At 41.0% G+C, this 285,608-nt stretch overlaps 2 protein-coding genes across 7 annotated transcripts in view; one reads left to right on the forward strand and one right to left on the reverse strand.

Moving 5' to 3' along the window:
• Positions 1-71,961, forward strand: part of LOC126236933 (rho guanine nucleotide exchange factor 11-like) — a 550,831-nt gene extending 478,870 nt beyond the window's left edge. For 4 of the 6 annotated variants that reach the window (XM_049946613.1, XM_049946614.1, XM_049946618.1 and 1 more), the window contains exons 12-19: positions 34,450-34,578; positions 38,913-39,112; positions 41,284-41,466; positions 50,531-50,704; positions 51,002-51,147; positions 51,534-51,738; positions 58,087-58,184; positions 68,823-71,961. In XM_049946613.1, coding sequence (XP_049802570.1) covers positions 34,450-34,578; positions 38,913-39,112; positions 41,284-41,466; positions 50,531-50,704; positions 51,002-51,147; positions 51,534-51,738; positions 58,087-58,184; positions 68,823-68,948 — 1,261 coding nt within the window. In that variant the 3' untranslated portion in view covers positions 68,949-71,961. The remainder of the gene's footprint in view (positions 1-34,449; positions 34,579-38,912; positions 39,113-41,283; positions 41,467-50,530; positions 50,705-51,001; positions 51,148-51,533; positions 51,739-58,086; positions 58,185-68,822) is intronic. The other 2 variants (XM_049946616.1, XM_049946615.1) reach the window with 2 other exon arrangements.
• Positions 71,962-75,998: 4,037 nt separating this feature from the next.
• On the reverse strand, positions 75,999-224,207 carry LOC126235290 (RIB43A-like with coiled-coils protein 2). The gene is made up of 7 exons (XM_049944016.1): positions 224,097-224,207; positions 215,733-215,873; positions 157,231-157,391; positions 147,594-147,834; positions 128,088-128,315; positions 76,402-76,508; positions 75,999-76,140 (listed from the first exon to the last, which is right to left on the reverse strand). Exons 1-7 carry the CDS (start codon positions 224,205-224,207, stop codon positions 75,999-76,001), a joined length of 1,131 nt encoding a protein of 376 aa, XP_049799973.1.
• Positions 224,208-285,608: the final 61,401 nt, after the last annotated feature.

Genomic DNA, 285,608 nt, shown 5'->3' on the forward strand with positions numbered 1-285,608 from the left:
TCTCTAGCGTTCTGGGACTAGTTAACGGCAGAAGTTCATAGGCGAAATTGAAGAACGAGGGCACAAAGATGATGCAACCAGTGCCCAAAGACACTATCCGCGTTAAGTTGAAGTGCAGGGTCACCCAGCTCATGTTCGAACTGTAATAGGATTGCACCTACACATATCGTAGGTACTGTTTGGTCTGTGTTTACGATCTTCTTCGTCCAGTAAAAGTGACGCTTTGGTCTTCAGTCGTCTCAGTTTTAATAAGATGATAAACAGGAAATACTTTTATAATCCCTCGGGTGATAAAAAAGTAACAGATTTCAGTTGTTAGAAATTATAAAAGATAAATACAATGCGCATGTCGGGGGGGAGAGGAAGGTCCAAAGTTTTGACACATCTGTCCTGCTGTTCGTTTGTAGCAACATGATGACTACACCACAAGGGAGATCATTTTGTGTGTTGGAATTTGTGCGAACTGCGATAGGAATGTCATACCTGGACATGCTGCACAACTAGTTATTACCTCAACTTCAAGAACATTCCAGTGATTTCATTTTTATACATGTCGGCGCCCCGCCTCACTTTCATCTTGAGGTGCGGCGTTATCTTCAAGAAATGAGATACCAAATTGTTGCTGTCGATTCAATGAACAGGGACCTGTTGATTCGTGTGTGGAATGAAATGGACTACCGTTTCGATTTTTCTCGAACAACGCTTGAAGCTCATGTTGGGTGTATTGTATAGTGTCTGTGCGAACATATTAAAACTCCGAACCTTCCTCTATCCACACATGTCCTGTGTGTTTCTGTCTTTCATAGTTCGTAATAAACAGTTGAAATCTTTCTTTTCGAATCATCCTGTTTTGGTTTCCGTGTAAAGCCAAGCGACAACTCATCCAGAATAACCTCAGTCAACTAAATACAATTAATTCGTAACGAGCGATAGGAACAGGACGCGACTGTAATCGGTGAGTAAAGTCAGTCGGGTTGTGTGTATGGTGCACACCAAACTGGTCGGTCGGTTCGTGTGTAGGACTCAGTAGACAGGTATTAAGTGGATATTACTGGTACAGACACAAAAGATGAGAGGGTGTCTTTACAAAGAAAAGTATTGCATGTTTATTAAGGTTTCAGCAGTATAAAAATGTAATACATCCCGTCGTAAACACACTTTCATAATTATTTATCCCTTGCGTATCTGTATCAGTAGTATTTGTGTAGATGATGCGTCATTTTGTCTGTGTTTGCGACATTCTTCATCTTAAAATAACATAAGAAGCAGAAAATGGGTTCATTATACCAAAAATAAACTTTTGAAATATATCGGGACAGTACTTCATTATAATAGTGTCATGCACCGGCAGAACATTCTATTAACATCACCAAAAATATTGTCGGTACTTGAAAGGTAGAATTAAAAAAGTGGCACATCTTTATTTTCTGAAACCTGACTCTTTTAACAGTTACCTTACCAGTTTTTGTGTAATATAGTAAGTTGCTTTGAAACAAAGAAACATCACATAAAGTAACTACCGTAAAACTGGCATACTCGTGCAAATTTCGGTGACATGTGATGAGCATGGTGGCCTTCTAAACATAACTCCTTCCAGAAATATTGGTATGTGGTCAGGGCATTAAAGCAACGAAAGAAATCGGAGCAAGGATTTGGGTGATGCATTGGACGTAGAAACTGTGAGAAGTTGCAACTGCTTTCTTCGTGAAACGCTGCCGTATTTCAGTAACGCTTGGTGTTCCGGCAAGAGTATTCGACGGAGCAGAAACCGGTCGGCCATCACGGGATGGAATTCTGCCTCTCGGCATCGGAGTTGGGTCGGTAGTGGCAGGTTAAAAGCGTGCGCTGTTGGGAGTCTCTAATATCGGGCGTTCGCACTTAAGGCGAGACGCCGCGCGACATCAGGGCCGGCTGCTCGGAGCGCTGCGCCGCTCCTGCTACGGTCCCTGGCTGCTGCCCGTCAACTCCTCTCAGCTGGTGACGGTTATCGCTGTGTACGCTGCGTTGGCGTGCCTTCCACTTGCACGCATTTGGCGTAATTTCCTGGGTGGCTGCCGTATTTCCGCTCTGGCTGGGTATACCAGTTCAGCGGTGCCCGCGCGCCGCTTCCCGTTCGGTACACACAATTCTCTTCGCGCACAAAGTTTACGTAGTCGATTACGTGAGTTACAAACGGCGCCGTGAAACTACATACGGCACAATAAATGAAATCTCCGTGATGAAAATAATAGAATTGTTACTTTCAAAAATAGTTCGTTCCTATATCCTAATTACCTACGGCTGTACTCGTTTTGCCTTCACAGTACACGGATTTCTGCCCCTAACTGAAAGACATGGCTGCAAGTAACACCAAATGTAAGAATGCCGCTACGGTCGCAAGTTCGCATCCTGCCTCGGGCATGGATGTGTGTGATGTCCTTAGGTTAGTTAGGTTTAAGTAGTTCTAAGTTCTAGGGGACTCATGACCACAGATGTTAAGTCCCATAGTGCTCAGAGCCATTTGAACCATTTTGTAAGAATGCCTTCCCCATCCGTCTTGCGAATGATTTGCTACGGACCGCGACGACTTCCTTTCTTGCGCAAACCTCATTCTCAATGCCACCTATGCCCAACGTCCCCAGACGTTTGGTAGATACATCATTTAGGCTGTCTTCCCTCTAGTAACAAGGGAGGCATTCCCTAATATCGTCACGCGTGTCCTACCATCCATCTTATTCATTCTACTAGTCATTGCTTCCCACATTATCTTTTGCTCGCAGATTCTGCGGCGAATTACTTACCTCGCCAGTCTACTTGACTTTAGCTTCTTTCTGCAGTCTGAAACACGCAGCCTCAAACTTTTCCGATTTTCCCAAAGTGATCCACTTCCGCACAATACTGTACTTCAGATGCACATTATCAGAAATTTCTCCCTTTCATTAGGGCCCATGTTTGTTATTAGTAAATTTCTTTTAGCGAAAAGTGCCCACTTACCGTGTGATAAGTCTGCTTCTCGTCCTCGCTTGGTCTGTCACGCGTAATTTAGCTTTCAAGGTAGAATGTTTCGTTCACTTCGTCCACTACAGTATTACGTACCCCAGTGACTCGCCACCAATTTTAGTGCAAAAAATATTTCAATTAATTGGGATTAAATTACACTGGAGTTACCGTTACATTGTGCAGTGTAACACGCTTGACGCCGTAATCATACCGCAGTCGATGATTTTTCATTGTGGTCGGATCCACAGTTGCCTTGAATTGCTAAAGATTCCATGCCACCCTTAATTGTTAAATTTGGTTTATTTACACACTGTTACACAATTTCGATCTTGTGGCATACAAAACACAGCAGACAGTATTTTTAATTACATAATGTTGATGGCGGAATAGCCAACGCGTGCTTGTTCAAAATTGCGCGAGGGGGAAATACAGTGAATTTAAGCCGTTGAGAGCGGCAGCGCGTCATTTAGAAAATACCGTAGTCGGATTCAGTCCGTCTGTAGTGGTTCTAAGCTGCGGATTAACACTCCTGCCATTCGTGATAATCTCTCTCTTCCACCTCATGCCACCCCCACCCCCCCAACCCTCCCCCGCCCTCCCCGCGGTTGTTTCCAGATTTACGTGAGATTCACATCTAACAAAGTTTCAGCGTGAGTTTTTAGCTGGCATTCGTGCAGCTGAGCTTTTAAGTAAGGTACATTTATTCCTAGGTCTTAACTATTTCACCTCAATTTTTACTGTATAGTGACAGCGTCGTAGAGAGACCTCCTCGGCATGTATGAAGCACTTAAATACGGCGTTATCTGATGTTCCTTCAGGACATCATCATTTACAGCCCGTTTTCAGCGTTTTCTCTGGTATGCATAAATAAGAGCCATGACCAGAAAGTCAGTGGTTACAAACACACTGTTCTCTACCATAATAGCAAAAAACTGCAGAAGTAATACATCGTGTATGAGATGCACTTTTTTCGATTGTGTATGATTTAGTTAGTAAAACAACCAGTCTTCAGAAAGCAACCTTATGCAGAGAATAGTTCTCGCTTTCATTAATGTTCCAATTTCGCGAACTGATGCAGTGAAAGAACACGAGAAAGTGTAGGTTATCGCGGGAATAACGTGTTAGTAGAGGGTAGAAAGAAGAAATTTTTGTAGTTGTAGCTTAAGGGGATACGGAATCGGATTTTGGGTTAAAAAATCGAATTTTTTTTATTGGCGTATTATATTCTGCCATGTTTCCTCTTTAAAATGACGTATCATACATAGCTCTACTACAATTATAACTATTTTATTTTTATATATTTGTGAGATCGGGTATTGCGCTTTAGTTATACACGTCTCTCGTGGCTGACCATGAACTTTTTGGCAGTACCTTTAAAGTGACATGAATTCAAATATCCCGGTTTCCAGCGACTATTTATACACTAGTTGCCCGAAAATGTTTCTCTCTGGTTTCCTCAAGTTACTCTTTGACTTTGTGGCGGGACTGTTTTGTAAACAGTGTGATATAAGAAAGTAGTTGTTGTTGAGTTATTTCGTATTTAGTGCTTCATTTTTCGCAGTGAAAATGCCTAGAGCTAAAGCAAAAGTATTTAAAAAGCGTGTGAACTGGCAAAAGAAAAGAAATAATGATTCATTAGCAAAGCAAAGCAGTTCATCATCATCACTGTTGGAAAATGTGAATCCACTTATTACTGATTTGCCGAACGAACTTACACCAAATGAAAACAGTGCTTCTCATAAAAAACTAAGAGATTTGGAAGAGAAATATAATTTACTTGATAGAGGGAATGAAGTTTTTGAACTCATTGATACGAATATATTGTGTGAAGCTCTTGAAAACAGTTTGTGCTGCAAAAAATGTCATGGAAACGTTTCTCTGAAAGTAGAATCCCATGTTGGCCTGGCTGCCCAGTTTAATTTAATATGCAGTGTTTGTAAATACAGCTGTAAGTTTCCAAGTTCGGTTTCAGTAACTGTAAATAATGGATACAAGAAAACTGAACTTTATAGTGTAAATATTAGGTTAGTTTATGGATTGCGAGCAATTGGTAAGGGCAAAGCAGCTGGTGATATGCTATGTGGTGTTCTAAATCTTCCAAGTGCACCTTCAAAGTTTGAAGCTTACAATTATGTACTAGGATCTGCAGTTGAAGATGTAGCACAGAAGTCAATGCAGGTTGCTGTGGAAGAAGCAGTGGAAGAAAATGACGGCAGTCGTGACCTCACAGTGGCGTTTGATGGCACGTGGCAGAAAAGGGGCCACACCTCCAACAATGGTGTTGTAACAGCAACTAGTGTTGATACTGGCAAGGTTATTGATGTTGCAATAATGTCTAAATACTGTAGGTGCACAGGCAGGCTGAAAAATGAACACAGTGATGACTGTATTGCTAATTATTATGGTAGTAGTGGTGGCATGGAGGTTGCTGGGGTGAAGAAAATTTTTCATCGCTCTTCACAGTGGTATAATGTTCGCTATGTCAAATATCTGGGAGATGGTGACTCTAAAGCATTCAAAGAAGTTTTGGAAAGCAAACCATATGGGAACAGTGTAAATATAAGCAAACTTGAATGTATAGGACATGTGCAGAAGAGAATGGGTGCCAGGCTGAGAAGGTTAAAATCAGTTATGAAAGGGAAAAAACTAGATGATGGGAAAACCTTGGATGGCAGAGGAAGATTGACTGATTCCATAATAGACCACATTCAGAACTGCTATGGCCTTGCAATCAGGCAAAATACAGGCAATCTTGAAGAAATGAGGAGAGCTATATGGGCTTTATATTTCCACACCGCATCCACGGATGAGCATCCACAACATGGTTTGTGCCCCAAAGGTGAAAACAGCTGGTGTAAATACAATAGGGGACTAACAACAGGAGAGAAATACATTCACCACCACAGTCTACCATCAGCCATCATGGCAGAAATAAAGCCCATTTTCAGAGATCTGGCTGACAGAAGTCTTCTGATGAAATGTCTTCACGGAAAAACGCAGAACCCCAACGAGTGCTTGAATAGTGTGATATGGCATCGTCTCCCAAAAACAGTGTTTGTCGGAATTAATACACTACATTTTGGTGTGTATGATGCTGTGGCAACCTTCAATCTTGGAAATATAACTAAATGCCAGGTCCTTCAAAAGTTGGGTATGTGTGTTGGTTCCCGTACGGTACGTGCTATGTTCTTTTTAGATCAGCACAGACTAAGGCATGCTGATAATATAATCAAGACATTAGTGAAAAAAGCAAGACAGGTGCAGAGGGGTGCCAAAAGAAGACTTGAAGATGATTATGAAGACTGTGAAGGGGGTATTAGCTACGGATCAGGAATGTTTTAATCTTCTTTCTCCGTTTCCCGTAAGTTTACTTTTTACTTCATCTAGGAACATTATCTCAGGTACTGGTCAACCTAGAAGTCTGAAATTTTTATGACGTAGTGACATAGGTCCCTATTACATACTGAAACAACGATTTTTTAATTACTTGATTTACAAAAGACTTAGGGGTGATAGTCTAGTAAAAAGCGATGGAAAAAATTTACTTAAAAATAAATGTACAATATCTCTGTAAGAAAATACTTTGACAATAAACTGTTGTTTCAGTATTGTTGTAACATATGAATGCACATACAGTAAAATTTTTACCTCTCTGTCTCCAGTAGTTTGTGAGAAAATGTTCCCTATAGTAGGCATATATTAACATTGCGGGGATAGGTGATTCCGTATCCCCTTAAAGATACCTGAATTAGCTCTTAAGTTTCCCCCCTTCAAAGTCTTCCTTCCAGTAACCTAATTTGATGCTGTTACCTTTTGTCGATATCTAGCTGGCAGCCACAACGGAGTAGTTTCTGAAATTGCAGATTATCGGGTATTTATTGCAAATTGGGAATCGGTCACGTGATTTGATCGTGGTAGATTGTGCCCGCCAGTTGTTAGTTACGGCTGGCCGCCGCTTGGGGGCAGTAGTGGGCAGTGGACGGTCCACCGCGCTCTGACGTTCAGTTCGTGAATTAGTTGCTGCTTGCGTCGCATTTGCGTAATGGCGGGTGTGACTTTACAAAAGCGAATGAATACTTACTTATTTGCCCAATGAATAGTGTCATTCAGCTCTTTCATAAACATGCGAAAATCAGCGGTGCAAAGAAATGTTCGACCTCATGCAAATACATGTAAACGCGGAGAAGATGGTGCTGTAACTAATAACATGAGTGGCATGCAGAATGAGTACAAACTTCACAAAATTTGTGTCTAGATTTACTCGCCGTTGCACACGTGTCTGGTATGACTTCGAACGTTACTCTACTAAATCAGGTTGTTACTCAGTTTTGAAGACATCTCCGAAATCGAAAATAATCAGTATTGCGTTTCGACTTACTCGTTCGTTCCTTTTGTTTTTGAAGGCGAGGGCGAGAGAAATAACGGGTTAGTTCTTCTAATGCATATGTTGATGCTTTTTTATTTCTCCGTAAAAATATGTAGTCGGCATGTATGGCGTTTTTAGGACAGCTATCTCCAAAATTTTACGTTCCTAACATGCAAAATTGGTTTTAGTCTATTAATGTGAACTATATCCCTAGTGATGCGAATGTTCAGACGTCAGTCTTTCCATAGACTCTTTGTCTAACTGTTCCCGTCACTTTTTCACTGTCGTAGTCACCTTCAGCCTTTCCCGGAGCTTCAGAAAACCGCTGTCTTTTTGTACACTGGCCGGCAATGCACTGTTATTGCTAGACACATTCGCCAACAACTAAAAGCATTCCTTGCACATTTTTAAAACGTTGTTCGGAATTCTAGATTAATGCGCTGCTCTCCATTAACGTTAACACAGGTTTCAACTTGACAACACTCATTATCTTTATCGAAAGTGCTTAAGAATAAATTAAACTGACTAGAACCCTAATCCAAGGAAGCCACGATATACACTATGCAGCATCAATTTCAGCTATATTGTAGTACCGAACTCCAGTTCCTCAAGTCTGAATACCAAGGAGGTGTGGTCTCAATACCAAGACGGTGTGAAAGGTGTAAACGTTTCTTCCTCTTCAGCCAAATCTTTAGTGGTGTGTGTGTGTGTGTGTGTGTGTGTGTGTGTGTGTGTGTGTGTGTGTGTCAATGAAAAGTGGTTTTCGTGTATGAAATGCAACCGCTAATGTACGGAAAAGCAAATAACTATAAATCAGCGGCATTAGCAGTTAACATCCCTATTAGGAGTACCTGAAGAAGACTACTAGCCCTGTTAACGAAACTGTCCACGAAATGTAATTACCACATGCTCTCTAAGACCAAGAACATAGCAATCAATTATGCTGAAAAAACTTCAGAAACCACACTTAGGTTGCTGTCTACTGTTACAGATGTCCTCAAGGCCTGTGACAAGAACAGCTGATTAGCATCTGTCCTGCAAAAACATCCTGCCTTTAGACACAATTTAAACTCGTGATATATTCTCCCCATCGACGAGAATAGCATTTTCATGTAGTTTCGCCGTAGGTTGTTATTTCGTGACCATATTTGTCGGGTAGGATGCTGTTTTAGAGAAGTTCTATCGTTGGCACCATTTTCTTTTGTGTGATGAGAAGGAATCTTCCGTTTTGAGGACGCCGTACAAGCGGAACACACAATGTATATTTCGAGACTGAACTGCGCCGTATTCTGAATTATAACTTTAGCTCTGACGAAGTAGATTAACTCTTAATGTAAACATCACTTTCCGTATTCTTTACTTGTAGTAATCAAAACCCGAATATATTGTTATAGAAAAAAATTACTGATAAATTGTACTATTTGCTTTTTGCAGTCGCCATTTTCCTGGAAAAAAACAAACATAATCTGGTAACGCCGTTTTAAAGGAAAACGAAATATTTCATTCTAATAGGGGAGAAAGATGTAGATAGATACGTTAAGATAGGTATGTAAATAAAGATTATGGAAACTAGGCGAATTTCTAATGCCAGTACGCGAAGTGGACTCCAGTAGTTCACTAACTCTGAGATCAGTAAAGAAATAGCACAAAGTATTGGTACCTGCTACATTAGACAACTGTCCTGGTCCTGAAAGCCAGCAATTCGAGCTGGTCGATCTCCAACGAGACTTGAAGTTGCTTGACCGCTTCTCAACACACTCGTTACCCTAACACTCGCCTGCGCGCCTTATTAGCGAATACAGTAAATATTTGCCGTTGGCATGCTGCCCGCACAGTAACATTAGTGTATTCAAATGCTGCCACTGAGCTGCCGCCGGGCGTGGTCATTCAGGTAAGTTTTCTGCTCTGGAGAACAGGCACGCTGCGGCCGTGGGAAATTTTTCCACATGCAAATATACAACATTTTATTACAAAAAATATTTCAGAATGGTTTTTTTACGGAAAAGTATAAACTAAAATTTCATTCCACGCGTCACACGTCTACTATCTTGACATTCGTCCACAGCGTCTTCGTAGGGGTTGCGTACCCACAATCACTTCAGTCGGTAAACCTCTCTGTAGTACGTAGTCGTTCGGTATAATGCAATAGACGGTATTCGGCCATCTGAGATACTCTTAAGTTTCTTCCCAAGTATAAAATGTCTGAATATTTGACACGTAAACTTTGTCATCTGGAAAGGGCACGTAGTCGTGTCTCTCACATACAATACTGTTCTGCAGCAGGTTAAACATCCGGTTTGTGTCGGTAAAAGTCGTTAGCGGCGGGACTCTCATTGTTCCTCCACTGCAGGTAATCTTCCGCTAACTTTAGTTAATATACGCTTCCGTGCATATATATATTGCCCCACTCTTCAGTTCATGGGCTCCCGTTAATTTTTTTCAAACGCAAGGTCTGGTTGTCCACTGGACTACGAATGGTTGAGCACCCTGAGTTTCACTGTGAATATCTTATAAGCACTTGCCGCAGTAATTCATTACTTACAGGCTCCCCTTTGTGGTGCTCACTGCGTTATACAGAGAACGTCGCCGATTGCTGAGACAGTGCGAGGATAGCGGTCCAAATCACTGCCCAACCGTCTAGATTTAATTTTCCAGTTTTCTCCCTACATCGCGTGTGGCAAATACCGAGATTATTTCTTTGAAGGAGGAGGGCCGATTTCATTTCCGTTTCGTGCGAACGTCCAAGAGCAACTCGGATGCACAATTTTCCATAGTTTCCTCGCTCCCGCTACGTGATTCAGGTGCCCACCCGCGACTTCTCCTTCACAGAAAATGGAGTCTAGGGCTTAAAGTTAAAAGATTTGTTAAATTTTCTCTCGATCCGTGACTTCGGCACTTAACCCCTCGCTGTAAAACGTCTGTCTAAAATATCAAGTGGCGCCGCAGTTCGTAGTAGACGTTACCCTTGGAGTAGTTCCTAACTGGCTAACCATCATTTTACAGGTCGGAGGAAGCAAAGGAACACGATTTGGAATAGGTTGATGCTTAATAAGCTTCGTGTTGCAAAAACCAAAATTTTGTCTCAGGACAGCTTATTTTTGAATTAGTAAACGATAGAAAACAGTTTCCATGAGGGGCGCCATCAGATTTTGAACGTGCGGTGGGTTAATCAGGCGAGATGTGAGCTCACGTTATGATGTGAATAAATACTGGGAGGGTGGCAGGGTGCTTGACTTGACTATCGGCATATGTTGTTAGACAACTTTTCAGTAGGGCTGTGATATTTATAAAAACATCGGGAATCCGATATATCGATATTTAAAAAAGTCATAATTAGCATTCAACTTACCGCAGAAAAGTGTCGCTATATAGACGGAAGAAATATCGAAGTACCTGCCTATAAAAATATCGGCTGCACATTGTAAATGCACTGCTGGTTTTAGAGATGTTTTTGTAAGTATTGATTTATTATTAGATATTATGTACATCAACCAGCTAGCAGTTTGCCTATCCCTCTTAAAACAAGATTTGAAAGGAAAAAAAAATGCACGTTCACGCTTGGCGATAACCAATTTGCTGACAATGGTAATTGCATGTAAGTGGTAAAATAAAGGTGTCCGATGGGTCCGTTATTCGGTTTCGTCATACATCGGATTTGTCGGGAACTCTTCATGTCGACATCCTGGTGTTTTTTTTTTTTTCCTTCCCTCCGTAAACGCCCGCCAACTAACAGCTGTAATCCCAAATTTTCGGGGTGAAGCTAAACGTTCCAGTTTTTATTGGTAGTACCGAGGGCTGATTATGGCTGATTACGTCAGTATTTCCTCTCACACGTCTCCGCCCACTACACAGACCAATCTTGTCATTGAGATTTTCGTCCATCGTTTTTACAACTGTTTTTGAAGTATGCCGGTGCTTCACACGGTCAAAGAGAGAGATTGAACACGACGAAAGCTCAAAGTGTTAAGACTCGTTCACACAATGAAAATTGTCATATTCTACTACAATTTCAAGAGAACATTTTCAAATATTTACGGAAAAATGCAAAAAAAAGTATAATAATATCAGCACTTGATTCTACCTTTTCAATATAGATATATCGCTGAGAATATATCGATAAGTATCGTTATTTTTTGGAAAATTTCGATATCGGTATTTTATCGAAAGCCCTGCTGTGGAGGGTACGCTGTTGATATTGTTGCACGTAAGTTCACCTTGTCGGAAAATGGTCACTACTAGCGTTTACGTAGACTGGTACGCCAAAACGTTATGACCACCTGCTTAATATCGCGTTGGTCCACCTGTGGAATGCAATACAAGAGCGATACCCCGCGTGGTATGGATTCCACAATTCCTTGTAACGATTCCAGAAGTATGTGGCATCAGACGTTTACGCACAGGCCGTATAATTCCCGTAAATACAGGGCCGATGGTTTATGGGCGCGGAAATGGTGCCCGATACAGACCCAGATGTTTCATCGGCTTCAGATCGGACGAATTTGATGGGAAAGACATCAGCGTGAGTTCACTGTCATGCTCCCCAAACCATTGCAGCCCGATTCTGGCATTGCGAAAAGGACAATTATACTGATGAAAGATGCTATCGCTATCGGGGAAATCAAGCATGAAGAGAGATTAATGTTCCAAACAGATGTCCAAATAGTACACAACTTGTGCCCTCGATTATCACCATATGTTCAATTGAAGCAAAGGTAAACGTCAGTATTGGGATAAAGGCGGTTCTGGGACACTTCCTATATCAAAAGTTGCTCATATTGGCTAGGGAGAGCGGTGGGGTGTTTTCTCACAAGCACGGATTGTCGGCAGGGGTCACAAAGGAATTAGCACAACAGTAGGTTAAGGTATTATGTCTTCAATTTAATTAATCAGAATATCAGTTTGCTATCAGAAGTGTCCCAGAACCAGCTTTATCCCAGTACTAACGTCCACCATGATGTGGGCTGCGTCCTTGGCAAGCAGCACACTTAGAGCAGCTGGTGTGGATGACAGCGTACCCGGACACAACCATCGACCTGATGTAACAAGATAGCTCATTCATCGGACCATAGGACACATTTCCATTGATCCACGGTCGTGTGCCATTGAACTCGCGCCCACTGCAGTTGTAATTGGCGAAGTCGTTGGGTTAAGATACGAATAAGTTGGGGTCCTCTTCTGCCGAGCCCCATGTTTGACTGTGTTCTGCTAAACGGCGTATAATTCTTACTGCCTTGTAGGAATTACTGTCGGGGCGGGGTAAGAACCACCTCACTCTCATCGAGGGTGAATTGATATATGAGAATAGAGAGGGGGGGGGTCGAGGAGAGGCTGAGATGATGAATAGCGAGAGGGTTGGAGGGGGGGGAGGAGAAGATGCGTGCAGTATATGTGACATGCGCATAAGCGGACGAAGCCGCGGGAAAGGGCCAGTATTTAAATATAACAAATAGTGTTCTAGAATGAGCCGCTTATCAAACATTTCCGGGAAATCGAGGTTCAAAGTGTAAAATACCACAGGCGAACTCCAATCGCGGAGTATGGGCATTAGCGCAACCAGCAGAGGGGGCAGAGTGGAATTGTGACCGTAATGCATTAATCAGATTTGTTCCTAACCGCCCACCAAACATGGATATCGCTGCAACGGATCGTGTTTCTTCTTCTTTGTCAAATGTGGTGGTTATTATTATTATTATTATTATTATTATTATTATTATTATTTTCTTTTAACGGATCCGTTTCCAGTACCTTCATCGGCAATTAAAGAATCATAATAGTGTTGAGTGTTTGATAGAAGATAACAAGAAAACTGACGAGACTGGAAATCAGTACGGGCAGACTTCTAGTGTGTCGTCTTAAGGATTGTTTCAAAGCCGCTCTCGACGGCTGGCATTGTTGCATGATATTTAGCAGACTCGTGAAACTCAACCTCGATTTCTCGGAACCGCATGAGATGAGATGCGCGTCGTACGAAAGCAGCATTCGTTACATTTAAATATGTGCTACAATCGTCCGTAAGATGATTAAAATCGGCTACGTGCTGTTTTTGTAGGCTCCTTCTGTGATATGAAAGCAGCACGTGCTTCTAAAATTGTGGATTCTATCGGTATGCACGGAATGCGCCGGTAGATATTTACCGCTGACTGTAGTTCAGAGCGCCGTTTGTTAAGAAGTGTACAGTTCGACATGAGAGTTGCAGTTTGTTACAGGAGAACTTTTGTTTTCTATGTTTGAAGCAACGACACTAGGTGTCCACTACTTGCTTCATAGCGGCTGTAGGCGGAACCGTTGACAGTGATTGCATCTTGATACGGCTAGACTTCTCTCTCTCTCTCTCTCTCTCTCTCTCTCTCTCGCGGCCAGCACGTGGCGCCGCGCTGCGCCGCGTGTATTTCGGGCATCCTCTGCCGCCGCTGCGCGCCACACTTGTTTACACGCGCGCCCAGAGTCCGGCCCTTGTCGCGCCAGCGCCTACTGCCCCGCGGTTTCTGGCTGCACCGTTTCCAAAACATCTCGCTCAAGCACGGTTAACTTCAATTACCGCACAGTTCTACACACTCGGTACATCTTTAGTTTCACTGAGAAAGGCACCTGTTACCTCCACACCTGTCACCTGTTCATGATCGTCTTTCAGCAGGGGCCCGTCTGAAGCGCACACAGCCAACGTAGCTTACAACATTGTCTTAAAGAACTGTATTGTTCCTGTTGTGTGCATGTGTGTATTCATTACTATCGAGCTACATCTCTCTTACGAAGTACTAGCTCAATACTATCCGTCTCGCTTTCTCGCTTGTTCTTTGATATGGAGAATTACGTGCATTGAATTTGATGTTTTGCTTTCTGGTGCAGAGCTGAATAAGTTTTGTAGCTTTCAAACACGTGAACACGATACTGAGTATTGTCCGTGCGAGAAACAAGATTCTTCGAAATTCACTCTGAAACGTGTGGGTGACCTTGTACGTTATTGATAAACACGCTGCACGCTAATCTTACTAAAAGTTGGAGACTTACAAAGCTAACCGGCATGTTAGTTGAAATGCGTGAAATTCGTGATATGAATACTTTATTGCCTTTTTTTTCTGCAGCTAGTATGTCCGCTTCTATGATGTTATCGGAGACTTTACGGCACCATCAGAGTCACTTCCAGCTCGTCTTGCTACAGAGACGGCTACTCCGATTATTGCGACCACCTGCTAATACTCAGTCGACGGTGCTTTCTGAAACGTCGCCTTGGCCTCCAGGTCAGGCCGTCCTCGTAATTCACATTTTCGTCGAACCACTTGAGGTAGTGCTAGGGTTTGAGATGGCTGCTTCTTGCGACTGCCATCTCTGCTTAGACAACCCACTTTGCGGCCACCTTGCTCTAGCTTGCTTTTTACACTTACTCAACACTTATTCAACACTAATTGTCCTGAGAGATAAAGCAACAATTGGTAGTTACGCTATATCTGCAGTCACTGTAGCACATGTCTTTTACAAGACGATATCTGCCTTCACACCATGCGATAGTCGGGTTTGGCGATCTAGTGCCGAAGCGTGTGTAAATCGAACCCTAGCCGGACCACGGAATTTCCAATCCGCTTTTAACCCAGTTTACACCTCAAAAAGTGTGAACATTAGCCAGGAAAGACACGTGGACACGTGGTTCGGATTCCTTTTTAAACTGCATGTTCGCTTTGCACGGAAGTGGTAGGTCACGGACACTTAAGCCTCCAAAATCATTCGCTTCCAACTGAGATTTCGACCAGGTCGTTGAGCCACATGGGGATACTATATTATTATTATTATACATCATGCGATCGTCTTCAGACCGTTAGTAGAAATAAAATGATCCATTATAGTTGAAGATTAACCCTCAACGATCACACGCTATCGTATTCAAACTGTAATGAATTACGTAGTGAAGACTGAAGATCCGAATACAGTAGTAAAGACTGAAACTGGACATCTTGCAAATAACACGTTCAGTAAATTGTGACGGATTTTACACTTCCACTTCATGCTGGTGGTAATAAACTTCTCGGTAGGTATAATCTTTTTCCTACAACATACGTTTGTGATTAAACTCTCACCACCATTTATTCTCCTGGTTTCCTCTTCGTTTATTATATATATATCTCCGTTCCATTGCCCATTGTTCGCTCAACACTGCCCCTTCTCAGGGGACGCCCATATCGTACAACTAATACAAAAGCATCTTCAGTAATTCTTGTTCTCTTTCTCGAATTTGACTATTGTAAAAGTCGGCTCAAGTCTCATTTAACAACGCTTACTCCATTACAGTATAAGATCACTCGGAAACGTTGTTGGTGGTACCTCCACGTGGCAATTACCCTAGCCTACAATTCTCGTGTGGAGGTGTTGCGACCAAAAATGTTTGGATTGTGTAGCGGTGTAGAAAATTGCAGAAACGAGTTACGTACATATCTGAACAATTTATTTTATTAACTTCGCGGTGTTAGCCTGTAGCAGATCTACAGTCCAGCAGTGTTAAGACAGCGTGCGTTTTCCTCCTGCTAAATTTAGTCGTGTTTGACAAAACGTACAGGAACTCTCGCGTAACGCAAATTCGCGTCTTCGACTTCAAACCAAAGGCTGGACGAAAATAATCTCCTCCTACAGTGAGATTTCAACGCTGGAACCACTTAGAATGCAGATGCAGTTACAAAGCAGCCGTCGGCGTACATGTTCGGTGCATGTAAGTACATTGCTGTCGTATTCACCTGTGTATTTTGCGTAAGTCATTGTACATTCTGTTTACTAGACTCGACTATAAAGACGTCACGTGGTGTACTTCTTGAGCAAAACTGTGACTGAAAGTTTATTCTGGAAACTGTGTTGCACCAGGAAAAAATTACCCATGCGCTGATACTCCTACAAAATACATTGTGGTCGAACATTGTAAATAGCTTTGTAATAGGATGAACATTGGTGTGCTAGTTAAATGATCGCACCTAACAGAATGAGAGAAATGCACTTACATAAAATTCTACTGAATGTCTGTCGCACATTCTCCAAACCATGGCCAAGGTCCCGAAATTCAAATGTCTAGAACAGCCGCATTTCAAGCACGATGCGTCTTCCTTACTAGGTGTCTTCCCTTCTTATACATGTTGCTGCGGTCTTTGTCTTGTTTGTTCACGCAGTATACAGACTTGTTTGTCAGTCTGTTCGACTCTAGTTCGCAGCCACCGGGAGGGGGAGAACTCTTGAGGCCTGTGTGAATTTTTCATGCAGCAGCGACGGTCTCCCAGAGGGATACTCCTCCTCCTTCAGACTGTGGAAATATTTACAAACTCCGAGCTGCAGTGGTCCTTGTGTGTGTGTGTGTGTGTGTGTGTGTGTGTGTGTGTGTGTAAGGGGGCTTCTCTGTACGTGGGCGTTTCCAATTTGTATCATGTCGTTGGTCTTTGGTAGATAACATCATCTTCGCCAGGAAAACTTCGCTAAATAAGTTACTCAGTTGGTCCAAACTCCAGATGATATGAAGACTCTCCGATCATAGCAGCTCATATATTAACTTTGCGAGCGATTTTAGTTAAAAGTAAAAAGTGCACAATCGGGAAGAGATTGTGTTCTGCTGTGAGCATTTCAGTAGCGTGATCGGTACGCAGTCGTGGTAATACACGCAAAGAAAGAGACATTTTCAATGGGGCATGCATATAAATCGTACTGATACGTTACGCCTGTACTAGCTAGAGGCCTCATAAACTTCAAATTCTTAATGATTCTTGGATTAGCGCACCTTCTTTCGGATCAGCAGCCTTCTTTAATATTGTAAATATGAACTAATTCAGAATTTGCATTCAGTGCACCGAGAGTGACTGATTAAAGCTGTATTGGTAAAATACTGGGTTGGTGTACCAGAATGCAGCTGCGCCTCTTAAGACTATTCACTGATCCTTAGAATAGCTGTAAAATCCTCCAGGATATTGATATCGACGAGGATGTAGATGATCAAAATGTCGTACTTTATAGTACTATAAAGCGTACAGATATCCCGACAGAAAACAAAGATCTGTGATACGGAAGCAAAACTTGACTTAAAACGTTTCGTTCTCTACGGATTTATGTGAGCAGTACCCAGTGTAAAGATACATGTCTAATTAGCTGGGCTCGATGCTGATACAGCAAGAAACTCGGTGCAATATTATGTTCCATAAATGTTTGATGGGATTCATGTCGGGCGATCCAGGTGGTCAAATCCTTCGCTCTAATTGTCTAGAATGCTCTTCAGACCAGTCGCGGACAATCATGGCCCGATGACTTAGCGCATTGCCATCCATAAAAATTCCATCGTTGTTTGGGAGCATGAAAACCATGAATGGCTGTAAATGGTCTCCAAGTAGCCGAACATTACCATTTCCAGTCAATGATCGGTTCACATTTCCAGTCAATGATCGGTTCAGTTGAACCAGAGGACACAGTTCATTCCACGTAAACACAGCCCACACCATCATGGACCCATTACCAGCTTGAACAGTGCGTTATTGACAGTATGGGTACATGGCATCGTGGGGTCTACAGCTTACTCGAAACCGACCAACAGCACTTCCAACTGAAATAAGGACTCATCCGACCAGGCCACTGTTTTCCAGTCCAACCGTTATGGTCAGGAGCCTAGGAGGGGCGCTGCAGGCGATGTCGTGCTGTCAGCAAAGGTATTCGCGTCGGTCGTTTGCCGCCATAGTCCATTAACGCCAAATTTCACCGCTCTGTCGTAACAGATAGGGTCATCGTACGTTCCACATTGATTTCTGCGGTTACTTCACGGAGTGTTGCATACCTGTTAGCACGGACAACACTGCGAAAACGCCGCTGCTTTCAAGTCGTTAAGTGTAGGCCGTCGCCCATTACGTTGTCTGTGATGATGACAGGGAACACCTGAAATCTGGTATTCTCGGTACACTCTTGACACGTGGATCTCGGAATATTGAATTCCCCAACGATTTACGAAACGGAATGTCCCCTGTGTCGTAACTGCAACTGCCATTGCACGTTGAAAGCCTGTTAATTCTCGTTGTGCAGCCGTAATCACGTCAGATACCTTTTCACATGAATCACATGAGTGCAAATGGTAGCTCTGCCAGTGCACTGCCCTTTCATGCATTGTGTACGCTATACTGCCGCCTTCTGTAAACGTGCATATCGCTATTCCATGACTTGTCACCTTAGTGTAGATTACTTTATCTCGATCATAACACGTCGCGGACATAAAGTAAGGGTAACTTTGACTGGAAAATCCTTAGGATCAAAGATTCAAAGATGGTAGACGAGCCTAAAATGAATAATAAGTGATACATAAATTACGGACTGACATGAATGTTTGGAAATTTTGTTCACATGGTCAACTTAAGTCTGCTTATAATAGCTGTTAACAGTGACGACCGCCAGCTTTAATGTGTGCATTGAAAGATGTTTCGTAGGTGCAACTGCACTCTGTATTATAAATCTCAATGTTAGCACGCTCTATTCATTATAGGCATACATCTGTTGATCTACCAATACTCCCCAATTATTAGTCTCAAAGCAGTATTCTACGAAGTTTGCATTTTTCGAACTAGTTCATGAATATTTTGTCACGATACGACATCTCAGATTCTTCTGTGCGAATAATTCTATGTCGACTACGTTGGTACCCCTCTATGTGACTCGATGTACAAAAGTTTCTCGTTACGAAACAAGCAGTTTGGTGACACGTACCACAAACGCGTTGTTCATAGAGGGCGGTTGTTCAGTGCCCGCCTAGTCAGCATATTTAGATTTTTTCACTGTTCATCTAAATCCTTTGAAATGGAACGGCTAATTTGTTCCTGCAACCCAAGCTTGTGCTAAGTCTATAATGAAATCATTGATGGAGAGTTAAACTCTTAATATTCGTTCCTTTTCGAGAGTTATAAATAGTTCTCATCGAGTCTCTCAATTTGGCTCCGCTACTCTTTTTATGTATTATGTTTCCAGGGAACTATTTTTGTCATTGTTTCGATAAACGACATATTAAGTTCAGAGTATTGTGGAAGGCATACAGTCTTTTGTTTTTACAGAAATACATTTCGAGAGATTTTCCAGGAAACGAATGAAACTTCGTTCGGCGGCACGCGCTAGTGGAATACTGATGTACGAACTGTAAGAAGACTGGCAGCTCTCCAGTTGTACTAATGTGTTTGTACCATCTTGATTTACTCGAATCTAATATAAGCAGTTTTAATGTTTCCATCCTCCAGTGAGCATCCGTTATACAACGCTTCACTTCAGCTTCCCTTTAAAGCAGAAGCAATATGGTTTCGAAAAACTATTCCAAAAAATCCACTTAATAGGTTTCACTGTATCACATTTGCGACAACTCTCTCTTTCCTTAGATGGAGTTAGTAACGCTTCCCCGTTTTTGCGAGTATTACGGGAGCGTCGAGTAATGTCGTAGACGGAGCAGCAGTGGAACTGGACCACGAGTGAATGAAGAAATGTATACATGGCACTTGACTCCACCTTCGCTTTGTAGAATTGTTAAAGTAGCACACTCTTCTTAAGGGGAGAAACAGCAACCACTACAGTGACAGGCCCGTCGTGTAGAGAGAGACTTAGTGGTGGTGGTGGTGGTGGTGGTGGTGGTGGTGGTGGTGGTGGTAAGCGTTGAGGAGCAGCTTAGCTCATTTCTACTTGGTCGGGGAATACAGTTTACTTCGCAGGTTCGCAGAAGACTTAATCTAACCAATGTAAGATTTAGCAGAGGGAGTTGGTTCACAATTGCTATTCATTAACCGCAATATCTACGCTCATAAGCGCTCTAGTGAATGAATTTATGACTACAGGGAATGGGCAGCGAGGTTTCGCGAAATGAATACTACATATCATATGTTGGAAGGATGTCCCGGGAAAGCTAATTGCAATCTCGTACAGGCTAACAAGGGCCGTTCCAGATTTCCGCCCAAATCTTCCTCTGCAGTGTGATCGACAGCAAATAGAGCCAATGAACGTCGTTTCCTCACGGGCTTCAAGCCACATATTTATGGCAGTCAGGAGTAAATACATCGCCTATTAACTCTTTCATTTAAATGAACGAATGTATGTTATTTAGTCGCTGTACTTGCAGGGCGCGTCTGATTCCACAACTTTTAAAGTGGCGTACACCGATCAGCCAGAACATTACGACCACCTACCGAATGGCCGGTATTTCCATCTTTGCCACGGATAACAATGGCTGCACGTCTCGTGGTACGGAAGCAATGATGTCGCTAGGAGGAGTTGACACCACATCTGCACAGGCTCGCACGCACGCACTCTCACGCATGTCACCTAATTGCCGTAAATTCCGGGAGGGGGCCGATGAGCTCTGACGCGACGTTGAATAACATCCCAGACGTGTTCGATCGGGTTCAGATATGGCGAGTTGAGGGGCCAAGCAGGTCAATTGAAACTCGCCACTGTGTTCCTCAAATCACTCAATCACACTCCTGGCCTTTCGGCATGGCGCATTATCATGTTGAAAAGTACCATTTACTTCGGAGAACATAGTCGTCATGAAGGGGTGTACGTGGCCTGCAACCAGTGTATGATACTCTTTGGCCGATGTCCACGTGAATGTTCCCCAGAACATAATGGACCCGCCGCCAGCTTGTCTCCATCCCGCAGCACAAGTGTCAAGGAGCTGTTCTCGTGGAAGACGACGGATTGTTGACCTCCCATTGGCATGATGAAGGTATCGGGATTCATCAGACCATGCAACGATCTGCCACGGCGCCAACGTCCAGTGCTGATGGTCACGTGCCCATTTCAGTCTTAGTTGCTCGTGTCCTGGTGTTAACATTCGAACATGAACGGGTCGTCGGCTGCGGAGGCCCATCATTAGTAGTGTCCGGTGCGCTGTGTGTTAAGACACGCTTGAACTCTGCCCAGCATTAAAGTCTGATGTTAGTTCCGCCACACTTCGCCGTCTGCCTTGCTTTACCAGTCTGCCCAGCCTACGACGTCCAACATGTGTAATAGTATAATAAGACTGCCCCACCCAACGGCGTTTGGACATGGTTTCACCTTAGTTTCGCCACTTGTTGAAGACACCACAGCACCTCTCGAACACTCTAAAAGTCGTGGACAGTTTCCGAAATGCTCGTGTCGAGTCTCCATGTAATCACAATCTGTCCTGGGTCAAACTCAGATCGCGCGCTTCCCCATTCTACACACGGAAAGCATGCATATTGATACTACATACACAGTGCGTGTGTCTGACTAGCAGTCATTTCTCGCCAGTTGACGCTGTTGTCGCCTGGACGGGTTTATATCGATAATAGGTCGGAGGTCATAATATTCTGGCTGCTCAGTGTAATTTTCGGACTCTGTTGTGTGCTAAATGTCTCGGAATAGACTCCACCTTGCTTTTGTAACCCTCCTGACATAATTTTTTCGCTAAATAGGATCACATTCCTAGAATGTATGTAACTTCGACATTCTTGTATTAATTCCCAGAAGGGGCTACTTTAGCGCGGCGGTCCTTGCAATTGTGGTTACAATAACATCAAATACAGATGCGCAGGAGAGAGCGTCCGGTTGTGTCCAGCAGGCTCTCTCTCTCTCTCTCTCTCTCTCTCTCTCTCTCTCTCTCTCTCTCTCTCTCTCTCTCTCTCTCTCAGCTCCCATTGAAGAGCGCCGGCTGACGTCTGTCTCTAATCTTGGCGCGCCGTGGCGCTCCTCTATTTTGGAGGCGTCGCGCGCCACACCTACACTACAGCTGCTACCTGTACGCCGCCGCCAGTTGCATAGCAAACCACGGCACTTCTCCGTGAGACCTGCTCTTAATGTTTTTGCCACACGTCATTCCAATCTCAGGCGCTAGTTTCGCGGGGGGCGGGGAGGGGGACGCGCTCGGACTTCGAATAGTACTACTTCTGTCCTAAGGATGAACTTCCCTCAATAGAAATCAGCCAGTGATTGCCGCAACATGTCCTACACGAAGCATTAAACGTTAAAAACTCGCAGACGTAAACACGTGCCCACTCAGTTTCAGCTGGTATTCGGTTAAACGACAGTGTCTCCCTCCTAGCAGCCAGCCGTATATTTCGACATACTTCGGATTCGGAAACTATATTCAACGGGGAATGTATCCTAAAAAGTTAACGTTAAGGATGCAGCAAACGAAGTGCGTTGTTTAATTCCACAGCTGACGGGGAGGAACATTAGTGTCCTTGGCTTTCAAGGAATTTCACGGGAAAGATGTGAACTAGGTCTTAGGAGAATCAGAAGACTGTAGCTTGCTATAACGACTGACAGCTCTCCCAAACATATTACACAAAAAAAAACGAACTGCAGACCTAACCAGTGTGGCAGCATCGTCGTGTTTATGTCCGAGAAACAAGAAGGGAGGGGTACTGGGGAGCACACTCCTGTGGTCTTGCAAGAGTAGCTCAGTAAGAAAACACTGAGCGACTCTTTAATGTGACCGTACACCTTGCACACTATCAATGCGACAGTATTTATTTACACTGTAGTAATCTCTCTGGCCGAAAAAGTGAAGCACCTAAAACGGGAGGACGGGAGGAGACGACGCTTCACGGACTCGGAGGGTATGTGATAAAACTTCAGTGGTTATACGATCGAGTCAAATTTACAAAGTACTCGGCAGCATGAGCGCACTTATGAGTGTGAAGTTGCACCCTCTCTGGCCAGGATGCATCTGCTGATTAGGTGGTAAGTGTGTCATAAGGCCGTTACATCCTGTTCTGAGCAAATTGATCATTAACTGTTGTAACTGGTCCTTCATATGTTCTGGGACAGATTTGACGTATAATTGGTTGCACACATGTTCTATCGGGCTCAGATACGAAGATCTTGCTGGCTACTGGAGTACCTCAGCATGACATAGCCGGTTTGTAGACATTCGTGCCTTGCGTGGGCAAGCATTGTCCTGCTGAAACAAGGCGCCACGATACTGGAGTATCAGGGGCAACAGGACGGCGCAGGATGTCAGCAACGTACTGTTACGGCGTCGGTTCCCTGAATCGCCATCAGCCGTGACCTGAAGCCATACCCGTAGGCTCCCCACACTGTGACGCAACGATGAACATCGCTGTGCCTCTCCAAAATGTGGTGAAAATGAGATCTCTCCACATGTTGCCGCCACACTCGTAGACTATCGCCACCCTTAGTAGTGCAGAACCGAGATTCATAGCTTAACACAGTGCGACGCCTTTCATCAGCAGTCCAGGCTTCCTCGTCAGGGCACTACTCCGAACGCAGACGTTTCTGTTGTGCTACCGGTGGCATCACCAATGATGCGTGACGATAAAGTAAGTTGCATGGAGTCTAAGACTTCTCTCGGATGATAGGTGTTTCACAGTTTAGTGAAAGCCTTTTCTGAAATTATTTACCACGTATGACGACTCGTTTCTTCGTGCTTCTTTGAAAGCAAATACAATAGACTGGTTTAAGAACTTCGTTAGTCGTGAAGTCGAGTTCAGTGTGACGAATGCTGCCAGGTTTTCGGAAACTTGGCATTTATGCGTAATATTTATAATTTTTCGTATACTGCTGCCTAATAATTCTTTTATCCATATCACCAATGATATGTTTGTGTGTGCTCTCTACTTCTTCCGTGTAAATACTTGAATCGCAACTCTTGTTCCGCTTCGTGACCCTCCTGCCGTAACTTGCATATGATCGATTTACTCAACTTCAACATTGTTCATGCACATTCTGCCACTTTTTCCGTCACTTTTGTTACGTCTTTCTCTTCGTCATCGTCATTAAATTTAATGACGTAAACAGCAAGCCTTTGTGGCTGGCTGCGGAGGCATTTTCCGAAGTCACTTTCCGCTCCTGCGCTGCGAGATAGCGACACGTACTACGCGGATATAACTAGTTACTTGACTTAAGTTTTTTCGCGCTGCGCTCGAGTGCACTATGCGCTTTGTACGTAGAAGCAAGATAACTTTGATATTAAAGCAACGGCATGAAGAATCGGTATGCGCTTCTGGTCGCTGACACATACGTGTAGTGAAACATCACAAAAGCACACAGATTACGTATGACACGGTCTTTTATGGGGAAAGAATGTGCAAACCACTTTGCAGGGGAAGAACTGCGACGAAGGAAAGATCCTACAGGACCCATTACATACATTCTTGATTACTGTTGCGCTGTTTAGGTTGCAACCGAGTAGACCAGATAGCTGATCTTCGGCAAAATCAAATACACAGTGTGTGTGTGTGTGTGTGTGTGTGTGTGTGTGTGTGTGTGTGTGTGTGTGTGTGTGTGTTAGAGAGAGAGAGAGAGAGAGAGAGAGAGAGAGAGAGAGAGAGAGAGGTGTGTGGATCGTGCAGTAATGTTAATGACCTTTGACAGGAGCACGTGGGGGAGCCTTCCGGCAAGAGAGAAGCTGCCAGCAGAATACCTTGCGTTAGTGCTAGTTACAGTCTGAAACAGTTATTAAGAAAAAGGTAGGGACGTTAGGCTGTTACTGTATACATAGTCATTTGTCACGGTTCTCCTGTGGTATAGCATTTTTGTGGGATATAACTCATAGCTATATTGTTCTGTATCCGTTCTACATCTACGAACTTGTGTTCGCTGTATAACGTGTTAAGGACAAACTACCTGCTTCATTTGCACTGTCACATCAAGTAAAATGAAAAAAAAGTAGAAAGTCAGTCTAAACTTAACAGCATTGGAAAAGAGACAAAAATATTAATATAATTATTTGAGAACTTTGCCTTGATAAATCTTATTACCATCTGCCTTCAAAGGTGTAAGTCTTTGTGCCCAAAGCTATTTGCGGACTTCCCACAATATATGGAGGTTAAGCAATCAGCTGAAATGCAGTTTTCCTCCCAACCAAAAAGACCGTCTGAGAAACAACAAAGACCGTAGAGGTCAGTTAAGAAGCAGCCGTTTGGCACGAAATATTCGTGGCGATTACCACAAGCTGAAAGGACATTGCCTTTAGGCCTAACTATGGAAAACCCGCATGATGTAAGAATTATTCTATGTAGTGAAATGAAATGGTTGCGATAGTACTGGGCCGCAGAGTTTTGGCCCCAGTTAATGAGGACTTTCTAAACAACAACAACAACAAAAGTTAGATTCCGCACTAAAGAGAAGTTAACCGAGCATTTTGGCACGTCTGGTCTCTAGAAACACAGAAGTCACGTGGCTATTGAAGCTGCGGCTGCGCCAGGAAGAGCATCCGGCCACCCTTTACCTCCAAGATTGCCAAATCCATGCGGACTTCAATGCGAGGCGGTTTTAATACTTCACACAAAGTGTGTGTCGAAATCTGGCAGAAGATCCAGAGATATTCTGGTCATACGTAAAGTACACCAGCGGAAAAACAAAATAAATACCTTCACTGCGCAGTAACAATGGTGATGTTACTGATGAAAGTGCCTTAAAAACAGAGCTACTAAGTATGGTTTTCCGAAATTACTTCACCCAAGAAAACTAAGTAAATATTCCAGAATTCGAACCAAGAGCAACTGCCATCATGAGTAAATTAGAAGTATACATCCTCGATGTAGGAAAGCAGTTTGTCATGTAATAAAGGCAAGGCCTTGTGTTCTGATTGTATACCAGTCAGGTTCCTCGCAGAGTACGCAGATACAGAAAGTTGCTCCATATTTAGCAGTCGAATACAACCGACCTCTCGTTTAAAGATCCGTACCTGAAGACTGGAAAATTGCACAAGTCACATGAATAAGCAAAAAACGGAATAGGAATAATCAGCAAAATTGCAGACTGGTATTGCTAACATCGAATTGCGGTAGGATTTTTGAACATATACTGCGTTCGAACATTGAGTTATCTCGAAAGAAACGATGTATTGACAAACAGTCAACGCGGATTCAGAAAATACCGTTCTTGCGAGCCACAACTAGGTCTTTATTCTCACGGAGTAATGAGTGAGTGCTATTGACAGGTGACGTCAAATTGCTCCAGTATTTTCAGATTTCCCGAAGGTTTTTCACACCATATCTGACAAGCGACTTCTAATCAAATTACGTGCATATGGACTATCGTCCCAGTTGTGCGACTGGATTCGTGATTTCCTGTCAGAAACCTAACATCTCGTAACTGACGGAAAGTCATCGAGTAAAACTAGTAGTAATTCGCGTTCCGCAAAGAAGTATTATAGGTCCTCTGCTGTTTCTGATCTACGTAGCGGATTTACGAGACAATTTGAGTAGCACCCTTGCATTGTTCGCAGATGACAAGTCTTACAAAGCCAGCGAATGATCAAAACTGCAAAACAGTTGACATAACTGTATGGTGTAAAAAAAAATGGCAACGACTCTCCATAGTAAAAAGTGATTCCATCCGCGTGAGTGCTAGAAAGGAAGTGCTAAATTTCGATTAGACGATATCACACAAATCTAAAGGCAGTAAATTCAACTAGATTCTTCCGGATCACAGTTACGAATAATTTAAATTGGAACGACCGCATAGATTACGATGTGGATAAAGCAAACCAAGGACTGCGATTTATTGGCAGAACATTCAGAAAATGCAACAGGTTTGCCAAAGAGACTGCCTACACCACGCTTGTACGTCCTCTTCTGGAATATTGCCGTGCATTGTGGGATCGCATCAGACAGTATCGACGGAGGACATCGAAAAAGTTAAGTCAGCTCGTTTTGTACTGTGGCGAAACAGGGGAGGCAGTGCCACGTATGTGATACGTGAATTTGTGCGGCAGTCATTAAAACAAAGGCTTTTTTCGTTGCGGTAAGATCTTCTCATGAAATTTCAATCACAATTTTTCTCCATAAAGTGTGAAAATATTTTGTTGGCACCGTCTACATCGGGAGGAATGATCACAATAGTAAAATAAATCAGAGCTCGCACGAAAAGATTTAAGTTTTTGTTTTTTCCCACGCGCTGTTCGAGAGAGAGAGTGGAAAGATAGAGGAAACAGCTTGAAGATGATTCCACGAACCCTTGCCGGGCACTTCATTGTGTATTGCAGAGTAATCATGTAAATGTAGACGGTACGGGATACGACTAATAAAAAGATGGCGACCTAAAATCAACATTAGGATAGGCCAATGGGAGACTTAAATTTGTTCAAAGGCTGCTGGGAGCTGCGCTTCTAGGATTGTTAACAAATCTGGATAGCCCATACATTGTTCAAGAAATTCATAGGGAATGCAAATGAGAGTCCTTGGAAGAAAGACGAGGTGGTTCTCGCGAAACCCTGTTGGATAAATTTAGAGAACCTGTATTCGAAGAAGACTGTCCTAGCATTATGCCGCGATCTACGTGTAACTCTCGTAGGGATGACGAGAGACGTAGATCCGCAAAGTGTGAGCATAAATGTCAATGATATTGTGCTGTAGTTATAAAAATTGCTGCCGGAAGCCGGGCGGACCTGGAGTGGGTATCTCTGTGGCGTGTAACTGATGCACAAAGGAGATTTGCTGGCAGACAGGAAGTGCAGTAAATTAGCTTGCAGGCTTGTGGTCTCTGAGCTTTACTATTTGGTGATAGATTGCGGCCGTTCTTGGCGGGCCACGCCAAATAAACGTCCCTCACTTGCCGCTCCGGTAAACCGGCGCCGGCTAAAATCGGCCCAGAGTGCGCGGGCTCCCGCTGCCGCTGGTATGTGTAGTTCTGTGCCAAGGAGCTCGGACGCGCCGCTGTCTGCCGCCTGAGCACGGAGCACGGGAATGTAACCTCGCGCCAGTCGTCACCGTGTCGCCGTGTTACCGTTGTCTTAGGCGTAGATTATAGTTCGGTTTTAAACATTACTAGTAACTCCGACGTAGGAGAAATCGTGAGAAAATACTGCTGAATCAGCTAAGTAAACAATTCGTTGCACTCGTTGTTGTCAGTGTGTTTACCGTTTACAAATAAAAAGGGGTTTACGACATATATAATTCCCACGAGTTGGGCTAAAGGTCAACCTGCTCCAGAATCTGGATTCTCTTTGTTCTCTTGTAATGCACAGACCATTGGGCTTCTGTAATGTCTTCTGCTAACAAATTTTCCTCTTTCTCTAGTTGCTTAATTTACTGAATTAATCTACTTTGTTGCACGAATGCTTGCCTTAGTTCTGTAGTGGAAAGGGAATAAATGACAATGTGTGAACGGGTGCCCAACGCATTAAGAACTCTTTCTGAAGGGTAACAATCTGATGGACGAACAGTCGTAATCTCTTATCTTTGGAGTGCCGTCTCTAAGTACAGTGAAATAATAGAACACAAAAAAGAAAGTTCGAGACACACGGAAGATGTCGTTGTTACTTTGCCATTCATATAGTGGAAATAACCTACTGGAAAGAGTCCTGTTTAAAGGACAGACAGAAGACGAGCCCGGGCCTTAGAAATGGTATTAAAAAAATCTGTATTTTGCTTATGTTGTTGTATCACATCAGAAATTTTTTGAAGAATCTTGTAAAAGTCGAAAAAGTGAATTTTATCCTTCGTCATATTCACTCTAATTTCTCTTCTTGATTGCAGACATTGATGATTTGTCGTCTTCTCAACAATTTGTCTCTGTGTACTTCTTCTAAGTTTCAGATTAAAAGCTTTCCATTTGGTGACTGATCAGTCCAGAGCTTTCCTTAATTCAGCTAAGAGTATCTGGTAAGCCTACAACAGTTATACATATTCATCACTAGGATTAAACTCTCCTTTCAGCGCGAACAGTAAGTTGCCCTAGAATGTTTTTTGACTTATTTATCGGCCGTGATAAAATAGAAGTCCAGCTTAGGGCTCCTGCCGCCGTACTGATTCCAAGGGGTCCAATGAGTAGTTAACCATTAGCGACGAAATTCACACATATTCTCAAACAAAGGCAGTCTGATGCCAGCGGAATTATGAGGTCGCTCTCGTTTCGTATATTTGTTGGTTGCGAGTCTGTGTCACTTTCCAGTTTATTGCCCTTCGAATTTATGTCTGATCTTTGTAATATTGTTACTCTTTGCACTCCTTAATCGCATAATTTTAAGAAAATCAGTAAATATAAGTATTTTCCCCATATATAGTCTGATAGTTTATAAATATTTACACTTGAGTTGTAACACACACTCCTCAAGCAACTTTTGGTTCGTTTAGTGTAGGCATTTACACAGATACATACGAGTTTATGGACAAACGTTGTATCTGTAAAATCGAAAATCATTAATTTTGACTGTCTCCGCATTTCCCGACGTCACGGGTACCGCGTATGAGCCGAACTGCACTCTAGCCTTCCTTACTAAAATTATATCAAAATGGTTACGATGAGTTTTAGTTCTATTGAAATGTGTAATTAGTTTGCATGTCGAAAGTCATAAGTGAGCACAACTTTCAAAGAAATTGTAGAAGCAGTCTATGGGGTGATGACAGCTACAATTGTAATAGCACGGTATCATAGCAGACAGCATCGAGATGTGATAGTAGACTGATTTTTTTTGAACATTTAATACATTGATGTGAACGAATCTCCAAGGGGCAAGTCAGGGAGAATTACAAGGCGGTATTGAGAGCAGTAACACTACTCCATGTAAATCGGTGCAGCCATAAGCGTATCAAAAGTGAGGAAAAGGGATTGAGTTCGCATTGTGCAAGTTAACTGTCACATCTATTGATTATTGATTGAAAGCAAAAGCGGGAAAGAAATTGTAAGCGATGGTTGATCCATTTTAAAAAATGATTTCAACCAATCAGCAGATGGAAGAGAGTTGCCCTTACTGGATAAAAACTGAACCTGACTTCCTTTGTCTTAAACACTGGCAGCGTTTGCTGAAATGCCAAATGATAGTTCTCATTGTTTACCGTACGGGAAAACGACGAAAGTTTTATGAAAACTGCACGCGGAGAGGGCAGTATTTCGAAAGTAAACACCTTTCATGACAGTGAGAATAGTGCAAAAAGTGCGTAATCCACGGAAAAATAAATAATTTGGAGAAAGAATTACTCAAACTTCCACTTACTTCCGCCTGTTCCCGAGTTGGAAGAAATTGCGGACTGGAGGTGAATGTTGACTGCCGTGAAGATTTTATGGTAACCACTGATGTTTCGCAGGTCTTTCAAAATCCCACTTAGTCAGTAGAATGTTAAGGGTCTATAGGTGACACGTTTCTTGTAGTGGCCATTTTCGCAGCAGCTGTATATAAACTGCAGTTGTTTCAAATAAAATGCCTTTTTTGCATGCTGCACATCGAAATTTTTATTTATGCACCCAGACGCGTTTCGCTTTTTTACAAGGCATCTTCAGTGGGTGTCCGGAAATATTGCATGATTTGTCCATTTTTACACATAGGTTATGGTTTACATCTAGGTTATAGATTTAAAATTAGTTCTTTAACGCTTGTTATGAAATAGAAGTTACCTGTAAGTACCTTTCCATTTCATAAAAAGACGTTAGGGAACTGAAGATGCCTTGTAATAAAGCGGAAGCGCGTCTGGGTGCATAAAAAATAAAAATTATTTCGATGTGGAGCATGCAAAAAGGCATATTCTTTGAAACAACTGCAATTTCTATAGACGAATATAGGCTAAACCTGTGGTGCAGACCCTGCCAGGCAATATTTTGTGAAAACCTTGCAGCAAAAGTTGCATTTTAGAGCGGTTATCGAATTAAGAGCCTATAACAAATCATTTAAGGTTTGTTTTTTAATCCTAAGAAATTTTACTATAGAGTTAATGATTCAATGAACTGACGAGATTTAAAAACAAGAATGAACTTTGACACTTTAGTATTTAAATTCCTCTTTCCTTACGCGATTGTTAGTTGGTATTTTATGGCTGTCCAAAGCTACAAGTTATACGGAAACACAAGTGTCTTACTACAGTACTAGTTATAGCTAGAACTTTACATTGTCAATCGGCAAGAATGACAGGGATATTGTGCTATGATGCCTCGTACAGCCATGAAATGTATGATACAGTGCTGGAAGTTTTTTGGAATTGTTTCGAATTAGTGGTAGTGTAATTAGTACGACCAATAAATATACTTTTGTATTAAAAAAAACCGCATTTGACTTCTGGATTTCCAGCTAAAACGCTAGCAGTGGCCACGAGATCTTCCTGTTAAGCTGTCAGACTGTGTATCTTGGGACGTCTTAGACATTTACCACCGTGAAGAACTTGGGTAACCGTGACCGGTTTGGACGAAAAGTGGTATGGAGGAAGCTTGTCTTCGGCAAAGTGGAACTCACTTCAGGCTGTCTAAATTGACTCAATCAGTATTTTAAAGATGGTAGCGGTTTTGCCAGCCGAAGTGCCACATGTTTGACCGGATGCTGTTGGGAATTTTAAAGCGTGATTGGAGGGGAGATTGCCGACTTAATTCACAACTGTCCACTGAAACAGCCGCGGGAGGCCACAAATACGCCTACGTCCTGTGCGATTACAGGAGGGTCCACAGCGCAATAGTTTGTTTTCGTGGTTCGGTCGCCTAGGCTGCAGCCTAGATACCTGCGTGTAAAGGCTGAGTGTAAGCCACTCCCCTGGAAACGTAGGACAGAAGTGGACGGGTCTAAAACGAAGGCAGACAACGGAAAAAAAATGAGTTCTAAAGTAAAAAGTCTTTGAGTGTCCTGCTGAGAGCTTGGTCCTCGTTGCAGCCACCAGCTGAGCGGTGTCCCGCGTGTTTGCTGAAAGTTCCCCACCCTCAACCTGTTACACTCCCCCTCCCCACCCCTCCTCCCTCCCGGAGCCCCCTGGCCGCCTGAATGGGCGGCTGCTGGCTGGGCAGAGCGCCGCGGCGCGCCGTTATAAATACAGCGGCCGCCGACATGGCCACGCCGACGCCGACGTCGCCCATCAAGAGCGTCTTCACCGGCGTCCAGTCGCAGGCCTCCAGGTAACACCGTCCACTGGCTGTGACTTGACGCGTGAGTTCCTAGGGTCGGCTCTGTTACACAAAGTAATTCAGTGACAGCAACTCCAGAATAGTGACAATGTGTAATTTTTTTTTTCTCTCCATATTTCCTTCTCGCGTTTAATGACGCCTAGTCATTTGACAGTTGAACTTGTAGTCCGTTTCGTCAGACCCGGAATTATACCCGACCAAAAGGGATCAGATGTCTTAACTGTTTGTGGTACAATACGAAGTTTTTTTTAATACCAACAAATATACTGCGGCAATTTCCTCTCTTTGCTTCACTAGGTATCAATCTTCAGTAGTTCCAGATGAGAATGCAGTGTACTCCACATGCCTCAAAAACTTGCCCCTCTGCCCCAAACTCTAATATTACTTCTGCCCACTCCAAATGGAGGGTATTTCAGCAGCTTCCAATCAGCTAGTTGCTTTGTTCTTTCTGATCATAGTGTGATGTAAAAATTTTATATTTGAATGGAATGCCTGTTTCTATTTATTAAAAGAACCGAGAGATTGACCACTGACTGTACTGACAATGGAATGCATTGATATGTGTGTGATACTGCTGTTCTGTTTTTTTTTTTTTTTTTTTTAAATAAACTGCCCAAACCGTAAATATAATGTCAATTATAGGCAGTCGGGAGCATCCGGTAGCTCACGCAGTGCCTGTGTTGGGGGGTGCGTCATGGTACACGTGCATCGTAATGTTCGGAGAGCTCTGTTCTGTCTTTCGTCAAACCCCCTCTGTGCCTTGTGTATGCACTTCCCACTTGCACCAGCACCCACCAATAAACATTTCTACACAAGTGAGAAAACCATAATTCTTTTACCCACAGAGTTTCCAGATATTTTCACGTGTATTTAATTACAAACTTCTGAATTATGCAGGAAAAATAATGAGTCTTCAGCCACATACTCACTGCCTGTTCTGTTTTATGCAGTGATGCGTGGCCAGTTCAAGGCCCAAGTTACACGAGCCACTATTTAGAGCACCAGAGATATCACAACTGTAAAATTTCTGTATAAGACATGAGTTATTAGCAAAAACCGACAAGTGAAATTGTAAGAGTGATGAGAGAGGAGGAAGGGTACCAAGTAAGTGGTCTATGTGATAAAATGTTCTCGAACCTAACCTGACAATATGCTGTATGGAAACTTTAATACAGCTTCCACAGTTATCTCACCTTGAGAAAACTGAATAACTGCACCTCCATAAATTTTCTCTCTTCCACTGGGAAATTGGGTAAATTAATCTACACTTTACATGGGTCTGACCTCATCCTTGGTATATGATAGGAACACACACCAAACCCCCGTCCAGCCACCCAAATGTGTGTGTACATTGTACCACTTTCTCTGTTCTAAAGATAGAAGGTGTAGGTTATATGACATTTCTTTTTACTTTGCTTGTGTTACCTTGTTATAGCTATGCAGGGTTCATTATTTTATTTTGGTACTCTCTTCTGCAGTGATAGCCATGTGGCTACTGGTTAATAGTGGGTTCAGCACACAAAAACAGTTTCTAGTGTCGGCCAGTTGCAATTGCTCAATGTCTCTCTCGTTGGAGACTCTTTTTATTTAAAATAAAATCTTTGGAAATGAGTCAGCAGCTATTGGTTGCTTGTGTTTATGCCCAGACATTAGACGTATGACAAATGAAACGACGAGATATGCTTAGTTGTAGGTAACGCAAACAGGTGTCTTCTCGCCAGTTGGATGCAAAAGATACTATAACGTATACTGGAATATAGTTAATGGAGGAGGCACCTACAACTGGATTGCCAGTGAGGGTAGAAGTGTGTACATATGAAACAGGTTAATGCAAATAACAGCATTTTATATTGTAGGGGAAAGTAACAGAAATGTTGTAAAATGTTAAGTGTGAACTTATGAAGGAATATACTTACTGCCACAAAAAAATTATGTATCAAATTTTAAAACTTAGCTCTTAAGAATAAATGTCCCTCACGAGCAGATGTTTTTTGTCTTCTTGGGTGAAGGTTGCCAAGAGGAGGAAAAACCTAATTAGAAAATTATATATGTAAAAATGAAAATTACTATTCTCACCATTGTTAAAGTCCAGATATGAAAAATTTTCCAAATGGAGACACATTGGTTTACATAACTTCTGTCAACAGGTGTAAATGCAACTGAAAACTGCTCGTAGGTTCTAATTTGTGAAGCATTTACTTACACGTGTTACATTAAGCCTTGATTCATATACATCATATATAAGTTGTAGTTATGGCCTAACCAATGTTACAAAAGGCAAGTCTGTATTGTTGTTGTTCAATGAAAATTTTGTTTTGTTGCTGCAGGTGGTTCAGACACATATCTGAGGCAGCGGAGGCGTATAAGACGAGGGATGGCAAGGGGCGCCGACCCGAGCCACCACCAGCTGCTTCCAGTGGGCCACCTGATGCAGAAGGTGCTGATGCAACCAAAGAGTAAGTGTGAATATCCCAGATGTCTCCAAAGCAGTATTGTTGAAATACCTATGCTTCCTTGGTGTGTTGTTTTGCCAGGAATCTTAACCAATCTTGTAAAGATACATTTACTATTAATTTTTATAACTGACAAGCATAGGTGGTTTCACCTTATTGGATGATTTCCAAAAGAGCAGTTGTGACTAAATTCAGATTATGACTGTGTGTAAAAACAGAAGAGACAGAACACATTCAGTACTGAAGAATAGTTACAGTAATTAAGACAAAAAGAAATATATGTGAAGATACCACCATGTTATGTAGATGCGTTAAATACCAGTATTTTAGCTGATGACAGCATGGACAATTGTAAGTAAACATATCTCTAACTTGAAGCCATTTTTAATTGGTGTCTTGGACTTGAAATACATTTTGAAAATGTTTCAGAGCACACCAGTGACCTTTCATAGCTAGATAAGTACTAAAAGAACTTTATGTAATTGTAATGTCACTGCCAATATTTTGTTGCTGAAAAGATACCAGGTGGTCATCGTGGAGTATACTGGTAACCTGATGCATATATGACGTGGTATTTGACATTGTTTTGGTTGTCTTCTGTCTGAAGACTGCTTACATGCAGCTCACCATGCTTGTAAATCCTATGGAATCTCTGCATAGCTACCACAGCCTACATTGATTTGAGTCTGTGTGGTATATTGTCTCCTCATACAATTTTTACCCTTTACACTTCTTCCATTGCCAAACTGACTATTCCTTAGTGTCTCACGTTCTGTCCTGTTAGCTTGTCCCTTCTTCAAGACAAGTTCAGTATCCCCTCATAAACTGTTTTAATTTTAAACTTTCCTCTATAGCACCACATTTAAAAAGCTTCTAATCCCTTCTTGTATGATTCGCTTATCATATACGTTTTGCTTCCATAAAAGGCTACACTCGAGGCAAATATCTTCAGAAATGAGTTCCTAAAACTTAAGTTCATGTTTGAAGTGACCAAATTTCTTTTTCCCAGCAATGTGCTTCTTGCCATTAGCTAGTTAACGTTTTATATCCTCTCCATTTAAACCACCATCAGTAATATTGGTGCTCAAATGGCAAAACACATATGCTATTACCAAATTTAATTCAGCTGTTTTACTTTTGTTCATTTGCATCTTAAAACTCCTTTCAAAGACACTACCCATGCCACTCAACTGCTCTTCAAAGTCCTCGTGTCTCACAGAATGACACTGTCCCTCAACAAACATAAGTTTTTATTTCTTCTCCATAAATGTAAGTTCACTTTTGAAATTTTGTCTTTGGTCTCCTTTACTGTTTGTTCAATGTACGGGTTGAATGAATAATACTGAGAGAAGATTGGATACAAACTTGTCTCCTTGTCTCTCAAATTCTCAACTACTGCTTCCTTTTCATGTCCTTTGACTCCCATAATAGCAGTCTGGTGTCTCTAGAAGTTGTAGCTCACGTTTGAAGAGAAATTGTGTAATGTTAGTGTTATATTTAGATAGTGTTGTAGCACATTAGCACATGATAACTAGCTGCCACTGACAGAAGTTACTTTAAGAATTGCTCCATACGTTTGTGGCTTGAAAGACGCCTCTTCACAGAGCAAGCCCTGCACTTCTTCAGATCCAGAGAACTCATGATTGACAAAATAACTTTCAGAGGACGAAAATTCGTGCTAGACTAGGACTGAAATAGGGAAACACTGCTTACCCCAAGAAATCACTTCACATGTCTGTCATCTGACTGTGACTTGAGCCCAAACTCACTCCGATTGTCACTGATATTTCCTCTAGTAACTTAAGAGAGCTTGCCAGTGTAGTTTTTGAAAGTAATTGTAAGAAAAATCAGTCCGAGTTCTAGCTGGGCCTGGAGGCATGCTCGCATAGTTTAATGATTAATGCAACTGCTCTTGATTAGCAAAAAAATACAGGTTACTGCTAGTCATACAGAAACTTGTATTTGACACAACATTACTATCTTAATTTTCTCTCTATTGTATCAGTTTTTTTTCCATTTCATGAATTTAAGGGGTGCTTGGAATGTCGTATCCCGCAGTGTTAAATTTCGTGACTTGGCTTTCCTGTATTCCAGGAACAACTGTAGGTGTTGATATGAAACTTCCACAGACTATCAACTGATCAAAAACCAATACACCACCTTTGCCCTTCTGGACCTGATTCATGGTGCAATTACCACAATGCCCAGTGCTCAAACAGTTTATACAGCCATAAACATTCCATCCCAGCAGCAGTTGGCTGTACTGCCTGCTTTACTTTCAACAAATCCTCAGTATTATTTCTAAAGTGCATCCCATGACACTGCTGTAGTTCATGAATCATTCTGTCTGTCAGCCTGCCTCTTATGGATGTACAATCAGAAAGTTTCTTGTCTCTCAAACTTTGTTTAAACTTCCTCAACCTGCTGCCCATCCTCTTCTGGACATGATTAACCGCGCGACTGCTACGGTCGCAGGTTCGAATCCTGCCTTGGGCATGGATGTGTGTGATGTCCTTAGGTTGGTTAGGTTTAAGTAGTTCTAAGTTCTAGGGGACTAATGACCTCAGCAGTTGAGTCCCATAGTGCTCAGAGTCATTTGAACCATTTTTTCTTCTGGACATGACCAACACATTCCAGTTTTGTGATAATCTTCTCACCATAAGCCTGAGCGGCTACTACTCTGTTATATACTTTTGAGTCTCCATGTAAGAACTTGGTGTAACTCACTCCCCTTTCGTTCACAGGTAGACTAAAAGTTTCAATAGCTGCAGAGGCCTCCATACCACCAGTTGTTCCTTCATAATTTCTGTCGCAGATATGCCCTTCTTCAGTCCCTGATTTACACTTAAAACAATGTTTGGTTAAAAATCTGGAAATCTATTACCTTTCCAGTATCCACATTGGTCACTGTAGCAACAGAATTCGTAGAACTGTAGCCGCACTTCTGCCAAGTGCCATCAAAAGCTACTGGTATAGCAGTTGTACCATCATTTATTTCAATAGCTCCATTTTCAGCACACTTCATTGGCTCACATGCAACAGATTCCACAGCAGCTCCAATAAATCCTGCATGGTTGTCAATTTTACAAGGTGGGTGTGGCATACTCATCACGGCATACATTGTTTGTGCTGCAGTGTGTCCTTTGCCAATAGCTCTCCATCCATAAAACCACTTTACATTTGCTTCAAAATAATTATCTTTACATTTATCAGAATTCTACAATGAATGATTATATTTACAACTGACGCAATTAATGATAAGTTTCTTGGCTAATCCATTTGATATCTCACTGTCTTCATGTAAACTAACTGGCCCTCCACATATTTTACAACACACACACACATTCATCTAACACCCTTGTTAGGATGTGTAAACCTATCAGAATATAACCTAACTTACCATTTACATCAATTTTGTTTTGAGAAAACTCTGTATTACAACATTTTCTTGTAATCTTCAAAGCACTAATGAGTGTTTCTCTAGATACTGAAGAGATTGCCTGTATTTCATTGTCTGTAACTTCACACGCCACATGTTGAACACAATGTTTCCATTTATTCGAAAATATATTACCATGAAACCCATGTTTCTTAAAAATAATTGGTTTCACATCATACTTATTTTTTGAGAGATTTACCAATCTGTTAGTCACTTTTCCTCGGAAAAACATTTGCACTTAGACATACAATGCATGTTTATACTATGAAACAATATGATACTGTTTTTGACTGTGCTACCAATACAAACATGTAATTTAACCTTTATAACACAGCAATCCACAGTCTTCTATTTAAAAGTTACCGATTTTATTAGATCTTGAAGTAATGCATGTAAAAATTTTAAATTTTCAACTGGTGTAGATTATATTTTAAAAAATAAAATAAAATACTTCCCATGTGAGTTTATAAGTGATATGATCATTTTATTTGGAAAATTGCAAATTTCAAAATTAGGTAAAAATCCGAAAAACTGAAAAAATTCTTTTCTGTTATGGAACTTCCCGTAAAGTATTTGCATATGTAAATGGCCTGGCTTATTCTGCATTGTGCTTACTGCAAACGCCGTGCGGATTATCACTGTTTCCTCTCAATGTCATACACGCAGCATAAGTAGTTAACGAAGCTCTACATGTTAACAGAAACAATTTGTGCTAGGAAATTGGCCTTGCCTTTGATCCAGGCTATTGAGTTCCTAAAATCCATCAGAAGCAGCATCTTTGCTTGACCTGAGAGTAGTTCATTTTAATGTTCATTGAAAGCAGATCACAGAACTTCTACATAAATGGTACATATGGTGCAAATGTTTCATTACAAACCTCTGTACTGCACTGTTACAGAAATGATGAAAGCTTGTCAGATAGTACTAAAGATGCAGAAGCTGTTGGTCAGTCAGCAACTGCAGCCACTTCCACTAGTGAATCGGAAGGTGCCACAGCAGCGGCTCCAACCCAGCAGCCTGCTGGTGCACAAGCTGCGTCACCTTCTGCATCGCCCGGTGCAGAACTGGACCCACAAGCTGCCCTCTCCAGGAAGATGGGTATGTATGCACTTCAGCTACATAAATATGGCTAATTCACTTAAGGAGACTCTGGTTTGAGCGAAGCCTGTAGAGATGGTTGCTAACATCTTGTATTTATTGTGTACGAAATATTAATTACAGAAAACTGCAGAATGTGATTGTGTTACTTTGAGTGGGATGGAAAAAGAAGACTTCAGAGTATTTTGTTTACTGCCAGATGACAAAGTTCTAAATGTCTCTTTTTAGCTGACACTTTTACTTTGAATAATCTTTAAAGCTGTTGCATTCACTCTTTTGGCACACTTTGTATACAAATAATAATAATTCCAGAAGGTAACAGCCATTAGCTGATAATTATTTTCTGTAACCATTTCAGTGTACAGTGTCCATTTATTGGCAAAAAATGTGAAAGTAGAGCAAGCCATACACCAGAGGCCTTTGCAAGACATGGCATAATACCATTGCTGTTGCAGTAAAAGCTTTTTTTTTCCAATTAAACCTTAATATTGTGTATATGATGCACCTATGTAACATATTGGCCTCTCTTTCACTGTATATTTGTGTGCTTCATTAATACAGTATAATACCACTAACACATTTTTAACGTACAACATATGAAAACATACTGATTCAGTAATGTTTTATGCTTATGAAAGTCAGACTTTTATTTAATTGTTCACTGGTTTTTGCAACTTAGTTTTTGTGTCATAGTCCTGGACATCACTTCAACATAATGTTTCAGCAAAATATTCTTATTCGACGATCACCTTTGCAGGCATGTCTTAGTTGTATACTGGCATGCAATTTCTTAAAGTCCCCTAGAGTTTCCTAGCTAAAGAATTCGGTTGGAATTCAATTCAAGCTGTGCTTGCTGTTAATCTAAGTGGCCTTTGTAACCCAGTCTACGGGAATGGTAGGATGATTCCTTTAAGCAGGCTGCATGAAGTAGTTGGAAGGCATCCCACCCAAAATTAAAACTGTTTTGCATCTGACAACATGGCTGAGAAAGGTCACACATTTACAATAATAAGAAAGTTCTTAATGAGAATTGCTGTATTAACATTGTTTTAAATGTTATTCTTTCTTAAATCAAAATGCCACACACAGTCTGGCGTGCAGTTATATTGCCGATAGCTTGTTACCAGTTCCTGTTGCAAGTGCTTTGTTCCTGAAAATTTCATTTTTATTATTTGTATCGTGCTGTTTTCATTTATACATCTGTTGAGAGCAGCTTTGGTATTACCTAGAGCTTATCGATAGGACCTGCACTGTGCTCCAAAGTAAACTTTTTGCAGTTTATGTTCTGATTGTCTTCCATTTTGTAGTGTCAGAAAAGACAACTTCCTTCTACAAACTGGTAATTGCTGGTTAGCTACTGCCATTTGAATGGTTTAAGGTACTTTATTTGTGAATAAAAATAATTGCACTCTCTCTCACGCTGAACGATTCGCAGTTCTTCAGAAGTCGCGCAATTTTTATGTCTCTACATAAACATTTGTTTCAGATTTTGTGCTCTAGAGCTATGGTTATATTTTCATTTCTTTCCTTGGGGCTCACTGCAAGTTGGCTTTTGTTGGTTTAAATGTGCTTTTAACTCTGCTACTAGTTACATTTATTTGTAGTGCTATCCTTATTTCTTCTGCATCTGCGATTTTTCTGATATTGAGTTTCTCATCAGCTGCCAACTGACAGGGTCCTCTCCTTTCCCGTTGACAGTTAAATTAATTGATTCTTTTAAATCATTTCAAGGATCAAAATGCAGTTTTTGTTATTTGTGGGTATTTAAACATGGTTCCTTGTCACTTGCTCCTTGTCCTTCAGCTTTTGTCTTTGTAAACTATTTACTGTCTCATCTGTTATGACATGGGATTTCCATACATCTGCATACTGAGACATGTTCTGTTATTCTTCTCCTGTTAATGCTTGAAAATGTTTGTGTAATGCTTATGTATTAGGATTATTTTAGTAACTGACAAATGATTAACAAAACAAGCATTAAGAAAGAATACTTTTTAAAAGATGAAAGGAAAGAGCTGTAACTCGATTAGGACTGAAAGAAGTGGGAGAATTTGTATCCACTCTCTGGCCATATAATATTTTGGGAAGAAAGATTGCTGCCATGTATGTGTGAGTGTTTTGTCTCTGTGTCGTGCCTTGTCTTTGCATATACGGTATTGGTGGGTGTGCAGGCGAGCGTGGGCCCTCCCCGACTCCAGGTCCGGCCCCTACCATGTCTCCATCACCTGGAGCCATGCGTCGGCGGCATGAACCGGTACGTCTGACAACAGAGGAGAGCCCACTGGTGCAGCCATGTGAGGTCATCGTCTCTCACCGACCAGTCTTAACAGCTGAACCTGTCATCATGCCCATAGGTACATTGTGTTTCCTTTGTTCGTGGACTGTTGTGTTGGCTTCGTTTTGTTGCTGCATCTTTGTGGTGTTGTAATAAGTTGGCAGAGATAGTGTGTGTCTGTCTTCATTCTGTCTTTGAGTCTCGTGCATTTTTCATCTCATTAAGCAGGTAATATTTAATCACTACTTGTGCTTTGTATAAACTTTTTGGGCTTAACTTTTAATGTTTTTTGTGTGGAATGTCTAGAGATCATGGACGACTTGACATGGAATTATGCATGTCATCACAATTAACTTGTATGGTGCTGATACATTAGTTGAGAAGAGGTTCTTGTTTTAATTGCTTCTGTACTAAAAATACTTAGTAGCATAAAAAATGTAAAATGTAAGGAACAACTTCTTTAACTGAAGATTATTAGGGTAATCTTTAATTTCTCAATTTGACTCTTGAGTGTTTATATTGTATGTTGAGAAGAATGAAATAGGTTCAGTTTTGTGAAGATTTAGCATGTGTGTGGTGCCTGTTAGATTTTGAGATGCTCTGATCAATCATGACATGCTCAACGACAGCCCACCAAATTCAGATGCTGCTTTTCCTGCAATCTATGGTTGTAGTCCATGTAATTCATCAAGAGATAATTACTGATATCGTGAACAAACATAAATTCTAATCACCATCCTTCAATAAATTAGAAAAAGTGATGGAAACCTTACGGAAGTAAAAGGATTATTAAGGGATTACAAAGAAAGTGAGGCATAAAAAATTGGCCATAGTTTGGAAATGGATTTCTAATACACCTCAAAAATGCTTGATTTAATTATAGAGTTAAAATCTCAGTTTAGTTTTTGGAAACAGCTAAAAGTTGTACCTGTGGCTGTTTTCAAAAACCTAGTTTTAACAGTCACTTTTGTTATAATCTCAACTTCCCAAACTTGCAAATAAGACTCATCGAATCGAGGGACAGACAAGAAACATACACAGTTTGGCATCTCTTGCATCAAACCTTAAATATTCTCTCTCCGCCAAACATTAAAATTATCCTCAGTGACTTCAGTGCACAACTGAGACAAGAAAGATGGTACGGAGGTTTTATTGGAAGGTGGAAAACTCTCAGGGCTACAGAAATAAGATTTAATCACTACTGTGTAAAGATCAAAATAAAATAAATGCTTTCGGTAAACTTCAAAATAAAAACATTAGAATTTTCACACACCAAATTAATAAAAAAATATATTATACTAGAGGAAATGAGGGGAAGAGCCTGTCAACATCAAATTGCTACAAGGATTGACAATCAAATGAAAACTGATAGTAGAAGAATTAGCACCAATAAATTCGAGGAGAGAATGTGAAAGGTAGGATGAGGCAAACAAATAGCAGTAGAAAGTACACCGAGCATGCGTGAACTGTCAAGCCCAAAAGTAAGAAGAATCAAGTTTAGAACTATTAAAACAAGAGAAGTCCACTCACAGACAAAACATAAACATATTAAAAACACCCACATGAAAGAAGAAAATTGTGGTGAGGAGGAATCTGTCCTTCTCATAACATTGTCATTATTCTATCCTGTATTTTACATTGTTTGAACTAACTTTAACCGACACAGATTCCAAGGTATAGTTTGCGGAATAAATTTCAAAAGCTTTCAAATTGAAAATTAGTCTCTGCTTTGGAGATGAATTATTCCCACTGCTTTTCTGTGTAGCCCTCAAGGACATCATAAAGATTTAGCAAGAAGAAAACCCACCTAAAATAAAATTGGAGCAAAACCCTCAATAAGTACAAACTGCCTGGGGTTTGCACATGATTTACCTCTTTTAGCTCTTGCTGTATTAGTTCATGTTCACATCATCAGTTACCAAAAAATTGCCTATAAAAAATAGGATTAAAAGTATCCTTTGAGAAAACAGGTCATGCCCATGAAAGGTCCATGAAAGGTCTGTGAATAAGTCCAGTCTTTATTAATAATAAAAAACTTTACACAGTGCTACAGTTTAAATACTTCCAAGAAACTGTCAGTTGTAATGTTGGTGAGGAAGAAACACGGATGAATAGAACCAACAAAATGAAAGAGATTCCATTTCTAACTTGGTCAGCATATAATACAAAATACTTGTTGATAGATACTAAGATCCAACACTATAAAATCGAAACTCTGCCAGAAACCACTTATGCTTGTGAAACTCTATTATAAATTGAATATTAAAGAAGAACTGATCAGCTCCTCGAAACTGAAAGGAAAAACCATCAAAACTTCCATAAATACAAGACAAGACATCGAAGGAATCTACAGAATCCTCCAAATGGTTCTCGTTAATCACTAGCACAATGAGGACAACAATCTTTTCTTTCACATCTTGTGACTACAAGAACACTGGACTTTACAATTTGTGACGAGAATTCTTTGAAAGAAGACAGGAGGGCAGTGGATCAGAGGAATTCAGCAAGGACTTAAAGCAATTGGTTGCCAAATATTAGGTGCAGAGAACAAAGATAAAATTGATACGCCTCGTAAGAACCTCAAAATTTCAGCAGAAATGATACTTCGAAGTGCTATAGACATTACAGATCAATTGAGAAAATGACAATTGGAAAGAATGAAATGATACTGGGCGAATGAAAAGAACCACACACTACAACTTTCAGAGAAAAATAGAACATGTAATGACTCGGGTGGTCCATTGTGGCAAATAAAGTTCAGCTTAGCTGCTGCAGTATCCTTAAATTTCCTTTCCCCAGAACTCGCTGTATTAGAAAATGTCTATCTTGTATACTTATTAATTCAGGCAGACAGATTAGAAAATTTTAAAAGGGAAATTGATATATTTAAGTTAGATATAGTAGGAATTGGTGAAGTTCGGTGGCAGGAGGAACAAGACTTCTGGTCAGGTGAATACAGGGTTATAAATACAAAATCAAATAGGGGTAATGCAGGAGTAGGTTTAATAATGAATAAAAAAAATAGGAATGCAATTAAGCTACTATGAACAGCATAATGAAGGCATTATTGTAACCAAGGGAGACATGAAGCCCACGCCTACCATAGTAGTAAAAGTATATATGCCAACTAGCTCCACAGATGAAGAAATTGAAGAAATGTATGATGAGATAAAAGAAATTATTCATATAGTTAATGGAGACGAAAATTTAATAGCCATGGGGGACTGGACTTTGATAGTAGGAAAAGGAAGAGAAGGAAAAGTAGTAGGTGAATATGGCCTTGGGGGTAAGAAATGTGAGGAAGCAGCCTGGTAGAAATTTGCACAGCTAACACTTGGTTCAAGAATCATTAAAGAAGGTTGTATACATGGAAGAAGCCTGTAGACACTGGAAGGTTTCAGATAGATTATATAATGGTAAGACAGAGATTTAGGAACCAGGTTTTAAATTGTGAGATATTTCCGGAGGCAGATATGGATTCTGACCACAATCTATTGGTTATGAACTGTAGATTAAAACTGAAGAAACTGCAAAAAGGCAGGAATTTAAGGAGATGAGGACCAGGATAAACTGGAAGAACCAGGCACTGTAGAGAGCTTCAGAGAGAGCATTATGGAATGATTGACAAGAACGGGGGGGGAAAGAAATACAGTAGAAGAAGAATGGTTAGCTTCGAGAGATGAAATAGTGAAGGCAGCAGAGGATCAAGTAGGCAAAAAGACGAGGGCTAGGAAAAATCCTTGGGTAACAGTAGAGATATTGAATTTAATTGATGAAAGGAGAAAATATAAAACTGCAGTAAATGAAGCAGGCAAAAAGGAATACAAACGTCTCAAAAATGAGATCGACAGGAAGTGCAAAATGGCTAATCAAGGGTGACTAGAAGATAAATGTAAGGATGTAGAGGCATATATCACTATAGGTGCGAGGTAGATACTGCCTACAGGTAAATTAAATAGACCTTTGGAGAAAAGGGAACCATGTGTATGAATATCAGGAGCTCAGATGGAAAACCAGTCCTAAGCAAAGAAGGGAAAGGAGAAAGTTGGAAGGAGTATATGGAGGGTCTATATAAGGGCAATGTACTTGAGGGAAGAGCACGTAGATGAAGATTAAATTGGAGATATTATACTGCATGAAGAATTTGACAGACCACTGAAAGACTTAAGTCAAAAAAGGCCCCGGGAGTAGACAACATTAGAACTGCTAATAGTCTTGGGAAAGCCAGCTATGACAAAACTACCATCCGGCAAGCAAGATATATAAGACAGGCGAAACATCTTCAGACTTCAAGAGGAATAAAGTAATTCCAAAGAAAGCAGTTGGTGACAGGTGTGAAAATTAATGAACTATCAGTTTAATATTCGTAAGTCACAGTTGCAAAATACTGACAAACATTCCTTACAGATGAATGATAAAACTGGTTAAAGCCGACCTTGGGGAAGATCAGTTGGAACACACTAGGCAATGCTGACTGATCCTATGACTTCCATTAGAAGATAGGTGTTAACGAGTCAGGATTGGCGAGAAAGTGAAAGCAGTAGGCACCCACTGAGGTGAAAGAGTTGTTCATTTTTATAAGAGCATTGTTGTTTGATGTAGTAAAGAAAGGCAGGCCTAGAGAGGCTGCCGAAACTGAATGGGCTGCCACCCAAGAGGGCAGGAGAGGGGAACGTCTGGTCGGGTTGGAAGCTGCCAGCAGAAGAGAGCGGACGGCATGTCCGCTCTAGACGGCTGGCAGTTCCACCCCCACATGACCACCTCCAACCCTCCCAATTGGTCGGTCAAATAGTAGACGCGCAGTTCGGTAGCATTACCTCATCAGCAACACGTGAGCTCAGTTGCTGATGGTTCAACACGTGAGTTTCAAAGTGGTTCTGTGCGGTTTTGCAGCATGACTAATCTGCTGCAACTAGCCGCCAGACAGAAGGCACTGACGGACATAAAGTGAAAAACAAAAATCAAATTTTATATTATTAAATCCATTCAGTATCGGCCCCCACTGTACATAGGTTAAGGAAAGCAAACCTATGTTTCTAGTATTTATAGACTTACAGAAAGCTTTTGACAATGTTGAATGGAATACTCTTTCAAATTCTGAAGGTGGCAGGGGTAAAATACAGAGAGTGAAAGTCTATTTACAACTTGTGCAGTAACCATATGGCTGCTATAAGAGTCGAGGGGTATGAAAATGAAGCAGTGGTTGAGAAGGGAGTGAGACAGGGTTCTAACATATCTCCGATGTTATTCAGTCTGTATATTAAGCTAGCAGTAAAGGAAACAAAAGAAAAATTGGGATTAGGTATTAAAATGCATGGAGAAGAAATAAAAATTGTGAGGTTTGCCGACGACATTGTTATTCTGTCAGAGATAGCAAAAGGTCCTGGAAGAGCAGTTGAAATGAATGTACAGTGTCTTGTTAAGAGGATTACAAGATGAACATAAACAAAAGCAAAATGAGGATAATGGAATGTAGTTGAATTAAGTCGGTAGATGTTGAGGGTATTAGATTAGGAAATGAGACATTTCAGTAGATGATTTTTGCTATTTGGTGAGCAAAGTAACTGATGATGGTCGAAGTAGAGGGGATATAAAATGTAGACTGGCAATGGCAAGGAAAGCGTTTCTGAAGAAGAGAAATTTGTTAACATCGAGTATAGATTTAAGTGTCAGGAAGTCATTTCTGAAAGTATTTATATGCAGTGCCATGCATGGAAGTGAAACACGGACGATAACTAGTTTAGACAGAAGAGAATAGAAGCTTTCGAAATGTGGTGCTACAGAGGAAAGCTGAAGATTAGATGGGTAGATTGCATAACTAATGACAAGGTACTGAATAGGATTGGAGAGAAGAGGAATTTGTGGCAAAACCTAACTAAAAGGTAGGACACGTACTGAGGCATCAAGGGATCACCAGTTTAGTATTGGAGGGAAGTGTGGAGGGTAAAAAATCATAGAGGGAGACCGAGAGATGAATACACTAAGTAGATTCAGAAGGGTGTAGGTTGCAGTAGTTATTCAGAGATGAAGAGATGTGCAGAGGATAGAGTAGCATGGAGTGCTGCATCAAACCAGTCTCTGGACTGGAGACGACGATGATGACGACGACAACAACAACAACATGATGTAAACAAGTACTGTGTGTGCCAAACTCTGATCCAATGTAACAGATGGCCTAATGGCTTTAAACCAGATCAGGTTAAATAAATAATAAATAAACAAAAGTTGCTGAGTCACAGATAGGCACAACAGAAAGACTGTCACAATACAAGCTTTCATCCATGAAAGGCCTTTGTCGAACACACACACACACACACACACACACACACACACACACACACACACACACACACACACACACACACACAGCCTCTAGCAGCTGAAGCCACACTGTGAGCAACAGGAGCAGTCAAACAGGTGTGTGTGTGTGTGTGTGTGTGTGTGTGTGTGTGTGTGTGTTCTTTTCAACAAAGGCCTTTGATGGCCGAAAGCTTATACTGTGACAGTCTTCTTGTGCTTATCTGTGACAGTATCTCTGCTATATGGTGAGTAACAACTTTGCTTTTCATAATATTGTTACATTCCAGCCTGGATTTTCCATTGTTTGATAAACAAATAAAATACTGATAGTTGAAATGAGCAGCGTTCATGAAAGTAACGGGACCCAAAAAGAATAGTCCAAAATAATAAAAGTTCAAGGCACCTACAGAACAGTGCCAGAAATGAATGGTGCAAAAAGTTAGGAAGATTGCTAACAGATGCCATATTAAAAAAAAAGCAGCAGCAGTTTTTCTTCTGTTACTCCAAAGGTCAATGTCTGCCGTCTTTTCAAATGGAGGGATAAGAGCAAAAAACAGCATATCTTTCTAGTGTTAAACACAGTTATGGCATGTGAGTTCGAAAAGGGCAGCAGAATAGTCAGTTTCTGGAAAGAGGTTTGTCCCGTTGTGTTACTTCAGCTTAAATAGGACATGCCCCTAAGACAGTGGTGCGTGTGTGAAAGAAATTATTCAAAGAGAGTGTGCACTGGTAAACACAGCATTGACTCGATTTTGAGTACATGAAACAAAAGTGAAACTCTTCAGACTGCAATGTAGGTCATAAAGTTAGTTCTTTTTGTACCTTTCCCACTATAATAGCTACTTATGTGCTAGAAACGTGTGACCTGTGTGTAGTAATACAGTGTGTGGTGGTTTGGAGCACCACTGGAATCAACATTCAATCTTGGATCCAAAATATTCTGAAAAATGAATGCAAATACTACTACCCAAAGGAAGTTTGAGCAACATGAATTGCACCATTCCTCCCCAAAGCAATTAGGCATATCAAGTTTTATGTGGACTATGGATCATACGAATAAAACAAGAATGTTCTGTGGAGATGATTCTCAAAGCAAAAGAACCTTCTCCAAGAAAGTTCTGTTTTCTGTATAAAAAATTCTAAGTATATTCTCTGATGGAGTTCTTTCTCACTATGTCCCCTCCTTCTTGAGAAGGTCCTCGATGTATGCCATCTGCTACATCCTGCACAGAAAATACATGTATTCTTAAATTTCATTAAACTTATGGAAACAGCAAATTGTTCAATGTAAAGCCATGCAACTGGCATCAACACTTTTTGGAAGAGTTGGCTAAATTTTTGTTACGGTTGTATGTGGAGCAACAAATTAGTAAGATGATTAAAGACAGTTTACGAAAATATATTATCTGCTGATACTGATTTTTTAAATGCTTTTATTGAAGTTTAGATGAATACGTTGTGAGACTAAAATTCTTAAGATACATCACTTTTTGATCTACTTCAAAGTAGAACTCTCCCAGAATTCTATCATGTATCAAGTACTTAAGTGGTCACATGTGCAGTTTTTTTTAGAAGTAACAGGTCACTAGGTTTGAAATAAATTGTCACTAGTTTTTCTGATCCAACTACTTACTTCTGACGTAACAAAATATGAGAGTTCTGCTTTGAGGAAACATGGTCAAAAACATCTGAAAAGTCAGTGACATAGTTATCTGGTGTATACGTAAGTCTTCTCTTGAACCAGACTGAAAACTAGGTCTGCTAAATAGCACAAAAATGTTATCATTTTCACTTCATTTGAAAGGTCGCCACTTCTTGTTTCCTGATTTTCGGGAAGGAGGTTCACCAGCCAAATAATGTTCCTTATTGTTACAAGAGTATAAATATCTACAGTTGCTCTCTTCAGTATTTGTTTGGGCTGTGTATCTCGTTCTGCCTTCCAAGCAATGTAAATTCTGCTGTTTTTACTGAAAAACCTTTATCAAACGTAAGCCCAACATAACTTACTCAGCTTTTATTACGCTACAGACTTGTTTCAAAAAGCTGATAGTGTTCTCTGCTTCTGAGGAACTTCTGTAGTTTTTTTCATACAAAATCTGAGGATATTATTTACATTGAGCAACTTTCCCCCTCATTTACTACAGCTGAGAATATTCCCACATGAGGTAGATTCTCAGACTTAGTGTATTCATGTAAACCTGTCAGTGTTCTCCAAAATTCTGAGAATGAGTTAACTATTTTGTTCATATGATCTAATGTCACACCACAGGGGGAAATAATGCAAAAGCCTTTGTTGAAAACTGCCAGGAATTATTGCTTCCTTCACTTATGTGTTTCCCATATTGTGTGTGTGTGCAATTTTGCATGTTGAGATTTAATCATCGAATTCTGTTGATGTTCTGTAAACTTTCATTGGAACTCTGTAGTGGGTGATTTTCCACAGAGGTATATAGATCGTTTTCAATTCTGTGGACTTCCAATATGGATAGGCTCTGATTGCTGCAGTTAGACCTAGTGTCATACACACTTACCAGAATGATAGAATATTAGATCTTGTACAGTACTGTAATCTTCTTAATTCGTATTTTGGGTTTTGACACGTATCTAGTATGAAGCATAAATTTTCCTCATATTTACCGGTGGTGGTGGTGGTGGTGGTGGTGGTGGTGGTGGACGAGAAATAGAACAGGAATTTTTCCAGGGACTTGATGTGCTTTGACTTTGTTTGATAAGTTAGATTTTCAAAAATACATGACATAACCTCTAATTAAAACTGAAGTTCAAGCAAATATTTAGTTTAAGGTATTTTATTAGGTCATCAGTGCTTTCGTTACTATTTACAGAGAAGCTACGCCGGAAGGATGAAGAAATCAGATTAGCACTAGATGAGAAACGGCATTTGGTAGCTGACATTCTCAATATTCCAAAAGAGGAGTTTGACCACATAGCTGAAATGGCTGCAGAACCTGCTGCTCACAAAGAGGGTGCTGAACTAGCACTCGCTGCCATAGCTCAAGGTTTGTCTTGTGTGCTCCATGTAAATTTCTTTAGTTAATGGCCAAATTTTTTTTCTAAAGAGTTCTGCCAACTTATTGTATTGAAGTTTTTGCTTTGTGACATATGTGGAACTTTATCATTTCACTGTGTGTGTGTGTGTGTGTGTGTGTGTGTGTGTGTGTGTCAATTTTAAGAACTAGGCATTATTTTCCACACCAAAATTTTCAGTGTTAAATGTCGGTTAATAAGAGAAGAAATCTTTGATAGTACTTCTGAATTTACACGGAATAATCTAAAGTAACAATTTGTTATTCCAGTAAATCAGCTGACAACAGCACTTAATGAAGCATTGCGAGTAACAGAGGATGAAGTTGTGCGTCGGAGTGGCCGCATTCCCACAATTGCTGCACACAGTGTCCAGGGGCCCGCCACTTCCCTCAGCTCTCTACTTACGCAGATACTTGTTAGTATTAAGCATATCTTAATTGTCTTGCATTTATATGTATATTATCAGTAATATCTCTGTGTGATCCACGAGTAAGGTTCTACAGAGTGTGCACCAGTTTTTAAAAGTTTGTATTATACAAGCAACTTGGTTATTGCGAACGCAATTTTATGATAGATGTTTTAACGTGATTTTAAAAAAAAGTAACGTGTTTCTTCATGGCACCTGTGGAAGGGCCAGTGTGGTATTATACTACTACTACTACTACTACTACTACTACTATTCCAAGTGTCATATTTCATGTAATACCTGTATCTAACATACACAATTCCATTGTTCAAAGTAGTTGATTAAATTTCATATCCAAATCACAAGTAATAAGCGTTCTTTTTCCATCATTTCAGAAATTGGTGAAGGAGCAGGAAGAGGAGAAAGAGAGATTGAGGAGGGAACTACAGAGGTTACGAGAACAAGTGCACGTTATGCACGAAGCTCGACGACGTAAACACAACCACCCAAATGGATCGAACAATCCTGGCAACATTTTGGTACCATTATCACAGCCTGAGAGCTGTGTAACAGTTAGCAGTCACAGCGAGGATGATACTGGTGCGTATATGCGTGAATCACCAATTGAGGTTGCTTTGGGTGACCAGAAGTAGATACCCATTGCCTTTTGCATTGCATGTAGTAAACATTACAGTGTGTGACTTTGTTGAGCTCAGGGAAGCAAAAGAAACAAGCATGTGCATGTATGGGTGTGTCTACATTTTATACTGTAAGCAGAACATAAACTGTTAAAGACTCGTTTAGTCTGCCACAGAGTATGGACAAAGGTACTGATACCTGTATAGCAAACTGCATGAGATAAGGTGAGATGCTCTTTGTTTAAGGTTTATTATGCAGAGTATGAAGTTGTGGTTTATATTATTACACAGGAAGATTACTCATGGCTTTGGTCAGAAAATATTATGGTAAGTGTACAGACAGCTTTCTGATAGTTTGAAATCTCACTTTATTGCACAACATTGTTAAATTTGTGCTAGACTTCATTCTCCAGTTTCAAATGTGCTAATGTACTAAATATATGAAATTGAGGTGCACCACCCTACAATTAAAATTCAAATCATAATTTCAGCTGTTAGGCAGAAGCATAAAGGGCAATTGTTCCATGGAACATAAGCATGGGCATTTTAAAAAGGATATGAAGGGATACAGTGGTGCTGAAAGTCGAATATTATTACTAATAGGGGTGTTTCACAGACAATATCGTGGACTTCTAATTGTTAAGGAAGTTTTATATTTACCTTATTGTCTTGTCAGATGGAGGACCATCTGCTGCTTCAGAGAGATTGATTGATCCCTTAAGACAGAATATTTTGTTGCTTCAGAGATTACATTTCCTGATCATTCTCCTTTTCAATCAAATCAAAGGTGAGATAGCCAAAAGCCAAGTCATAAACATCATAGTGTCTACATTCTTTTTTCCACAATTAACGGGATCACATTAACATTTCATGTCCTTAGTGTTGATACAGTGAGGGAAATCTGCATGATAGGTTCACCGTGCATCCAGTGCATTTCATAGGCTGGAGTCTGTTTAGTTCACAAGCTATGAAATTGGGCTCAATCAAATTCCTTTAGCCTGTTGATTGTTCATGTTTAGATATAATCATTTATTTTGTTAGTAAATAGTTACAAAAGTAGGGATGAGCTAAATTAAGTAAAGTTTATTTGGTTTTTGCACATTTCCTAGTGCAGACTAAAAAATTGTATCACTAATCTTGTAGGGTAGTCATACATTTCCAAACCATTTTATTCACTATAGGTTGGCACAGAATACTTCATATACGCAAACGTGATCAGATCTTTTGAACAGAAGTTCTAAAATCACAATGTCTGTAACGGTTAAATCATAAACTTTCTAAATTGCAACTTTAGTTATATTTAATATGTTACAGTCCTCTTAGATCATGTATGAGTATGTATCAAAATACTTTAGAGCTGATGTCAGTCCTACTGCAGTCTTGATTCCTTCACATTGCAGCCATTGTTCATGGGGGTTTCAGTTAACCTGCTGAAAACTTGATTTTGCTAGTGCTCAAAACACTGGTGATAACTTAAATTTCTTCCCCACATATGGAATGCTGTGACTGTACACATCATTTTGTAGACATTCCCTTTCCCTTAATTATGAATTTGACATAAATTCTTCCATGTAGTTCAAAATCATAATTTTAATTATGATTAAGTGGATTTGGCATATTAACTTCTATTATCAAAATATTTTGAACAATACATACAACTACAAAACATAATTCTACACACACAATTTTTTTATACAATATGGTTACAAGTTTCTTCTTAAAAATTTGACAAATGTTCCTTCTGGTTTGTTCAGTTTTTCACTTAAAACGGTGGTATTGGGTATGTTCATTTAAATTTCAGCTGCCCAATTCTGAAGTATTGTGCTCTTTTTATAGCAATTAAGTTCTATGTTTATGTGAAAATTTCACTGCTTCTGTGAATGTTTATTTCCTTGCTGTGACTACTGCCAAACTGTAGCTCATATTGAGAATGACTAAGAATTTCTTGCAGTAGACAGAATCTTCATTTTTGCAGTTTGATAACTACAACCACTTCTTGAACAACAAACATAATTATATTTCTGTTCATTCTTCTCAATGGAGTGCCTCTCCATAAAATATTATCTGAAGCAACTGAATTGGAAACATAATTTCAAATGTTTGGCAGTTAATGCTAAAAATGTAAATGCCTAATATTGTGTAAGCATGTCATTTAATTCCTTAAGTCTACCAGGTGTAAAAGTATGAAGCCGAAATTTGGTTGCAATAATTACACATCTGTTGTTCAAAAACGATAAACAATATTTTATTCAAAATACTCTCCATTGCTATTTACACATTCTCCCACCTCTCAGGCGGGCTATGAATGACATGCCCCAAAAAAAATTCTTCTTTTCAAGGGAACCAGTCAGTGAGCCATTTTCATACGAATTGAAGCGTTGTTCAGTGAGAACATGTCCCAGTGCAAATAGATGATAATCAGATGGAGCCAAGCTGGAGAATAAGCTGTGCGCCCTAGTATTTCCCAACTGAATGCCTTGATCATTTTCCTTAACCGTTCTACTGTGTGTGATGGGGCATTATCATGGAGCAATATGATTTTTGTGTTGCCTTTTTCCATATTCCAGTCGTTTTTCATGTATCGTTCAATTTAAATCCATCATTTGCTGTTGGTAGTGATCAGTATTAATGGTTTCACCAGGTTTTAGCAGCTCATGATAGGTGACACCCTTCTGATACCCCCAAACACAGAGCATTGTCCGCTTCCCAAAGCGATTTGATCTTGCAATGGATGTTGATGGTTTGCTTGGATGCACCCATGATTTACGACGCTTAGGATTCTCAAAATATATCCATTTTTCATCACCTGTCACTATTTGATGGAGAAACGACTTTCTGTTGCATCTGGCAAGCAGCATTTCACAAGTGGTCTTTCAATTTGCTAGCTGTCTCTTATTCAGTTCATGTGGAATCCATCTTCCCACTTTCTGCACTTTTCCCATAGCTTTAAACCAAAGAGAAATGGCTTTCTGCATCACATTAAAGTGCTTTGTGAGTTCCTGTTAAGCTTAGTATCACCTTCATCAAATCAGGAGTGCAATTCATTGTTTTCGAACTTATTTGGTGGTTTCCTGCACTCGTTTTCTCATATCAAAATTATCACTTTGGAATTTTTTGAACCACTTGAAACACTGTTTTCCCAAGAGCATGTTCGCCAAAAGCTTTGACAAGTGTTCGATACGATTCTGCAGCAGTTTCCTTCAAATGGTAACAGAAAATCAATGCTGTCCGAAAATCGTAGTTTGTAGGCACAAAACTCAACTTGTTTACAGGCTTGAAACAGATACTGATGTATGGAACTTGGGTGACTGTGTGTTGACTTCCATTAGACATTTAGGAAGCAGTCGGTGCTGCAGACGTGGTCTCATGGGCCCTATGCTGACAGCTAGCACCATCTATAGGGAAATTCCGGTTTCATACTGCTACGCCTGAAACATCTGGAAAGCATTAACTGATCCACAGTTTTGGTGTACATTTAGTAGCTTTGTCATTGTCGTTAACCTTCTTCTTCTTCTTCTTCTTCTTCTTCTTCCCAGATATTAGACCTCTTGACTTAGTTCGCTCAGAAAATTAGTTTTTGCTTACAAAAAGACTTTGAAAAGACTTATCAATCATTTGTTATGATTGGGTGAAGGAGGTTATCGTGACATGGCATAACTGTTAACTTACTTTCCAGTGTTTCAAATGGAATACTTCAAATAATTATAACTAAATTTGTTCTCCGGTAGATTCGGTACATAGGCCCCAATTTACCTGTTTCAGAAATATAAGGTGTGATCAAAAAGTTACCATTAACAAAAACTTTGTCCCATTCAAAGTTATAGCATTCAGATATAAAATACTTGTGCCAGTTCTTGCTCCAATCTTGGAAGCAGTTCTGGTACTCACTTTTTGTTAAGTTGTTCAGCTCCTTCAGCAGTTCTGTTTTTATCTCATCAGTGGTGAAAAATGATGTCTTTCCACGATTCTGATCAGCCTTGGGAAGAGAAAGAAGTTGCTGGGGGCCATGTCTGGCGAATATGGTGGCTAAGGCTACATAATGGTTTTATTTTTTTCCAAAAAATCATGAACAAGCATTGAGATTTGAGTGGGAGCATTATCGTGATGATATTTCCACAAGTGGTTTTGCTGCAGTTCTTGTCGTTTCTTCAGATTGCTTCACACACATGGTGCATAACTTCCAGGAAGTTGTCCTTGTTGACCATAGGAACATTAGGCAGCAACTCATGACGAACTATGCCTGTAATGGAAGAAATCGGTGAGAAGAACCTTCACATGTGATCGAAGTCAGAGGTTTTGTTTCGTTGTGGCTCTTCATTGGGACGGTTTGGCCTTGGGTTCGACGTCATACCTGTATACCCATTTTTCAACACTTGTCACAACTTTCTTTAGAATCTCTGGATTGGTTTTGACTTAATTCAGGAATGCCTAAGCAATGTTTGTGATGTTGCTTTGGGTCAAAATTCAACACTCTTGAAAGAAACTTTGCTGACCCATGTTTCATGCCCAAAAAACCGAAAAAATTGCTGGCTGTGAGCCAAAGGCTATGCCGTCATCGTCAGCACACTCTCTGATGACCTGGCAATTTTTCAGAACCATTTTCTTTGCTTCCTCCACATAATGCTGTGGAAGGGCATCAAGGGCAACCATCGTCATCAACATATTTTCAGCTCTCTTTGAAACATTCGTACCACTCGTAAACATTCCTTATAGGTATTTGCCAAAAGCCACAGTCAACATTTCGAATGCAGTGCTGCACTTTATTCCATTTTTCAAGCAAAATTTAATGTAGATTTTTTGATGTCTTTCTCGAAAGTAAGAATTTGCCGAGCACTCAAAAACATTTATAACCTTTCCAGCTGTCAAGAACAAAACTAAATATTCAGAACATCTTAAAATGGAAACCTACATCAGGAACGTGTATGCCAACAAGGTGACAAAAATTTTTGAAAATTGAATGTATAAATCTCGCAAAATTTTGATCTCACCTTGTATATAAATTTATATTTAATCATACTGTATAAATGTCTGTCATTATTACATTTTGTGTCGTGCCCACGGCCCAAGCAACACATTTTTACACACACCTGTGCACTGAACAATTCAACCATTTACTTCCATGCAAAAGAAAGGAGACCTGGTTGGTTGATTTGGTAAATTTCAGAAATTGTTGACATCGCCTGTCACCAGGGTTTCAGAGTGCCTGCCACTCCATAACATTGACTGACCTTCAGTCGAAGGTCCTTGACATTCTGCACACACTTTGTATTTGTATTTCTTTTCTTTCTCTTTCTCTTTCCCTTTCCTTCTTTCTCACTTCTGCCCCCCCCTTTTTTTTTCTTGTGCTTTTTACCTTGCCCCCTCCTTCCCCTTCTCTCCCCTCACTACTCTTTCTACCTTTTCCTCATTCTTTCATTCCTACACCTTTACCTTCCATCCCCTTTTTTCCTATGATTTATCTTTTTCTCCCATCCCCTCCCTAATTTCTTTCATAGTTCACTCAATTTCCCTTCCCATTGTTTTTGTGTTAGCCTATGGTCCCTTATTTTCTTCATTTCCATCCGGCTGTTTCTTTCTGTCTTTTCTTCAGACAGATTACCATTCTTTCACACTATAAAAAATGTCATTTTAAAACTGGCTTCATCACATGTGATTCTCCACTGAATAATGTAATACTTGCTGACAGTGCTGTTGGATGGTGTACTGGTCACTGTATAATTGTTATGGTCTCTTGTATTTGTGCGGATTTCCAGACAATGGTTCTTATCATCAGTTTAGTATTGTGTTTCCCACCTATGACTGTTCTCTGTAGCATTTTTAACTGCCTTACATTTTTAGGTAGTGATTTTTATGAGGAGTTAATAGCAAAGTTGTATTGTGAATGGGCTCTACTAACGTTTAAAGCAATCTAAACCAGTATAACAGTCACTAAGATTAGGGTGTCATATTAGCTAGAAGTAATGAAATACTGCTAAATTCTGTAGCCACAACTTCATCAGTTTCTTTTAATATTCACATTATTTCTATGTGCAACTTCAAATTTTAATAATATTGCTATTCATAATGTATTACCTGTCTTTGTGTTTCAGTATTTACCAAATCTACTGTACACAGCACTTTTTTCTTTATAACAGAAGTTGCTTTTTTTTTTTTGCGTATCCTGTTGTATACATTTTTTTATGTTGATGCATTTTTCGCTTACAGTAGAAACTCCAGTTTTCATTGTATTTAATCACAGTTTTATTTACTTGCAAACACTCACATCTGCTTTTTTTATAATGTAGTGTACAGTAGAAAGTTTTATTGACAGGTTGTCAAAGATTGGATATCAAAGATGAATGTGATGGAGAACCAAGAACAACTTCAATTGAGCCGATTGATGACCCAGCAAGTGATTTAAGTTCTGAGGTAATACTGTCTGTGTTTTAGTAAAATCTCTCTCTCTCTCTCTCTCTCTCTCTCTCTCTCTCTCTCTCTCTCCTCTCTCTCTGCATGGGCGCATGAACATCCTTTGTAGTTCTGACATTGTTTGCAAATTAAGTATGTAGTAAAGAGAGAGTGTGCTCACTGATTGTAGTGCTGGATCACTTTAATGAGCTCCACAAAACATTCTGTTTCTTGATGTAATCTACATGAATATATTTATGAATGGTGTCAGTACCCATCTTTAAATAAGTGCTGGTAGTTCTGTCCCTAATTTTAGTCTGATTGTAGGAGACTCATTTGTATTCCACTGTAACAGGTAAAAACTAAAAGAAACTTGTGACATATGCCATTTGAGTGGAAACAGATGATCATGAAACTGTGCCTCTTGCAAGGAGAAGACCCCAGAAGTGGGATTGACTTTCTGATACTGTCTATACAGTGACATAGGTTAAGGTCCCAGGTATTGACTTTGCAGTCATTGATCCTGGTGGGCCCTCATTTGCAAGGGGGGGAGTTGGTGGAGGACAAACTTAAGAATATTATGTAGTGCTCTATGGTTAAAAAAAAAAGGAATAAGTACAGATTTGTAGTGTAGTGTAATGGTTAAGATGAGATCCTCAGATGCAACAGGTTTTTGGTTTGAATCGTGCCAGGTGATCTGAAATTTCATTATTTTTAAATATTAGTCAAATGAGTTTGATCTTTATTTTTATTCACTTAAGTTGTTTAAATCTGTGGTTTTTTTTTTTCTTCTTTCTCATGTCATTTTAATCGCCATATAAACTTTTTGAATTACTCTCATTTTTTCTTTCATTCTTTTTCTTCGTGGAATCTTCTTGCAGGTGACTTTAAAATTATTGTTATTTGTGTCATGATATTTAGACATTTTAAAATGCTGATCTATTGTTTAAGAGTACAGGGTACTTACAAATGGTGGAAAAATCAAAATGTTTTTCATGACTTCATTAAATTCTCTTGTCTTCCTTGATTACATTGATATATACATTATAGGGTTTCAAATGAAAAAGACCTATATATACAAAATTTTGAAGATAGTTACTCATGTATGCTGTCGCCCCCCCTCCCGCCTTATTTCTGTTACAGTGATTATTCACATGATACATTATCTATGTTGGTAACAGTGCAGGTTTCTAGTGCCTGTAAAAGATTCTTTGCTAGTATTCACTTTCGTTTCACTGAAGCAGTTTGTTCTCGTGTTACTGAATGCTTGTTATATATGGAAGTACATATCCTTTAGTGTGCAATAAATACGAACTATGCGACGCATCAAATTCAAGGAAAGGAAATTCCGTGATAACCAATTTACGAACGAAGCAACCCATAGTATTGAAAGTAACCTATGTATCAGTCCTTCAGGGAAGAAACTCCCACATGGTGTCCCTCCTGGTGATTCAAATTTTTATGTTGACAACGACGTGTTTGTAGTGTATTTGTTGTTGTTGATGTGGGCATATTATCTTCTTTGATAAAGAAAGTGGGGAAATGTAAACATTGTGATGGTGTAGGCTGTCTGGAAATAACTGAGCAACAAAGTAGCAGGACGGGTTTAGCATCAAAATTAGTTGTTTTGTGTCGATCCTGCAATAAATCTACCTGAAAAATGACTTCAAACATTGTGCATAATTCATATGATGTGAATTTGAAGCTAGTGTATGCAGTGTGTGCAATAGTAAAAGGAAAAAAAAGGCTGCTCAAAGGTTTTGTGGTTTGATGGATCCTCCTCCTCCTCCTCCTCCTCCTCCTCCTCCCAGTAGGTTCAGCAAGTACATAACAATACTTCTAGGTGCCTTGACAGTTATGTCTAAAGCATGTACGAAACGTGCAGTAGAAGAAAATGTAAATATTAGTGGAACTAGGGACATTGCTGTTGCACTTGATGGGACATAGCAATGTCGAGGACATCGTTCCTTGACTGGTGTTGTAAGTGCTACTTCTCTGGAAAAAGGAAAAGTAGTTGATGTTGAGTGCTTATCTAAGTACTGCCACACCTGTGATGGTAACAATGAAAGACATATTGAACATCAGTGTTTTAAGAATTATGATGGTTACAGTGGAGCTATGGAGTATGATGGAGCTCTGAAAATATTTCAGAGGTCGGTGCCCATTCTTAAAGTTAGATATACGAAGTACCTAGGCAATGGGGACTCCAAAGCTTTCAATAAAATTAATGAGTTTACTGTTTATGTTGATACCTTGGTAACAAAAGTGGAGTGTTGTGGACTTGCGCAAAAGAGGGTGAGTGCTAGATTGAGGAAGCTACGAAGAGAAATGAAAGTAAAGTTGCTATCTGAGGGAAAATTTCTGTCTGGCCGAGGCAGATTGACAGATGCTGAAATAGACCTTCTTCAGAGTTATTATGGACTGGCCATTAGATGAACTGCACCTCTGAATGATGTTAAAGCAATGAGAAAAGCTGTATGTGCCATCTACTTTCGTAAGTTGTCCACAGATGACCACCCTGTTCATGGACTTTGCCCTAAAGGAGCAGATTCTTGGTGTGGTTACCAAAAAGCAAAAGAAAGTGGTCAAATACACCATCATAAGCATTCTCTTCCTGAGCCTGTTACAAATGAAATAAAACCAATTTTTAGAGACCTGAGTGACCCTGTTTTGCTTAGTAAATGTCTTCATGGGTACACTCAGAATACAAATGAAAGTTTCAACCATTGCATATGGGAAAGATTACCCAAGAATGTTTTTGTAGGACTAAATGCATTAAAAGTTGGTGTACTAGATGCAGTGATATGTTTCAATGATGGAGTGATAGGAAGGTTAAGTCCTAAGAAATTTAGGCATAAAATGGGGCTCTAATATGGAAGATCAATTACTGACCTGTGACAGACAACGGGTGCATGAAGCTGAAAGATTCACTCTTAAAGTTACCAAAGAAGCAAGAAGTGCTAAAAGGAATGCCAAGAGAAAGCTTGACAATGAAGAAATGCTGCAGGATGAAGAATATGGTTCAGGAATGCTCTGAGGCACAGATTAATCAGACTCATATCTTCATTCAAAATTTCCCGAAGTTTATGAAGCATTGCTCTAATTTTTTTCTATAACTTGCAATAGTCTATTTGTATGTAGTAGATTTAAGCTTTATTGCAGAATTAACTAAATTACAGAAAAATAACATTTTTACTAGGAAAAATTATAAAAATTAAAATGTTAGATGGGATATTTTTTTATCCTTGTAATATACATAATAGGTGCAATTAAAAAGGTCTAGTACCTCAGCCATTGTGTCACGAACATCTGATAAAAATTTGGTCTCCTTCAAATGTATAACGTTGGATTAAATGGTACCCCAATATGAGGAAGCATTTTGGAAAAAGAATTGCATCAATTTCTTCGTAATTTTTTAATAACCCTATGCAGATTCATAAATATTAAAAATACTTCTGATTTGTTCAGAAAGTGTGCTGCATTACCTGCTATCAACAAAAAACCTGTAAGAGGTATACATTACAAACAGTGCCTGAAAGAAATTGGTTTTGATTTTTACATAATATTGAGCCATAAAAGTACCCTGCATTCTTAAAAATGACAGATGAAATCATCTGTTTACATTGACTGTGCTGTAGTGTGATTTGATTACAAGATGTACATTTTTTTGGATAGTAATCATCATACAAAAGTTTAAAACATGAATTCTTATTGTACTGTAGACAAAACAACTCAGATGAAGAAAATGAAAGAAGGGGTTAAAAGTAAAATTGAATTCAGGCAAAATGTGGAATAGCAGCTATGAATGCAACAACATGGGCAAAAACAGTGGATGACAAAACAGATTAAATACAAAGTTAATACATAAAAATAATTACAATCACATGAACAAAGATTCTGGGTTGAAAAGACTGATGGAAGAAACAAAAAAGAGTAATTCAAAAACTAAAATCAAATAATGCATACTCCATGTTGGAATATCAACTGTGTAAGGAAAAGATAGGTTGCTACTCACCGTAAAGACTAGACGTTGAGTTGCAGTCAAGCAAAATAAAAAACTTACACATCGCTTTTACCCAAAGCCTTCTTCAGTAAAGGAAAACACGCAAGCAACCTCCTTACACACACACACACACACACACACACACACACACACACACACTCTCTCTCTCTCTCTCTCTCTCTCTCTCTCTCTCTCTCTCTCCCTCATGCATGCATGAGCACCATCTACAGCAGCTTGGATCAAACTGCAGCTGTCACATAGCATGGAAGCAGCAATCTTCAGGCAGCAGGGAAGTGACAGGATAGCAGGATATGGTGGTGGGGGGGGGGGAGGGAGGGGGGGTGCTGGAGAGAGAAGAGTGCTATCTGGCAGAGCTTTCAGGGACTAGACTGCAAACAGGTGTAGCATTGAGAGGATGTGGAGCAGGGACGTGGATGGCGGGGAGGGGGGGGGGGTGCAAGGATAGTAGTAGGGAAGGGGAAACATGAGTGGGTGTGTTGGCAGAGGGTGGAAAATAAGAATAGGAAGGAGTTGAGAGGATAGAGAAGGTGGAAACTGGTGGGTGGAGGATGTGGAGACAGTAGGTTACCATAGGTTGAGGCCAGAATAATTTTAGGAGCAGAGAATGTGTTATAAGGATAATTCCCATCCATGCAGTTCAGAACAGCTAGTAGTAGAGGGGAGGATCCAGATGTTTTGGGTAGTGAAGCAGCCATTGAAATCAACCATGTTATGGTCAGCTTCATGTTGTGCCATAGAGTCGTTTACTTTACTGTTGGCCACAGTTTGGCATTGGCCATTCATCCTGGTGGACAGCTAGTTGGTGGACAGCTAGTTGATGGTCACACCAATAAAAAAAACTATGCAGTGATTGCAGCAGAGCTGGTGCTTTCACAGGTGGCCTGCCATCCAATGGGGTTGGATAAGCCTGTGACAGGATTGTGGATTGGGAAGTGCTGGGTGGATGGATGGGGCAGGTCTTGCACCTGGATCTTCCACAGGGATATTTTTCCTGAGGAAAGGGTTTGGGTTTGGGTTTGGGATTAGGGATAGCTAAGGGGTCGACTAGCATGTCGTGAAAGTTAGGTGGATGACAGAAAACCACTTTCAGAGGGGTGGGGAGGATCTTGCATAGGATGTCTGTCATTCCAGGGTACGATGGTAGGCAATCAAAGTCCTGATAAAGGGTGTGGTTCAGTTGTTTTGGTCCTGGGTGGTACTAGGTGATGAAGGGTGCATTTCTTCGTAGCTGGTTCTTGGGGGTGGTGCGAGGATTGGGGATGCATCAGGAAATGACACAGGAGGTCCGTTAGCGGACTATGCCTAGAGGATAATGGCCATCTATAATGGCCTTGGTGAGACCCTCAGCATACTGGACAAGGGAGTTCTCGTCACAGCAGATGAGCTGCCCTGAGTGGCCAAGCTGTATGGGAGGGATTTTTTGGTGTGGAAAGGATGATGGTGTTCAAAATGCTAGTACTTTCGGTGGTTGGTGGGTTTAATGTGGATAGAGGTGTGAATGGAGCCATTACGGAGGTGGGTGGTCAGCACTCAGGAAGTTGGCATGCTGGGTTGAGGAGGATCAGGTGAAACAGATGGGAGAGAATTTGTTGAGGTTGTGAAGAAATAAGAAATATGAGGGTAAGGTGTCTTCGCCCTGAGTCCAGATCATGAAGATATCATCAGTGAACCTGAAAAACAGACTAGGGGTTTGACATTTTTGGAGGCTAGGAAGGTCTCCTCTTGATGGCCCATAAAAAGGTTGGAATAGGAGGTTGCTATGAGGGGTGACCATGGCTGTGCCATGGATTTGTATACCTCCTCTTCAAAGTAGAAGTAGTTGTGAGTGAGGATAAAGGTAGTAAGGTGTGTGAGGAATCGGGTAGTGGGTTTCAGGTGTGAAGGTGTTTGGAAAGGTAGTGTTCAGTAGCAGCAAGACCATGGTCATGAAGGGTGTTGGTGTTTACTGAAATGGTGTCAACAGTGATGTGTAGAGATCCATAAGCTAAAGGTGCGTGATGGTGGAAAGTCCTTGTGGAATGTGGTTAGTATCTTTGATGGGGAAGGCTAGATTATGGGCATTTAGTCAGAGGTGTTGGTTTCTGAGGGCCAAAATTCTTTTGGTGGGGACCAATAGCCAGCTACAATTGGGGTATCAAAGATTGTTGAGTTTATGGATTTTGGGGAGCTTGTAGGAGGAGGGTGTGAAAGGTGAGGAGGAAGTGGATTCACGGAAGAGGTTGTGGGAAGGGCCTAAGGCGTCAAGCAGGGATTGGAGGTTATGTTGGACATCTGAGATGGATCACTCTGACAGTGTTTATAGGTTTAGGAATCGGATAATTGACAGAGGCCTTCTGCCATGAGCTCTGCTACAATCATTGCACAGCAATTCATATTTGTGTGCTGACCAGCCATTTGTCCACTAGGATGAACATCTATTGCCAAGCTGTGGCCAAGAGCATAGTAGACCACCACCTAGCACAATATGCAGCTGAACGTCACATGCTTAATTTTAATGACTCCTTCACTACCCGAGCAAACTGGATCCTCTCCTCCATCACCAGCTATTCTAAATTGCACAGATATGAGTCACCCTTAAAACACATTCTCTGCTCTGGAAATTATCCCAGCCTTGACCTATGATAACTTACTGTCCCCACACCTTCAATCCAACCGTTTTCACCTGCTCCGCACTCTCACCTCCTCTCCATTCTTGTCTCCACCCTATTTGTGTGGTGCCTTCTGCCAACATGCCTGCCTGTCTTCCCCCTTCCTTGTTCCTCTCGTTTTTCACTGCCCCCTCCCCCCCTTTGTCCCCCTTGTCCTCCTCCCTCTCTACCTCCCTGTCCCACAACCTCCTAACGCTGCACCTGTTGACAGTCTAGTGCCTGCATGCTCCACCAGACAACCAGACAACTCGCCTCTCGCACCCTACCCATACCCTGCTATTCTCTCCCTTTCCCTGCCACCTCCAGATTCCTCATGACTATGGCATTCTGGTCCAAGCTACTGGATATGGCAATCTTGTGCGTGTGTGTGTGTGTGTGTGTGTGTGTGTGTGTGTGTGTGCGCGCATTTAAACCAACTAACTGAATAAAAATAAAGACCAAAGCTATTTCAATAAATATTTAAAAATAAAGTAGTTCGGAGTACCTTATAAGATTCAAACTTGCAACCTTTCACATGTGAGCATTGTATCTAAACTATCATGCTATACAACCAGTCAGTATTACATTACTCTCTTAAAGCTGTACAGCATCATGCAAAATTCGGAAATTTTTTCCCTGCGATTATTTGCCCAAACAAAAGCCCACCAATGTGAATGATTGTGTGGTGTTACATCTGAGACCTTAACCTACAACCCCGTATAAATGGTTTCAAAGAAGTAATCCCATCACTGGGTACCTCTCCTTGTTACTTTTAAATTTAATGCAATTAGTTCCTTGCAGTGGTTTGAATGTTACTGTAATACTGAAATGCATTGTTAAAGGCATGTTTAAAATACTGTTCTTTCAGTTTATCAAACTTTAATATATCCCTTAAACTGACATCAATTATTTTGCTCTTTCCTATTAAATAAATTTGGAAAAAATGCTGCTTACACCTTCAGTATGGATTATCAGTTGAAGTGGCACAGTGGTTAACAGTCTGAATTCTAATTTTGAATGGTTGGGGTTAAAATTCCCATCTGCCCGTCCAAATTTAGATTTCCACAGTTTTCCTAATTCAGTTAAGGCAAATGCCAAGACAGTTCATTTGAAAAGGACAGATGACTTACTATTCTCAATCATTTCCCAATTATAGCATGTCCTCAGACTCTTATGATAAATACCAAGCATAGTGGTGCAGTGGTTAGCTCACTGGACTCACATTCAGGAGGACAATGGCTCATATCCTTATCAAACAATCCAGATTAAGGTTTTCTGAGAGTCCCCTAAATCACTTCAGGTTAATGCAGGAATGGTTCCTTTGATAGGGCATGGCCGATTTCTTTCCCCACACTTACAAAATCAATGTGAGCTTGTGCTCTATCTCTAATGACCTCATTGTTGACAGGACATAAAACCCAAATCTTCGTTCCTTCTAATGATGGAACATCCTTCCTGTTTCACTGTGTGCTCTACAATCATCTAGCACAACCATTGATTATCATCTTGTGTGCTGTGGAATCATGTTAATCATAAGAAACAACTGCCAGGCTTTCAATATGAAAACAAGGTATAATCATCTGAACAATGTGTTTAATACCTTGATTCGATCAAACTTATTTGTCTACTGTAACTAAAACAAACTGAACTAGTTGTTCATCTGTCAGTAGGCTTTATGTGATAATCTTTATTGTTGTTGCCGTTCTTAGTGTTGATATCAATAAAAGTTTCAAATTAGTAAAACCATTCTAAATGGTACTAGTTATTGCTGTTAAGTACCATCAATCTGATATGACTTCAAAACATATCATAAATTACCTAGTTCAATCCCTAAACATTTTCATTTTTTCTCTCTTTTTGGTATACATCAGTAATATTTGGGCAAGGTATGTTAAAGACAATTGAGTAAGCAGTCAAAGATAAAAACATTGTTACTTTGGTGATACGTAAAGATTAATTACAATGTGTGTGTCACAGCTCAGCACTCGGAGTTTGAAAGAAACTGAGGTCCTCCCCTCCACCTTGATCACACACAATACACCATCCACAGCAGTACGTTCCATACAGCATATGTATTGTGGCAAGAACACTCCATACTGATAGTCATGAGTTTTAATCCTCAACCATATTTAATATGCACTGTAAGGATACTTTACTTAATCAGATTCTCATTTTTCTTTGGCACACATTCAATAAATCTGTCACAACGTTGTCAGTCGTATCACTATGTAATAGTTCAGAAAGCTTTTCAAGAGCGAAAATAATCAGAGAGTAAAAAACTATTCGCAAAATTACCATGTCCTTTTATGCACTGATATTGGTTTTGAAACTCGGGTTAATATTATATGTACTATCACATTGCCAATGTCTCGGAACATTTGAAAAGAATCTCTCTTGTAAGGTGTCACCATTTCTTGCATACAGTCTTTTTCCTCTGGAGCTGCTTAAATTGCAGATGGTAATTTCCTGTTGCAGCATTCTATGTATATTTTGATCATTTGTCTTTTCCTTTTTTAACTATGGTGAGATTCTGTAATTTTTTTATTATAATGAAATATGGTAATACCAGTTTTTGTCAGACAGTACTAGCAACAAATCTTTTAGTGTTGCTGCAGTTGTGGAGTTCACTCAGTTTGAATTACCCGACACTTCAATTTCTTTCTGGTTATTTCTACTCTTCACTGTTATATAGACTGTGTGATGAGAATTTTTTAATGACCAAGCTATTTACTGTACCTACATCAGAAGGTTTACGGCTTCTCATTAGAAAGTGATTCACACTGTTCGTACATACACAAAAGTAAGCAGGTGAACATGAAGTGTCAAAAGTAAATGGAAAAGAAGGTTGTGCAACTTGTTTCAGAGGCTTCTTGTTATTTTAAGTATGTGAAGAAAATTCTCCAAAGTCATAACAATAAAATTTACCTGTTGGGAATATGGCAGAGGTCCACCTTAAGGGATTTGTCTCACAACACTACTAGTTCATTAATGTAGCATTTTATTTGATGTGAAGAAGACAGTACTTTACTTCCATTTAAACAGGAGCAGTCAGCTAGAGGTACATCTTTATGGACATACACTGGCAAACAAAGCAGATGTCAGCTTGTAAATTGATTTTTTGAAACATAATAGTTTACTTCTGCAATGCCAACTTTATCTTCACATAAATTGGTTTAGTTGTCGTAGATCTTCTGTAGTAAAGATTAAAACAAATTTCATAATTTGTTGATAATGTCATAAAATAGCAACTACAAACAAGAGCCGGCAAGTCACATTACATGCTCAAGTTAACATACAATACAGTCTGTAAATTTTATGCTCCAGTACTTCATCAGTTCCAAATCAATATGACTTTGTGTCCAGTAACTTCCAGCCTCAGTGGTGAGTGCAGTAGCAATGAAGTCACCATTGTTCTATACAATTTTTCGCTTAGTTGTGTCAAATTAGTGATAAAACAGGTCCTACACTATCACACGTGCTACCTGGAATGACATCTTGCGAATGAATGATTACTGCTGCTATTGAGGAAAGATAAACGCTATGTAGAAAGCACCAAGTGTAGTTGTAAGAGGATATGTTGCATGGTGGAAGTTGGGCTCCCAAGGGGTCTTCACACTACCCAGAGAAAGCTTTTTCTGCTAACTGCACCTCTTTCCCTCTCTATTATTGCTGCCCCCTCCCCCCTCTCCCTTCCCATCCCCGTCCCAAAGAGGCTACTTCAGGCTGCACATTTCAACACTACAAATGTGCTTCATTTCCAGTGAGTTTTGGACAGTCCTGCAGGATATCTTGTGATAATTGAATGAAATTGGACAAATCATATTTTCATTCAGTACATTGTAAGTACTCTCTGAAAAGATTTTGTTTATGTTCTGGATGTTTGTAAATATAAAATCTGTAAAGATAGAAAATTCTTGTCTTTTTCATTGTTCATGCTTCGCTGCTGCTTATCATAGTGTAAACATATTTTTGGTTGCCCTTATAGATAGTGATTATTTTATTTTTCAGGTGTTTGTTGACGCACTATCTGGAGAGGCAGAGAGCCAACTAGAAGCAGAGGCTGTTGTGGAGACAACAGCGGAGGCCACTGCTCTGGAACTAGAGCCCTATGTGGAACGCCCTCCTGTGATATGAAGCGGATTGATTGTCGTGTGTGTGGCAAATCTGGGAGTATGTGCTTCCCTAGGCACTTGCATTTGCAGTGATACTGGATAAATGTACAACTACTCGTGGACATTGTCTGCAAGGGTTATAAAATGACACGTGCTGATATTAAAACAGAGCTTAAAATATTTTAATGTAAGTTGAACATGTTTTGTTCTGTTACCACTGTGAGCTTGTTAAGTTTCTATGCTGTAAGTGACAGAATTACACTGGTTCATAATATAACAGCACAGTTATTATACTATGGTAGAGTTATAATTTTGTAAAGCAGAGAAACTGAAAAAGATTTCTGTGCATTCACGCAGACTGTAGCATGTCATTATTGTCCACTACCTCAGAGATATAAGCTGTTTATGCAGCATACAGATTTCACTTTAGGTGTGGAATCCAGAACTTTCGTTAATGTAATTTCTTCTCTGCTCGCAGCCAGACAAGACTGCTGTTATTTTCTGGGACAGTCTTATTCTTACAATGTCTACATCGTTTCATAACATGGAAGATGCAAATTATGAAATGTGTTGATTCAAGATAATGTGTGAAACACTGTCAATGACAGGGGTTTAAGGAGTAGGGTAGTGAGAACCCAGATGTATTTTTATTCATGTTTGTGATAAAGTTCTATCTGTAACTTCCACTGTGATTGCTGCACACTGAAAAAGAGGAGAGAAATCCGAAATCACATACTAAAAACAAAAAGTGTTAAAGTTTCCTGCAGTGGAAGTCTAAACTGTAGACTAAGGGAGAACAGACAGTATGCCTGACACTATATTCGGCCTAGTAGAATTGTGATGGTTAGTTGGTACAAGAAATTTGTGGAATATACAGTATATTTGTATGTGTTGAATTTGTTCAATACTGTCAACTCCATTGTGAATATTTTACCTACTTTCAGCTTCCCATTCCAAAAACTAAATGGGCATGTAATTTATTATTGTATTATATATGAAAGTGATAAGCATATAATTTAAGATGTTAAACATTTGGTTATTTATATGAAAATATTAGCTATTTTTAGTTTATGGGAATTATTTGTCCTTAAGAGTGAAATGCTGTACAGTATTCTGGTGCAATAGAATCTTTGTCATTAAAACAAAAGTGTAGTCAATCAAAATGAATTTCTCCTGTTTCACATAAACAATTTTTGTTCGTTGCTACTCTGTAAAACATGAAAAATTTCTACTTACTGTGGCCTATGCCTTGCTTTAATTTCATATTATATTGCAACATTTACAAAACAGCTGGAAGTATCCCACAAAGCTCCATTGTTAAATTTACAATAATGTTGAGTGAGCCATGTAGAACATAACCACTAAAATTTTTCATTGTTGGAAAATTGCTACCTGCTGTTGGAAAAATAACATTTTCTACATGTAAATTATTCTGGAAATTTACATATTATCATTGCTTGCCAGTGGAAATCAGTTATGTACACACTACAGCATTTTTAGAGGTTGTAAAATTACATTGTCCCAAGTACTAACAAAACCTACGGATCAGAATAGTGTCATTATTCCAATATCCAGATTGATTGTACGAGCAATGGATTTGTTAAGTCGTTTTCTTAATAAGCATCAAAATTTCATAATAAAAGCAAGTAACTTATAAAAAGTGGAAACTGGTGCACTCAGCTTACGGTACTAGTTTTTTAAGATTATTTTTGTACAAGATACATGTAAGTTTTTATATTTTCATATGAGTCAATTCCTTGCAAAAGTTCAAACAAAAAAGTAGAAGCTGACATAGCTGATAGTGTGACATTCAGAAAATTTGTAGACCAATTATATTTTATTTTGAAATTCGAAATATCTGTGCTCTTTGTTGCATTACTGTTGTACCAAATGATGTGACTTCCAGAAATGTTAAAATGGCATTTAATTAACAAAGAAACATTTAAACCAGCACAAGACCATATATATCGTGTATCAAACCGTAATTTTCTTGAGTATTATAAATGCAGATACAAAGCCACCACTGTGTGCAAAGGATGAATTTCCAGGTTGTGCTGCATTTGCTAATAATGCTACAGCAAGTACTTCTATGGTTTCATACTATATGAATTACCAGACAAATAATCGAGAACAATGGATTTTTCCCTACTTGTAACATTAACTGCCTAGTTTGAATGTCAGCATTGCTTACTATTGATCAGCCAAATTTTTGCCAAGATGCCTTGCAGATGTAATAAGGAAAAAAATTGTTTTTGTACTAGATACTAGTCAATCTGGAAGTTTGTTCCAGATACCTAACTACAATTATGTTTCACAGAAGTGGATCATGAACACATCCCTGTTTGGTATTGAAAATGCTTTGGGACATGTGAAATCTGAAATGAAAAGTTGTGAAATAGTCTGAGCTACTGTTTTCTCGTGTTTACAGAGGGGGAAAGTTTGTGAAACACATTGTGGTATCTTTTTAATATTTTGCTTTACATGAATAATTTAATTTTGCAGTCAGGGACCATGGAATTATGTGAACAGTGACTAAACTATCCAGTCAGTCTCGTGTGTTGAGAAGTGCAAATGTATAAGCAAGTGTTGCTTTTAAACAAAGTTGTATTTATTTTATTGAGCTTCATGTGATAAATACTTCCTATTTAATTTTAATATAGAACAGTCTCTAGCAGTTGATTGAAAAGTTTCCTCCCCATAAAACTGTGTAATGTTATATTTGTGTACAGAAATGCAGTTGTGTAATCTGTCTTTAGTTGTTTTGTATATTTCTGTTTAGTCAGTTGTTAAAAGTAACTGCACATTGTTACCACAGCAAAATAAATAATGTATGTTGTATTTTAAGGAAAACTTAGAAACCCGTAACATTTAGTGTTGTCTCATTATACAGGACAAGAAAAACAGGAATCCATGCAGCAACTAAATATTAACTAAATCTTAAATGCAGTAATATAAATCAAATACCCTCATTATGTTATATTCTAGTAAAAAGTGTACATAAGAGAAACAAAATAAAATATATTGCTACATCTGAAGTTCCATAGCGTTGTTTGCCTGGCTTCCGAAGCTGAGTCATTTGGTTAATATAATATTTTTATTTGTTGTTTACACTTTTATTCAGTCAAACAGGATAATTGTGACTGAAAAACATCATTTGCTTCATGTTACCTATCACAATAATGATGTAAGGATATCAGCATGACAACTGTTTTATAGCACTAGTTGCCACATCCGCATCTTGGTTTTGTTGTGTGGTAGTGGTTATGAACAGGATAGTACCTGCAAAGTATCTAGCTCACAGATTCATAGGGAATTTATGAAATTTTCTGTTCCTCTTTCTGACTGAGATTTGTAAATTACCTTAGGTAGAATTTATATTAATCAAGAAGTAGCCAGTTGATAGAGGGGGTGGGACTGAGGTAACAGAATTTTCGTATCACACTGAATAGTCACTGGCATGACTTGACATAGAAATGACGTGAAAATTTTTGTCCGAGTCATAATTAAATTTCTGGATGTTAATGATATCGTGCAGATATCAGAAGGCTAATCCTGTTCCCATTTACCAGATCTTAATGGAACTTCAAGGTAGACAAGGTGTATATTGTTCTTTCCATCCCGTCCCAGAGAGAGAGACTTCTTCCATATGTACCTAATCTTGACTGTAGCTGTTAGTCACAAACTTACCCTTTTGGCTGACTGAAAGATCTGATTGTGGGGCTAAGCCAGCCATCTCCTTAAGAGTTAATCCCCTTGCTGGCTACCTCAACTGCCAAATCAATCTAGCTATATGTTAATATATCTAAAAACAAAGATGATGTGACTTACCAAACGAAAGTGCTGGCATGTCGATAGACACACAAACAAACACAAACATACACACAAAATTCTAGCTTTCGCAACCAACGGTTGCCTCGTCAGGAAAGAGGGAAGGAGGGGGAAAGACGAAAGGATTTGGGTTTTAAGGGAGAGGGTAAGGAGTCATTCCAATCCCGGGAGCGGAAAGACTTACCTGTGTGTGTGTGTGTGTGTGTGTGTGTGTGTGTGTGTGTGTGTGTGTGTGTGTGTGTCATCCCGGGATTGGAATGACTCCTTACCCTCTCCCTTAAAACCCAAATCCTTTCGTCTTTCCCCCTCCTTCCCTCTTTTCTGACGAGGCAACCGTTGGTTGCGAAAGCTAGAATTTTGTGTGTATGTTTGTGTTTGTTTGTGTGTCTATCGACGTGCCAGCGCTTTCGTTTGGCAAGTCACATCATCTTTGTTTTTAGATATATTTTTTCCCACGTGGAATGTTTCCCTCTATTATATTCGTATAGCTATATGTTAACCTATCTATATCCATAACAAGCATGAGAGACAAATTACCAGGCAGGGTAGTGGTCAGTTGCATCCAAAGTGTCAGTGGAATGGTACATCAAAAACTGGACGTGCTGGTATCGGGTACAAACACTTAAAACATTGGTGGAATCTGTATTTCAGGGGCACCTCATTTTTTGCTACAGCTTTGGAGGATTTGGAAGTAGCTTATTGCATGGTGTGGATAGAAGGCCTGATGGTAAAGTTCGTTGATCTAGTTCTACATCAGAAGTTAACAATAATACTTAGCAACATGTTCTCAGATTGACATTTTAAAGTCTATTTTCTAAAAATAAGCAGTAAATGCTTCAACCTGTTGAAGACTTGTGACTATAGCAAATCTGATTCGCAAAATAATTGGAACAAGTGTGAAGACAATGCAAATACTCTTCACAATACCCTAATTATAATTACACTCGTGTATTAAGAAGTGCGTGTACACACACACACACACACACACACACACACACACACACACACACACACACACACACACACACACACACATTATATAGAGGTATATCTGAAAGAGGCTGACACACACACACACACACACACACACACACACACACACACATTCATTATATAGAGGTATATCTGAAAGAGGCTGCGAGGACAGCACTAAGATGTCAACTCCCATTCTGTGGTTGCTTGTTTTATACAGTATTGCTCCTCCATATATCAGAAAAAAATGTTACTGAGGAGCAAATTCTTAAGACAAGAGTCATATAATCAGCTCTCAGTACTGATTTCTACAATCCACAAGCTAAATGCCTCAATTCAGGCACACCACCCTTTGGTGATCTTGGGGTCAGATGTTTTCAGTGCCACTGACAAATGGAAATAATGGCAAGAATGAACATACAACCACAAAGTCAATAAAGAATATTGCAGAGTTTGATCTATCCTGTGAAGGGTCAAGAATCAGCCACGTCAAAATGGATGTACGGAAATGAGACTGTATCTTCAAGAAATATATTTCAAGCTTTCTGGAAGATTAAAACTGGGACCCAAACCTAAAACCTTTGCTTTTGGTGGACGGATGCTCCAGTGACAGAGCCATACAGGCAGATGTGGAGAAGTGGCTTAGCTAACATCTTGGGGATTGTTTCCAAACTGAATTTTCAGTCTGCAGTGGAAACAAGCCAGGAAGTTTGTTCTGTGGTGCTGCTGCCATTCAACTGAGTTGAAGATAATTTTGACTGTGACTGGTGATGGGTAAAAGTAAAGAAAGATCTTGGGCAGAATCTGCATTCTTTACTTTGCGAGTTTTAAAATTTTAGGAATGTGTTGGGTGGAAGTACTGCAACTGCTATGGCAGAAGAGTTACCAATTTCAGACAACTGCTTCAAATATGCTCTGAAAATTACACCTTTTAGATAAAGTGCTCCCTAAAATGTCTCCCTGTGCTGAAATACTGATAAAACCTTTTCTTATTTCATAAATATTCTCCAATATTGGCAGATTGAGCTTTCTCCATTGTGCTGAAACAAATAATTGATAATGGAAAACAACTGACCGCCTTGGGGCATTGGGTGTTATTAAAATACACATGTGATAAAGTGAGATCAAAGTTTGTATTTTCAGTTAAATATAATTGTAATAGTCAGCAAAATGTAAACCTTCACTGCAGAAATAATCTTAGGTCTAAATTTCTTGAAGACAGACTTTGTCTAGGATCCAAACCCTACCTTTTGTGGGCAGTGTTAGCACAAGTGAGTTATTCCTGACATTATCAACAACTCACATTCACAGCTGCAGTTTTACTAGTACATGTCTCCTAATTTTCAGACTTCACAGAAGCTCTCTTGCTAACTTCCTGGATTAGCACTTCTGGGAGAAAGGACTATCAGCAAATAAAAGCATGCAGGAGAGTTTCAGTGAAGTTTGGAAGTAGTGGAGAGAGGTTTTTAGAATTAAAGCAGTGAAGACTGGTCAAAAGTAGAATCCAGGTGGCTCAGTTTGGAAGAGCATTGCCTGTGTATTGCAAGTGCCCAGGTTTGAATTTGTCTAACACTTCATCTGGTAGCAAGTTTTATAACAGAGCAGACTGATGCAAGATTAAAGACTAATTTTGAAACATTGTGTATAGCTCATATCAGTCCATAATATCCTTTAGTGTGGAAATTATACTGCAGGTTCTTTTAAATGCTAAATCTTGTGGCATCTGAAAGAGTAAAAGGAAAGGTAAACAGATCAGTTAATTTGTAAGTGGTAAAGTGGTACACTTGAAGGTAGTATAACTGAGACACCATTGGTCAGCAGGCAACTATAATCTACCACTGGATATGCAGCAGCTGTCATACTGTCTCAGAAATGTAGAATAGCTATTAGATAGTTCTACTACGCAGAAAATAATTAAAAAAAAAAAAAAACATGCATAGCACACCACAAAATAAAGGAAATGAAATTAATAATTGTGAAGTGGGGATATGCGGGAAGTGTTCATAATGTCAGAAGGTGCCTACGTTTTCCTTGTGAGATGACCTATAAAACGTGTAAAAACAAATCATTAATTATCGGAAAGATGAATTTAAAGTGAACTTACATAAATTTATTAGAATTTTATTACTGATTACAACATAAATTGAAAATGATAGCCCCATGGAGAAGAACTGTATCATCTGTATGCACACTGGTCACGAAAGCACTCGGCACAAAATTCACAAGCAATCATTCGCACAGAGCATGATACATTACATAAATCGGTTTAAATTTACCGTGTAGATCTATTGAACTGATTGTAGTATTCTTCAGACAGCTCATTTGTGAAGACAAATTTTTGTAGATATTGTTGATGTGCTTTTTGTTCTTCAGCGAGCAATTTGTTTTGCTCTAAAAGTTGTCGGTCAAGTTCCCTGGTAAAAATGGAAGAAACAGTAACAGATAAATCCTCTCTTTATAGCAGATAAAACAACTGAAAATTTGAATTTAGTTTCATTACAACTTTAAATTTACATTACTAGTAACTAATGTTTTTGTTTGATGTCTCCATATTTATTATTGCTCCTTCATTCTACAAACTATCATTGTGTACTAGGGTGGCTGTTATGTATTTTATACAAAATGTCTATTGTCTAAATATCAATAGGAGATTGCAGTATACTGCAGGAACTTACTTCTGTTTGCGTATTCTGTCTCTGCTCATCATTTCTGCATGTCTTGTAGTTGACATTATCATTTCATCCCACTCTCGCTTTCGTCGAGCTTCTGCCTCCCTATGCAACTGCAACATCGAAATATTACATTTTTGGTAAAAGTTAATTGTAAAATTTAGAAGTAATGAAAGAAAAGCGATCTTTCATTGGTCTTTCTGTTCCTATTGTCATTGTGACATGCTTCTAATAATCATAGGTCAGTTTTGGTATTATTGTTCTCAGAAAGTGAATTTGAATTGGTTGTGTTTATTCTGAATCCACAGACTGTATTAACACCATACTGTGATTAGTTTCCTGTTCAGAAAGGGAAAGCAACTGGTGATGTTAAACAGTGACTCATTTCTGTTATGGATATGTAAAACAGAGAAAAATGACAGCAATTTCAAAAATGAAGTAGTAATGAAGACGGTAAAAAATGGAAGATTATCCAGAGTTATTGTTTTAAGTTGTTGAAGAAAGTGGATGAAATAGTGAGAATCAGTAGGTGTCCAACACTGACAAAATGCATGAAAAACATTCAAAAATGTCAAAATTGTTCTTTGTGAGGTGAGGTGATTACAGGTACATAGGACTATCAGAAGCACAGCATGTACTGGATGATTAAAAACCTCACACAAGATCAAATTACATCAGCTGGCTTATTCTGCCATTTCTTGTCCATGATAAAATACAAGGATACAATTTTATAGGCAGGGCTGTGATGGGTGACTGAACAGGGAAATTTCTCAACACACTGAGAATTAGGTGCAATGGAATGGGTCTCTATTAATATGGGGGAGGGAGTTCTGTTGTATGACGGCCTTCTTTCAACAGTAGACAACTCCAGTTTTGTTACAAGACACTGAGGTTTAAACATAATTGAGTGATGGCAATTCTCTGACAAATGCCTGAAATGCTGCAATCCATAATTTATTGCAAGGGATTGCAGTTTTTTTTCTGTTGTTATCACTCAGTTACATTTAAGCCTCAGTATCTCAAAATGAACAAAACTGGAGGTGTACCACTATTGAAACAAGGCCTTCATATTTCCTACACTTTGTACATTCACTTTCTTGAAATGTGGTGGTAGTGATGTGTCTGTGTTCAGTATTAGAGTTTCCAAGTGAAACAGAGAGTTGAGACATAATTAAGACACATTGATACTCCCATAGAGTGGGGATAGTACTAAAAGGAAGTTGCACAGTAATAATCAATGAGAAAAGTAAGATATATGCAGATAGTTGTAATAGTGATAGGAAAAGTCAGTTTAATCTGTTAACCAATCTGTGTATGCAACTCAAGGTTATACATTAAAGTGTCAATAATAATGCCAAGACTCTGTGTCACTGCTGTGTAAACTTTAAGAATTCATAAAGAGAGCATGTGATTATTATTCCATTGCCAACAGAATTCAAATGAAAAGAAAGAAAAATGTGAGAATAGCAGATGAACAAAAAATATGTAAGAACACACGCACAATTTTTATAGTACTTTTGTCTTTAAGTATCAACTTTTTAAAAAATTTGCTCTCTTACTAGTGCTTTCTGTCTCTTGAGAATCAAGTGCACCCCAGGATTGAGAATTGTAGCGGCCTCCTAAATACACTATGTGATCAAAAGTATCCGGACACCCCAAAAAACATACGTTCTTCATATTAGGTGCATTGTGCTGCCACATACTGCCAGGTGCTCCATATCAGTGACCTCAGTAGTCGTTAGACATCGTGAGAGAGCAGAAGGTGCACTCCGCAGAACTCACGGACTTCGAACATGGTCAGGTGACTGGGTGTCACTTGCGTCATATGTCTGCATGTGACATTTCCGCACTCCTAAACATCCCTAGGTCCATTGTTTCTGATGTGATAGTGAAGTGGAAACACGCACAGCACAAAAGCCTACAGGCCAACCTTGTCTGTTGACTGACAGAGACAGCCGACAGTTGAAGAGGGTCGTAATATGTAATAGGCAAGTATGTATCCAGACAGTCACACAGGAATTCCAAACTGCATCAGGATCCACTACAAATATTACCACAGTTTGGAGGGAGGTGAGAAAACTTGGATTTTATGGTCGAGCAGCTGCTCATAACCTACACATCGCGCCAGTAAATGCCGAACGATGCCTTACTTGGTGTAAGGAGCGTGACCACTAGACAACTGAGCAGTTGAAAAATGTTATGTGGGGTGACAAGTCACGATACAAAATGTGGCTATCTGATGGCAGGGTGTGGGTCTGGTGAATGCCCGGTGAATGTCAACTGCCAGCATGTTGGAGTGCCAAGAGTAAAATTCGAAGATGGTGGTGTTACGGTGAGGTCATGTTTTTCATGGAGGGGGCTTGCACCCCTTGTTGTTTTGTGTGGCACTACACAGGACAGGCAAACACGGGTGTTTTAAGCACCTTACTGCTTCTCACTGTTGAAGAGCAATTCAGGAATGGGGATTGCATCTTTCAACACGATCAAGGACCTGTTCATAATGCACGTCCTGTGGTGGAGTGATTACATGACAATAACATCACTGTAATGGACTGGCCTGGGCAGGGTCCTGACCTGAATCCTGTAGAACACCTTTGGGATGTTTTGGAACGCCGACTTCATGCCAGGCCTCAGGCCTCTCCTCAGTGCAGCACTCTGTTAAGAATGAGCCGCCATTCCCCAAGAAACCTACAAGAGTGGAAGCTGTCATCTAGGTTAAGGGTGGGCCAACGCCATACTGAATTCCAGAATTACCGATGGAGGGCACCATGAACTTGTAATTCATTTTCAACCATGTGTCCAGATACTTTTGATCACATAGTGTAGATCACACGTGCACTACACAGTAGGGGCTGCTACCCAGGTGGCTGATCATGTGTGGAGTACACCCAAAATTTCTTTTAACTTTAGAAACTCTCCATCAATTCAAGACAACAGTAGCTGTAGGAGACCCTAAGGTATTAGGGTTAGATTCAAAGAAAGAGCACGAAACAATTTAAATCCTAGTGATAAACTGCCAAAGCATTCATAACAAAGTCCCAGAGTTTGAAGCATTTTTAAAAAGATGGTGGAGCTCATATAGTATTAGAAACAGTAATATAGCTAAAGCCCAAAACTGACAGCAGTGAGATTTTTGGGTCAGTCTAAATATTTTTCAAATGGATCAGCTAACAGGAAATGGAGCTGGTGTATTTGTTGAAGTAGACAAGAAATTCAAATCCACCAAAATAGAAACTGAAGCTGTGTGTGAAATGATTCGGTCAAGACCCAGTGGACATAAACCAGTATTTGAATGTTTATATTGACAATCGTACTCACTTGTGGGTGTAACTAAGATCTTTAGAGAAAACTTCAGTTTGCTAGTATGAACATACCCCAATCATGATGTCATAATTGAAGGAGACTTCAAGCATCCAAAAATGGAAAAATTACAGGTTTGTAAATGATGTGTGTGACAAGACATCCTGAATGCCTTCTCTTAAAAGTACTTGGAACAGATAGTTCAGGAGCCCACTCGTATCTGACCTGTTTGAGAATGCCCATACTGAAACGTACTGGTAACCATGTGGTTGTTATTACATTGCTTTACTTTACATGAGGTAAGGGCCTTATTGAACATATGCCTGCTCCACGAGCCTCTTCCATTTCTTGCTGTTGAGTGCACTGTTTGTCCATTTGGCACTGATGTTCATTCTAGCTGTGTCGTCCTGCAAGTCATCTTGTCACATAATTCTGTGTCTTCCTCTTCTTATCGTTCCATCAATTGTTCTACATAATTCTGTTCTAGATAGTCTATTGTAGTGCCCCAAGAATTTTATGAAAATCTGGAGTCACTTGTGTTCCAGCCGCTTCGAACACACATTATTTTGAAGTGGGTTGTAGCATAAACAGATACACACTGCCGCAGAACATTATTTGTGCAGGCTAACCGAGAAAGAAGAGCAAAACCGGGCTAACAAGTGATGCGCTCAGTTGCAGCAACGAGAAAAGAAAAACTTCTGGCCCAGAATTCTGTGGATGAATTTCATGCACGAAAAACGTTGGTGATTGTTGTGTGTTCTGGAGAGAGAACGGAAGAAAAAAAAAAAAAAAAAAGATTATTATTAATAGTGACTTGGTCTCAAGCAGACGGTCATGTATATTAGTATTGTATCGTTGAGAAAAAATGTTCTTTAATTTGGTTGAATTCAGTCGTGTGCGAATGCCCTAAGAAAGTGTGGGCAGTGAAATGGTGTAGCAGTGAAATGGTGTATTGAATTTTGAATATAGAATATGTTAACAGTAACTGAATATTTAGAGAGTCTTTATTTGGACTAGATAATAGGATTTTGGAATAGTAGATGAATTTTCCCCTTCTTCAGAATATAGAATCTTCGGAGAAGAGTTCGATGCAAGCAGAAGACGCCGGAGTTGCGAGGAAGCCGTGCCTGTATCCGGCATTCAAGTAAGTTCACACTGATAGTCCAAGGAGTGCGGCTCTAAGTTTTAGAGAAGATACAACGGGGCACCACACTATTCATCATCATTTTTGCTGTGTGACCTGCCCAGTTCAACCTTCTCTTCTTTAGCACTTCAATGATGGGTACAGTTTTTGTACAACTCCCTTAATCCTTCAATTTTTTAATCATCTATTCCACGTTATTTTCATCATTGAAAAGTCCAAAAATTTTCTTTACTACTTTTCTTTGGCTATTAATAGTTATCTTTGACCACTTTCTAAATATTAAGCTTCACAAGTGTATATAGATCAAGGCAGTATTTCATAACTTCTGAATAGCATTTGACTCTGTATCATGCCAATGATCATTAACAAAAGTATGATTTATGTAATTCCAACATTCTGTTGATAAAATAACCACAAACTCAGTTTTTATTATTATTTATTCAGTTTATTCAGGCTCTTGTCACAGTTGTGTACAACTCCTTGGTGGTGCCTGGTTTTGAATACTAACTTTCATTCTCAAAGTTTTGTCTGTATTTCAAGTATTATTGTATTATTTTCATACCACATTTCTCATGTAGATCTGTTTTATAAACCCTTTAGAGTATGTGTATGTGTATCACTGGAATTATGCTGTTACACACAATTGAAACATAGGCAATGCTTCGAGAATGAACATTAACATTCAAAACTAGTTACTACCAAGAAATTATATGAAACTTTGACAGAAATCTAAATAAATAATAATAAAAAGTATTATATTGGGTATCAAAGAGAGTTTATGATTGGATTGAGGGATTCTTGGTAAGGAGGACACAGCATGTTATCTGGGATGGAGAGTCATCGACAGACGTGGAAGTAACATTAAGTATGCCCTAAGAAAGTGTGTTGGGACACTCGTTATTCATATTGTGTGATAATGACCTGGCAGACAATATTAATAGCAACATCAAGCTTTTTGCAGATGATGCAGTTATCTATAATGAAGTACTGTCAGAAAAGATTTTGTATTATTTAAAGTTGTGCAAAGATTTGCAACTTGCTTTTAGTGTATGATAATGTAAATTTACACTATTAACTAGAATATTAGTAATTTAAAATTAGAATTTGTCATCTCATACACGTACCTGAGTGTAACAATTAGTAGGGATATGAAGTGGAATAATCACCTTGGCTCAGTCATAGGTAAGGCAGGTATCAGCAGTTTATAGAGTGGTTTGCTTAGAAGTCACTTTGCATCCTATCTTAGAATACTGCTCAAATGTGTGGAAGCCACACAAAATAGAACAACAGGGGATACTGAGTGTGTACACAGAAGGGCAGCACAAATGGTGGCAGGCTTGAGTATCTCGAGAGAGATTCATGTAGATGTTGAAATATATGAGTTGAAGACAGAGACAAATCATTCCTTGAACATGTAAGGGAAGAATCCAGAGATATTCTTCAGTGTGCTGTGTATTGCTTCTGTAATGACCGTGAAGACAAAATTAGACTAATTAGAGCATTACAGAGGTTTAAAGCCATTCTTCCCCATTCCATTCGAGGTTGGAATGGGAAGAAAGCCTAATGTGTTGTACCATGCTAAGTATTCTATGAAGTAGTTTGCAGAGTATGCATGCAGATGTAAATGAAATTCAGATAATTTACGCCTCAACCACCAGTTAGTGGCATGTTCGCTTATTTCAAAGGAAACTGTGTGTCAGAAGAGTAATACCAAATTCAGAAACAAGTCAAAAACAGTTCACCTTGCCTTAATTATGTCACTCATTTGAAACCATTATAAACACACCCCTCCCCACCCCAAAAAAAGCTCAGGAGTAAGATTAATGTATGTAGGTGGACTTGGACAACACTGCTGTAGGTACTGTTCATGTCTCCTTGACTGCTGCATGCTCCAGTTTGTTGTCTCAAATAAGTAGTCTCTGAGAATTGGAGCACATTAGAAATTAAGTAACTTCAACATGCCACAGCTTCTCCATGATTTTAGTCATATGTTTGTAGTGCTGAATACTCTGTGTGATCGAAAGTATCCGGACACCTGGCTGAAAATGACTTACAAGTTCGTGGCGCCCTCCATTGGTAATGCTGGAATTCAGTATGGTGTTGGCCCACCCTTAGCATTGATAACAGCTTCCACTCTTGCAGACATAGTTCAGTCAGATGCTGGAAGGTTTCTTGGGGAATGGCAGCCCATTCTTCACTGAGTGCTGCACTGAGTAGTGATATTGATGTCGGTTGGTGAGGCCTGGCACGAAGTCGGCATTCCAAAACATCCCAAAGGTGTTCTACTGGATTCAGGTCAGGACTGTGCAGGCCAGTCCATTACAGGGATGTTAATGTCATGTAACCACTCTGCCACAAGCCATGCATTATGAACAGGTACTTGATCGTGTTGGATGATGCAATTGCCATCCCCGAATTGTTCTTCCACAGTGGGAAGCAAGAAGGTGCTTAAAACATCAATGTGTGCTGTGATAGTGCCACACAAAACAACAAGGGGTGCAAGCCCCCTCCATGAAAAACACGACCACATCATAACACCACCGCCTCTGAATTTTACTGTTGGCACTGCACACACAGGCAGATGACGTTCACCGGGCATTCGCCATACCCACTGTGCCATTAGACTGCCACATTGTGTACTGTGATTCTCACTCCACACAACATTTTTTCACTGTTCAATCATCCAGTGTTCACGCTCCTTACACCAAGCGAGGTGTTGTTTGACATTTACTGGCATGATGTGTGGCTTATGAGCAGCTGCTCGACCATGAAATCCAAGTTTTCTCACCTCCTGCCTAACTGTCATAGTACTTGCAGTGGATCCTGATGCTGTTTGGAATTCCTGTGTGATGGTCTAGATAGATGTCTGCGTATTACACATTATGACCCTCTTCAACTGTTGGTGGTCTCTGTCAGTCAACAGACAAGGTCCACCTGTATGCTTTTGTGCTGTACGTGTCCCTTCATGTTTCAACTTGAGTATCACATTGGAAATAGTGAACCTAGGGATGTTTAGGAGTGACACTTAATCACCTGACCACGTTCGAAGTCTGTGAGTTCTGCGGAGCACCCCATTCTGCTCTCTCACGATGCCTAATGACTACTGAGGTTGCTGATAGGGAGTATCTGGCAGTAGGTGGCAGCAGAGTATACCTAATAGGATAATGTATGTTTTTGGGGGTGTCTGGATACTTTTGAGCACATAGTGGATGTTCAGTAATTTCATGTAAACTAGCGTATAATCACTTTACTGGCATAAGATGATACAAAAGGCTAATTTAAAAATGTGATCTGGAGTTCTCTCTCTTTCAAAACCAAAGAAATCAGTCATAATCCTGGGCCTCTTGAGAATCCAGTAACTCTATACATGAGTAAGAACTAAAATTCAGTTCATCCCTAGAGCTACATGATATTTATTTTCCCAGGTGCTGGGAATGAATTCCTTTTCCCAGGTGCTAAGTGTGATACAATGGCTTTCTTTATCCATGCATGTGGTACTTATAATTTGGCAGGGATTACAGGAATGCCTTATATAATTGACTCAGACACACTTATCAGCCGTGCAACACTTACGACATTGTCATTTTAAGGAGTTAAAGAACTTAAAGGTTCTTGTCTTCAGATTGCTAAAATTAAGCAGCAAGCATAACTTCTGTCAAATAAGAAGCTCAAGAACCACTCCAATCATTCATCTTCAGAATGTTGTCCCTCATAACTAGCTTTGGTAAACCATAAATGCATCTTGAATGGTAAAATTGAATGCACACAGCATGTGACAGCAAGGGTTGCAACACTCAGGGTACTGCTCTGAGGGCCACTATTCAGCCCCAACCTCTCCAACTTGACTTTCCGAAATCAGTATCTGAAGTAAAAATGTTACTAGAAGAACTGTATCAAAATGAGATGTCCACAGAAGCTCCACTGGCAGAGCAGTCTGAGGGTATTGTGTCTCCAAGGGATATCATTAGATCGAGATTCAAAAAAAGGTACACACAAGGTTGCAGTCTCCAGTAAGGTTAAGAGATCAGTGGTGGAATGATACTTCCTGAAACTGTACTGGAAGAGACTATGGGAATCATGTGAATTGAAAAAGGCAAACAAGACAGCTGTTCATGTGCTCCACAGCCTTTGTGATGCAGATGGCGAAAGTAACACTAAGACAACTACTGGGGCTACGTATGGTCTTTCCCTGGTGTCAGGAGGGGCATTCAGGGTGTAAAACTTCAAAAGTCAGTGACATCTCCTGTCACACAAATGCAGCTGAACATGTGTACAAGAATTTCATTATCAGCTTCTGTGAAGTGCTGCAACATGGCATAATGGATTTTATTGTGGCCAGGTGTTGTGTCATGAGCTGTGAACATTGCCACATGCAGTGCTCACAAAGAATAATGATGTAAAATTCATCATTTTTGAAACCTTAAACCCAGCTGCCCATCTTGACAATGACTTTGTGATGGCAGTGGTAGTCACTCTAGAGAAGTGCTGTGCTTGTGTCTGCTTTGGCCACTGTTCAATCTGCTATCCAGACTGAGAATTAATCTACAGACTGCAAATCATTATCCACTTCTACAGGGTCAGCAAGGATGGGAGTGCATACTGAGAGATGATTGGCATAGTAGTACTGAAGAGTGTATTGTGCTCCATATTCAGAATTTGAGTATGGAAACTATTTCATCAGTAAGACTTGTCTTTGTGTGCCAAATTATTTTGCTGCAGAGAGTGTAAGCATACAGCAGTTGTAAAAGGAGGGGGGGGGGTTGGAGGAGAGGAGGGATTGGTTGTTCCCTTCTAGTAAATTTCATAATCTATGGCTTCTTTATGATAGATTATCTTTGGTGATGACTGACACTACTGAAATATGGAGAGAGAATTTTCAAACCTGTTTTTTTCTGTTTATGTCTTTACTTTGGTGGTGATGTTATTGCTGGTTACCGGAGTGGAAGCAGTTGCTTTAAAAGTGCACTGGTAGGAAAATATATTTGCTTTTGTAGTACTTATCAACTTTTTTAATCATAGTATTTTAACGATTACAAATGATGAAGTGAAAGTGGCTGGATTTTTAACTTCACCAGGCCGTTAGAGAGAGTATTAATCAGATTTAAAAGATATAACTAGAAAGGCATTATACATTTTTAAAAAGAAAAAAGAAATAAAAAATGATGACTTACTGTGAAGAAATTATCCAAATGGCACGTAAATCAGTAGATGTAATGTAAACAAACAAATGATTAGTTTCAGAAAAATTGGATGATTTATTGAAGGATAAGAGATTAACAAATTGAGAAAGTCAGTAATGCATTGGTCAACGTCTGGTCCTTATACAAGCAGTTATTCGGATTGGTAATAATTGATAGATTCGTTCGATGTCTTCCTGAGGGATATCATGCCAAATTCAGTCCAGTTGGCATGTTAGAGCATCAAAATCCTGAGCTTGTTGTAATGTGCTGCCCACAAGGCTCCAAACATTGTCAATTGAGGGAAGATCCACAACATTGCTGGCCAACACAGGGCTTTGCAAGCACAAAGACAAGCAGAAGAAACTCTTACCTGAAACACCTTTGGCCTGGAATCTCATTGACTGGAGTAGAATTTTCTTCGGTGATGAGTCTAGCTTTGAACTGAGTCCTGATGACCAGTGAAGACGTCTGGAGACACCCCGGACAGTGGTGAGATACTAACTTGACTGTCGCCAATCTTACAGCCCACAGCCAGGAGTGATGAACTGGGCTTTCATATCTGTGGCACCCTTACAGAACAGCAGTGCATCAACAATATTCTGTGTCCTGTTTTGTTACCATTAATAGCAAGCCATCCTGGGCTTACATTTCAGGAAGCTAATCCTCACCCACACATGTTGAGCATTCCTACAGCTTGTTTTCATGCTTGGCCAGCAAGGTCATCAGATCTTTCCACGATTGAGAAAGTTTGGAGCATTACGGGCATGGCCCTCCAACCAGCTTGGGATTTTGATGATCTAATGTGCTGGATTTTGCTCTATATCCCTCTTGAGGACATACAACAACTTTGTCAAACAATGCCAAGCCATATAACTGCTTGCATAAGAGCCAGGCATGGAGCAACACATTACTGATGTGCTCAATTTGTAAAGGTATTTTTCTTGAATAAATCATCCAATTTTTCTGAAATTATAATAATTTGTTTGTGTATACATGTACATCACATCTACTAATTTCTGTCCCATTCGGGTAATTCCTTCATTGTGCACCATTTAAACAATCCAATGTGGGTAGCTAGAGTTATTGATATTGGCTTATCTGTTACCCACAGAAACAATATTGACAAGAATAAAAGAACATAGTGCAACAGCAGTTGATCATTTATTGCTAAATCCAGCAGTCTTACAAGAAATAAAAGTGAGGCTCATAATAAATATTCTGTCTCACCAAAATTATTAAGCAGCAGCAACAACTCTTCCCGGACAATGAATATTAGTTAAGAAGAGAACAATGCAGCTTCATAGATCCCTAAATGTGGACACAGTCACACTATTCAGAGAGAATTTACTGAATGAACAATGGAAATAAACTTATGATGAGCACACAATAGATAATAAATTTAATTATTTCTGAAAAATATTCATGCAACTCTGCATTCTCTACTACAAGTACAGGAAAGTTATATTAGAAACTAAGAGGAAGGGCGGCTAACATCTGGGATCAAAATTTTTTTCAGCAGGAAGTGAAACCTTTATTTAAGGTAGATGGCTAGCTTAAATTCAGATTTAAAGATACAAAGAAGTAATACTGCAAAATTTTAACCATTCATCAAAAATATAGAAGATTGTACTACACACAAAAATTATAAAATTCCACAAACAAGATGAAAACAATTTTAAGGTATTATTAAGCATGAAATGAATAAACTTGAAGACAAAATATTCAACATCTGGATGACAGTAACTGTGAGACATGATATGTTAGATTCAAAATTTGCCACCAACTGAAATGAACAGTAGCATAAATCACAAGGATAAACAAGTGGATCCACTTGCAATCTTCAGTTTGGCCAACTCAACTGTTACAGAGATCCCAAAAATAATTACATCTGTAGCCAGTCCCTAGGGATGGAGGGGTGGCTATGATATCAGAATGGCAGGCAGTGGAGGGCTGAGGCATGGTAGCTGTTTTCAGGCAGGGGATGAATTTGTTGTCATTTGTAAGCAGATAGAAATCACCCTGACTATTATCAGGACTGATGACCATAGATGTTAAGACCCATAGTGCTCAGAGCCATTTGACTATTATCAAACAATCGGGTGCTCTTGCAAATGGGACTGTTGGGAGGTCTACGATGACATTGTACCAGAGATACCAAAGATACCTCAAGTACTATCCTCTCCTGTGGATACTGTCTTTTTTGCAGGAAATACAAGTCTGATCATTACTCATGCACATGACTGAGAGTGGTGTGTCAATGGTTAAGTCCAGGTGTCCTGTGTAGGGGAGACAGAGACCAGGGACAACTCAGGATATTGCACCATCCAACTAACCAACTGGTTCGAGGTGCTGTCTTCCACTGACACTGAAGCTGAGCCAATGAGACTCGCCTCATCTGATGGGAAACCTGCTGTGTCCTGTGTCAACTGGCGGTGAATGCAAAGGGGTAGGATCTATTAGTCATTAGCAGTTCAAATCGGTGGTAAATAATTGTACCCCACACAGAGATGGCAGCAAGAGATGGGAAGGAACACTAGGTGCACTCAGTGTGTGTGTGCCAGGAGACATGTTGAAGAGGCTATTCCAGCAGCCATTTAAGGAACAGGGTGCCACCAACTGTAGATTCGAACTACATGCTGGAATGAGCTATGCCTGTCATCACGGATCTCAGGTCATACTTGGATCATGCCAGTGACTAACAGAGAAGGCTGAGAACACTAGCCTTGCTCAAGGAGTTTCAGTGAAACTCACAATATGCAGAATTGTCCCCAGAACAGGTTGTGGCCCCTGGTTCTGAGTTGAGTGGATGGCATGAACCAGAGACTGAAGATTCTGTGACAAGCTAGGCTGTGACTTCCCAAACTTGCGCTGTAGGTTTTAGAATTGTAGGGTCCCATAAATGGATCAGGTGTGTGCTACGCAGGTAGCTGACTGCATGATTAGGTGACTCTCCATCCACTCTAGATAATAATACTTGTTGAAAATCTGTAAGTATCAGTGTATGGTCTAAAGAAGTGACTCCAACAGGTGATATTATTAAAATCCTAGAGGTTAACTGCTGATGCATTCCCAGCAAAGTACCACAGTTTGAAGCACTCCTAAGAAGCAGTGAAGCTTTCATAATACTAGGCACTGAAAGCTGGTTAAAACTTGAAGTTGATAGTAGTCAGATCTTTATGGAAATGAAGGTGTACATCCAAAGGACATGGAAATGGGAAGCTGTATGTGAGATTGTTTAGGCAAGATGTAGTATCAAGGGGGCATAAAATTACAATGGGTCCTACTGTGCACCACACTCACCTGATATAACCAAAAGCTTTAGAGGAAACATCAGTTTGCTTGTATATAAGTTACCTGCAATCACTGGAGGAGACTACCCATCCTCTTTGAGAATGTCCACACTGACACTGGTATCTGTGACCAGGAGACAATTATAGCAGTGAGTACCAGAGTACAAAGGGCAACTAAAACAAGTAGGAAGATTTATATGTCTAGCAAACTAGTCAAAGAAGCAGTAGCGTCATACCTGAATGAGAAAATTTAAACTTTTAGCTTAGGACATGAGCATGTGGAATAACTATGGCTCAAGTGTAAAAGAATAATGGCCATGCACTGGATAGAGGTGTTTCCGTACAACATTTTATGATGGAAGAGATCCTACATGGTTTACAGTCACTGTATAGCAACTTCTAAAAAAAACAGGGACTATTGCATAACAGATGTAAATCAGAGCATAGGGCCATAGATAGAGAGATGCTGAAAGGAAAGCTTTTGGGTGTCAAGAGACCAACGTGTGAAGCCTTCAGTGACTACCACAGCAGAATATTGTCAAAAGATCTTTCACAAAACTCAAAGTAATTCTTGTCTATATAAAGACTGTTACTGACACACAAGTTAATGTCCAATCAGCCCTGGATAAGACAAGGGAATAACACTGAGAGAGGCTAGGCAAAAGCAGTATTTCCTTTACAAAGAAAAATCTGGGGAAGTGCCCCAGCTCAATTCTTGTACCATTGAAAATATGTGTGAAATAGATATTACTGTCAGTGGCATTGAGAAACTTCTGAAATCATTAAAACTGAACAAAGCCCCAGTGTCCAGTGGGATCCCTGTCAGATTTTACACTCGATTTGCAGTTGAGTTAGCCCCTGTGGTAACTACAGTCTATGATAATACCCTTGAACAAAAACTGTGTCCAGTCACTGGAAGAAATTACAGGTCACACCTGCCTGCAAGAAGCATAGCAGAAGAGGTCCATGAAACGACTGTCCAATATCCTTGATACTCATCTGTTGTAGAATCTTAGAACATATTCTGAACTCAAACATAACAAGGTATATCGAACAGAATTACCATGCTGATCACCGTAGATTTCAAAAACACCGATCATGTGAAACCCAACTAAGACTTTTCTCACATGACACCATGAAAGCCATGGATCAAGGTAGTCAGGTGGATGCAGTATTTCTTGACTTCCAGAAAGCATTTGACTCAGTACCACACCTACACTTATTGTCAAAAGTATGATTATATGGGGTATCAAGTGAAATTTGCGACTAGATTCAGGACTTTTTGGTAGGGAGGATGCAGCATGGTATCTTAGATGGAGAGTCATCATCAGATGTAGAAGTAACTTTGGGTATGCCCCAGGGAAGTGTGTTGGGACCCTTGCTGTTTATGTAGTATATTAATGACCTTGCAGACAACATCAATAGTAATCTCAGACTTTCTGCGGATGATGCAGTTATTTTTAATGAAGTATTATTTGAAAGACGCTACATAAATATTCTGTCAGATCTTGATAAGATTTTAAAGCGGTGAAAGATTGGCAACTTGCTTTGAATGTTCAGAAATGTGAAACTGTATACTTCACAAAAAAAATTGTCCTACAAATATAGCATCAGTGAGTCACAGTTGGAATTGGTGAACTGGATGTAACACTTAGTAGGGATGTAAAATGGAACAATCACATAGGCTTACGAGAGCATCGGTTCTCTTGTCATTTTTGTTCAAATATATGGTATATGCAAGTGCTTGGCCTTAAATGAAAATCAGAATTCCAGATAGCCAAGCATTTATAAAAAAGTAGCATTTTTGGCACAGATTAGGGGAGACATGAACTAATCAAAAAAAGTTTTGCATCGCCCCGGTTCCCAGAACTCCTGAAGATAAATATTGACTGTGGATGTTGAATCACAGACACAGTTCCTTTGACTGTTCAGAGATGCCACTAAACCCAAGGTTGTTTGGATATGAATGAGATACAGAGAGACAAGAACTGTCGATGACATGCCTCGCTCAGGCCACCCAAGGGCTACTACTGCAGTGGATGACCTTTACCCATGGAATATGGCTCAGAGAAACCCTGACAACACCACCACCATGTCGAGGGGGGGCTGTTTGGGGGAGGAGGAACGGGGAAGGAAGTCGGCTGTGCCCTTTCACAGGAACCATCCTGGCATTTGCCTGGAGTGATTTAGGGAAATCACAGAAAACCTAAATCAGGATGGCCGAATACGGGATTGAACCATCATCCTCCCGAATGCGAATCCAGTGTACTAGCCACTGTGCCACCTTGCTCATTCCACCATGTTGAATAATGCTCTTGTGCAGCCACAGGATGTTGTGTTAAGACTCAAACTGTGTGCAATAGTCTGCATGATGTGCAACTTCACTCTCAACGGCCATGGTGAGGTCCACCTTTGCAACCACGACACCATGCAGTGCAGTACAGATGGACCCAAAACATGCTGAATGGACCGCTCAGGATTGGCATCATGTTCTGTTCATTGATGAGTGTCGCATATGCCTTCAACCAGACAATCATTGGAGACATGTTTGGAGGCAACCCAGTCAGGCTGAACGCCTTAGACACACTGTCCAGCAAATGCAGCAAGGTGGAAGTTCCCTGATGTTTTGGGGTGGCATTATGTGGGGCCAATGTGTGGTGTCACTGCCAGACACCACACTTGCTAGGTGGTAGCCTTTAAATCGGCCGCGGTCCGTTAGTATACGTCGGACCCGTGTGTCACCACTATCAGTGATTGCAGACCGAGCGCCACCACACGGCAGGTCTAGAGAGACTTCCTAGCACTCTCCCCAGTTGTACAGCCGACTTTGCTAGCGATGGTTCACTGACAAATTACGCTCTCATTTGCTGAGACGATAGTTAGCATAGCCTTCAGCTACGTCATTTGCTACGACCTAGCAAGGCGCCATTATCATTTGCTATTTATCTTGTGATGCATGTACCGTCAGACTGATGTTCACCAATTATGGATTAAAGTTAAGTATTCGAGAAGCTAGGTACTTTTTTACTAGACTCAACTCCTTTAACTGTTCCAGACCTCACGCCAACCTGCGTGAGCTTAAACGCGTGCCTTTCGGCTTCCTCTCATAGTGGCTTGGCTGTCTTGCCAAGTCACAACAGTTTGGCGATGAGCCAATTCGCGTTTGTAACTATACAGACTGATTTACTTGTGTAATGGCTTCGCCACAATCTCCAGATGTACTGTCCGAATTTTATCGCTTACAGAATCAGCAGACGCAGGCCTTACTGGATGCCCTTGGAAAGCTCGTCCAGGGTCAACGTGCAATGCAAAACGATGTGACCGCCGCCGCTCCACCGCTACCGCAGCCACAACACGCAGTTGCACCACCTTTTCGTCCTTTTGATGTGGCACTGGAAAGCTGGACGGAGTGGTCACACCAATTTGGATTCCATCTCGCCGCCTACAGAATTCAAGGTAACGAGCGGCAGCCTTTCTTATTATCGTGTGTAGGAGTGTCCACGTACCGTGTGATAGTCAAATTGTTTCCCCGATGCGACGTAGCAACTCTGTCCTACGACGAAATTTTGTCTGCATTATATGCATATTTCAAAGAATCAGTCAATGTAGTTGCAAAAAGGTATACCTTCTTTCGTACCAAACGTACGGCAGGACAGACTAATCGGGAGTGGGTTGAAACCTTACAAGGCCTTACTAGGGATTGTGCTTTTGAGTGTCCATGTGGACTCCCTTATTCCGATACTATGGTACGTGATGCAATTGCACAGAATGTTTCTGATGTTCGTATATGGGAACAGATTTTGAAACTAGTCAATCCCTCCCTTCAACAAGTGATGGATATATTGGATCAGCAGGACATGCCTGACTTTGCTCAGGAATCATTTGAAACTTCGCCACCCGTGTGTCACGTTAACCGGCCCGCCGGGCGAGCTGCACGGAATAGTAAACAGTCCTCGCGCCCGGCCGCGCCAAAGCCGCCTGGCTCTCAGCCACGTGTACCGCGCCAGCAAGCAAATGCAGTGAAATCATGCCCGTGGTGTGCTACTAGACATTCGCATGAGAATTGCCCGTCACGCCGGGCTATTTGCTTTTTCTGTAATAAAAAAGGACATGTTCAAAATGTTTGCCAGAAAAAGCTCCGATCGGACGCTTAAAACCATTCCAGGCCCTTTGCTTCGCGCCGGAATCGGAATCGAACGAAGGATATTCAGGCTCGCGAGACTTCGCCCATGGAAATTCGTATAGTTCATGCCACTCTGCTCAGTGCCACTCTCTCTAACAGTGACTGTGTTAGTCCCACAAATAGTGTGCGTCGACGTTGCCGGAAATCACGTCAAGTCGCAAGTGATTCTGTACCAGTGTCAGTTCACGTTGCACGAGACAGTCGCTCTTGTCGGCAGGACAATAAACTTTTTGTAGATTTGGACACAAACGGCAAAGGATAGCATTCCAGCTCGATACCGGAGCTGCAGTTTCACTGATCAATCATGACACGTAAAAACAGCCGGGCACACCTCTGTTGCGTGCCGCAAATGTTAAGCTAACTACATATTCAGGTCACGGGCTCCCTGTGTTAGGACAGTGCAGCCTTCTTGCAACATACAAGGGACAAACAAAACTTGTGTCACTGTACGTCCTTCGTTCTTCTTCTGCAGTGAACTTGTTTGGTTTCGATTTATTTCAGTTGTTTAACTTGTCTATATTAAATCAGGTCCTATCAGTGAACCAGACTGTGCCTTCAGCCAGTGTTTCTCGTCTATATGAAGAATTTGCAGACATTTTTGCACCGGGCCTTGGTTGCGCTAAGAACTATGAAGGACATTTGGAACTGAAAGTAAACGCGCAACCGAAATTTTTCGGAGCGCGCAATGTTCCCCACGCATTGCGTGATGAGGTCGCAAGAACATTAAACGATTTGGAATCACAAGGTGTGATTGAACGTGTGTAGGCTTCTCTCTGGGCATCACCCTTGGTAATTTTGCAAAAGCCTTCCGGAAAATTGAGACTTTGCGTTGATTTCAAGGCAACAGTGAATCCCCAACTAGTGACTGCAACTTTTCCTTTACCCCGCCTGGAAGATCTTTTTGACAAACTGTGCCCGGGTAAATATTTTTCGAAGTTGGACCTAGCAGATGCGTACTTGCAAATACCGGTGGACGAAGAATCCCAGCGCGTCTTGGTGGTTAACACGCATCTTGGTTTGTACCAATTCAAACGATTGCCATTCGGGTGTGCATCCACCCCTGCATTGTTTCAGCAATATCTACAAACTGTTTGTGCGTCGGTCCCTACTGCAGCAAACTATCTGGACGATATTGTGATCTCCGGAAAGACGGAAGAAGAACATTTAGCCAATCTCAGAACATTATTTCAGGTCTTGCGACAAAATGGTCTTCGCTTGGGGAAGGACAAATGTGTGTTTTTTGCTCGTGACTTTCCCTATCTGGGCCATGTACTCAATGCCCAAGGCATACATCCCAGTCCAGAGCACATCCGTGCCATACAAGACTTGCCTTCACCGCAGAATTTGAAGCAGCTACGGAGTGTGCTGAGAGAAATAAATTATTATCATTGCTTTGTGCGCCACGCCTCTTCCATTTCAGCTCGCTTCATCGCTTACGCCATAAAGGTGTTCCGTTCGTCTGGACGACGGACTGCGAACGCGCCTTTCGCCAGTTGAAATCGGCGTTGCTTTCCAATACTTGCCTTACGCCATTCGATCCCCAGAAACCCCTTCTGTTGATGGTGGATGCATCAGATTTCGGGATCGGTGCTGTGCTTGCGCACAAAGATGGTTCGCACGATCACCCTATTGCCTTTGCGTCCAAATTGCTCTCGTCTGCACAAAGAAATTATTCACAGATAGAGAAAGGAGCATTGGCTCTCGTATTTGGTGTTACTAAGTTTCATGGTTTCTTGTATGGTCGTCACTTTACCATCATCACAGACCACAAACGTTTGACATCGCTTTTTCATCCGACCAAGCCTGTACCTCCACGTACAGCGCAGAAATTCATTCGCTGGTCTACTTTCCTCTCGCAGTACCGCTACGATATCTTGTATCGGTCCACTGCTAAGCACGGAAACGCCGATGCGTTGTCCCATTTGCCTGTTGCTGAGGATAGAGCATTCAATCCTTCCGAACTTGCTTGCATGTTCATTGATGCGGAAACTGATGACGTGGTCGAATCGTTTCCGATTGATTTTCGTCGTGTAGCTACAGCCACAGCTGCTGACCCTGTCCTTGCTACCGTTTTGCGTTTTGTTGCCACGCAATGGCCCTTGTCAAGGTCACGGATCGAGGATCCGTTGGTTCGCCGATTTTTTGCTCACAAGGAGAGACTTTTTGTACGACGTGGTGTTTTGCTGTTGCGTTCCGATAATGATCAGTCCAGGGTCGTGGTCCCACGTTCGTTACAGTCCTCTGTCTTACGGCTTCTCCACCAAGGACATTGGGGTATAGTGAGAACGAAACAACTTGCTCGTCAGCACTGTACTTGGTTCGGAATCGATGCTACGATTACGCATATGTGCTCTTCTTGCATGGCGTGTGCTGAACAACAATCCGCACCACCGCGGAAATTCTTTGCATGGCCGAAAGCCACTTCCCCTTGGCACCGCTCACACATCGATTTTGCTGGTCCATGCTCGATGGTTGGTTGTGGTAGATTCATTCAATAATTTCCCTCTTGTTGTCCGGATGTCTTCCACGACGTCATCTGCCACCATCCAAGCGTTATCCGCTATCTTTTGCATTGAAGTTCTACCACAGACTATTGTTTCCGACAATGGCCCGCAATTCATGTCCGCAGAATTTCAGTCATTCTGCAAGGCCAATGGTATTCAACATATGACGTCCGTGCCGTTTTCGCCACAGTCAAACGGTGCCGCTGAACGATTGGTCAGGACTTTCAAGTCACAGATGTTGAAGCTGAAAGAGTCACATTCTCGGGAGGACGCGTTATTGCTCTTTTTGTCCTCGTATCGCTCTCAGCCTCGAGATGGTCGCTCGCCGGCTGAGTTGTTGCACGGTCGCCCTCATCGCACCTTGATGTCTTTGCTACATCCACCGCATCAGGTTCCTGTGCAGCGGCAGACACCTGCTTTTGCCCTAGGCGACGTGGTCTACTACCGCAACTATCGAAGTTCACGGCGTTGGCTCGCAGGGCGCATGCTTCGCTGCCTCGGCCACTATGTATCTGGTTTTGGGGGCCTCTGGTGAGGTGCGTCGGCATCTCAATCAGCTGCGCCTCTGTCGTCGCATGAGATCTGCCACTCCCCGTCTGCTTTCAGCGACGGTGCCGTCCGGTCAGCGCCCTGGGGACCCATCTACTGGCTCGCCTCAGTCCCAGGTGTTACCGACGCTGCCTTCCATTTTGCCCCATGGCAACGAGCCACCGCCGCTGCTGCCTGTTCTCCCGCCGGCGACGCACGCAGTGGACGCGTCGCTACAACCGCCGGGCGCCTCCCTGGGTCACGCGCCGCCGATCACTTCCCGTGACCAGTTGTCCTCCGCCATGGAATTCTTGCCCGCTCCGGACCATATGTCGTCTTCGCCCGTCGGGTGCCCCGACCCGATGGAGGTCAACCCTTCGGCCCCTCCTGTCTCTCTGCGGGCGCATACACCGCATGCTGGCGTGCACCCTGGACTAGGTTTTCGGGCGTTTCCTAGCTCCCCTCGGACCGAATGGCAGGGTGCGGGTGGCACAGCCTCGCCTGTTGTTAGGCTCCCCACCTTGTCGCATACGTCAACATGGGGTCCTCTCCACAGCGGGCAGAAGCCTTATGCCACAACCGTCCGCCGATTTGCGGGGGAGGAATGTGGTGTCACCGCCAGACACCACACTTGCTAGGTGGTAGCCTTTAAATCGGCCGCGGTCCGTTAGTATACGCTGGACCCGCGTGTCGCCACTATCAGTGATTGCAGACCGAGCGCCGCCACACGGCAGGTCTAGAGAGATTTCCTAGCACTCGCCCCAGTTGTACAGCCAACTTTGCTTGTGATGGTTCACTGACAAATTACGCTCTCATTTGCCGAGACGATAGTTAGCATAGCCTTCAGCTACGTCATTTGCTACGACCTAGCAAGGCGCCATTATCATTTGCTATTTATCTTGTGATGCATGTACTGTCAGACCGATGTTCACCAATTATGGATTAAAGTTAAGTATTCCAGAAGCTAGGTACTTTTTTACTAGACTGAACTCCTTTAACTGTTCCAGACCTCACGCCAACCTGTGTGAGCTTAAACGCGTGCCTTTCGGCTTCCTCTCATAGTGGCTTGGCTGTCTTGCCAAGTCACAACACAATGTATGCCGCTGGTGGTCATGGAAAGCACTGTAATGGCTGTACAATAAGTGAATGCCATCCTCTGACCGATAGTGCAACCATATCAGCAGCATATTGGCGAGGCATTCGTCTTTATGGATGACAATTTGCATCCCCATTGCGCACATCTTGTGAATGACTTCCTTCAGGATAATAACATTGCTCGACTAGAGTCGCCAGCTTCTTCTCCACATATGAACCCTATTGAACATGTCTGGGATGGATTGAAAAAGGGCTGCTTATGGACAACGTGACCCACCAACCACTCTGAGGGATCTACGCCAAATCGCCGTTGAGGAGTGGGACAATCTGGACTAACAGCCTTGATGAACTTGTAGATAGTGTGCCATGATGAATACCGGCATGCATAAATGCAAGAGTTTGTGCTACTGGGTATAAGAGGTACTGGTGTGTACAGCAATCTGGACCACCACCTCTGAAGGTCTTGCTGTATGATGGTACAAAATGCAATGTGTGGTTTTCATGAGCAATAAAAAGGGTGGAAATGATGTTCATGTTGATCTCTATTCCAATTTTCTGTACAGGTTCTGGAACTCTTGGAACGAATGTGATGCAAAACTTTTTTTGATGTGTATAGTTCCTCGACAGTGGTTGAAGAAGTGGTAAAAGTACAGCATACACAAAGACTCTGGAATATAACTTTCCAAGAAGAGGCTGTAATGAAAGCATACAGAACTTCATACTCCATTAGTTTAATTTTGATCTTTGAGCTCCCCTCGGCAGCAGCAAGTGATCAATGGGTTTGGTGCTGGTAAAATCAGCCCATCAAGAGAACAAGATATCATATCCAGAGATTGAGAACCGATTATTGTGGCCAAGATAGATACGAAGCCCACACCTACCACAACAGTAAAAGTCTATATGCCAACTAGCTCCGCAGATGATGAAGAGATTGATGAAATGTATGATGAGATAAAAGAAATTATTCAGATAGTGAAGGGAGACAAAAATTTAATAGTCATGGGTGACTGGAACCAATAGTAGGAAAAGGAAGAGAAGGAAACGTAGTAGGTGAATATGGAATGGGAGTAAGGAATGAAAGAGGAAGCCACCTGGTAGAATTTTGCACAGAGCATAACTTAATCATAGCTAACACTTGGTTCAAGAATCATAAAAGAAGGTTGTATACATGGAAGAAGCCTGGAGATACTGGAAGGTCCCAGATAGATTATATAATGGTGAGACAGAGATTCAGGAACCAAGTTTTAAATTGTAAGACATTTCCAAGGGCAGATGTGGACTCTGATCACAACCTATTGGTTATGAACTGTAGATTAAAACTGAAGAAACTGCAGAATGGTGGGAATTTGAGGAGATGGGACCTGGATAAACTGAAAGAACCAGACGTTGTAGAGAGTTTCAGGGAGAGCATTATGGAATGATTGACAAGAACGGGGGAAAGAAATACAGTAGAAGAAGAATGGGTAGCTCTGAGGGATGAAGTAGTGAAGGCAGCAGACGATCAAGTAGGTAAAAAGCCAAGGGCTAATAGAAATCCTTGGGTAACAGAAGAGATATTGAATTTAATTGATGAAAGGAAAAAATATAGAAATGCAGTAAATGAAGCTAGCAAAAAGGAATACAAACGTCTCAAAAATGAGATCGACAGGAAGTGCAAAATGGCTAAGCAGGGATGGCTAGAGGACAAATCTAAGGACGTAGAGGTGCATATCACTAGGGGTAAGATAGATACTGCCTACAGGAAAATTAAAGAGACCTTTGGAGAAAAGAGAACCACTTGCATGAATATCAGGAGCACAGATGGAAACCCTGTTCTAAGCAAAGAAGGGAAAGCAGAAAGGTGGAAGGAGTATATAGAGGGTCTATACAAGGGCAATGTTCTTGAGGACAATATTATAAAAATGTAAGAGAATGAAGATCAAGATGAAATAGGAGATTTGATACTGCGTGAAGAGTTTGACAAGAGCACTGAAAGACCTAAGTCGAAACAAGGCATCGGGAGTAGACAACATTCCATTAGAACTACTGACAGCCTTGGGAGAGCCAGTCCTGACAAAACTCTACCATTTGGTGAGCAAGATGTATGAGACAGGTGAAATACCCTCAGACTTCAAGAAGAATATAATAATTCCAGTTCCAAAGAAAGCAGGTGTTGACTGATGTGAAAATTACTGAACTATCAGTTTAATAAGCCACGGCTGCAAAATACTAACACGAATTCGTTACAGATGAAAGGAAAATCTGGTAGAAGCTGACCTTGGGAAAGACCAATTTGGATTCCGTAGAAATGTTGGAACACGTGAGGCAATAATGACTCTACGACTTATCTTAGAAAATAGATTAAGGAAAGGCAAACCTACGTTTCTAGCATTTGTAGACTTAGAGAAAGCTTTTGACAATGTTGACTGGAATACTCTCTTTCAAATTCTGAAGGTGGCAGGGGTAAAATACAGGGAGCGAAAGGCTATTTACAATGTGTACAGAAACCAGATGGCAGTTGTAAGAGTCAAGGGGCCTGAAAGGGAAGCAATGGTTGGGAAGGGAGTGAGACAGGGTTGTAGCCTATCCCCAATCTTATTCAATCTGTATACTGAGCAAGCAGTGAAGGAAACAAAAGAAAAATTCGGAGTAGGAATTAATATCCATGAAGAAGAAATAAAAACTTTGAGGTTCGCCGATGACATTGTAATTCTGTCAGAGACAGCAAAGGACCTGGAAAAGCAGCTGAACGGAATGGACAGTGTCTTGAAAGGACAATGTAAGATGAACATAAACAAAAGCAAAATGAGAATAATGGAATGTAGTCGAATTAAATCGGGTGATGCTGTGGGAATTAGATTAGGAAATGAGACAGTTAAAGTAGTAAATGAGTTTTGTTATTTGGGGAGCAAAATAACTGATGATGGTCGAAGTAGAGAGGATATAAAATGAAGACTGACAGAGGCAAGAAAAGTGTTTCTGAAGAAGAGAAATTTGTTAACATCAAGTATAGATTTAAGTGTCAGGAAGTCGTTTCCGAAAGTATTTGTATCGAGTGTAACCATGTATGGAAGTGAAACGTGGACGATAAATAGTTTGGACAAGAAGAGAGTAGAAGCTTTCGAATGTGGTCGTACAGAAGAATGCTGAAGATTAGATGGGTAGATCACATAACTAATGAGGAGGTATTGAATAGAATTGGAGAGAAGAGAAATTTGTGGCACAACTTGACTAGAAGAAGGGATCGGTTGGTAGGGCATATTCTGAGGCATCAAGGGATCACCAATTTAGTATTGGAGGGCAGCATCGAAGGTAAAAATCGTAGAGGGACACCAAGAGATGAATACACTAAACAGATTCAGAAGGATGTGGGTTGCAGTAGGTACTAGGAGATGATGAAGCTTGCACAGGGTAGAGTAGCATGGAGAGCTGCATCAAACCAATCTCTGGACTGAAGACCACAACAACAACCAGAGATAAATGTGTCAAAATAAACTGCATTGTACATCACAAGCTATCCTCACCAATATTTGGCAAAATGATGCATAATATGGTTTGCTGCCAAACTGTTGATGAGAGTGAACTTTTACAAATGTAAACCAAGTTTGTTTTTCTGTAGATGTCATAAAACAGCCATGTAATTTTAAAAATGGGGTGTTTATAACATGACACCAAGAAAATTACTGCTTCCCCTGATGTGACAATGAATATCACCCCAGCATACATAAAGCATCGACTGTAAAATAATAAATATCTTTTATTTTATATATGAAGTTCTCATGTACACCTTACAATCAATTCCTGTACATTTATCTGCAATTACAAATTTTCCTTTGGCTTTCTTTTCATGCCTTTTATGAAAATATTTGTAAAGAGAATGTACTGAGTTTGTTTAAAGTGTAAGTAACTTATAAGAAGAAAATAAAACATAGTTTTGCATAGGGACTCAACTGAATGACCCTCAGAGTACTGTTCCATTTACTTTCCACAGCGCCAACCACCACCAGGTCTTGTACCAAAAATGCTATTTTTTGCAAATGCTTGCTCATATGCGGCTCACACTTCTGTCACTTTCAAGTTTGGCCAAGTCCTGTATATACCATAAATTTGAATGGAATTGGTGATGAGGAGTGTGCACCATCCCTTTGTCAGTCATGGGTAATGCAGATAGGAGACTTCAGTTTATTGGCAGAATACTAGGGAAATGTACAAAGGAGATTACATACAAAACACTAGTGCAACCCATCATAAAATATTGCTCAAGTGTGTGGGACCCATACCAAATAGGACTTGCAGGGGATATTGAGTGTATATGGAGAAGGACTGGATGAATGGTCATAGGTTTGTCTGACTTGTAGGAGAGTGACACAGAGATGCTGAAAGAACTGAACTGACGGACTCCTGAAGATAGATGGAAACTATCCCAAAAAAGTTTACCAACTCTAGGTATTTACTACAACATGCCACATACCTCTCCCATAGGGATCACAAGGATAAGATTAGATTAATTACAGCATGCACAGACATGTCTAAACAAGAATTCTTCCTGTTCTCCATACATGAATGGAATGGGAAAAACCCATAATGGCTGGTTCAGTGGGACATATCCTCCCCAATGCACTTCACTGTGGTTTTCGGAGTATAGATTTAGACCTAGGTAGCAGGCTGGTGAAGGGCCAGAAGGAAGCAGCTGTTGATATTAATGCTTAATTTTCCCCTAGTACATCAGCACTGCATCGGTGCAGGGTAGTGACCACAACCCCACTCCACAGGAAGAGCGCTGGTGGCCAGCAAGACGTCAGCCAGTATTCTGGCCAGCTGGCTGCAACATACACATGCTTGGCTTTGCTGACACCTGCGGCTAGTACTTGGCATGCCACCCTGTTGTGTGAGTTGGACTGCAAACACCAGGTGTCAGTGGCATGTGAAGAAGAACGGAATTATTGTTTCAGTAGCCAGCTCTGTGCCAAACAGGTGTATCCAGGTGGCCACCGGTGTGTATCACAGAGGCACGGATGGACTTAGTGCAGAAAGCTGGTATTGAGACTCGAAACTGTAACTGCGGCTGACTGCTCCATGTTGCCCCTCATCTGGTGGAACACCATGTCCTGGTAGAACTGCTGGGCTTTAGACGAAACTGCTATAAAATTGACAGCTATGTATATAAGATCCAGTCATGAAAACTGACAACAGCTGGGAGAGCAGTGTGCTGACCACATGCCCCTCTGTAGCCACATCCAGTAACACTTAAGGGGTAAGGACACACAGTGGCCGGTCAATACTGTTGGACGTTTGAGGCCTGTTTGGGCAGTGTTTGTATTTTTACAAGTTATCACTGCATCTGTTATGCCACTGCACTGCTTCTAGTCACTTACTTGGCAACACCACCAAAACCCGCTGGTGGAAAAATCTCCTTGCCCACACTGCAAGAACAGTGTATTGCCACTGCACTGGCAGGTTTAACTGATTGAGCATGGCCTATCTTGCAATAATTCAATAGCTCAGATGCTGCAACCAAAATGACAACATACTGCACTCGCCAGCTACCAGTTGCTGCTGCAGTATCCCTCCACATATTCTCACAGAATTGCCTGTACAATGATAGTGGCACTACAGTACCCTTCCTCCATCGGAAGATGTGGCCCCTCGGGTCTTACTTAGGACCAATCTACAATAGAATATCACACACACAGTACAAATATCCATTGTAAGAGTGTCTGGTAGCCTCACTCACAAAGTTCAGAGACCGCACTTAGCATACAAACCTTACTTGCAAGATTTCTTCTTATGCTACTAGGTTGCTTTTTACTGCCCCACTTAATAGTCTATTAGTTCCTTTGGAACAGTCATCACATCATGCTTTTATATTTCTACATCCTGCCAGTTACATGTCTTTGGTATTTCTATTTCCAAATGTTCGTGGCTAATTCTGTGGCCTCATATCCTCTTAAACTCTAACAATACATTTCTCATCAACACACACCATAATATTTCACAGTCATTCATTTTCACACTCTAGCAGTCCAGTGTACTGGAATCTTAACTACTGGTGGATTGAGCCATTGCATGGCTCTCTGCCTCGGACAGATGAAGGCTGTACACAGTAGAGATACAGCAACTGTGGCACTAGGAATCACGGTGCTCAAGGTCAAGATAATTCATCATTGACATTCCCTAAATTGCTTAACATTTTGCATCACCTGTTCTGGTGAAATATGCCATTTTTATGCCCCTATTAATTGAATCAGGTCTGGTTTCAACATATTAGTCAGGAAGGTTAGATTCTGCTTTGGGAGTACTTCTGGCAGTTCATCAGGCCAGTACAATTGTGGCTGTGCCCATGTTCAACTGAGTAATTCCGGTAACTGTGGCTGGTAGATGAACTGTTGGCTCCATGATGTCACATGCTGTGCCTCAGCTCCACCCGCCTTGCTTCTGTCAGTCTTGTGTGCTCGAAGCAACTCACCACTACTACCACATTATCCTACATGGAATAAATCCATTGTAGCACCACTTGCTGTAAAACAAGTTTAGGTTCCACAGTGTTCCTCAGACAATCCTGCCCTCCCATTTGCCTGTAAATAGCTGCACCGCACATGCACTTGTAGCTGTTTGAATCGCCCAGGCTGGACATACTATAATCTTCTCCCTCTGATAATGCTGCCATTTCTCTTCCTCCATTACCACATTCCTGTCCCCCTCTTCAGATATCAACAATACACCTCACTTGTGTAAACTTCCCTTTGGCTTCACATTTTGCTAGACAGAGGCAAATAGTGTAACATTTGAATGTGCGTGCTTCCTAGCTACTGGGAACCTAACCAGTGTGTTCATCTTTCCCATATCAGCACTCATCTCCACTGATGCCAAATGACAGTAAAAAGTTAAACTCTGCCTACGGAGCTCTGCTATCAATATTCCTGGTGCACTTTCTGCAACCTCAAGAAGTATTGCTCTGGTGCTAATACAAAAGGGGCTCATCTTCCCATCCAATGTCTGGTGAATAGCTTGCTGTAAGATCACCATTAACAATCGTGCATCCCTTGCACTGTCTGCTAACGGTTGTGACAACCTTCTCAAAGTGACTCTTGCATCCAACACATCTGCCTGTTCTTGGGTGATTCCCAGATCCTGATTTTCAGCATTCTCTGATGCCTTTTTATACTCCATCGCCTTGCTCATCAGCTTCCATAGCAAATGTGTGTTGTTCAACACTACACTCTGCATGCTCTCTATGTGCATGGTATTACACTCTACCACCAACTTGCTATCCTATGCCACTTTCTTCACCACCTCCACCATCCCATTCAACTCTCTGATGTCACTGCCATCTGCTGCTCCATATAGTCTCAAAATTCTCCCCCCTCAATGTCTATCCAATCCTTCCTCTTCTGCCGATGTAGCAAATGTGGCACCACCTCCACTGCTTGCTGCATCTGTTCCCCTGCAACTTCCCATAGTCCACAGAAGCTTCCCCGAGCACATCCCTTGTCTTTGCTCCCTGTTGAAGCCCAGAAAATACCTCCTCCAGCCTTCTCACTTCATTCCAGAATTTCCATGCATTAAAAATAAAACTCAGCATCCACTGATGGCTGGTACCTACCATAAGCCTCTTTTTTGGCAAAAAGAATTTCCTCCAGGTGCTGCTGATTCTGCAGTGCCCCCACTCTGCTCCAGGGAAAGAGGTGCAACACTGCCTTGACTAGCATCCTTCCCATCCTTGCCCCTGGTCTACAGAAACCTGACAACAGGGACTATCGTCATCCTCCCTCCCCCCTTTTCCCCACTCAAAAGACTGCTGCCATTGGTAAGCATTCACATACAAAGAAAATTAAAAGAACTGTTACTGTAACACAAAAACTTATTCCTCTACCCACAATAATTTGCACCCTAACACTTTGCACATAATACTCTAAACAGTCACCAATAAACAGTAAAAATACCTTTGTTACTTCTTTGACCTTAATGCACACGGCACTTCCTGAAAAGGTCCATTCACACTCTCACATCTATTTTTCTGCTTCTTCATCTTTGCATCATTCTCAGGTTCTCTTCTTACTAACCCTAGGATTGACTCCAGAGCATTTCTGAATGGTCACAGGTGTCCACTGAATGGTCACAGGTGTCCAATATACACTATTGTTGACCTTGTTGGCAACTGTAGTGTAATGTTGATTAGTGATGTAGTTTCAACCACTTGGTAAGGTCCTTGGTACCTCATGATTAATTTCTTACTCATTCCCTGTGGCATGTCAGGGCCAGATAACATTACCTACTGCCTTATTCTATAATGTGGTGAGCTCCCATGCATTTCACAGCTCCCTTCTGTTTCTCTGATACCTCTGTGTTTACCTTCTGCATTCATTTCCATACTTCTCTCATCATTCTCATGACATCAGAGACCGACTCTCTGTCCTTGCCCCTCTTGCCATAATCATATCAAACAGTGACGCAAATTTTGTGCCACACACTACTCTGTACGAAGATGACCCCATATTAGAGTGGACCTCTGAATTGTACGCAGCCATGACAGATGAGAGATACGTGTCCCATTTATTATGGTGTGAGATAAAATAGTAGTTTAACGTGCTTCCAACTGTATGATGTGCCCCTTCCGTTCTACCATTTGTTTGTAGGTGTAGGGGTCTAGTTCTCAGTTCCTTCACATGTAACAAGTGACATAATTTCTTTATCAAGTTAGACACAAAATTTGTTTCTTGATCTGTAATTATTGTCTCTGGCACCCCAAACTTAGGCATCCAGCTGTTGACCTTAGTATAACTGTTTACCAGTGCGACATAGTGATCATCTCCACATACCAAGAAGAGTGATCCATTATTGTGAACACAAAACAGTTCCCTGCTGTAGTTCAGTTGAACAGTCCTAACATATTCACCCCAATCATTTCAAATGACTTTTATGCTTCTGTCATACTCTGTAATGGAGTATGTTTATGACTCAAGTCTGCACACTGCAAGCAATTTCTCACATACTGGTCCAAATCTCCCTCCCTTAGTTTCCACAAATATCTCTCAACTATCCTTGACCTCCATGACCAGACAACACATGATCGTGCACCTCTCTCAGGACTTCCTCATTTTTGGCTAGCACTGCTACCCACAGACCTAACCTAATTATCCTACACAACAGACCATAAATCATGTGAATTGCGGTTGCAGTTTATATAGCTTGCAGTTGCTGTCAGATTTCTGTGTTGCTTGCTGTTCAGCAAGTCCATGACCCAGTACATGTACTATCACTACCTTTCCACTCAAAGCACACACATTTCTGTGTTTCTTCCTTGGCTTGGGCACCACTTCAGAGTCAAACTCACTGTCTTAACTTAGTCAGACTCACTGTCTTAACTTAGCCCATCTTGTTAGTCTGCTGAATGGTCTTCCAACCCAAATAACCATTTCAGAGTGCAATGGCTGGGGTTGGTCATTACTTTAAATGTTTTACCATAAAAGTAACATCAAAAATATGTTACTCCATATATGAGTCTAGGCATCTCTTTCTGTGTGGTTGAATAGTTTTTGTGTGCTCTGTTAAGATATCTCAATGCATAAGCCACAGGACATTTCTCACTGTTGACCTTCTGACCCAGGACATACCCCGAAGTGTGGTTAAATCCATCACAAGATAGTATCAAGTCCTTTTGAAAAACCAGAAAAATTAAAACTGGACTTCTTTTAAAACATTTTTTAACTCTTTGGACGCGCTCTGACACTCCTCTGTCCACACAAATTTTGCAACTTTTTTCAACAGCTGTGTGACTAGTGCTATATCAGCAAACCCCATCTTGAATATCCTATGATAGTTTGAGAGTTCCAAAAATGGGTACAGTTCTTTTCTTGACTCTGGAACTGGGCAATCTTTTACCGCTTTTGGACCCTTTTTACTCCATCCTTGCTGATTAAATGTACTAAGTAACCCACACTCTCCAAATGACACTTTTCCATACTTAATTTCAGGTGTACAGCCTGCAACCTCTTAAATACCTCTCTCCACTGCGATCTATGTTTCTTGATGTCCTTTGAGAATAGAATTATATGGTCCAGCTAGATCAGCCACTGGCAAGGCATCAGTCCATATATGAGTCTAGGCATCCCTTTCTGTGAGGCTGAGAAGTTTTTGTGTGCTCTGTTAAGATATCTCAATGCATAAGCCACAGGACATTCCTCACTGTTGACCTCCTGACCCAGGACATACCCCAAAGTGTGGTTAGATCCACCACAAGATAATCCTTTTGAAAATCGAGAAAAACGAAAACTGGACTTCTTTTTAAAACATTTTTTTAACTCTTTGGACATGTTCTGACACTCCTCTGTCCACACAAATTTTTCACCTTTTTTCAACAGCTATTTGACTAGCTGTGTTATATCAGCAAAACCCCTCTTGAATATCCTATAACAGTTTGAGAGTTCCAAAAATGGTTATAGTTCTTTTGTCGACTCTGGAACTGGGCAATCTTTTACCACTTTTGGATCTCTTTTTACTCCACCCTTGCTGATTAAATCCACTAAGTAACCCACACTTTCCAAATGATACTTTTCCATACTTAATGTCAGGTGTACAGCCCGCAACCTCTTAAATACCTCTCTCAACTGCAATCTATGTTTCTTGATGTCCTTTGAGAACAGAATTATATGATCCAGATGGATTAGACACTGACAAGGCATCAGTCCCCTCAATACTCCATCCAACAATAGCTGAAACGTCACAGGAGTATTCTTCAACCTAAGTGGCATCCTCTGATACAGATAATGTCCACATGGTACAAAAAATGTCATCTTTGCTCAGTCCTCCAAAACCATCTCTAACTGATGGTGCCCACTTTTTAAACCTATAATAGAAAAATACTGGCAATGTCCTTAGTTACTGACGGTTTCTGTGATGTGGGGTAGGGGGTATGCATCTGTCACTGTCTTACAATCCACATGATGGTAATCACAGTAGAATGTGTAATTCTTAGAACCATCTGTAAATATCTTAGGTACAGCCACAATTTCTGCCTCTCATGGACTACTGCACTGTCCTATTATCCAATCAGTCAATTGCTTATTCATAAACTCCTCCATAATCAGTTGTACATAACATGGTATCTAATATAGCTTCCACACACTGGTGCTGCATTTCCTGTCTGAATATTGTGCTGTGTAATGGGTGTCATTGGTCCTGAGGAGAAAAACAAATCTCCAAATTCGAACACCCCTTAGATGCTTCACCTTTTTATATGTAATGCAGTCTTAACGGTGGCCTGTGGCTACTCATGATTTACACCTTCTGTGCAGCAACCAACCTCCAAATGTCCAAACTATCCACTAACATCCCCTTTTCAGCTTCACATCTTCAGTGCCAAAACTGTCTAGATTCATGGATACTATCTCCCTGCCAGCTCTCTTGCATATGTGTAAAATACTCATAAAAAAAAAAGTCAGTGAATCCAACATATTGTTCCAGCTGCTCAGTTATATGCAATATATTGACAGATAAGTCTTGCTCCACACTCAACCAAACCGACTTTCTGGTGCTACGATAACACCTCCACTTCCGACATCAATTATAACCAATCCTTAGATGGATGGGTGGCTATGATGCCAGGATGGCAGATGGCAGAGGGTTGAGGCAGGGTAGCAGGACAGTGAAGGCCCAGAGAGAAGTGGCTGTCAAAATTAATACATCATTTTCCACTCATACATCAGCACTGCATCAAGTGTAGGTAGCGACCATGCCCCCACTCCACAGCAAGAGGGCCAGCGGCTGGCAAGATATCAACCAGTGTACTGGGCAGATGTCTACATCATGCAAAAACCAACTTCGCTGACATCTGTGCTCAATGCTTGGCAGGTGATCCCATTGCATGGGTTGTGCTGCAAACACCAGGCATTTGTGATGTGCAAAGGTAGATGGGAATCTTGCTGTGGCAGCCAACTCTGCATTGAATGACTTTGTCTAGAAAGTCTCTTACGTGTGTGCGGAGGCGCGGCCATGACAGTGTCGGAAGTCCAGAGTGCAGACTTACTGCAAGAGGGTGGTACTGTAACAGACACTTGAACTCCTAACTGCCGCTAGCTGCTCCATATGGTCCCTTCACTTGGTGGAGCCACATATCCTGGTAGAACTCCTGGGCTGGGTATGAAACTACTAAAAAGTTGACAGCTATTTATACAAGGCATCAGTGCATCTGTTATGCCAGTGCTTTGCTTCTAGTCATGTACTCAGCAACACCACCAAAACCCCTTGGTGGGGAAATTCCCCTGCCCATACTGCAAGAGCAGTGCGGTACCACTGCTATGACAAGTTTCACCACTGAGCCTGGTTGTCTCACAATAATTGAGCAGCTTATTTGCTATAACTGAAATAACAATACTGTGCACTCATCAGCTACTAGTGGCTGTTGCAGTGTGCTTACACATATCCTTATAGATTTGTCTGTAAAATGGAAGCAGCTCTATATATCAGTGAGGAGTATAACTTTTTGGGATATAATGGAATTACAGTTAAAAGTACTAAAATCTTCTGCTGACTTGACAGTATCCCCCTCCCCGAGTCACCTCAGTAGTTGGTCAATAGCTGAGTAAAGAGGCATAGAGACATTTCCTAAAAGACTGAAATACACTCATGCTCCTAAATTAAGGACAATTGCAGAATGTGGTGCCACACAACATGGCACTACACAAAACTGCCACTAATAGCATAGACACATAGGGAACAAACATGACACAGATCTGATAAGTTGAGAAACCCATCCTGAAACACATGTGCCACTGTTTCCTGCGCAAGTACCCCAACATAAATATGGTATATGATCACCATGCACACGTACACAGGCCGCACAATGGGTTGGCATATTCTGGATCAGGAGGTCGAGCAGCTGCTGGGTATAGCCTCCCATTCTTGCACCAGTGCCTGTCGGAGCTCCTGAAGTGTCCCAGGGGTTTGAAGATGTGCAGTGATATGTTGACCAAGAGCGTCCCAAATGTGCTCGATGGGGTTTAGGTCTGGAGAACAGGCAGGATACTCCATTCACCTGATATCTTCTGTTTCAAGGTACTTCTCTACGATGGCAGCTCGGTGGTGCTGTGTGTTATCATCCATCAGGAGGAAGGTGGGACCCACTGCACTCCTGAAAAGGCAGACATACTGGTGCAAAATGACGTCCCGATACACCTGACCTGTCACAGTTCCTCTGTCAAAGACATGCAGGGGCTTACATGCACCAATCATAATCCCACCCCACACCATCAAACCACAACCTGCATACAGGTCCCTTTCTAGGACATTAAGGGGTTGGTATCTGGTTCCTGGTTCACGCCAGATGAAAACCCAGCGAGAAGCACTGTTCAGAGTATATCTGGACTCGTCCATGAACGTAACCTGGGTCCGCTGTTCCAATGACCATCTACTGTGTTCTTGACACAAGGCTTTACGGGTTCTCCTGTGACCAGGGGTCAGTGGAATGCACCTTGCAAGTCTCCGGGTGAATAAACCATTTCTGTTCAGTCGTCTGTAGACTGTGTGTCTGGAGACAACTGTTCCAGTGGCTATCTGCAGTACTCCGTGGCCGTCTGCGGGTACTGATGGTGAGATATCGGTCTTCTTGTGGTGTTGTACACTGTGGACGTCCCGCACTGTAGCACCTGGACTCGTTTCCTGTCTGCTGGAATCGTTGCCATAATCATGAGATTACACTTTGTGGCACACGGAGGGCCCCTGCTACAACCTGCTGTGTTTGACCAGCCTCCAGTCGCCCTACTATACTACCCATGATAACGTCGTCAACATGTGTTCTTTGAGCCATTTTCAACACACAGTCACCATTAGCATGTCTGAAAACGTCTGCACACTTACTCGCTGCACCGTAGTCTGACTTGCACCAACACACCTCTGCGTATGTGGACTGCTGCCAGCGCCACCATGCGACGACGGCAGGTCAAATGCACTGCACGGTCATACCCCGAGGTGATTTAAACCCGAAAACTGCCCACCAGAGTGTTGTTTCACCATGTGTTTGCATTATCCTTAATTTATGGGTGTGAGTGTTTGTAATACTAATAAGTGGGGCTAAGAATGTGGCCTGTAATTATAGTCCTATCACCCTACTCCCTCTTATCTTAAAAGTTTTTGAGAAGGTAGCTTATAACAAAATATGGAACCATTTTCCTGATAGAAACCTTTTAACAACAGCTCAGTTTAGCTCCCATAAGGATTCACTGCAGGAAAAGCAATATACAAACAAATGAACTCAGTTCCGACAGAACTAAACAAGATAAATGTCCTGATGATATTATCTGTGACCTTGCAAATTTCTTAGCTTGTGCAGATCATATCATTCATCTAGATAACTTAAAACATTACAGCAATAAATGCCTTCTAATGGTCAAGTCATATCTCAACAACAAGAAAAAGAGGGTAACATTAACAAAAGATACTGGAGGAATACAACTAAATTCACAATGGGGATACATCAAATATGGTCTTCTGCAAGTTTTGTTACTTTGCATATTACTGTTCTTAACTCACATAAATGGCCAAAGCCATAGGAGTCCACTTAAAAACTGTGATCTTTGCTAATAGTAAAGATTTACTGATAAAAGGTCCAAATGTATCAATGTGAATAGCAGCCAGGAGAATAATCAAACAGTCATACAAGTGGTTCACAGGAAGCAGCTTAGCTCTTAATATTACAAACAGTCATATTCTGCAATTCCAAGAAAATAATAACTAACAAGTACCAAAAGCAGAGATCATACATGTACTAAATTCAATATGTGAATTTCTTAGTGACTTAGATAGATCACAAACTGAGGGAGCTCCAGAATGTTGATAAGTTAAACAAAAAGCTCATTTGCACCTGCTTTGCAGTCAGAAATCTCTCTCCTAGACAGAATTGCTAGTGTACTTAGCATACTTTTTCCTTAATATTATCTAAGGGTATTAACTTAGGAAGCAATACAGATAAGCTTAGAAAGTATTCTTGTAGTAACAGGCCTTTACACAGATCTTATGATTCTAATGCTCACTTGCAAAATGTTTATTATTCGTCAGTGGAATTTGCTGGGGTCAATAACAAGAGTGAACTTACGAAGAACTGTGAAATTCACAACCGTGAGATGTAAGTAAAGAACACAATGGCCTCTTTGGAGTGCTTCAGATGGCATTGTCAAACTGTGGGCCACAGGCTCAGATCAGATGTTTGTGCAGCCTGCAGTTCTGAGCTACATTTTATAATAATATGCATTTGCCAACTAACAGCGTAATCCAAGAGCTTCTTAAGAATGTGGTTTTCCTACTCAGTAACAAACAATGATACTTACAGAGCCAGTGATATTTTAAGATGTGGTGAATTCTGGCATGAGCTAGATAAAGTTACCCACTTACCTCACTGGCAGAGGGGTAGAGAGTGTGACTACTGGGAGTTTACAGGATGTGAGAGCGAAAATATTTCATTGTTTGTCTGACAACGCAAGGGCCTGCAGATATGTACTGATCAACTGTTGTACTATAAATTCTGACATGGGAGTAACATGGATATGTGCATTACAGAGACAGTCATCTTCAAATGCAGTACATAGTTGTAGCAAGGAATATGAAATTAAATTAGTGCTGTTGTAATACAATGCACTCAACAAAAAAAATGACATTCAAAACATTTAGTAAACATTTGTTATTGTTTGTTGGCTTCCAGGTCCAGCATCATTTTGGGTATTCAGCCATGTCATCGTAGAACATTAAAGTAGCCACCAGAGTAGGCAGGCAATAGCCCACCATGAAGTGTGTCCATACAATATTGTGCAGGTGGAAGAGGCAAGACCTGGGGATGGAGTATTTTTAATATTTTGGAAGATGAATGCCAACTTGAAAGTAGACATAAAAATGTTAAGAGTTCCTACTCTGTTAAAAATGTACATAATGCCAATTTTAAAATCATTTTATTGGAAGAGAAACACCTGACTACCCACTATATTGTTTCCTTTCCCTAAGAGCTAGGGGAGGGGGAGGGTCATAGACTCCCCCTCCACCTGGATATGGGCGCCCTTGCTCAGTGCACTGCCATCCCTATTTACAGAAACCGCTCTTCAAATTAACCAGTGATCTCCCAGATATGTGATGCTGGTAGCCACCACACAACCAAAACAGACAGTATACAGGCTGTCCCATTTATCTTGATCACCCTAAATAACTGTTTGTCCAGATTCAAATTGCAAAACATTTCAAGCAAATGTTCTTTAGCCATCAGGGGGACATCAATCAGCATGATTGCCTTCATTGTAGCTTTGTTTTATACAAAGATACAAACAGTGGTATGACTTTTTTTAAAATGGAACCCTGTATTTTTAATTCAGTAATTCATTTTGTCTCATAAAGACCTATTCAAAAATGTATCACAGTGTACCATTCACTGAAACACAACGTTATTAAATACATAACACAACATTGACATTGATGCTCCCAGCACTTAGTGCAGGTACTCAGGATAACTGAACACATCCACGTGCTGACGTTGACCGAGGACAAATGTAAACATAAGTAGAATGCACACCCATCATTCTGTCATCCATTGTCAGTTGAAGAATTGTGTGAGTAGAATGTACACCAACGAGGAGAAGGTAGAAATGCTACTCATGTATGGGGAATGTAAGTTAGCAGAACAGTAATTGCAATACTGTTTTCTTATGTACATGTACACTTTGTACAGTGTTTAGTCCTTTTAAATACTGTTGTGTAGAGTAGGCATACAGTAAAGGCTACAAACTGCATCGACATAACGTTTCTTTTATCGTTATTATTGAAGTTAGGCGAAATGCTACACAGGCAGCGGAACTGTACAGAGAGCAATATCCTGACAAGAACCCACCTTCCCGATAGATATTTTCTCATCTTGTTGCGATGCTTCAGGAAATGGGAAGTTTCGACCCACGACATTGCAATCGTCATAGCACTCGCACAAACGAAGCTGCCAAAGTTACTGTTCTCACTTCCATTGCTATGAATCCACATGTGAGCATATTACAGCTTGAACATGAGGTTGTCATTCCTAAACCCAGTGTACATCATATTCTTATATGTCACGGGTTCCATCCTTACCATGTATACCTACATCAAGAATTGCATGGGAATTGTTTCCAGAATCGTGTACAGTTTGATCAGTGGGCACAACAGCAAATCCTCACCAAACCGAACTTCTCCAATGTTCTATTTACTGATGAATGTTCCTTCTCAAACAAAGGACAGGTAAATACAAGGAACATGCATTATCGGTCCAGCGACAACCTGCAATGGCTTAGACAGGTGGAACATCAGCGTCAATGGAGAGTTAACGTCTGGTGTGGGATGCTTGGTACCACAATTATTGGCCCTTATTTCATCAATGGTAGTCTAAATGGCACAGCATATGCCATTTTCCTCAGATGAATTCTTCTTCCTCTTCAGGATGAAGTGCTGCTAAGAACCAGAATGCTTATGTGGCATCAACACGATGGATGTCCAGCACATAATGCCTTGTGTGCACATCACGTTCTGAACTGAAGGTATCCTGCCGGAGGGATTGGTTGAGGAGGAACAGTTGCTGGGCCTGCCAGGTCTCCTGATTTAAACCCTCTGCACTTTTTTCTTTGGGGACGCATTAAAGACGTTGTCTATCGCGATATTCCAACAACTCCAGAGGACATGCAGGAACATATCATGCTTGCTTGTAATTCTCTTCAGCAGGCAACGCTGGAAGCAGTAAATAACTCTTTCATTCAACGAGTGAACCAGTTTATTGGTGTTCAGGGTCACCACTTGAGCACCTTTGAATGTTATGTTTTTACTTGGTTTTCATTTGTTTTCTGACAACTCCAGCAAATGGACAAGTTTGTGATTCCAGGACCAAAGTCAATGTTGTGTTATGTGATTAATAACGTTGTGATTCAGTGAATGGTACACTGTGATATATTTTTGAATAGATCTTTAGGAGAGGAAATGAATTTGTTGTTGTTGTTGTTGTGGTCTTCAGCCCTGAGACTGGTTTGATGCAGCTCTCCATGCTACTCTATCCTGTGCAATCTTCTTCATCTCCCAGTACCTACTGCAGCCTATATCCTTCTGAATCTGCTTAGTGTATTCATCTCTTGGTCTACCTTACGATTTTTACCCTCCACACTGCCCTCCAATGCTAAATTGGTGATCCCTTGATGCCTCAAAACCCTACCAACCGATCCCTTCTTCTAGTCAAGTTGTGCCACAAACTTCTCTTCTCCCCAATCCTATTCAATACCTCCTCATTAGTTACGTTATCTACCCACCTGATCTTCAGCATTCTTCTGTAGCACCACATTTCGAAAGCTTCTATTCTCTTCTTGTCCAAACTAGTTATCGTCCATGTTTCACTTCCATACATGGCTACACTCCATACAAATACTTTCAGAAACGACTTCTTGACACTTAAATCTATACCCGATGTTAACAAATTTCTCTTCTTCAGAAACGATTTCCTTGCCATTTCCAGTCTACATTTTATATCCTCTCTACTTTGTCCATCATCAGTTATTTTACTCCCTAAATAGCAAAACTCCTTTACTACTTTAAGTGTCTCATTTCCTAATCTAATTCCCTCAGAATCACCCGATTTAATTTGACTACATTCCATTATCCTCGTTTTGCTTTTGTTGATGTTCATCTTATATCCTTCTTTCAAGACACTGTCCATTCCGTTCAACTGCTCTTCCAAGTCCTTTGCTGTTTCTGACAGAATTACAATGTCATCGGCAAACCTCAAAGTTTTTACTTCTTCTCCATGAATTTTAATACCTACTCCGAACTTTTCTTTTGTTTCCTTTACTGCTTGTTCAATATACAGATTGAATAACATCGGGGAGAGGCTACAACCCTGTCTCACTCCTTTCCCAACCACTACTTCCCTTTCATGCCCCTCGACTCTTATAACTGCCATCTGGTTTCTTTACAAATTGTAAATAGCCTTTCGCTCCCTGTATTTTACCCCTGCCACCTTCAGAATTTGAAAGAGAGTATTCCAGTTAACATTGTCAAAAGCTTTCTCTAAGTCTACAAATGCTAGAAACGTAGGTTTGCCTTTTCTTAATCTTTCTTCTAAGATAAGTCGTAAGGTTAGTATTGCCTCACGTGTTCCAACATTTCTACGGAATCCAAACTGATCTTCCCCGAGGTCCGCTTCTACCAATTTTTCCATTCGTCTGTAAAGAATTCGTGTTAGTATTTTGCAGCTGTGACTTATTAAACTGATAGTTCGGTAATTTTCACATCTGTCAACACCTGCTTTCTTTGGGATTGGAATTATTATATTCTTCTTGAAGTCTGAGGGTATTTCGCCTGTCTCATACATCTTGCTCACCAGATGGTAGAGTTTTGTCATGACTGGCTCTCCCAAGGCCATCAGTAGTTCTAATGGAATGTTGTCTACTCCCGTGGCCTTGTTTTGACTCAGGTCTTTCAGTGCTCTGTCAAACTCTTCACGCAGTTTCTTATCTCCCATTTCATCTTCGTCTACATCCTCTTCCATTTCCATAATATTGTCCTCAAGTACATCGCCCTTGTATAAACCCTCTATGTACTCCTTCCACCTTTCTGCCTTCCCTTCTTTGCTTAGAACTGGGTTGCCATCTGAGCTCTTGATATTCATACAAGTGGTTCTCTTCTCTCCAAAGGTCTCTTTAATTTTCCTGTAGGCAGTATCTATCTTACCCCTAGTGAGACAAGCCTCCATATCCTTACATTTGTCCTCTAGCCATCCCTGCTTAGCCATTTTGCACTTCCTGTCGATCTCATTTTTGAGACGTTTGTATTCCTTTTTGCCTGCTTCATTCACTGCATTTTTATATTTTCTCCTTTCATCAATTAAATTCAATATTTCTTCTGTTACCCAAGGATTTCTATTAGCCCTTGGCTTTTTACCTACTTGATCGTCTGCTGCCTTCACTACTTCATCCCTCAGAGCTACCCATTCTTCTTCTACTGTATTTCTTTCCCCCATTCCTGTCAATTGTTCCCTTATGCTCTCCCTGAAACTCTCTACAACCTCTGGTTCTTTCAGTTTATCCAGGTCCCATCTCCTTAAATTCCCACCTTTTTGCAGTTTCTTCAGTTTCAATCTGCAGTTCATAACCAATAGATTGTGGTCAGAATCCACATCTGCCCCTGGAAATGTCTTACAATTTAAAACCTGGTTCCTAAATCTCTGTCTTACCATTATATAATCTATCTGATACCTTTTAGTATCTCCAGTATTCTTCCAGGTATACAACCTTCTTTTATGATTCTTGAACCAAGTGTTAGCTATGATTAAGTTATGCTCTGTGCAAAATTCTACAAGGCGGCTTCCTCTTCCATTTCTTCCCCCCAAATGCATATTCACCTACTATGTTTCCTTCTCTCCCTTTTCCTACTGACGAATTCCAGTCACCCATGACTATTAAATTTTCGTCTCCCTTCACCACCTGAATAATTTCTTTTATCTCGTCATACATTTCTTCAATTTCTTCATCATCTGCAGAGCTAGTTGGCATATAAACTTGTACTACTGTAGTAGGCATGGGCTTTGTGTCTATCTCGGCCACAATAATGCGTTCACTATGCTGCTTGTAGTATGTAACCCGCACTCCTATTTTTTTATTCATTATGAAACCTACTCCTGCATTACCCCTATTTGATTTTGTATTTATAACTTTGTATTCACCTGACCAAAAGTCTTGTTCCTCCTGCCACCGAACCTCACTAATTCCCACTATATCTAACTTTAACCTATTCATTTCCCTTTTTAAATTTTCTAACCTACCTGCCCGATTAAGGGATCTGACATTCCACGCTCCGATCCGTAGAACGCCAGTTTTCTTTCTCCTGATAATGACGTCCCCCTGAGTAGTCCCCACCCGGAGTTCCGAATGGGGGACTATTTTACCTCCGGAATATTTTACCCAAGATGACACTATCATCATTTAATCATATAGTAAAGCTGCATGTCCTCGGGAAAAATTACGGCTGTAGTTTCCCCTTGCTTTCAGCTGTTCGCAGTACCAGCACAGCAAGGCCATTTTGGTTAATGTTACAAGGCCAGATCAGTCAATCATCCAGACTGTTGCCCCTGCAACTACTGAAAAGGCTGTTGCCCCTCTTCAGGAACCACATGTTTGTCTGGCCTCTCAACAGATACCCCTCCATTGTGGTTGCACCTACGGTACGGCCATCTGTATCGCTGAGGCACTCAAGCCTCCCCACCGATGGCAAGGTCCATGGTCATGGGGGGGGGGGAATGAATTATCGAATAAAAAATACAGGATGCCATTTAAAAAAGTCATACTACTGTTCCTATCTTCATAAAAAACAAAGCTACAACAATGGCAATCATCCTGATTGATGTCCCCTTATGGCTAAAGAATATTTGGGTGAAACATTTGGTAATTTGCATCTGGAGAAACAGTAATGGTATTTAGGGTGGTCAAGATAAATGTGACACCCTGTATATATGGGAAGACATTCACCAGTATCAAGCAGTTAATCACCAAGGAGAGGACCGCAGCTAGTCAGTTCAGCAATTTTGTTGCTTTAGTGTTTTATAATGATGTGACCCAATACAGAAAATCGTTTTATTCATTTATAATCATTTCTCATATTGTGTAATGTTTTAATTATAAATACAATTACTACATTATTAATATTTTAATCAGCTGCTCACAAGGGTAATACAACAACACTTTGTCAGGCATTTACAGTGTTACTACTTTGGGGTCGCCGAGGATGGCTGTAATCTGATACAGGGAAAGTTGACGCAAAGTGTTCTAAATGGTGCCGACTTTAAACGACCAGTACTTGGGGGCCAGGGGCTAGTTTATCACACCCTTACTGTAGATGGTCTATTGGTGTCTCATAACACACTAATTTATGTAGGTTAGCAATTAATTAGGAGATCGGTATGTATGCAGCCCAAGGTGCGGACCAAAATAGTATTGGCTTTTGAGCAAAATAGTTTGATGACAGGTGGTATAGAATAAGTACCGGGCAATCATGTGACCTTTCCCAGTGACATGAGTCGTAGCAGAGGTCATGAAATGGTATGCATGTGCTAGTGAGTTAAATTGAATCAGCACAGTCAGATAGGTTGATGTCGAGACATCACAGAAATGCAGCAAGAAGCTATCATGTCAGAAAGGAGTTATCGTGTTTTTATGTGCTCATTGTCACACCATGAATAAAATAGTGTATCGCTTGCAACCATGGACTGGGAGCAGAGGCAAGTGTCACAGCTTGTCGACGAGAATAAATTTTAATTCATCAACAACTTTTCCTGTCAGTGAATGCAGGTCCATCACAGTCAGTTAACACACGAACATAGGGTTCTGAACTGCATGCAAAGGACAGCTGGAGTCAGATTATGACGAAACAAGCGACCTATCGTTGTGTGAGATACACAGGCTAGCGAGTTCACTGCTACTAGCGCCACATCGTCAAAACTAGTGATGGGCTAAACTGCTATTTTCCGATATCAGTGATTTCTGTGAATGCTACTTTTCAGTATCTGTTATTCTTAACTGTGATTTGTAGCAGTTCCCTCCGCCACTGATATTTCTGCGATTTCTGCTACTTCCGCGATTTCTGCTACTTCTGCGATTTCTGTGACTTCTGCGATTTCTGTGATTCCTGCGATTTCTGCGACTTACCACCGTATGAAAAAGTTACATCTGTCAACACAGAAAATTGCATCTCAACAAAACTGTCATTGGCAAGTATGTTTTACGTTTTTTCTTACGTTGGCTTTAATTTTGTATTAAAGAAACAACTGTGAAAATATTAATAGTGTAATTAATATGTAAGTAGCCGTACAGTACCGTAATAGTTCGTATTTAGAAAATGAATTCTAACATATTGTTATGTTCACAGGTACCTGAACTACATTTCAGTCACTCAGTAAAGTGATAACTCAAAATATCATTGTCAACAGATCTGAAGAAATTGCCACTGCGTCTTTAGACCGTTTTCGTCACACGAGAGGTTAGTTTCTAAGCGTTTCGATGGACTTAATTACTTCAGTGAGATCGTTCTTGCAAATGTGATATTCATTATAGCAAATATTAGCAATCTACTCTGTCAATTATATTGCTAGTAATTAATGACAGCAACATTTGTTTAATAATCCTTGTGTTTTTGCAGACACAGTTCTGACTCTGATTACTGGTTGCTGTACGTATCTATCCACATCAAGGCTGTTGAGAGAGACTCGTGAAGATTCAAGACAGCTCTGAGAGGATTTGCAGTTTAAAACTGAAATAATTGTGAAATGAGTGTGTGAATGATTAAACTGTGTTTTATTGAAGTTGTTGTGCGATTTTAAAGGAGTAATAAATGTCAAATACAGTGAGTGAGTGAATGATATAAATCTCATTTTCCACATGTTTAAGCCGTCCTATACCCATAATTTTCCGCCACTTACTTATTGGTAAACACTTGTTGGAGAGTGACATGCCCCCCCCCCCCCCCCCCCCTTTCTCCACAATCTTGGTGTGACACTGACCTGTAACATATCCCGAAGTCTACAATATGCATTTTGAGGCAGTTGATATGAAAGTGGGAAGTACAGATCTTCCAGTTAAATCAGGAATAGCTTAAGTGCATTACTTGAAAGTAACACAGGAAAAGATTACTTATGTAGGTGGTAGTAGTGTCGGCAAAAAGTTCTTGTGTGTGAAGTTGCCATGTAGAACACCAGGTGTAAAACTTTTCTCCCGAGTCTTGAACTGTGTCGGAACAAAAGTGAGGCATTCATATGACTGTTTTCATTTCTCTACACTTATACAGATGTCTGAGTTCTGTTGTGTTAACATTGCAAAGTCCTGTAGGCATGTGGAGTATTAACCAAAACTGTCATATTGGAAGCAGAATCAAACACATTTGTTACGTTACTTGATATTTTCAGGAGAAAAAGGGAATGTTGCTTCTTATTAATATAATACATTCAGAGTCACAGCAGTATTTGACCAACCATAACTGATGCTGAATGTGCGTGTCATCATATAATATGAAGGGCTTATTTCAATAGTGGTACAAGTCCATTACCTCCACTTTTCTGTCCTATAATGCTTCTGAAATTAGTGATCCAAACAAACGTAAATAAAGGTTCATCTCTAGCAAGAAGCCATATGCTTGAATATTTTTGGTATCTCAACTGCAGATTTTTCAGCGCTCATTTAACTTTACGACTCTGTATCTCAAAATGAACAAAAATGGACTTGTACCACTATTGAAGTAAGCCCTTCATATGCACACACAGCACATCGATCTCGTGAGGCACAAGGCTCTCATAACGAAGTACGTACGTCGGTCAACAGATGACACTAGGAAAATTATGTTAACTGCGCTTTTTAGTTGCTACTTGCGACTCTTAGTTGCGACTTGTCACGGAAATCGCAGTTGGACTCAATAGTGTATCGCAGAGATGGGCGTAGTACGAACTTTGACCCACAGATGACACTGTTAACCGCGCTTTCTAGTTGCTACCTGCGACTCTTAGCTGCGACTTGTCACGGAAATCGCAGTTAGACTCAATACCGTATCGCAGAGATGGACGTAGTACGAACTTTGGCCAACAGATGCCACTGTTAACCGCGCTTTTTAGTTGCTACTTGCGACTCTCAGTTGCGACTTGTCACTGAAATCGCAGAAAGCAGTGCTAAATTCGACCAATAGATGGCTCACGTCTTTGAATGTGAAATACTACTTGCGACTGCTAACTGTGACTGAAATCGCAGTTAGATTCTGTAAAGTTGCTACTGTGATATCTGTGACTTCTCAGTCACTGTGATTTCTAACAGATACGCGATTTCCTGCCCACCACTAGTCATAACACACCTGTGCATAACATACGAAGTATTGCGCCATAACCTAAGAATGAAATTAAAAATTAATATAACATTTCCAATCTTTTTCAGGGTATGCTTCAATATATTAATGTTAAAAATCGTCAAATCTCAGAATGATCAGATGAATAAATTTTGCTCAGTATATTATTTTAAGAAAAAAACAAGTGGCACAACATAATGAAGCTAGAAAGCCACAAATTGTTCAGAATGTGCAAACGTATGACACAATCAAAAGTTACAAGTCTCAACTTTACTGGTGCAATATTGTGGTCAAAATCGGCGTTTACACGAACAATTGAAGGCGCTAAATATTAGACTGATAAAGATGAAAATTCGTATGTAGTCTCATTTTGATATAAAACCACTAAAAATGTAACACCAATAAGCTACCTTTAGTAGTATTCAAGTAATTTATCTAAATTTCGAACGAAAACGTCAATATAGAATAAGTATCATTTGTATTTGTTATAGAAATTTCTAGTTACAACACTTGATTAAATTCATTAAATAATACAGCTGCACCAAGTTTAGTGTAAATAAAAATCATTACAAGAAATCTAAAGGAGGCAGATCGGAGGTCATGTTCCAATGTCGGTTCCATTCTAAAAATTCTAGTCGACAAAATTTGAATGCTGTCGAGCTTAAACTTTTTCTGTAACTGCAGACAACTTGATTCCATTCATATAAAAATTAATAAGATTGTAAATTGCTGAATGATAGAGTTATTAATTAGCTGATAGCAGGTGTTCTGTTTGGCGGTCCGCTGCACCCATATATAAATAAGGTCAGAGATGCAATGAAAGAAACTCGTTGTACTACACCATCCTCGATCAGTAAAGTTCATGGAAGTTAACTGTGTGCTGTCCGTAATGTTGACAAAACCTCGTGTCACGTGTTGAGATTATTTTCCAATTTTAAGGTGAGCAATTAACTTTTGGTGATTATGAGTCAAGGCGACAGATCATTGTACTTGGAACTTCCCGTAGAGGTCGCCTCTGAATTGCTAATAGTGCTGTTTCTGATAGGAACATTATCATTATTATTATTTTTATTAGGAATATTATTATGTTTGTGCATGTGAACTTATACTGAATATATTAATTAGTTGCAACTCAAAAAAACTTCTATTTATAGTCATAATTTCCGATCCCACTGAGTAAATAGCAAATAGGAACATTTTCTTTCAGTGAACACAATGAGTAATGGGGACTTGCAGACTGGAAATTATGGTCAACTTGTTCTCCATCGCTTTCTGGCTGACCACAAACATATTTTTCAGGCTCTTGTGAATGGCAACAATAATTTACCTGCCACTCCACAGATGCCTTGCAAGCGGAGGTACATCAAGCTGTACATCTTCATTAGACCACATAACAAGGAACTATACACTAGCTGTCTGAAGATTTGTAGTGTGATCTGACAAGCTGCAATTTGGCCTCGTTCAATTCGTGCAAGGCACTGAGGTTACTGACATTCCAATGAGGCATTTGACCCACATCGAGTGGAGGATGCAGTTTAGGCTGGAGGTGATTGCGTGATGTTTTAGGGATTTTATGGTACTGTATCTTGGGCCTAGTCATTCAGGTTAATTTGGAAATAAACCAGGATGTTTATTTCAACATTCCTGGTCACCAAGTGTTGCTCTTTCTTCTACATTTCATGCAGAGTATGCTGTGGGCACTCCTACTGACAACAGCCATGTTCACAGGATTGCATGCTTACATTCCTAGTCTGATGAACACAACTCAACTGGTCCACTAAATCACATGGTATTAATCCTACAGAAAATTTCTGGTGTTATCTGGAATAGTGGGGAAATTTAGCACTCAACATCTTCGCAATTTGGTATCATATGGGATATAATCACCAATGAGTGGCTTCCGCAGGATATGGCATTCCTGAAGAAATTGTGGACACTCTTCCATTATGAACTGATCCCGTTTTGTTTGTTTAGCTTTGAGTATCAATGGTGTGGACGCACTATCAGCTACGTAACAGCCCAGCATCACGTAGCACAATGATGGTTTGTACTTTGCCTTTTTCACCGCTAGTAAATTCACACGTTTCCATTGTTGTTCTTTGTCTTGGGGTCAAAGTGACATACCCAGTTTTATCCATATTGATTAGGCAACTCAGTAAGTAATCTGAATTGGCTTGCCACAGGTGCAACATTTCCATTGCTACCTCAATTCGGCAGGCTTTTTGAATTCGTGTGAGCAGTCACAAAATTAAGGTGCCACCGTTTGTCGTATTCAAATCAAAATGTCACGCAAGATGATTTCACTTTTTCCACTATCACTATGTTTGTGATAGACCAGTCTTCAAGAACCATGGTGTCAACTTCTATTACAATATCTGGATCTTTCAGAGAGATGGTCTGCCACTGCATTCCTCGTCATTAAGACTGGTTTGACCACAATGTAACTTCCTACGCCACCTAACCATAGCGTCATTTGATAGTTCGTTGCTGGCCGCTGTAGCCGAGCGGTTTAGGCGCTTCAGTCCGGAACCGCGCTGCTGCTACGGTCGCAGGTTCGAATCCTGCTTCGGGCATGGGTGTGTGTGATGTCCTTAGGTTAGTTAGTGCGACTGCATGCTTGTAAACAAAAGTAGGCGTAAACACAGAGATCACAGAAATATTATATGTAATTGAATTTGAAAAGGTTTGAATTCTGCAATGAGGGTACTCTTCGCACACAATATTCAGAGCTAAGATCGGTAGTGAATGGAAACAACTGCATATGAGTCCAAAGTTGTTCACAGTCTTCTATCTTCTGTCAAAATAACTGCTCCGATCAGCCACTGCTGTGAGAGTCTTGTTTGAATGAAAGCGGATAAGGAAGTACACAATGGCATAACAGGTCATGTACAAATCATACTCACTACTACAAATGACTTATCATCGAAATTAAACACAGCATTAAACACTGATGATTATAGTGCCTAGCCTATTGCGCACCGTATCGTTTGATCGCCAAATACAGCAGCGAGAAGCATCAACATATTTTCAGTTCTAATTCCAGTAACCTCTAACAATTCAATTCTAGGGAGATGGTGAAGCCACTTGGTAATTCATTTTCCGTATTTGAAGGGGGATAATTCTGCAACAATCCTTGCTAGCTTGGTGAAAGTGTATGGCGACAATGCACTATCAAAAATGGTTCAAATGGCTCTGAGCACTATGGGACTTAACATCTGAGGTCATCAGTCCCCTAGAACTTAGAACTAATTAAACCTAACTAACCTAAGGACACCACACACATCCAAGCCCGAGGCAGGATTCGAACCTGCGACCGTAGCGGTCGCCCGGTTCCAGACTGCAGCACCTAGAACCGCTAAGCCACTCCGGCCGGCGGTCGCACTGAACACAACATCGGCTGCTCGAAAGTTTACTTAATGGTGTGCTTACCTTTACATCAGAAGATTCCCAAAACCAGCTTTCATTATTTTACTATAGGAAAAAACTCCACTTTACCGATCAGTTTTGATAATTTCAAATGGTTCAAATGGCTCTGAGCACTATGGGACTCAACTGCTGAGGTTATTAGTCCCCTAGAACTTAGAACTAGTTAAACCTAACTAACCTAAGGACATCACAAACATCCATGCCCGAGGCAGGATTCGAACCTGCGACCGTAGCGGTCTTGCAGTTCCAGACTGCAGCGCCCTTAACCGCACGGCCACTTCGGCCGGCTTTTGATAATTTAGGCCGGCCGAGGTGGCCGAGCGGTTCTAGGCGCTACAGTCCCATAGTGCTCAGAGCCATTTGAACCATTTTTTTGATAATTTCCCCCATTTAATTTTTCCTTTTCTGTTGTTTATTTTCTTTGTGTGCCAGGGCCTTCTCAACGCTGTAGGTCCTGGGGCAAATATCAGTTGATTCAGACTAATTCCCCCCTCCCGACAAAGAAAATATATGAGTGTAGCAACTAACTGATGGAGCCAGACTGCCCAAAAAGCACTTTTTCTTTCAACCGATGCAGTGATGAAGAAGTCAGGAAGGCATTGGTGGCACACAGACACAATAATAAGAGTAAAAAAGGAGCAAACAATGAGAGAGAACAGAATATTGCGTTCCTACCATATGTAGGGGCGACTTCCACAAGAACCAACTAAGCTCTATCTCAGAAAGTTGTCAGGCCCGAATCTTCTGGGCAGCATGAAAGATAATCTTGGACTTCGTACATTCTGCACGAATGTAGAAAACCTTTAATTGAACAATGCAACATCGTGTCTCCCTATGTTGCAGTAAACATATACACAGTGTAGAGCTCGGGCAGGAAAATAAATCTGCACTGACCTAGCAAAGCTTAATGGAAAAGCAAATGTTCAATTGTGAAAAGGTATTTCTCATCTCCTCAGCTAAGCCAGCTATGTAAATCGGCCAGGTTGCTGTTAAACTGTTGTGGAGCAGCCAGTGTCCTTCATCTTGATCTTCTTCTTCTTCCTTAGGGTTTGTTCCGAATGCTGGGAGGGTCTACTGTTTTGGTTCTCTGTAGCCATTTTATCTGATATAGTGTCTCATCATGGTGCAGGCAAGATCTTGAGCTCTCCATGCAGCATTTCAAGCCATCGCTGCCTAGGTCATCCTATTGGCTGTTTACCAGTTACTCTCAATCTAAAACCAGTCTTTACGACTGCAGTTTTGTCTGCCCTAAGAACATACCTGTATCATCACAGAGCGCTTTCTCTCATCTTGCCTTATGTCGGTTTACTCCACATAATTGGCGAACCTCGTAATCTGTGACAAGATTGTGCAGCGTTAATCGAGATGTCCATCTGAGAATCTTTATTTTCATTATAGCAAGTCACTGTCCCTCTTCTTTGGTTGAAGACCACCATTTGGCACCGTATAGTACAACTGAATGGATTACAGATCTGTGTACTTTCGACATGAGTCTCTCTGGAATCTTTCAGTCACAGAGTACACAAGTCACAGTAAACGATTTGCGCTTATGTGTCACTCAGACGGTCAGAGATTTCTGAACTGAGATTTCCAAAAGTGAGATTTAAATAACCACCACTGAAAGAGGTGGACTGTGATACACCAGCACTTCAACAAAAGACAGAAAGAGAAAGTGACCTTTCCGAAATATCGTGCTCACACAGTGATATTATATGTATTGCAATAACCCAAAAATTTCAGCCAACTGCCAGCAGAGCTGGAGTGTCAGAGGAGTCCCAGCTCGGAATATTTTAGAAGGGTTCCCAGTTCTATCACTTGCCTTACAGCTAGCGGAGACCTCTCAAAAACTTTGATCAGAAGTAAGATATGGGAATTATTTTTAATTTAGTTACGGGAGAATACGCTTCTGACATGACTTGCTCAGCACGAAAGAGTGACAAGTAAAAAGTGGGCAGTGACAGGAAGTTATGTTTAGTGGAGAGATATAGTAACAAACTGTGACCCCTCCCCCAGAACTGAAACCTGGGTCTGCAGGTGCACAGCACAACAAATTAAAAAAAAAACCATACAAATGAAAGTATTCTACAAATCAAGTTGCCGTGTAATCTACACTACTGCGTAAGAAGTTTCAGCACAGATTTCCTCGATATTAATGCCGGCGCCAAGGAGTGTGCCAGTTAGGTCAGCCTGCACAGGCTACGCTATACGCACCTTCCTCTCCTCTCTCTGCTGGCGCTGCCCCTCGATGAATGCGCGCTTCTGCTCAGCACTCATGCCGCGGAACTTGGAGCCGACTTTGCGCTCGGGGCCAAGGTTGCTGGCGGCTACGTCGGGGTTCTCTGTGAGCAGGTCGCTGTTGAGGCAGTTCTGGATGTCCGCCATGTTGTCCTCCTGCTCACGCTGGTGATTCCGCCGGCGCTCTTCTTCCTGCTCCTCCGCCTGCCCACACATAGTCCCCATGTTACGTACAACCATCTCACACGGAAATTTTTTGAAAGCCTTTTTTACATGAAAAGCTTCAGAGACCTGTGGTGGGAGTATGTCATATGCCAGCCAGTAAATCAACCACCAACGATGTTGCCACTGTGTATAATTTGCCTAATGCATGTCAAACAGAACATACAGAAACTTGTCTTGAAGGTGAATGAATATAAACAAAACGCAAGAAAGGACGGTAGGCTAGACATGCCATTTTCTAAGCTCTCAGTAACATACAAGAAACTTGGATTAAAAGCATATTTTATCTGATACAAGAATTCCTTCAAAATATGTTAAACGTCATAAATAGTGAGTGAGGCAGGAAAGTGTATTATCCGGTATACACAGGTTAGTTATTAATATAATATATGTGTACATAATGTACTTACTAAAATAATATGTATATACGTAATATGAAACTGGGATTTTCCCTTTATTGTTGTTTCATTCACCTATCAGTGCGGTTGGGAAGGAGTGGGGGCGCGGCGCACTGGGAATAGGCCATTGCTGCTGTGTATCTAATAGCATTAATAAAATATTCAAATATATAGTAATTTAAAAAACGTTTTAAAATATGACCCTATTTTTAAATTACACTACTGGCCATTAAAATTGCTACACCAAAAAGAAATGCAGATGATAAACGGGTATTCATTGGACAAATATATTATACTAAAACTGCCATGTGATTACATTTTCACGCATTTTGGGTGCACAGATCCTGAGAAATCAGTACCCAGAACCACCACCTCTGCCCGTAATAACGGTCTTGATACGCCTGGGCATTGAGTCAAACAGAGCTTGGATGGCGTGTACAGGTACAGCTGCCCATGCAGCTTCAACACGATACCACAGTTTATCAAGAGTAGTTCAAAATGATTCAAATGGCTCTGAGCACTATGGGACTTAACATCTATGGTCATCAGTCCCCTAGAACTACTTAAACCTAACTAACCTAATGACATCACACAACACGCAGTCATCACGAGGCAGAGAAAATCCCTGACCCCGCCGGGAATCGAACCCGGGAACCCGGGCGCGGGAAGCGAAAACGCTACCGCACGACCACAAGCAGCGGACTCATCAACAGTAGTGACTGGTGTATTGTGACGAGCCAGTTGTTCGGCCACCATTGACCAGACGTTTTCAATTGGTGAGAGATCTGGAGAATGTGCTGGCCAGGGCAGCAGTCGAACATGTTCTGTATCCAGAAAGGCCCGTACACGACCTGCAACATGCAGTCGTGCATTATCCTGCTGAAATGTAGGGTTTCGCAGGGATTGAATGAAGGGTAGAGCCACAGGTTGTAACAAATCTGAACTGTAACGTCCACTGTTCATAGTGCCGTCAATGCGAACAAGAGGTGACCGAGACGTGTAACCAATGGCACCGCATACCATCACGCCGGGTGATACGCCAGTATGGCGATGACGAATACAAGCATCCAATGTGCTTTCACCGCGATGTCGCCAAACACGGATGCGACCATCATGATGCTGTAAACACAACCTGGATCCATCCGAAAAAATGACGTTTTGCCATTCGTGCACCCAGGTTCGTCGTTGAGTACACATCGTAGGCGCTCCTGTCTGTGATGCAGCGTCAAGGGTAACCGCAGCCATGGTCTCCGAGCTGATAGTCCATGCTGCTGTAAACGTAGTCGAACTGTTCGTGCAGATGGTTGTTGTCTTGCAAATGTCCTCATCTGTTGACTGAGGGATCGAGACGTGGCTGCACAATCCGTTACAGCCATGCGGATAAGATGCCTGTCATCTAGACTGCTAGTGATACGAGGCCGTTGGGATCCAGCACGGCGTTCCGTATTACCCTCCTGAACCCACCGATTCCATATTCTGCTAACAGTCGTTGGATCTCGACCAACGCGAGCAGCAATGTCGCGATACGATAAACCGCAATCGTGATAGGCTACAATCCGACCTTTATCAAAGTCGGAAACGTGATGGTGCGTATTTCTCCTCCTTACAAGAGGCATCACAACAACGTTTCACCAGGCAACGCCAGTCAACTGTTGTTTGTGTATGAGAAATCGGTTGGAAACTTTCCTCATGTCAGCACGTTGTAGGTTCACTTTGTGTGAATGCACTGAAAAGCTAATCATTTGCATATCACAGCATCTTCTTCCTGTCGGTTAAATTTCGCGTCTGTAGCATGTCATCTTCGTGGTGTAGCAATTTTAATGGCCAGTAGTGTATTACATCAGGTGCTTTGAAGGAATGAGAAGCAGATGTAGAAGTATCAAGAGCTCAGATGGCAAGCCAGTACTAAGCAAAGGAGAGAGAAGTGGAAGGTGGAAGGAATACATAGAAAAGATATAAAGATACAAAGGGGAAACTGCAGTGACATGTGCGCATAATTTCCAAGGGCGACGCGTGCAGCAGTCCTATGTTGTTTACAGAGGGCACCTCAGACTTTTGTGTGCGTTTGTGTGTGTGTGTGTGTGTGTGTGTGAGAGAGAGAGAGAGAGAGAGAGAGAGAGAGAGAGAGAGAGAATCACCATCAGAGCCCGGCATGGGCCCCAGTGTGTATTGCGACAGCCCTTAGTGTACGTAATTGGTTCCTACTGAATGTTACTTAACTACTGTGTTCAAGTTGTTAATCCTTCCGTGGAATAAAGTTGTGTTCAGTCTACTGGTCATGTTGTACTTATACCTAGTTACAACAGGACTGGCGACGAGTGCAGTCCTGTTCTTTGTGCAAATATTTGCACTGGCTGGTCCTCCATTTATTCTCACGATGGCTGATGGTGTTACGGAGGACATTTTACGTCGTTTGGTCGAACTGCAAGAATCACTCGCCATGGCGTTGCACCACCAATCACAGGCGTTGGACAATCAAACTCAGGTACTTCAACCACTGGGTTCTGTTTTGTCTAGTCGTCACGCTCAGTCCGTGCCACCTACTGTTTTGACCACTGCGTCCCCCCTGGTTTATTCACCTCCCATTTCTACATACAATCAGTCCGTTGAAGAAGGGGAGGCATGTGAGAAACGTCTGCGGCAACACTTTCAAGCTTTTGGGATTACTGACGTTGTTTTATGTTATGCCTTATTGCTTTCATGGATATTATAAGGCTGTGTGTCGATAAAAAGCGGTGTGAAGTTGGATTGCTTAATTCGCACCTCTCTCACATCAGTTGACTTACTTGATCTGCATAGCCGATCTTCTTCTCTGGATTGCCGGCTCCGTCGATCTCCAAAACCTTCTTCTCCGAAGAATAATGCTGGTTACGGGAATTTATAAGACTCTCTCTCTATTTCTGAAATAATTCAGTACTCGAAGAAAACTTTTAACTCAGTCATAGTATATTTCAACTTCCACAGAGAACAAATTCAGTATTTCCCACATATAAATATTCAAACTCGTGCAAGCCAACCGACTCGTCTCACGTCAGTTCCGATTAGAATACATTTACAATAGAGTTCGTTTAATAACCACCAGCAGTTATGCACATGTCCTGCTTCTCTCAAGTCCAATACATGAATTTTAATTAACAATGTTTCAACTGTTCTTCTTTTATCTCGTTACGATAGTCAGTGATATAAAACACTATAAGATACATAAACACTCCTTGCTTTTTCCAATACAGCTTCTGTGGCGCGTGCGGCAAACACGTGTCGATGCTGTTCGACCGCCCTGTCTACCTCGTGATCGTGACTCCTTTCCAGCCTCTACACACAAACATGTGTCGCACAGTATGTACGTTCTCTCACACTTATTTTTTAAAATATCGTGTCTTCGAGACTGTAGAAGGACGAGTGGTTCTAGAATTTACGCGGAAATCCTCGAAGCACTACAATATCGCCGAGAATGTATCAAGACCTACGCCAAATAGACTCTTTGCTGTATCCGTCTTCTTTAACGTTTGACGAAATGTGTGAACTTCTTTCAAAACATTACCTTAAGCGCACACTTGTTATTGCATCCTGGTTTGAGTTTTACCGCTGAAGGAAGCGACCACGTCAGTCCCATCGAGCATGGGCGGCTGGAATCCGAGGTTATGCCATCACTGTCATTTTGGGTCGGACGTGCATAAGATGCCGTATGCTGATCGGATGGTGAGAGATGCTATCATTCGTTTAGCTCCCGATCGTAGGGTGCGAGAGTGAGCCCTCCATTGTGAAACTCCAGCCCTCTTCGAGGTTGAGATATCGCACAGTCGTTCGAGGTGTCGCGAGCTACGGGTAACCAAATGAGCCACGGTGTGAGGTATCAGCAATCCAACCCTCTCCTCCACACATGCTTCAGATAGTTTGCAGAGGGAAAACACGGTCGCGGCGGTCCGCACACACGATCACAGCGTCAAGGCCTCGGTCCCAGCAGCATCCGCCCCAACATACGATGTGCATTCAGGTTCTAAGGCCTCCGATTTTTTTTCTCCGGACTGGAAAGAGATAGAAACATGCGCATTGTTTTAAAATGAGGCCGTGTACATTGTCAATACGTCCCAGAGATGACAGCACCGTACGGCAGATGGAATTTTACTGCCAGCGGCGAGAATGAGAACTGTTTTAAATACTTAAAATGGTGACGTTTTCCTTACTTGAACAGCGTGCAATCATTCGTTTTCTGAATTTGCGTGGTGTGAAACCAACTGAAATTCATCGACAGTTGAAGGAGACATGTGGTGATGGAGTTATGGATGTGTCGAAAGTGCGTTCGTGGGTGCGACAGTTTAATGAAGGCAGAACATCGTGTGACAACAAACCGAAACAACCTCAGGCTCACACAAGCCGGTCTGACGACATGATCGAGAAAGTGGAGAGAATTGTTTTGGGGGATCGCCGAATGAGTGTTGAACAGATCGCCTCCAGAGGTGGCATTTCTGTGGGTTCTGTGCACACAATCCTGCATGACGACCTGAAAATGCGAAAAGTGTCATCCAGGTGGGTGCCACGAATGCTGACGGACGACCACACGGCTGCCCGTGTGGCATATTGCCAAGCAATGTTGACGCGCAACGACAGCACGAATGGGACTTTCTTTTCGTCGGTTGTGACAATGGATGAGACGTGGATGCCATTTTTCAATCCAGAAACAAAGCGCCAGTCAGCTCAATGGAAGCACACAGATTCACAGCCACCAAAAAAATTTCGGGTAACCGCCAGTGCTGAAAAAATGATGGTGTCCATGTTCCGGGACAGCGACGGCGTAATCCTTACCCATTGCGTTCCAAAGGGCACTACGGTAACAGGTGCATCCTACGAAAATGTTTTGAAGAACAAATTCCTTCCTGCACTGCAACAAAAACGTCCGGGAACGGCTACGCGTGTGCTGTTTCACCAAGACAACGCACCCGCACATCGAGCTAACGTTACGCAACAGTTTCTTCGTGATAACAACTTTGAAGTGATTCCTCATGCTCCCTACTCACCTGACCTGGCTCCTAGTGACTTTTGGCTTTTTCCAACAATGAAAGACACTCTCCGTGGGCGCACATTCACCAGCCGTGCTGCTATTGCCTCAGCGATTTTCCAGTGGTCAAAACAGACTCCTAAAGAAGCCTTCGCCGCTGCCATGGAATCATGGCGTCAGCGTTGTGAAATATGTGTACGTCTGCAGGGCGATTACGTCGAGAAGTAACGCCAGTTTCATCGATTTCGGGTGAGTAGTTAATTAGAAAAAAAATCGGAGGCCTTAGAACTTGAATGCACCTCGTAGTACGCTGGTCAGTAAACAGCAACGTGTGCGTTCCACGCTCCCATCCTGCCCTTATTATTTCATTAACCATGAGCGACCAGACTGCCCTAAACCCTGGGCTACCTGTCGTAATCGCAGCGAAAAAGGTCACATTGCTTCTGTTTGGAATGCAAAAATTGTATTGGCTATTTCTGTTGCAGCAAACAAGTTTTTCATTGATATCGTGGTTTTTGGTAAAGTTCTGCACATGCAAACGGATACAGGAGCTGTGGTGACCTTGTTAAACTCACAAATTTATATGGAGTTGGACCACCCTCCTCTTCTATCTGTGTCACGAAAGTTAGTACATCATAAGAAACAGAGTATTTCTATTCTCGGCCAATTCTCTGCCCCAGTGATCTACAAGTCAGTAGTCTGGTCATATACATTTCTTGTTGTAGATAATGCTTCTACGGAGAATCTTTTTCGGTTAGATGCTTTTAAACTATTTGGTTTTACCATTTCAGATGAAGTGAATTTAGTGTCTGAACAAGTGCCTAATACACATTTAGATGCATTATGTTCTGGTTCTGAGTTTTCCTTTTCGTTCTCTCCTGGGTTGTAGTGTGCCAACAGCTTTCAAGCGCACTTTACTGTGAAACCTTCGGCTCGGCCTCGTTTTTCCCGGGCCTCCTTGGTTCCAGTGGCACTCAGCAAACAAGTCAAAAAGGAATTAGATGAGCTCGCGGAATCCGGCTGTATTCAGCGTATTGCATCAAGTAAACAGTCTACCCCCTTAGTTGTAGTAAAGAAACAGTCGGGGCAGTTAACGCCTCTGTGGCGATTTTCAAGTTTCTGTGAACGCACGATCTATGATGGACATATACTCGATACCAAGCCGTGGCGAACTCTTTGCAAAGTTATTAGGTGGTCAATGTTTGTCAGATGCCTATTTAAAAACTCCCTTCAGATACAAAGTCACAACTTATGCTAGTTGTCGATACCTCTTTTGGAACTGCACCAATACTTGGCGTTGGCTTTTGGAGTTCCCAGCGCTCCCGCTATTTTTCAACGTTTCTTTGGAACTACTTAAAACGTCTGTGCCAGGTTGTGCAAACTATTTGGATAACATTTTAGTTTCCAGTGCCTCCCCTGAGAAACATTTACGAAATCTCCTTATTCTTTTTTTCTGTCCTCCAAGCGGCTGGGCTGAAGTGTAACTTAGAAAAATGTCAATTTTTCAACCTTCTATCGTTTATCTTGAGTTTGAAGTTTCTCACTAGGGTCTCAAGCTCCTGCACAAACATGTTTCTGCTATTGCGTCGCTTCGACGCCCTACGTCAGTCGCAGAACTTCAGGTTTTTGCAGGCAAAGTCGCCTACTGCTATAAATTTTTCCCTTGGGCAGCGACAATCGTGCAGCCGTTACATGCCCGCTCGCCGCATTGTGAAACCGTGTTGTCGTTCTTAATACCACTGTGCAGTCAGCTTCCTGCTTAGTGGCGTACTAGCCAGGCCTCCACTTGGTACCTAACCCGGACGCTTCACAGTACTGGTTGGCGGCGGTACTGGCTCAGGGATAAGGACTTTATCTCTAAGGTACCAAACTCAACCTGGTCACCGATCACAAACCACTGGTTTCCTTATTCAGTCCTTCTGCGTCTATACCACATAAAACGGCACATCACATTCAACGTTGGGCTCTTTTCCTTTCTACAAGATTCATTTCCTCCCTACGAATCAACACGCTAATGTCGATGCCGGCCGGTTCGGATCCAGGATTTGGTCACGAGCAATTTCTTTGTTTTCACATTGATGTCGCTGCACAGCAGATGGTTGACGGTTTTCCTGTACCTAGCACACGGATCGCGAAGACTGTAGCACCGGAATCCGTTTTGCAGAAGATCCTAGCACTCATACTACGTGTTTGGCCAGAGTCACCACCTTCTCGTGCATCCGACCACTTCCGTAATTATTAGATCTTTCGACATCGATTCTCTGTTGTGGATGGTGTTCTGCTTTCAGACATGGATCACGCGGCCCTTCTGGTAGTGATCCTCTCAGTGCTTCGGTCGCACATTGTCCGTTTATTACATGCAGATCATTGGGATGTATCCTGCAGGAAAGCGTAGACCCATCGACACGTGTTTTGGCCCGGCTCGCACAGTGACATTCCCCACCTGGTTGACTCGTGTTCACAGTGTGCGATACACCAAGCAGCTCCCTGGGCGTCGTTGTCTCCTTGTATACATGTGGGTTTCGCTGGCTCCTTTCCCAACGCTTATTGGCTGTTGGTCGATGACGCATGTTCTTGTTTTCCATAAGTGTTTCTACATCCACAGCTGCTAATGTCGCAGCCTGTCCAAAATTTTTTCGCTCAAAGACTTGCCCACGAAGTTAGTGTCCGATAATGGTGCGCAATTTTCATTGTAAGAGCTTGCGGCATTTTACAATTCCCGTGCTACCCGTTACATCCTCGCGCCGCTGTTCCATCCACAATCTAATGGTGAGGCGGAACGCCTAGTGCGAACGTTCAAACTTCACATAAGAGATATGTTGCCAGCTCTGCATCAGATGTTGCCTTAGATCGGTTTCTTTCCTTTCGCCGTTTGGCGAGAAGCGCCTGGTGGAGCTACTCCACAGGCTCCAGCTGCGTCCTCCACCTGGTGCATATCTTGTGCAGCCACCGCGCCTGTTCCAGCCAGGTGTGACTGTCTGTGCCCATGGTTTCGGGCGTCCCCCTAAGTGGATTCCAGCTGTCATCACCAGATGTTGGGTGAGGCATCTCTGTGACATCCACACGGAGGACCGCCTCTGCTCGAGGGACCACGATCAGCTTCGACTTCACGTGAACGGCCGCGTGCCTCCAGATCTCACACCACCACCTCCGAGCCCATCCACATCGGGCATCACAACATCTACTGCTGCCGTTTCTCAACTCCCGTGCGGATGAGAGCAATCATCCTCGGAGGCCAAACCAGAAGTTCCTCTATTGCTTCTGACATCATCGTCATGTATTCCGTCACACATTCCTGAGCAACCACTTATACCAGTATCATCAATACCATGAGGACTGTCACCAGAGGCGACGCCCGAGTTCGACACGGGAAGGTGGGCATAGAATGCGTCCATGGCTGAAGCACTTCAAACAGTACGCTCCCGTTGCAGCTTGCCACCTTAGCTAGGGCCCAGCGGACGAAGAGAACAGCACAGACGTCTCAAGAATACTTGATTTCCCTAAGAGAGGAGGAATGCTGTAATGCGTATGCGTACTTTCAAAAGACCGTGCGTGCGGCAATGTTCTGTCGGCCGCAGAGGGCGCCTCAGAAAGTGTTTATTTGTGTGTGTGTGTGTGTGTGTGTGAGAGAGAGAGAGAGAGAGAGAGAAAGAGAAAGAGAGAGATCACCGCCAGAGCCCGCCACGGGCCCCAGTCTGTTTATAGGTAGCCAAGCTACGCTTGGCCTAGTTCTCTATGGGTATTGCGACATCTCTTTTGTACATAATTGGTTCCTGCTAAATGTCAATTAAATACTGCTTAACTACAACAGAAATGAACTTCAAGCCAATGTTATAGAAAAACAAGAGGAAATAGATAAAGATAAGGTGGAAGATATGATACTTCGAGAAGAATTTCACAGAGCACTGAATAATATAAATCGAAAGACGACCTCTGAAGTGGACAACACTCCCTCAGAATAACTGAGCTCCTTAGTAAAGCCAAGCAGGATGCCATTATTCCAACTAGTGCTCAAGATATACGAGACAGACGAAGTATCCTCAGACTTCAAGATGAATATAATAATTCTGGTTCCAAAGAAGGCTAGTGCTGACAGTCGTGAATATTGTCGAACTATTAGTTTAATAAGCAGTGTCTGAAAAATACTGATGTATTATTAACAGAAGAATCAAAAAAACTGTAGGAATCTGACCTCAGAGTAATTCAATTTCGGATTTGGTGTTGTATGACATTCATTTGCTTATTTTCCGCCACAAGGAAAACGTTTATGAAAAAAGGAAAATATAAATGTACACTTTTATCTTTCATTACTGACATAACAAATTTTCTTTCTTTGCTCTGCATTGCTAATGGAAATGTAAGTTTTCCAAACCTGTCTCCAAATGAAATTCAAAGAAAAAAAACAGTAGCTGTTCGTTGGATTTTTGTCTCCTACGACATGAATTATACAGTTGCGGACCGGATACTAGCATCCACCACGTAGAAACGCAGCAACATACTGTCGTGGAGAAATTCCAGACAAGCGCCTCCCTAGAACCGTTACACTTTCAGCAGGCAGCATGTATTTCATATCATTTGCTTTCAGCTTGCTTCAGGGAAACAACAGTCCAGTTTCCCTGTATCTATTTTTCATTAAAAATTTTCATTACAATGTTCCTCATTTCCTGCAACGTGAAGATACCCGTAGAGTCAAACGAATTTTGACCTTCACAGTCTAATAACAGAGCAACCCATTTCAGTGTGTCGGTGTTGTGATGTAACAAACAGAGATTCGCCTTGTGAAGAATACGATACACATAACTAGTGAAGAGCATAATGTAGCTCATGCAAGGTAACTTGGCCCCTGTGCAGAAACACTTTCTCGTTCTCAGTGCTGAGTAAGCCCACACTTCTGTTCTGAAAGGATGACCGCCTGCGTTTGTGTCATCTACTGAGTAGTACGCTTCAGCTGTTATGAGAGAAAGATTCTATCCCCCCCTCGGCTACACCGCGGGAATGGAAGCGTGCGCATGCCGGCTGCACTGCGACTTTTTCAGACACGATTTTAAAGAACCTAAAAAAAATGATTCTCTCACATCTCATAGATCATTTGCCAGCTTCATGATGAAATGCGTATAATTTCCTTAATGGTCATAGTTGTTGTGATGTTTCTATATTAAGTAAGGTAACGCACGAAATTTGAATAATTTGCAATAAAAAGTACGGATCGCTACGATTTTGAACTTTTTGGATGTTAGATCATACATTTCTGTGTGCGAGATGTATATAATACACTCCTGGAAATGGAAAAAAGAACACATTGACACCGGCGTGTCAGACCCACCATACTTGCTCCGGACACTGCGAGAGGGCTGTACAAGCAATGATCACACGCACGGCACAGCGGACACACCAGGAACCGCGGTGTTGGCCGTCGAATGGCGCTAGCTGCGCAGCATTTGTGCACCGCCGCCGTCAGTGTCAGCCAGTTTGCCGTGGCATACGGAGCTCCATCGCAGTCTTTAACGCTGGTAGCATGCCGCGACAGCGTGGCGTGAACCGTATGTGCAGTTAACGGACTTTGAGCGAGGGCGTATAGTGGGCATGCGGGAGGCCGGGTGGACGTACCGCCGAATTGCTCAACACGTGGGGCGTGAGGTCTCCACAGTACATCGATGTTGTCGCCAGTGGTCGGCGGAAGGTGCACGTGCCCGTCGACCTGGGACCGGACCGCAGCGACGCACGGATGCACGCCAAGACCGTAGGATCCTACGCAGTGCCGTAGGGGACCGCACCGCCACTTCCCAGCAAATTAGGGACACTGTTGCTCCTGGGGTATCGGCGAGGACCATTCGCAACCGTCTCCATGAAGCTGGGCTACGGTCCCGCACACCGTTAGGCCGTCTTCCGCTCACGCCCCAACATCGTGCAGCCCGCCTCCAGTGGTGTCGCGACAGGCGTGAATGGAGGGACGAATGGAGACGTGTCGTCTTCAGCGATGAGAGTCGCTTCTGCCTTGGTGCCAATGATGGTCGTATGCGTGTTTGGCGCCGTGCAGGTGAGCGCCACAATCAGGACTGCATACGACCAAGGCACACGGGGCCAACACCTGGCATCATGGTGTGGGGAGCGATCTCCTACACTGGCCGTACACCACTGGTGATCGTCGAGGAGACACTGAATAGTGCACGGTACATCCAAACCGTCATCGAACCCATCGTTCTACCATTCCTAGACCGGCAAGGGAACTTGCTGTTCCAACAGGACAATGCACGTCCGCATGTATCCCGTGCCACCCAACGTGCTCTAGAAGGTGTAAGTCAACTACCCTGGCCAGCAAGATCTCCGGATCTGTCCCCCATTGAGCATGTTTGGGACTGGATGAAGCGTCGTCTCACGCGGTCTGCACGTCCAGCACGAACGCTGGTCCAACTGAGGCGCCAGGTGGAAATGGCATGGCAAGCCGTTCCACAGGACTACATCCAGCATCTCTACGATCGTCTCCATGGGAGAATAGCAGCCTGCATTGCTGCGAAAGGTGGATATACACTGTACTAGTGCCGACATTGTGCATGCTCTGTTGCCTGTGTCTATGTGCCTGTGGTTCTGTCAGTGTGATCATGTGATGTATCTGACCCCAGGAATGTGTCAATAAAGTTTCCCCTTCCTGGGACAATGAATTCACGGTGTTCTTATTTCAATTTCCAGGAGTGTATATTGAATTTTTCTTTAAACTTGAGACGATAACTACCTGTTGAGTCTCGAGAAGATAGGTTGTATGTGGAACACTCACTTCCGATGGCACAGACAAACGATAGAATGAAAGTGATTCATAATACCTTCATACCTCAAAAACGGTTTCAGATACCGATACGAGTTTTCGGCAAATGATAGCACGCAAAGCAAAGAGTATTTTGCCACATAGTGAACATGGGGAACTTTCTTATGAACTGTGATATACGAGTAACTACAGATTTTTCAGTGAAATAATGTAATTATTTTAAGTGCCATCAATAGGTGGTGAAATGAGAATTAGTATTGATTTTTGATAACGTAAGTGAAGGAATCACACGTTTGTTTTTATGCCAAGCATGAGCTTTTCTCTATCTATTGACCTGATTTGTCCTAATTTTCGCTTTCAGGATAGTGTTTCAATTGCATTTAGCATTTTCTTAAGGGCAATAAGGGGACCATAACCTAACCAATAAAAACACTCCGATACCACGAAACAAACTCCTCCATACTTCATTCGTGGCACTAGACATGATTGCAGGTAAAGTTTTTCAGGTAGTCTCCAAACCCAAAACTCTTCAATCAGCTTGCCACAGGGTATAGCTTCATTAATGTTTCCAGCCACCCACTGCTCAGTGCATCGCTGTTCACCTCACGCCAAGCGTCGCTTAGCACTGATTACAGAAGTGTGAGGAGTATAAGGAGCTGCTCGACCGTTGTACCTCATGTTTTTCTCCCCTTCCACTGATTTTATGTGATTTTTTACAACCACCCTCTGCGATGGTCGACTGTCCCTGTCCGTCATTACATGGGGCCTGCCTGGTCTTGGTTTAGCTGCGAGTGTTTCTGCACGTTTCTACTTCACAATTACATCAGCCACAGTCGATTTGGAGAGCTTTAGACGGGTTGGAATAGCCCTGATGGATTTGTTATTCAGGTGACATCAAATGCCTGGACCACACTCGAAGTCGCTGAGTTTTCCTGGACGACCAATTCTGCTCTTACTGCTTCTCTATTGACGACACAGTGCTCCCTGCCGAGACGAGGTCCACGCGAAAGGCTGGCCGTGGCTCGAACATCACAGCACGTGATACTGTGTATCGTACGAGTGCCAGCAGCTGTCAACGGCGGGGAGCAAGTAACAGTTAGATACGAGTTTAATAATTCTCGACTGCGCTTTTCAACGCCTGCAAGCTGTCGACAGCATATGACAAAGTTAAGACCTTCAGTGGGTACCTTCTCAAAAACATATCGATTTTCTGTGGGCCCGGCTCGAAGCCGGGCGTTCGCAAAGTGTGAACGACAAGCCGACTAGTGTGACGTCACAAGTACGTTGCGGGTCCCGTATTTCTCGAGGGGTACGTGTGTACCCTCGTGACGTACGCGCCGCGCTCTGTCTTCTCGTGGGCCTCGACTCCCTGCCTCCTTTTACAGTGGCAGATCTGTCCCCCTTGACGTCTAACGGTCAGTTCCAGAACATAGGGGTGTCCAAATGCTTTCGATCAGATAGTGTACAAGCGGCGACTGAAGGCTCCCTATCCTCTCAGCGTCATAGATCCAGGACCGTGCAGCCGGTCCCGTAAGACTGTGACGAGTGCTCTCCCAGGCGAAGAGGAGTCAGAGGGCTGAGGGCCGAGAGAAGACGAGCTGCGCAAACAGCGAGTGCTGGCCTGCATACGACGGCTTGATTGCTACACACAAGCACAAACGTGACAGCAGTTTTGGTGCTAACGCATTTCGCGCATATCACGTTGCACTGTACAGGAACTGAAAAGGAGTAATAAAAAACTCTTCAGCAATATTACTTCAAATACAACTCACCATAAAGCGATTACCGGCTTTATTTTCGAGCTTTTGTGACGTCTGCGTCCCAGACCGTCATCAAATGTAAAAAAATACAGATTTTATATCTCGTGGTACAGAAACACAAATGCTGTGGAAGGAAAAATGGTAAGGAAAAGACACATCACTATACATACATCTGCATTCATTTTGAAAATGTAAGTAGCTTCCATCTACTGTTCTTTGCAAGGCGACTGTTATTTTCGAACAATTGTTCTTGAAAATATTTCACAAAATGTGTTAGGAAGTGATCTCTTTTACATCTTAACTACGAATACACGTCCGCCCCACTAGCTTAACGGTCAGCGCGTTGGATTGCCACTCACGGTGGCCCGGGTTCAATTCCCGACTGGGGTAGGAGATTTTCTCCCCTCAGGGACTGGGTGTTGTGCTCTCCTCATCATCATTTCATCTCCATTGTCGACGCCCAATGTGGCGTCGCACTCAGTAAGACCTGCATTTGGCGGTCGAACTTCCCTCCTGGGAACTCCCGGTCACTGACGCCATACGATCATTTCCATTTTTACGAATACATGTCTCAGAGAAGTATAGGTAATTGCTGTTTCCAGAAGCTGTTTAAAGATTTGTCTGTGATCTGCAGTGCTTAGGTACTATCAGAGTCATCAGACCTAAGTTTTTAAGTCAACTGGTATTCTTCAACGACAATTAGAAATATTAAATCAGATGACTGTTTCAAGACACCTCTGCGCATGTTAGGTACTTATGAGTTAATGTTACTGTGTATCCCACTTGTTGTGAAGTCATCACCACTGGTCACAAGTGCTTTAGACTTATTGCTCCGCCGGCCGCAGTGGCCGAGCGGTTCTAGGCGCTTCAGTCTGGAACCGCGCGACCGCTATGGTCGTTGGTTCGAATTCTGCCTCGGGCATGGATGTGTGAGATGTCCTTAGGTTAGTTAGGTTTAACTAGTTCTAAGTTCTAGGGGACTGATGACCTCAGAAGTTGAGTCCGATAGTGCTCAGAGCCATTTGAACTTATTGCTCCAATTTATGAATAGTAGTAATGAATGTAATACGTAACTTCCTATGTATAACACATGCTTACGTCATTCTGGAATATTTCTATGTCAGGTGCATGTTCTTTGTAGGTTCCGTAATTTACAGTACAACTTGGTACATAACACGTACGTATCATTTCCTGTACCTAGATCAAGTACCGGAAGTATAAATGTTTTTCGAAAGCAATAAAAAACAGATTGCACATGCTTAAACAAGGATTAATTATGTAATAGAAGAACATAAAAAGGTCTACTGTGAAGATAGTCGCGTCTTCATGCTTACTTTTTAAGTATGAATATTAATATACTTGTAACAAGTACTGAGTGGCTGATACAATTCTGGGGGATACAATGTTTTCTGTGCACCAACAGAATTTACCTCATGTGGCGCGACTAATCTCGAAATAGACCAACTCAGTCATATAAAAAACGGCAGTTTCAGAGTCTTGCTGCCCCCTTCCACCCGTTGAAGAAATTTCTGCCGACGCCGATGGATTTTACATACAGCTCGTTCTGGCGCGCCACCTGCTTCTCGGTGCCATGTGGACTATGAGCCATTTGTCACAGGCTCCGTAACTCGTAGCCTACGTTCCTGCTCCACAAGAAGGGCGCTCTTCTGCGCAGATCGTATTATAATGGTAATAGCGTCATTTGTAAAAAAAAAAAAAAAAAAAAAAAAAAAAAAAAAAAAAAAAAAAAAAAAACCTTCTGTATGTGTACGACATTGCAATGCCTGTGTTATTCTGATGATGATGCACTGCGGCGACCACAACCGTTACGAAACATATCAGATGAAATCGAAATTGCGAATAATCACTACCAGCACCTGTGGAATGGAATGATGATAATGGAAATTTTTCCCGTACCCGGTCTCGAACCCGGATTTCCCGCTTATCGCGAGCGGCCGCCTCACAATTTAGCTATCCGGCCACGACTCACGGCCACACCCAGACTTCCATATGTCGTCAACCACGTGCCTACTGGATGTCCGAGTACAGAGCGTAGACATATGCTTGACGTCATATGGAAGTCTGGCTCTGGCCGTGAGTCGTGCACGTATAGCCAAATGGTAAGGCGACCGCTCGCGATAACGGGGAAATCCCGGTTCGAGTCCCGGTCCGGCTCAAATTTTCATCGTCGTCATTCCATTCTACAGCTGATGATAGTCATTATTAGCAACTGCGAATACATCTGATATGTACTATATGTGTGTCCTGGGAACTGGCAGCAATACGAGTATAACATACACTGAAGATGGAGTCTAGCAGTGCTCAGTTCTCGGCCCTATACTCTACTCTGTATTACGAAATGATATCCCAAGATAGCCGAGAGGTCAGCTTTCTAGATTTGCAGATGACACTGTATTCTACAGAAGTAGCTCGAGTCTTCAGTTATTAGCAAAATATCTCGAGCAGCACCTAAGACTTGTGTAGCAGTAGGCGAACAACTGCTAGATAACTGACAAGACTCATGGAGTATTATTTACCTTTAAGAGAACTCAAAGAGACTTGGTTATCCGTTTCCGTGCCACAATTCTTCCCTGGAAAAACAACATTCTGTACCAGAGCATAAAAACTGGAGAGGAGACTGACAGTCAAAGGTTATGTCACTGACATTTGCAGTAAAGGGCCCAGCATACTCTTTAGACTTTGTCCCCCAATGAAAAGCAAGAGACTAACCATCACAACTGGTACCGAAGTATGGTCGCTGGCCTCTGACACAAACCTAGCCAAGGTTCTTTGAATCGAAAACAGATATAGGGTCGCAGATGATAGCCAGCACCAAGCAAAGAGAGAGCTCTACACAAACCTAAGAACTGCCAAAATCCCCCAGACCATTGAGACTAACTCACAAAATTTTTTTGAAAGACAAAACCATAAATACCCTATACTGTCATTGGAAACATAGGAATAAATCCACATGACCGCAGAACAAAATTCTCCAAAATGATGACATCCAATATATTTCATATTCCATAAATCACGCACCCAAGTACTCACCGAGTAACACACAGGACTAGTTGTGCTATGCCAAAACTATGGTTCGGTAGTTTTGGTACAGTACATAAGTGCCTTAGTAAATAGTAGGATTATTGTTAGTGTTGGTAGAACTGCTGGGGAAAGAAACGTGCCGGCCGAAGTGGCCGTGCGGTTCTAGGCGCTGCCGTCTGGAACCGCGAGACCGCTACGGTCGCAGGTTCGAATCCTGCCTCGGGCATGGATGTGTGTGATGTCCTTAGGTTAGTTAGGTTTAACTAGTTCTAAGTTCTAAGGGACTAATGACCTCAGAAGTTGAGTCCCATAGTGCTCAGAGCCATTTGAACCATTTTTGAAAGAAACGTAAATAAATGTGTGAAAGAGAAACTGGGAGCCAAAGACTACTCTTTGTGGTCTGTTTATTTGTTCTGCATATTATTAGAACCGCAAAACATTCGCATTTACTCCATTGTGTATTTTATATCCGTAGAAAATACAGACTGCATTTTGTAAGTAATAAAAATTAGCTGCTCGCGTAACTACAGCTGCTATACACAACCAAAGCAGTTACTTCTGATGCAAGTACTTTTTACATTCACAAAGGTAAAAAATCTATATAATTATTATTGTTATTTTGTACTCAGTCGAACGTTCTTCATCATGATCAAAGGCAGGAGCTTCCTGTTACTACTGTTAACTGCATGATAAATCTGATTTTTTATTTTTTTATTTTTGCTACAACGTCCCTCTATTTCACGTTGCAAATCAATAAGTGTCGAATAAAACCTCAATTAAACATCGACAGTTTAAGTTTTTCTATATATACTGTTTATTTTTAAGTAAGAACAGACGGATAACTACGAAGAACAGAAATGTCCCATAGGTGAAATGAAATCATCGTACAGCACTGATAGCCAGGAATCCATATTTGAGGAAGCTCAGTCGCCGAGTTTCAAGCATTTTCATCTGACGTCACATTGGGCGACTCGCATGTCGATGATGAAAAGATGACGACGACAACACAACCCCCAGTCTCTGAGCGAAGAAAATCGCCGTCCCGGCTGAAAATCAAACCTGGTCCCGCTACACGACAGTCGGACACGCTGACCCCACTCGGCTGATAGGCGGACATTCCATAGGTTCCACAGCCCTTTGTATATCTACATCTACATTTACATGATTACTTTGCAATTCACATTTAAGTGCTTGGCAGAGGGTTCATCGAACCACAATCATACTATCTCTCTGCCATTCCACTCCCGAACAGCGCGCGGGAAAAACGAACATCTAAACCTTTCTGTTCGAGCTCTGATTTCTCTTATTTTAGTTTGATGATCATTCCTACCTATGTAGGTTGGGCTCAACAAAATATTTTCGCATTCGGAAGAGAAAGTTGGCGACTGAAATTTCGTAAATAGATCTCGCCGCGACGAAAAACGTCCTTGCTTTAATGACTTCCATCCCAACTCGCGTATCATATCTGCCACACTCTCTCCCCTATTACGTGATAATACAAAACGAGCTACCCTTTTTTGCACCCTTTCGATGTCCTCCGTCAATCCCACCTGGTAAGGATCCCACACCGCGCAGCAATATTCTAACAGAGGACGAACGAGTGTAGTGTAAGCTGTCTCTTTAGTGGACTTGTTGCATCTTCTAAGTCTCCTGGCAATGAAACGTAACCTTTGGCTCGCCTTCCCCACAATATTATCTATGTGGTCTTTCCAACTGAAGTTGTTCGTAATTTTAACACCCAGGTACTTAGTTGAATTGACAGCCTTGAGAATTGTACTATTTATCGAGTAATCGAATTCCAACGGATTTCTTTTGGAACTCGTGTGGATCACCTCACACTTTTCGTTATTTAGCGTCAACTGCCACCTGCCATACCATACAGCAATCTTTTCTAAATCGCTTTGCAACTGATACTGGTCTTCGGAAGACCTTACTAGACGGTAAATTACAGCATCATCTGCGAACAACCTAAGAGAACTGCCCAGATTGTCACCCAGGTCATTTATATAGATCAGGAGCAGCAGAGGTCGCAGGACGCTTCCCTGGGGAAGACCGTTCACTGCTTCCAGTTTCTATGGGAATCTAGTAAGAGACTGAGTTCATATGCAAACAAATCAATCGAAATGAGGTAACGCCTGATAGGTATGCAACACACATGACACAGAGGCAACGCGGTTACGATCTTACTGACCGAAGCTACTAGGAAAAATACCGTAGTCCCGCTTACTTACGATAGCCTACGGTAGTTTTACAACTCTACTCGTAAAGTGGTCGTTGCTGAGCCAGTTATTAAGAGAGACTGACCAGCGCCCTGTTGTATCTGGCGGTGGCGGCGTCCAGCTGGCGGCGCAGGCGCTCCTCGAGGCTGCCCAGGTCGGTGGCGAGCGCGTCGCGGTTGCGCGAGGCCTCTGCGTAGCGGCGCTCGGCCTCGCGGCGCGCCGCCTCGGCCGCGCGCGCCTCCTCCCTCTGCTGCTCCAGCCACGCGCGCTGCTGCAGCTTCTGCTGGCGCCGCCGCGCCGGACCGCCCTCGTCCTCGCCCGCGAACCTGCGTCGCGGACACGCCACACAACACGCGTTACAATCAATACCAGGAGTGGCTATAAAACAGTGGGACCGTAGAGCATGAAGTGAACTTAGTCTACTGCGTATGTGATCAACATCACACCGGGCTAGTCAAGTGATTCTGGGACGGCGCTACTTGTGTACAATTTGCGGTATTAGCGAAACTTGAATATTACACGTATTCTCCTTGTTTTGTACAGGGTGTTCGGAAATTCCCGTTACAAACTTCTAAGACTTGTAGACGGAGTACCTTAATAGATTGAATCGGAACCGATGTACGGAAATTAACCCAACGACGCTATAGAGCGTCAAAGTTATAGGCGCCGCATCCTGTAAATGTATGTACAGGGTGATCAAAAATTCAGTATAAATTTGAAAACTTAATAAACCACGGAATAATGTAGATAGAGAGGTAAAAATTGACACACATGCTTGGAATGACATGGGGTTTTATTAGAACAAAAAAAAAATAACAAAGTTCACAAAATGTCCGACAGATAGCGCGTGAAAGATCTCTTGCGCGCATCGTTTGGTGATGATCGTGTGCTCAGCCGCCACTTTCGCCATGCTTGGCCTGCCAGGTCCCCAGACCTCAGTCCGTGCGATTATTGGCTTTGGGGTTACCTGAAGTCGCAAGTGTATCGTGATCGACCGACATCTCTAGGGATGCTGAAAGATAACATCTGACGCCAATGCCTCACCATAACTCCGGACATGCTTTACAGTGCTGTTCACAACATTATTCCTCGACTACAGCTATCGTTGAGGAATGATGCTGGACATATTGAGCATTTCCTGTAAAGAACATCATCTTTGCTTTGTCTTACTTTGTTATGCTAATTATTGCTATTCTGATCAGATGAATCGCCATCTGTCAGACATTTTTTGAACTTTTGTATTTTTTTGGTTCTAATAACACCCCATGTCATTTCAAGCGTGTGTTTCAATTTGTACCTCTCTATCTACATTATTCCGTGATTTATTCAGTTTTCAAATTTATACTGACTTTTTGATCACCCGGTATATAAAGGGTGATTTCATGATGATGTTACAAACTTTCAAGGATGATGGAGAAGGATATATGTATCGATTTGAGTTAAGGGTCCCTGTACCGGAAACGGACGTGTCGAAAGTTATTAGCGAAAACCGTTCTGATACCTGTGACAGTGTTGTACCTGTACTATTGTTGCTAAGATTGCAGGGCAGGTATGAGGGTCACTCCAAAAGAAATACACACAATTTTTTAAAAAAAAATCCATCTTTTATTCTACATGTTTGAAAGTTTTACAGTGTGTAGATAAATCCTTTAGGAACAATATTTTCATTTCTCCACATAATTTCCATCCCTCTCAACTGCCTTACGCCATCTTGGAACCAGCGCCTGTATACGCATATGGTAAAATTCTGGACCAACCTGTGGGAGCCACTGTTTGGCAGCGCGCACAAGGGAGTCATCATCTTCAAACCTTGTTCCACGAAGAGAGTCTTTCAGTTTCCCAAAGAGATGATAGTCACATGCAGGCAAGTCAGGACTGAGAGGCAGGTGTTTCAGTGTTGTCCATCCGAGTTTTGTGATCGCTTCCATGGTTTTTTGGCTGACATGTGGCTGTGCATTGTCGTGCAACAGCAAAACATCCTCAGTCGAGCTTGAAGTTTCTTCAGAGTCGTCACATATGCATCAAAATTTATGGTGGTTCCATAACTCTCTGCACATTGTCTCTAGTGTGTGCAGTACGAGGCCTGCCACTGCGAGGACAATCCTCAATATTGCCATGCCCGCTTTCATCACGTAACCTGCTAGCCCACCGACTAACTGTACTGCGATCGACAGCATCTCCATACACCTTTTTCAACTTCTTGTGGATGTTTCCCACTGTCTCGTTTTCACAGCACAGGAATTCTATGACAGCACGTTGCTTCTGACGAACGTCAAGTGTAGCAACCATCTTGAAGACATGCTGTGACGGCGCCACTCACGGGAACAGGTTGAACTAAGTATAAAAACAAGCGGGAAGGATGTATCTACACACTGTAAAACTTTCACATATGCAGAATGAAAACTGTATTTTTACAAAAACAGTGTTCATTTCTTTTGGAGTGACCCTCATAACTTTCAGATTTAGTAGTACAGACTACAGCAAGAAGACATGTTTAATAAACATGCGCCCTAAAAACGATACTTCAGGAGCTACGAGCACTTGTTCGTCTTCGCTAGTGTAAAACACATTCGTCTACTGATCAAGTGCTAATACCTCTTAAGGTATGCATTTTGCAGCCCATGTTTACTAGACGTTTTCTTGTTTTGGTCCATACTACCACCTCTGAAAGTTGCTTACTCTACAACCTTAGCGCCTATAAGTCTGACGTTCTGCAGCGTCGTTGGATGACATTCCTGGACGTGGGTTCCTGTTTAAGTACTATAAGTCTGTAACGGAAATTTTTGAACACCCTGTATACGTTTCTGCACGTTTGAGTTTTAGTAACACCTACGGTGCGGTATTGTCAATGCTACGGATGTAAAGAGAAGTGTGTGAAAGGAGGACCAGTTACTTTTCATAGGTATGTACAACAAATATATAATTGTAAATGTCATATTGATATGAGGCGCTTTATATGTTGAAAAATATGGAGACACGGTATTACAAAGTCCTGTAATGTAGAGATAATTTCTGAGATCTTATGGCCATGTGTTTACGAGACAAGTGCTGGATAACTCTGCACGTGTGTTTAAGGAAACTGCCACTCAGTGTATGTTTACATGTTCGTGCTATGTTCATAAGCAGATAAAATTTACACATGACAGTCTGATTAATTTCCCCCACTTTATGTAGGTTCTCAAACCCTTATGTGTATTTAAGTATTTCTGCATGAGACAGTTTCCTATACAGTGCCAGTGTAATGTAATTTATTATAACAGATTCGACAATGTGAATCAGTGCAATAGAAAACATAAAAAATATTGTTGGCTGTCACTTCTTCTATAACTCCAAAATTCAAGCATTGATCTTTTAGTTTTTAGTTATTTATCTATTTTTTTGCGCAATGGATGGTTTCACTTTTCTGATGAGCTGCCGAAAGATGTTATAGATATTGCTTAAAATAGCTATGTAACTTCCTGTGCAAGATCCAAAGATGAGCCTGAAAAGCTTCGAAAACCGGTTTATGGAATGAATAAATAACTATTTCAAAAAAGTGCGTGGTTCTAATTTCCTGTCTTTACATTATACTACAGATATTTTACTTGTCTATAAAAAGCACCAGGGTAAATAAAGAGAAATTGATAATAATAACGGACAAGCGCAGGGGGAGCAGATCGCTTACTGTATTTACTGTAACAGTTCACAGTTCCAAATGTGTTGTTTTTTCGTGACACTTCGGCGCCGTCTACATTGTCATTGTAACGAAATTAATTAGAATAGAGATTCGAGAATGTCAGGAAGTGCAATAGAAAACATTAAAAAAATTTGTTGGCTGTCACGCCTTATCTCGTTACCAAAAAAAAGTAAATAAAGTGGAATTTGAGCTACGATACTTCGGCGAAAAAGCACAATACCATTGCTCTTCACAACTTTAAGCCAACTTCAGTTCCTGGTATCAAATTGTTGCGTTTCTATAAAAAGCGTATACAAAGTTTCACGGTAGTTCTGAAGGTGATACATCTATAGCAGCGAAGCAATAACACCCAGAAGACGCTAAGCGCTATACGGGCTAAAATGCGCCGTCCCAAACTCATGTGACTTCAGCTGAGGAGATTTTCCAGGCAGAATTCTCGTTTCGCGTATCCAAATGCTCTCTCCATAGATATTTATACTCTATGGACGCGACTGATGCTGCCACAGTGTAAGTACGCTTGCACCGAAGATGAACGATCAATGTCTGTGAAGCGTGAAGCTTTTTCAGTCGAATGTGGCATCTCTGATGTCCGTAGATATATCAGTGTGGCCGTAGCCTTTATTTGTATAAGAGCTGTTTATTCAGTTTGTCGGAAAAGCGGTAAGTATCATAACAAAGCAACGAACTGATGTGAAATTTCAAATGAAACTTGAAAAATCTGCTACTGAACACTACCTTTCACAGAAAGAAGTGTATAGAGAAGACGGTCTGACACGTACGCGATTTTCTGAGTGGTTCAACCGTTTTCAAGATAGCCTAGAAGACTTCAAGATAACTCACGCCCGCCATCAACATCAAAAACGGATTAAGCTGATTCCATCTGATCGTCGGTTGAGTATTCAACCAATTGCTGAAACTGTAGGAACTGACAGAGAATGCGTAAAGCAAATTTTATATAACCAATTTAACATGAGAAAAGTGTGTGCGAAACTGGTGCCGAAAATTTTCGCGATCGAACAAAAATAAGATCATGAAAATTTTGTACTGGCACTTCGAATACCATGGAGAATGATCCTAATTTCGTGGAAAGAGTGATAACATGTGACGAATCTTGGTTTCTCAGTTACGATCCAGAAATTAAGTGCCGGTCGATGAACTGCAAAGGCCCAACTTGATCGAGAGCGAAAACAGTTCGATTGAGCAAATCAAGGTTCAAAGCGATTATGGTTCTTTTTTCGATATTCATGAAATCGTGTATCTTCAGTCGGTACCTGAAGGTCAAACTATTAAACAACATTACTATCTTGAGGTTCTTGCTCAGCTCCGTGAGAAAATAAGTAAGAAACGACACGAACTGTGGAAGAACATGTCACGGGTTCCGCATCAAAGACAACGCACCGGCTCATACCGCATTGTCTGTTAAGCGGTTTCTAGCGAACTACAGCACCCCTGTGTTAGACCACGCACCTTATTCGTCTGCCCTAGCACCATGTGACTTTTATCTACTCCTCAAGTTCAAATCTGCTTTAAAAGGAACAAGACTGCAGTCCGTTGATGGAGTGAAAGAAAAAGAGACATGCGTTATCAAGTAGGTCACAGACGAAGGCTTCCAGCACTGTTTCCATCAATGGGGATAAAGGAGGGTAGTAAGCTGAGGAGGGTAGCAATAACTAAATATGTATGTTTTTGAAATAAAATGTTTTACAGTAACAGTCCCGTTATTTTATAGCCACATCTCGTATTTCATAAGGCATTGCGGGTAACAGCTAGTCTTAAAGTCACATCTTCAAGTAATTCCTATACCAAAATAACGATCATCCACAAGGTTCTGTTTTGGCCGCACTTTTATTCAACTAGTACACCATAACATAGTCACCAATGGTTATGTAAAGTTCAGCTACGCCGACGACCTAGCAATAGCAGCTCAACGAAACACGCTCGAAGAAGGTGAGAAAACTCTTACTAACGACCTACAAAACATTGACTAGTATTACAAAAAGTGGAGACATTGTCCAAACCCTAAAGAAAGTACAAGTCAGCTCATTCCATCTGACAAACAGAATGGTAAACAGAGTGTTGAATGTAATCTGTAACAACAAAAAATACGACGTAGTCGAAAGCCCAAATATTTGGTTGTGACTCTCGACAGATCCCTGACATTCAGTAAACATCTAGAGCTAACAGCACAAAGGCTACGTCTAGAAACAATATATTAAGGAAACTGGACGGTGCTAGCGGGTGATCCAATGAGAGCACCTTAAGATAGTACAAGCATTTGTGTATCTTATCGCTGAAAACTGTTCTCCTGCTTGGAGTAGAAGTAGCTGTATCAGGAAAACAGATATCCATCTAAATGACACAATGAAGATTATTGCAAGATGTTTTAAATCCACAGCAATACCGTGATAGTCAGTAATCGCGAATACCGCCCATCCAGATCTCCGACTACGACGAGCAGTAACACATGAATGAACTAAACTCAAAAGATTCAGAGAAATTCATTAAAATATTCAACAACTTACCACAGACCCATCTAAAATCTATTGAACCAATCTGGGTAAACTGGCCAACTCGACCCAGAAAGCTACGGTCTAAGAGAAGAGTGGAGAAATGAGTGGCAGTCTTTCTATGGTCATGAGAAGATAAGGAAGATAGATCCGACCATCTAACTACCGGGAGCGCACCAACCAAGAAAAATGTGGAGCTCCCTCTTCGTCCCAAGAACGAATTATCGCGACGGTTGGTGATTATTTAGGCAGCAATATCGTGGTATTGCATGGGTCCCGCGGTTACTCTACAAGGTCGCATTATTGCCAGGGATTATCTAACCAATTTGACTGATCAGGACCATCCGATGGTATAATGTTTGTTCCGTAATGGTACAATGTCTGTCTTCCAAGATGACAGGTTCTCTGTGCACACAGCTCGCATCGTCCAGGACTAGTTTTGTGAGCCCGAGGATGAATTGTCGCATCTCCCCTGGCCACTACAGTCCCCAAGTCTTACTGACCGTTTGTGGTCTACTTAAGGGTAGGGTGCGTGATCGCTATCGAACTTGCCAATATTTTTCAGCGATAATAGTATGAGATTCCCTTGAAAACCATGCAGAACCTTTATGTGCGGTAAATGTGGAAACATAAACTATGACGAAGTTGTTACCATATGCGCCCAAATAGGACCAACGCGCTGTTATTCTTTCCTTAGCTGCCGAAGAACAAACATCGGTACAAATCAATCAGAGAATGAAGAATGTGTATGGGACAGCATGCTTGTCAGAAACTACCGTTGTGGAATGGTGCGCCAAGGGATGCTGCTGCTTCATGATAACGTGCGTCCTCATATAGCAAATGGCGTAACGCAGAAGTTATACCAACTCAAGTGGGAGACACTCGAACCTCCACCCTTTAGCGCTGATCTCTCCCCACGCGATTACACGCCTTCAGCCCCTTAAAAAATGCCTTGAACTGTCGACGATTCCTGTCGAATGAGGGCGCGCAGCAGGCAGTTACTGACTTCGTCACGCAGCAGGACACGCTGTTCTACCAAACTGGTATGTTCAACCTGGGTATGATTGCCTCAGCAGTCACGGCGAGTTTGCCTGGTTGGCAAACCGATTCTGGATTGTACGGCCTTCGAACGGAAACTCTTTGATCGCCACTTGTAGTAAACTACATCTTTTAATAACATATTAAATTTTCAGTAATGTATTATACAATTTAAACAACCAGGAAACATTTCAGATATGTACCACATGTTTTTAAATAATGGCAGTCAATATTTTTGTAGCTGTGAATATCAAGTGACGTTTTTCAAAACGGTTGCAACTAGCCTAGGGCTGCACCTTGAAACGTGGGTTAGTTACGTGTAGGAATGGTCTTAGGGCGTGGCTCCTGTGGTAGTACATCTCTTAGGGGCTTCTGGAAGGCTCAAAAAACGGTGCGAAAGGCAGTGGTACCAACAGTCTTTTGTTTCTGGCACTGAAAATTCTATCTACCCGGTGGTTATAATTAAACTTTCCCTATTTCACACGTTATAACGCGGAAACGAATTAACGTACGAGTACAAAACCTGGTAGCATTGATGTCAAGGAGAGAAGGGAAATAATGCAGAATCATTTCAACTGAACACTTTGAATGTGCTGCTACGGTACATAATACCGTTAGATACCAGTACCATTACTGCTACAAAAGGGGCTCAATATGGCGCCCATCAGTGTCCATAAGAGTCTGAAAGCGCAGGACTGCGTTCTGCACAGCAGAACGAAGCATGTCCGTAGGTATGCTGGCTATCTCTCTTGATATGTTGCGCTTCAGATCAGCACATGTGTGAATGCTCCCCTGTAAAACCTGTCCTTCAGGTACCCCTCAACCAGAAATCACAAGGAGTGAGATCAGATGATCGTGTTGGCCAAGCATTTGGAAACGATCAGTTGATAATTCGATCGTTTCCAAATGTGTTTCGGAGAAGGAGGTGAACTCCACAACCGATGTGCGGTGGGGCCCCATCTTGCACGCAAACTGTTGAGCTCAATGCACCTCTCGCCTGCAGGGCGGGTATGATATGCTGGCGAAGCATATTGTAATAGCGCTGGCCAGTGACACTGCACGGCTTTGGTCCTTGAGTGCCAACCTGTTCAAAAAAGAATGGGCCAATGATGAACGTAGCCGTGAAGCTACAGCTGGCGGTGGCACGCTCACCACACAGAGGAACTTCATGCACAGTGACTGGAGGTGAAGATCGCCACAATCACCCATCAGAGAAAAATGAGCTTCGTCTGTCCATATGATGGTCCAGGACCAGCCCTCGTCAACGTGAATCCTTGCGAGAAAGTGGAGAGCGAAGTCAACACGTCGTTGTGCGTCCTGTGGTGCAAGGTGCTGTACGATATGAATCTTGTACAGATACTATTTGAGAATGCCAAAATTAGATTTTCACTCTGCAACGGAATGTGATATGAAACTTCCTGGCAGATTAAAACTGTGTGCCGGACCGAGACTCGAACTCGGGACCTTGGCCTTTCAGGGGCAAGTGCTCTACCATCTGAGCTACCCAAGCACGACTCACGCCCCGTAAAGTTTGGAAGCTAGGAGACGAGATACTGGGAGAAGTAAAGCTGTGAGGACGGGGCGTGAATCGTGCTTGGGTAGCTCAGATGGTGCCGGCACGGTAGCTCAGCGTGTTCGGTCAGAGGGTTTAGCTACCCTCTGTAATAAAAAAACTGAGTGAACTGATCAACGAACAACCTGAACGGGTGTCATCGGACGCCCGCCACGAACAAATACAACGAACAACATAGGACAAAAGAGATTTTTAAAAAAAAGATGGTAGAGCACTTGCGCGCGAATGGCAAAGGTCCCGAGTTCGAGTCTCGGTCCGGCACACAGTTTTAATCTGCCAGGAAGTTTCTTATTTGAGAATGGTTCGAAGCACCTTCCGTGTAGTGGACCGCAGGATGTTCAACTGTCGTGATTACAGCACGCGCACTGCCTGACTATCGGGAATTGCACGCAGCGTTGTCTGCCATAGCAACAGCGCTTTCATGAACCACCTGTGGTGCAAACGGTCGTCGGCCTCTTCCCGGAGCGACGCCCAGTTCTCCAGTAGATTCCAACTTCTTCATGATGCTCCGCACAGCAGGTGGAGAAAGAGGACCCTTCCGTAGTCCTTTCAGTCGGCGATGTTCTCGAAGTGCAGCTGCAGCATTACTGTTGGTTTGATAACGGATTTTCACCAATAATGCTCTGCTCCATTTGTCCAAGCTGATGTTGATACGTCAACAAGTGCACTGCGACTGGTCAAGTGTATGGGGCTATGAATCCAGATGACTGATCACGGCACCTGGTGGCCATATTTGGGACTGGACGGTGGCACTGTGATGCATGGAAATCATGCACCCAATACATTAATGCTACCAAGTTTGGTACTCGTACGGGAATTAGTTTCCATTTCATAATGTGTTAAATGGGGAAAGTAGATTGCGTAGCCCCTACCTGCATTGTGCGGTTGCGCTGAAACGCTAACCATTAGCGTATTTTGAGGGACCGACCTCTGGGCGCAGGCGAGTCCGCAGGGCTCGGCGTCGTCCTCGCAGGGCGGGCGCGCCTTCTTCAGCGCCTCCGGGTCGTAAAGGTCGAACTCGCGGCGCGTCTCGGGCCGCTGCTGCTCGGCGCGGAACTTGTTGATCTCCTCGCTCAGCCTGCGCCGCTCCTGCCACATCCACCAAAGCGTCGATCACTTACTGTCTCGCAGTGTCTTTTTCGTTTGATTTTATGGAGCACGGTGTATTTAAGTCCTTTAACATGCGCAGTGCATAGTGATACAGATTTTCGTGCTGTACCACTGAAGAATTGGCCACCTACACGATGAACAGTACTGTAAAACATTTAGTATACTGTATGCTGAAGCCGGCCGGTGTGGAAAAGCAGTTCTAGGCGCTACAGTCTGGAACCGCGCGATCGCTACGGTCACAGGTTCGAATCCTGCCTCGGGCTTGGGTGTGTGTAATGTCCTTAGGTTAGTTAGGTTTAATTAGTTCTAAATTCTAGGGGACTGATGACCTCAAAAGTTAAGTCCCATAGTGCTCAGAGCCATTTTTTTTTGTATGTTGATGTTAAATATTTTTAATAGTAATAATTGTTTAAAATTACAAAGTGTACCGGTGTTTTTTGTTTTGTTTTCCTCTGTTGCACGGATGTCGCGAAGATGATCCGAGCTCTGACACCTGCAGGAAGAAGCCCGAGACTGCGCAAAATCCCCAGCGGCGGTCATTAATATAATAAAACAAAATGATCATTAAAAGTTGAGTTGGATGTTTTCAACACTGTACTCATTTCTTGTTCTGGTTCAAAAGGGTCTGAGCACTATGGGACTTAACATCGATGGTCATCAGTCCCCTAGAACTTAGAACTACTTAAACCTAACTAACCTAACGACATAACACACATCCATGCCCGAGGCAGGATTCGAACCTGCGATCGTAGCGGTCACTCGGTTCCGGACGGTACGTAAGTTGACGTACTTAATCGGGAATAACCTTATGATGCAATCACAAATGCCGGCCGGGGTGGCGAGCGGTTCTAGCGCTACAGTCTGGAACCGCGCGACCGCTACGGTCGCAGGTTCGGATCCTGCCTCTGGCATGGATGTGTGTGATGTCCTTAGGTTAGTTAGGTTTAAGTAGTTCTAAGTTCTAGGGGACTGATGACCTCAGCAGTTAAGTCCCATAGCCCTCAGAGCCATTTGAACCAATCACAAAAATGGTTCAAATGGCTCTGAGCACTATGGGACTTAACATCGATGGTCATCAGTCCCCTAGAACTTAGAACTACTTAAACCTAACTAACCTAAGGACATCACACAACACCCAGTCATCACGAGGCAGAGAAAATCTCTGACCCTGCCGGGAATCGAACCCGGGAACCCGGGCGCGGGAAGCGAGAACGCTACCGCACGACCACGAGCTGCGGACGAACGAATCACAAATCGACTAATATTTTTGTGGCATTATGTTTGCGGATGCCTAAGCTTATTGTATTGCACCTATGACCAACCACCCGATCCCCACATGCCGCTACTGCCGTCTTTTACAAAACGGCTGAAGCAAAGTTGTAGACCCAATATCTAAATGATAAATCGTACAAAAATTAAGAAGTGTTATATTTGCGATTGAAATAGTTTGCCGAGATATATTTCCATAACAGTATTCAATGTTTAAAAGAAAAACAGTGTGTGCTATTACCGGAATGTGAATGAAAGCTATTAAGCTCCAGTTGACCGAAATAAATAACAAAATACTCTAAAGTGCAAATAAAAAATTTCGTATTTGAGTGTTAGGGTAGAAATCAGACCTTCAGTTTATTCAACGGACTGTAATAAGTATTACTGTTAGCTGTCTAGGTCACAAGGACAATCGACAAAAAATTTTCATGATTCAGACAGATTTTAACCAGTGGCATTAACATTTCTCGCCGTTTTCCATCTCAAGGGAGACAAATCTGTAGACAGCTAATTTTTTTAAGGAAGTAGTAGCATCCATGCAGTCCGCCTACGATGCTGAGTGGTCAGCGCAGATGACTGCTACGCGGGTGATCCGGCTTCGATTTCCGGTACTGCCAGGGATTTTTTCCTTGGTGGGAGGACTGGAACCAGGAGCACTGAGCCTCGTGATGCCAGCGGAGAAATTACTCGACCGATCAGTAACGGCTCTGAGAACAAGAAACCCGACAACGACCGAGAGAGCGGTGTGCTCCCCACCAGCCCCTGCTGCACCTGATGGCCCCGACGACCTAAGTGGCAGAGGATGACGCGGCAGGCCCAGTTGGACTATCTAGGACCGCAACGTTGGAACTCTACTTGCTTTACTAGTGTACACACAGCAGTACACGGCCAAAGTAGAGTTCAGATACATACATTAGTCGCAACGACAACATTTGCGCTACATATAAACTACCACTACAGTGCAAGGCACTCAGTATTAGGCAAATGGAGGACTATTTTACCTCCGGAATATTTTACCCAACATCATACCACCGTCATTAAGTAATACGCTAGAACTGCATATTCTAGTAAATACAATACTGGCCATTAAAACTGCTACACCAAGAATAAATGCAGATAATAAACGGGTATTCATTGGAGAAATATATTATACTAGAACTGACATATGATAACATTTTCACGCAATTTGGGTGCATAGATCCTGAGAAATCAGTACCCAGAACAAGCGCCTTTGGCCGTAACAACGGCCTGATACACCTGGGCACTGAATGAAACAGAGCTTGGATGGCGTGTACAGGTACAGCTGCCCATGCAGCTTCAACACAATACCACAGTTCATCAAGAGTAGTGACTGGCGTATTGTGACGAGCCAGTTGCTCGGCCACCATTGACCAGACGTTTTCAACTGGTGGGAGATCAGGAGAATGTGCTGGCCAGGGCAGCAGTCGAACATTTTCTGTATCCAGAAAGGCCCGTAGAGGACCTGCAACATGCGGTCGTGCATTATGCTGCTGAAATGTAGGGTTTCGCAGGGATCGAATGATGGGTAGAACCACGGGTCATAACACATCTGAACTGTAACGTCCACTGTTCAAAGTGCCGTCAATGCGAACAAGAGATGACCGAAACGTGTAACCAATGGCACCCCATACCATCACGCCTGGTGATACGCCAGTATGGCGATGACGAATACACGTTTCCAAGGTGCGTTCACCGCAATGTCGCCAGACACGAATGCGACCATCATGATGCCGTAAACAGAACCTGGATTCCTCCGAAAAAATGACGTTTTGCCATTCGCGCACCCAGGTTCGTCGTTGAGTACACCATCGCAGGCGCTCCTGTGTGTGGTGCCGCGTCAAGAGTAACCGCAGCCATGATCTCCGAGGTGATAGTTCATGCTGCTGCAAACGTCGTCGAACTGTTCGTGCAGATGGTTGTTGTCTTGAAAACGTCCCCATGTGTTGACTCAGGGATCGAGACGTGGCTGCACGATCCGTTACAGCCATACGGATAAGATGCCTGTCATCTCAACTGCTTGTGATACGAGGCCGTTGGGATCCAGGACGGCGTTCCGTATTACCCTCCTGAACCCACCGACTCCATATCCTGCTAACAGTCATTAGATCTCGACCAACGCGAGCAGCAATGACACGATACGATAAACCGCAATCGCGATTGGCTACAATCCGACCTTTATCAAAGCTGGAAACGTGATGGTACGCATTTCTCCTCCTTACACGAGCACCACAACAACGTTTCACCAGGCAACGCCGATCAACTGCTGTTTGTGTATGAGAAATCGGTTGGAAACTTTCCTCGTGTCAGCACGCTGTAGGTGTCGCCACCGGCGCCAACCTTGTGTGAATGCTCTGAAAAGCTAATCATTTGCATATCGCAGCATCTTCTTCCTGTCGGTTAAATTTCGCGTCTGTAGCACGTCATCTTCGTGGTGTAGCATTTTTAATGGCCAGTAGTGTATACCACGTATACTTTTCTCTTGCTTTCGCCAGTTCGCAGTACTAACATAGCAAGGTGATGTTGGTTAATGTAACGAGGTCAGTTATTTTATAGGATGTGCTACATTTATGAAGCTAAAACAGTGGAAGAAAACTCTGCAGATGACTGTAAAATCTGTATCTTTGGGCAGGTATTACTCAGAAAGATGTTGTCATCAGAAAAAAACCGATTGAATTTTACGGGTTGGAGCATGGAATGTCAGATCCCTTAATCGGGCACGTAGGATAGAGACTTTGAAAATAGAAGTGAATAAGCTGAAGATAAATGTAGTGGAAAACATCTAAAAACAGTGGCAGACTGAAAAAGATATCTGGTCAGGTGAGTACAGAGTTATCAACACATAATCGAGTCCGGGAAATGTCGGTTTAATAATGAATTAGGAAACGGTAATGCGGATAAAATACTGTGCATAACATGGTGCACGCATTATCGTAGCCAAGACAGACATGAAGCCAACACCCCCCCCCCCCCACAGTAATACAAATCTGTATGGAAACTAGCACTCTAGATGATGTAGAGATCAAAAGAGTGTATCATTACGTAAAATAATTTATTCAGATAGTTAAGAGATAGAAAAATTTCATTCTGATGGGGGACTGGAAGTCGGTAGAAGGAAAAGGAAGAGAAGGAAAACAACCAGGGGAATGTGGACTGGGGGAAAGGGGTGAAAGAGAATACAGCAGAAGACGAATGGGTGGCTTGCTGAGCTGAAATAGTGATGACAACAGGGGATCAAATAGCCAAAAAGACAAGGCCTAGTAGAAATTCTTGGATGTCACAGAAGATATTGAATTTAACTGATAGAAGGAAAAAATATAATAATGGTGAAAATGAAGCACTCGGAAGGGGATACATAAGCTTAAAAACAGGACGTGCAGGAAGTGCAAAGTGATAAAGCAGGAATGGCTATAGGATAAATCCAAAGCTTCAGAAGCGTGCATTTCTCTGGGAAAGACAGATGTCGGCTGTAGGAAAATAAAAGATATCTTCGAAGAAAAGAAAAGCAACTACACTCCTGGAAATTGAAATAAGAACACCGTGAATTCATTGTTCCGGGAAGGGGAAACTTTATTGACACATTCCTGGGGTCAGATACATTACATGATCACACTGACAGAACCACAGGCACATAGACACAGGCAACAGAGCGTGCACAATGTCGGCACTAGTACAGTGTATATCCACCTTTCGCAGCAATGCAGGCTACTATTCTCCCATGGAGACGATCGTAGAGATGCTGGATGTAGTCCTGTGGAACGGCTTGCCATGCCATTTCCACCTGGCGCCTCAGTTGGACCAGCGTTCGTGCTGGACGTGCAGACCGCGTGAGACGACGCTTCATCCAGTCCCAAACATGCTCAATGGGGGACAGATCCGGAGATCTTGCTGGCCAGGGTAGTTGACTTACACATTCTAGAGAACGTTGGGTGGCACGGGATACATGCGGACGTGCATTGTCCTGTTGGAACAGCAAGTTCCCTTGCCGGTCTAGGAATGGTAGAACGATGGGTTCGATGACGGTTTGGATGTACCGTGCACTATTCAGTGTCCCCTCGACGATCACCAGTGGTGTACGGCCAGTGTAGGAGATCGCTCCCCACACCATGATGCTGGGTGTTGGCCCTGTGTGCCTCGGTCGTATGCAGTCCTGATTGTGGCGCTCACCTGCACGGCGCCAAACACACATCCGACCATCATTGGCACCAAGGCAGAAGCGAATCTCATCGCTGAAGACGACACGTCTCCATTCGTCCCTCCATTCACGCCTGTCGCGACACCACTGGAGGCGGGCTGCACGATGTTGGGGCGTGAGCGGAAGACGGCCTAACGGTGTGCGGGACCGTAGCCCAGCTTCATGGAGACGGTTGCGAATGGTCCTCGCCGATACCCCAGGAGCAACAGTGTCCCTAATTTGCTGGGAAGTGGCGGTGCGGTCCCCTACGGCACTGCGTAGGATCCTACGGTCTTGGCGTGCATCCGTGCGTCGCTGCGGTCCGGTCCCAGGTCGACGGGCACGTGCACCTTCCGCCGACCACTGGCGACAACATCGATGTACTGTGGAGACCTCACGCCCCACGTGTTGAGCAATTCGGCGGTACGTCCACCCGGCCTCCCGCATGCCCACTATACGCCCTCGCTCAAAGTCCGTCAACTGCACATACGGTTCACGTCCACGCTGTCGCGGCATGCTACCAGTGTTAAAGACTGCGATGGAGCTCCGTATGCCACGGCAAACTGGCTGACACTGACGGCGGCGGTGCACAAATGCTGCGCAGCTAGCGCCATTCGACGGCCAACACCGCGGTTCCTGGTGTGTCCGCTGTGTCGTGCGTGTGATCATTGCTTGTACAGCCCTCTCGCAGTGTCCGGAGCAAGTATGGTGGGTCTGACACACCGGTGTCAATGTGTTCTTTTTTCCATTTCCAGGAGTGTATATGAATGTTGTGGGTTCAAATGGCAAGCCAGTACTAAGCAAAGAAGGGAAAGCTGAAAGATGGAAGGAATACACACAAGTAAGGTCTACACAAAAAATAGAAACATGAATACAATACTATCGAAAGTAAGAGTAAATAGAAGTGGACGAGCTGCAAAACTTAATACCTCGAGAAGAACTTAAAAGAGAACTGAGGGACTTAAGTCGAAACAACACCCCGGGAGTAGACGAAATTCCATTATAATGATTGCGAAAACTATTCCATCTTATATACGAGATATGTGAGACAGGCGAAATATGCTCAAACTACAAAAAGAACGTAAAAGAAAGAAGATGCTGAAAGGTGTGATTATTATCCATTTGTCAGATTAGTAAGTCTTGGTTGCAAAATGCTGGCAAGAATTCTTTACCAAAAACTGATAGGACTGTACAGGCCGATCTCGGAGAAGACCGGTTGGTTTTCCGGAGAAATGTGGGAATACGCGAGAGAATCCTGACCGTACAGCTTATCTTAGAAAATAGACTGAAAAAAAGGCAGTCCCATGCATTTGTAGGTTTAGAGAAAGTTTTTGACAATGTTGACTGGAATACTCTCTTTGAAATTCTGAAGATAGCAAGAGTAAAATACAGGAAGCGGAAGGCTATTTATGACTTGTATAGAAACCGGACAACAGTTACAGGAGTCGAAGCTCATGAGACCGAAGCAATGGTTGAGAAGGGAATGAGACAGAGTTGCAGATTCTCCCCGACGTCATTCAGTCTGTATACTAAGCAACTAATAAAGAAATTAAAGCAATAGGAATTAAAGTTCGGCGAGAGGAAATAAACACTTTGCGGTTTGCCGATGATACTGTAATTTTGTCAGAGACAGCAAAGGACATGGAATGGACAGTGTCTTGAAATGAGAATAAAAGACGAACATCAACAAAAGCAAGACAAGGGTAATGGAATGTAGTCGAAATAAATCAGGTGATGCTGACAGAATTAGTTTAGGAAACGAGACATTAGAAGTAGTCGATGAGTTTAGCTAACTGGGCAGTAAAATAACTTATGAGACCGCATAGGGAAGATTTAAAATACAGACAGGCAACAGCAAGAAAAGCGTTTATGAAAGAAAGAAATTTGTTAACATCTGTACATACATTATGTGATCAAAAGTATCCGGATATTCCCAAAAAGATATGTTTTTCATATTAGTTGCATTGTGTTCCACCTACTGCCAGGTACTCCATATCAGCGACCTCATTAGTCATTAAACATCGTGAGAGAGCAGTATGGGGCGCACCGCGAAACTCACGGACTTCGAACGTGGTCAGGTGATTGGGTGTTACTTCTGTCATACGTCTGTACGCGAGATTTCCACACTCCTAAGCATACCTAGGTCCACTGTTTCTGATGTGATAGTGAAGTGGAAACGTGAAGGGACACATACAGCACAAAAGCGTACAGGCCGACCTCGTCTATTGACTGACAAGGCCGCCGACAGTTGAAGAGGGTCGTAATGTGTAATAGGCAGACATCTATACAGACCATCACACAGGAATTCCAAACTGCATCAGGATCCACTGCAAGTACTATGACAGTTAGGCGGGAGGTGAGAAAACTTGGATATCATAGTCGAGCGGCACATCACGCCGGTAAATGCCAAACGACGCCTCACTTGGTGTAAGGAGCGTAAACATAGGTCGACTGAACAGTGGAAAAACGTTGTATGGAGTGACGAATCATGGTACACAATGTGGCGATCCGATGGCAGGGTGTGGGTATGGCGAATGACCGGTGACCTTCACCTGCCAGCGTGTGTAGTGCCAACAGTAAAATTCGGAGGCGGTGGTGTTATGGTGTGGTGGGGATTTTCATGGTGGGGCCTTGCACCCTTGTTGTTTTGCATGGCACTATCACATCACAGGCCTACATTGATGTTTTAAGCATCTTATTGCTTCCAACTGTTGAAGAACAATTCGGGGATGGCGATTGCATCTTTCAACACGATCGAGCACCTGTTCATAATGCACGGCCTGTGGCAGAGTGGTTACACAACAATAACATTCCTGTAATAGCCTGTAATAGACTGGCCGGCATAGAGTCCTGACCTGGATTCTACAGAACACCTTTGGGATGTTTTGGAACGGCGACTTCGTGCCAGGCCTCACCGACCGACATCGATACCTCTCCTCAGTCCAGCACTCGTGAACAGTGGGCTGCCATTCCCCAAGAAACCTATGCGATTGCAGTCTTTCTCGGCGTAATCCACTGATGAATTCTTCTCGGGTTATGAGCCAAGTGGTGACGTCGTCTTGTCTCGACGTTTCAATTAGTTTCGTACCCATCATCTTCTGGCAAAGTGTCGAGATGCTGTGTTCTGCCACAGACAAAGATATTCAGACAGGCAACCACCTGCGTAAGGGCATGTTGACGCGAACAGGTGTGCGGGACGGGGGTTACAGCAGTTCTGTCAGATGACGCGGGATGGCGCTGGGGTGCGAAACTGCCGGGGCAGCGGGCAGCAGTTAACTGCACACATGGCCGTGGCAGTGTAAATCCCCACCACTAGAGGTGGGCCAAACGGTTATTCTGGAGTAACCGTTATCACAGTTCCAGTTATTCTTTGATAACCGTTATCGATAGCCGTTATTAATAACTGCCAAGTTATTTTTCGCTAGCGAATACCGAATACTCCGACAGTTAAATAACGACATAGTTGGAATCCATCAGTTTAGTTATCAGTATAACTGTGAGTAGTGTGAAATAGCAGGAATGTCGTATGAATCGTGTCATAACCTTAGCTTATTAACTCCGGGTACATTTTAGTTGATGTTAGAACGATTATTAGTGTTTCAGGTTTCATATTATATGTTTGTAGGTTATCGGTCGCTATTAGAAATATTATCTTCGCAGCTGCGACAGAAAGTTTTATGTGAGATTTGGAAATTGCTCGATTTCTCCAGCTACAGCATGTTTGTAACGTATGAAGACATGCAGATCGAAAAGGTTGACAGTGTTTCATTTCTGGGACTACAACTCGATAATAAATTCAGTTGGGAAGGGCATACCACAGAATTGATGAAGCGCCTAAACAAGTCTGTATTTACAGTGAGAATGATGTTAGATGTAGGAGACATAAATATAGAAAAGCATTCCGCTACACCAACAAAATCTGTAGGAATCGGACACATCCCTTGAACAATATAGGTCAACCATATACCAAAACACCATTACCCACAACTAAAAGTACGAAAATTGGAATCAGACATTTCCCTTGACCTATATAGGTAACCTCAGATGACGATACCAAAACAACAACATCTACAACTATGAAAATGGGAATCGGTCATTTCCGGTGACCTATATAGGTACACCACAACTACTGATGCCAAAAAACCAACACCTAGAACTGCAAAAAATAAAACCAAAACCACAACCCCAAAAATCCACAAATCAAACATCCCTACATAAATTAAAACACATTCAGTACTCCATAAATACACAAAACCTCACAACTAGAAAAAAAAATTAATTACCACCAGAAAATTCCGGCACTGCATACTAGATCGGCCATCCCCCCCCCCCCACACACACACACAAAACAACTCATAAACACCGTGCCGTAATAACATTCACACACCACAACATCTTTACGTCAAAGCAGACCAGTGGAATCGGACGCTTCCATTGACCCCTACTTCTACTCTTTAGATGAATATCTTAACAGAGACTGATAGACCAGCTTAAGTAAAATTCTGCTGTATTTCAGTTTTGACAGCACTTGGTCGCAACAGTCATGATCAGGTATTCTGTGAATGATAAATTTATTAAAAGTGCGTAACTGTGTTTTATTCTCGAAGTGTATCAATTCTGATAAATATTAGCAGTTACTGTAATATATTCACATATTTAGACAAAAAATGGTTCAAATGGCTCTGAGCACTATGGGACTCAACTTCTGAGGTCATTAGTCCCCTAGCACTTAGAACTAGTTAAACCTAACTAACCTAAGGACATTGCACACATCCATGCCCGAGGCGGGATTCGAACCTGCGACCGTAGCGGCCTCGCGGTTCCAGACTGCAGCGCTTAGAACCGCATGGCCACTTCGGCCGGACGTATTTAGACAATCTCCTGACAAATGATGAGGATAATAATTATTATATTCAAATGTATTATGTTATACTTTCTGACATCATTCGCAATGACCAGCGGCTATTTCCGAAGTATGAAAGTATTTGTTCGCTCCAGTAACTATTCTTTCTGGAAATATCACCGGAGTCTAAGACTGGAGTCACTGTGTCAGGAACGCAGTTATTCCGTTACCAACTTCCAGGTTACCTGTAGTGGTAGCCCGATAACTGCCAAAGAACGAGAACCGTGGGCCAATAACGATAACTGCCAGAGGAGAATACAGATCTCTGACAGTTATTTCCATAGTCGCTCGAATTCCTTATGGTAACTCTCCTTGTACTACCCGTCCAAGCTAAATTAATACATAAGGCGGTGGCTCAAGGGATCGACTGTACTTGTTAATGCCAGTACTGCAGCTCCTATCAGCCACCGCTCGGACATTAACTTTATTTAATTTTTTGTGCTAAAAGTAACGAAGGTCCACAAAATGGTACACAGTTCTTATCAAAGGATGGCGCGCAGTCTCACAGTTATTCCCATGGCCTATATAGAACGCCTTCCAATTGCGCAGTACGATCTTTGGTCAACAGATGGCGCGAGGCACTGTTGACACTAGACAGTTACTGAAATAACTGCCAGAATCAGAGGAACGGTTATCGCAGTAACCGTTACTTCTCAGTAACCGGTTATTTCTATCAGTTACGTTATTTTTTGCCACCTCTACATTCAGTTGTTCTGAGACATTCAGTCGCTGCAGAAGGTTACGTTATCGCTACCGAGTATTTTCGGAAGTGTTTTTGGGAATCTGTGGTGCCTCATGTCAGAAGAAATTGTGCGTATAAGGGGTGCGGATCCAACCGGAAAGACACGGCAATGAAATTCTTTCCTTTCCCTGTGAAAGATGAGAAAAGGTACCTTTAAACAAATTGTATTACTTTAGCTGTTGTTGCTTTGAGAATGAGTATCTGTCTTGTGCTAAAACTCACTGGCAGATTAAAACTGTGTGCCACACCGAGACTCTACACTGCCAGGGAGTTTCGTATCAGCTGCACAGTGAGAATCCATTCTGTCTTGCACTACCCCAACAGATACACAACCTTTACAATCTTAATACTTTTTAGGATTCCGTCCCTAAATCGGTTGAAACGGAACGCATGTAGTCTCACTTTCTCGTCCGTCTGTCTGAGCCTTAAAACACGTTTTTCTTCAGAATGGGTAGAGATAATTAGTGGAAATTTATGTCACACTACGGTATACGTTCCCTTCGTTATGTAAAAAAATTGAGCTACTGCGTCAACGCAAGCAAAAGATACGGCAGTTTATATAAAAGAAATTTTTACGCCATAGGTCACTCGTCAAAACTTGACTAGAATCATAAAATTTGATATGATGCAAGGGTTCATAGTACAAGCAAAAGAAAAAGGCCGAAAATTGTGAAATTATAATTATATCACACAACAAAAATATTTGTTTTGTCATTTCTTGTCTGTCTGTCAGTCTTCAGATTCTGTTTTCTAAAGATCGTGATAAGATATCGAGTCGAAATTTATGTACCGTGCCAAGGCAGTGCAAAATATTTGAACATCTAAGTCAACGCAATCAAAAGATACGACTATTTATGTCACAAATTTTGTTACTCGCAAACTTACTCTTGAAAATCTGTAACATACTTCCAGTTGACCTAGAATCGTGAACTCTGACAACAAGCAATGTTCCACACTACAAGTAAAGGAATAAATAGAAGTAAAGTAAAGGAATAAGAAGGCCATAACTACATTGTATCTGCATAATGGCTCAAATTTTTGCGTGAGGTCGATTGCTGGGATTGTTGTTTTTTGTTTTTTTCCCCATGAAAATATGAGGTCGAGTTGATGAAGTTAAGTGGGATCAAAAAAGTCGTTTTTACTGATGAAGGGTCTGTGTGTAAAATAGTGCAAGCCCTAGAGTTCTCAACACAAAAAATTTACATTTTAAAAGAGCTTTCTACACTGACTGCAGATTAATGTCTTCACATCAGCGCTGAAAGTAATTATATGATGTTCAGCAGGAAATTATAACGGAGCTGCAGCTACATACTTAACGTTATCGTTACCTATACACTGTATCATACTAACGTCGTTAACGATTTGTTGTACTATTAACTGTTCTTTCCGCTCACGGATAGAGCGTGGAAAGAATGGCTGCTTATGCGGCTTCGTACGTTCATTGTAGCATGTCATACATGAGCAACAGCATTTTTTTATATTACCTGAGAAACAATTCTCGATAAGGATAGGAAGGTGCTCAGCATCGGTCGTATATATGTATCTTTTAACGCAGATCTGGATTTCGGCTACAGTGCAGCCCTCGTCAGTGCTCTGTAGGAGTCATCACGATCACACAACACAGTTTAATTTAAAATAGACCCTCGGCATTAGTGAAAGTTTCTGACATGGCTAGTGTACAGAGAAAATTTTAATCGTAGGTGCCTAAAGGAAAAACTCGTTCGTCATTTTTCAAGGGAAGTGTAATAGGATCAAAATTATTCATGTCTTACAGTAACAAATTACCAGAAAACATCAGTTGCAACCTTACACTTTTCGCAGATTATGCGATAATTTGCGACGTGAATGTACAAAGGAGGTCTGATAAGTCTGGTAAGAAAATAAGAAAAGCGTTTTGTGTCACAAACACTTCAACTTACTTTTCGAAATAGCCTCCTTTGAGGGATTTACGAGGTGCGATGAAAAAGTAATGGGAATTTTTTTAAGAATCCTGATTTATTCATCAACATCTACTTTGTCTCCTTCAAAGTATTCCCCCTAAGATATAATACACTAGTCAGGCAGCGCTTTCTCCAATCTTGGAAGGACTTCTGGAACTTACTTATAGTTATGGTGTTCAGCTCCTTCAGCGATTCTGTTTTTATCTCATCAACGGTGACAAACGACGTCCTTTCATTATTCTCTTCAGCGTCAGGAATAGAAAGAAGTCGCAAGGGCCTTGCTGGCGAATACAGTGGCTGAGACGTCGTAACAGTTTTGTTTTTCGCCAAAAAATCTCGAACAAGCATTGAAGTGTGAGCGCGATTGTTACCGTGATGCAATTTCGACCTGTGTTTTAGCCACAATTCTGATGGTTTTCTTCGGATTGCTTGACGAAAACAGCGCATAGATTCCAGGTAGTATTCCTTATTTACATTACGACTGCGAGACAAGATCTCGTGATGCACTATTCCACTGTAATCAAAGGAAACAGTGAGAAGAACATTCGCATGTGATCAGACTTCTAAATTTTTTTTCGGTCTTCACTCTTCAGGCAGTTTCCATTGGGACGATTGGGCCTTGTTTACGACGTCATAGCCGTATACCCATGTTCCGTCATCTGTTGTAACCTTCTTTAAAAGTTCTGGATTGCTCTTAACTCCATTCAGCAATTCCTAAGCGATGTCTACGCGACGTCGTTTATGGTCGAAATTCAAGTTTCGGAACACACTTTACTGCTACAGGTTTCATGCTCAAAACATCCGAAGAAATTGCTTGTGGAGGTTCAAAGAGTATGCCAACATCATCAACAACCTTTTTAGAACCATATTCTTTATTTTTTCCAGATCCTCGTCAATAATAGATGTGCTAGGGCACCTAGAGCAGTCGTCGTCTCCAACTTCTTCTCCATCCTATTTGTAACGTTTATACGATTTGCAAAGACTTGTCTCACTCATAGCAGATTCGCAGAAAGACGCAGTCAACATTTCGAATGCAGTGCCGCAATGTATTCCATATTTCAAGCAAAATTTAGTGCTTATTCTTTAATCCATGCTTTTCGAAAGTAGAAATTCGCCGAGCACTCGGAAACACATTAATCTTTTCGCCATTGTTATCGATGATGTGTGGGGTGGGGCATTATTCTGGTGAAAGAGCCCTTCTTTGCGAATCAATCTTGCTCTTTTTTCAGCCAACGCAAGCTCAAGTAACCCGGCAATGGTCAACAAGGGTCAAGGGTCCAGTTATGGTTCTACATTTTTCGAAGTAATCTACTTGGATTACTCCAAGGGAATCCCAAAAAACAATGGCCATCACCTTATAAGGTATAAAATGATCTTGGCCTTCTTCCGAGCTCTTTCACCAGCATTTGTCAATTGTTTTGACTGCCGTTTTACTCTGGTGTATAACGATGGATCCAGGTTTCACTGACAATCACAAATCGCCGCAAAAAAACTTACGGATCTGATTAAACATTGTCAGACATTGTGTTGAAGTGTTGTGCTGGATACGCTATTGGTAGATTGTGAGCAATCGTGGCACCACAGCTCCTTAATAGTCAAATCTCTGTGCAGAATATTATGCTGTCGCTCACTTGATATGCCGACAGTTTCATAAATCTCAAGAGATTTTATTTGGTGGTCTTGCATTACCATATCCTGGATTTCTTTGTGATTACCTCAGTTGGACAGTCACAACACGCTTCGTCCTCGGTGCTTGCCGACCAAGTTTAAATTCATTAAACCAAAAGTAAAGAGTCTTCAGTGATGGAACAGATTTCACGTAAACTTAATCCAGTTCAGTTCTGATTTGTGCGGCAGTCCAATCCTTCAAATCAACATGTTTAATAACAGCACAAAACTCTGATCTCTCCATCTGCAGTCGTAGTCGATAGACTGAACAATTCAGATGGGATTTCAACAATGAACTGGATGCTTGACTTTATTGAAACTGTTTGTATGACACTTTGAATAATCAAAATTACCAGTCATGCAGGCTCAACAAAAATGTTCCATTCTTCATGAAATTTACCACACTTACCAAACCATCCTTGTAATGTAATCAGAAGAAAATGGTTTGGATACTCACTCTAACCTTGGTAAGATCTCTCTTAATTTTCAGTAATGAATCTGAAAATCTCTTGTTGCCTCCATATCTTTCGCGTAAGGATCATGAGGATATAATTACGTTTCTCGCAATACAAAGAATGCCATATAAACAGTCGTGCTTTCCCTGCACTACTTCTTAATTGAATGGAAGGAGACCATAATGGTAGAAGCAAGGGTATCCTGTGCCATCAATTAAGTGATAAGAGTATTTAAGTAATTTTGTAGACAGAGTAATGTTTCATAAAAGTTCTGAAAATTCTTTGTTTTGCGGACAAGCTGCAGTCTTTTGCATGCTATCAATGAACCAATGCCTCCCATTATCAATAACCCCAACAAAACTTGCATAATTCCGTTTACTCATCCTGTAATTGTCGCTCCTAGGTGTTATTTTGTATGTTACGTTTAATTCCAGGTCCAATTAGACACTGTGAATAGCATTTATAAACTTAGCGAAACATTTAGCATTTCATGCTTCTCCCTTTTTTGCACATTCCTCATGGGTGCTGTATGATAATGTGTCATTCAAGAGCCATATATCTTTCATTTATCGTTCAACTTCATTTAATTGTTTTCACGCACATTCACTAACATACTGTCCCGTTGTTTCTTCCTAAACAACTTCTTTACTTACTACCCGAAGGGAACTCTCTTTCAGTCCCCCATTTCGAAAAATATTTTCCTTTCTTACAGCAAAGCGATTTCTTTAAAACATTGGTGCATCTTACAAAGCATTAAAAAGTGAAATGTAGTTACTAGGGTGCTGATGAATAACCATATCTAGACTCCGTAATTTCCAAGCACTTTCATCTATTAATCTCTCAGTTTCATTTAGTTAGCCAGATGCGATTTCGCCTTACTAATGCACCTTTACATTACAGGCGTCAAGAGTGCATTCTGTGCAGTGGGAACTATTCATTGTTTGACTTGCAGTACTTAAATTCCTATGTTCTCTTCACTTCACTGACAGTACTTTTATGAATGAGTTGAAAACAAAACAAGTATGTAACGCTGTGCCAAATCCAGAACCTCTGGAAGAGCCTGCAGATGTAGAAAACGAAGACAACAGGAGACAACACAGCGATTACGAAATGCACCAAGAAGGAAGCTGTTCACCACCTGCCCGTGAGCCAGTCCATAGTGCGCCAGATACGTCGGTGCCAACAGATTTAACACGAAGAAAACGAAAGCTGGCACAAAGAATTAATGAGCAAAAGTTAAAATTGGCAAATCAGAGGAAAAAAACTGTAGAGAATGCGATATCATGCCACGAAGAAGCCTGATCTAAAAGCTGTGGCAACAGAGGCTGTTAAGCATATGTCTCCAAAATGTGGAAAATTATTTGGTATGCAGCTTCTACACAAGTAAGTAACGTCCTCCGATGACGTCAAATACATTAACTTGCGTCAACTTTCTTAATAACTGAATTAAACGGTCGCATTTATTGTTTTCAGGCCTTTCACTCCTTGGACAGAGGCGGAGAGACGGCTGTCGTTGAGTTTATTGTATAAAAGTTCTGCCGCTTATGACCACTTAAGAAGAGAAGCTGGAATGAAACTACCTTCGAAAAAAATTATTCAGAAATGGGTCAGTGAAATGGATATTATAGCGGGCACAGAAACTAAACCATTCGAACATATTGTAGGAAAAGTGAAGACAGTGGTCGAAAGTTGCCGAGATTATGTATTGGTGTTCGACGAAATGAGTGTGAGGAAGTGTGTCAGCTACTGCGCTAAGTATAACGTCATTGAGGGCTATGAAGATTTTGGTAGCCTTGGACGTACGTCTAAGATGGCAACACAGGCTCTCATGTTCCTTGTTCGTGGGCTGCGCCAAAAATTGAAATTACCTGTTTTCTATTTTACGTCCTGTAAACAGACCAAATCTGATGTAATGAAACAGCTGCTCCTCGTTGTATTAGAGAAACTTTTCACTGTTAGTTTAAAGGTTCGTTGCATTGTTTGTGACCAACGGTCCAATAACCACTCATTAGTGCGTGATCTCGGTGTTACAATCTAAAAACCTTTCTATCATTCTCGCAACAATGTTTTATACGTTATGTTCGATGTGTGTCATCTCCTGAAAAGCACTTGAAACCGTTTGCTGGAGAGTGATATCCAAACTGATTCGAATGATATTGTGTCTTGGTAAGACATTGTCAAAAGTATCAACTAGATAGGAAGGGCGGCAAGGCAAGAATTTACTGCTCTATCAGTCACAAACACATCAGTCCAAATAATTTTGAAAAAATGAGTGTTCAACTTGCAACAGAAGTGTTCAGTCATTCCATCTCGGTCGCTATTCTATCAGCATATTCTATGTCGGAGCTTCAGAGCAAAACAGCACTGAATACAGCTTCCTTTCTAGCAAGACTGAACAATTTGTTCAATCCAATGAATAGCAAGACCCTCTATGATTCGAAACCATTCGCCTGTGCTCTAAGTACTCAAAAAAGTTGGTTAGAGGATTATCTACAGGACTCCCTGGATTGGTTTAAAACATGGAGGGTCGTTAACCCTCCCCAGAAAAACTGAGATTCCTCCATGTTATACGGGCCTTCAACACACAATTCGTGCTTTGTTAATGGTGTGGAACGACACGAAAAGCGATGGCTATGAGTTATTCTTAATATCGCGGGGGAACCAAGACCCCATAGAAAATGTATTTTCAGTAATCCGCCAACGGTCAGGTGTCAACAGGAATCCCAGCTGCCAGGAATTCCGCAGAAACTTGCAGCACATAGTGGTAGCGTCACTAATGAAGCCTGTTGAATCAGCAAACTGTGAGCCCGATGAGGGCTATTCTGTGCTGGAAGGCAACGATTGTGTGGCCTCTTCGGCAATTAACGTCAGCATGAATGGAGACTGCGAAAAATATGTTTCGAAAGAAGCTGCTCATGAAGCACCTGAGCTTGTGCACGGTGCTGAATTAAGAGTTACGGTTCAGCCTGCGTCTGTGGAGGACTGTGCAGTGCGCTACTTAACAGACTAGCTGGCACATAAATGCGCCAAAAAATTTAATTGTGTGTCGGAACTACTTAAAGGCAACAAGACTCTGTTGTGAATGAACTCTATATATTTCATAATGTGTATGAAACGTCCGCAGAGGACTTGGGGCAATTAAGAGCCCCTTCAGAAAGTCTGACTGACATAGTTAGATCTAATTTAAAAGTGTTCAACAGTGTGTTAAAAAATGTCCATTACCAGTTTGGCGTAAACTGCAGCCTTGTGAATTCAGTGATGAAGTACACTGAACGTTTGTATCCTCAATGGCTTTAGCTTGATCCATGCTCAATGCATCGAAAATATATCTAAGAAACGCTTTGTAAAGTACGGCTGCGGAAGGAGCTAATTTGGATTTCAAACGAAATGTATCCAGCAAAAGACTCAAAAGCATCCAAACTTCGCAGGGTAGATAAATAAATTCAGGCCATAACTTTGTTATTGCAAAGCTAAAGTTTCATTTTACCTTATTATGTATTATATTTTATTGTGTTTATTTTCTCTCTGCGGTTTGCTTATTAATGAACCGCTGTGTCTGTCCAACACATCTGTTAACTCTTTTAATTTCCTTTATTTCTTGAGAACAGTTATATTTAGTACTATATCTATCACATGATTTTGTTTAGATCTGAAGGGTTTTTCGTGGAAGCTCCGACTTTTCCTCAGGCGATGTTTTGGGCGCAAAAGAATTTTATATCTATGGATAACATATTATAAATCGATGTCAGTTTCTGTGTGATGTGATGAAATAGATCTTCCTCTTAATCACAATGTAACGTTTTTCTGATTTGCATGTCCATGTACCCATCCCTCCACAAGTAACTTACTATATTCAAATTTTCTTATTCTTCGAACAATCCGCCCTCAAAGGAAAAGAAAACAATGTTTCTTTTATAACACTTGCCCCTTCTACCTCCTGTATGGCTTTTCTTTTGGTGGATACAGTTGCTTCGTAGAGACAGTTTTACTAAACAATCCTGTCATTTTAGTCATAATCGGTAAAAACTAGTCTGTCATCTCTATCTTTGCTGTGTAGAAACGAGTAGTTAATTTAAAGGGAAGACTTCTGTAATATTACCATTTGGCCCTTATATTACAGAAACGGCTTTACCTCGTTATGTCTTCCGTAGTATAGGGGATAAACGCATTTTGTGACCTGACAGCACTATGTAGCCAGGTACAGGTTGTTATGGCATGTGGTTTATGTGGAGCCTGGAAGCAGTCTGTATACTGCTGGTCACGAAAGAGGCGGAAAAAGATCTCCACTAGATCACTGGATATATTTCTTCCAGATCCGACTCCATAGAGCAATCACTTGAAGATCATAGTGACAAGATAATAGTAGTATCAAAAGATCCTATAAGCTCTGGGGCAACTGACAAACTATCTCGTCCTAGCTTAATCGTCCCTTCAAACGCAGCTCTCTGTCTAAAGAAGCAAATGTGAATAAAAACCTGACAAAACTTTTAATCGGAAGCTTCAAACTATTTCTCAAGAGGTCTTCGCAATTTACGCTAAGATCAGTACTGTACCTTCATCCGGATAAGGCACCTCACCACACCAGCAAAGACAATGAGGGCTAGACAGCTGCAGAAAGGAGCACACACAAGGAGAGCTTCTGCAGTTCATTGCAGATCGGATTAAGGTATTTAACTTGTTGTTAAATTGCTGTAGTAAGGCGATTAATATTGAAGATTCAGAATAATCAAACGTAGGAATGACAAGTAAATGGAATTATAGCGTTTCCTTTCTACTTAAAATCGGCACGAAAAAAATGTTATAAATTATTGCCGATTGTGACGAAAAAATTGCGTTTAGAAACTGAAAGCTCTTATGATTGTTGCGTTTTCTGTGCTATTAAAAATGTATAATACTTAATTACGACTGAAGAATGCCAAGTTATAACTTACCTCATATAAAATCTTGAGTAGTAGAATGTATACGTCAAGATGATCCATAATACGTAGTTATACATCTGTCATTACTAGAAAGATAATATGAGTGTTTCACTGCCGTAGGAAGCAGTAACGTTAAGTCCCTGTGGAGGTAAGCTTCAATCGAACTTATAACTCACTACATCGCCCTTCAGTTTCGTAAATTAATGGTGGCTTATGCGGAATACTGCCATGCACTGATGTGAAAAATCGTCTCTTCTCGACGGTGATGTCACACGGAAGCGCTCGCTGCCAAATGCTTTGGCCCAATCTTCTATGTAATAACCTTGTTGCTGCCTATACAGATGCAGTTAAGCTCTCTTGGTCTCTCCCCTCTGTCACCCCACCACGCTGCCCTCTGACTTCAGGGAGGCAGTTGCTGAAGAACCTCTAGTGTGATCCCTCGAAACTAAGCAGGCGACCCACCTGACATCTCCTGTCGTCTAACGGAAGTACAAGCACACCCCAGGGACAGTGGTTTTGGGGGGGGGGGCGTTTCCTCTCTGTATATGTTACTCTGTGGTTCCGCATATCTATATAGCAGCTTGGCCATCGTCCGCTACTCTGTTGGCTGGCCAATCACGTTCCTCCGGAAGGGGGTAGTGGTGGTGGTGGTGGGGGGGGGGGAGGGGGTTGAGGGCGCGGTTCGGCCAAGCTTCGAGACCCGGTGGCTATGCAATCTGTCTGCGGACGCCGATGCCTTCAGATCGGTGCGTTCCTGGCGTATTTTGCCAATTGTGGGAGTCCACGTTGCAGTGAACTGAAAACCGCTATTCTTGTTTACTAAATTGTTGTGCAAAAATATTTCCACCGCTTCTTTGAAGATCGAGTCCCAGAAACCGTTGGCGCTGCACAGCTTCTTCGTTTTGTGGAATTTTAAGGTATGTCCCTCGTTAATGCTATGTTATGCTACCACAGACTTGTTTGTCTGTCCCAGTCATACATTCCTCATGTGTTCAGTACAGCGCTGGGAGATACATCGTTGTGTTTGCCCGATATATTCCATCCCACATTCGCACTCAATACTGTAAATGCCCGGCGTCTGCAAACCCAGCTGGTCTTTGGTTGATCCAAGTATATCTTTGACTTTTTTCGATGCGTGAAATATGGTCATTATTTCGTGCTTCTTTAATATTCTTGCGATCTTGGGAGGGAACGGGGAAACGAGGAAACCATCACCCTGGAAAGGAACCATGTAACCAGGCAGGACTCGGATGGTTTCGTGTTGGTGAAGAAAACCTTTCGCCAGCCGAAGCTTCCGGCAGCCCGGGGAGTGGAAGCCACCCCAAACAGGTTTCAGGCGGTGGCTGATGAGCCAGAGACAACACAAAACATGACAGAAACACAAACACAGAAACAAGTCACCCACCAACTCCCTCCGATTGTCACAGAGTTTCCTCGGAATTACGAGGAACTCTTTGAGCTGTTAAAAACAGAAATCGGGGGAGACAGTTTTAAGGCAAAACCTGCTGGTGGTGACAAAATAAAAATAACACTTCACACATTGGACCACTCCAACATAGTCCAAACACTTCTCACAAACAAAAACATACCCCACTACACGTACCCTGCAACAAAAACACGGAACAAAAATATTGTAATCAGAGACCTCCCAAGACGACTGTCCCCCTGAGGCAATCAAAACAGACTTGACTGCCAGGGGGTACGTTGTCAAGGCTGTCCAGCAGATGGGGAAAGTTGAAAGTAAGTGGCCCTTATTCCAGGTCACACTACCAGATATCCCTCAAAACAAAAGGAAGATAAAAATGGTCTTGGCTGTGCCTGTCACCATCAAGCCACTGCGCCGTAAAAACAAGACAGTACAGTGCTTCAGGTGCCAAGGCCTAAACCATATCGCTGCATACTGCACCATGGCGATAAGATGCTGGAAGTGTACCGAAGCCCATGACACGAGGTCCTGCACACTCAACCCCACAGACCCACAAGTAAGGTGCACACTGTGTGGCAGAAACCACACAGCAGTTTACCAAGGTTGCGAGGTCCACAACAGACAGTCACAGCAGGCAAAGGGCGCAAAGGCTGCCGCCCCCCCCCCCCCCCCCCACCCCAACAGACACACACTCGCAAACAAAACACTACCACCCAAACCAGTCACATAAAGAAACAAAACACATCAACACACATGGACAAGGCTTGGGTAACATCAAGACCAGGCACACCAAGGGCAACATATGTGGAAGTGGTTTCTCCTTCGAGAAGCCATGAAAACGTAGCCCTATCACCACAACACCAAACACAGTCACCAGAACAACATCGGGAAACACACAACAACAATGACCAGGTCCACCAAGACAGAGGAAGCACTAGGGAACCCCACACTCAGTGCACCCCCTCGTATCAGTTGTTAGGCATTATGGTCCAAACCATGAACCTCGTCACGGAAATGATGAAGGGATTGAGGGAGGCCCAGAAGCAGAACACCCAGATCCTCGTTGCCCTTCAGGCAGCAGTCCAGCAGTCGCTCCCCTCTGCAACTTCTTCAGTAGTTTCAAAACCCCATCATGGATAGATGACCAAATATCCAAGGCCTGACAATGTGCATCTTCAATTCAGGTAGCATTGCTAAACAAGAGGTAGAGTTCAGAGAACTCATGAAGGAGTTCTCCATCGACATATGCATGATGGAGGAAACCCACCTAAAACCGGGAATAAAAGTGACAATCCCAAACTATGTTAGCAGTTTACCAAGGACAGGCCAATATAAGACAGAGGAGTGGCCATTTACATAAAAAGAGATATCCCCCACCACCAGGTATTCTTCCCAGCTACCAATAAAATTGAATCAGTGGTGGTGGAAGTAAACACTGCCACCGGAACCCTAACAATTGTTGCAATCTACCAACCCCCACAAGGCGAAATATACGAGGGAGACATAGCTGCTCTAGGGCAAACTGAAGGCAAACTCACAATATGAGGTGACTTCAGTGCCAAACACCCAGATTGGAACTCTAGAGTAACACCCAAAGGAGGTGCCAAACTGCAATGACTAGCATGCGACGACCACTTCGAATCATGGGGTCCGGTCGAGCCCACACAGTTTCCAAAAAATGGAGGTAGGCCTGAAGCGTTAGACATAGCCCTCACTAGGAGGATTGCGGGGTTTGTGGCCACAAGGACAGTCAACAGAATGTCTTCTGACCACAATCCAGTGACTCTAGAGGTCGATGTGGGAAAATGGGTAGCAATCCCACAGTACCAGATGTCTTACAAACGTATAGACTTGGAGTGATACCAAGAAACTGTCACCTCTGATATCGCTCGCACTCTGCCACCTACTGCCGAAACAGTAGAACAAGCGCTACAAGATCTAACAGGATCCATCTTGCAGGCACCGGAAGAGCCCCCCCCCCCCCCCACTAAGGGACGAGCTGTCCCTGCAAATACAGCTCCCGGAACACTCGCTAGCTCAAATTCTACATAAGAACAGAGTGGCAAAAGGGTAGAAGATCACCAGGAGTCAGGCCACCAGGAGGCTGCTCAATCATCTACAGAGGGAGCTGAATGTATCGCTCAATGAGCACAGAAACCAGCAATGGCAAAACCGCCTCACAGCTCTCATAGTAGACCATCACACACTATGGCAAGCAACCAAGCAATTCACGAAAAGACACGCTAGGATGCCGCCACTGCACAGCGAGCAGGGTCTGGCCTACAGCCATGGTGAAAAGTCCAACACCCTTGCTGACTCCTTCGAGAAGCAGTTTCAAGTGGTAGAACCCCAGGATGAAGAGCATGAAGAGGTAGTCTGTCATCAACCTTGGCATAACCTTGGACTCTCGTCTTACATGGAAACCCCCCATAGACTAGGGTCCACAGGAAAGTCTGTGCCAGAATGTCCATACTATACCCAGTCCTCAGCACATCCAGCACCCTTTCCTGCTCTGTAGGAGTGAACGTTTATCAGGACCTCATATGGCCAGTAATGGAGTATGCATGCCCTGTCTGGGGATATGTGGCGAAGCAGCACCTGGATAAACTCCAGAGGCTGCAGAACCGCACCTACCCATGGAATTCCCCACAGACGACCTGCACACCGCTGCTGAAATCCAACTCCTCAAAGAAAGATTCCTAGATGTGGCAAGGGCTTTCTACAAGAGCTCTTCCAGATCTGGGAATAACCTCATCCACTCCTTAAGTCAGTATGACATGTCCCACGATAAGCACAAACGTCCAATGATGATCTTTGATGACTAAGTCGAAGAGAACATCCCTATATCCAGTTCCTAATCCTCTTCCCTCCCCCAAAATACCAATCATCTCGCCAACCTCAGACAAGTACCAGACACACACAGAACATTCATCACATCATGCAGACAACCAAAAACTACAGAAATAACCAGACACACAAGTACGCAGTGGAGTAAACGCCGTAAGGCAACAAACTCCCCCACACACTTCCCCAAAGAGGGGAAAGTATTAGATGAGAGTGAGACGGCATTCCGACACTTCGCCAGAAGATGATGGATACGAAACTCATTGAAACGTTGCGACAAGAGGATGCCACCACTCGGCTGATAACCCGAGAAGAATTCACCCCACGAAACCTTCCAGCACCTGATTAAACGTTCGCCTGCGAGAGTGGAAGCTGTCACGAAGGCTAAGGGTGGGCCAAAACCATATTGAATTCAGCATTACCGATGGAGGGCGCCACGAAGTTGTAAATCATTTTCATCCAGGTGTGTGGATGCTTTTGATCACATAGTGTATTACTAAAGTCCCCCACCACATTTTTCTGCCTGTGATTGAAGGACAATCTCAGGAACTACTGTATAGATTTTGATATTGTTTTCACTAATAGATTGGATGATTCAGCTGGAAGGTTTGCGTAAATAATTTGTAAATATTTTATGCAAAGTGGCTGAACTATGATGAATTAAATTTCTCCACTGGATTTTTCTGTCTCCGTGTGAAAGCTAATCTCAGAAGTAGTATATGGATTTTGATACGGTTTTCACTAACGTGAAGATGTATCACCATTACGCCGGACAAATCGTGCATTCGTAGATATTTGGTGCTATCCGTGGGAAGCCTGGCTAGCTCGCTAGTAAATTTAAGTGCTAGGAAGTTTTTTTTTGTCACGGTATTTCTCTAGAGAGTTGTCTTGTACGGAAGTGAAATGTGGACCACAAGCAGTTCAGATAAGAAAAGAATAGCATCTTATGAAATGTGGTGTTAAGAAGAACGGTGGAAATAGATTGGCAGATCGGATAACAAACGTGTAGTACTTAATCGATTTTTGAAGGAAAGAAATTTATAGGACATCCTGACTAACAGAAGGGATCGGTTGGTAGGATACGTTCTGAGAAATCAAGGAATCGTGAATTTGGTAATGGAAGGACGTATGAGGTATAAAAATTATACAGAGGGGGACTGAGGGTCGTATAGAGTAAGCAGATTCAAATGGATGTAAGTTATAGCATCTATGCAGAGGCTGAACTAGTGTGGAGAGCAGCATGACACCAGTGTTCCGACTGAAGGCCTCAATAATCAACACAGCTACTGTGAGTGAAGTGCAGGCTCGCATGGACTCATGACAGACTTCTGAACTGAAGGAATTGTTAGGAAAAGGAGTGTGAACATTCTACTACACATTTTAAATGGCAACTGTTCTAATATTTAATTTTAATTCCCGCACTGTTGCATGTTTTATGTGTTTGTGTATCTCACGCTATGATGCAATCATTTCTAACTTGCACCATTTCTGCGTCTTGTGTATCAAGTATCCAATGGTTATCTGTTTTACTACAGATGACTGTGCTGATGGAGTGGACTGTTTTGTCCTGTTTGTATTGCTATGAAATTCTATACCCATTCCTTTCGAGTAGCTGCAAAGAAGTGCTGGGCTAAATGTTCCCTTTCGAAGGATGGATCGCCATCAACAGTGTCACAATCCCTCACTCGATTAGATACTGACGAGAGTCTATAAATTTAATGGAGGGAACTGATGCAAGTCTGACGTTCATGAACTGTACGCCACCTCCTTAGCACTCTTGGTCCAACTAACTATTGGGAATGGAAACTTCTCCCGTTACCAGACTGCGGACAGCTTGTCTTCAACTGAACACCACCAAACTATTGTGCGTTAGCAGCCTTGGTTAAGCCTAGTTTACACGACGACATTGGGTTGCGCCACTCATTGAGTGGAATGAGTTGTACGCAAGTGGTTTCATATATGACTGTAGACACGGCGACACCAGTATACACTTCGTGTCTGAAATAGCTTTTGCAGCTGCACGTCACATGAATTGTGATGGAGTTAAAGCTTGTTGCGTGAAATTGCCGCATAAGAACAAAATAAGAAACTGGTTTTGATTCGTGACTGGATGAAGAAAAGACATCAGCTTGGTTGCTCAGCATCCTTGCTGAAATAATTTATAACAGAAGATCCAAGAAGTTCTTTTCATTATCTTAGATTGCCATCAGAACTGTCCACGTTTCTTCTAAATAGGGTTAATTATGCAATAAGGAGTAAAGGTACTGTAATGCATGAAGCACTGTCGCCAGAATGGAAATGACATATCATATTGTGTGCATTACAATCGAGAACACTTGGCATGCTTTAAGATACGGTTTTAGTTGATAATAACGCTATTTCATTAACAACAATAATTATCTACATTAACAGTAATATTATTAACATTAGCAGCAATAATTATTCGAAGCAGACCGCATTAAGAAGAGAATGGTTTGCAAACTACTCTCTTGAAAATAAGTTTGTACAGTGGAAATATTTCCATATTCTAACATATGTGAATGGGGAGTACTGCAACGACGTTTTAAATAGATGAATATTGACTAAAGAATGCCGCTTCTTGAATTTGTATAGCCTTCCCTGCTGTCAACAATATTCCTTAACAAAGAGTGGTCAACTCGAACGATGGGATTTTAGTCTTGTAGACGAGAGCATTGCCACAGCTAGAATTACACTTGCTTGTATTTTTCTTAATTCAGTTGTATATGTGCTCCTAAGTCAATATATTTTGCCCTGCAGCTCAGATATTGTCAAACCATCTATGTTATTAGCGCACATGAAGGTCTCAGCGGCAGCAATTATGTTGCTTATTTTTGTAATTAGCATCACTGAAATCCTACAAACACCTATGTGAAGCATAGATATCCAAAAGCGATCATTGTTCTCCGTTCCCAACTTCATATTTCAGTTTGTCTACACTCTATGAACAGACATAACCTCAAAACTCATGCAACTATTGTCGCCAAAGTTGGAGCACGCCGAAAATGTTGTTTCACCAACGATTTGCGCAAACGCGCGGTGCGCATGCGGAGTGCCCGGTAGCGCAGTTGCCTGCAACCTAAAGTGCGCGTCATTTATGTTGGCGGCCGAGTTTAGGTTCGTTCTGCGCATCTGACGGCACAAAACACAGTCAGCCAATGAACAGAGATCGACGTTGCCAGATCTCGACTGCAGTGCATAGCATGGACGAGTGTCTTCAGTTTTAGAAACGTTCAGTCATAAATAAAGTAATAGAACAAAAGCAATGTCTTGATAGCAGACTTTCTTTTATAGAAAGTTTGGAAAAAGCATTCTTTATACCAATTGCTTCATATTCTATTAATTAATTAAACCAAACAAGCAATAAGACTCCTAATTCAGGCGATAGCAAGGAAAGGTGTTTGTATCAATCTCACGAACCGCTTTTTCGCAATAAAGAACAGCGGTAATTGTTTATTTCCTATTGTACTTCGACGAAGCGTGAGTAATTCATAGTCATACCAACAGTGTTTGTCAGTATTTTGTGTGACGTGTTACAGTCCTCATGGCGTTCTGTAATCAGACGAGCTGCGTTAGCGTAACGGTTAAGGTGTTCGGCTTCTATGTGAAATGTTATGAGTTCAAACCTTGTGCGCTGCTTAATATTTTCATTATTTAAAAACAATATCGAAATGCCTTACTTCACGAATTATATTCGTTTGAATGCAATTTTTTTGATATTTCTAGTGCTTTGTCTCTTCATTAACCCTTTCGCTGCTGCAGACATGTGCTCCTCGCATTCCGCACTGTGCGCGATTTTGTCATCACTGCACTGCTCACCTGTGCAGACACATGGTGTTCCCACTGCTTTGACACACTTATCATTCGATTTCACAAAAACTATTTGGCCCAAAAATTTGATTTTTACACGTCTTCTTGACTGATACCTTCCCCCCCATAAATGACTTAATTTTGTTTCGATGTTCAACGCAGTTATTATGCAGCATTACATGTAGTAATTTTATATAAAATTTAGGTATCTTGTCCACATTTCATTCTCAACATTGTGGCAACTAAAATCGACCATACGGAAAGTATACTCTATGGACTTTTACCTCTGCAAACTCTTCAAAATTTCGTGCAATGGTTTACTATATTTAATGCTGCATAATAACTGCGTTGAACATCGAAACAAAATTAAGTCATTTATGGGGGGAAGGTATCAGTCAAGAAGACATGTAAAAATCTAATTTTTGGGCCAAATAGTTTTTGTGGAATCGAATGATAAGAGTGTCAAAGCAGTCGGAACACGATGTGTCTGCACAGGCGAGCAGTGCAGTGACAAAATCGCGCACAGCGCGGAATGCAGGGAGAACGTCTTTGTAGCAGCGAAAGGGTTAATGCGGCCGTGGTGGCTTTACTTCATGAACTGAGCGCTCCCCCCTAAACGTAAGCTTGCGAATATGCTTCTATTGGCGCAGCGTCGTGTGCGACTGGCAACGCAGCAATCTCCCGCGTCTGGGCGGGCATGCGCGAGCCGCCAAGATAAAAGAATTGAACTATAGTATTGCCGTGTAAACTAGGCCTTACAGAGGCAGATGTTGGTGGGGGTAGCGCCATACTTCTGTTATGAGGGGCAGTCAAAATGTTTCCGTTTGAGGGCATTGCTGCAGCGTACACGCAATGTAGCGCGATTTCGATGTTGGTATATACGCAACTGACATGTAGGCAAGGGATTAGAGTAGCATTCGTGTCTTTCCAAAGTGCATGTGGTAAATGTGGACATACGAACTATTGCGACGTTACTTATCAAATGCGTCGAAATAGGACCAACAAGCTGTTATTCTTTTCTTGGTCGTCGAAATAGGACCAACAAGCTCTTATTCTTTTCTTGGTTGCCGAAGGACAAACAGCGGTAGACATCAGTTGGAGAATAAGGAATGTATATGGGACAGTATGGCTGTCAAAAACCACTGTTGTGGAATGGTGCGGCAAGTTCGGTGTTGGCCGTAATTCGACATAAGACGCTGGTCAATTTGGGAGCCTAGCCTCATCCATTACCCCGTTATGACAACTCAAGTGGGAGACACTAGAGCACTCGCCCTATAGAACTAATCTCTAACCAAACTATTATCACGCCTTCGATACCTTAAAAAAGGCCTGGAAGGGTCGACGCTTCCTGTTGGACGAGGATGTGCAGCTGGCAGTTGTTTTAAACGGGTGTCTTCAACCTGGTGTGTCACTGGAATGATTGCTTCAATGTTGACCGCGATTTTTCCTGATTGGCATACCAATTCTGGACTGTACAGCCCTCAAACAGAATCTTTTTGATTATCGTTTCTGTTATTTATTTGGCTTTCGGCAAATATTAGCCATTTAGCCAGTTGAAATTAGACCAACTGCTTGAGATAACTCGAAAAACATAAAAATTACAAGTTTTACAACATTTATATTATCCAGAAACAGGCAGAGTGGTCTGAGTCTGGCGTCATATCTCTTGAACTACGTCTCACACAATGATGTATTGGAATTGATACTATACATTCAGCAGCATAAGTGGATAATGTCAGCGAAATTAATGCGAATACAGTCAGTAGCACAGGAGTAATACATTTAAACGTCAAACATGATGCGGCAGTTTTTCACGCATCTCGTTTTTTATGACATCATATCTCCAGAAATACGTTAGGTAGATGGTTTTGACCCCTACAGCGATTGTTGCCTGACAGTAAAGAATCCGTGTACCAAGTTTGGTTGGAAGCACTTCAGTGGCTTAGAAGATGTGGAACACACACACACACACACACACACACACACACACACACACACGCACGCACATACACACACACACACACACATCAGTTTTTATAATATGTATGGGTTTAATGTGAAAGATAAACTGATTGACGCTGTATGTAACGTATTTAATTATTGGTTTAACAGAAATAGTGAAGTCATAAAAATAGACTACATGACAAAAAAGGGGAAGGAGCAGTTAGAAGACATGGACGGATGTCAATGCAACTGCTTGGACGTATGTAACATCGGCGGGTATGACAGGTAGAATGACAACCAGAGCGCAGAAGTGTTGTTCGCGTTTACTGTTGTTACAAGGCCCGATAGAGAACATAAGGACCGTGAACAACGTCAGATGTTGAGTAACCACTGTGAAGCACATGGTTACGTCGCGCAAAAGTATGAGACAGCATTATCAGTACCTGACAGAATTTTAAAGGGATCTCATTTGGCCAGCCGCTCGAATCGCGCAATATTCGGAATTGTGGGGCAGTCGGATGTTACAGAGGCTCGATGTTAGACTGCATGGGAACATCAGGGCAGGCATGTTTCCGGTCGGCCAAGCCTCAGCACCACAAGAAAGGATCACTGAATTGTGCACCAAGCACCCCGCAACGCCTTCATATATTCGCTAGCCATCCGCGACCAAGTAATGGACTCCCGTCACATTCTGTGTCTTTCTGCACCATTGATCAGAGACTAGCAGCAGCCGAGCTAGGGTAATACCATGCCATATGCATGTTCCGTTAACACCATAACACAAACGACTGTGTTTGGAGTGGTACCGTGGCTGGGAAGCATAGACTGGTTGTGAATGGCATCGCATTGTGCTCAGTGATGAACCTCAATTCTGCTCCACTCTGGATGACCATCGTCAGCGAGTATGGAGGCGACCTGGGAAGAGGTCCCATTCTCCCAATGTTTTGGAGAGGCACAGTGGTGTTAGTCCTGGTGTCATGGTGTATGACTTTTGGTCACCGCTGGTAGTGATGAAGGACACCGACGGAACAATGGTATGTCACGGACCTCCTGCATGCACGTGTGTTACCTCTCACGTGATATTTTCGTGGTGGTATTTTTCAACGGCACAGTGGTCGTGCAAGAATGATAAAGGTCTCTATGAACTATTTGCATTATGTTGAGGTACCACCATGGCCAGCAAGATCCCCAGATCTGTCCCCTATAGAACGTGGCTGGGACGTGCTTGGACACAATTCCATCTCAGTGCCAGTGACGAGGATATCAAGGACCATTTACAACAGTTATAGGCCATCTTGCCTCAGGACAGCGTACAATGGCCTTATGACACCCTTTCCAATCGAATCAGTGCATTCATCCACGCCAGAAGGGTTGCAACATCACACTGATAACCAGGCCCATACAGCAAGTTCTTTGTAAATTTGACCTGATTTTGTAATCATTTAAATGAAACCACATACCGATTGAACCCGTTTGTTAGTTAGTTATATGTTCCATAGTTCATCTGAACGTTTTTTTTTTTTTTGTTTTTTTTTTTTTGTTTTGGAAATGATGTGGAAAGAATCAGTTTAGAGGGTTTGTATACACGATTATTGTTAACGTTAATGAATTCGTTCCCTCCTTTCCTTCTGAAAGGTTCACTTTCTTATCACGCAGTGTGGTTTACACTAAAGTGAAGTTTGCAATTAAAGTATAAGTGTAATGATTACCTATATACACTCCTGGAAATTGAAATAAGAACACCGTGAATTCATTGTCCCAGGAAGGGGAAACTTTATTGATACATTCCTGGGGTCAGATACATCACATGATCACACTGACAGAACCACAGGCACGTAGACACAGGCAACAGAGCATGCACAATGTCGGCACTAGTACAGTGTATATCCACCTTTCGCAGCAATGCAGGCTGCTATTCTCCCATGGAGACGATCGTAGAGATGCTGGATGTAGTCCTGTGGAACGGCTTGCCATGCCATTTCCACCTGGCGCCTCAGTTGGACCAGCGTTCGTGCTGGACGTGCAGACCGCGTGAGACGACGCTTCATCCAGTCCCAAACTTGCTCAATGGGGGACAGATCCGGAGATCTTGCTGGCCAGGGTAGTTGACTTACACCTTCTAGAGCACGTTGGGTGGCACGGGATACATGCGGACGTGCATTGTCCTGTTGGAACAGCAAGTTCCCTTGCCGGTCTAGGAATGGTAGAACGATGGGTTCGATGACGGTTTGGATGAACCGTACACTATTCAGTGTCCCCTCGACGATCACCAGTGGTGTACGGCCAGTGTAGGAGATCGCTCCCCACACCATGATGCCGGGTGTTGGCCCTGTGTGCCTCGGTCGTATGCAGTCCTGATTGTGGCGCTCACCTGCACGGTGCCAAACACGCATACGACCATCATTGGCACCAAGGCAGAAGCGACTCTCATCGCTGAAGACGACACGTCTCCATTCGTCCCTCCATTCACGCCTGTCGCGACACCACTGGAGGCGGGCTGCACGATGTTGGGGCGTGAGCGGAAGACGGCCTAACAGTGTGCGGGACCGTAGCCCAGCTTCATGGAGACGGTTGCGAATGGTCCTCGCCGATACCCCAGGAGCAACAGTGTCCCTAATTTGCTGGGAAGTGGCGGTGCGGTCCCCTACGGCACTGCGTAGGATCCTACGGTCTTGGCGTGCATCCGTGCGTCGCTGCGGTCCGGTCCCAGGTCGACGGGCACGTGCACCTTCCGCCGACCACTGGCGACAACATCGATGTACTGTGGAGACCTCACGCCCCACGTGTTGAGCAATTCGGCGGTACGTCCACCCGGCCTCCCGCATGCCCACTATACGCCCTCGCTCAAAGTCCGTCAACTGCACATACGGTTCACGTCCACGCTGTCGCGGCATGCTACCAGTGTTAAAGACTGCGATGGAGCTCCGTATGCCACGGCAAACTGGCTGACACTGACGGCGGCGGTGCACAAATGCTGCGCAGCTAGCGCCATTCGACGGCCAACACCGCGGTTCCTGGTGTGTCCGCTGTGCCGTGCGTGTGATCATTGCTTGTACAGCCCTCTCGCAGTGTCCGGAGCAAGTATGGTGGGTCTGACACACCGGTGTCAATGTGTTCTTTTTTCCATTTCCAGGAGTGTACATCTGTCTCTTTTGTTTTTAGCGCTCTCCTCTGCAGACACAGTATCGCTGCATTACTTGTATTAGTGTGATACAATACCCACAGTCAACGTCTATCTTCAGGAGTTCTGGGAACTGGGGTGATGCAAAACTTTTTGATGTGTGTATATTCGCTAGTAAAATTGGTCATAAATAATCCATCACAATTTGAGAAGACCAGATGTCCATGACTACAACACTAGTCGAAAAATTTATTACCGACTATGAAAGCTGTCAGAAAGGAGTTCAACATACAGAAACAAACATTTTTTTTTCATTTGTCTGATAACGTAAGATGTCTGACAGGTGGCAAATCATGTTTTAAATGTGACCCAAAATGATTTCCCGTGGACAACTGCTATTCCATGGACGAATTTCTACTTAAAAGCCCGTAGCCTCTAAGAAAAGGAAGAAAAGCCTTGTTTTTAAGTGTAGTTGTATGAACAGGATGACAAAATAATGCGTTGATCAATGTTAACACTAATCATGTATACATATCTCGAAACCAACTCGTCTCACATCATTTCGATAAAAGAACCGTTCACATGGTCTGTGGAACGTGTAACTAGCTATCAGGATGCTGGTCCGTGTCGCATGCCGTCAGTCAAATCATAAAATGCCATTGCCTGTCCAGACCTGTGTGCTCATCTTGCTCGCTGTTGTGGACGCCAGAGCAAGCGACTGGCGTCAATGGGATGGGCGCTTCCACTCTGCTTGCAGTCGATGGGCTAATTTTGCCATAATCGGTGTAAATGGGTTATAGTCGAGTCCTTCGTGGCTGACTTAATGGTTGATGACTTCCTCACAAATACAGGTGTCTTCCAACACCTGTTCAAAGAATTCTTTGAAAGTCCTGCCAGGAAGCAGTCCTTTAAATAGTAGTACTACAAGTGACAGCAGCAAATGGCCAACTGAAATGCCTGCATTTGGCTCCGGAAGATGACTGGCAGAAAGGACTGAACTTTGAAACAATTTCATGGAGCAATATGGAGCTCGTGAAAAGAACGAATCAGCTGGGAGTCTCACAGTGGTACGAGGCTAGTCATCCGCCCTCCGGGGCAGATTCTGTATTTTGGGATTGATACCTACATCTATATTATTTCTCAACGGTGTTTTTTTTTTCAGTGTGCCATATCTCTCGTATTACCTTATCAGGCAGTTCGCCGCTTTACCTCCGAGGATGTCTCCCGCAGTCGGAGACGAAACGTCAGGAGACAGTTTTATACTTCGACCACGGCCTATCAGCCCGGAAGTTTTAAGTGAAGACAATACCGGCCGTGCCCGCATCTCGTGGTCGTGCGGTAGCATTCTCGCTTCCCACGCCAGGGTTCCCGGGTTCGATTCCCGGCGGGGTCAGGGACTTTCTCTGCCTCGTGATGGCTGGGTGTTGTGTGATGTCCTTAGGTTAGTTAGGTTTAAGTAGTTCTAAGTTCTAGGGGACTGATGTCCATAGCTGTTAAGTCCCATAGTGCTCAGAGCCATTTTTTCAATACTGGCCGTGAAAGCTTACATTGTATTACCTTATCAAAATTGATGACAGAGACATCATTTTCAAGATTTCGTTAGTAATAGGGCAACCTTCATATGGCCCCACTCTCCATTATTGCCAAATTTGTTCAAGATGGCGGATCCAAGATGGCAACATCACAATGACATCATGGCGGAAAGTTCAAGTATTGGCAGGAAAATAGGTCAGTTGGGCTACCTCTACTAACCTAACACCCACCCCTCCCCTCTCCCCCTCCCCCGTCGTCTCCCCCAGAAAATGGTGGGAAGTTCAAATTTTGGCCGAAGAAAGATCACATGTGCTATCTCCACTAACCTAAGAAAATGGTGGGAAAAATGGTCACTTGGGCTTCCTCCACTAACCTAAGCTGTCCGAACGCCACCTCTTCTTAGGAATTGGCTCAAATGGCTCTGAGCACTATGGGACTTACAATCTATGGTCATCAGTCCCCTAGAACTTAGAACTACTTAAACCTAACTAACCTAAGGACATCACACAACACCCAGTCATCACGAGGCAGAGAAAATCCTAGGAATTGGTGGGGAAAAGACTCAGCCTGTGCTGGGCTGTTGGAGAGAGGAAGGAGTGTACTTTATTTTGGAACAATTTATTTGGGGATGGATTTCACATAGTTCATTTATTACACTGATGCAAAGCACTCACTCTGAAGTGCTTGGAGTCACGCTACATAACCTACCTACGTGCAAACTACTCATCAATTATCGAAATAATGCAGTACACTGATGTACCGACATGCAAACAACTCGTAAATTACCAAAATAATGCATTGCACACGTTACAGAGCTGCAAACTACATGCTACAGAGCTGCAAACTACTCGTAGATTGCCGAAATAATGCAGTACGCTGATGTACAGACACGCAAACAACTCGTAAATTGTAAAAAAATAATGCATGTAAAGGCTCTGCAAACATGCTCACAGTGTTTAAACAGCCGAAAATAGTGCAGTGCACAAACACTCATTGCACGTAAAAAACGCTTTCGAACTATCATCAACCGCAATGTATCATAGGCTCCAAAGTGCACATGCGCTGATGCCACCACAAGCCACCGCCAGACAGACGAATGCAGGGGTAAATACAGGTACGTGAGCTATTGCTCTAATGCCGCTACCGCATACAGTCAGTAGGTAAAAGTCGTGCCTATTTTCGGGTATACAGCTCGAACTCTTCGAGTGTCATACTGACTCACATTCCTATGTAAATATGAGTCAAGTCACCCTTTGGACTTGCAAGTGTTTACTGTTGCTGGTGTGATGCCTCTCTACCTGCAGTCCAGCGAAGACCTAATTGCAGAGCGACCCACCCTCGCAGACATAGCTAAAAGGTTCTCAATGCTATACTGACATCACAGGTCGCGCTAGAGAAATCTGTTGCAATGCATCCCAAAATAGAACAGAGTGCATTGTTCCTAGCGATCCTAACGGAACATGTGAGATGCCTCCAGCTGCACATGTATTTACTGTGACTGACGTCTACCTGCAAGTCCAGCGTCAAGCAAGAGATGTCTGCATAATGTCCCACCCGCATAGTTAAAAGGATCTCAATGTTATACTCAATGTTATAAATAGTAAAGTGCTGCAGAAATAGTAAATGGTCACTTTCGCAGGAGCTTTCGTGATGTCACAACTTGTCTGTATGGAAATTCTTGTCCTAACAGGAGCTGTTTATGAAAATAGCCCAGAATAAGACCGATTGCATTCTTCCAGATGGTCCTAACGAGGCACCCCTTCCGCCATGTGTTACCCTTCCTGCTTTCAACATACATCTCAGAAATGGTAAACATTCTTGTCACTATGTAGGAGCTGCTACGTCCCAGCACAAAGGATGTGTTGCAAATGAATGGAGGTGCGCCATACAAAATCGACCCTTTTGCATCATGCATAGAGCTATAGACCGCCAGACACTTGTACATATACCATGAAGACAGACAGCATCAGCACATGCACCGTAGGTATACTCTTCACTGCACTAGATTTTTCCCATGACGTCGGGCAGTCATCCACCGCAGCGTACAGTCACAAGTCATCTGCTCCTGATGCGTAACCAGAGCGCACTCAACACACCGAAGTCACTCTCAGAACTATTGTACATAGTTGGGGTCGGCTCCCCTCGGCACTAAGGTGTTACTGTTTCTGGCCCTGACCTGCTTGCTTGTTTGCTTTCTACACCAATGTCCAGACTCTGCGATTACAAGAACACATGTGTTTTCAAATGGTTTGCCAGAATATTACACCATATGCGATACTTATTGATATCAAGTACCTAGCAATATGCTTCCATGTCGACGTTTTCTCGGATTCCTCTTCTTGTAGCATACTTGTTCCCATGTACAAATTGTTCTGCATCAACCAGAAGACACGCAAGTACCTCCTTAATTCTCTGTATTTTGGTGTATATTCCCTCAATTTATACGTATTTTCCTGTCATTTTTCGCAATTCTGTCGATTTTATGTCAGTTCTATCATGGCATAACCTCTCGTTCTATGTTCTACAATTGCAAGTAAATGTAGTACAGGTAGTACAGATGCCAAACCTAGCGCAAGTGCGCTGTTTTTCTGATAGGGAGGCGTAGTATACCACTGTACTCGAATGCATCCAGACGCCTACATCCCACATATTCCACATTTGCTGAGCACGTGCTCTGTTTTCTGTATGTCTGTGTCTAAGCATGTGTCACAGATGGCTCCCAGGACCCGGTCCTCCCACTGGTGGACCCAACTTCGAACACAGAACACGTGTTTGGACAAAACATATGGTTACCACCTGTGAGCCCTATCCCAGGTGCGATGTGTGGTGGATCTGCCTCTGAAGATCGGTCTGGATATAAAGTGTGCAGCAGATCAACACTTGAATACTAACTCGGATGCGATATATTGTGGATCTGCATCCCAACATCACTCCATACATTGGGTGTGGGATGGATCCACCTTCAAACCCTATCCCGGATGTGGAATATTGTGGATCTGCATCCCAACATCACTCCAGATGTAATGCGCAGCAGATTGACACTCGAATGCTAACTTGGGTCTACTGCAGGTACACACCGTACACTGTTGGCGGACCTATGACAACTTGTTCCAATTTCTACTGAGTGGTCAAAACACAGTCCTGTCGCACTGACTCAGGTCACTCTGTTTCTTCATGGGTTGCTGAAGGTGGTACATACAGCTCTCTCCGATTTCTGCTCAGTTCTGACTTAAATTGGAACGTTCACATGCACAAAGCTGCAGAAATGGCAGCAGTTGCAAGAGCCTTAGGGACTATCTGAAATTTTACTGTAGCACATAGGTTCGAAAAAGGTGACTCGTTTCGAGATATGAGAGTGCCAGAAATATGATCCACTAGCAGCTGTAATCATTAAAGGACTTCTCCGTAGTACCCAACGCAGGTATGTTTTTGAATGGGGTGACCTGATTCCAAATCCCAGAAAGCATTTCTAGCGGATAGCGTAGCACTAGAGATCTGAAAAGCTAATGTACATTTCTTACGACCTCAATCAGCACACCATCAACTGTTTGTGATCCTTCTCAACCAACCATCTCCTATAACCCAGTCGATATATGACCAAATCTCTGATATGACATAAAGACAGAATGCGTTACAAATACTGAAGACATATCTAGCAGTAGTGTGAGGAGTTGCAAATACCAGCTTCAAACCATGTTCCTTAGCCGAATCACTTTCTAAATTCGGTGATTTTATCACAAGGTTGCACCGTCGTGTAACCGCACTGTTGGTCTGATAATATACAATCCGGCAATCACTGTCTATATTCAGTGTTGCGGTATTTGTCTGGAAAAGCCACTTCATTTGGGGGTCATGACATACAACGATTTATAAAGCCAGTATAGCTTTTAATATGGATACTTGTGTGCACCTGTAGAACCAAGACCGATTGTGATAGTAATATGGTCGTTGCAATCGTGTTTTTTTTTTTTAACATCTGGCGGTTTGTAAGATGATTACGCCTCTCTTTCTAAGACACAGTGGTGCCACTAGCAAGAAAAACTTATGAGACATGTCCATCCATCGCTAATTTTCTCTCAGTATTATTTGGTATCGCCAGCAATCAGTTATTGGCGAAGTATTATACTTAGTAGTAGGGAGTGCATGATAGGTACGCCATGAACATCAGTCTTATAAAGTATGTGTGTATGTTCCGACATGTGCAAAGGAAATGACTATGTCCAGTCGTAAGGAACGTATGGATCTGACGTGGAATACTGTGATAGCAAAGGGAAAGTATGTCATGTCATAAGAATGGTACAAATATTTCTATTTCCAGGGCCATATCCGTCAGCAGGGTGTATTTCTGATACTTCGCTCATTATCGAATATCATCCAATTGAGACCTTGATCGTATCATTTAATTGTAAGTATAGCAACCAAATATGTATTTCACTGGTTTCGTAGGATAATTCAGTCTAGGGGTGCATGGCTCGTCGGCGGTGGCCTGTGGCAGGAATGATTCACGTTTCTGGCTAACGGTAGGGGCTATCCCAATGGAGAGGCCTATTGGGGCGCAGGAATGTACCTGACTCAACCGTGTCGTCCTCTAGACGGCCGAATAGCGAACTAATACTTAGTATGTGTTGGACAGTTTTCATGATCGTATGGAAATTTGAGAAGATTCAATATGGACATGTGTTTGCGCTGGACCATTATTCTCTCTCATGTAAATTATCTGATTGCTTCTTCACGTTTCCCGTTTTTATTTAGTTGAGAGAACATCGATTGTGGTGTGCACATCTAGCAGGTGAAAGACAGGTGGAAGACATGTTTCCTGGTTCTCTAGACATGAGAAATACCTTAGTTGACTTTGTAAATTATAGGGATGATTTGGAATCTGTTACATCACTGGCATCGGTATTCGCAAGTGGAAGTATCAGTTTCCTGTATTTTTTTCGAGTTTTCATGTAAACGTCCTTGCAAACAGGATAAATTTCTAGTTACAGATTGGTTTACACCACACTCCACCTCGCTAAGGTTTCGGGTTTCTAGAGATATAATTTCCAGTCTGTATCTTCAGATTTATGAGTGATACTGCTATGCAAGCGATATTGCTATATGCCTGACATCGAGAAGTATCGCATAAATGGTATAATATACTGCCAAACAATGTGAAAATACATGTGTTCTTGAAATACTAGAGTCAGGAGATTGGCATAGAAAACAAGCAAGAAAGCTGGTCAGAACCAGAAACGGTGACACATCTGTGCCAAGGGGAACTGACCCTCGACTTTGTACAACAGTTCTGAGAGTGAGTTCGGTCAGCTGAGGGCACCCTGGTCATGCACAGGGAGTGGATGACTTGTGACCGTCGGCTGTGGTGGATGACCACCCGACCTTGCGGGAAATATCTAGTGCAGTGACGAGTATGTGCTTATGCTTCTGTCTTTGTGGTATATGTACGAGTGGCTGGCAGTCGATAGCTATATGCATGATGCAAGAGGGGCGAGTTTGTATGGTGCAGGGTAGGAATTGTATGTTTACTACATTGACACAGTACACGATGATTTACTGCCAGGTTGGAGATCGGTTTTGTGCTCTAAATTCAAGTTTCCATTCTCAGTGGCAGAGCAGTGTAATTGAGTAAGTGTCTTTCCGTATTTGACGATATGTAGGCGACTTTTGCAGGGTTTGACTGTCAGTGCAAAATGGCGAACTGTACAAAAGTGGTGGAATGACTGGAATTGATTGGCTATTGGACCCCCTCCATCTAAAAGGCGCTGCTCATGCATGGTCGCTTACATCTTTGGGCTGATCAAAGGGGCTGTGCCCATGATATAATATCCATAGTTAACGTCTATCTTCAGGAGTTCTGGTAACTGGGCTGATGCAAAACTTTTTTTGATGTGTGTATATTAAGAACTACCTAAAAAATATTAAATTTAACAGAGGTCTGGCATTAGCTTCAGTTCACTTTAACTCGGTTGATATTACTGGCAGTGGTCAATACCCTTTTAAAATAGATGGGCAGGTACATGATAAGGTAGGAAGTTTCCAATCTCCTGCAGGAGTTGTAATACTTATACTGGCTTCTTTATTATAGATTTTGATACTGCATTACAACACTGAATAGAGAATAAACCCAACAGAGCCTGTTGCAGCTAAATAATGGTGACACTGCAAACAATACTTGATGCTGACAATCAAATGGCTCTGAGCACTATGGGACTTAACATCTGAGGTCATCAGTCCCCGAGAACTTAGAACTACTTCAACCTACCTAACCTAAGGACATCACAAACATCCATGCCCGAGGCAGGATTCAAACCTGCGACTGTAGCGGTCGCGTGGTTCCAGACTGAAGTGCCTAGAATCGCTCGGCCACTTCGGCCAGCGCCGACAATACTTATGCACAATTGTGTAAATATGTGAAAGATGTAGCTCACAATATACCATTTGCATTTACTTTTTTCTCCATTACTGTATTACCTATTGCTGACTGATCAGGACAGTGTGTGAATTATTCACACGGGTCTACTAATATTACTATAGCCCGATTCATGAAGAATGGTGGTTCACACATGTCGAGGCACAGACAGAGATTCCATTACTGCCGCTTCCAAGCAACAGTTGCGATATGTGCATACACGTGCTTCAGCTTAAAGAAAGCGATAATCCTCCAAATTATGTATTTCACTTGTTTATTCAGAACCATTATCAGCGATGACAACTCGTAACAAATGGAATAGAAAGTCAGTAAATAACTCTCTATGATCGCTTTTAATGCTCGCATTGGTTACAATATTTACAGCAGAGTGCTCAGAATATTACCAAACGCTAACTGCTTGGCAGTCCGACAAAGCATGACGTAGGTGTGCAGAACAGACCTAAACTTCAACTGTTATCGGCTAACCCAGTGCACAGTCCGAGTTGCAGGATGTCAGTCTAACGGATCAGGAGGAAGAAAAAATTTTTTTTTAAATATTTCATACAATTATTGACTATAAAAATTTAAAATGACATAATAATCTACTCAATAAGAGGTACTATCTAACTTAAAAGTTTAACACACTATGACACTTCTTACAGTTATAAACCGTGTAGATGTCTTCAGGCAGAGTAACACGTGGCTCACAAATTCCCTGGACTATATTCTCCAGCACTTGAGAAGGAGAGCACTTAGTGACTTGCAACAAACTTTATAAATAACATCAAACTTTTTCTAAACTTTTACTCATTTACATGCTCAACATCAGGTATTAACTCAGTAATCAGACCCTTGAAACTGTTTTATGCATGAGGGTTCAGTTCTTTAAAGATTCAGCGGTGGGTTTTACTGGTAGTTTCTAAAGTCGGGGGTTGATGATGCATGAAATTAAGGCGTTAACTCTTCCCGCACAGAAAGTTTACAAGCATTCAAAGGTTTAATCCTGTGTGCTGGTGTGGATTTCTCTTTGCGCATTTTCCAGTTTTCCAAGCGAGTGCTATGGGTTTCCAGTATGCACAGATCATGCATCCACCAGCAACTTGGGGGTGGCCTTTAACAAAAGCGACAGAGATGTAAAGGTTTAATTGAACTAAATAAATTACAATTATTTCCATGGAACCATTAACTGTGGTGTTTCTGTGTGACATTAATTTGTTGACTTTCAAGTATGAGGGCGTGCTGAAAAGTAATGTCTCTGAGTTTTTTATGTCAAAACTCTTAAACTCTTTTAAATAAAACAAACTTTGTCAACATTCTATATCTATATTCTTCACATCTACATATTTATTTCTCTACATAATCACACTGGCAATGAATACGTTCCTTCCAATGAGGGATCAGTTTGTTGATACTGTCATTGTAGAATATTTGACATTGTTAACAAAGCTACAACCTCATCTCCGCCTACACCGCTTCATCACTAGAAAAGTGAAGTCCTGGCAGGTGTTTTTTAAGTTTTAAAGCTTTTGACAAGGTTGGTTGTAGACGATGCTCTCGTGCCTAGGAAACTCGTTAGAAGATCAAAACAAATTGCCAAATGATTTAGAAATGATATCTGAATGGTGCGAAAATTAGCAGTTGACCCTAAATAACGAAAAGTGTGAGGTCATTCACATGAGCGATACAAGGAAACTGTTAAACTTCGGTTACACGATAAATCAGGCTAATGTAAAAGCAGTAAATTCAGCTAAACACCTATGAACTACAATTATGAACAATTTAAATTGGAAAGAACACAAAGAAAATGTTGTGGGGAAAGCAAACCAAAGACTGCGTTTTATTAGCACAACACTTAGTAAATGTAACAGATCTAGTAAGGAGACAGCCTACACTACACTTGTCCATCCTCTTTAGGAATACTGCTGTGTGGTCTGGGGTAGTTACCAGATAGGATTAACAGATTACATGGAGAAAGTTCAAAGAAGTACAGCATGTTTTGTACAGGGTGGAGCAGAGGAAATGCATGTTTTTCACTATTGAATGACTGGGACACGATTTGATAAAAATAATAAAAACAAGCATTAAGTGCTAGATGTTTTAATGCAGTTTTGAAATATACATACTTTAACTAGGTTCGAAAAACGAAAAATAATATCTTGGAGATGACGTCCTTCTTGCTGGGTACAAATTTGGATCCTCTCCCGAAAGTTACACACGGATCTCTTCAACATTTCATTCAGTACGGCTTTAATTTCCCGACAAATAAAATTCTTCAGGTCATCGACTGTGTGAGGCTTATTCATGTAGACTTATGTTTTTAAATATCCCCACAAAAAGGAGTCGCATATCGACAAATCGGGTGAGTGAGGGGGTCAGTAAACGTCACCATATCTCGAAATAACATGTCCTGGGAACATTTGTCGAACCACTTCCATGGATGCTCTCACCGTGTGAGGTGTGGCACCGTCCTGCTGCAATCATACTTCTCTCGTGTTCACCTGACGCCTTTCAAGTTCTGGATGGAGAAAGTTGTTTAACATTTTAACGTAGCACGCTGATGTCACAGTAACTCTTCAAAAAAATAGCGTTCAACAATCCTCTTCTTTGAAATGCAGCACAACACTGATACTTTTAAACCGTGGAGAGGTCTTTGGTGTAATTCATGTGGGTTCTCCAGCGCCCAATACCGACGATGTTGAACATACACATAACCGTCTACATTAAAATGTGCTTCATCACTCATGAAGACTGTAGCATCTGCATCTTTTGTAAAAAAATTTCGTCCATTACGCGACAAAACTCTCTGCACTGCACATAATCCGTTTCACTAAGCTGCTGGACGATCATGATCTTGTACGGGTGAACCTTAAGATCGTCATGTAAGATGTGGTGAAGTGAACGACGTGACATACCCAGCGCTACAACCTGTCGTCCAGCCGATCGCTTTGGACTGGCATGAACTGCCGTTCTCACTCGGTCTACAGTTTCTGGAGTACAAACTGAATGAGGAAGACCAAGTGGTTTCTTTTTCATCACAGATCCAGTACTTCTAAACGCAGCAACCCATCGGAGTACAGTATTTCGATCAGGCACTGCACATCGACGTCCAACTCAAAAATTTTGAGGGAAAAGACGTTGAACTGTGACGACAGAATGATTGTTTCTAAAGTACTGCTCGACAACGAACACTCGATGCTTTACGCTCCAATGCTCCATAGCGACTGGAACTGCACTGTATGGGCAGTCTGCCAACACTGATTCAAGGTCAATACCCCCTCTCGTCGCCGCGTACTAGCGGTTCAAAAAACATGCGTTACCTCTGCTCCACCCTGTATTATCGCGAAATAGGCGTGAGAGTGTTACAGACATGATACATGACTTGGGGTGGACACCATTAAAACAAAGGCGTTTTCCGCTGTTGCAAAATCTTCTGACGAAATTTAAATCACCAAATTTCTTCTCCGAACCCGAAAATATTTTGTTGACGCCGTCCTGCATAGGGAGGAACGATCATCATAATAAAATAAGGGAAATCAGGGCTCGCACAGGAAGGTATAGGTGTTCGTTTTTTCGTGCACAGTTTGGGAGTACAATAATAGAGAATTATTGTGAAGGTGGTTCGATGAACCCTCTGCCAGGCACATAAGTGTGATTTGCAGAGTATTTCATGTAGATGTAGATGTGGAAGTTTTGGCAACAGATGAATATCGGATGGGGCCAAGTCGGGACTGTACACAGGATGATGGATGATAGTGAGCCCAAGGCGTCGGATTGTTGCAGATGTACCAGAACATGTGTGTGGTCTGTTGTTGTCATGCTGAAGGAGACGGTGCTCCATGTTTGGAACAACTCTTCGAATTCGAAACTCGGTTACAGCACACTGTTCCTCACACACCAACATAGTTGCGTTACACACCGCCATGTAACTCGCTACAGTTCGGAGCTCTCTAGCGGCAGACGGCTACAAATATGTAAATAACAAAGAATAGAGACATATAATGTTAATAACGTTCATTTTATTTGAAGAAAAACTTAAAGAGCTTCCACATTGCATGGGGGCTTAATTAAAATAGAATGCAAATAATTTTAATTTTTTGTTTTGATTTAGTAGCTGTCTGTTCGGTTACGAAGTCTCGTAACGGTTGGCCCTGACTAGTATTATTACGCTATCTGACTGCATAGAACAATAACAAGAATGAAATGGAAATTTTCATTAACACAATTAATTAATTAAGTCCCCAGCAACTATAAAACCTACGAAACCAAAGCACAAGTGTAACTGTTCTGTGTGTGGAAGTATGACTCAACGTACGCATCTGGCACGGTTCTTCTTCAATAACACAATAAATTTTAAATATCATTTATACTGAATTAATTAAAGAAAATAAAAATACCATAATTACTCAAGAAAACCAGAATTACACTCTAATCCCAGAACACAAGCCAGATGCTTTGTTGACTGAAGCTGTAATGAAGCATTATTTACGACATTAAATAATGAAAAATAAATCAAGTTTCGTTACCTTCATATATTGACCAAAATCACTCTAATCATTACAATATATCTCCACACCGACTCGCTATTACCACATCTCAACAAGAACTTTTCAGTATCACATCTCAGCAAGCACTCCCTACTAGCACATCTCAACAAACACTCTCTGCTACGAGTTCTTAACAAGCACTGACTACCACGAGCTCTCCCCAAGCACTACCCACTACGACATCTCAATAATCACTGCCAGTGGAGGCGGCGGAACAATACTCTCTAGCGCGATCTCTGGCGCTGTGGCTCAGTGTAGCCACCTTTCATATGCCCTTCCTCCACGGCTAGAATTTGATGGTATTTTTGCCAGCATTGGTGGTGAAAATACCACCAAATTCGTCAAAAAAAAATACAGACAAAAATAAAAGATAATATTAATGCGTAAATATCATATAACTAGATAAAATTTTGGCTTTGCACTGACCTTTCAATAACCTAATATATAAAATACAGTAAGCAATACAAATTCTTTCATACATGTGATTTTACATAATAGTTTACACAAGTATTATGTGGTTAAACAGTTCAATCAATAGCGTCAGCAATGACGAATATGTGCAGGTAAGAGTCTCATAACTTTTCACAACAGTAATACACAAAAAATCAGTTTATACAAATATTCACATAAACGCTTTCCATAGCCCAAGAAACAAGTAGTTGACAGTTCCAGCAGTAGCACCCAGCAATGGTCAACAGGTGCAAATACCAACAAGTGACATCTTCACTAGAAGCAGTCCCATCAGTTGCACCCAGTAATGTTGAACAGGTGCAGACACCCACAAGTAACATCTTTTCAGTAGAAACAGTCCATCAGTGGCACCCAGTAATGTTGAGCAGGTGCAGACACCCACAAGTAACATCTTTTCAGTATAAGCAGTTCCATTAGTGGCACCAGCAATGTTGAGCAGGTGCAAACAGCAACATGTGACATCATTTCGGTAGAAGCAGTCCATCAGTGGCACCCAGCAATGTTGAGCAGGTGCAGACACCAACAGGTGACATCTTTTCAGTAGAAGCAGTCCATCAGTGGCACCCAGCAATGTTGAGCAGGTGCAGACATCAACAGGTGACATCTTTTCAGTAGAAGCAGTCCATCAGTGGCACCCAGCAATGTTGAGCAGGTGCAGACATCAACAAGTAGCACCATTTCAGTATAAGCAGTTCCATTAGTGGCACCATCAATGTTGAGCAGGTGCAGATACCAACAAGTAACACCATTTCAGTAGAAGCAGTCCATCAGTGGCACCCAGCAATGTTGAGCAGGTGCAGACATCAACAGGTGACATCTTTTCAGTAGAAGCAGTCCATCAGTGGCACCCAGCAATGTTGAGCAGGTGCAGACATCAACAAGTAACACCATTTCAGTATAAGCAGTTCCATTAGTGGCACCAGCAATGTTGAGCAGGTGCAGACACCAACAGGTGACATCTTTTCAGTAGAAGCAGTCCATCAGTGGCACCCAGTTATGTTGACCAGGTGCTGACCGCAGTCCATAAAATTCACTATCACTAATCACACTGTTCATCAGCAGAAATTAAACATGTCCTAGTGGCACCAATCATGTAGAAAAAGTGCAAATAACAGTCCATAATATTCCCTATCACTAATCACACAGTTCATCAGCAGAAATTAAACATGTCCTAGTGTCACACATCATGTTGAAAAATGCAGCACCATCACTAATCAGACAGTTCAGGCATGAACAATAGTTTGAATACACATACAAATGCTTTTACACTAAACATACAAATCATAACAAACACACAAATGATATCAGATAATTGTCCTATTAACAATTACAATACACAAATAACAGTAAACCTATAATATTTATGGGTGTCAGTGCAACCCACAACAACAAGTAAAATAATATTTAGGAGATAGGTTGGTACCAATTTGGGATAGGGAAAGGAAAACACATAAAAAACACTCACTCATCTTTCATCCACATTAGTGCTACTGTGTAATTGAATAGTGTTAGCTGTGTAAATGCAATTCTGTCAAAATTTTATGTTCATCATGTGTATCAAGTAGTAGTGGCAGCAATGTATAACAGTCAATAATAGTTAGTCAGCGTCATAGTCATCATGTCAAGACCAATGTTTGCCAAGCCAGATCAAATTGTACGGTTGCTGAACAACTGTCAGTGAGCCAAGATATGCAATTACTTCCTCTCTCCAAAAAAAAGTATATACTGCTTAGTGATTTAACAAAGTGTGTGTGTAGACAATCTTCTTTCTACTTGAGTGTTCTAGTCTGCAATCTTTATCCTCCTTGTTCCATATAGAACCAAAAAAAAAAAAATATGAAAAATATGCTCCTCACTTACTTCACCTCTTATCCACCAAAACTCCAATAATCATCAGCATCACATAATCTCAATACTTCAATAATACCTCTTCAATACGTCGATCATCAATATCATTTACCTTACCTCTTGTCCACGAAAACTCCAATAATCATCAACTTCACATAATCTCAATACCTCAATCATACCTCTTCAGTACGTCGATATATATAACCTCATTGCCAATATCATTTCACTTCCATAACAACTCTTTCCTCTAGTCAGTCTCCTCGAACAAGTGCAGACAAAATCCTAATGCAAACCTCAATTCATCATCTCATACAATCCGAAGACACAATGTCAACACACAACCTCTCGTGTAATCCATCTGATCCAAATCTGCTACTCATTATAAATTATAAGATACATTTTGTTTACCTTGTCCATCATTAAATAAAAGAAATGCGTACATGACCTCTAACAGACTTAGTTCGAATAACTCTCAGTAATTAAGTACGATTACGAAGTGTTACTGATCGTGATATTTCAGTGTGTACACCACTTCAAAAATTATGGGAAACAGAAGCAAACATGTGGAGTATTTCTTGTGTCAAGTGTCACTTCCTATTTCAATTACTCACGAAAAATGCAGTGTAATAACTGTCAATGGTCTAAACCTAGTGTTGGTATGTCATGTCGTTAGCTTCCTTCCTATTAGCATAAATTTATACAGCCTTCCATAAAACCTCAGCTCATGTGACTTCTATGAAGTTTCTTGTACTAATGTCGTTCGTCGAATTATAGCAGTTCATTTTCTTATCTTAAAACCTCCAGATCATGTGACTTCTATGAAGTTTCTCGTACTAATGTCGTTCGTCGAATTATAGCAGTTCATTTTCTTATCTTATAATATAAGGCACTGAGCGTAAGCAAAACATGCAACAGCGCGACAATATACCAGTAGAGAACAGAATGTCAACAAGTGGATGCAGCACAATTCCTACAACAAGGCTCTGCCAAGCAAACAATCTATAATTAATACCACAGTGTAACCTAAACTATATGTTCGTACACAGTATATCAGCATTGCTATATTCTAAATTGAAGAGTAGTTATGACAACAAAACAGAAATGTGTAAATATGCAATCCATACGCACAGCAGCAAACATATATCTTACGTAATAAACAGGTTATTAGCATCATATTAGCATAAGCAAATAAATGTTCATATGTAATCTTAATAAGTAAACATGAAGGCGCAAGCAGATAAATCACAAGTATAACTTACATACATAACCACAGTCAGCACAATTAATCAGTTGACAATTACAATTTAAATAAATAAGCACAGCAGGCACATAATAAAAAAATATGACATCAGTGAAAAGGCATTGCAGCCAAGCGATGCATAATATACACAAGTAATAACACTGTTCATTAATCAATAATTGTCAAAATCAGTAAATGTACACAAGCACGTCGCTTCACAAGTAAATTCATGGAACATGAAGTAAGCACAAAGTATGAATCACGTAATCGCGAGCAGCAAATTACGTCTAAAGTACGTACCTAAGTGGAAATATGTTACCTGAAAAATAAACTCAATTAACAGTTACCTTTTTTTAGTTTATTACTTTTTTCTTCGAAATTACATTCTTCATGAAATTTTCTCCATAGCAAGTCGTCTTAAAGTCGGACACACACAGAATTTACCTGAAGGTCTAAATATTTTACACAACCGTATCCTGAAAAATACTGAACGTTAATAACATAATTTATAAACTCACCATAGCTTTATACAGAATTTAGTCGGAGAAATTAGACTGTGTATTTGTTTACGTCTGTCAGTGCATTCGCACTGAGCGCTCGATCAGCTGTAGACGCGTGACGTAGAAGGTGATTGTTTGCGGTCAACGACTGCCTTGTGCGGCGCGCAGACTGACTGTTGCTTTGAGTATGTGCCGCCGCCAAAACACAGCGCGGTATCCTTGTATTCTCCGCATGTTTACATGTAGCTGTTAGTTTCTCTAAAGTATGTCATTCCACAAAATTTTTTACGTTCGATATATGATGTATTCCCTTAGAGCGCCGAGATTTAAGAGTTTCTACTTCAACAGTGTTATCATGAATGATTTTGCGAACTCTATATGGACCGTTATAAAGCAGAAAAAATTTGCGACACAAGCCTTTTCCTTTGTGAGACAAACGGTGGGACTTAATTAATACCTTTTGACCAACTGACAAAGTTTTTAAACGACCAGGACGTTTAGCTGATTTCTCTCTTCTTGCAGCCGCAGACGCAATATTTCGTAGAGCCAGGTTGACAACTTCAGAATGCCGCAGTTTCCGTGAAGGCGGAAAAGGAACAATTTCAGAAATGCGATTTGTTGGTACTTTTATTTTTTAATATCAATAGAGGCGGTAAAGAAGTTGAGTCACTAGGAAGTTCATTCAGAATGTTTTGAAAAATATGAAGATACTGATCCCAAGTTCTGTGATTCTGATGACAATAAAGACGGCACAATTTATTGATTTCCTTCATCCATCTCTCTGAAGCATTAGATTGAGGGTGAAAAAGTGAAATAAAAATTGGTTTAATCTTACGACGCCGTAGAGTACGAAGCCAAATTTTAGAGCGAAACTGTGATCCATTATCTGATATAACCTTATCAACATGACCAACTTCTTTAAGAAAATGTTTGATGAAAGCATTAGATACTGAACGAGCTGTTGCTTTGCGTAAAGGTGTAAAACACACATATTTTGATGTCAATTCCACTGCTACGAAAATGTACGCAAAACCATTAGTAGAACGAACCACTGGGCCGAACAAATCGACTGCAGCCATGTCCTTTAATTTCGCTGGAATGATAGGAAACAACGGTGCTCTGTGAGACATCGTTGGTGGCTTAGCCTATTGACATAATTTGCATTTGGCAAGAACAGATCGAATACGTTTTTCCATATTACTGAAGTAGCAATTTTCTCGTAATTTATGAAAGCATTTTCTGGGACCAAAGTGTGCATAACTGAAATGTGTAAACGAGGTGTGGCCAAATCATCCAATCTAACAAAGCGTCTAAGAAAATTACATACACCAAGGAAACTACGAACATCACGTTTTGTGGAAGGAACAGCATAATTACGAATAGCATCTAGTTTCTCTGAATCAGGAAGAATACCTTCTGTAGAAAGAATGTGACCGAGAAATTTCACCTGAGATCGACCAAATTCAGATTTTTCTAAGTTCACTGTAATGGCAACTCTTGCAAAAATACGTAATAAGTAATCCAAAATTTTGTTGTGCTCACTCCAAGAACGTTTAGCAATAAGAATATCGTCAACATATGAAGTAATATTGTCACGAAGATAAACAGGTAAGATTTCGTTTAAACTACGAATGAATGCTGCAGAAAATATAGTAAGTCCAAACGTTAATTTCCAAAGTCACTTTTGGGTAAAACAGTCAAATCCGGTTATTTTTTACCTACTGTCTAGATAGATGGATAGTGGAAGAATTGTTTTTATAGATGCAAAGAATAGTGAAAGAGTAGGCAGCGGTGCAGAAAACTAAAAGGGAAATAGCACCACTACAGCTCGGGGCCCAATGCTCGCTACGGCACATATTCACTTAGTGTAGTGAATCCCCTGAGGACATTAATAGCTGCACATAAATTTCAGTTTGTGACTTAGTGGCAAATTTGGCGGAAGTGCGTACGTAAATTGATCAAGCCATGAACATGGATGTATGTCATTCTTAGAATTACGAAAGATCTGAAATTTCCGGACAGTCAAAAAGTGTTTATAGTCAAAGTTTTCGCCTCGTGGCGACAAAGACCTACCGCGTCTGTCCCAGTCCCAACGTCGATTATTGTCAAGTTCGCGCGCCTGGCGCTCTCTTGTTGCATCCCATAAATGAAATAAATTATTTTCTTCAAAGCCCTCTGCTATCTGTGATTCCAAATTTCTTCTGCTGTCTTTTCCTACGATTTCGCCTTCAATATGTTTGACTTGCTTTCGTAATGCCTCAAATTCCCTTTTAACGCGAACATTAAATTTTCCCTGAATTTCAACATGCTTATTTATGTTCTGGTACTCTTCGGTTTCAGCAAATGGTAATGGAGCTGTATCATCCGAATCTCTGTCCCCATTTAAACTAAGATTTGTCAATTTATCTGAAATTTCCTCAACTCTTTCCGATAAGTTTACGTCTTCCGTAAGTGTCGCGACTCGGGTTTCGGTATTGTCACATTTAGTAGTTAACTGTTCACACTGTTGCGTTAAGTCATTTGGTACGGATTCCTCGATTCTCTCAAATATTTCTTCCTTATCATGTGCACGTTGTAAATTTAACTCTGAAAATTTTTGTACTATCACGCGATCTCTTTCTTCCTGTTCTCTATCTTGTTCCCTTTGTCTAATCTCTACTGCAATTAATCTATTATTGTGAGAATTCAAAATCGGTTGTACTTCTTCTCTGATTTCTTTCTTTAATTCATCTTTCATGTTTTTGAAACATGTCCCTATTCGTGAATCTAGCCGTGTTTCCAGTGTTCCCATATCAGTATTTAATTCAGATCCCAAAGTTCCCATCTCGGTTTTGATTGTTCCTATTTGTGAGTCTAACCGTGTTTCCATTGTTCCCATTTGTGATCCCAGTGAGTCTAACCATGTTTCCATTGTTCCCCTTTGTAAGTCTAACCGTGTTGTCACTGTTTTTAATTCAGATCCCAAATTTAATATTGCACTCATTAACTGCTGCATCTCTTCTGTCGTTAATCTCGTATTCTGAAAATTTTTCGATTGTGAAAAATTTTGAACTGTTTCCGGATTACTTTCGCGACTTATTACATTGTTTTCCACTTCATTATCCATCATACTGTTGTCCTGTGTTGGCGAGTTCGCCATGTCAACAATTTCGTCATTCTCACTATCCATCATTTTTGCCTTTTTCATCGATCGCGTAATCATTTACAAAACATACAAAACTCGTCACTATATGAAAATTACACACAATGACACTTTATCTCCAACAATACCATTCACACGAAATGTTTCCCTCAAACACGATTAATCGAACAATTGAAATAATTGCACTAATTGTCAAACCCGTAGACAAGACAATGAAAATTAAATTCTGCCAATATACCATTAAAAGAATGACAATTACCAAATCTACTCATGCAAATAGACTACAATTACTAAACTACAAATTACTACAACAATACTACTGTCTACTATTTTTACAATCAGAAGAATTCCAAGGGACGATCCGAAGCAGCGGTCGCCACGTGCATGGGGGCTTAATTAAAATAGAATGCAAATAATTTTAATTTTTTGTTTTGATTTAGTAGCTGTCTGTTCGGTTACGAAGTCTCGTAACGGTTGGCCCTGACTAGTATTATTACGCTATCTGACTGCATAGAACAATAACAAGAATGAAATGGAAATTTTCATTAACACAATTAATTAATTAAGTCCCCAGCAACTATAAAACCTACGAAACCAAAGCACAAGTGTAACTGTTCTGTGTGTGGAAGTATGACTCAACGTACGCATCTGGCACGGTTCTTCTTCAATAACACAATAAATTTTAAATATCATTTATACTGAATTAATTAAAGAAAATAAAAATACCATAATTACTCAAGAAAACCAGAATTACACTCTAATCCCAGAACACAAGCCAGATGCTTTGTTGACTGAAGCTGTAATGAAGCATTATTTACGACATTAAATAATGAAAAATAAATCAAGTTTCGTTACCTTCATATATTGACCAAAATCACTCTAATCATTACAATATATCTCCACACCGACTCGCTATTACCACATCTCAACAAGAACTTTTCAGTATCACATCTCAGCAAGCACTCCCTACTAGCACATCTCAACAAACACTCTCTGCTACGAGTTCTTAACAAGCACTGACTACTACGAGCTCTCCCCAAGCACTGCCCACTACGACATCTCAATAATCACTGCCAGTGGAGGCGGCGGAACAATACTCTCTAGCGCGATCTCTGGCGCTGTGGCTCAGTGTAGCCACCTTTCAACATTAAAAATTCAGAGGCATTACTTTTCAGCACACCTAGTATTTCTTGTTTTGTTTTTGTAGAAATTATCAGCGGAAGTGGTTAAGCGCCAGCTAGAGGCAGTATATAAACTTTTACCCGTTTCGGATCTTGGAATTTTTCTGAATGTAAGTCGATGGGTACGGGGTTTTAATTACTACTTTGGAGTAGTGAGGAGTCTAGACCTGTCTTGCGGGTCGGAGAGAGGTTGGCGATTCTTATTTGCATTGATGTAATAGTGTAACAGTGCAAAGAATTAATCTAAGCCTGTTAATAAATGTTTTCGAGTGAATCTGCGGTACAATACGTAGCGTACTTTATATCGCGGATCTTAATATCGCTAATGTGCATGTTTTCTGGCAGCGGGCGCGAGGTGAACGGCAGCACTGAGGAGTGCGAATGAACATTCCTGAACATGTTATCCATTTGGCTTGGGAACCACTATTCATCTTTTGTGGACTCCTACCTGCGCCAAGCTAGATTCTTCAGGGAATACGTATACCCTTTCTGATTCCACAGTCAGGAGCTGCGACTGAAGTACATTGGGAATCGAACCGTAGCGCATTCTTACAACGATAAATAGTGTACAATACTGTGATGCACAACATTTGCCTGTTGCTGTACACGCCAACGTTAATTTCAGGCCTATGTTTCCTTTTTGGCGTCGGAACGTTTGCAAATGTCAGTGAGCATTTAATCCAAATGCAGTGTGTAGTTTACTGCTAATCGTAAGATTAAAATTAATGTTAGCAGTAGTTAATAAGCTATGAAACATTTTGTTCGTCGTAATTCTAAATATTGTAACAGCAATCAGGAAAGAAAGGCAAAACTAGCCGAGCCTTCGAGTAAAGCAGTTTTTGCTGTACACCACTGCACTCTGTTCAGAATTACTTTAGTACTGACACTTCAACGGGAGCATGTGTTTCCACTCAGCGCGCATAACACACACATCATCTTCTGTGGCGGCACCTGCAAAATTTTACCAGTGTACTGAACTGTGGGGACCTACAGCCACTTGACTAACAAGGGTAGTAGTCATAACTAAATGGAATATATTAATTGTATAATTAATTGCTTAACACTGTGAGAAATCAAATACAATGGAGAAAATAAATCGAACCGAAGCTACGATATTGGCAGTTGGTTTGTTTGAACAATAGGCTATGGGACTCAGACTTGAACTACTGCTCCAAAATCACGCATACTCGGCACGTTGATCTTTAGAGAACTTACGTGCTAGTGATGTGTTTACAGCCTCCATCGAACCTCTCACTGCTGTGAATGAGTTACTTTCATACCTTGGTGAATAAAAAAGTTTCACGTGCCTCTTTATGTGCTGTCATTTGCAAAAGTCCTCGTTTCGGTATCTTGAACCGTTTATGAAATATGACCATTGTTATGACTACATTATTCCCGGCGTGCAGTGTAGGAAATGGGTGCGTCGCACAACTCCGTCCGCCAGATATAGGAACCAACAACTCAAGAACGAAATACGATATCGTTCTCCATTCAATTCTAAATAATATTTCCATATCTTACCTATATTTCAAACACAGCAATGTATAGGCTAAAATCAACCATATGCAAGGTGTATGCGATGCGTTTTCACTTCTGTAGACTTTTGAAAGTTTTGTGGAATGCTTTACTTTATTTGATGCAGTACAGCAACTATGGCGAGCAATGAAAAGAAATCCAGCCCCTTATCGAATCAGGAAATCACACTGTAAGAAGTGCAAAAATACATTTTTTTGGTCTAATAGTATTCTTGAAATCGGATGATAATTATGTCATAGCACCTGCAAGTTTGCATGGGCAGAACTGGGCACACCGCGCATGACTGTCAAATGGACATACTCTAGAACTCAAAATCAAATATCGTTCTGCTCTAATTTTAAATAAAATTTCGGTATCTTATCAACATTTCATACACAGCAAAGTATGAGCTAAAATTAACCATACACAAATTTTACCCAATGCGTTTTTACCTCTGCAAACTCTTTAAAATTTCGTGCAGTGCTTTACAGAATTTAGTGCAGCACTGTATCTATGAAGAATAACGAAAAGAAATTCAGTCTTTTATCGAGGGCAGATTTCAAACTGCTAGTCATGCAAAAATCAGTTTTTTTCATTGAACAGTTTTCTTAAAATAGTATGCTAAGTATTTCAAAGCTGCCGGGATGATGTCTCTCAGCAGAGGTAGCAGCATTAGGCGAGCAGCACTATGACAACAAAGACGGACTCATAATGTAGAGAGCATGTCTGTAGCAGTCAAGTGGTTTGAATTATATACTTAATAGTTTAACACTGCAAGGAAGAAAAAAATAAAATAAAAAAAAAACCTCATGGTAGAAATGGGAATCAAGCTGCGTCTGACAAACTGCCAGTTGGTGCACTTGCCCACTGGGCTATGGCAGCAATATGTCAGTTTCTCCTCTAATAACCCTCATACTCCACGCTCGCACAGTACTTTCATGCAATGTTAAAAGAAAAATACTCTCCTGGTATTGGGAGCAACGTAGCACCCTCAGTGCCGGCAGAGATAAAAAAAAAAATAAAATGAGCGGATGGCAATGTTGGCCGGGAGGCCCCATCCGGGCAAGTTCGTCCGCCAAGTGCAAGTCTTATTTCAGTTGACCTCACATTGGGCTACTTGCGTGTAGCTGATGAGGATGAAATGATGATGACAACACAACACCCAGTCCACGAGCGGAGAAAATCTCGAACTCGGCCGTGAAGCGATGCGACCACGGGCCATCTGCATGGGAGACAAGCACGTTACTAGCCAGCTAAGCCGGCGGTCGCCGGCAGGGATGACGTCATATTATATAGCATGCGGAGTCGAAAACACGCCGCTGCGTTCCTTCTTCGGGTTGTTTGTAGCGTGGGAACAACTTTCGCCAATGGTATCCAGTTATCACGGAAAGAGCGCTGCGAAACACGTTTTCATCCATTCTATTTGTATACCAGCCTGCATTCATAGAGAACTAATGTGATTTTACTGCACCGGCTCACATTCAGAGAGAAATAACGTAATGTTAGTGCGACTTCCGGCTTGTATGCGAAGAGAAACGAGATAGTTTTAGTGCGATATTTACAGTGTGCTGTAGCACATTTGCGCATAATCACCAGCTACCACCGGTGATCTTACGAACTATTCAATGTACAAAGATGGAACTGCAAGCTAGGTGTTCTGAAGGAGCTTCGCTATGTCTTCATTTTGGTTTTATTTACAGCAACAAGAGCATATATGGAAAGTTTGCGAAAATATATTTCCTGATGACATTACCGAATTTTGGACCAGAGAAAAACCTTTTTGTTATTGAAAGTAGGTGACACATTATGTATACAAAATCTTAAGAAAAAATCATATTTCCATTTGCTTCAAACTCGATCTCTATAAGAGATTTCTGACACGAGTTAATTGCTGTTACGTAATACTCCAGTCGCGCGTCGCCCGTTTGGTTCGTTGTAAGAACAGGTCGCTAAGTTTAATTTAATCTGTTATTATCAAACAACCAACGAAAGTAACAACTAATAAAGCAACATCTCTAACACACTTCAACGGTGAAGGAAGGACAACTGTGTGCGTTTGCTGTGGCTACACGTCTCGTGGGGTTGGCTGAATGTGTGCCGTGCTTCCCGCGTCAACATTAGCCCGCTACTGACGTAGCTGTCAGTGCTACAGTAACTGTGAACAGAGTATAGTAGCTGGAATCATGTCTTGCACGATCTGTTGTAGCCTCTATAGTCCGATTCACGAACGATGGCGGTCCGCGCAGGTCGAGAAACGGATGGGGATTGCATTGCTGCCGTTTCCAAGTGACAGTTGCGGTACGCGTATACGCTTGATGTAAGCGCGTTTTCTGCAAATCATGTTTCTCACTTGCTTGTGTAAACTTTCCGTTTACTACCACCATCAGCCATGCCAACTCGCAACAAATGGAATTAAAGTTGGCCATATGATTCGCTACGATCACGTTTAATGCTCGCACTGGGTACGAAATTCACAAAAGAACGCTCATTTGCTGTTGAAGAATGCGTGACGTGGACACGCAGAACGAGCCTAAACTAGACCGCCATCGTTTGTATCTCCAACTGTAGTAAGCTGGTGGGTGACTAATGTAAACACAGCCGCAAAGAATTTAAAAAGAATATTGTCTTGCTCTATGCCAGATGTGGCAGCAAGCCAGTAAAATGAGGACTCTGCCGTGGTACTTACCCTTTCGATGTTCCTCTCGATGAGCATTCCAACCTGGGCATGGTGGAGGCACTGACGCTCGAACGCCTCCTTCTCCCTCTTCTCCGCCTCTCTGCGCTCCTTCATCTCAGCCAGTTGCTTCTCCAAAGCCTCCTCATCAATCTGGTGGCACCACACCAAAACAATCAGGACTCTCTTCTTCACAAGTGCCTTGTGAAGAAATCGAAAGGATTTCCCTTAGTAGGAAAAACCGAGAACGCTTCTGGCTATTAAAATTAGCAACACTATAATCTAATTAAAATTACTTGACAGCTGACACTTCACACACTGGAGGTGGGCCGGCCGGTGTGGCCGAGCGGTTCTAGGCTCTCCAGTCTGGAACCGCGCGACCACGACGGTCGCGGGTTCGAATCCTGCCTCGGGCATGGATGTGTGTGATGTCCTTAGGTTAGTTAGGTTTAAGTAGTTCTAAGTTCTAGGGGACTGATGACCTCAGATGTTAAGTCCCATAGTGCTCAGAGCCATTTGAACCAACTGGACGTGGTTTTCCTCCAATCAGAGCGCTCAGCGTTACGCCTGAACCGCCTGCCGTTGCCAAACTGACACAAGAAACGGTCAAGTCCACTTCCATTGTATGGCTGGCTAGTGGTAAGAAACGTGCGTATTTCGTTACCATCGTTGTGGATGTGCTGTTTTTGGCGTGGCTGTCGTATCTGACGAAATGCGAAAGAAAAGGGACAGAACCGAGATTCGGGATGCAAACAGATCCGGAAAGTAAGCACCGAGCGAGGTGGCGCAGTGGTTAGCAGACTGGACTCGCATTCGGGAGGACGACGGTTCAATCCTGCGTTCGGCCATCTAGATTCAGGTTTTCCGTGATTTCCCTAAATCGCTCCAGGCAAATGCCGGGATGGTTCCTTTGAAAGGGCACGGCCGACTTCCTTCCCAGTCCTTCCCTAATCCGATGAGACCGATGACCTCGCTGTTTGGTCTCTTCCCCTAAACAATCCAATCCAATCCAGGAAAGTAAGCGGGCAATGAATGGTATTTCAAGGACAATCGCGACAACTCGTGCGCATTGTGTGGGAATATTTTGAGAGGAAGCCGGAAAATGAGGAGACTTGTCTGTTTTATCGGTTTCCAAAATAGTCACTCAAATCGCAGCCGCGGTTAAGATTAATGAAACGACCGTACTTTGTACGGGTCAAAAAAACTACAAGAAGAAATGAAGTGAAGCAGGGCCCTTTTTTCTTCATTCGCCAGGCAAGAAGACGACTATTCAGAAACGCGTAACAAATCTGGATCCTTTCGCACAAGAAGCGATTCGGCGTCATATATATAATTATTATCACAATAGATATCGGTGTACATATGCTAACTTTTAGAACATTGCGTGAGGGCAAACTTTATGATGCAGCAAATCGTCCGTTCTGCAGAGTTTCGGTTTTAAATACGAAAATATTTCAGCCCGTAAAATGTTGACCGAAAGAAAGGGCACAAATAAAGACAGTAATTTGGGGGACATTGTTTGGAGCGATGAAAAATGGGTGAATGAGGGTCATACTGTTATGAAAGGTCGGAGTGACGGCAAAGGAGAGGGTATGGTACTCCACACTGGCAAAGGTACTGAGCGAGGTGGCGCAGTGGTTAGCGCTCTGGAGTCACATTCAGGAGAACGACGGTTCAACCCCGCGTCCGGCCATCCCGAGTAAGGTTTCTGTGATTTCCCTAAATCGCTTCTGGCAAATTCAGCGATGGTTGCCTTGAAAGGGAATGGTCGATTTATTTCCCCATCCTTCCCTCATCCGATGGGACCAATGACTCGCTGTTTGGTCACCGTGCCATATACCTGAAAATATCATTGTACGTCAGATATAATTCACTCCGAGGGTTCAATAACAGTTTTGTTAACTGTGTTTTTGATACCACAGGACTAAACGTCAAGCACTGGAATGACTTGCCTGTTGCCAGAAATCTCAGTTACACCCGGTCTCTCGTCCATTGCGATTGCCTCTCGGATTAAAGAATTCTGCTTCTGTATTTTGTGACGCATCAACATTAATAATTTGTCGTAAGATGCACGATATATACGAAAATTGTTCACGGAGTCTGCTGTTTCTGTGGTTATGATATTATTCAGTGAATTAAAACACGAGAAGTCGATCCTTTTTTCAGCCATTCTCGGGCCTATTTTCTCTTTTCATTGTTTTTACAGATATTGCTAAAATAATTGCGGTAACTGCTTTATTTTTTGGTGTTCGACATTTTAAGCTTGTAAGATAGCGTTGCCAACTAACAGTATTGACAATATAATTGACTGGGTGGAGTCGCTTCAGTATATTGAAGACATGAAGAACCAGTACTGTCAATAAATACTGGACATGTACAGGGCTCTTAACAGCACCTGCGATGTAACCCGCCTTGTCTGTGTGTCGCCTATAACCGAGCGGCAGCCGACATGGCAATACTTCAGTGGCAAGTGTCACGTCAACTATCAAGTAATTTTAATTGGATCATAGGAAGTTAGCAAGAAACTTGAATTTGCTTATTACGCTTGTACAGTATGGTAAGAGGTATATGTTATCAAATTAGTAATTGATCTGGGGACGAACTGTAGTATATATAGCTGCCAGCACAGGCACTGATACCAACACCAGCTGTAACCAGGCTGGTCGTCCAGTCGAACCGAACTGAATTTAGATGGAAGTTATGGGCATGTCATTGATTGGTGTTTCAGGTGTATGTCAGTTTTCATTCATCGTAGTGGCTGGCAATTGGTGTCATGGTAGTCTCACGGCAACCCAGTAGCAGATGTTTTCAGTTAGTGAGAGATCCGGAGAACGTGCCCACCAGAGCAACAGCTGACCACCCTCAGTCTTGAGGTATGTCAGGGCAGCTCAGACAACTTGCGATCTTCAATTACCCAGTTTGGCAGATAACATCACGGTGACTTCGAAGACAGAACACAGCCACCAGCATTAACATGTCACAAACCTAATGGTTGCTGCTCAGATTACCGGCTATTGGAACCAGAGGTCATCTTGTTGTGTACCCAAGATTAATGTATATGCTGGAAATTCTATCATCTTCATGTGCTTAGTTACCATCCTTGTAATAAATAAGATCTGTACCTATTGTAATTAAGATAGGTTGTACACATACACTAATCTATTTATGCCATATAATATTAAAATGGCTTTCATTAGGTGCTTTTTCGTACTAAGGGGCAAGTACTCTATTTTATACGACGGTAATGCATTTTTACGTTTCCATAAGCCTACTCTTACTATATTTCATAAATATTTCACTGTGACTGCACTCTCATGTTTTCCAAACACCTTGGACCCTCCACCAATTCCCGTCCATCCGTCTCTCCTGTGTCTTCTGGGCTCTCTCTCCTATTCTCTCATCCATCGCTCTCCGCCCTCCCAGCAATACTATACCTACCTAATCTAATATTAACCGTCTTAATTTTCTTACGTCTTGGCTTAACAATGCATATTCCTCCATCTCTCCCATCCATCTTCAGCCAGCATCCATTTATCCCTCTACCCCCTCCCCCCCCCCCATCTCCAACCCAGCTTTTTAATTCCTATTGTTAACTTTCGTATTTTGTATTATCCATTTCATTTCCATTTCCAAAGACACTTACTATATTCTTATAAGTGATTCACTGTCCTTGAACTTTATTTCGGTTTCTTCCTTTTAGACTTAAGTTCCTTAAACAACTTAATGTAGGTTCACTTCAGCAAGTTCATTGTTTCACTTAACAGTTGTTGACGATCTGATGTATACAAGTTTATTGTAAAGATGATGGTACACAGTGCCACCACAAAGATAATTATAGTCTGAAGACATTTAACACTAACAGTCATATATCTATGACACTTTGTCATTTTAGTATTCCATTGTTCTATTACTTATACGCTTTGATTCCACCATCATTACTTTTTAAGGACATGTGCTCATCTTTAATTTACCGACATAAGCCTGTCTTTACTAAATATGACGTGCCCCCACGATTATTTGCTGATCTGTTACAAGATGGTGATTTTACATCTGGCGTTTCGTGGGGAGCTAATATTTCTTGATTTATGACCAACTTTGAGATTGACATGTTAAGTATCCTGCGATATATGTTAAAGACATAAAATGTAAGTACATATTTCGTAATTATACACGAATTTACATTCATTATTTAAAATATTTTACATGTTAGAAATTTAATGTGGTCTTATTGTATGCAAATTTTTTCTTTTCGCAAATACTTTAAAATGTCATAAAAGGCCGAAACCTGGGATGTACCTAAATAAACAATAGAACAGGCAAATGGTGGGGCGTTCCTTCAAAAAATGTTGTATGGCAACATCAAAAACTGTTTACTGTGTAACAGTTAAGCTTATCAACATATTTATACAACTACATCCACTGTAAGTAATAATAATACCCATAACTTGCTGAAAAAAGAAAACCGCTTTTATCGAATTTTGTTTAGGGCAAGAACGAAATAGTATTAGTTTTCGCTATTCTCTGTTTTGCATTTTTGTGTAAGTGAGAGTTTTTGTGATTTTTTATTTTTTCGGACAAATGTACAAGACCCTTAACACATGTATTAGTTAATAATTAGCTTCCGTGCTGAAAATCAGACATTTTATGTTGCACCCACACAATAGCTTCGCTTATTATACACTTCTTTTTTATATGTTCGCTTCTCGTCACACTTATTCGATTTCATCACTTTCTCAGTCAACGAATCTGGTCTTGTTGTCCCTATTCCCTTTGCAGATAACTTTTCCTGGTAAATAGGGACAAAAAAACACACCGTCTTCGATCTCACATACAAGTGAATATGAGAGAAACCAGTGATCTTTTCGTGAATGTTCATATATACATTGTGGGCCTACAACACAGATTATCTTGACACAGCATACGATCAACAGATGTCAGAAGTATAAATAACTGCTACTGTCTCACAATCGACGATGATGTGCTTTATGGTTCGCAGTGTCTCAAATGGATTACTCTATGATAAAATCCAAAACCTCATTCAGAATCCCGCAAAATAGGTTTTCCTATTAGTATATCTACGACATACTCTGATGTTCGACCTGATTTTACTATATAGTAAGTGACCTGGCATATCTAGGGAATGTGGCACTGTCTAGCGGGATTTACGCGAAGCGAACATGGATAAAAGTCTGCTGCAGTATGCTACCACCTGGTGGATTTGACGTAAACATGTAGTTGAGTGGTAAGGACTAGCTGTGCAGGCCGTGATCCGTGTAAGTTCTGTTTCAAATTTGTATGTATTAGGCCCCTAAGGCAATATGTCATGCCAGTTGCGCATGTGCAAAAGCTTAAAACGCGCGCCAACTGAAGGTGTGCTCGCGACCTTAATGCCAAGTTTCACGCAGTCTAGAGGAGTAGCAATGTAGCATAGCGCGGTAGATTTAGTGCCATGCGTTTCAAATTACCACATCTTACGTTTAACAGCATTCAAAGAAAACTAACCAATAAATCCGCAAGATGTCAAAAATCAGGGTGTTGATATGCTCTTACACAACGGCCGCCATTGAGTGTGTGAGACTTTGACCATACTGCATTCTGAAGTCTTACATGCCTGCGTAACAGTGTTTCAGCAGCATCTTTAAATCAAAGAAAACATTTGTATGCACTGGACTTAAGTGGAATGGATTCATAGCTTTATCTGACTCAACAAACTGGAGCAAATCTTGCAGAACAAAGTCCTTGCTTACCTTTCTTTGTGTCTCTATAACCGCAAAATGTCTGTTGCACCTCAAAAATTTGTCCCAACGCACAAAAATACTCTTCTAACCACTCCCAGCCTAGGTGGAGGGACCTTGACACAAGGCATTTGGAACTCGAGAGAGGAACACTGCTCGGTATGGAGACATACGCCATCTGACAATGAATTTTCTCCATTATCTGACACTTGGAACAAGACTAGGGACAGACAACAAAGTACCGAGAACACAATAATACTGAAAAACGTTTTGTGAAAAAATGGCACTTACAGTATGTGACATTTTCACACTTCATTTCATCGATAAAAAACGAAAACAACTGTCATTTACTGTTGTTTAGTTTGCCGCTGTAATGGGATCCCCTGGGGTGAGTTTTATTTCACGCTGGTGGTGTCACACGTGACGTCATTATGATGTGTCCACGCTGTATCGAAGACGACCGAGATCGCGTATCGACTTAAGTGATAGTTCGAGACACTAAACTGTGGTAGCTATTTTTTAAGACGAATTAAAGGAGCAGCTAATTATATACTCAACTGGTATATTCACTGAAATTTTGGAAGCTATTGATGTTTATTTTTTTTGAAAATGTGAATCTGCAAACTTTTGGGAAAAAAATGAGCTCATAATATGACTTGTAAATGATAAATTTGGAAATCAATGAATCAGCGTGACAGTGGCACAGCCAATTGAATGAAGTCATGCGGTTAAAGAGGTCCTGTGTTAGATACATGTGATGATTAATTTTAGTTTTTTAGTGCGAAAATCGCCGCCAAGTAGCAACGTGAAGCGAAGTCCACGTTAAACTCAAAGCAAGTGCGGAATTGCCTTCAGAAATGATTCAGTTGTCAAAATTGAAGGCAGAAAAGTCTAACGCCGAAGTATATTCTCCATATTGTCGACCAGTTACGCATATCATATCAGTAAAATGCAAAGTTTTATTAGCATTACTCATCACAATCCTAAAAGCTGTGGACATGACTAATGACAATGTGTTTAAGAAAAGTAGTACGCCCAGACACCCGACACATAGATGTAGAAGGGCGTAACATGCCATAGATTATTTTTCCAGCTAGTTTAATATCTTCATCCTATTTTCCTCAAAAACAGAATTGTCCAATCCAGTATTCATCGTCATTTGGTAACTGCAATGAAAGTACTCCTGCGAATTTAAAAATGTGGTGGATATCGAATGAGTAATGTTAACAAAACTTTACATTTTCCAGAAATAAAAAATCATTTGCACATATTGTCAGTACAGTATAGTCACATCAGACTGATATTTGAGAAACAAGCTCTTTGGTCATCTTTTTGCAGTAAAAGTGCTGCACCTATGATGTACACAGAAACTAAATGAGAAGTTAAATTTAGCATTAGATGTTTCTAATGACTTCCCTGATGTCCCAAGGCAAAAGTCAACCCGGCACCAGTCTCTCTCCCTGGTGAGATTTAAAATCGCAAAAGTCAGTTTGGAGGTCAGATTCAATAATCCTTCTAATAAACTAACAGTACTGGGACAACTTCAGACACACAGATGCAGTTCTTCAATGAAATTTGTAATTGGTTGACAGTGTGGAGGATATGCTTTGGCGTCAGACATTTGAGTCTTTTAAATTCGACAAATGAATAATTTATGAAGGTAATTTGTTATTTGCGCCGACTCTGTATCAAGCTGCATGCTGCTACTTGGAGGCAATTTTCGCATTAAAAAATTTTTTGATCCCAACTAGTTTCGAACGTCGAACCTCCGGCACATTACTTTGTCAAACAGACTGCGCCACAGTGACTTTATTGGTATTGACTCTCAATTTACTATTTACAAAGCATATTGTGAACTCATTTTTTTCCAAAATTTTGCACGTTCATATATTCAAAGCAAATAAACACATCAATAGCTTCCAAAATTGCAGTGAATATACCAGTTGAGGAATATAATAACCTGCTCCCTTAATTCGTCTGCAAATATGGCTACCGTAGTTTAACGTCTCCAACGAACACGAAAGTCGACACGCGGTCTCTGTCGTCTTAGATACAGCGTGTACACGACATAATGACGTCATGCATGACACAAGAGAAGTGTACATGCAGTGCTTTACACGACATTGCCAGCGTGCAATAAGGCACTACCGATCTTCTGTGAAAGGCTGTTGAGCATGAAACTAAAATCTGATTTACAAGTGCACATTTTACTGTAACAACAATATTAACACGATCAATATTCATTGTGATCTCAGTGCCGTGTAAATATTGTATATGAAACACCTGTACAATACATGAAAAAGATAAAAAAAAAGGTCCGACAGTGATACAGATAGTGCTGCAATGCAATGTGTTTGATCGCAGAGTTTGGTAAACGCTATTTGTTGATCGTGTTTTCGGTTTTCTACCGATCCAACAAGCAAATTAAAGATGAGTAGACAGTGCTTTGTTAATTGTGGGAAGTAAAAAATGACCACTGAAAATCAAAGTGCTTTCTCCCCGATCGTCATTATCGATGTATGGGGGCAATCTGTGGGGTTACTAATAAAACTATAGTCGCCATATGTAAATAACCTGCCATTAGATTAGCGAAATGCGGTTACGTATTAATAAAAGAAAATTAAGATCCTATAGTACTTACGCCAATCAGTCTCTTTCTCGCATTGAATATGCGCTCCCTCCTTTCCTCTTCTATCATTCTTTTCCTTTCTCGCGCAGCCGCCAGCTTTGGGTCTTCTGGAATCGACATCATCTTGAACTGTTGATTTTATGAAGATATATTTGTCTAATTTACAGCGATGCCGCTACAGTAGCTAAAACGACCTGTCCTGTGGTTAACCGGGAAACGCGAACAACAGCGCTCCCCTCTGACGTCTGTTTACGTATCCCAGTCACGCTATAAACAGCTGCTGTCATGGAAACGCGTCAGATGCAATACGTGTTAAATAGTTCCTTAATCTGTGAAATTCAGTTCTCCCGTGCAAACACCAGTTGCAGTCCACGACTAAATCTGCCTCTAGCGCTAGTTTTTGTCGGTATGTTGGAAGTCCAGTAAGGTTTATTCCTATTCGGTCACTTTCTGATCTCCTACAGACCACCAGAGAAGTTATTTGAAGGGCCGCAACAATGGAGGTAAAAACAAGGGGAGATGGCGCTACAGATTTACGCTGTATGTTGTTTTGAAGCTGGTGCCTCCATGTTAGATGCCCAAAACGGTAATTTCCAAGAATCCGTGCACATCGAAGCCGCGGCCACACTGCGAGCGATATATATGTATCGAAAGCTCGACTCTCGAAGCGGGAAATACGGACATTATTGTCTGCTTCGACAAGGGAACGTCGCGTAAGCGTAGTGGAACGCCGCGTGAACGTAAATATTTCAGTTTTTATATTTTCACAACTTACAGCTATCTGCTAAATCTCTCTCCTGTGAGGCCCTCCCATTCTAAAAGATGTTTCAGAAGTGTGTCCTGGGTATGGAGAAAAAGGGATGGTGCCAACACGAGACGCGGTGTTGTGCACGATGGCGATAAGCCTCATGAGTAAGGTAAGTAATATTACACATTTCTTTGATAAATTCCTGTGAGTCAAAAAGGTGCTGTTATTCTCTCGTTTTTGGTGACTGTGTTTCCAGTACCTTCGTCTTTGTCGTCCCTTTTGTCAACAATTCGAGAGTCGAGTGTTCCAAACAAATCGCTCGTAGTGAGGCCGCGATTTCGAAGTGCACCATTTCTTGGAAATTGCGCCCAAAACATTTGCAGACTATAGTATACGTGGAGAGTGTTTATGACTACTTTTTGTTCGTAATTTCCGTGATGCACTCGAAAATTGTTTTAAATAGTGAATATTACTGGCCGACATCAGTGGCCGAGCGGTTCTAGGCGCTACAGTCTGGAACCGCAAGACCGCTACGGTCGCAGGTTCGAATCCTGCCTCGGGCATGGATGTGTGTGATGTCCTTAGGTTAGTTAGGTTTAAGTAGTTCTAAGTTCTAGGCGACTGATGACCTTAGCAGTTAAGTCCCATCGTGCTCAGAAGAATTTGAACCATGTCTTTTTTTTTTTTTAATATTACTGTGCTTTCGCTAATTACATAATCTTAGAAATGCTTTTTCAAACGTGTTTCTGGTCTTCAGTGCGAATCTGACCCAGTAATATGACGCATTTGCCCTCGAAAATGTAACTTTCTTTTTGTTTATACCTTTTAAAGAATCAAGAAAAGAAGTATGTTTTGTTAAAAATATGCTTTTATAATTCTCTCAAATTCTCCGTGGGGCGGCGGTCTGTTTCAAGCTTTTTTCCTCATATTTTATCATATTTGAATACTGAATTTGCATACGAGACTCTACAACTTCATTTGCATTCTGGTTCAATTTTATTTGTCGACTTTCCACCTTGCTTGCTTGCATGAGCATCCGCTAGTGTGGAGCAGTGTAGCTAACCCACCCTTCTAACATTAATTCTTTTAGTAGTTTATTACATTAAATGCATCTGGTCTTGACTAGGGGAAATCCTTTTCCATGGGGCGAAAATGAGCGAAAGTTTGCACATTCTGGAAGAACTGTTGGTCATTGAGAGTGCAGGATCTCACGCTAGTGGATGGCATAGATAGTCGGACCAACTTTTGCAGTGATTATCTTCGTGCCTAAGTTTCTGGGCACGTTGAGTGGTGCAACAGAAGAATGGAAAGAACAGGAAATCACTGGTGGAAGGGGTGAGAACTCTGCCTTGTTAGTAAACTTTGGGTGGAGTCTCAGTTATCCACTTGCCGTTATGTTGCTGTGTGTGGTTTCCAAACACATTTTCTTAAGCAAAATGTATAGCTACCTTTGTGTCTGTAAATTTCCAAACTTTGACATTCCCGTGGGAACGGTGTGCGAAGCCCAACAAAATTACCAGATGCGGGAACAGGGCGACACACATTTCCCATTTCCAAATATATGCATCTTTTGGCAGATACATTTTAGCTTTATGGTGGGAGGTAGGGAACAGACCTTCAGATCCCTGACTTTCGGGTCCCTGATTTTAAGAGCGTTTAGGTCCTTCCTGGGCTTGGCTAGAAAAGATTGTACAGCTTGCCTTTCCAAGGTCTGAAGGAAGGCTGCCAAAATTTAAAGAGGCATTTATAGTCGTGTTGGAATTCCTATGGATATTATGATTCGAACTACCTCTTGGTGATGTTACTCTGAACTCTGTGCTCATAGTGCCTTTATTGACTCCAGCCCTCTGCCAATTCTTCGAAGTTTCGCTTTCATCTTACGTGCTCCTGTGATGATTAATCAGGAGGATGATGAGGTCCTTAATTCGCAATCGCATCACATCAGTTCAGCCCAGCAACAGTTAGCAAATTTGGAAATTTGTGGTAAGTTCTATGGGACCAAACTGCTGAGGTCATCGGTCCCTAGGCTTACACACTACGCAGCCTAACTTAAACTAACTTACACCAAGGACAACACACACACCCATGCCCAAGGGAGGGCTTGAACCTCCGACAGGGGGGTAGCCGCGCGAGCTGTGGCAGGGCGCCCTAAACCGCACGGCTACCCTGCGCGGTAACAGTGACTAGTTCGGCGCACCCCGACTTGGTGGCAACCACCTCAGTGGTCGTCTCAGTAAGATCACGTTTGTAATGCAGAAATCGTGATATATTGATGGAAAAGGGAGTTCATTCCTGTTTTATATTTTTTAGGCTTCATAACTTGTTCCATGTACTGGTATGCAAGTTTTTCTACAATCTGATTCTTGATTCATAGGAGTTTTTTTTTCCCCTTTCTGATCTCTTCCTGTAGTCATTGATCTGTTGTGTGTGCTGTTCGAATTCATACCTTTTTTGTGTAATTTTAAAGTATTGCAATCACAGTTGAAAGCATAGTTCATGTCCTTGTATGTGTCTGGGCACCATATCAGCAATAATTATCCAGCATCTTCCTGGTGGTGACCCTAACAACCATTCATTTTCTTATCTTCGTTCTGTTTCAATTATGTAAATCCGTTCTCAAATTTTGTATAACTTCTCCTGAGTAACTTTTATGCATTGTTCTCATAAATATTATTTTACCAGACAAAATTCCATCTTTCAGCAACAATTAAGGTAAATTGCTCAGTTGAAATGCCCAGGTCATCCAACCATAAACAATAGGCGAGACCCGTGACAAGTTCAGAAACTTAGTGGATAACATTTTCTGTTATGTGCAATAGTTGATTTTCAAGTAGTCTTTTAGCCTCATGGGAGTAGTCTGTTATTTTATATGATCTGGGGTAATAGATTCGGCATCAGTCTAATCTGCATAGCCATGGAGCACCTAACGAGCATGAGTACACCCGCCTTCTGGTACCTCTTTTACTGTATTTGGACTGATATTTGTAGCTAGAATTTTGAAAACAATGATTTGTTTGCTCACTGGACTCATTCGTGTTCATTACATTTTCAACTTTCAAATCATATTCACAATCATGTTGATGTTATCCCAGAAATGAGTACAGTGAGGAAAGAAGTAAGCAAAGCATGCTATCAGGACTTGTGAATGTCAGCAAAGTGAAATATTCTTGAAATGTTGAAGCAACAGAACTGCATAAAAGTATACCTCCATATAGAACTGAGTTCTTGTTTTACTAGACTGTCAGTGCATCAGTGTTACTGTAGTATACACATCTTCTCCCTTTGAAATCTTACCTATGAAATGTGGCTCAGAATAGCAAAAAGGTGATAAAATAATTTTTGAAAACTTGATCCAGTAATTTGTATTCAAAGTCCGCCCCTGGTAGCTGAGTGGTCAGCGCGACGGACTGTCAATCCTAAGGGCCCGGGTTCGATTCCCTGCTGGGTCGGAGATTTTCTCCGCTCAGGGACTGGGTGTTGTGTTGTCCTAATCATCATCATTTCAACCCCATTGACACGCAAGTCACCGAAGTGGCGTCAAATCGAAAAACTTGCACCAGGCGCGTGGTCTCCCCAACGGGAGGCCATCGTCACACGAAAAAAGAAAAGAAAAAACACTAGGCAGTTCTGTGGTACTGGTGAACATTTGAACTAATACCTCCTATATTAGTTAGTACAAAAGACTGCATTGTCAATAAAGGAATGGTCTCAATAGCCTGTACCTCGTAAAATGGATATTTTGCTTCAACAAGTATGTAATTCATCTTTTTAGTAATTATAGTCTAACCTTTGTAACACATACATGCTTCTTAAACACTTGTTTCAATATATTTTACTAAATATTTAATTGTTGGCATGTACTTTCACATTTGGTTGTCACACTAAATTATCCCATCTTTTTAACAGTAGCCTGTTTGCTTTATTTCCCAAAATATTTCTTGTCAGGATCTCTCTCTGTCAGCTTTTCAGGAATAATCCACTTGATTTTACTTTTTAATTTCATTTTGAGGTTTTAAAATACATAAGCCAAAACAAATGATAATATTAGGATGCCAGCAACTACTGCTTTTATGTATTCTTTCATTAATCATACAGAAGATCATATTTGATGCAATGTACTTGCCAGACACAATGATAAATGTGTGTAATAAGGAGTATTATGTATATACGAATGGTACATGAGAAATCAAAATTAAAATTTTGAATCATAATGCCATCTTATTAAGAAATGGAAATATTATAATGTGGCAAGGGTTATTTTATGTAAAACCAGTCAAGGTGAGAGAAAATCAGAGCTAAAGTTTTGATGGACTATGGAAAATAATCGGACCTGAGAAACATAGAGCAAGATTCATTTTCTACCTAGAGCTCCTTTTTCCTCTTTTTATGTTTCATCTTGTAATGCTGTAACTTCACATTACTGGCTTTCCAACAATACTTGCCAGTCACTCACACATTGTAAACAAAGTTTGAACTGTTACATTGTTTAGTAACAAAGCAAAGACAGATATAAAATAGCGCCATACAGTGCATTCAAAGTAGGCTAGAAAAGGAGTTTTCCATTGTGAGTTGAGCAGAAACACTCATGTGTTATCTTTACCAAGATTGGGCATAAAGTTATTTTTTAAGTGAAATGAAGGCATAAAAAATGTTGGAAAATGAAGACGAATGTTCCAGTCCTGTGGAGAATATAAGTACAAGAAAAAGAAAAGTATTGGGGGATATTTCTGATTATGGGCCATGAGTCACATTAATGGTGACAGTTGTAAGCGATTACAATTGAGATGTTTTCAGAATGTTCTATTTGTAGAAAGGAGCAGATTAATGAAGGAATTCAATCAAATGACTTGCTATGATATACAAAACTCACTTGACTGGACTTATAATTGTAAACCCTGTGATGCGAAGAAGACCAAAGAAATCGTCCAGGTGAAGCTGCGTGTCATGAATTTTCCTGTGTTTATAAGGTGCATATTAATAGAGTTGGACAAATACAGGATATTTAGGTATTCACCATATAGTGGAGATGCTGAGTCATGATAGGTACAACAAAAAGATTCACACAATTATACCTTTTGGCCATTAAGGCCTTTGTCAGCAATAGACACACATACACACATGCACACACACACACTCACACAAACGCAACTTACACACACATCTGCAGTCTCAGACAACTGAAACAACACTGTCAATATTGTTACATTCCATCCTGGATTTTCTATTGTTGGAAATTCAGGTATGTCACTCAGCATTCTTGGTATTGCATTACTCTTTAAATGCCATTGTTACTACAGGGAAAGCACACATGGGGATCAGAGGAAAAATAGTGCTAGACCAAACAAATTTAAAAGGAGAAACCAATATTTAAAGTGCATCAACATATACAACGACAGAGCCCACAAATCATATTATAGCACTAATGATAACAAACAATTATATTTATCAGAAGAACTTAATATTCTAAAATTATGCCTGTCATATTAAGAGGAAAATCCTCCAAGCCCTGTGTCATACAAATAATATTGACTGAATAGATAAAAAAATCTACTCACCTAGCGCAGGCAGGAGAAAACACACACACACACACACACACACACATATATATATATATATATATATATATATATATATATATATATATATATATATAGGGAAACATTCCACGTGGGAAAAATATATAGAAAAAACAAAGATGCTGTGACTTACCAAACGAGAAAGCGCTGGTAGATAGACACAACAAAAATACACAAACACATGCACAAATTTTAAACTTTCGCAACCCAAGGTTGCTTCATCAGGAAAGAGGTAAGGAGAGGGAAGGACGAAAGGATGTGGGTTTTAAGGGAGAGGGTAAGGAGTCTTTCCAATCCCGGGAGCAGAAAGACATACCTTAGGGGGAAAAAAGGACAGGTATACACTCACACACACACACACACACACACACACACACATATCCATCCGCACATATACAGACACAAGCAGACATTTGTAAATTCATAGAGGTTGGGCAGAGGTGTCAGTCGAGGCGGAAGTACACAGGCAAAGATGTTGAATGACAGGTGGTGTACAAGAGGCGGCAACTTGAAATTAGTGGGGGTTGAGGCCTGGTGGGTAATGGGAAGGGAGAATATATTGAAGGGCAAGTTCCCATCTCCGGAGTTCTGATAGGTTGGTGTCAGTGGGAAGTATCCAGATAACCTGGACGGTGTAACACTGTGCCAAGATGTGCTGGCCGTGCACCAAGGCATGTTTGGCCACAGGGTGATCCTTATTACCAACAAACACTGTCTGCCTGTGTCCGTTCATGCGAATGGACAGTTTGTTGCTGGTCATTCCCACATAGAAAGCATCACAGTGTAGGCATGTCAGTTGATAAATCACGTGGGTACTTTCACACGTGGCTCTGCCTTTGATCGTGTACACCTTCCGGGTTACAGGACTGGAGTAGGTGGTGGTGGGAGCGTGCATGGGACAGGTTTTACACCGGGGGTGGTTACAAGGGTAGGAGCCAGAGGGTAGGGAAGGTGGTTTGGGGATTTCATAGGGATGAACTAAGAGGTTACGAAGGTTAGGTGGACGGCGGAAAGACACTCTTGGTGGAGTGGGGAGGATTTCATGAAGGATGTCTCTCATTTCTGGGCAGGATTTGAGGAAGTCGTATCCCTGCTGGAGAGCCACATTCAGAGTCTGATCCAGTCCCGGAAAGTATCCTGTCACAAGTGGGGCACTTTTGGGGTTCTTCTGTGGGAGGTTCTGGGTTTGAGGGGATGAAGAAGTGGCTCTGGTTATTTGCTTCTGTACCAGGTTGGGAGGGTAGTTGCGGGATGCGAAAGCTGTTTTCAGGTTGTTGGTGTAATGGTTCAGGGATTCTGGACTGGAGCAGATTTGTTTGCCACAAAGACCTAGGCTGTAGGGAAGGGACCATTTGATGTGGAATGAGTGGCAGCTGTCATAATGGAGGTACTGTTGCTTGTTGGTGGGTTTGATGTGGATGGACGTGTGAAGCTGGCCATTGGACAGATGGAGGTCAACGTCAAGGAAAGTGGCATGGGCTTTGGAGTAGGACCAGGTGAATCTGATGGAACCAAAGGAGTTGAGGTTGGAGAGGAAATTCTGGAGTTCTTCTTCACTGTGAGTCCAGATCATGAAGATGTCATCAATAAATCTGTACCAAACTTTGGGTTGGCAGGCCTGGGTAACCAAGAAGGCTTCCTCTAAGCGCCCCATAAATAGGTTGGCGTACGAGGGGGCCATCCTGGTACCCATGACTGTTCCCTTTAATTGTTGGTATCTCTGGCCTTCGAAAGTGAAGAAGTTATGGGTCAGGATGAAGCTGGCTAAGGTAATGAGGAAAGAGGTTTTAGGTAGGGTGGCAGGTGATCGGCGGGAAAGGAAGTGCTCCATCGCAGCGAGGCCCTGGATGTGCGGAATATTTGTGTATAAGGAAGTGGCATCAATGGTTACAAGGATGGTTTCTGGGGGTAACAGACTGGGTAAGGATTCCAGGCGCTTGAGAAAGTGGTTGGTGTCTTTGATGAAGGATGGGAGACTGCATGTAATGGGTTGAAGGTGTTGATCTACGTAGGCAGAGATACGTTCTGTGGGGGCTTGGTAACCAGCTACAATGAGGCGGCCAGGATGATTGGGTTTGTGAATTTTAGGAAGAAGGTAGAAGGTAGGGGTGCGGGGTGTCGGTGGGGTCAGGAGGTTGATGGAGTCAGGTGAAAGGTTTTGTAGGGGGCCTAAGGTTCTGAGGATTCCTTGAAGCTCCGCCTGGACATCAGGAATGGGATTACCTTGGCAAACTTTGTATGTAGTGTTGTCTGAAAGCTGACGCAGTCCCTCAGCCACATACTCCCGACGATCAAGTACCACGGTCGTGGAACCCTTGTCTGCCGGAAGAATGACGATGGATTGGTCAGCCTTCAGATCACGGATAGCCTGGGCTTCAGCAGTGGTGATGTTGGGAGTAGGATTAAGGTTTTTTAAGAAGAATTGAGAGGCAAGGCTGGAAGTCAAAAATTCCTGAAAGGTTTGGAGAGGGTGATTTTGAGGAAGAGGAGGTGGGTCCTGCTGTGACGGAGGACGGAACTGTTCCAGGCAGGGTTCAATTTGGATAGTGTCTTCGGGAGTTGGATCATTAGGAGTAGGATTAGGATCATCTTTCTTCATGGCAAAGTGATATTTTCAGCAGAGAGTACAAGTGTAGGACAGTAAATCTTTGACGAGGGCTGTTTGGTTGTATCTGGGAGTGGGGCTGAAGGTGAGGCCTTTGGATAGGACAGAGGTTTCGGATTGGGAGAGACATTTGGAGGAAAGTTTAACTACTGAATTAAGGTGTTGTGGTTCCAGATTGTGTTGATTAGAATTTTGAGGTTTTGGGGGGAGTGGAGCTGGAAGTGGGAGATTGAGTAGATGGGAGAGACTGGGTCTGTGTGCAATGAGAGGAGGTTGAGGTTTGCTGGAAAGGTTGTGAAGGGTGAGTGAGTTGCCTTTCTGGAGGTGGGAAACCAGGAGATTGGATAGTTTTTTGAGGTGGAGGGTGGCATGCTGTTCTAATTTGCGGTTGGCCTGTAGGAGGATGCTCTGAACAGCTGGTGTGGATGTGGGAGAGGAAAGATTGAGGACTTTTATTAAGGATAGGAGTTGACGGGTGTGTTCATTGGCTGAGTTGATGTGTAGGTGAAGGATTAGGTGCGTGAGGGCAATGGATTGTTCAGTTTGGAACTGGTATAGGGACTGATGGAAAGAAGGGTTACAGCCAGAGATGGGAACTTTAAGTGTGAGGCCTTTGGGGGTAATGCCAAATGTCAGACAAGCCTGAGAAAATAAAATACGGGAAAATAAAATATGGGAGCGTAATCTGGCTAGGGCAAAGGCATGTTTGCGGAGGGAATGTAAATGAAACTTAAAACTTAATGGGGTCGTTGTGGGGATGTTGTGTGGGTGACATGGTATTAGAAGGTGGAAAGTGTAACATGAGGCTGAAATGAAAATGAAAATAAAAATATATGGGGAGAGATAAAGGTGAACTAGAAAGTAACTGGAGATCTGGTGTGAAAAAAGGCGAATAAGTGTTGGTTAAAGGTGTGTGTGTGTGCTGAACTACAACATAAGTTATGGGTACCCCAGAACTGACACATGTTCAGTATATGACAAACTTGCAGCTGACTGTTCTAAAATTGATTTACAGATAAGCACTGAGGAATATGTAACTCAAATACAAACTTAGAAAAAGCAGAAACAACATTGAATGACTCACCATGAACTACTTAAGACGGAAGTAAATAACTTGTAGAATATTAAACGTTCTGAGTGTTTGAAGTCCAAAAGATATCTGATTAAAAAGCATTATGTAGGCATTACAAAGAGGGAAGCAGATAACTTGTAAATTATTAAATGTGCTGAGCATTTGCAGTCCAAAAAATATCTGATTAAAAAAGCACTATGTAGGGATTACAAAAGGAATCGTCTGGTTCCTAATATTTCAAACAACGAAGCTTCCTACTGCAGCCAGCTACCATTTTATTCCTTCAATATTCATCTTATTTTTTTCTGGGAAATTTGTGTTTTGTACATATGATGAAACAATTTGAAACAAAGAACACAATGAAGAGTGTTCAATGTTGTGGCACTTCTGTTGGAAAATTTCTCATGACTCTGTGCATGGACTCAGTGTATTCTGTGATTTCTGTTTTGGACCAAGGAAATTAGTAACCTACTTGTTCTGGATAGAGGAAAAACACCTGAAGGTAATGTTTTCTGACAACAAAGATGGCAGACATTGGGTTCAAGTTTTTGACATAATAATAACTCCCCTTATTTTTACCTCCATAGGCACAACACATGTGCTTATTTCATAGTTGAAAGTTCCTGTTCGTGTTAAGTCCGTTAGTCAATGAGACTTGCTGCTACTATCAGCCAATTAGCATTTGTAGCCATGCAAATACGCAACAGTACCATACATAATACAGAAAAAGAGCACCTCTGAACTTGTGTGGCAATGGAAACATTATCATATGATAGCCCAGGCTCTGCCTGAAATGAAGAAAATTGAAAGAGGGAAAAATAACTGACACGTTGGAAAGAAATTCATGTTTGTATGAATGGACAGGAATTAAATGGCTAAAGAACTGTACAAGAAATAAAATTATATGGAGATTCCACAAGTTTGAATTGATGCAAGCTGTGAAACAATGCATGTATTTTCCATTCTTACAGAGCCAATATATCCCAGCTGTCTGCCTTGTCCAGCTAACCATGTGTAGTATCATTAGAGAGAAGAATTAATGTTTATGTAGTTACAATGTTGACCGGAAGATATGAAATAATAAATAAGAAGAATAAAAAATGTATGTATGAAAAAAATTGAGGCTTCTGACACCTTGAGGAACTGTTCATAGTTCATCATCCTTACTGCACCTCACATTTAAGATACATTTGCTTTTCAGGCGGAATATGTGGAAATGGTGGCATACTTCTGTAATCCAGGTTACTGGGAGGCCACAGATTTGGTCATTTTTGTGAGCTCATAAGCATCCATGGTGCCTTCACTGAGCTCTGGACTCAACCCAGGCAATAACTGTGCTATCAATTTTGGCCATTCGCCACTGCTGAAGTTAGAGATGCCAATACCACAAATTATTGAGAAACTGGAGCAATGTAAACATGTTAATTCCTAGGTAAACTGAAGTCAATTGATGGAAGGTATATGACATATGTTAGAGAAAGCTCTGGCAAACAATGTTAGTAGTTAGAAAGTTAATCCTTTGAAGTGATAAGGTTTTATTTTATTTGAATGCACCATAGTCATAATGTTAAATCACATAATATAGAATTATTGCAGTTTTAATGTTAGTAGTGTTTTGAACGATGGGTGCTAGTTAGTATGACTGTAATGATGGCTAATGCATGTTGCAAATGATTACTAAAAAGCACATAAATACATGATCTTGCCTGACAACAGAATGTTTAGAAGAACATGTTGTGATCACTTCCATTTATTCACTTGTCAACATTTGATAATGTCAGTTTATTTGTTATGGTTCAGACTACTTTCAGTTTCATCTCCTAGGTAAATACCTACAACAGTGTGCCATCCTCTATAGGTCTCACTTCATATCTGTAAATATACAGTTTAGGACTCACTGGTACTGAATGTTGCTATTTCACACATAAAATTACCATATATAGGCAAAATGAAAAGTACACAGCCTAAAAGTGGAAGACTCAGTGTTCTCCAACTGAAAAGTACAATTACTTTTTGACTTAGTCTCTTTTCAGTCTGTTTATTGTTACCTCATTAATCTATAGGAAGTTAAACTCTAATCCTCCTTCCATCCTCTTTTTTTCCTCTCTTTCTGATCAGTGCACTCTGTCGAACATTTTAATGGAGAGTGATTTCAAAATTAACCATTTGTTTAATAATTTATTTATTGTTTTTGTGTCATAATTTGTGTAGAGATGGGGATATGAAATGACGAACCAACATCTCATCACAGTGGTGGATACATATGGGGGACGCGGGTGGGTTGCATGTACACCCCCCCCCCCTCTCCCCCACGACCATCCGCATTGCCATCTGTGCTACTCCCACCAATCAGCCCGCACGCTATTCATTCAATTCTTTCATCAGTTGACTCGACTGAATTGAGTTATCAAGTAATTGTACTTTCCTACGTAGCACACGCATCCACCTCATTGTATTTTACACATTTCTGTCTCACACGTAGATAGCTAACACATACCTAAGAGAAAAGTTGTGGCCATCCTAGTGATCTCGATACGTTATTCTGTCTGACATTTGTTCAAGAAAAGTCGTGAATATTCTACTGTTTTCTTGTACAGAGAACTTTCGATACGTAGCATTATAAATACAGATTATTTGTCCAATAGGAAGCTAGTTTACATTCAGAAGCAGAAATATTATGAGTGAAGAATAAATGAGTAAAAAGTCCCAGTTGTAGCAAGTGCAAGTATGAAGATTAGTGAAGAGTGAGAGTGGTCAGTTGATTGTGATTCTGTTATGCAAGCATTGTCTGTTTGTCCTCTATGTGACTATCCTTATTCGCACACACTATACAAAACAGTTGCTTGTCTACCTGCTTGTATTGCTACAGTAGAAAGAAGTTTTTCAACATAGCATACAAAGACATGGGTGTAACATGTGATATGATGAATTTTAGGATGGAAGAGTAATGCCATAGTCATGTTTGTCCTCTATCTGACTATCCTTCTTCGCACACACTATACAAAACAGTTGCTTGTCTACCTGCTTCTATTGCTACAGTAGAAAGTAGTTTTTCAACATTGTATACAAAGACATGGCTGTAACGTGATATGATGAATTTTAGGATGGAAGAGTAATGCCATAGTCATGGGAGTACACATTTGGGGTGTATCTGTGGTGTGTTTGAATGTGTATGCTATTACTGGAAAAAAGCTAGTGCTCGATAGCTAATGTTAATGCTGTTTTCTGTTAAGTGTTAAGTGCTCCATGCATCGACCCACCTAGAATTCATCATTTAAGGAAGAGAACCACAATTGCAACTTTTTCATTGTTGTTGCTAGTTACAGTATATGACATAGCTCCATTCAGTAATTCAAAACTACCCTCGAAAGTTGTGCGTTCAATTAATGACTCAACAATTAGAAATTTCAGAGAAAATCATCAGCAGTTAGACTGGGATGAGGTGTACAAGGAACTCGATGGTAATTTAATATATAACTTATTTCATGATACATTTGTAAGAGAATTTGAAAACGGTTTCCCCAAGAATGTAGTTAAATCTAATTATAAAAAACCATGCAAAAAAACCTTGGCTTACTAAAGGAATAAAAATATCTTCTAACCACAAAAGGGAACTGTTATCTATTAACAAGAAGGAGTAATGACCCAGAAACAGCCAAATATTGTAAAAACTACTGTGCTACATTAAGAACGGTTATTAAAAAGTCCAGAAGCATGTGCATCATGTCTGATATTAATACCTCTAATAGCAAAATCAAAACAATTTGGAATATTACAAGGGAGACAGGGCAACCAAGAGTACAGGATGACGGCATTACCATCAAAGCAAATGGAAACTTGACAAACAACAAGCTGGAAGTCGAAAACATTTTGAATAATCATTTTTTAAATATTGTAGAGAAAATAGAATCTAAATGTTCATTAGAAGAAGCAAGGCAGTTAATGGAAGAGGCCTTACCCACACCAGTTGATACAATTGACATTCTACCCACCTCTCCTTTGGAAATTAGGAATATAATAAACTCTCTCAAGAATAAAAGCTCACATGGAATTGATGGCATTTCCAGCAGGATAATAAAAGCTTTTTCACAAGAGATAAGTGGGATTCTTAGCCTCATATGTAATAGCTCACTGAAGCAAGGTATTTTCCCAGATAGACTGAAGTATGCCATTTCTAAACCACTGCATAAAAAAGGGGATACGTCTGATGTCAACAACTACCGCCAACTCTCTCTTCTGACTGCCTTATCCAAGATTCTTGAAAAAGTAATGTATTGTAGAGTAGCATCACACCTATGTGAAAATAAAGTTTTAACAAAATGTCAGTTTGGTTTCCAGAAAGGTTTTTCAACGGAAAATGATATATATACACTACTGGCCATTAAAATTGCTACACCACGAAGATGACATGATACAGCCACGAAATTGAACCGTCAGGAAGAAGATACTGTGATATGCAAATGATTAGCTTTTCAGAACATTCACACAAGGTTGGCACTGGTGGCGACACCTACAACGTGCTGACATGAGGAAAGTTTCCAACCGATTTCTCACACACAAACAGCAGTTGACCGGCATTGCCTGGTGAAACATTGTTGTGATGCCTCGTGTTAGGAGGAGAAATGCGTACCATCGTGTTTCCAACTTTGATAAAGGTCGGATTGTAGCCTATCGCAATTGCGGTTTATCGCATTGCGACATTGCTGCTTGCATTGGTCAAGATCGAATGACTGCTAGGAGAATATGGAATCGGTGGGTTCAGGAGGGTAATACGGAATGCCGTACTGGATCCCAATGGCCTCATATCACTAGCAGTTGAGGTGACAGGCATCTTATCTGCTTGGCTGTAATGGATCGTGCAGCCACGTCTCGATCCCTGAGTCAACAGATGCGGACTTTTGCAAGACAACAACCATCTGCACGAACAGTTCGACAACGTTTGCAGCAGAATGGACTATCAGCTCAGAGACGATGACTGCGGCTACCCTTGACGCTGTATCACAGACAGGAGTGCCTGCGATGGTGTACTCAACAATGAACCTAGGTGCACTAATGGCAAAACGTCATTTTTTTGGATGAATCCAGGTTCTGTTTACAGCATCATGATGGACGCATCCGTGTTTGGTGACATCGCGGTGAATGCACATTGGAAGCGTGTATTTGCCATCGCCATACTGGCATATCACCTGGCGCAATGGTATGGGGTGCCATTGGTTACACGTCTCGGCCACCTCTTGTTCGCAATGACGGCACTTTGAACAGTGTACGTTACATTTCAAATGTCTTACGATCCGTGGCTCTACCCTTCATTCGATCCCTGCGAAACCCTATATTTCAGCAGGATAGTGCACGACAGCATGTTGCAGGTTCTGTATGGGCCTTTCTGGATACAGAAAATGTTCGACTGCTGCCCTGGCCAGCACATTCTCCAGATCATTCATCAATTGAAAACTTCTGGTCAATGGTGGCCGAACAACTGGCTTGTCACAATAAGCTAGTCACTACTGTGGATGAACTGTGGTATTGTGTTGAAGCTGCATGGGCAGCTGTACCTGTACACGCCATCCAAGCTGTGTTTGACTCAATTCCCAGGTGTATCAAGGCCATTATTACGGCCAGAGGTGGTTGTTGTGGGTACTGATTCCTCAGGATCTATGCTTTCATATTGCGTGAAAATGTAATCACATGTCAGTTCTAGTATAATATATTTGTCCAATGAATACCTGTTTATCATCTGCATTTCTTCTTGGTGTAGCTATTTAAATGGCCAGTAGTGTACTTCCAATAATGAAATATTAAATGCTCTGAGTAACCAGAAGTCACCCGTTGGGATTATTTGTGATCTGTCAAAGTCTTTTGATTGTGTAAATCATGGAATACTTCTAGATAAGCTCAAGTTCTGTGGTACCAATGGGACAGTGCTCATTTGGTTTAAATCATACCTAACCAGAAGAGTGCAGAAAGTTGAAATAAGCAGTCCACATAATATTCAAAAAACTGGTGATTTCTCAAACTGGGGAACAATCAAGAATTGGGTGCCGCAAGGTTCGGTCTTGGGTCCTCTGCTGTTCTTAATATATATTAATGACTTGCCATTCTATATTCACTAAGACACAAAGCTGGTACTTTTTGCCAATGATACAAGTATAGCTATCACACCCAACAGACAAGAATTAACTGGTGAAATTGTAAAATGATGTTTTTCAGAAAATCGTTAAGTGGTTATCTGCAAATGGGCTCTCATTAAACTTTGACAAAACACAGTACATACAGTTACATGCGGTAAATGGAATGACACTATTAATAAATATATACTTCTATCAGAAATCGGTAGCTAAGGTAGAATATTCAAAATTTCTAGGTGTATGCATTGATGTGGGGTTGACCTGGAAAAAACACACTGAAGATCTGCTGAAAGGTTTGAGTTCAGCTACTTACACTATTAGGGCCATTGCAAATTTTGGTGATATACATCTCAGTACATTAGCTTACCATGCCTATTTTCATTCTCTGCTTTCGTATGGCATCGTATTCTGGGGTAACACATCATTGAGTAAAAGAGTGTTCATTGCACAAAAGCATGTAATCAGAATAATTGCTGGAGCTCATCCAAGATCATCCTGCAGACACTTATTGAAAGAGCTAGGGATCCCACTGTAGCCTCACAGTACATATATTCATTTATGAAATCTGTTATTAACGATCCGAACGAATTCAAAAGTACTAGCAGTGTACATGGCTACAACACTAGGAGAAAGGATGATCTTCACTACTCAAGGTTAAATCTAACTTTGGCTCAGAAGGGGGTAAACTATGCTGCCACAAGTCTTTGGTCACTTACCTAATAGCATCAAAAGTCTGACAGATAGCCATATAGCATTTAAAAGGAAATTAAAAGAATTTCTTAATGGCAACTCCTTCTGCTCATTAGATGAATTTTTGGATATAGTAAGTGGGTAATTTCCCCCCAACCCCCCCCCCCCCCCCCCCAAAAAAAAAAATCAATGTATTAATTACATTTTGTGTAATGTAATATCTTCTATATACACCTTTTGTTAACCTGACGTGTTCCACATCATTACGAAGTGTCATATTCATGATCTATCGAACAAATACTAATCTAATCTTATATCATAAGATGGCATTGTCTAGCATATGTTTATAATCAGTTTAAATAAAACTTTCTTAAACTTTGCATGTGACATGATTATTTTTTTATTACGATAAAAGTAAAGGTAGCTCAAGATATCTTTAGCACCCACTCCTTGAGGTTTTTCTGTATCTGCCACTGTCTCATCATCAACAACAAATCAGCACAGTACAATAACTCAGATGAGTCCTTGATGTGGTTTGAAAGTTGCAAATCAATGTCCCTTTTCATTTATTGTACAACAGCATTCAGTAAATGAAATGCCTGTCATGCAGTTTTACTTCTGATGTGCTATTTTATGCAGTTTTAACAAAAAATCATGAAATTACATATTGTGAACTTTATTGGTGTGATATCATTTTTAAATATCCTTCATGTGAATCATTTTCAAGAAAAATATGTTTTTTTAATTCAGTCACTTATTTCTTTACCATTGAACTGTATTCCCTATAAAATATTCAACCATCAAAAATAAAGAATTCAATGATGGGGACATATTCCAGCTTATTCATCTGAACAAGCCAGACACAGTATTAAAACTTTAAATAACCATATGAGCAAAACTATTCTGCACATTAAAATGCCACTGGGCTCACGTTATCACATGCAGTCTATCAGTGTAAGAAAATCAACATATCATCATGATGCCATATCTGTGTCATGCCAAAATCTTTTCATGTTTACTGTGTATTTTTGCTGATTCTTTTCACATTAGTGTGTGTCATTAAGACTTAGAGTCAACAGGGAGGGATTATTTAGTACAAAATCCATGTTTCCTTCACAAACACAGGCTAGAATGAGAGTTTTTACTTTGAATGTATTCTGTCACTGTGCAGTATTGTAGAACATCCTGTGTTGACCATGTTCCCAGTCCTGCACACCGTGGGTCATCCCCTATTGGTAGCATAGTTTTACTTAACCACCCGTCTTAAACAAGCATGTCTGAGTGTTGTGTCATCACTGATTTACAAGATGCACTGCAGAAGACCTGGTACAACTTTACGAAACAGCCTGCAGGTACTGCTTGAGATGGACAGATATAGCAAGAGTAGGTCTCTCATGCTCACTTTTCAGTTTACAGACTGGCTATACCAAACTGGCAAACAACAAACTTGACCACCCAGCTGCTGCACACAACACCAGTGACTTCGACAGCAGCAGCTTCCAAGCCAGGCAGCACATTGATTATTACACTTGACTCTCATTTAGAATGGCAGTTAATCAATTCCCTATCCAGTCCTCAGTTTTTACACCATATAAGGCCAATACTGGAATGGTACCTTTGAAAAGGATATGATCAATTTCCTCCCCATTCCTTGTGTTACCTGAGACTGTACTCAGTGTATAAGGTCCTTGTCTTCAATAGGACATTAAACCCTAATCTTCCTGCTTCTTTTATGTCCACACTGCTTCAATACCTAAGTCATAACTCTTCTGAACTACACAAGTGAAACTATCACTGCAGCACATGCTTCATTCTCACTGTTCCCCTGTCCTAAACTCTGTCCTAAACCTTGCTCTTCCATCATCTTCCACTCTACTCCTTCTACGTCTTATAGTAATATTCCCCTAACCACCATCTTTCTTTCCCTTTTCTCCGTTTTCTACCACCCTCTCACCTATACCTCTCTTTACCCCCCTCCCTTTCCCTCCCCCATTTTGTCTGTGGCCTCCTCTATCCTAAAGTTATAATCACCTGGCCAACAAATTTCTTTCATCTTTCTTCCCCTCCCTCTCATCTCTCACCTCTCTCTCTCCCTCTCCCATCTTTGTCTCTCCCCCATCACTTTTGTGTGTGTGTGTGTGTGTGTGTGTGTGCGTGCATGTGTTTGTTTTGTGAGTCTCACCTTTTTCATTTCTCAGTTGTCTGTGCACTGTTTTCATTCTGTGTGACATGCATCACCCAGCTATAGGCGAGTGGTTGCCTTCTATCATTTTGTTAATTGTTTCCATCCTAGAATTTGCATTATTGTAAGGAAGGAAGAAAGCTAGAAAACAGTCTAATTTTAGTTAAAGAAAAAATATCATTGTTGTTAGATAAGGATTATCACTCTGACTAAAGAAAATAAATGTGCAATGCTGCTATTGTTTTTTCTCTCTTTTGATTGGCCTGACTTGTTTAGAAATTGGAATGTTAATGTTACAGATCACGCTATCATACAGTTGGCCGTAGAGCAAGCAAGGGTAAAATTTCTCATAACTATTAAAGGGAAGATTCCCAATGCATCAACCAAAACAGAAATCCACAAGGAAACTACAGATGATTTATGCAGGGAGTGTCCTACATGTAATCAGTGTGTTAATGAAGTAAACTCAATAAATGTTGATATTGAGGAACAAAAACTGATGTATGACAAGGTAACTGTTTAATATGTAATCAGAACTAAGTGACATCCATTCATTTAATCCCTATACCTTTTTGTTTGTAGTCACCTTCTTATATTGTTTCACTTTATTGTTTCCTGTATGGGTCTCCCAGCTTCTGAACTGGGAGATGTTTGAAGACTTGAAGCTGCTAATATTTGATGTCCTGCCACAGCCATTCATAGTGCACTATCAATAACAATACTGTGTGTGGTATTGTAGTAGCCTTAGTGTAAGTGAATTCTATGTTTTGCATTTGGTTAGTTTGTTCATTTCTTTTGCAGTGAGAGAAGAAGAAATTCATTGCCCATCACAGGCATTAGCTTTGACTCATTGAAGAAAGCCAAGTGGATAACACAATGGAGTGTAAGAAGATCCCTCAACAAATGGCAGTACAATTTCTTTTGAAGAATGAACAGACCCACAGACATATTCCTTAAAGCTGATGAAGATAATGAAAGTGCATCTAGTTCCAACACTGGATAAAGGAGATGTATCTTGTTGCCCCTCCCTCCCCAACCAAAATTCTTCTCTCCACATTTGTTGGCTGTATGTATATAGCATTAATCAATGGCAGTCTATGTGCTATGAAGATGTTGTGTTCTCTGTTCCAGGCACCAGGTGAATTAGAGATAAAGAAGTGTTTAAGTAACAGATTATCTTGGAGATTGTTGTGTGCAAACCTTGCGAGCAGTTTTACATGAATAAGAGAGGTCTGTTGATTGTTACGCTTTGTGAATTTTTGTTTGTTACACTGTTATAGCAGAACCCTGGTCATATGATTTGGAGCTTAATGTTGCACATTTCTGGTTATCACATGACTGGATGATACCTCTACTTTGGATGAGCTTAAGCACTTAATCTGACTTGTATTACAGGAGTCACAGCGACTTGATGGTGGTCAATTAAAAAGCATGCATTTCACAAAAAGGTTGGAAAAGTGTAAATGGACAGTATGGGATGATTATAAAAGTGTATATACTGAAGGAGATTAAAAAAATGGACCAGTACACTAAAAGGTAGTCATTCTGTCAGCTTTGGTAGTGTGTCTAGGAGAATACTCTAATTTTGGAAGTATTACCCTTAAACTATCTTTATAGTCAACCAGTGATTTGGTATGTATTTCCTGATGGTCTTAAATATTTAGTAATGCTCATCTACAAAACTGGAGGAAAACAGACTACCTGTAACTACAGACCTGTTTCACTCCTTCTAGTCGTTTAAAAGTGTTGAGAAAATGGTCCAAGATAGAATAATGACTCATTTAACTGGGCAGAACCACTGTAACAGCCTCAGTTTGCCTTTTATATACAATTTTCTGCTGGCAAAGCAATACAAGATCTCATAAATAAAGTGCCAGCAGAGCAAAACATATTTTGTGACCTTGTCAAAGCCTCTGATCATGTGGATCACAGAGTTTTACATGGCAGAGTAAAATGCTATGGAATTAATGGTACTCTTTTTGCACATATGGTGATTAATATACCCTAACAGACAGCAGGAGGTATTTTGAACAGACTGTGTCACAGGCTGAAACTAAACTCAGAATGAGGGAACATGACATGTGGAGTACCACAAGGATTAGTGCTGCACCTTCTTAACCTACATATATGGTCTTCCAATGGGTTTAAACCATGTTTCAAAAACTTTTGTTTGCTGATGACACATGCATATTAATCAAGGGACAAATACAAACATAGCAGACACAACTCAAGTGATAGCTGAAAAAGCTTCCAATTTATAGAAAAAATGATAGGATATGTGAATTAAATGAAATGATCTCACACAGGGTGCCAAAACTGTAGTAAAATGATGAAGTATGCAAATTAAATTAGACAGTTCCACATTGGGTTCCAAACATGTAGCAGAAATTAAAAACAGGGATAGGGTGTAACAGTACTTCTTATGATTATTCATTTGCGTGTGATATATAAGCTACAGTTACAAATTTCAGAGGACCAATTTGATTGGACATAGACACAACTCAATAACTGGGCATGTAGTGGAAGAGTAGGAGTGGGCAGGGGGAGGGGTGGGGGGTGGGGATCGACCATACTATCTCACCACATGATGAAACCAGCTGCACAAGAGAAAGTAGATGGCTGGTATGTGGCACGATGTCAACCTGATGCATTTAACTCCTAGTGGGTGGCTTGGTGTCATGTTGCTGTTACTTGACAGCTGGTGACTTTTATATCCACATCTCTGTGTACCTCCAGTTTTATTGGAGACACTCAGAGGAACTAAATCTGTGCTTTGCCTGCTGTTTCCTGTGTAGTTGTTCTCTATTGCTCTGGCTATGGTGGCCCTTTGCTGTCTCCTGATACTCATGCGGCACCTTTTGTTTGCCGTAATTAGACTGCAAAAATGGCATGTAACTCAGGTAGCAGATACACAGTCAAATGATCATCGACTCAAATACTGAATTGAAAGAAAACCATTCTAAACAGATTGGAAACTGAGGGTGTCACAAAATGGCAGTGGATGTTGGATGAATACAGGAATCAGACTTAAAGTCCGAAAACCAAGCAGAGAACAGACTGCCATGCATCCAGATTACAGAGTCAACATGGTCTCCTGAATGAGAATGACAGTGGCACAACTTCCAGAATGAGAGTCCCAGATCAGTGTTCCAGGTAAAATGATAGTGGACTGACATGAAGTGACATGACCCATCTGAAACAGAATCACTGACTGCCCTGTGTGAAACAGAATCCACCTCTGAATGTCCTACTCTGAGTTTTGCTATCCTGCTGCCACTCTTGTCTGTCAGAATGCTGAATTTCCTGTCACATCATCTTGCCATTGGTGGGCTATAATAAACAATTGGTGCAGTGTAACTTCATCTTTCTAATATTGGTTACAGAATGCCAGAGTTTTTGTCCCAGTTCAAAAACTCCCTGAACCTCAAGGCTGGGGTTTCCCATCACTGGTGGTTGGCTTAGTGTGTGCAATCTCAGCATTTTCACATACTGCATTTTCTTGAGAAACGCTTGTAAATGCACTCATATCTCTGTTCTCTGCATTCCTGATTCACCAAGAAGACTACAGCTTAACAGCAGATCTGACTGTTTGTAATGGGAAAGTCTTTACCCTGCTCCATTGTCTCAGGTCTTGAGGGAACTTGGTAGCAACTCTCAGCTGCCAGTCAGTCTTCAAACAGGACACCCCATTCAGAGTGAACCACAGTACTTCTAAACTGTGCCTCTGGGGAAAGTCTCAGAACAATAATGCGTGGCTTAGCAGGAACTCTTTTGTTCACAATAATGGACTGAAAAATATCACGAAGTTGTTCACATCTCATTGTTTAATTCTTATCTAACAGACTCATATAATGAGATTTCAGCTATAATGGCATGTTATCAAGAGAAGTAGACATTAACAGTCATACAAGGTATGAAACACACTGTGGAAACTTCATTGGGGGGGGGGGGGGTGGGGGGTAACAAGTAAATTAGAGTTAATACATATGTAAACTAATCAAGAAGCTCAATTTAATGTGTTTTACTTCTCAATGGTAAAGTGTCAGACTATAAATCTAAAGGTCACAGGTTTGATACCCTGTCAGTCCTAGGATTTTTATGTCACTCGTCACTTCTTGCACCTCTGGCAGTGTTCATTATTGTGTAATAGGCCAATTTGCACCGTAATTTGGAGTTCACTTTAAACTGCAAGTTCAAAAGATGGAGGAAGGCAAAACGATACCCACTGCAGTAGGACCAAGCTAGTGAAGTACTTTAGTCAGCAAACAATTCAACTGGTTGAGGACAGATATAGGTTTTTTTGTGCTTAGAAAGGAAACTTCTCATTGCACCCCCCTTAGATTTAGTGGTAAGATGGCCCAGTGGACAGCCCATCAAAAATTGAACACAGACCAAGCAAGAAAATAGGAAGAAGGTCTACTGAACTGTGAAAAAATAGCAAAATAAAAACGGTGAACTGTCCAAGCTTAATAACTCAATCTTGAGAGGTAGGACAGCCGCAGTGTTGTGGTTAAGTGGCCACAGTGTTTTACTGTATCCCAATGAACTGCATCCGAAACTCCCCCGTGCCATTTATTTATTTATTTTTCACAACATTATGAACTGTCCATCTAGTCACTGAAATGTTTGTTCTCTTTCTGTTAGTGTTGGTAGTTGTCATACTATACATTGTTTATAGAATATGAGTCATGTGTTAAGAATATGTTCCCATCTCAATTAAACGCGATGAATATTGAGAGCAGGGAGAATACCACAGAGATGTCTCACAGAAATGAAAACAACAAATAAACGGGTGTGAACTATGTTACAACAAAGGAATTTGAGTTAAAACTCCCAAAACGAAGTGCAACTTCAAAATGTTAAAACATATGTTCTGACAGAGCACAGAGAAAGTGTATGATTGTGAAACTGTTTCATTCAATTGTTGCAACTTATGTGACAAACTATTATGTTTCCATCATTTCCTTGGGAGTGATCACAATCATACAGACACCTAAATCAGGTAAGGAGGCACATCTTACTCACTCACCAGGTGTACAAATTAGGTGTGTTGATAAGAAATTCCTATCATGTGAAACACATATTGTCACTGATACCGTGTATGACACACCGGATGTGTTTCCAGTGGAGGACTCATTTGAATTGTCACCTTATCATCAAACATTTGCGGTTTCCATTCTAACCCAATCCTTTGTGGCCACTAATAGTGGAGTGTGGAGAATCAACTGTCATTATAGGTCCCTACTTTACACCTTGCTGTTGCAAATGGATGTTACACTATGCCATGACACAAATTTGAATACAGTGAAATAAATTTAAAAAAAAATATTGGCAAGTGGGAGGTTTGAACACATCTCACCCGCCTAGCAGGCCAACACCATCACCACTTAACCACGGTGCTGTTGCTAATTCTGGCTGCTCTGTATTGCGCCTTTTGTTCTTGGACCATTCACTGTTTCTATTTTGCTTTTTTATCACAGTTCAGTTTACCTTCTTCCTGTTTTCATACTTGATCTGTGTTGAGTTTTTGATGGGCTGTCCATAGGGCCATCTTATCACTAAATCTGAGGATGATGCGATGGGGAGTTTCCATTGTTAAAAGCATCGCTCAGTGTGTTGATGTAAACACAAGAATTTTGGCTTATTTAGCATAGTTTCACTCTCTGTTGTCTTATGAAATTACCTAATGGTCCACCTATAAAGTGTTGCATCAGCAGAAGCAAGCAATAAGAATACCGTGTAAAGTAGATAACCATACATCTTGAAGAACCCATTTTAAGGATCTTGAAATTTGTACACGCACATCCCAGTGCATTTATTTCTTGGTGGTTTTGACTGCTGATAATAAAAATCAGTGTCAGCAGAATTCTAACTGACACAGTCACAATACTAGATACAAAAATAATTTCATGCAGACTTTGCCTTCTTATGTAGTGTTCAGAATGGAGTTATGTACTGTGGTTGGAAGATGTTTGACAAGCTTCCATCTAACAAAGAGCAAGAAATTTACCTATTCAGAAAAAAATTAAAAACATACCTCATTATTCAATCTTTCAACAAATTATCTCAATTCAGGGATTGAAAAGCTTTGACAGCTACATGCCAAGTAACAGTGTTCATTGTAAAGCTATATGACAAGTATGACACAGTCATATATTTTAACAATCATCTCTAAAAATAAAGTAAGAAAAATAACTTTCTGACATGTCTGTAGCCCTGGTACACCCTGAAATCACCACACCACAGTAACATAACATACTGCTGGGGACCCAAAACAAAATGGCCCAGCCCACTGACAAAGTGGAGTATTGCGCAGTAATTTGTTTTCTGCATTTGTAGCAGACAATTTCTACAACAGTCCATGCTCAGTTTGTGGAAATATACAGCAACAACACACCATCATGTAACAGTGGGAAGGTGGTGCAGATGCTTCTAGTATCTTCAAAAAACACTGAATGATAATGAATGAAGTGGCAGACCATCTCACTGTGAAGAACCAGCAATCACAAGAGAAGTGGATGAGCTGATGCTCAAAGACTGATGTGTCGCAGTCAATATGACAGCAGTAAAAGTGAAAATCACTTGTGGATTCAACATCTTGCATAGCATTTTGGACATGAGAAAGGTTCTTGCCCACTGGATTCCACTACTGTTGACACCCATTCATAAAGCCCACTAATCGAGGCAGTGGCAGAAATGCACACCTGTGTCAGGCAAATCCAGATGACTTCTTTAGCTGCCTAATCACCATGGATGGATGAGTGCTGAGTGTGTCACTATGAGTCCAAGACAAAGAAATAAATTAAACAATGGAAACATGTGGATCTACCACCACCAAATAAGACAAGGATCTGACCAGCTTCAGGTGAGATTGGGCGGGGTGTTATTTCGGACTGTCATGGTGTGGTGCTAAAGGATTATGCTAGTAAATCCCAAACTACCACAGAAGCATACTACTGAAATCTCCTGATGAGGTTACATGAGGATGTCAAGATGAACCATTACTGGAAGCTTTCCAAGCAGGTGTTTTTGTTCCACAACAGTGCTCTAGCTGCTTGTCTGCACTATCAGATTTTGCCTCATTCCCTGAATTTGCCTGACATGGCAGCCAGTGTCTTCTGTCTCTTTTCTTAGATGAAGCAGCTGTTTTGTGGTACCCATTTCCAAAATGAAAACAGGGTTTTCTGCAGCCAAAATGCGGACTTCTACAACCAAGGCCCTTATCAAATTAGTATTCATTATGAAAGATATGTCACGTTGATGGTGAGTATATAGAGAAGGATTAACACCATTGTCAAGTTTCATGGTCACAGCTTGATTTTTTGAGGTGATAATTAAAACTTAATGAATACTTCTCATAGTAATTTACTGTAAATAGAACTCATTATTTGCAGATGATTTCCTTGAAAAATACCATTTTAATCAAGTAAATATTAAACTGCCAATAGCAGATAAACACCAGATTTGGGTATAACTGAGAAGACAGCAGCAACCATTTCATATACACAGGTTGTATATGTCCCAGGACAATCAGGAAATCTGGGAAAAACCCAGTGATTTTTTCATCTGGGAGAAAACCAAGAAAAATGTAGAAAGTTTTTAGAATTCTAGGAATTTTTCATTATTTTTGTTTTTAGTTAAATTTTTGTAATTTTGACTGATAAGATCTGATACTCTAACAAAAGAATTTTACTTTAGCCCACTGCCACAGTATAATACTCCAGCAATAAAACATAAACAAGAGAAAAACACCAAAATGAAACATACATTGCAAAGAAAATGTGCCATTTACAACAAAATACAGTACACAGACAAGCAACTACTGACAGAAAAATGTGTCAAAGACTATAGGACAAACAAATTCCAAAACTTCATAATAACAAACTGCTTTCAATGAGTATGACATCACAACTGTTTACATTAGTTTCATTTGATCAATTGCCAGTAGGGTGATGCACATCTGCAGAGCTAAAGTCTTGTATGATCAGTGCCTTCTCCCACTTCTGAGTACTTGAAATGTGGCTTTTAACTGTATGAGCAGTAGCTGGAAGAAGCCAGATGCTAGCTGGAAAATTTTTTCTGGTGTGCCCAAGCTGCCAGACACCCGCATGCACAGAGCAGTCTGACTTGTAGTGGGGCAGTGGCAGATACAGAAAAACCTCAAAGAGGGAGTGCTAAAGATATCTTGAGCTACCTTTACTTTTACCATAATAAAAAATAATCAAGTCACATGCAAAGTTTAAGGAAGTTTTATTTAAACATATTACACTCATATACAAGACACTGCCATCTTATGATATAAAAAAGTTACAGTTGTGGTTCTCATTCTTAAATGGTGAATTCTGTGTGTCTATTCTGGCTGGCAAATTGGTTAATTACATCATCAATAGATCAATCAATGCCAGGGTGAGAATTCAACAGAGCTAAGCCATTAACTCAATCCTCCGTTATTGTCGACCTGAGCCATGTCTTTGTATGCCTAAATGTCAAAAAACTTCAGGCCAGCAAATATTTTGTACAGCACGTGCAAAGTAGGATAGTCAGATCTACGACAAACAGACAATGCTTGCATAACAAGAATCACGATCATTAAGGGCATTTATGCTCTTTTACATGTATTGCAGAATCTCTCCCATCACAAAACAGTAGAATATTCGTGACTTTTCTCAAACAAATGCCAGACAGAATAATGTATCAAGATCACAAGAATAGTTGTGACTTTTCTCTTAGGTATGTGTTAGCTATCTATGTGCCAGACAGCAACGTATAAAATACAATGACGTGGATGCACATGCTACATTCCTCACCTCAGTTCAGTCAAGTTGACTGACGAAAGAAATGAATGAATAGCTTGCAGACTAAATGGCGAGGTGGGTGGGGGTGGAAATGCGGGTGATCTAGCAAGGTGGGGGCGCATGCCCTGCATGGCCCCCCCCCATATGTATCCATCACTGTATGGGGGTGGTCTCCATGTGGCCCATGTTTATATTAATGATGTTGATGTTTCCTCTTAGTTTACAGTTCTCATGTCAAATAAAAACAAAACAGACTTCTGTGACTGGGAGCTCTCAAGTGAATTAAAATAAATTCACATAATTTATTAAGACTAAAATATGTTATTAGTTTCAGTTGTCTGATTTCATTTCCATGTTATTGGCAATCAAGCCATTAACCATCAAGCAGAGCAATGTTATTTTTGTCAGTTTGCCAAAGAAATTTCACCTTTATTAATCTTTTCCACACAAGTGTTTCATGCCACACTTTTGGCTGGTTTCAACTGTTCACTGAATTTCAAGTGCATGTTTTCATTTTCTATCAATTATGGCATAATGCCATAATAAAGAACCAAATATGAGATGATACTCCAAGAAAACTGGCACACCGAAAACCACACTGAAAAGCTTAATGCCAGGTAGAGACCTGCATCACAACGAGAATCAGGACATACTAATATGCACTTTAAGCTGCATTATTTATTTTAGTATGGTTTACGAAATTCCGATGCTCTCGGTTTTTCTAATGTCCCATTTCTTTTATGATACAATGTAAGATCTTTAATGCTGTATACATATGAATATATTTAAATGTTCACTTGAAGATGACTATGTAGGCAAATTTGGTCATTAGTACTGAATAAAATGTTTCGTTTTGAATATATTAACAGCTTTAGTAGAATTGTATAAGTCTGCCTTTTGCAAAACACAATATTTTTCCATCACATGACAATTTTCACTACTTGTCTGATGCCTGCTGTAAGCTTAATATTATTTCTTAATTTTCACTTTTTACATATTACGTTTACAGAACGCCATTCTTCAGTAAATTATGGACAAGCAGCACACCTATTTTTATTATTGTAACTTCCCGCAAGGCTTTATATTTATTCCTGGAGTACAATATAAACTGCCAATCATACAGAATGAGATTTTCACTCTGCAGCGGAGTGTGCGCTGATATGAAACTTCCTGGCAGATTAAAACTGTGTGTGGGACCGAGACTCAAACTCGGGACCTTTGCCTTTCGCGGGCAAGTGCTCTACCAACTGAGCTACCCAAGCATGACTCACGCCCCATCCTCACAGCTTTACTTCTGCCAGTACCTCGTCTCCTACCTTCCAAAGAGCTTCTGTTAAGTTTGGGAGGTAGGAGACGAGGCACTGGCAGAAGTAAAGCTGTGAGGACGGGCCGTGAGTCATGCTTGGGTAACTCAGTTGGTAGAGCACTTGCCCGCGAAAGGCAAAGGTCCCGAGTTCAAGTCTCGGTCCGGCACACAGTTTTAATCTGCCAGGAAGTTTCATGCCAATCATACAGTTTCTTGAGTTCACAAATGACCTTGTTAATTTTTACATAGTTTCAAAAAGTCATGTAAAGCTTATTGTTCTTAGCTCTGGTGTATACAAACGACTTTTTTTTTTTTTATTTAAGAAATTTGCATTCTTTCTTATCACCTTCTTGCACTGCTGTGTGAACGTAAACTTGGTTGGAAATGCTGCATAATAGTAGGGCCTATTGAAAATTTAAATAAAAAAAAACCTTTTTTAAAGTCACCACAAAGCAGAATATTAGGATATTTTAAGTTACAGATTCCAGTTTTGAGATAAATATTGTACCAAGGACAATATTCTAATTTTGCATTGCTTAACTGGATAGGATGTGATAAAACAATTGACCCAAGTGCAGTAACTCCATATGCCCCCTCCGAACAACATGAAGTGCTGCATATGGTCACATGACATCCCACTATACACAAAATTCCAAACAGGAATGCAATGACATGTGTCTGAGCAGAGCAAACACCAAGCACAGGCTTCCTATGTCATCATAGCTGCGCATGTGCAGTGACGCCTGTTTTCTGGTGCTCTCTGGAAACTGTTCAAATGGACCTGTTTCTAAGAGGTTGTGTGAAAATATTATGAATGGTGGTCTGAGAAGCATTACTGTCAAAGTAAATTTCTAGGATGAATTATGTTACGTGTTAAAAAGTATGACAAATTTCTTAAATCGTAGTGTGTTTGACTGTCACTCAAAACTTAGCACTTTGAGGACCAGCCATTTAGCAAAATTTTGGGCCCAGAAGACTAGCCATTTATGTCATTATTTAAAATTTTACTGTCACATTTGTGTTTGATATTTTTTAAAGGGTAAAACATGCAAAAAGGACCAATATTGTACGTGAAAGCTTAGCTTTGCTTGTAGCTGTACTACATATATATTAATTTAAACGATTAACTTTTCCTATTTGTGTGTTCATGCTACTTGACAGTAATGTTGATATTGGCTGACTACATCACTGTTCCTAAGCTCTGAATATGTGGTGCTGTTGGCTAGCAAGAACATGTGATGTAATCTATGACTGGCTGACAAAGGTGCATGGCGATCTCGATTTCAGTGCTTTGGAAACAAATGTGCTGTGTGTGATGGAATTCAAATTTATACTTTCATAATAAGAAAATATGCAGGCACACGTCAAAGATATTTCCAGTTTTTTTTTTTTAATCTTATTTTTTTTATTTGCTGTGTTTCCTTTTTAAAGTTCTGGGAAGTTTACAGTGGTGTATAAAACCTTTACAATTAAAAGGATAGGTAAGTTTCGTAGCTCTGAGGGGAAGTATGGCGGTGAAAAAAGGTTAATGAAAATCGAGTTCCATGAAAAATGTCAAAAAGAATGAGTCTTTATGTATTCAGTGCAAAAAAAGTATCGTGGTTCAACCAGAAAAATGTTACTGCTGTGAAGTTACAGAAAAAAATGCAAACAAAATCATTACAAGATCAAAATCCACTGAAAAAACCATGGCAAATGCAAATTCAGTGATACCGATATGTAAACATTGCGATGATTTTCGTCTCATTTTAACTGCAAAAAACAGTGAAATCAGTAAACTTAAAAGGACTTTAGCCTTACTGGAGAAACAAGCTTCAACGTCTTGGCTGTAAAAGTCAACAAACAGAGCATCGTCTGAACCTGGAAAGAATATCAGCTACCAGTGATGTAATCAAAGGAAGAATGACTGTGGCAACCAGCACAAAACTTGGAAATAATAAAGTGCATCAAATACTTATAATGACAAACGTGATTCCACAAACAATGTAATTCAGAAACATACTGTATGAGTCCAGATAATAATTACGAACTACAACAGCCGTGCACTGTAAATTTTTCGTGTGTGTCGCATCCTAAACCAAGAAATGTGATTAAAAAATCAGTCAACTGGCCTCAAGTGTGCAAAAAAAGAACAAAAAGTGTTAATTTTTGCCGATAATCATGGACGTCAGATACAGAAAATGTAGCAGATAAACTAACGCAAGGGTGCAAGCCATTGTCAAACCAGGAGCAGGCATTGCACAAGTGACAAAAACAGTGATAAAATCATGTGAAAACCTTAACCCAAAAGACTGTGTCGTAATTTGTGCAGGTGCAAATGATGTTGCCAGACATAAAGGTAGTGAACTCATCACTGTTCTTGAAAGTGTGCTACCCAAATTAGGCAACACAAATGTAGCTGTTATAAATCAACCACACAGATATGACCTACCTCCTTGGTCATGTGTTAATAAATTAATAGAAAGAGTAAACAAAGAGATAGATGCTGTATGCAGAAAGTTTCTGCATGTGAACTTAATAAATGTAAGCACATTAGACAGGTCCACGCACACCAGCCATGGCCTTCATTTAAATCACAGTGGGAAACAATTTTTGGTTGAAGAAATCTGTCGTCTAGCAAATTTGAGTCACAATAGGCATATTATAGAAGCAGTCCAAAGTACTTTGGACAAATGGGTCATAAAGAAAGATGTGATGTTTTATAAAAAGGGCGAAAGACATTTTTTAGGGAAGTAGACTGTATAACAAAAAATGTGATGCAGAATTAAATTGCAAATACACACTGAAGATTGTATACCAGAATGTACAGTCATTAACAAACAAAGTTGATGAAATAAATATACTCCTCAATAGTGAAAGGAAAGATGTTTCAGTGTTATGTTTTTGTGAGCATTGGTAACAAAATGAATATTTTCAGTACTTAAAAATATTGCATTTTAACCTTGCAAACTGCTTTTGTACAATGGTATCAAAAAATGGTGGAACTTGTATGTATGTAAATGAAAATGTTGATTATAAGTGTATAATATCTGTTTGCAAACTTGGCTGTGAAAGAGACTTTGAAATCTCAGCTGTTGAGTTAATGTCTGAAAAAACTATTATTTTAAGTGTGTATAGATCTCCTGTTAGCAACATAAGTGTTTTTTTTTTTTTTTTTTTTTTTTTTTTTTTAAATGGACCTTGCTTTAGGCAAACTTAAGACAACTGGGAAAACAGTGGTACTATGTGGTGATTTTAATACTGACTCTCTGAGCCATAGCCCTCACAGGGAAACCTTTGTAAATATTATAAAAGCCTACAATCTTTTTCTGACTGTTAGCTCTCCAACACATGTAACAAAAACTAGTGTCACTCTCCTTGATCAGGTATGTGTAAACATGGACAAGTGTACATCAGCAAACTTTGATAACGGCTATAGTGACCACCTTTCGCAATTACTGAACATACCTGTAAATCAGCTCACAAAAATATTGTAATAGCACATGATGGCAAGAATAGTGAAACAAGCGAGCAGCAGAAAACCATGCAAACCCTTCTTTAAAGATGTAAATATCCTACCCCTTCCCTGCATTTACATATTGGAAGTAGTCATGCATGTCAAAAAAAGCATACTGAGAAAGGAAAACCTTTTTCCTCAAAACAAAAGTGTCCATGTTTACAGTACCAGGTCAGACAGTGACATACATGTTAATCATTGTAACACCACATTATGCCAAAAGGTGTATATCATGCAGGAAAAAAATTTACAACAGATTACCAAGACATATAAAATCTCTTTCTGAACTACAAAGCTTTAAAAAGTCTGTGACAGCCCACCTTCTGAAAAACTGCTACTATTCAATCTCACAGTATCTTATGCAAGAAAAAATATAATTTGTATCTTTAATTGTAGAAATAAGTTATAAATATACAGTATTTCAAAAATGTGTAATTATTAATTGTATAGATCCAATTTACCATAAAAATTTAAATAATTGATGTTTTACATTTGAAAAACCAATAGCTAAAAAGGTTTTCTTTCCAATATCCTGTGTACAATATATGTACTGAAAAAGAGATTTATATGGACAAATAAATAAATAAAATAAATAAATAAAGTATACTGTCACTTAACGTGGGAAAAGGGTATTTTCACCCAGGAAAAATTGTAATTTTAACCGAGAAATCTGGGAAAAATCCAGCAATGTTTTTTTATTGTCATGTATACACCTTGATACATTGCGGAATAAAGACATCCTCCTGACATCATTCATGTTGCTCCTGCATTTTTTTAATGACATCCACCCTCCTTCTGTAAGGTCATCACTGCAGTATTTTCTTCTCTCTTAGATTTCAGCAAAGAACTTGCTTTGTCCATGTACTATATGTTTTCTTGATTGCTTGTCATATATGGCATTCCATTTACAATTATGCCTTCCACTCCAGTTATTCTGTGATTCATTCGTTTCTTTGCCTATTTCTTTTCATGCTTACATCATGAAATGGTGGTGACAGGGTGTAAGTGGAATTGTGATTCATGCTTTGCCCAAGCAAAGAGATGGTTGTATGTCAGTAATGGAAATAGACAAATGTGTGTTTATAATTTCTGAGAACATTTTCATGGACTACAGTGGCCTATCAAAAAGTGCTTTAAAAATGAACACATTCAGTTTCGACCAAAAACACATTTATTTCATGGTAACTGACTTTGGTCAATTTTTGACCATCTTCAAATCCTCATGTCATGATGGTAGGTATTGGTGGTGAATGCAGTGGATGTAATGACTCCATTCAGTTGATGTTTGTGGAGTTATAAAATTTTTTCCATTCACTTTCATGCCCACCATCATGGTATAAGGGTCTGAACATGGTCAAAAACTGACCAAAACTAGTTACCAAAAATTAAATGGTTTTCCAGTTCAGACTGTTTGTGTTAATTTTTAAACATGCTAAAGCAAACTGAGCACAAATAGACAAGCAACTCAAAAATTATAAGGAATAGAATACTAAAAATAGTTTAAAACACACAAATCACCAAGTAGTGAAGCTTCAATATAACCTCAAGATGTGCTGTAGAACAAACTGCAGCTATGCAGAGTGGCTGTGTGGTTTGAGGCACCATGTCACGGATTGCATGGCCGCTGCCGTCGAATGTTCAAGTCCTCCCTCGGGCATGGATGTGTGTGTTGTTCTTAGCATAAGTTAGTTTAAAGTAGTGTCTAAGTCTAGGGACCGATGGCCTCAGTGGTTTTCACACACACACACACACACACACACACACACACACACACACACACACACACACAAATTGTAAACCATGTGTATCACATTCATTATATATTTAACTTGTATATAAATAAATCACTTTTTGTAGTTCATATATTCATCTTTCGTAATTCATTCCCTCTGTTACCTTTATAATCAATGTGCTTGAACACACAAAACTTTCAATTTTATCAAATTTCTACAAGTACTCAAATAAAAAATATGAGATAGCACCTCTAATATTACCAATCGTTGTAGTAGGATTTGATTTGTAATTCAGAACCCATCATATACTGTTTGAGTAATTATTGTATTCTGTAGGAATGCACTGTTGTAGCAAAAACTAATTTTTTCATGCAGACCACACATTTATCTGAATTTGTACTCCATAACTTTCTCTGGGGTTGCTACCAGACTATAATTAGTGATTTCTCTTGAAGATTCTGCAGTATACTTATTGTAAAATTCTATATGTCTAAAACTGATCTACAGCCCACAGTTTATATATGTCACACTAACTGATCTTGTGCATTTGTAACAATGGTCTCATGTTCTGGTAGAACAGAGCTCAGATCCCTTTCTGGAAAAATTATTTAGTTTTCAGCTAGAACATTGACCAGCTTCCTCTCCTACCTTGTCTACCTGGCAACCTTTCGCCATATAAAATGACTTCTGTGTTAATGAAATATTAATGTCTATTTTGCTTCATTCTGTCCTTCATCACTGAAAACTTTTTAAAATTGGTATATAAGATGTTAAAATTTTCACATGCATAGTTACATCCATAATCAAAACTGTCATTTCAGCATTATCTATGATTTCTCTTTACAGTAAATGATATAGTTCAGAAAGTATTATGTAGAGTTCTAAATGTATCATGTACTGTTTGTTGAGTAATCATGTCTTATTAATAGTCAGTAAGGTAAAAATATAATTTATGATTACTAAACTAACCAAAATTCCAAATGTCTCTAATGACAGCACTAAGCAAGGTGGCACAGTATCTAAAGTACTACAAGTGGAGAAAAGAATTTCAAAAACATGTCACACCATCCAGATTCAAGTTATCCATGTTGTGCCTCATAACCAATTATTTTTTTGGGAAGAACATGGTCAATTTCCTACCCTACCCTATCCTTGTTCTGAATTTATGCTCTGCTCTAATCCCCTCATCAACTGACAGGACATGCAACCTTAATCTTCCTACTTCTACTGATATCAAAACATATTACAAAACACAGAATGGGCAGCCTGTGCTATATGCTGACATATTACATTTTTCATCATTGCAGTTAGTAACATCATTGTCTGTATGACATGTGCCTTGGTGAAACAGCAGTGCTAAAGTTCTTTTAAAATGTGGTACTTCATGTAACACAGCAGTAGTTGGTAGAGTTTTATTTCATATCTCAATAGTATGAATTCTTTCTGTTTGGATGTATTCTTCCTTTTTGGAATTACTGCAATATGTATTTGTGTTTGGAACTGTAAATTATTACTTCTAAATATTTTCTGATGATAATTTTCAGAGAACTGAAAGGAAGTATGGCTCCAGTCCAAAGTTCATTAAAATGAAATTAATTACTTGAAATTAGTTATTAAATGTTATGCCCAATTAGGAATAAATATAATCTGCATTTAAAAAATAAAATAAAATAAAATAAAATAACATCAGGATTCCAATGCAGTTGAGTTATGGATAATGCAAACATTATTATCATTTTCAGACAGTACAATATGAATTTAAAGCATATTTATGAAGCACGTGTGTTATTGATAAAAAGACAAAACTGAATGACAGGCAACACAGACAAAACTTCCAGCAGTTTCTGTTTAAAAGATAGTGCATCCGTAGTTAATTGTGTTGGTATATTTTAGACTGTGAACAAATTTGCACTCGTGCAATGTGCTCATTCTTTGGGGATGGTGCACAGGCAAACAGTCATTTATATGTTTATAGGAAAATAGAAGCAACCAGCATGAGATTAACATAATTGAATAGCATTATCAAGGCAGCAGCTAAAAAAAGTGAGATACATGAATCCAATGTGGCTCAGCTGAATGACAGACTCCAGTGGTGTGAGCCATATTATCAAGGGAAAAATTGGAGTAATGAACAGAAGTTTCAAAAACTCTGTTGAATGTATCAACAAAATTCTTAAATGTCATACTACAGAAATACAAGTATTGGGAGATGCTGCAGAGCTCATTGAAGATAAAAACAATATTAAGAAATATTAAAAGCCCTACTGTAAAAACTGCAGAATGAAAAGCTCAGGAAGAAAGGAGTCAAATATTTCTCAGGTTAATCAATGAAGTAAATACAAAAGTTGCTATGACTGAGAAAACCTTGTATAGGACTATATAAGATGCCTACTATTTTACCTGGCGAACTGGTCAGTAGTGATATTTGCAGTTTCCAAAGTGCTACAAACTAACACAGGAACTTAGATCTTAAAAGGTGCTAAAGGTGAAGAAATTTATGGGAAATTTTACATGGAAGAATTACAGAGAAGCTCTGAACTTGTTGTGTTTCCCATAGAATGTGTCATAAGATGTTGAGGGAACAATTAATTTAATGAGTCAGCTCTCCATCATCATACAACAGTTGGCCCCAGTGCAGGAGCATAATATGAGTGCTAGGAAGTGCATCAGAGGGGATGGCTGCATTCTTGGGGGTTGTCAGATTAGTTGTGTATTTATTTATATAACTAATGAGGACCTGAGATGAGGCTGAAAAAACATGGTGATAAAGGGGTTCATCTACTAGATAAGGCCTGCAAGGAATATGATTTAGCATACACTGATAATCAAGGTTTGACAGAGTGTCATGCTGCTGAATGTATTCTAGCTGATAAAGCGAGGCAAATATGTCAAAGAAGAGACATCAGTATAGGACAACATATTGTAGCATTTGCAATTGATAAAGCAGAGGAAAATGAATAGGTTGAATTTAGATATAGTGGAATTTATTGAAGTTTGGTGGCAGCAAGAACAGGAGTTCTAGTCAGGTGAGCACAGGGTTATAAGTACAAAATCAAATAGAGGTAGTGCAGGAATAGGTTTAATAATAAATAAAAAATAGGGATGTGGAGAACTTACTACCATCAGCATTGTGAACACGTTATTGTAACCAAAACAGACATGAAGCTCACACACACCATAGTGGTACAAGTCTGCATGCCAAATAGCTCTGCAGATGATGAAGAGGTTGAAGAAAATTATGATAGGATAAAATAAATTTTTCACATAGTTAAGTGAGATGAAATTTTAATTGTGATGGGGAACTGGTATTTGATAGTAGGAAAAGCACGAGAAGGAAAAATTGTTGGTGAATATGAACAGGGAGAAATGAATGAAAGAGGAATCATCACTAACATTTGGTTTAAGATTCATTAAAGAAAGCTGTATACACACAGAGGGACCTATAGACACTTGAAAATTTGACATCGATTGTATAGTGGTAATAATGGAGAAACAGAGATTTTTAAAACAGATTTTAAATTGTAAGACATTTCCAGGTGCAGATGTAGATTCTGACCGCAATTTATTGGATATGAACTGTAAATTAAAACTAAATTGCAAAAAGGTAGGATTTTGAGATGGGACCTGGATAAGCTGAAAGAACCAGAGGTTGTTGAGCGTTTCAGAGAGAGCATTAGGCAATGATTGACTAGAACAGGGGAAAGGAATATGGTAGAAGACAAATGGGTTGCTTTGTGAGTTGAAATAAAGGCATCAGAGTATCAGATAGGAAAAAGACATGGCTTAGTAGAAATCCTTGGACAACACAAGAGATATTGAATTTAACTGATGTAAGGAGAAAATATGAAACTGCTGCAAGTGAAGCAGGGAAAAGGGAATACGAATGTCTAAAACTGAGGTTAACCGGACATGCAAAATAGTTAAGCAGGACTATTTAGAGGACAAATGTAAGGATTTGGAAGCACATTTCACTAAGGGAGAGATAGATACAGCCTACAGGAAAATTAGAAAGGTCTTTGGAGAAAAGTGAAACAGCTGTATGAATATTAAGATTTCAGATGGAAAACCAGTCTTAAGCAAAGAAGGGGAAGCTGAATACTGGAAGGAGTATGTAGAGAGTCTATACAAGGGAGATGAACATGAAGGCGATATTATAGAATTAGGAGAGGACATAGATAATAACAGCATAGGGGATATGATACTGTGACAAGAATTTGACACAGCACTGAAAGACCTAAATCAAAATTAGGCCTCTGGAGTGGACAACATTCCATCAGAATTTCTGATAGCCTTGGGAGAGCCAGCCATGACAAGGCTATGCTATCTGGTGTGCAAGCGGTATAAGACAGGCAAAATACTTTCAGATTTCAAGATGAATGTAATAATTTCAATACCAAAGAAAGCAGGTGCTGACGGGTGTGAATATTACCAAACTATCAGTTTAATAAGTTATCACTGCAAAATACTAACACAAATTCATTACAGAAGAATGGAAAAACTGGTAGAAGTCAAGTTTAGGGAAGGTCAGTTTGGATTCCAGAGAAATGTAGAAACATGCATTGCAATACTGACCCTATGACTTGGGATGGCAAACCTATATTGACTGGAATACTCTCTTTGAAATTCTGAAGGTAGCAAAGATAAAATACAGAGAGTGGAAGACTACTTAAAACTTGTAGAGAAATTGTACAGAAACCAGATGGCAGATATAAGAACAGAGGGGCTGTGGTTGGGAATTAGTAAGACAGGGTTGTAGTCTGTCACTGATGTTACGTAAATAGTACATTGAGCAATGAGGAAACCAAAGAAAGATTTGCAGTGGGAATTAAAGTACAGGGAGAAGAAATAAAAGCTTTGAGATTTGCCGATGACATTGTACTTCTGTCAGAGATAGCAAAGAACTGGGAAGAGCAGTGGAATGGAGTGGGCAGAAGGATGCAAGATGAATGTCAACATAACTGAAATAAGGATAATGGGCTATAGCTAAATTAAATCAGGCAATGCTGAGGAAATTGGTTTAGGAAACAAGATACTTAAAGTAGTAGAGGAGTTTTGTTATTTGGACAGAAAAATAACTGATCATGTCCGCAATAGCAAGGATAAAAATGTAGACTGGTAATGGCAAGAAAAGCATTCCTGAAGAAGAGAAATTTGTTAACACTGAATGTAGATGTAAGTGTTAGGAAGCCTTTTCTGAAAGTACTTGTGTGGAGTGTTGTCACGTATGGACGTGAAACAGTGATGATGAAAAGTTTAGACAAGAAGAGAATAGAAGCTTTTGAAATGTATTGCTACAGAAGAATGCTGAGGGTTAGGTGGGTAGATCACACAACTAAGGAGGAGGTACTGAATAGAATTTAGTTTTGGAGCGAAGTGTGTGTGTGGGAAGGTGGATGGAAATTGTAGAGTGAGACCAAGAGGTTACTACAGTAAGCAGATTCAGAAGGATGTAAACTGCAGTAGTTATTTGGAGATGAAGAGGCTTGCATAGGATTGAGCAGCATGGAGAGCTGCACCAAACCAGTCTTCCGACTGAAGACCACAACAATAAGGCAGTGAACACGAAGGCAATATTATGGAACGGGAAGAGGACACAGATAATAACAACATGGGAGATATGATACTGTGACAAGAATTTGACACAGCACTGAAAGACCTAAATCAAAATTAGGCCTCTGGACTAGACAACATTCCATCAGAACTGCTGATAGCCTTGGGAGAAGCCTATGGTAAGTTTGAAAAATTCTATCCAATCTACAGTGGTAGTAGCAGGAGCTAAAAGTGTCTTGAAGCAGAAAGGAGTAGGAAGAAGAAGATTCTTAAAATGCCTAGTGTTCAGCCAATACATAAGACATGTAGTGAAATTATCCCATTTGTAGTTCCAGCACTTGCAGAAGTATAAGCAGGAGGGGTGGCTGCCATATCCTGAACAGCAAAGGATGAACAAAATGTAGAGGAATGACTACAGAAGGCTAAAGCATAAGATGATGGAGACCATCACTATTGGGAAAGAAAGGACTGTATTTCAAACTATACAAGAAAGGAACTGGCATATATATATATGTGTAAAAGTACAGATAGTGGACTTTATAAATATAAAAATCTGCTAGCTGTGCTACTGGATGGACCACTTACTAATACTAATCTTCTTAAATTCGTAAAAAGAAATTAAACATTCTGAGTGTTTATGCAGAATATTTGCCCAAGACTATGTGGAAATCTAAAAAATGTGGTATCGTGAATTAAGATGTTGCAAGAAGACCTGGAACTCACTGAGCCCAGTGAGTTCCAGGTCTTCCTGCAATATCTGAATATGTTAAAGAGAATTCCATATTCTATTCTGACTCATACTGTGACTTATGTCCTCCTGAAGAATTACGTCATTAGATGGTCAACAACTATGTATTCTACAATTGTTTGGGTTACCAAGACTTCAGTTCATACCTCTACCCAATGTTCCTTTAAACGATTGCATAAAACAGGCAGCATGAGTGTCATCCCAGTAGTTGTGGTTGAAACGTGATATAATGCACTCAAACATTAAAAGACAGATCATCGGTACCAATAGACTTTATCCAATAGGACTACTGCTTGATTTCTCAATTAATCAAGTTTTGGGGAACAATAATGATAAAGCAATGGAAATACTACCAATTAGCATGATCCATGTCAAGTGCAATATCACAGTGGATTTATATCCAAACAACAGATTAATTCATACAATATGTGGATCTCTCCCTACAGTCATACCAGGAAATAAACTTATTGAGGTGCTGAGCAAACCATTATGCTTCCCAGTTACTGTTCAGGCATTAGACCACCTCAAGTCGAACATTCTATGTGCGTGGGAATCTTAATTGATTTTCAAGGAAAAGAAACTGTGGCGTGACTTCGCTTGAAGCAGGGGCAACATGTGTTTAAGGTGTAAAACAGCTGTCAGTTCACCACTTTGCAAAATAAGCATACTGTGATAACATGGGGTAATTCAGTTTCTTATATTGATAGAACTGAAAGTGCAAAATGATGTCACTCAATGTAATAGCCCCAGTTCAGTATGATGAGTGGATCACTTGCCACAAACCTTTTGCTTTGACGATGTTTGATAATGATCACAAGATAAGGAGTCTCATTCAACACCCAAGATTTTGAGCAGCAGTTTCTTATGCTTGGAAGGAACATTTATCATGAATGATGGATGCTGTACAGCAGTAGCATTTTGACTTAAATGTAATGTTTTCACCAATGCCTTCACCTTCCTGTTTCTTGAAATAACATACAAACTTAATGGGATTGATGTCGACGCCACAAGACATATTGGAATCACATCAACCCTCAAAACATACATTCCTGCATCAACTTCAGACTTGAATTGTCTACAGAATGCAGAATGGGTCATAGACAGATTGTTAGGCCATCACTTTAGTGTATTTATCCCACTCAAAATGCTTATGAGATTCTTTGAAGAGAACAGATGCATCATCATGAATAGCATAAAAGCACTGACTCACTAGTTGAAAGACTGATAGATAATAACTCAAACATTGAAGGAGTACAAGAAAAGAATAAAACTGTGTTGATTAAATTGGTGAGGAAAATGCACCATATTTCTATAACAGATGAGGAGTGTCTGAAATTTTATGTGTACTGACTGCACATAATCAACTACCTCTAAATTTATTTTCGTGGGAATGGTACAAATACTCACTTCTAACAATTAAATCCAGACAGGCATGGGCCATTAAAGCAGCATTTCAGATAGAAATGCATTTATTCATAATTCTGCCACTACAAACAGACAGAGAGGGAAATGTGGAAAGGGATTCCAGTATATTTGAGACTTGTGAGGTGACTAATGCCAGTGTGTTCTTGAATTCTTTATTTTACTCATAGGATAATCTGTAGCTTGACTGAGATAGTGACAATATTGGTCTAATGTGTGACATGTATGCAAGGTTTTGCTAGTATTACTATTAGTACTATCAGACGGATGGATTTAGATGCATGCTCAGGCCATAGAACTTCAAACACCTTACTGTATGCATTTCTACTGCATGATAAAATGTCTCAAATGACACTAACTGCTATTAAATCAAAACAACAATGGGAATGAAAAGAGTTACATCATACAATATAAAAATCTCTAGCAGTGCCTCAGTTTTGCAGTGGAGCTTATTAGAGTTACCTGTGCCATATCTTTGAAACAGTCATGCCAGTTGAAAAGAGGATTTTGTGATGTCTGATTTTGAAAAGAATCTTTAAAATTAATGAACAATTCCATTTTCAGGAAAACTATGGAAGATTTGAGAAAGCACCAAAAAATTCATTGATTTTATAGTTGGGAAGTGTGTTATGGTGCAAGAAATTACATCACCAGGACAAATTCTAAGCAGGCCACTATCTTCAGTCAAGGTTAGTCAATCTGGAGATGGCTAAGGTTTCAGCAGAGATCACGAAACCTGTCTATGTCTGTATGTGCAAAATGGCTCTCTCCAAACTCTACATCTACCACTTTTTTTGTGAGATTGTGAAATTAAACTTCATTGATCCAATGTTATTCTACGCTGAAGAGCCAAAGAAACTGATACACCTGCCTAATATTGTGTAGGGCCCCCATGAGCATGCAGAAGTGCCGCAGCATGATTTGGCAGGGAATTGACTAATGTCTGACTTTCTGCTGGAAGGAACTGACACCATGAATCCTGCAGGGCTGTCCACAAATCCTTAAGAATACATGGGGGTAGAGATCTCTTCTGAACTGCACACTGCACAGCATCCCAATATACTCAATAATGTTCATGTGTGGGGAGTGTGATGGTCAGTGGAAGGATTTGGACTCAGAAGAGTGTTCCTGGAGCCACTCTGTAGCAATTCTGGACGTGTGGGGTGTCACATTGCCCTGCTGGGACTGCCCAAGTCTGTCGGAATGCATCCTGGACGTGAATGGATTCCGGTGATCAGACAGGTTGCTTACGTATGTGTCACCTGCCAGAGTCGTATCTAGATGTGCCAGGGGTCCCATACCACTCCAACACCACATGCCCCACACAATTACAGAGCCTCCACCAGCTTGAACAGTCCCCTGCTGATATGCTGGGTTTCATAGATTCATGAGGTTGTCTCCATACCCATACATCTCCATCCACTTGATACAATATGAAACGAGACTCGTCTGACCAGTCAGCATGTTTCTACTCATCAACAGTCCAATGTCATTGTTGATGGGCCCAGGCAAGATGTAAAGCTTTGTGTCATGCAGTCATTAAGGGTACATGAGTGGTGAGCCTTCAGCTCCAAAAGCCCATATCAATGATGTTTCATTGAATGGTTCACATGTTGATGCTTGTTGATGGTCCAGCATTGAAATCTGCAGCAATTTGCAGAAGGGTTGCACTTCTGTCATGTTGGCCAATTCTCTTCAGTTGTCATTGGTCCTGTTCTTGCAGGATCTTCTTCCAGCCTCAGTGATGTCAGAGATGTGTTGTTTTACGGGGATACACACTTGAAAAAGTCATATGGGAAAATTCCCACTTCATTGCTACCTCGGAGATGCTGTCTCCAATCACTCGTGTGCTGACTACAACACCATGTTCAAACGCACTTAAATTTTGATAATTTGCCATTGTAGCAGCAGTAACTGATCTAGCAACTGTGCCAGATACTTGTTGTATTATATAGGCATTGTTAACCACAGAGCCTGCCTGTTTACATATCTTTAGAGTATTTGAATACACATGCCTATACCAGTTTCTTTGGCACTTCAGTGTATATGGATACAAACAGGTCCACAAACTGTATGAAAGGCTGCAATCCATAGGAAGTAATAAGGTACCATCCCAATGGTTTTGATTCATATGGAATTGTGGCTGATAATCCTTATGCAATTACACCTAAAAATAAGTAGGTTTCCGATCGGATGAAAGGTGAGCAGAGTGACTGCAGGTTGTGGATTTTGTGAGGCTTAGAAATGTACACATATGCTACAGATACAGGTGTACAGGAGCCACCCAGAGGCTGCCCTAGGGTGTGCATCACGTTGTGTCAGTGTCTCTGCTAATTATCTCAATCTGCTCGATGGCAGTCTTTCAATCAGGAACCCATGTGATATTTTTATACTGTATTGTAACTGAAAGTCGGTTCATCTGTGAGGATGGGATTGAGACCCTCCTATTCTCACACTATTCACTTGACACTTGAGTGATAGTGGGAGAGTGGATGTGTATGTGTCAGCTTCCATGTAATAATTTGTACGTACATACTCATGTGTACACTCTAAGGGGGGGGGGGGGGGGGGGGAAGAAAGAAAGAAAAGACACACCATGAAGGAACAGAAATCGGCACTTGTAACACATGTATAGACAAACAAATAATTAAAATTTCAGAACAACTGGATGATTTATTCAAGAGAAAGAGCTTCACAAATTGATCAAGTCAATAATGTGTTGGTTCACCTCTGGCCCTTATGCAAGCATTTATTTGGCTTGGCATTCATTGATGGAGTTGTTGGATGTCCTCCTGAGCAGGTATTATGTCACATTCTGTCAACCTAGTACGTTAGATCATATAAATCCTAAATTGTTGGGGGCGCTGCCCAAAATACACCAAAAGTTCTCTATTGGAACAATTCTGGTGACCTTCCTGGCAAAGGTAGGATTTGGCAAGCATGAAGAAAAGCAGTAGAAACTCTCACCTTGTGTAGAAGGACATTATCTTTCTGAAATCCCAAGATGGCTTGCCATGATGGGTAACAAAATAGGGTGCAGAATATCATTGACATACTGCTGTGCTGTAAGGGAGCTGCCAATGACAACCAAAGGGGTCGTGCTATTAAATGCAATAACACCCCAGACCATGACTCCTATTTCTCAGGCTGTATGGTGGGTGACAGTGATGATGGTATGCCACAACCTTATGGGACACCTCCAGACACTGGTCGTTGGGCCTGGCATTTTGCTGACTGGAGTATAATTGTCTTCATTGTTGAGTACCACTTCAGACTGAGTGCCAACAACTTTACCAGTCAATGCCAGACTGAATAACTGCTTGCATAAGGGCCAGAGATAGACCAATGCATTATTGACTTGCTCCATTTGTGAAGCTCTGTCTCTTGAATAAATCATACAATTTTTGTCAGATGGTAATCATTTGTTTGTTTGTACATATAAGTCACATTTGCTGATTTCCATCCCATTTAGATAATTCCTTCACAGTGTGTTGAATCTTTTTTCTTGTCTTAGTGCATATTTTGTGTGCTTCGTACGCACGTGTGTGTGTGTGTGTGTGTGTGTGCGCGCGTGTGTGTGTGTGTGTGTGTGTGTCTTTTTCTCTTCATATGATACTAATCATACCATTTAGTCTCATTTCCTGTGTGTTGTAAGAAAAAGTATATAGAAGAAAATTGAATTGTATAATAAAACAAGTATGTAAATAATAAAATGACGATTAAATGGAAGATGTAGTAGTGTAAGCTAATAGAATTTCTCTGATGTATGTCTCTATTTGTATATAAGTTTTGTATTAAAATAAAAAAAAAGTTGTAAATAAATTATTGTTAATAAGCCAGATATTTGTTGTATGTCTGTTATGATTTACAAAGGAAGACACTGGTCCTTTCACTGTGGGGATACAAATGATAACTTGCCCTAGAGAAAGAGAGAGAGAGAGAGAGAGAGAGAGAGAGAGAGAAGGTAAAGGAGGAGAGGAAGGGGTTGGGAAAGTTATGTTAATAACAAATCTGATATTAATTTTTTACTTACGAAAATATTACCTACACCCTGATCACAAAACAAATGTGGTCCTCTCACAATGGGATAGTGGGGAAGCCTGTTACTTATCGGCCAAAGGAAATGTTGTAGCAACCCAAGTGTAATTCTCTCTCTTCCCTATTGACCGTATCGATGTTGGCCTCTGTGAAGAAATCTCGTATGCTCAAAATACAAATTTCATCTGAAGAACTATGTGAATGGTACAATTAATATTTGATGAAAAGTATGTCAAGTATCATCTATACTAATATTATAAATGTGAAAGTAACTCTGTCTTTTATGCTTTCACAACTAAACTGCTGGACCAATTTTGATGAAATTTGGTATGCAGATAGCTTGAACACTGACGAAGAACATAGGTTACATCAGAAAGTATGTAGTACAATACATTTATTGATTTGAAGAATATAATGTAAAACATGGAACAATAATTACTCTTAAAAAAGCTGTGTACTCTTTCACTTTTGAACTCTATTATACTTGTGAAAATGCTTTTATTGTTTGATACAGTCTATGTCACATGATTCAGTGTAATGAATACAATGCTCATATAATTCTCTACTTGTTTATTCTGTACCTCCATACTAATATCAATCACAAACCCATTGCACTTTAGCCACTGACCATCATCCATCTTACAACTTCTAAGATTTTTTTTTTAATTTTTTTATTTACAAGTCAAGTTACGTAGGTCCAAATTTAGGAGCAAATCTCCAAGGTCATGGAACGTGTCAGTACATGAAATTACAACATACAAGTAATAACAGATAAAAATAAAATGTATATGAATCCGAAAAAAGTCAATCCATAAGTTTAAGTAAACGCAATCAACAATACAACAAGAATCAGCTTAATTTTTCAAGGAACTCCTCGAAGGAATAGAAGGAGTGACCCATGAGGAAACTCTTCAGTTTCGATTTGAAAGTGGGTGGATTAATGCGAACATTTTTGAATTTGAGTGGTAGGTTATTCAAAATGGATACAGCAGTATACTATACACCTTTCTGCACAAGAGTTAAAGAAGTCCGATCGAAATGCAGGTTTGATTTCTGCCGAGTATCAACTGAGTGAAAGCTGCATATTCTTGTGAATAAGCTAATATTGTTAACAAGAAATGACAGTAAGGAATATGTATATTGAGAGGCCAATGTCAAAATACCCTGACTCATGACCAAGGGTCAACAAGAGGTTCGTGAACTTACACCACTTATTGCCTGAACTGCCCGTTTCTGAGCCAAAAATATCCTTTTAGAATGGGAAGAGTTACCCCAAAATATAATACTAAATGACATAAGCGAATGAAAATAAGCAAACTAGACTATTTTTGTGTCAAACGATCAGTCACTTCAGATACTATTCAAATGGTAAAAATGGCAGCATTAAGTCTTTCAACAAGATTCTGAACGTGGCCTTTCCATGACAGTTTACTATCTATCTGAACACCTAGAAATTTGAACTGTTCAGTTTCACTAATCATATGCCCATTCTGTGAAATTAAAACTTCAGATTTTGTTGAATTGTGTGTTAGAAATTGTAAAATCTGAGCCTTACTGTGATTTAGCGTTAGTTTATTTTCTACAAGCCATGAACTTAGGTCATGAACTGCACTATTTGAAACTGAGCCAGTGTTGCACACAACATCCCTTACTAACAAGCTAGTGTCATCACCAAACAGAAATATTTTAGAGTTACCCATAATACTAGATGGCATATCATTTATATAAATAAGAAACAGGAGTGGCCCCAACATTGATCCCAGGGGCACCTCCCACTTAAGGGGCTCCGGAACGCCCTATACTTGCAATGTTAAAATAACGCTTATAAATTACATCTTTCCTCACAAAGTATTTGAGGTAGGAAGTTGAACTTTTTACAGATTATTTATTGGAATATGGGCTACAACTTAACACAGGGATTTTACAAAATTTTAGTCCAGTTATCAAAGATGATTTTTTTTCAATTGTAATGAAAATTCACAACATTTTTTTGCAATTTTTTATTTATATATTCAAAAATATACAGTTTTTTGGAAAAAGGCTTTGTTAAATTATGCAGAAGGTACTGTGTAACATTTAATGAAAGTTTGAAATAAATATGTTTGGAAGATCCTTAGAAAACATGTAATTAGTATGAGAAAATAAAAGTTTTGGGAATCGAGCGACAAAGATTGGATTAACTTTTTAGTGCATTCCAGGTCCATAGGATGGATTATCTTCATCCTCTGCAAACTCCTCCTCCAGCTTCCTCTTGTTCCTCCTCCTGTTTACTCTTGCTTGTATTTCTAGACTCTTTACAGCCCTGTCTGCAGCCCGAAGGCGTTCCTTGTCTAAAGCAAGCATCGCTCGTACCATGTTAGAACCTATCTTCATTCCCATATTTCTAAATACCTTGCACCTTACAATGTTGCCATAATTGAAAGTCGCAACAGCATCATACACACCAAAGTGAAGTGTTTCTATTCCAACAAATACAGTCTTGGGGATTCTCGACCATATAACACTATTTACACTTTCATTGGGGTTTTGAGTTTTTCCGTGAATACACTTTTTCAACAGTTCAGGTGCTGCTAAGTCTCTGAAAATAGGTTTTATCACCTCCATTATTGCATGAGGCAGACTATGCTTATGAGTGTACACTTCACCAGTTAGCAATCCTTTGTTATATTTACACCAACTGTCTTCTTCTTTGGGACACAAGCTATGTTGGGGATTTTCACGTCTTTATTGTTTACAGTAATAACACATACCTTTGGCTTTCCAACATTTCTCCTTTTCTTAAAAGCCTTCAGAGGATTTCTGATAACTTTACTTTTACTCATTATTATACTTCAACAAAACAGAGACTCAAGAAACAGAATTAATTACGAATATTTTCGAGATAACGACAGAGTAAATAAACATGAAACAATCGACAATCACACCAGCGATATATATTGAACCATCACAGGTTAGCCACAACACATAATTTATCTCACATCACTAAAATGTACCTGATGAACACGGACGTTAATAATAACACCATTTGACAGCAGTTTAACAGCGCCACAGTGGGTCACGCCCATGTAGAACACATTTCAAAAAAAATTTAAAAATACTTGTAGTCTTCAGAATTGAATAAATTATATATCTATTAAAAGGTAATAGTCTGCAGATTCAGAAAACGCAAAAAAGTAAAAATTGAACTTTTCATGATTTTGAGCCTTTCCGGAGCCCCTTAACTGTACTAGCATGCATCAACTGTTAGTGGTCCTGTGGTTAGCATTTTTGACCTTCGTTGTGGAGTTCTGTGTTCAATTCCTGGCCAGATAGAATTTTTACTGCTCACGCCGGGATGTGTGTGTAGTCCTCGTCATATTTTACTATCATCAGCATGCATGTTGCAGAAGTAGCATCAAATAAAAAGACTTACACCAAGCGCCCAAACTTTCCGAGCAGAGCATCTTCGATAAACTATCAAAGAAGAGAAATCTAAGCAAATGTACAAACTGAGAGATATCTGGCTACTTTCAGTGTCAGGTAGAGCCTTTTGCCTCCTTGTTCTAAAAAGGATGCAAGCTGTACCAGATAGCTGACTATGAGAAGAACAGACTGGCTTTCAAAGTGGGAGGTCTTGCTCTGAACAAATATTTATTCTGTGAGATGTAATACAATACATAGAATTTAACTCTCGTCTTTCTTGACTTTATATGTCTTGTCATCAAGCAATGGTGCAGAATTAGCTCAAGTATTTTATGGATATGAAAAGCTACTTGTACAGATAAATTTAAGAAATCCGGAATTTACAAAATTCATAGTGGCTCTTGCAACTGTATCTGTGTCTGCCACACAATTAGAGACTTCGAGGCCAGGGACAGAGAACATGCATACAGCAGGAACTGAGTTGGTGGTTGCTGTTTAAGAAAGGAGGGCCATATGTGGCGAAGATATGAGAGTTTTGCATGTTAAACCTATATGAGGCGAAGATATGAGAGTTTTGCATGTTGAACCTAATACATCTAACCGTTACAGTGTGCTTGTTCATGCGTAGGACAGCTGTTCTTCGTGCATCCTTTCGTTTTGGTATGTTATATGACATCTCTACTCAAAAATCAAGCTCTCTCTGTTCCTTAGCTTTCTTGGATCAGCTTACGATGTCTGGGCCTTTCTAGGCTGTGACATAGTTCGCATTGCTTTCGTTTATGTACGTACGTTTTCTCTATATTTATTTTACAACACGAGGCTTTTGAAAAACAGTCAAATCTTCTATTTAAGGTGGTATAGTGATGTGCCAATTTGACCCAGGCTTTGTGTGTGCCTCTATATCATTTTTAAATTTTTCTTGTAATTTCTGTATTGTTCTTTACATGACGTATTTTTGTGGTACGGTAATTTTGTGTAACGTAGCCTATATCTGTGTATTTTACATGCACGTGTAATTTAATAGTTATTATAGACCTGGTAGGAGAATTAATATCAGATCTTAACATCAATAATGCGGAGAGAGAGAGAGAGAGAGAGAGAGAGAGAGAGAGAGATCTGAAGAGCAGTGTAGGGAGTTCAACGAAGGTCTAATGTAAAAGGGTATTATGGGAAAGGCTCGCCAGTTTTACTGAGAAGAGAATTGTTTATCGGTAAAAGAAGGAAGAGTTTTGATCACCGTGGTTTGCTGAAGATATAAGACGAAAACAGTGGTACTGTGAGATAAAGCGACATTTGTATTCCTCATATATTAATTATGTGGCTTATAATAACCAATAATGTACATAGAGAGGCGAATTCGCAAGAGGAGAAAAAACGCAAGAGAAGGAAGAAGTAGAAGAGAGAAGACCTGGAAGAGAGAAGAGATTGGGGAAGATTCATCACAGAAGACGGCACAGTATACTTTAAAAATACTTGAGCACATGTCGAAGACAGCTGACGTTAAACTGGAATAAATCAGCGATCGCACAATTCATCGAGTTGTGTTATGGGTCGAGGCAAGTACAGTAAACTCTTGTCGATGGTGTAGTAAACTGTATTGCGTATATAGATGCAGTCATAATTGGTATTGTGGAAGACATTAGTCTTACTACTTCATTACTCTGCAAACGTTGCAAAACTGAATTGTAAAGAATGGTTTTTATAAAATTATTGGAGGCAGATGGCTTCCTCACTTTATTGATACTTGGGACACTGCCTACCCGCATTCCCAGAGACATTTATTATCACATCAATACTTACTCTCAAATATTAGTATGAAGTTTATCTAATTGTGTGAATAACTTACAAGTATTCGTTTTGTGTATGAAGTTTGTGTTTTGTGTCTGCAACTTTGGTCAAACGAGTTAATGGCGTACAGAGAAATGACAGATGTTTGTTTGCTTGTAGGCACCTGTAGAATAGGATAAATAGCTGGGCTACAGCAACATTGACTTTTCATAAAACAGTCTTAGCCATACAGTGACAACAATAGGAACCAGGAAATTAGAAGCATTTATGACCGTTACAGTATGGTGTTATTTTATAAATACATGCAATTTCTTCGCTTTACAAAATAAGGCTTTCTAGTTCTATTTTTGTAACAACCTTCTTCTTTACATCTATTTTTTATAAATAATTGTTTTGCGTACTGCAAATTAATTCTGTCACTTTTTGCGTAGGTTACATTGCCATGTGTCCAGTTACATAACAGGCTTTTGATCTGCACTGTTCCCTGCTTTCCTAGTGCATTTGTGACACATCCTAATAAATTCACCAACAAAATTCAAGAATGCTTCCACTCTCTGGCGTCCACGATTTTTGTTTGTGTCTCATACTTTTGCGGGCCGGCTGAATTGTATTTATTTTAAATACATCTTAATTTATATATATGCAATGGTTTCATTTGGCTATTACATATTACAGGACTTCCCACTACAGTGTATCTCTTTTTTAAACAAGTGTGTCTACAATTTTAAATTTACTGAATGTGTTTTAACTTGGTTAGTTTTATTCATGGTGGTATTCTGTTTTCTTACTATATAGTTGCGAGTGTATGCCAGCTGATCTTCACAGATTCTATTGTTCCTACATGTGTTGGGACATTATATTATGGCACCTTTGCCACCTAGTCCTATTGGATTGGTAATGTTGTTCCCTGTAATTTTTTGTTGGTAAGCCTGGCTAAGCTCTCAACAACTTAAAGTTGTTTATCTTTTACAAATAGCTTGTATGTAATTACCCTGATATTCTAATAGTCCTTAATGTGAGGCTTTGCACAGCATTATGTTTTTCACTACTGTTTGGTCGTTGGTAACATATTTGTAATTACTCTCAAGTTAATATTCTGTATTTTTACTTCGTTGTGTATTGGTGTTTAATGTTACTTGAAAAGCATACATTCCTCATAGATGCCTAGATTACTAGAAAACTTCAGTGCTATATTAAATAGTCAGCGGTGCTGTGGCACCATCCATGCATATAGATGCCTCTTCCCATTCATGATTTCTTCCCTCATCTACAAGACAATGGATGTTTATGTCAGTTGGTACTTAGGACGAGTTTGTAGCTTTATATTTTTGGCTCTTTTTTTGAAGTTTGTATTAAGATAGTATTTTATGCCCCCAGTACACAGCTTCTGGCCCCTCCCATTTTCAATATCCTATTATGCTGTCGTCCCATTCCCTACTGGTCCTAATGGAAACAGGTAAACTATGTAATGTTTTGTTTACGTTTTTGGGTTTAATTTGAAGATTTAGGTCTTTCTTCATATTTCTGTACAATTTTCAGTATTTTTGTTATCAAGCTGTTCATTTATTTCTGTGGACGCTAGTAAGGCCATCGTATCCACACATGTTTTCCACCTGGTGTCATTTTCTCATAGGTAGGCTTTTGTAACGGCAGCTCGCCAGCATTTGAGCACTGATGATGTGATGACAATAGTTTGTATCTAGGCTATTTTGTTTGGTATGATTATTTTTTTGAATATTTTTGTAATACTTTCCGTATTTTTACGCTTAACAACTTTTGAAACTTATGCGTGTGCTTACAACTTTATTTTTTAATCTGGCAGATGCTTGGAAGATGGGGTGTCCCTGAAACACCTCAGTATAAACATGTTTGAATAGATGATCAGCTTATTTATAGTGACCCATTTATCATTGATATAATATGTGCTCTCAATTTTTTAAAAATGCTTTTGACAGTATACGCTAAGACTTATTGTGGAACATTGTAACTGTGCATGGAATTCCCGACCATCTCACTGATGTATTCAGAACCTGTATCTAGACTTGAGTTGATATATAAGAACATAAGAAGGGAAAATCCCTTTCTTTATCATTCTGACAGGCATCAGACAAGGATGCATTTTTTCACCATTACTTTTCATATTAGTCATAGATTTCATGATGAGAAAACTCCAGCACGAACATAACTTGGAATGAGCAGTCTAGGTTTAGGAACCTGGATTTTTGCTGATGACATCGTTCGTTTGGCAGAAACACCTCGAAGTTTACAACTAATTTCTACTTTCTGGATAGAGTGATCAGTTCAGCTGGGCTAGAAATAAGTGGTAAGACAAACACAACGTGCATAACAAGTGAAAATGTATCTACTCAAATTGTACTACAGCTTTTGACTGATTTCCATATCTTGGCTGCCTTGTCTATAATAAAGGGGACGTAGATGCAGACATAAGCAGCAGAACTAGGAAAGATTCTATCGTCTTCCAACGAATGCGATTTGTATGGCTATTAGACTCTGTAAGTAGGTCCACAAACCTTCGGCTGCACCTTAGTATGATCCTAGGGATAGTCATATATGCACGTGAGATCTGAAAAATGCCAATAAAATCAGCGCAGCTCAATATTTTTCACTAGCGATGCCTGAAGTGAATTTCGAAGATCAGTTATCACGATCACATTTCGGATGATCAAGTCCTGAGAAGAAATAGTTAATGCAGTCTACATAAAATCGTTGCTGAAAAAAGACCGAAGCTTGCAGAACATTCTGTGCATTACAGATGGAATGATTCCTAAATCAGCACTGTCGTGGCAGCCAGTGGACGGATATGGAAGTAGAGGAAGACCTCATTACATCTCGAAACGAACTTTTGCAAAAGATCTCCATTGCACGAATATGAACTAGGAGGAGTTCACTGAAGGGGACATGTTGCTCAATAAGCTGCTTAGTGTTGGAGAAACTAAGTTGAAATAATTTGAAAGGTTCGTGTACGGAGAAAGCCACCTACTTTGCATGACGCAGGAACATTTTGTGAAAGGATTAAAAAGAATGAGTAATGTTATTAAAAGGAGTTTAAATGTTAATCTACAACTTTGAGAAAATTAAGTAAGTTGTGATTTCATTTTATTTTTCATTTATAATCATCCTCTCCCTTTTGTTAAATGACATACATTTTGAATTAAAAGAGTACTAAGAGTATTGTTAGCAAATACACAGAAGATAATGTCAATGTTCAAGGTTCCTTTCATTAGAAATTTCGAAACTAAATAATTTTAATTTTCAAACAATGGAAAATCCAAGATAGAATGTAACAATGTAAGAAAAGGATGTTTGTTACTCATCATATAGTGGAGATGCCGAGTCGCAGATAGGCACAACAAAAGACTGTCAGAAAGTGAGCTTTCAGCCAACAAGGCCTTTGTCGAAATTAGGCAACACACACACACACACACACACACTCACGGAAACACAACTGACACACACATGAGCAAAGTCTCTGGCTTTCGCTGCCAGAGACTGTAGTGATGTGTGTGTGTGTGTTGTTAATTTCAATAAGACGGTTTCAATAAGGTACAAAATCGTCTCTCTATGATGCATTCACACCTCTCCAACAGAATGAAGGACCGATAAGAAAAAGTTATGTTGTGGATGGTGGTCACCTGCTCCACAAGGTTGTTTGGCACATTAAAAAAAATGTCTGAAGCCTTCTGAACGAAACATGAAACCTATTTGCCAAATTGCTACAGATCCGAAATCACACTTATATTCGATGGCTATCCAAGTGATGCTTTGCAAAGGGGAACAAAGTCTTCTGAAACGTCTTGTCTTTTAAAGACACCACGCTCTTCATCACGTACCATTTTCGATGAAGATACAAATGCTGCAGTTGCACAGGAGAAGTTTCTAGCACAAAAAAAAAACCTGTTTGATTTTGATGCTCATGCGGAAATTTGAGAATGGAGGTACTCCAGTGCTACAGGCAGAAGAAGATGCGGATTCATTGATTGTAGAATCATCTATTTCCCAAGCTGCTGAGTGTGGTAGTATGGCAATTGTAAACAAGGACATTGACGTGCTTATTCTCCTAACGGGTCAACGAACCAGCTACAACTAGTTCTTCCATATACTAGGAAATCAGCAGGAATATGGTAGTCCAGTAATTCTTTCAATGTCGATCCTGCATTTGCCCTTTTAAACAATGTCTTCTCAGGATGTGATACCACGTCCTCTGTTTTTGGTCAAGGGAAAGAGAAGTTACTAAAACTTACGGAGCAACAGCCATACCTCAAAGTGCAAGCTGCTGAATTTATTAAACCCTCAGTCTCTCAAGATGTAACAGCACAGGCAGGAGAACAGCTGATGTTGGCACTGAATGGGAATTCCAACTGCGAGACTTTTGGACGAGCTCAGGTACGAGCTTTTTGTAAAGTCTGCCCCGAGAAAATCTTTCAAACTTGAAGGGCTGCCGCCAACACTGGACGCAGCAAGGTGGCACTCATTGCGATCCTACCACAAAGTGCAATCTTGGCAGGGGGAGGAAACTGATCCATGCCCGTGGGACTAGAAGAAAATTGGACTGAACTGCTCCTCGACGTGCAAATACTGATGACGTGTACGAGGATGAGGAAGAGACTGAAAATATGTTCCATGAGGAGAAAGTTGGTGAAGGTGCCGCAATGGATCGCGAAGATCGGATGTTGGACCAGGACCAGCCACAGTCTTCCAAACGACTTTGATGGAATTGAAATTTAGTAAAATGTGAGTCTCAGTTAATGAAATTGTGTTTTATTAATATTGTCATGAGGTGTTATTTGTTCATTTGTATAGATTTTTATATCATTGGTCATTACTATATATTTAGTTTTCTCATTTTGGCAACCCACTCTTACTAATTAAGGCATGGATAAAAAGAATAAAAATATGCATAAACGAAAAAAATTGAAAAGATTTACATAGAAAAGACGTATGTACTCATTAGAGAACCGTCTTTCCATTGAAAATTCCATTTTACTGAATAACTTTGAAAAAAAAAAAAAAGACAACAAAATGGTTTTACTTTGGCTTTCAATTGTATGAACGCCTGATAGTGCCTAAAACTGAAAAACTAGATGCTTTTGTAACATGAAATTCCATATTCTACAACTTTGGTAACCTGACTTTTTCATCTGGAGTAGCCGCTTTTGAGCTACAAGAGTTGGAGCCGACTTTTTAGCCATGTTGGTAAAAATCAACGAACTTTGACAACTGATTGTGCCCAAACGGCTGCATCGATTTTGACATTTAAGTAGGTCATTCGATTTAAAATTTCATGTTCCTTCATTTTGGTAATCGTAACATTTTCAGTAGTATGCATAGTTTCCGCGTTAAAGGCGCAAACCTGACAAAATTGCGAAAATTTCGTGGTTTTCTGGCCATAAAAAGTTGTTCCGAGAGTTTTGGAGATCGAAAACGTGGATTCAACATACTCTCAACTATAAGCACAAGATAAAAAAAATAAAATCTTCTACTTAGTTTTTTTGCAAACAAAAAGTACCCATTTAGTGAACTATATAAAACGAACTTCTGTCTACCATTCTCTATTTTCGAGATGAATATGGAAGCTGGCGGAGGATGAATGGGTAGTGTGTTGGCACCTCTCAGTATGGAATAAAGGTTTTAGGCTGCAATTAAACTTGTTACTGCAAAGTCCCTCTGGTGTCAAAACTTCGTGGCGAGCAGGAAGCTGATAACTACTCTGGTACGAGTGCGTCGCAATAAAGTTTCAACTCAATCAGATATGCAATAATGAAGAAACCCTTTCTGTGACTATAAAAAGAAAGTAGAAAGCGATGTAAGCTTCTTGATTTCTGCCAGCAGTTCTTTTAAGCAAAATAAAACAGCTTACCGCAAAATTTTCCGGAAAAGAAGATACCCTTTCAAGTTCTCCAGTTTCATTGTGTCATGATGAATAGAACTCTTCTTGATTTTATACGAAACGGTACCGTGTGTTTATGAAATACTGTCTGCAATCAGTAATTACATTAACACTTTAAGTTACAGGTGTGTATGCTCCTCAATCTCTGTTGAGATCTTTCTTATTTTTTGTCTGGTCTATAGTTTGCACCATGTCAAGTTTCACTGCATGTATGTAGTGCGCCCATGTGGATACTGTAAAATAATCCTAAATTATTTCCCAAACTCTTTTCACTGCGAATTTTCTGTACAGATGTTTTTATATTTGCATTAAGCTGTTAAGAGTATGGCTGGACAAACCCAATACAAATAATTATGTGAGGTTTAGATGACAGATTTAAAAATATTCCTGCCGACTACACGAGTGGCGCACCAGAAGAATCGATTGACGTCCAGTAGTTTTTGTATTTTCATGGAGAAAATGCGAGTTATATTGGACTGTTCCTCTGTTAATTCATTATTAGAGTTTTTAAATGTGAAAGTAATAAATAATTTACTTGAAAGTCAGAACAGTTATTTTCCTAAAACTTTTGAGAGCTCGCCGCAATCTAGTGAACGAGTAACGACACAGTTTTGACCGCTGCCTGCGACGACGTAGCGACGTCTGGTTGTGTGGAGTTTGTATCTATGACGAGGAATTACATTTTAATCACGATTAGCAATAGAAGAACGACCTAAGGAAAAATTTTACACGTTTTGACGAAAAAAACAACTGTTAGTCGAAACCAATTACAAGGTGGAACGCCAAGCTGGCACTCACAACAGGTTTAATTACCTACTAATTCTGAGACGCTACGAAAGATTAATTTGGGCTATTTTGGAACGTTGTGAAGAGTGAATCAAGCTGATAAAAATCCAGAATTGGTAACATTAGCCGAAATGGAGAAAGTCAATAAGAATATAACGTCTGAGTCGATTAAAGCCATTAAAACTTCACATAAATTAATTTACTAATTTTCTAAACAGTTCCAGATGACAGGAAAATCTGAATCGCTTGATAGAATTTTCTGGTTTTACTTTTCGATCAACAGCTGCACAACTTGAAGCTAAGATAGCATTTACCGAAGCGTCATTTTCAAAGGGGCAGCTGGGAGCAGTCTGTAATAAGTTGTAAATAGATACTGGGACAAAAAATGAAATAACAGAAATTTGTTATTATTTATCTAATCTCGTCAAACCTGAGTTGAAAATAAACGATGGCATGGAATGTGAACAGCGTAGTGATGATGAAGAAGATACAGTCCGAATGAGTAGCGATATAAGACTCAGTTTACTGGAGAAGAAGGCGAAAAAAATTCCGATTCAAAAACAGACAATAAAAACTAAACACAATTTTGACTGCAATTACAGAATAAATGTAAAATTTCTCTGTCATTTCGTGACTTTGAGAGTGCTGTTAAGCCGTTTAACGGCAGCGAGGGAAACGGCGTTTTTAATGGGTTGGAACCCATTAAAAATTCTTATTTCCAAAAAAATACGCTTGAAAATTTGGCTAAGCTTTTCATTCAGAGCGAGAAGTGTCTGACGTCGTGGCTCACGGAAGCAACCTTACAAGAAGAATTCGACACGAAGATAAGTGCTACAGAGATCTACTAACTGACAAACTGATGTCTGGACGAAAGAAGAAAGTGAGTAGTGCCTACACGAATAGTTTCTAAATGTAAGATATTGCCTCCCGTGCTGATATTGATAACAAATCGCTATTATAGTATGTGGCTGACAGGACTGTAGATGATGCAGGCACAACCGTCAACTTAAAGGCGCTGGAAATGTGGAAAAATTTACGGAGACTACAAGGGATTACGAAAGAGCTGTGTAGCCACTGCCGAAAGAAATAACAGACATTACAGTAACGAAAATTTCGGAAATTTTAGAAAGAATGATGTTAAAGACACATATAAGAGAAACACTAAAAGCGCAGCTTTTCAAATGTGGCGCCAGCGGCAACAGGTCAAGTGATTGCAATCACAATAACAAGGGAAAGAGATGCTTCAGTTGCAGTAAGATTGGCCGCAATTCATCTGAATGCGCGAAGGAAAAGAATAACCAAAAGGCGACAATCAACGCAAATGCTTTTCCGAAGAGTATTGACACTTCCAAATTTTGAAATGATAGAATAAGTAAGCGAGAGGTGAGAGCGTTAGTTGACTGTGACAGTTATTTTAATTTATTACGACAAAATGTTTATCAGACTATGGATGCTACGAGGTTGCACGATTTGTGAAAAACGTTGTCTCTGTACAAGTGTATTTTAGAAGCACTGTTGACATTGACTATGTGAAAGTGGAAACATATTTATATGATTTCTATAGACACAATGAAATTAGAAATGGTGGATGGGAAGGATCTTCCAAACCAACTACAGTTTTAATAAACAAGTGTAGATTTTGTGCTAGGAAACCACAAGGGGAAGCTCATCTTATGTGTATCTATGAAGCAGAAAAACCAGAATTAGATACTGAAAGCTCTGTTAGTAATGAAACAGACGAACATATTGATGACTTAGTGTCTAATTACTATCAAACAAAGGCAAAGTACACAGATATCAGAATGAAGGTTGCTGTGAAAGAAGAGCAACCAACAAAGCGCATAGTAAAGAAAGAAGTTGTTGACAAGTTCACGGTCAAGGAGCTACAGAATAGGTTTGGTCCAAATACGTGTTTGAAATTTTACAAAATGGCAGTTCTGAAGAAAACTATTGAATTCTTTGGATAAAAATGGTTCAAATGGCTCTGAGCACTATGGGACTTAGCTTCTGAGGTCATCAGTCCCCTAGAACTTAGAACTACTTAAACCTAACTAACATAAGGACATCAAACACACCCATGCCCGAGGCAGGATTCGAAACGGCGTCCGTAGCAGTCGCGCGGTTCTAGACTGTAGCGCCTAGAACCGCTCGGCCACCCGGTCAACGTTCTTTGGATATATCGTACGGTGTGGACGAATTCGACTCTCTCCTTTAAAACTCTCCAAAACCTAAATCTATTTTACCAAGACAAAATTTCCTCAGACTAATGGGGTACTTTAGGAAATTTATTACACGTTGCTCTACATTTGCAAAATCCTCGATTTTACTAAGAAATAATCAGGCAAATAAGTCTGAAGAAGGGCAGAAGCGAACATTCAAGAACTTCAGCGCTATCCATTTTCGGATCCTGTTTTAAAAATCTGCAACAAAGATACGATACAGAATTACACACATTGAAGTTGTGTTATTATGAGAATCTCCAGATGGTGACAAGTTACATCCAGTCTCTTACATGGCTGAAGAAGTAACATCTGAAGAAGAAAACTGTGTGTCAATACGAAACTTCTCCATACAAAGATGATATCGACAAGAATCGTAGGACTACAACAACGTGTTCCAAATTTATGAAATTCTGACCAAGTGATTACGCCTTCTCATCATCTGAGTCGGATAATTCTCAGGATGGTCAAATATGAGTTTGGGATGGGACATTTTAAAGTCTCCCTGCCGACGAGACGAATGACTCACCAGAGAAGCCAACTAATATGCAGTATTTTTTGTATGTTAATGGAGAAACGGTAAGGGGCGAACAAAAAGTTTCCATTTGTGGCGTTCTGCAGCATATACGCAGCATAGCGTGACTCCGATGCAGGTATATAAGGATCGACATTTCGGGAAGGGATCAGTGTGACATTCGTGTCTTTTCGACATGCGAGTGGTAAATGTGAAAACGTGAACTATGGCGACGTCATTACCAAATACGTCCAAACAGGACCAGCGTGCTGTCATTCTTTTCCTCGCTACAGAAGGACAAACACCGGTAGATATTCATCAGAAAATGAAGAATGTATATGGAGCAGTATGTCTGTCGCATACCACAGTTGTGGATTGGGGTGCTGCTTCACACGACCGCATATCGCAAATGTCGTAACGCAGATGTTACGCCAACGCAATTGGGAGACACTCGAACACCCGCCCTACATTCCTGATTTCTCCCCATGCAATTATCACTCCATTGGTCCCTTAAAAAGGGCCTTGAAGCGTGGGACGAGGATGTACAGCAGGCAGTTACCGACATCTTTACGCAGCAGGACTCGGCGTTTTAGCAAATGGTTGTCTTCAACTTGATGGATCGGTGGGATGATCATTATTGTCTCAACGGTCACGGTGATTTTGCATGAGTGACACACCGATGGCATACCGATTCCGCACTGAACGGCCTTCGAACGGAAACTTTTTGTCCGCTCCTTACAGTGTGACGGAGAGGATGCGAATTGCAATTGACTATTATTTTGTTTCTGTCATTGTTAGAGTTTGTAGCTATGAAAGTAAGC

The sequence above is a fragment of the Schistocerca nitens genome, chromosome 2 (assembly GCF_023898315.1).
Source record: "Schistocerca nitens isolate TAMUIC-IGC-003100 chromosome 2, iqSchNite1.1, whole genome shotgun sequence".
Lineage (NCBI taxonomy): Eukaryota > Metazoa > Arthropoda > Insecta > Orthoptera > Acrididae > Schistocerca > Schistocerca nitens.

Bases quoted from the DNA above. Each gene is read 5' to 3' on its own strand.
- LOC126235290 (XM_049944016.1), bottom strand. From the start codon at position 224,207: ATGATGTCGATTCCAGAAGACCCAAAGCTGGCGGCTGCGCGAGAAAGG. The intron at 147,835-157,230 runs GTCGGTCCCTCA...TCCGCGACGCAG, and splicing joins GGACTCGCCTGCGCCCAGAG to GTTCGCGGGCGAGGACGAGG. The intron at 128,316-147,593 runs GTCAGTCTCTCT...ATGTGTGGGCAG, and splicing joins CCAGATACAACAGGGCGCTG to GCGGAGGAGCAGGAAGAAGA.